This window comes from Leptosomus discolor, chromosome Z (assembly GCF_034619465.1).
Source record: "Leptosomus discolor isolate bLepDis1 chromosome Z, bLepDis1.hap2, whole genome shotgun sequence".
NCBI classification, from domain to species: Eukaryota; Metazoa; Chordata; class Aves; order Leptosomiformes; family Leptosomidae; genus Leptosomus; species Leptosomus discolor.
In genome coordinates this window covers 44,754,646-45,043,003 of record NC_141419.1, presented here as the reverse complement: position 1 = coordinate 45,043,003, position 288,358 = coordinate 44,754,646, and the positions used below count along the sequence as shown (strand labels likewise).

Here is a 288,358-nt window from a genome sequence, read left to right as displayed (position 1 = left end):
TTTTGAAATTATGCCTTTGGACCTTCTAGAGAATTAGTTATCACCTCTTTGCTTCTGCAAATTCTACCCTTTTTCAGAGGTTTGAAATAACAAATTTTTCAAATTAAATTTATATAAATGCTTTTGTAATATCTCAAAGTCCAAAGAGTTTCCTTCGTTTCCTTCCTAAAGAAAGTTAATTTTCTTGTGCTTGGGAGGACTGCTTTTTCATATTTACAGAGAAAAAGAAGGCTTAGTATCGTTTGGGAACTGGGAGTTGCTGAAGAGGTTGTTGGAACATGTGATCAAAGTAAAAAAAAAAGAGTAGGTATTACAGTCCTTCCATGTTTATCTCCTACATCTTGATCCAAAAAAAGTTTTAAAAAACAAAACCCCCAAACCACAACTCAAAAAATAAGGTAAAATATTTCACTCCCAAGGTTTTTCTTTGATTATTTTTCATCAAAATTCCTAGATATCCTCATTACACTGGTGCTGATACTTTTCTTTAGGAGAGGACTGAATGGTTGCTAATATAATGCTTGTGCTTTAACATTAAATTTTGTTGAAAATTACATGCTGAAAGAATGACTGTTAAGTTCTTAAACTTTGAGAAGAATTTCAACTGAAGAGTTTGAAATGCAACGTAATTTTAAATGAAGCTAGGAAAACAAAGTCATCTTAGTGTCTCTGTACAAATTGCTGAAATTTTTAGAGCTCATTGGAGTTAGGCAGAAAAGTTCACAGGACCGGGACATTTAAGTACATTGGGCTCCTCTGAAAATGCCTGCTAATACTGCCTGTTCTACATGAAATATTTTAGGACCTTCTGTACCAGAATAGCAAAGGTGCACTATCTGTATCAGGCCTGGTAGCAGTTCAGAAGAACTGAAGTTGCGGTCTCTATAATGCTATGTGTTGTGTAATTGTAGTGATGAACTTTATCACTCATGGCACCTGCAGAGATGTGTCTGAGGTAAGTAGAAGCTGGTATCTCAGCATTATTGCCTACTGGCTCCCTCTGACAGATGCTGGGGACATCTTGAAAATCCCATAGGTGGATTTTCTTGATTGTTAAAGCAGGGTAATTGAAGACTCCTTGGTGTCTTTGCAAATGTTTGGTATTTTCTTTCACCAGTTCTAAAAATTATTATGAGCAATCAAAAGATATGGTCATGGAGAGATTACTGGCTGAATCCAGCCAAGATGTTCTTGCCAGATAGCCAGTAAGTTAGTCACCAGTGCAGTTTTGTATCTTGGGTAACATCAGCCTAAAACAATTTGCAGCAGTTTAGGCATGTCAGGTGTTAGGGTTACGGACATACTCATATCCTTTGCTAGTACTGTAAAAATAGACAGCTTGCTTATTCTTCAGTGTTACCCTTTCTGTCAGTTATCAGAAGATACCTGTCAGTAGATTTTTCAACACTTTAATTTAACCTACTGTTCTGGTTTTGGCTGGGATTAAACCTCAACACCTACCTGTTAAGCCTGCATTGGTGCAGTTAGCCTTTCTTCTGGCTTAGCTAATTATTGCTGTTTCCTCATTTATTGCTCTCTGGATCTGCTATACTTGTCCTTTCCTAATAGGCTGAAAAGCAGAGGTGGAAGGGAGAGGTCACTGTTGCCTACTCATTCCTTCCAAAGTATACAAGCTCTTCCTTCATGCAAAATGGTTGGCCTGATCTCACTGTTTTAGCTGTTCAGATCTGCTCCTCCTCCATTATCTGTCATGCCCATAATAATTATCCTCATTGACTGTAACAAAAACTTTTATGACATTTAATGATGTCACTTTCATCCCTTTAGTGACTCGATCCACAAACTGCCAGATGTTATCCACCTGTCAGTACTGAAATCAACCTGATCTCTGCTAAACAAGAGCTTTATGCAGTTTTCCAATCTGTTTGCCAAATTATTTGAAGGTATTTTTGATATTGAAACAGTGTGGCTAATGGCAACAAGCTTAGTGGTTTTTCTTCATTAAAGGTTACGATATTTCCGTCAGATTCATTCAGTTGTAAGTACACCTGACTTAAAAATATCATTAAAGATTCTAAACAGCTTAGGAGAAGGTATTACTCCCAAAAGCTTGAAAATCTCAGTTGGGAATCCATCTGTGCCTGTAGCTTTTTTTCCTGTTGACAAATACTTAATTACCTAGCTAATTTCCCAATGCAGAAATTCTGTCTCCTGTCTAAGCTGCTACATCTAACTTAGGAAGGATTTTCCCCATCAAGAGTGATGCAGAGAGGTATTTCTCTCAGTGGAAAAATATAATCTTTGTACGATGTGTGAGTTTAGTCTTATGGCCTCAATATTAGCTGACTTGGTTCTTGCTGTACTTTTGTTGTATTTTAGAATTCTTAACAGCAATTGTTTCTTTCTGAACTGTCAAGTCTGCTTTATTATTTTTCCAAAGAAATCTCTCTCTGTGAATTGGATGAGAGACTTGCTTCCATTATTTTCTGATGTTGCCGAATAGTTCTGCTCTGCTTTTTTTTTTTGCCTTTTTTTTTTTTTTTTTTTTAGATTCATCAGTCACTAATCAAATAGTTGAAGAAGCATTTTTAATGACATCTGGGTGGTGATAGAATACTTGAAACGTACTTGAAGCATGTTGTTGCATGGTTGCATAGTGTCTGAAAATAACAGTATGGACTTTATTCTGAAGTAGAGAGGAACCCAGAGTGGATAAACTGAGATGAAGTTGTACCTAGTTCTATAGGTCTGCAGCTTAGAGCCTGTGTGCAAGTGATACTTATCAGGAATAAGTTAAAATTAATTCATGGACAAATGAGTGTGAGTTATGGTATCTGGAGCATAGGGCTGTATTGCCATTTTAGGCAATGTTTCTTCACAGACAATATTCCACTGTTCTGGGCTGCAAAATCTGCGGCAAATTACTTGTAACGGTCTCATCTTCTTCATGAGGAAAGGAAGCATCAGAAAAAGTAAGAGTGAATCGTATTGAGCTCAAAGGAGTGTTGCGAGTCTTGGCTATTTCATCAGTGCTTTGCAAAGTGGTTTGAATTTTTTAACTAGAAGGTGGCACTAGAATGAAAAATATTCAGGTTGAGGTTTGGTTCTAGTGTTTGCACAGCCTATACGGAGAGAACAGTTGTATTAACTCCTAACAAACCTATTAAAAATAAAACCAAACCCAAGTGCTTTCATTTTAAAACAGATTAGCTAAAGGTATCAGAAATGGGCAACATCCAAAATTAAGGAACTGATGGAGAGCTTATGGGTCAGGATTAAAGGGAGCACAGGGGCAAGTGACATCACAGTGGGGGTCTGACAGATAGTAGCGGACTCACACTTGCAAACCCTGGTCTTCATGGGGGACTTCAACCACCCCAATATCTGTTAGAAGCACAACACATCAGGGCACAAGCTCTCATCAGGAGGCTCTTCAGGGAACTCATCAGCAGAGTACCATGGGATAAAGACCTGGAGGGAAGAGGGGTCCAAAACATCTTGTCAATATTCAAGGATCACCTCCTCCAAGCTCAGGAGTGATGCATCCTAACAAAGAAGAAGTTAGGCAAAAATGCCAGGAGGCCTGCATGGCTGAACAAGGAGCTCCTGGACAAACTCAAACATAAAAAGGAAGTCTACATGGGGTGGAAGCAGGGACAGCTAACCTGTGAGGAATACAGAGAAAGTGCCCAGACAGCCAGGGATCAGGTTAGGAAAGCCAAAAGCCCTGATAGGATTAAACCTGGATAGGAACAGCAAGGGCAACAAGAAAAACTTCTATAGACATGTCAGCAACAAAAAGAAGACTAGGGATAATGTGGTCCCTCTCTGGAAGAAAACAGGAGACCTTGTTATCCAGGATATGGAGAAGGCTGAGGTACTCAACAACTTTTTCAACGCAGTCTTCACTGGCAAGTGCTCCAGCCACACCACCCAGGTCACAGAAGGCAAAGGCAGGGACTGGCAGAATGAAGAACCGCCCACTGTAGGAGAGGGTCAGATTCAAGACCATCTAAAGAGCTTGAAGGTGCACAAGTCCATGGGACCTGATGAGATGCATCCATGGGTCCTGAGGGAACTGGCGGGTGAAGTGGCTAAGCCACTATCCATCATATGTGAAAAGTCGTGGCATTCCAGTGAAGTTCCTGCTGACTGGAAAAGGGGAAACATAACCCCCATATTTAAAAATAGAAAAAAGGAAGACGTGGGGAACTAGAGACCAGTCAGTCTCACCTCTGTGCCTGGCAAGATCGTGGAGTGGATCCTCCAGGACAATGTGCTAAGGCACATGGAAAATAAGGAGGTGACTGGTGACAGCCAACACAACTTCAGTAAGGGCAAATCATGCCTGACAAATTTAGTGGCCTTCTACAACGGGCTTACAGTGTTGATGCGTAAGGGAAGAGCAGCCGTTGTCATCTGCCTGGACTTGTGCAAAGCATTAGACACTGTCCCACACGACATCCTTGTCTCTAAATTGGAAAGATATGGATTTGATGGATGGACCACTTGGTGGATCAGGAATTGGCTGGATGGTCACATTCAAAGGCTCACTGTCAATGGCTCGGTGTCTGAGTGGAGACCAGTGACAAGCGGTGTTCCTCAGGGATAGGTACTGGGACCTGTGTTATTTAACATCATTGTCGTCAACATGGACAGTGGCATCGAGTGCACCCTCAGCAGGTTTGCCGACGACACCAAGCTGTGTGGTGAGGTCGACAAGCTGGAGGGAAGGGAGGCCATCCAGAGGGACCTTGACAGGCTGGAGAGGTGGGCCCAGGCCAACCTCATGAAGTTCAACAAGGCCAAGTGCAAGGTCCTGCACCTGGGTCGGGGCAATACCAAGCCCAAATGTAGGCTGGGTGATGAGTGGATCGAGAATAGCCCTGTGGAGAAGGACCTGGGGGTGTTGGTGGATGAAAGACTGAATATGAGACAGCAGTGTGTCCTCACAGCCCAGAAAGCCGATTGCATCCTGGGCTGCATCAAAAGAAGCGTGGCCAGCAGGTCGAGGGAGGTGATTCTCCCCCTCTGCTCTGTGAGACCCTACCTGCAGTACTGCATCCAGCTCTGGGGCCCCAAGCACAAGAAAGACACAGGCCTGCTTGAGCAGATTCAGAGGAGGGCCACGAAGATGATGAGGTGGCTGGAACACCTCCTCTGTGAGGACAGGCTGAGAGAATTGGGGTTGTTCAGCCTGGAGAACAGAAGGCTCCAGGGAGACCTTATAGTGGCTTTCCAGTGCTTAAAGGGGGCCTACAGGAAAGGTGGGCAGGGACTCTTCATCAGGGATTTTAAGTGAGAGGACAAGGAGTAATGGTTTCAAACTGAAAGATTAGATGTTAGGAAGAAGTTCTTTCCTGTGAGGGTGGTGAGACACTGGCACAGGTTACCCAGAGAGGTGGCTGCCCCCTCCCTGGCAGTGTTCAAGGCCAGGTGGGTTGGGGCTTTGAGCAATGTGGTCCAGTGGGAGGTGTCCTTGCTCGTGGCAGGGGGGTTGGAACTAGATGATCTTTAAGGTCCCTTCCAACCCAAACCATTCTATGATTCCATGATTCTATGATTCTAATGGTCCAAATGCAGCTTTCCGGGATTTTTGTAGATTGCACCAAACCTGTGGGGATTTTGACTGTGCAAACCACAATATAGGAAGGCTGGCACTGCCCTTGTTGCTATGGCCTCTGTCAAGAGGACAGAAACTAGTGAACAGCTTCAAGCATTAATCACATCTGTCTTAATTTCTCCCATGCCTAAGAACTGTTCTGTACCACGAGGGTTAGATGAAGAGATGGAAGGCACTGACTCAGAGCTTACGGCAGCCTGCACACCAGGGGATATGTCAGTCTTACACTCTCTTTTTATGCCCAAAGAAACTGTGGATGCAATTAAAATATTAAATTCAAGGAAACTGTGTACTGTAGCTGGGGGAGTTCAGTGAATACTTCACAGATCAGCTAATCCTTCTTTTATTGCTGACTTCAATTAGCTCTTTACATACAGGTACAGTGCGCTTTGCCTTTCAAACAAACGCCAATGTTTTCTATAGTAGATTGAAGTGGCTTTGAGCAGTACCTGGTAACAACACTCTTGCGTTTTCTAATAGTTCCAGCATTGCTTTCCAGGCTTGTGGCTTGGCTACAGCATTGAGAAAGAGCCCCACAGCAGGAAGGCTACAGAGTCCAGTCACGCCAGGAGAAGGGAGGTCATTGGGCAACCCTTGCCCACTGGGAGACTGTGTGCTCATTGTAACACCAAACCTGCCTCTTCCCTTCTCTCAACCTGCATTGATCAGGCGCAGACCTTGGGTGCTATACCTGGCATGCTGCTGTTGGAGCCACCCATCTGTAAAACACAGCATGTGCCTGCATGCATGCAGGTGTACACATGTTATATGGAAATCACATCCTTTCCTCATCCTCATCTACTCAGGTTCCACTTGAGGAGAGGCTACTGCTGCTTTCCAAAACATTATAAACCAAAAAACCCAAACTTGGGGGTAGAACACCCCTCTTTGACATTGGTTCAAAACTGTCAGTTGGAAAACTTTTGTCCAGAGGTGTGTGTGAACCTCTGGCTTTTTTTGACTTGGTCTGAACATACTGCTGCTGCTGTTGCTTTCCAGAAAATGTCATAAACTGTTTAAAGAAGAAAAAGAAAGACATTTCCCAAGAAAAGTGTAAACATTCAGAGTGCTGCTCAGCAGAAATATGCTGTGGCCTCTTTCCACAGGGAAGGCAAAGGAAATGGGGATTTCACCTCTCTGACCTCTTTCAGGAAAAAATGTGCCCAACCCATATAACTACATTTTGGTGTCAGCCTTCTATAGATTTCCAAAAAAAGAAAGGTGAAGGCTTCCTTCTCCTTCCTCCTGAGCACAAGTTTCAATTCAGAACAGAAAAAAATGAAGGTATTATCATGTCAACATTGCACAAGAAAGAACTATTTTTAATTTTTTGAGCTTCCTTCTTGGAAGAATGTAAATACAACAGCCTCTTTAAAAAGTCCAGCAGGGAATTTTCTGAATCCACACACAACAGTCAGTTCACAGGAAAATATGCATTTCTTCTAGTGTAGCCACAACTGTATTTTAAAATCTAGGTGCTAAGCAGACACGTGTGTTCAACCAGGCATCTTGTCCATGCTGCTTGTTCTTAAGGTGCAGACAGTACAAGCAGCAACTCGGTGAATTTCCAGTCCCAGATGAGCAACTGGTTTCTGCCAAAATAGAGATATGCTGTTAACTTTCCTCTGTGACAGTACTGCCACACCGTCATCCCACTTGACATCTGATCGTATCCGGGCAGACTTAATGCTTTAAAGTACTAGACATCAATGAAAACAAAGACAGAGTGGCAGTGGAGGGTGTTTGACAGCAGGATGGCAACACTCCAAGCTCTCGAGGCCAGTCCCTGGCAAACACTGAGCAATTTTATTGTAAGGGCAGTGAGCAGAACGGCCCTGAGGCATGCATTTGTCCCAAGGAGTGGCATTGCAGCAAACCAGGTGTGGGGCTGTTTGGGTCAGGAGGAGGTGCCACCTTGACATGAGGGGTGTTATTGAGAAGCAGGGCGGGGGGGGAGGGGGGGGCAGTGCTGGTGGGACAAGGGGCAGGGCAGAGAAAGGAGAAAGGGAGCAGGAGGTGTTTAATGTGATACAGGTGCTGCTGTGACACGGAGTTGTCCTGAGGTTGGTTGGAGGCAAAAGGTGTCCATGCCAGAACTAATGTGGTATCCAGGTGGCTTGATTTCTGAAGAGTTCAGAGCATTGGGACCTCCACCAGGGCCTTGGGATGGGATCGCACTCATGATATGTGTATGCTGGCAGACAGCAAGGTGTATGCCCAGCCTTTTCCTGAAAGTGCCATTCATGATTTGAGAGCAGAGCCTATTTTACAAGCTGGAGTTGCCAGCAAGGTGTTTACTAGTGTAAATAAGGTCAAATTTGTAAAGAGCTATCAGCCTTCCTTTGAATTGTCCCTTCTGTATTTAATAATATGCAACCATATGTGCTTTAAAAGTACATAAGAATTATAGGTATGTGTTCTGGAGTATGCTCTCCATTAGTAAAGATGTAATTTGCTTCGTGACTTGCCCTTAAACTTCAGAAGTGCCTACAAAGGTTGTGGAAAAGCCACAAAACTCAGAATTTTTGCTGAAAATAGAAACCTTACCTCTTTTCCCAATAAGGACATCTTAAAAAAAAGCCAGTGGCAAAGCTTACAACTGAATGTCTGTGTCACAAGCATGATGGTACAGCAAACCATAATCCTAGAGAATAAGGGAGGATAATAATCCTTTCTATGCATTTCTTTCTGTTTTCCCTTTGTAGGCTGATGTCATCATTATGAATTGTCAGTTCCTGAGATCACAGCTAACGCTCTGGTGGTTTTGTTAGAAAGATAATTCATGTAGTGGCAGAAGCTAATTGTTCTTTGGATTTGTCCTTCATTGTAGAATTTTATGAATAAGTTTGTAAATGAATTTGAACCTTATCTGAGCCACTTGGGTTCATCCCCTGGTGCCGCTAGCTCTATTCCCAGGTTAAACCATCCATCTAATAAAAGTCTCTACTTCCAGAATTAGGTAAGGGGTACTAAGAAAAGCATCTGACACTGTAAAATGGAGAAATAGAAGTACAGTAGTGGCAGCCTTAGGTTTCAGAAATGCTTTCATTGTATTATCGTCAGCTTTTCCAAAAGCTGCAATAGCCTCTGGTGACCTGTCTGCAAACACTTCCATTACAAAGAATAATGGACGGTGAGGCCGTCCTTTGTCAGTTCTCATTCAATATGTGCTTAGGAAAATAGCAGAATGTCTCATCAGACAAGAGAAAAGCAAGGAGAAGTATAAAGGAATGTTACCAATAGGCAATAGTATAATTGTTGGATGGGGATGATACTGCTTATAATTCTGATTTTCCTGGAGTTGTCTTCAATCTCAGCAGCCTCATTTTCAGCAGGATCCAAACCTAACACTATTCAACAGTTTTCCCTTTAGTATACGAGGTAATTTACTGTTTCAGTTGGCCTTGCAGTGACTGAAATATTTAGGGGATTTGTGTAGTGGCAGAAATAGATACGATGTTTGAGGCAAATGGTTTAGCTCTATTTAGGAAAATCTCCATGGGATTTAAGAGGATGCACTGATGTAATACAATTGGTGATTTTATTAAAACCATCTGAATAACATCTATGGCAAAAGTAGAGCCTATTCCCATTATAAAATCCGCCCCATCTCCTAACCCCACACATGTCCTTACTGAATGAGTTAGAAACCTGTCTAGAGATGTAAATAATACAGCAACAACAATGAATAAAGAAATATTTTGGAAATCTGCACTTGTTTATAGCTGTGAAAGTCACTAACAACCAGATCCTCCAGTGTAAGCTAAAGCTTGAAGTAGTTTCATGCCATTGTTTAGAAAAAGTAATGTCAGAATTAGCAGATTATCTGCTTGTTTATGTACTATTTCTATCTTGCTTAATCACAATATGCAGATGAAAGTAAGAATACTGATAGTCTACGTAGTACCGTGTCCAAGCACATCTATGTCTGTGCACATATGTAAATATGAACATGTCTGCATTCACTGATATGGAACTAGATTGCACACACGGGTATAAGATTATTATTAAGGATGCACTCTAAAGCACTCAAAAAGTTAAGAAAGAAAAAAAAATGAATGTTGCTGGGACAACTTTAATTTGGTTTCCTGGGTGTCTCTGCTGTAACTGAAGCTGTTTGGGAATTTTTGTATCCAATGTTTTCATCACAAAATTCCAATAGATAAAAATCAAGACACTCACGTACGCATTCCAGTTTTGACAAAACTTTTCTCAAATCCACATTGGAATCTTTGTGATGAGAGATTCAATTTAGGGCAGGTTCAGACTAGTTTTGTAAACCTGACTTGTTCCAGGAGGGACCTCTAATTAGACGACTTCCAGGGGACTCTTCAGGCCTGGCCACTGTCATATTTCCCCATATTTCCTGGTTTTCTGACTTGAGGCTGTAGGAGCATGCTGCAGAAATGCTGAATGCTCACAGTTGCAGCTGTAGTTAGTGGAAGTTGAGCTTTGAAAATACAATGCTAAATAATCGTAAGAAACATGTTGCAGACATTTAAAATTGCTTACCAGTTTTGAATATCTCTGCCTCTCTTAGTCTGTGAAATGATTCATTAACATTTGTGTATCACTCCAGCACTATTGTGGTAAGCACTATAGAAAAGCTCTTGAGGAATTTTATATTCTGTTTTTTCTGAGCAGGTTTGAATAGTGTTCAATGAATAACACATTAGGCAACAATGTACTGAACAAGGAAAGAATAAAATATTAAACACCTACAGGGCACTGTCCTTCCTAAGTAATTGAATGAGGCAGAGGTCTTATGAGAAGAAACTTTTATGTGACTGTGTCACCATACATGATGATAATACATATGTATGGCAGAGGTTGAATTAAGGTTGTGCAGGGAGCCTTAATTCTGGGATTTCCTAAATCCTGAATGCTTAACTTTGTTGTCTTTTAGAAAAATAGTGTTAAGGTTGGCTTTCTGTCGGTAATACATAAATAATCTACAGAGAAAATATATGCCAAACATTTGACAAAAAGATTTCGTTGGGATGAGTTCAGTTGATCTTGTTGTTTCTAAGCAGATGGTAATTGGAATTATATTTAATTAATATGTTTATTAAAGTTAAGTACATTGAGCTGTGCAGGAGTTGGAGAAGCAATAATTTTGCCATTAACATATTTTCAGGGCCTTCGATCAAAGCTGAGCTGAGATCTTTCTTGTACACAAGCATAGCCCATGCTTACCCCCGACACCTCTCTATTACCCACTTGCTGGAAATTTGCACCAGCTGTGGCCTCCTTTGAACCAACAGAACTCAGTGGGATTCAGGGTGGAGGCAGGGACAGATGAGAAAGAGGTGAGGGTAGTTCAGGGAGTGAAGGTGTCGTTTAAATTCAGGTGTCAGTAGCTCATTCTCTATAAGTTTGCCACCTGAGAACATCATCAGCAATGAGTTATAGACATATGTGTAGAACTGCTGGGATCGTCTGGGTCTGCAACCCGATTTCTTGATGTCTTGTGAAAGTGGGCATTCTCTCTTTTTTCTGATTAAAAATAAAATATTCACCTTCCCATCAGCAACGAGGAACAATAAATAAAATTCTAAATGTAACTCTTCAGTGTATTGATGGGACAGGGGCCAAAACAAAAAAAAATACAGAAATTCTCCTATTCTGAATAGTGAGATCCATCCAGCACTGCAACAAAAATCTTTACTTTTTCCAGAACATACAGCCAGAGTTTCCTTTGAACCTTTTGAATTGGAGCTCCTGGACAGCCCATACATCTAATTCTTCTGCAGTATGCCCAGGCCCCTTCATCCAGAGGATCAAAAACCTGAATGACAGGGTTTTCCTCAAAAAACACAGCTTTATGCCAGCAAGCCCCAAAGTACTATTCGTTCTTCTATTTGTTTAGAAGAAACATCCGACAGAAAATGGGGAATCGGTGTTTCAACATTTAGGGGGAAGGAAAACAGAGAAGAGAGAGAAATAGTGTTACAAGCAGCATTACAGAATCACAGAATGGTTTGGGTTGAAAAGGACCTTAAAGATCATCTAGTTCTAACCCCCCTGCCATGAACAGGGACACCTCCCACTAGACCAGGTTGCTCCAAGCCCCATCCAACCTGGCCTTGAACACTGCCAGGGAGGGGGCAGCCACAGCTTCTCTAGGCAACCTGTGACAGTGCCTTACCACCCTCATGGTGTCATTCTTTTCCATGACAGAATACAGCACCTTCTTCACAGAGCTGCAGCCCTGGCTGTGCATGACCCACAACATGATCTTCACTCCTCTACCAATCAGCTGAGGCAAAACCCAAGAAAACCCTGTAGTATCAAAGATGTTTGCAATCACCACTGGCATATAATGGTTGTAATAAAAAGTAAAACAGATCTCCAGCCCTGAAGAAGGTAAATGTATGTGTATTTAATCACAGTGGTAGAAAAAGGTGAATTACCTCCAGTACAGCAGGGAAAGCTCTCCTGAGCAAACAGATATTTATATGAAACTGCTATTACAGGCTATGAAATGCCCCTGTCACCCCAAAGTAAATATGTTTAAGAATGAATTGCCTGTATTCAGTGGAGATCCATCATAGAAGGTGAGCAGGGATTTCTCTAACTTCTGTGAAGGTGTAGGTTATACATTACCCTCTCTGGAATGTCCCTGAGAAAGTTACTTAATACTTTGAGCAGTACTTACAGAGAAAGGGAAGGCACAGTTATCACTTGTGCTCCCCTTGGGGGATTCTGTGATGATAACTTTCCTGTTTAAATTTGGGAAATACATAGTGCACTAATGAATGAACTTCATTGTCTTTGAAGTTTCCTATGTGAGTCATGGTGAAGAGTCTACATAATTACATTAAAATTACAGGGACAGGAATCAGCATGCAAACAGGCCATGGGCAAACATATAGTTAGGTGATTCTATCAGCTATACAAATGAAAATTAGCTCCCTTTCCATACTACTTGACATGCTCTCTGTAAGTGTTACATAAGTTAATGATAAAATCTAAATATGTTTTCAGAACTCAGAAAAATCTTGCCAGGAGAATAAATCAGTGTAAAAGCCTTACAGGAAATTTGCTGAAAGCCAGTATTAGTAATTAATTTAACATCAAACCTGCCAAGCATACCTATTTTGAGGGCCCAAATACAGAAGCTTAAGCCAAGTACTCTAGCAAGAGCACTTTTCTGTCGCTGTTCAGACAACTTGCATTGGCTCACAACCTCCTTTTCACATTTCCAGTTTAGAGAGGAGGCACATTAAACACACAGTGGTGAGAGGGCTGACAGAGTGGCTGGGAAGTCAAGAAGTATTTAGAAAAGGCTTGCTAAAGGAACAGAGGTACAAGTATCTCTAACAGAGCTTGTCTAATGCACACCAGTGCCATGAGGAACCTAAGCAAACTCAGATTGCACTGCATATTTTCACTCCTGGCTGTTAGATGACTATTAAACATTAGTGATGGCAAACAAGGGCTTCCTTCAGATCAGCTGAAGTTTGAAGGGGAATGCAAAATTATTGTAACTGTCAGAATGTTTCTGAAGCCTGTGCTCCCTGTCACCCCAAGCATTTCTGCCCTTGGAGGGCAAGGAGGAAGGGGCAGAGGGAAGGAAATCTTGCAGAACAACCAGAGAACAAGTTTCAACACTGGCCACTGCCTGCTAGTCCTTTTATTTACTGCTGTTCTCTTTTACTTTTTATCAAAAGAAGTCCAAATCTTTCCCCATAGTACAGTACATTGTTTTTTTTGTGATGGGCATCTGGAACATGTACTAAACGGACGGTTTTTCAAAATCGGTGTCTGATGTTCTGTGGCTTCTCTCTAAGTGCAGAGTGGCAAATACCAAAGGATGAAGTAGGTGTGCATTCTTATTTTATCTTATAGATTATTATCAATAAATAATACATGAATTTCTATTTAATTTCTTAATAAGGTCAGCAAACCAGACAGATTGTCAAAAAGCAGTCAGGTTCCTTTTCTAAAACGACATCTAACTCTGCTCACCTTAATTTAGGGTTGCCTTGGCTGCAGAAACAGCATGACCAGAATCTGTAAGTTGGAGTGGCTAGAGCCAACGTCCCCAGGCCCATATTTAGGCATCCAAAGAAATGGTCTGATTTCCAAAACTGCTGAGCAGCCACAAGCCCTAATTGGAGTCCATGGGAACTGTCGGATGTTCAGTGCATTTGAAAAATCAGGTCACTTATGTAAGCAACTAATTGTTGCTGTTAGAGCCCAACTTCGGCACCTAGTTTTACAAGAGCTCGATGTTGCTTTGCCCAGAAACCTTTCAAAGCTAGGCATCTGGCTTGTGCTCGCTGCTGACCCGAGTGGAAGCCCTGACTGCAGCTTGCATCCTGGGAAACTCCCTCCGACAGGCTGGGCTTCACCCCATCTGCCTTATTAAGGCATCTCAAAGAGATGCCCGAGCTGGGGCTGTGGGTGCAGAGCTGCTCCCTGTGATTCGGAGGCAGTGGCCCTGCCGGGCTGCAGTGACTGCACAGAGAGCTGCCCACTCCTGGGACACCTTCCTTGTCCCCATCAGCTGCCTCTGAACAACCCAGGGCCACCAGATGCCACCCCCGGAACCCCCCTGAGCCTCTGACTTCAGAGAGGGGACACTTCAAAGTGTTCATGCATTTAAACACTATTCATGGAAACTCTGAGGCTTTATTAACTTTATTCTGTTCCCTTTGGAAAAGAAGGAAAAGAAAACAACCTGCAGAAAAAGACCCTCCTCTTAGCTCAGAGACCATCCCTTTTGTGTCAGCAGGGATCAGCCTCCAGCCTGGCATGTTACTTGATGAAGGGTGCCAAGCAAGTATGGAACAAACACTGTCACAAACCATTTTAGTGATAAAATGAACTTTGTGTAGTAAACGTGGGGAGGCTTAAGTTAATTTAATACCTAAGAGGGTAAGTTTGCAAAAGTTGTTGTAAATCCTTATTGCACAATGAGCTCAGTATGACTGTCATCCTGAAGTAATAGATATTCCTCAACATTGTGAAACAAAAATAGGTGTCTTAGTCTGACTTTCCACATCAGCAAGGATCAGTGCAGAGTGTTTTTCCTCTTTGTTCTTATGTTTAAAATAGTACACAACAAATGTAAGCAAGTTTCTTAACTCCCGGGTAGGGTCTGGTTTCCTAACTCCTGGTGCCGGGCCAGGCTCTAATCTTGGGCACACTGCATGCATAATCATGTATCTCTGCAGACATTTCCAGGTACACAGTGCTGCTTACAATTCACCCAAGATTAGAATCTGACCTGCGAAGAACATTCTGGACATGGAGGATACAGGACAAACAAGTCATGTGAAGCAGCAGAAGCAGCAGTGGCATTCCTCAGGCTGCAAGCCTTGAGTGCTGCTCGCAGTAACAGGCCTCCAGTGATGATTGGCAATTTTCAGAAATAGTGTCTTTATGAAGATGCGCTAGTGTTACAAAATGTTTGCATCTCTTTCATTACAGCATCCCCACAACCTTCAGAAAGTAGGGCAGGCTGACGGGCAGCATTCAAAGAAAAGCCGCACTAGGTGTAATGTCAACACCGTCACTTTAAATTACAAAATTAGCTGTCTTTGTTTAACTTAATTTAGCAGGGGCTGGGAATAGCTGCTTGATTGTCATCCCCACAGATGTAAGTCAGCTCTTTGGCTTTAGGTGAGGTTCAGGCTGACTGCAGCTGTCCCATGGCTCCTCAGCGTGCCCTGACACAGCCTTTCAGCCCAGGCTCCGCACTGTCTTCCTTCGGCATTTAGCTAGTGTGTAGTAAGCCTAGGTCCCTTTGTGCTTCTTCTGAGGAGGTGAAGGTTACATTTCATACTCACAACACTTAGTAGTATTTCTGTTGCTCCACATATCTTCAAAGCACTTTGAAAGGAGCCATCTAAGCTGTGCGGCTGCCTCGGGGGAAACAGGATTGCAAGGCACTTCATCTGCCAGGTCCCTGAGGTGGAGCCAGAGATGGCTGCAGCTCTGGCACACATGCAGGCATAAGAAGTACGTGAGATCCAGTGATCTTTCTGCCAAAGGGTGCATTGGATCAGTTCGCTGAACAAACACAGGGCCTAATCCACCATCTGTTTGAGCTGCTCACTGGCCAGACCTGCAACTCTTGAGAGCAAGATGGGATATGAGTAGGAGCAAGCGAACAAATGGGGGAGGGAGGATGAGGAGCAGGAGCTCCTTTGAACAAACTTCTCAGTTGGCTGTGGTGTGAAACCACATCGAGCAAAGCGTATGTATGTGTGGAGCCAAATATCCTCCCCGTTTCTTCTGCACCAACCCCTTCCTGTTGGCGAGGTACACTCTTCTCCACAGGTGGGAAACACTGCACCTTTCTAATTCAGATTACATGTTTTAATTAGAATATTATTTCTAATACTATTAGAATATTATTTCTATTATTAGGCACTCAAGGAGGCATTGTATTTGCAGTATTCTGTTGTAAATCAGTAGACTAATATGTCAGCATAGAGAAGAAGGGAGGCAATAAATTACATAGGATTTGTACAGTCAACCCTACGGGCTGAATCACTTCTGTTGATGTTTTGATAGAAAATACCTTGCAGTTGACAAGCTGCAGTTAAAGTACAAGTTGGTTCCTGTGGCTTATGGGTAGTTGTCAGTATGAAACTATCCTCCTCTAATGTCTTAAAATATTTAAGGTGTAGGAGGTAAAATTTTGTATTTCATCACTGTTCACCTTTTTCCTTTCCCATCCCAAAAACCAGCCTCCACCACTGATTTTATTGACTATTTTACAGTGTTGCAGTGTTCTTTTCCAGAGAGCCGTGGATGGATTTTCTTCACAGGAATGAAGACAGAAATGTGTGTTTGTGCTTTCCACTAAATACAAATGTAAGCCTACTCCCCCTTCGTTTTCTTCCTCATGGCACATACTGTCATTGTGAGATGACGCAGAAGTGCATCACCACAGAATATCATGGCTTGTCAGGACAGGTACCGCCTCTAGCTTTGTTTTAACGGCTGGCCTGTGACTGAAATGAAACTTAAAAGCTGCCATACTGATGGCAACTAGTAAATATTACTGAGAGTCAAAGTTACAGATAGAAAGCTGGCAAGAAAAATCACTCACCTACTCAATATCAAAGAGTTGTGTCTGTGCCAACAGCAGTGAGACAGTGCCAGAGAAAATGTGTTGCAGTAACATTACACATTGCCTTTCTGTGCAAAAACACTGGACCAAATTCAACCTTCGGTGTAAGCAAAGGCAGTTCCATGAACACTTCTGGTGCTGTACCTACCTGTTTACACCCTTGTGGCTCACAACTATATGTTTAAATTACATTAAGTGATTAAGAGGAATTTATTTAAACTGATGCAAACAAAAGAAATACAGTTCTAGGGCCAACAGCATAACCTCAGCTCACATTGCTGGGGCTTGGGTGTTAAGGGAGAAAAAATTGCCAGCCTGATCTCAGAAAGAAAGGGCAGAGCAACATGTGCAGGAACAGGATCCTTTTCCAGCCGAGGACTTCCCCGAGTGCCAGGTTATGGGGGAAGCTTCTGGTTCCTTTCAGCTGATGTTTCCTTTCCCAACAGGACCCAGAAGGGAGATTATATGCAACTTCTCAAAGCATGTTGCCAGGCATGTGTGTCCCTCTAGCCCCCCTCCTCCCCAGGCAGCTGCTCTCACCCTTTCTGCCTGCAGCCTGATGGGCTACAGGCTCTTCCCTCGAGCTGCAAGTGGCTTCATGATGCCAAGACTGGATTTTGCCTTCAGTGTTGTTTATTTCCAGCCTTATTTTATACCATATCTTTTTTCCTTAAAATGTGGTTTTCTCAAACCGGGTAAAAGCATTATCATGGAGAATAATGTGGCAAGCCAGAAGGGCTGGAAACTCGTTAAACCTGAATTTAAACCGTTCTGTAGCAAATATTGCTGGTATGTGGGCAATAACCTTGAATAATTTCATTAATTAGTTATATGCCAGTAACTGTTTTTAAAGGGCACACTATTTACATTGTAGGCAGTTGAACATGTAATTACATGCTAAGGATGTGTGTTACTTTATTGCCGTGAACTCTGTGAATGCAAGACAAAAGATACATTACAAAAGTGGGTGATCTGATTTGTATCATGGCTAAGACTAAACTTTTTTGGAGTCTCTTAGCATTGAGACAGATAGTTTATGTTCAAAGCTGCTTGTATGTCCTATGTAACAACCATTTTTCCTGTATTTTCTACTCTATTTTAAAGAAAGCCATAGTCATACTCTGCTAAACAAAACTACACATATTTAGTGTTCATATATAAGTTCACTATAAAAACACCATATGAGGAAGAAAGGATTACTTTGAACCTGTAGAAATACTTCATGCTACTGCAGCTGTTGGTGTTGCAAGGCCAACTTTCTTGTTTATTGCAAACTGCCACTACTTATCACAGTTGAGGTGGTTTCAATGACCTTACTTCGAATTTCTATTAGTAAAGACTGAACTTTGAATCTTAAGCATTTCTAATATTTTTTTGGAGGATAACTGCAATATTCTTGTAATCCTTATTTTATCTACATTTTTCATCTGTGATCTCTGTCTTAACTCTATTGTTAATATAGTTTTGGCCTAGGAATACTATACAGCAAGTGTAATGAAGTAACTGGTTGACAGCTTTGTGTTAAGATTATGTATTGCAGTTTGATGTCTGCACTGAGAGACCTAATGGCAGTGCTGGAGCTGGAATTACTAATACTGTGCTGAGCACACCTTGGGCATGTATTTGCACTGCAAGTGCCAAAATTTGTTGATATCGGCCTTTCGAATGAATGAAGAGCCAGAAGAAGGGACACAGTGAAAATTAACATAGCAAAGGAAAAAGGATTAAATGACATGACAGGGGGGAACACTGCCTGAGACCTAGGCTTCATGGGATACTTCTAGAGAGCTCCAAACGGAGAAACTGGGGCAGAACACAGTCTCAGCACCAGCTGAAGAAAACCTCTGCTGCGTTCATCTCATTTTAGTTTGTTGTTTCAGAGAATGTGTTGTATGACATTTAGTTCATGCTGGTTGTAACTGTTTGTACCAGCATGTTATCACTCCAGTATCCTCCCAGACAAACTTCCCATCTAGGTCAGACTGTGAAGCCCTTGCTCACTGAGGAGCATGTCAAGCCTGGTCCCTTATCGGACCTGATAGAGGTTGTGAGCCCTATATGACCTTCACATTTTACTAGTGTGTCTCAGCTCTTCTGCAAGCAGTACTCAGACACTCACTTTTTTGCTGACACAGGACTCTTCCCATACTTTCTGTAACCTAAGGGGAAAGTGTAATGAGACACGAGCCAGTAAACTACAGCTTTTAAAGACAACCTCTTGTGCTCCTGGGCATTTCATGATCTTTCTAATCAATGGATCCTGCTCCAACTCAGGAAACCAGCAACTGTTCATCTGGTTTACAGTCAGATTACAGAGGGAGTTAGAGAATTATTTCTCAAGCATTGTAGGCTGCATTCTCCCCTACTTGTCATGCTACCTTTCAGAGTAAGGAGCCAAGCTCATGATGCAGGATAAGTCCTTACCCTTGAGCTGGTTAGACAATGCATAGTGGTTTATAAGTCTCCATTTCAATGTGCATGATCTTTTATCTCAAATGATAAAACCTATGGATTGAAAAGAATTCTCTTGAATTTATATTCATGCAGTCAAACCCAAAAGCATCTGACTGCTAAATTATAATCTACTCCCGAAGCAAAGAATGAACCCAGGAAATCCTGAATTCAAACATTTGCACTCCCAAAGGGTGTTGCACTTGGAGGGCTGCTCTCCAGCAGACAATGGCATGACTTTCTCCACCACTTCTTCTGCTGGTAGAATACAGGAGGACTGTGCAACGCCTTCCTAGATTGTCATTCCAAAGCCACACTAAAGAAAGAAATGTGTAAATGTCAGCATCCTAACATGTAGTCCTGTGATGCAAATATTGTGTTAGAGAGGGGAATTTGCACATACAGTCTACTGTTGTCACTGAGATTGATGAGACCTAACTTTTTAGGAACTGGGTGGGGTAGGGTGGCTTAAATAAAGTGTGTCCGCATAATGGTGGCTCCTGAATTTCAGTCATTGCTTCCACAGAGGAACTTTCCCAAGAAGCCCTGATATCCCTCTTGTGAAGGTTACTAGCTCTCTATTAGAAGACTAAATGCCTGGGAGCATTGTTGATTATAATCTTTTGGCCGTAGTTTACCAGCATATATCTCACCTGGATCTGTAGAGTTAAACCTGCTCACACTTAGCTGACGTTTTGTAGCTGCTACAAGGCACAGGATTTTGGGGCTGGGGATAGGGAGCAGGACAGAAGCGGCAAGGACTCTCAGTTACAGCCCCTAGACACAAGCTCCTTGTCATCACTTTTAGTTACTAGAAGATGCAGTATAGGTCTGTAGGTCACAGGGTAGGGACTACAAAAACACGAGTGGCTATGCAAACCTCCACTAGTGACTGCTCAGTAGTTAAGCTGAGGATTTTGTTTAGCAGGGCTGCTTTCCACCCCCACAGTGGTAGTGCAGGCTTTCAAAAAGGAAGTTGGTTATATGCAAATTAGATGCAAATACCTAATAAGCTTGTTAAATAATTGGCATAGAATATCACACATGGTGCATCATCCAACTTGGCAGCTACAATCAGCCCTACTGTACTGCTAGCACTTCACTGGTGCTAAACTGGTTTATACCAGCTGAGGATAAGGCCCACGTAGCATATGGAATTTTCTGGATAAGCTACTACTCCCTGTCATACTTAATCACTGATAAATACAGGCCAGATTTATATTGTATGTATATGCTGAATTTATTGGATGATCTTTCTCATTCTGCCATCCGTTTGAGCAGTCCATTAAAACAGTCATTGCAAATGCACTGTGTGCTGGAGTTAGAGCTGATCACATGCTGGCATTTAGTTTTCTTGATAAAGAATAGAGGAAATAACGTAAACAAGTATGCTTGATTACTTTCCCACCCCCGTTCATCCATTTCTGAATCACGTTGAATTAACAACACATTTGAGACAAAGATACTGAATTTTATTAGCATTGCTTGCTCACTGGTGTCATTATTAAATGCTACATTATTAGCTACTCGGGTATAGCACATATTCTTCCTGTACCGTTCCTCAGAAAATAAGCAAAAGCCAAATTGTTTTGTGGCATACTGAAACCAGTGCTGACTTTATGCAGCAGATGTTCATCTAGCCACGCATGTAGATGATTTCATAGATGGGGCGAGTATGCTTACCAATCACACACATTGCTTTTTTTTCCTCCACCACTGAATCACCATCTCTCCTTAACTGTATTTTTTTTAAATGGAGAAAGTAGAGCACTGTGCAAACAGTCGTGACCTTTCCTGTCTTTAACCAACATTTTTTTAATGCCCCAATTCCAGGCTGACCTCCTTTTTCAGAGCTATCTTTGGAACTCAAATAATACTATGAAAATACATTTGTCAGCTTCACGATTAGTGCTTTAATGGTGATTTTCTTTCACTGCTTATTTTCCCCCTGCTCTTCGTATTATGGCAATTTCATTTTTATGAACACAGAAAATGGTAAAGGAAAATCGAATTTTTTCTTTAAATTTACCTCCATTTTGAAGACATGTCTGAGGGCTGCACTTCTTGTGTGTCTTTAAAACTAGAGAACTTGCAAGACTACTCGAAGCTTTTGTTTGGTGTAAGGAGAAGAGTAGGAGTTACGTGCTTTGCTGTCACTTTCTTAAACAGCTTCAACAGCTCTGCACATCTAATCTAGCTGCAGTACTAATAACGCACAGTTCACAGGAAACCAGCTATATGTCTGTGTTTAAGAAACACAGATGTCTAGAAATATTAAGCAGCTCATAGTGTGTAGGTCAAAATTACTAACATGCTTCTTGTTGTGCAGATGGGAGAACACACCAGGTCTGGTACACTGTGATACTGTGCCATCATGAAATAAAACTTTCTGCACCCCTTTTTTAAATTTCAAGCCTCACCTCTGTCATCTCATGGTGCTTTCCCCCACTACAGTTGTCACAGCAGTGTATAAAAATGGTGGTTTATCATTGCAGGGTATTTCTGAATCATGCATGCCATTACATCAGTGTTCTCCCACTGAAACTGGCTCTAGAATATTGCTAACAGTCATGGTGGTTAGGTTTGTAGAAAATACAGTCAACTTAAGCAGGCTGTGTACATTCAAACCTCCCCTGTATTGATTATTAAACTTTGCAAGTTTGCTGCAGGCCAGATAGAACCATTGGAGTTTGTATCTATATAAAAGAATATATATAGTCTAAGCAAGGCTTGGTTTGGGCAGGGTGTGTTGCCTGTGCAGCCAGATATAGAGATCTCTTTCCACCATCCCAGCTGTTTCTTGACTCCACCTTCTTCCCTCTTTTTCTTGTCATCCTGTTACTGCTCTTCAGTTTTTCACCAATCTAGTTAGCCTCTTTATTTAAATTGCTATCAAATCCAGAAACATTGTGATGTAAAATAAAGTTTATAATATAAAACCAGTGTAGTGATCCTTAATTCTTCAAATGCTTAGCTGAGTGTCAGGAAGAAAGATGACTGGATGTGTGAAGAACCTAGAAGCTGAGTAAACTGATGAAGTAGCAAAATGGAGACACTGGCATAAATGACCCTTCAGGATTCAGTAGCTACAGCCCACTGGTAAGGACCATATGCTGGCTGTTCCTAGCTGTGCTTAATACTGCCTGGCATGTGCTTTATTAAAAAATAAAGCCCTGATGAGGCTGCTGCTTGGCATCATCTCATCTCACTGGGTGCCTGACGTGCCACATACCAGCCGCAGCGTGGCACTGGGCAGGAAGTCACCTGACCTCAGCCCTGCACACCACTCAGCTCGGTACACAGCTCAGGCTTCCGAAAACAAAAATTTTCTGGCTAGCTCTCCTTGCACATGCCAGACATCGTGGGCATCCTCATAAAATTGTGCCCAGGACAATGCTGAGGTTTGTCTGTGCAGTAGGAGCTCTGACACCTGCTCCGTAACAGCAGCAAGATACTCTGAAAGTAAATCCTGTAGGATTTCAGGAAACATATGCCACTCCTTGACAAAGAGGAACCTGTTTCTTGGCGACTTTTTGCCCAGTAGTGTCCGATGGTGTATAGCACATGTTGCTGCAGCTTCAGCGACAGACACAGACGGCTGACAGTGCCCAGATTTGTTTGAGCGTTTTGCAAAAGGAAATAGAAACTGCTGACATACGTGCATGGGAGATGATCAGATTTCCAGAAATGGAAATACGCACCTGATACTAGAGAGAAAATAAAATTTTTAAATTCAGAAGCTTAAACCCATGTCATTCAGAGCTATGTGTTTATTGTACAAAGGGACAGAATGTAGAAATATGTCACACAAAGAAGCTGCCAGGGAACATGTGTTGCTGGACTCAGGTGCTATGGAGGATTTTCTAGCTGTAAATTGGAGTCTAATCTTCTTCACTCCTGAAGTGAAGGAACGACTTGCAGCTTCCTGCCATTGCAAAGTTTGCTAGGAAGCTGAATACAGGTGACTCCCTCTGATCTGGAGCAGCATACAGATATTTATATGATAACTGGACAGGTTTCGTGTCTCTGACAATCCCTTTCCCCAAAAGCCCTTCTGGTGAGCCATAACAATAGCCATAGCCAGATCACCTTCAGACACATCGAAAAGATGGGCAGGCATTGAATTTGTGGTGAGGGATATCAGAAACAGAAAGACGGAAACTTGCTTCTTAAGAAGAAAGTACAAACACCAAATTGGCTTGGCTCCAAAGTTCAGCCTGCAGTGAGTAAGAACACCAACAACTTAACCAGCAGCAAGGTAACAGTAATCAAGAACTAGTTTATGGCTGCCCAACCCACAGAGCATCGGCTCTAATGAGCCCGTAATAAAAGCCTTGATACTTCACAATGGGAAACTGGACCTCACTCTGCTTGGATGTGAAACACTCATCGTCTCAGCTCACAGCCAGCACTGAACACACAACATTTTCAGCTGGGTGAAGCTGGCCCTGTGTGCAGAACATGGCCATTTCAGACAGTAACCTAGAGCACTGCAGCTTGCATCTAGCATAGTTCAGAGGAGTAGAAAACACGCTGTGCTGATTCGGTGTTCACTGCATAAATCCCTGTTAGCAGTAAAAGTATGAAAAATGACAGTGTTATACAGATGTGATGGTCACAGGTAGCCACACAGAGGGCAGCTAAAACCCCATCTGATCTACATAAAGTTATCTTTCGTGAGGTTTATTCGACCACAACCTACAGAGAGGTGTGCAAATCTCAAAAAACTTAATTTTGCTTTTTAGCCATGAAGTGTCCTTGGAATTAAACCTTGACATACGCCATGATACGGAGAAGCCTGATCTCATTTCTTCTACTGAGGAGGTATGGCTATTGCTCTGTAGAGGCCAGGAACTAAATAAATACTACTGACAAGTATGAGAGCTATTCTGCTGCACTTGGAGGGTGGTTGTGCACCAAAGAGCAGCAGAGCATGTTCCTAGATAACGTGATGAGTCTGTCACTGGGGTACCAGGGCATACCCTTGTCAAAAGGTTTGTACCTGCTGTAATAATGATGTTTTCTCTAATGTGTATTCCTAAGCCACTGAATTCTGCAAAGAGAAGCATAAGAACCTCTTTTTTTCTTGCTGCTGTACCCTGTGCAGCATAAGGCTCATAAAAAATACTCCATATGAACAGTCAGTTAAATATTGGCTTGGTTGGTAGAGTCAGTCAGGGCACAAGTGTTGACATTGATGGTTTGTTTAGTTTGTGTGAAAAACATTTGGATTTTATTGATTAAAATAGATTTATTTTATTTGTTGAAAATAGAAAAAGAAGGAAGGAGATGGAAAAGAATGGGAGGAAAAAACCCTTTTATGTTGCTGTTAATCTGTAAATTGAAATAGAATAATACAACAAATGATATTTCTACATCCAGTGATATGGTTTATTACTAGGGTGTTTTTTTTCATAATGCCTAGGGCTAATTCTTTTCAAATTACAGAAGGATGTAGGCAAGATTTATGATTGGAATAAACTGTGTGAATTTGAGTCATGAAGCACAGCTGTGAAAAGTGAACATGGAAAGAATATCCCAGTTCTATACTGAGAAAATTTAACTGAAAACTAGGTTATTGTGTCCCATCAACTGAGGTCAGGTTGTACAGTAAACATATGTAGTGAGTGCTTGCTTACCCATGGGTTGGCGGCATATGGTTCTCTTATATCATGTCTTTGATATTTTTACTCTAGGCTTTTCCTGCACTCCAAAGACCGGACTGCTTCTCCTGGTCAAGTTCTCTGTCTTCTGTAACTCATTTGAAATAGTGGTATTAGTCAGTCTCATTTAGTCCAGCCCCATTATTCTGCGCATCCAGTTTCCTTCTGGCATCTTTACTGACCTTGATAACCTCTGTTTACTCATACTCCTCCTATGCCTGTTTCTTTGTTTTACTACCATTAATTTGCTACTTCCTCTATTTTTTTCTATTTTTTTTTTTTTAAAGGGTGCCTCTTGGCCACGTCATCTGCATGCAGGAGTTCCTGCCTTCTTTTCCCATTAGATTCTTTTGCTGATGTGGGCGTTCAACATACTGACTATAACAGTCCATAGCATGATCTTTTATTTCAAAGAGGTTGTGTTTCTGTTTGAGTCACATTCTGCAGATCTACATAGAATGATAGAATAATTTTGGTTGGAAAAGACCTTTAAGATCATCAAATCCAACCACTATCCTAACACTACCAAGACACCACTAAACCATGTCTCTAAGCACCACAGCTATATGTCTTTCGAACACCTCCAAGGATGGTGACTCCACCACCTTCCTGGGCAGCCTGTTACAATGCCTAACTGCTCTTTCAGTAAAGCAATTTTTCCTAATATCCAATCTAAATCTCCCCTGGCACAATTTGAGGCCATTTCCTTCTGTTCTGTCATTAGGACATTGGGAGAAGAGACCAACACCAGCTTCACTACAATACATTTATTAGAGACACCAGTCTTTAAACTCTTTGTAGTTCCTCATCTCTCTAGCCACCTTACTGTTATTATCTCTAGCCAACAAAAACTAATTGCTTCTCTATTAAAAACTGATGCTTCTCCGTTAATGTCAAATGGCAAACATAAGATGATCTTTAGCCCTTTCCTAAAATAAGCTTGTTTTACTTGAGTTGTCAGGATCAACTACTCTCTTGATTTTAACATCCAAGGTGTGTTTCAAGATGTTGATTTTGCACAGCTCCATTTCTTCCCTCTTAAACTTCCAGTTACTGCTATCTCCCTTCTTATGTGCTAGGGCCAAGCTTTATATTGCCATAAAATGTTTTTTCCACCAGCTTCTGAAAAAGCAAATATGCCTGAAGAAATTCATTGCATATTTCAAAAATGTATGTCCAGATGTGTGATTTTTGAGAGAAAGGATTGCAGAAGGTATTACATAACAACATGCAGAAAGTGAAGTAAAAAGGGTGAGGAGCTAGTAGCACTTGTACATTTGATGGTGAGTTAGGATTCTAATCTCTTGCTGCAGAAAACAGGAGAAACTAGAGACAAGTGGAGTAAAACTAGCCCTACATCAAAAATCAGTCTTTTATGAAGTTGACGCTTGATCCACAAATTAACCAGATGCTTAAATTTGCATTAAAAGCTGAGTGGAAAACACAGAAAGAACTTGAATGCTAGATTAATTTGATTGTGCTGGCCTGAGTCAGAGGAAGGGCAGGCAGCCATGATAAGCTTTAGAGCCCAAACACTATCTTCCATATTACAGTCATCCATCCTAGAAATGACTACAGTATGAATCTGTTGATGGACAGTTTCCTCACAAGCAGAGAGAGATTACGTTTTTTAGCACACTGAACTTGGATGAGGGCATTTGGGGATCCTTGCATGGTATGCAAATGGCAGGGTCTCTTCTATTTTGATTAAGAGACCTGTGTGCCCTTCAGATGAACCTTTTCAGAGTAGCCCTGCTGCCCTTCTCAGCTCACACCAGCTGGTCTTCATCCAAAGCCTAATTTCCTGTAAGCAGGTTAATACTCTACATATGGTCATGTTTAAATTAGTCAAAGACCTATAGGTGGGCACAGAATCCACAATACTCAAATGGGTATTGTGAGATGGTATGAATCCCCATAGAACTTCAAAAGGAAGGGTGATTCAGGAGGGAAAACATACACTTGCTGCTCTCTCAGTCTTGTTGGACAGAAAGCAGTGGAGCAATTCTGGTATAGGGCTATCTGCTTCCATTGTGTCTAATAGTGGTATCAAAATCAGCTCGTGCATTGATACAGATCTGCACCTCTGGACACTACTGACTTCAAAGTCCACAATAAGCACCTGAGAACTAGGAACCAAATGTCCCCTGTTGAGTTACCTCAGTAATGAAGATGAGAAAGCCTTGAGACTAACAGTCTTCTTCAGAAACAAGAACAACTGTCTACCTTTCAGATATCTCTTTTCACTGCTAAACTCTTAACAGTTTCCTCACTCCCCAACAAAAGAAATATCTGACCTGAAAAAAGAAGAGCCTGAAAATCCTTGGTCCTGGAGTCCGTTAGGGATTTTGTCATTGCCACTGATGTTACCTGTGAGGCATTCAGATACTATTGATAAGTAGCAATATCAGTGACTAGCTAGCCATAGATGGCTGTGAGTGTGGGAAATATTATTATCATCCAGTGGAATATTTCTGTTCCTTCTTTCTTCTAGCCTTCCAGCAGAAAGCCAATGTAATAGTGATGACTTTTTCGTTCGTTTTTCCAATCACAGCTAGCACAATCAGTGAAATAAAATCCAAAGTAGTAAGAGTGGAAGGGAAAGGAGGGAGAAAAGTGTCAAATTACTTAGCTAGGAACTGAATCTTTGTACATTCCTGAGATGGTCCAAACCTCAAATCTGAACTTCCTCAGACTTTGGAAAAACAAGAATCTGTATGTGAACTTTGTGGCTTGGACCCTCTCTTGGGCCCAGCCTACCTCATGAGTCACAGATGCAAGAAAGTGCAGGAGAATCATTACATGCCCTACAATATCTTAAAGAAAATAAATGAATCAGTTAAACCAAAAAGAAAAACAAGTACGACAGGCTTATTCTCTTCAGGCTTTCCTGTGTGTCAAATCCTGCTTTGAAATACAGGGCCTGCGAGCAAGTTCAGTTTGTCAGTGTAAGAAGAACCTTGTCGTTATTCTCAAAAAGACAAGGATGAAACACATAACATTGGCTTTTAAAATGTATGCTGGACACATGGGGTGGGGGTCGGGTGGGATGGGGAGGCTGTAATAAGAAGCAAAAGCAGAGAAAGCAAAGCAGAGAATAATAGGAGTTTCTTTTCTTTAACCTGCATGTTTTCCATGTCCTTATTTTCCCATTTCAGCAGTTCTAGTGCTTGTAATTCACAATATTAAATTGCAAACCAAGGGCAGGTTTGTGTGAGATGAACTAACTTAAGCAACACAACTCATAATTATGAATATTTATGAGGTACTTCAGTGCATGGGAAGGGCTTTTTTCCTCTGTCTGCCTGCAAAGTATTTCTCTAATGTAAAACGGCCCAGGCCTGGAGCCTTTGCCCATGTCATGCCCTGCCCTTATTCATGATGAGCACGGTGGAGCTTTGCATGCCTCCAGGTTAGCACTCAGTCTCTTGTCAGCATGAGCATTTTGAGTGGGAAGCACTGAAGGATCATTGCAATGGGGTATGCTGTAAACATACAGCTTATCGTCAGCGGAAATGGTCAAAAATGTTCCAAGGAAACACAATACCCACCCTGAAATACTGATTGATGAAAATCAGAACATTCTGTGGGTATGTGTCTATTTTAACAAACCTTCTGACAAAACACAAGCACATTCCCAAACTTGCCTGCCAGGCAGGTTTCAGTCAAAAGCCTGCCCGGTTTCACACCAGCTTGCCAACCCAGCTCCTTAGCAGCCTGCCCAGCAGTCTGCTAGGGAGACAAAGTGCCAGGCCTTCAGACTTTGCAGTGCTAGGACAGCCTGTTGAATAAAATACCTCAGCACTGGGGACCCTGGGCTTGCAGGCTGTCCATCACAAAATTAGACTGGTTATCAGCCCGAAAGGTAGGCACGACCAGCACTGCCTGCCCTAAGAAGAACAAGAAAGATGTTTGCCTAGGACTTCTGTAATGGGAGTGGTAAATGAGGGGTAAGGAGGAACAATGCTGAAAGAAGGACAGCAAAATATCCATTTCCTTTTGTTCTGGTTAGTTCTGCAACTGATGCTGTTTTGGGGGAGTTCCTGTTCCGGATCTGATACCCATTGATGGCGGGAGGACTAAATTGGCTCAATTACCTGAAGACTCCTATTGATCAAAGATGCAAAGAAGTGTTTCAACCTTTTATTCCTCTAGGCTTCATTTAACTTCTTTGTGTGCTGGGGAGCAGCAGAGCCCGGGCCCCTTTTTTGTCATATGGTGGACTTGTACAAAGCCCAGTTTACTGATGCGTATTGCAGAGCGGCTGCATTGTGTATGGATAGTAGACGAAGTTCTTCCCAGCAGCAGAGGACTCACCATGTGCCTGCTATGCTGCACAGGTCAGAGATTGCCCCAGAAAACATCCCAAGTGTTAGTGGCAATACAAACAACCTGTCCCTACCAGTCTTTTTTTTTTCTCAAGAGCAACGTAGGAACATAAAAGGGACTAGTCCACAAATTGTGTGAGAAGGTCATATGTGGCCCGGGGTAGGAATGAGGTCTGAAAACCTGTGGCTGAGAAAATGGTCTTGCTAGACACTTCTTTAACCTTTCTTTTTAGTAGGTTTTATTATTTTCTTTCTATTCTGTGAGGGAACAGATTTTGTTCTAAGAATAATATCTGAGGAATAATAAGCAAAAATAGCAAATTCGGGATTTGGATGAAAACTATTCTTGACCATTTTTCTGCATTCCCTTTACTGTCACTGGAACTAACACCAGTTCATCTCCGTGAGAATTGTTGACAGAAAACTAAATCAGCTTTTTGTTAGAGAATAATATGTCAGTATGGAAGGAATTGTCCATGCTTGTTCTAGTCTAAACCTGCCCTCTTCCAGCTTCCAACCATTACCACTCATCCCATCACTGCAGCCCCTTGTAAAAAGTCCCTCCCCAGCCTTCTTGTAGGCCCCCTTCAGGTACGGGAAGGCTACTAGAAGGTCTCCCTGGAGCCTTCTCTTTTCCAGGCTGAACAAGCCCAACTCTCTCAGCCTGTCCTTGTAGGAAAGGTGTTCCAACCCTCTGACCATCTTGATAGCCCTTCTCTGAACTCGCTCCAACAGCTCCATGTCTTTCTTGTGCTGAGGGCTCCAGAGCTAGACACAGTATTCCAGGTGGGGTCTCACGAGGGCAGAGTAGAGGGGCAGAATCACGTCCCTCGACCTGCTGCCCACACTTTTCTTGATGCAGCCCAGCATACAGTTGGCTTTCTGAGCTGCAATTGCACGCTGTCGTCTCATGTTCATCCTATCATCCACCAGCCCACCCAAGTCCTTCTCCCCAGGACTGCTCTCTATCCACTCATCGCCCAGCCTACATTTGGGCTTGGTATTGCCCCGACCCAGGTGCAGGACCTTGCACTTGGCCTTGTTGAACTTCATGAGGTTGGCCTGGGCCCACCTCTCCAGCCTGTCAAGGTCCCTCTGGATGGCCTCCCTTCCCTCCAGCTTGTCGACCTCACCACACAGCTTGGTGTCGTCGGCAAACCTGCTGAGGGTGCACTCGATGCCACTGTCCATGTTGACGACAATGATGTTAAATAACACAGGTCCCAGTACCTATCCCTGAGGAACACCGCTTGTCACTGGTCTCCACTCAGACATCGAGCCATTGACGGTGAGTCTTTGAGTGCAACCTTCCAGCCAATTTCTTATCCACTGAGTGTTCCATCAGTCAAATCCATGTCTTTCCAATTTGGAGACCAGGATGTCGTGCAGGACAGCGTCGAAGGCTTTGCACAAGTCCAGGCAGATGACATCAGCTGCTCTTCCCTTGTCAATTGATGCTGTAACTCCATCATAAAAGGCCATCGAGCAGGATTTTCCCTTGGTGAAGCCATGTTTGTTGCCACCAATCACCTCCACATTTTCCATGTGCCTTAACAGAGCCTTCAGGGGGACCTGCTCCAAGGTCTTGCCAGGCACAGAGGTGAGACTGACTGTCCTGTAGTTGCCCGAGTCTTCCTTTCCTTTTCCCTAATTCCAGTTTAATTTCACAACAGATTTTATGCCTGTCTACCTGTTCTAACATAAGAGATTTGTACTGAATATTGTTGAGAGACTGGTATTTATGCATGCGGAACAAGAGTATGGTGGTCAAAACCAGATTAACACACTAGAATTCCATCTCCTGTCTAAAGGAAAAACACAGGCATTAATAGGTAAGATACCTCTGAAATAGCTTTGTTTACAGACTGCTAAGCCTTACTGACTTAATCGGACTACATATTCTCCAACCCCACTCTCTTACTACACTCAAATCTTTTTTGCATTTGCCATCTGTTTCTTGCATGAAACACAATGAAGAAAACTATGTATACATCATTGTGTAAGTCTCCATCACACTTATTTTTAGAGAACTATTTTGGAGCTAGCTAATAAGTAGTTTTTTGCATGTGGTGCTCTGTGAGGGAGACAGGGTGGTTCAGGACAGAATGAATACGACATGTTTGCACAAATCCGCGATGACTATCTATTCCAGATAACACAGGATGTTCTTCAGTGTTGGCTCTAGCTCGCTCAATGAGTCAACTGTCCTTGAAGTAAGTAGTGAAACACAGGTACCCTTCTCCCATGGTGAATGTCCTGATGGCTACACTATAAAAGGCAAGTTCACTTTTGCTCTTCGTGTTTGCTCCAGTGACTTTTAAACTCTTTTTCTGTGTATTAGGCCACTTTCTACCCATCCTTTTGGATGACAATTTTAGAACTCTGCAGTCCAAGCATTAGGAAGTCACCAGTGCAACAGGTGTTTATAACAGCAGTGGTTAGTAGAGATATTTTCAAGTATCTATCAGACAAAGTCCTGCTTTGGACTTTAGAAGAGGTCCCAGTTTCCCAAATCTCTAGGTCTCAGTGGGACTCATCTGCAAGCAGGGCTCCTCCCTGATACATGCATAGAAGGAACAACTTTAGTCATATGAGCATGTTAAGGGTGAAAAGGAATGATGGCAATGTTATTTCTAGTCCTCTGAGGTTACCAAGTAGCTGAGCAGAGAATTTCAGGAGCAAAAGTTTGAATTAAGCCATCTGCGTGACTTTAAATGATGAAGTCCATACAACAATGGCTGTTGAACTGGGAGCATGCTTTTTTCAGTGATCCTTGCTAAGGGTGTTTTCCAGACTCTCTCCAGTCCTTGAGAGCAAGGGTCTAATACTAAGAATTATACTCCATTCTCTCACAAGGCTATATAATTAGCCTGCCCAGTGCTTGCACAGCTTTAACGTACAGTAACCATAAAACAGTAGCACAGACATCCCCTGCACAGAACAAAGGCTTCTTCTTGTCTTTCTGCTAATCATTGCTGTGTGACAAACTTTTTATAGCTCTTGATGTCTTTAAGTTTACTACTCAATTTTCACTTCAATAGAACACATTTCCAACTATTTTGCAAAGCATAGTGGCTTCAACAAATGACTCACTGATAATTACTGTCATAGGAGAGCCAACTGCTCAGTGTTTTAATACGCATTTTACTATTCTTAGTTGTTATGGTGGCTGTAAAAATCCATCGTGTGATGTTTGCTCTCAGCATCATTACTTAAAGCACACGTCATAATAAAATGCCTGTCCGCCTTCAGTGGTCAAGTGTACTAGACTTCCAAACATTTTGGTGAAAATCAAGTGAGGTACATTTCTTATAGATTTAGTGCTGTCACTTAAGTAAGGATTACTCACAAATGTAAATCATCAAAGTCAGTGGGATGACTAATGCGAGCAAAGATTAAATGGCAAGACCAAGTCTCAAATGTATATAAGAAGTGACTGCAAAAAAACACCCCACTGCTTTCTTTGCACATCTCTCACCTTGGAGTATGACAAATGAAGCAGAAAAGTAGATGACTGGAAAAGTAGCTGTGAATAGTGCTAGGTCATGTCTAAAAACTCTGCTTAAGAGTTTTGACTTTCCCTTGTCTTGGCTCTGCTGGAGACCAGGCAATGAAGTTTGTGACTGGTATCATCATTTTTGAGTAATCTCATTTAGATGACTAACTGAATCAGGCTTGTGTTAACTCTTTCATTTGGGTAACTTTTATGCAAGACTATTTTATTTTGTTTTGGAGTTAAGATCACACAGATCCATGTGGGCAGAAAACTATCTTAAAGGGAAAATGTGAAAACATGTAGGGGTTTTTGGTTTTTTGTTTGTGTGGTGGGTTTTTTCACTTCTCTGTCAGAAAGCTTCATCTGCTGGTGTTTTAGGCTAGAACCTGTCAGCAATTGCTTCAGTCACTGCAGACCAGGAGAGCCTCTGGACATGAGGGACTTTTGGGCCCTCTCTAGTAGAAATGGTCTTACTTCTTCATCAGAAATCCCGCAAATTACTGGCCTGTCTCATTTAATTGGAATGATTCAAATGTCAGCAACAAGGCAGCTCTGAGTAACTACGCATTTCATAGAATCATAGAATCATAGAATCATAGAATCATAGAATCATAGAATCATAGAATCAACGGTTTTAGTTGGAAGGAACCTTAAAGATCACCCAGTTCCAACCCCCCTGCCATGGGCAGGGACACCTTCCACCAGACCAGGTTGCTCTAAGCCCCATCCAGCCTGGCCTTGAACACTTCCAGGGAGGGGGCAGCCACAGCTTCTCTGGGCAACCTGTGCCAGTGTCTCACATCCCTCAGGGTGAAGAATTTCTTCCCAATATCTAATCTAAATCTACCCCTTTCAGTTTGAAACCTTTACCCCTCGTCCTATCACCACACTCCCTGATAAAGAGTCCCTTCCCATCTTTACTGTAGGCCTCCTTGAAGTACTGGAAGGCCATTTCAAACCTCCCTGGTCCTCAGCAAGCTCTAAGCTATGTGCCATGAAGCTGGAACTTAGAGCACTGCTTGGTGCTTCACCACAGGCTAAAAACAGCTGTTCCCGGTGGCATTGCAAAGTTACTTGTCTCCTTCCCATGCTGTTGGTCATGAGAAATTGCTGATCTCCCTACCTGTGTGTCATCTCCCCTTCCTTTCAAATGTGTGTGGGTGTAAGGTGTGCCTTGCCTTCTCAGTCAGTACAGGGTGCCTGCTGCTTTCCTTCTCCAGCACTTTTATGTGGTGCACTCCAGATTTCCTACTCATCATGTCTACTGCTCAGTCATATGTAGAGAGAAGCTGGGACTCATCCTTTTTTTTTTTGCAGGGATATTCATAGCATTTCCCACTTTCTATACACACACTATACACTTCATAAAATGGCACATTTTCACATTCTTGAGGGCTTTCCAGTGATTTTTTTCAGTCTAATCTTGAAAATGAATGGCCTTACATGTTTCTGCTTTCCACAGTATTGGCAGGACTAGCTTAGAGTTTCCGTAACAGCAGTGTTATATGCATTAGCAGCATATGTGTTCATTAATTAAAAGAACCTCTTTGAAAATATTTCTCTTTGTGTTCAAAATATTCAGGTGAAATCAGGTACTTCCTTCAGTCCTGAAGATATTGCTGTTCTCTAGATTGTCTCTGAATCTAAGTGGGATGACAAGCTAGAGGCTCTGCGGGCAGAAATGCTATCTATGTCCTAAGAAACAGGACATTTTTGTTTGCTTTTAGATTCATATAAAATATTTGAACATCATAACCTTCTTACTTGTGTGTTTTACATTGTAGCTCTGCTGGAGAATATGAAAGCCATTCATGGTCATTGAGTTTGCTTTTGCAGTTTCATGTCATGTGAAGGTTATGAATGACCCACCAATCTTAAGTTCGCTGTTGCAGTGCAAAAGTATAATGTAAATTTTCTTTATTTAATCCTTGCAGTTATTGTGCAATTTTTGGTGTTTCTTCACATTTAAGAGCTCCCGTAAACATTGCCTCACTTATGTCTGCCTAAGTTACAATATGAACATCTATTTCTCTTGGGTTTGCTTTTAGCAAGAGTACATTACAGCACAAATATTTTTCCAGTACAGTTTCTACAAATGTTCCGAGGCACATGGAAATATTTTGATTAATACTTTGAACTGTAGTCAAATTATTTGCCTTTTTCTTTAGTGTATTTTATTTCTGGATTTGATCTTTATAAAATCACAATATCATCTATTTTGTGGGACTTTCATTACTACTTATCTTCAGCAGGAAGCCTTTTTGAGCACTGATCACATTAAATATATAAAAAGATTGGTGAATATCGTTTACTGTGATTGCATTGCTGTGTAGTAAACCTCCTACAGATATAAAGAATGTAACGTAAGGAAATCAAGGATTATAGCAGAAGTCAACATATCTTCAGTTAATTTCCATGTGTGTGTGTGTACATGCTTATTTATATCACTAAAACATGTTTAATAGATCAGAATCTTAAAAAGTATTTTATTCCTATTTTGCTCCAAACTATATGTTATTTCAATTACTATCTTGTACTGTATATGAACTATAATAAAGGTGATGAATTAAAGCCTTTCTCCTTTGGAGGTACTGGGACTGAAATTCAGCTGATTCTGAATTTCAGGCTGGGTCATACTCAAAGCTTATATTACAGAAAGCCCAAGAGGCACAGACACATGTGAATACAAGGGGGTCAATCAACGTTAGAGATGACAGACATTACTTTCTGTTATATCTTTGTTAATTACTTCTCAAATGCCCCTTTTCTGGACACTCCAGGTAGTACTATGACTCGGTATAGGCTCAGTAATACTCATTAAGCCAAAACCAGGGGTAGTGTTAAGAGGGTTTAAATCATGTAGTAATAAATACCAACAAATCTAAAGGAGTTGAAGTCAATACTGTGCCACTTGAAAGCAAGTATAAATCCTACCATGCTGTAGTCAGCTGAGAATTTAGCTGAAGGTCTTCATGACCTACTTCATCCCTCTGGTAGGAAAATCAGCAGAGGTGGATAATCACAGAAATATTCTCTTTTCAGAGTTTTCCCAAAAGCCTTAAACTCCCTTTGTGCAGCATGCTAGCTACAGCTTTCTTTCATCCTGCTATTTTTTTCTGTACCTCAGGAGACGAGGAAAAATGATGAATACGTTCCTTCAGCCACATCAGCATTCAGCCCTGTACCTCACTTTATCGTTGGATTTGCCAAGCACTCACCTTAAGGTCTGGAGAGCAAGAACAGATTTTGCTGTAGAAGGTTTTGACTTTCCTGACATCCACAGAGCAGATGTAATGTGAAATATAGAAATTGTCTTTGTTTTGAATCTGGGAGAAAGATCACGTCTGGTTTTATGGCTGATTATAATTAGTGACAAACGTATAAGAAAATAGGCGACCAAACTCCATCTGGAATATTATTTCCAGGACTGTCCGCCCACGTAGGAAGGATATTATTGCCATCAAGACTTTTTTTCTGCATTTCAAGAATCTAAGTTATGAAGGCAGATTTGAGTTACTGCATTTATTTTTTCTAGAGATGAGATTTAAAGTTGTTAAAAGTATAAGCCCGGGATTAATCACAAATACTTTCCATGGTGAAAATGGCATGTATCTTTCAATTTTAAAAGTTGCCTGAAGTTTTGGGATTTACTTTAGTTTTTGACAGTCCTGGGAACACATTAGTACAATGTGCCGAGTGTGGAACATAATGAGTGCTGCACAAGTTTCCTCACATAGGTTCCCCAGTGTGCCAAAGACCTTAAGTAGACCACCAATATTTACGGGCAAGGAAGTCTCCAAGCTCACTGCTAGAGCTTATGCCGGACATTTCCAGCAGCATGCCGACTGTCTTTGTGTGTATGTACATCCACTGGCAAGTGGGAGCTCGGCAAAAAAATGGACTGTGCAGCCCCTGGACGGAGGCAGCAGTCAATCTCTTGGACTCAGACTGCTTTTGAGCCCCCTTTACAGTCATGGTGGACTCCGTAGTCTGTTGCCATTAGCAAGGCTCCATGCCCTAAATATCAGAAACAGGGAGGGAAGAAGGGAAAATCAATGTGAGTAAAGGTCATTAGACTTGCATAATAAATAGCCTAGGGAGATATATACAAATGAATTCAAGGCACTTAGATTTATTGTGGAGGCATGGTATGGGTACATGTGATAAAAGATCGAGGGCTGACACAAACCAAAAAGTATTCAGTGAGCTCTTCTGGTGTCTGAATTTGCTTTCTTGCTCCAGAGGGCTATCTCTGTTGACATACAAATATGGGATGACAGAGCAATGTAACAGGGCTATGCTAGTGAGGGCTGTGCTATTTTGGTGAGAGTGTTTAGCAGAATGAAATCAGGAATCATTTATGTTCTGGAACTAGGATTTAATAAAGAAAATTTCCTGTTGTCTCCATAAATTTTACTTGTGAAGAGAAAAAAAAAAAAAAAGAGGGAGTGACAAACCTTCTGTGAGGAGGAAAATGAGGAAGATACATATCACACAATCAAACGTGTGTGCACTCAAACACATTCTGAGACGAGAATTCGATTTCTTGCTGGCCACGTGTCATTTTCTAAAACGGAGGTTAAACAAGGGTCAGTCCAGCACCAGACTCTCTTATTGAATCTCCGCTCTTTGTGATGCTCCGCTGAGAGAGGTAGGGCTTGCAGGTAGGTGCGCGGAGGTGGGGCTGCAGGCAGCGCCCCTCGGCGCCGCAGGGGATCGCTCCGAGAGGGAGAGGGGCAGCGGGGGCGACTTTCTCCAGACCGCGTCCTCGCCTTTGAGCAGCATTTCAGCGCTGCCGCCTCAGAGGTGAGGGCAGAGGTGGGGCCGGCGGAAGGAGCACTGTCAAAATGCCCCACCCTCGACGGTCCGGGAGGGCAAGCGGCGGCCGCGCTGCGCAGGGCGAGCCTTGCAGCCCGCGTGCGGAGTGCCAGGCGGCGTACCGGCGGGGAGCAGGCCCAGCGCGGAGCCCGGCCGCCGGGGGCGGGCTCCGCTCCCCCGTACACCATTGCTGTCACCGTTTTCACCGTTTTCCGCGAGGCAGCGGCGAAGCGCGACCGGCCGGCGGACGGCCCGTACGCGTGGCTAGGCGGCAGGTACGCGCCTCAGGAGCACGGCTCCCGCGTCTTGCGCAACTGCTGTGAGATGGCAGCACTCCCGCCGGGCTGAGGGTTTGATTTTTGCACGCCATACAGATACAGTCTGATGACGCCACGCACGAAGGCAGCGCTAAGGCTGCGACAGTCCCGCCGCGCTCCGTCTCCTCGGCGGCGCGAGCCGCCGCGCAGCCGAGGAGGGGGCACGGTGCCACGGCACTGCCGCCCCTGCGGAGACTGCGCGGGGCGAGCGCCCCCCTACGCGCTGCCGCGGGGCGCCGCGGCGGTTACGTAAGTGCCGTCGCCCCCTGCGCCGCCCTTCCCCCCTGCCCCCCCCCCCCCCCCCGGGCCGCCCCCCGCCCCGCCGGCGGTTATGCAATCGCCAGCACACAGACCTACTGTACCACACACCGCCCCGCGCCCCGCCCCGGCCCGCCCCCGGCAGCTCCTATTGGTTGTCCTCCGGCAGCACCCGGCGCCGATTGGGGCGGTGTCGCCGCCAGTCACGGCGCGGCGCGGCTGGCATGCGGGCTATGAGCCCCGCGCCGCGCAGCCCTGACCTACTAACACACATCCCTCCGCGCCGCCGCCGCCCGTTCCCGCCCGGCCGCTCCGCTGCTACCTGCACAGCACAGCGCGGCACCGCTCCGCCACCCGCCTCGCCTCGCCTTGCTTGGCCCACGGCCTGGCGCGAGGCGGCGGATTCTCAGCGCTCCGCGGTGCGCTGCAGGTAGGAACGTGCGCGTACGCGGGCGGAGCGGTGCGCGGGTATAAAGTTGGGGTGTCCGCCCGGGCTGCGGCGCCCGCCGCGCCTCTCCTCTCGCCTCGGCTGGGGACGGCTGTTATATAACGCGAGCCCAGCCGGCTCCGGCTGCCGCCGGGCGGGGAGGAGTCCGCCGGGCGGGCCGGCTCTGCGCGCCGCTGGGCGGCTCGGCGGATGGGTGGCAGCGCGGGAGGCAGCCCGGGAGATGCCCGCCGAAGGCTTTGCCTCCTGGGGGGTGCTCGCTCCCGGCGCGCCGCGCTACGCTTCCCTTCTTCTCCCCATAGCCAGCCCGGGGCAGCGCCGCCGGAGCCGCTCTCCCGCGTTGCATAACGTGCCGGCGGGGAGCGGGCTTCCGCGGCGGCCGACATGCGGGGCGGAGGGCTGGATCCCGAGCGCCAGCCGCGCGTCGGCCCCGAAACCGCCAGGAGCTGCGGACTACCGGAGCCTGCCGGGGAGACCCCCCTCCTTTTCGGGCGGCGCTGGGGGGGTTGTTGCCGGCGGGCAAGCGGGATCAATGGCAGCGGCCCGGCCCCTGTCTCCGCGCCGTGCGGGGCTGCCTTCGCCTCAGCCCTTTTCGTCACTTTTGTCGCTGTTTTTCAGGCGCTGCGGGACCGATCGCATAATAGTTCCTGGAAATGTTGCATTATGTAACCACAGAATTTGCTGGCAGCCGGGCTGGGAAGAGGGAGCTAATTATGCGATTTTATAATCTCGCTACAAAGAAACTAGGACAATCTCGCCCTGAAAAAAGCCCCCAGACCCCGTAACTGTAACAGATTCTGTTAAAGTGCTTTTAATAAGGGAAGTAGACAACTGGGTGAGTGGGGAGGCGAGGCGCGCTCGCCGGCTGCGTGCCGGGTGCCTTAAAACGAGATTTGTGTTGGTCTATATTTAGCCTCATCGCATTTTAGCAATTGTGGCTTCATGTGCTATTTCTGGTCTTTTCTGCAGAGCGGTGCCTGTAGACATTCGAGGCCATTTGCTCGCATTTTTAACTCTACGCCTTCAGAGACGTTTTGATAAGGCTGTGTTTTTAGCAAGGCGTTTCGCCCAGACGCTGAGCCACTTCTCCGGTACCGGCTTTCACTTGCCATTTCATTTAAAAGAAAATGTATATATATATAAAAGGGAACGTCTAATTTAAGGAGGTGTCAGCCATGCCGGAGGAGAGAGGTAGAGCCGCTCCGGCCGCGGCGGACGAGGGGCCAGGTGCCGCCGGCCCCCGGGGCAGCCGCCGGCCCCGCAAGTAGGTCAGTGTGACAGGCCCGGCGGGGAGCGGAGCCGGTACGCGGAGAGCCCCATCCCGCGCCCGCCTTCCCCTCAGGCTTGCGCCGCGCCGTGCGCGGGGGTCGCCATCCCCCCGCAACGGCCGTTGGGAGCCGTTGGGGCGCGGCGGCTGCGCGGCGGCGGGCGGGCGGGCGGGCGAGCGAGGGCTGGGGGCGCTGGCGCTCCCCCTCAGCCCTTTGTTCTGAGCTGGGGCGGCGGCGGCGACGGCGGGCGGGTGGGGGGAGCGGCGGGCCGATAGCGCGGGGCCGTGCTGAGGGGGGAGCGGGCCGGGCGCCATGAGCCGCCGGTCACGTAGGGGGCCGCCGGGCCGGGCCGGGCAGCCTTTGTGGCGGGCGCGGTGCGGGGCCGAGCTGCGGGGAGGCGGCGCCCGCCGCCTCCTCGCAGCTCGGCCCCGCACCGCGCCCCGCGGAGCGTCCCCGTCCCCCCCTTGTCCCAATGCAGCGCTAGACAAAGACACCCCCCCCCCCGCCGCCCTGCCGCCTGCCTCCCCGCCCCGCGGGGATCGCAGGTAGGCACGAGGTAGCCTACGAAACCCTCCCCCCCGCCCCCATCTCCCGCGACACGAGTATTTTCGTCTTTCTCCTTACGTAACTAACGAACAACAACAACAAAAACGGCCATTGCCCAATTCTGTTATTTTGCCAAGTCACTTCGGCGTTGCAGTGGCAAAAGCCGTGGCTGGACGTCCCGTACTGTGGGGTCAGCTTGTGCTCCTGTCCTCGACGGGAGCATAGGTTGAAAGTTGCTGGTGATAACTTGGCTTTTGAGATGAGGTGATTTTTTGCCTGTGGCTAAAACCGTCCTCTAAGTAGACGAAATCAGCATCACCCTGCTTGTGACAAAAACCTCCGAAGTCCAAACTGAGTACCCCAGCTACTATCTCTATGTTCAGTACACCTGCAACAGGTAGTAGCAGCAAAATATTTTAAAAATTTGGTATTCTTCATAGAATGCATGGATTTCTTTTTGTGCTGCTTGATTGTTGGGGTTGTGTACGGCTCTGATAGTGAAGCTGTCTTGGAGTTTCTAGTGTGCTAAAAACAATGCTATAATTTTTTTCTTGTCCTTGTAACTTAAATGATTGTTTCATGGTGTTCGCTCCTGTGTATGCAACCTACTTTGAGACATCTTTGCCCTCCTCAGTAATTAATTCAATCCAGAGCCTTTTTTAAAATATTGCTATGTGTATCACTTTTACAGGCCTTATTCAATCAAAATTTTGACTTTGATGGGAAACTTGAATGAATAAAGACTCAGGGTTTGGCCCAAAGACCTGATTTAAACCAACGAGTTCAAGGATTGCTGAATAAAGTTTCTTAATATCATTGGCACTAACAGTTATTGTTATAAAGGTTCTTACGTTACAGATGTCTTTGTGGAAGTGCTAACATGCTCTAGAATGACCTGCCTCTACTTTCCATTTTTATTTACTTTATATTTTTAACTTTCTTTATTCTCCAAAGGATGCTTAACTAGCTTTTAAAATATCCAGCTTCCTGGATTTGACTTCAAAGCCTTAAGTTTATGCTGTGTAAGCTTGGTTTGTTTTTTTGTTGGTTTGGTTGGTTGGGTTTTGTTTTGGTTTGGTTTTTTTAAAGAAACTGATCTGAAAGGTGACAAAAAGCTTAGTCTTCCAATGAGCAATATGAACTTACATGACCTTCTCATAGCTTATCTCATCCTAAGAAGGAACAGTATTTGCCATGCTTTGGCTGAAATTTGTAGAACATACAGGGTTTCTTTCTATTGCAATAAAGTCTAAATAGAGTCCAAGAAAGCTATCAGTACCATGCTGCTTTTTTCAATCCTTTATCTTGAAATAAAACTCATAAATAAAATAAACCTTTAGCTCATTTTAAATTGACTTGTTTTAACAAATAGTTATGCAAACTAACTTTATGCAATAATTTTTTCCAGACAGCAATCTCGCTGCTGTTATAACATCACTATGATGCAATAATATGAACAATAAAATCCTCTGTTTGAATCTTATTACACACTGTTAAGCAATGTGTCTGACTCATCAGCTTAATTGACTCTTCTAGGTGACCTTGCCATGATCATTACAGCCAGTTATGAGATATAAATATGCTTAGGATATGTAATAGAAAAAAAATGCAAATAGATGGCCAATTGCTGCAGTCTGTTCTAAACCAAAATGACAGTTGATTTCCATGTACTGTATTTTACAGTGTTTGAAAACAATTTTTTAAAAAAACTGTGGGTTTTTGTTTTTGTTTTTTTTTTCCACAAAGTATATGTAACTGTTTAATACTGATTCTAAGCATGACTGTCAAAAATAAGTGTGTGAGCAAGGGCATATTTGGACTTGACTCAAAATGTGACAGAAGTAATGTTCTTAAAAACTTGTATTGAAAGGTAGATCTGAAATTAATTAAGACCTCCTTAGATACCCTGCTTTTTTTCCTAATTCATGTGTTGAATTGATTTGGTCTGAATTAGCATACTATGAAACTGAATCTGATGACAGATATTACACAAATCTCTCTTTTTTATCAGAAATAATGCCTTATTTAAGATAGCGTTTGGGTTTTTTTTCCCCTTTTCTTGATTTGCTCCATCTTTGTGTAATTTTCAGCCTGTCCCGAAGTATTTGACTAATTAAGCAGTTTTTGCAAGAGAGGTGGCTGCACAGCAGTTAGCAATACAGGTGCCAGTGCTGCAGCACCTCCTTTTATGAGTGGAACACAACCCAGTAAAGAAAATGGTGCTCAGCATGGGCAGTAGTCTTCCTGCCTGGACCATCTCACAGAATCGGAATTCTGAGGATTGCTTTTTCTCTGTTCTGTTTGCAGTGAGTGGTAGATACCAACATTTTACAGGCGGTGTTTGTACTTCAGTTGTTATATAACAAGATGCATGTTTAGAGCATCAGCTGGGATTAATTGACATAATTCTGCTCCCTTTAAATAGCGCTATATAAATTTAGGTCAGTTGAAGGTCTGGTCCATGCTTGGCATTTTAAGAACACAGTTCAATAATAGATAGCCATTTGTTGCCAGAATAATTAACATTTTATTTTGGTTGGGTTTTTTTATGGTTCTTAACTAGGGGAAAGCTGAGATTGTATTTGCGGAACACTGTTACTGTTAACTTACAGCTTTTTGCAGTCTAGTTTTTCCTGTTAGCTACTGAAATGAGGAGAAGCATACTGTCATAGTACTGTAACTTCAGTAACCATTGCTTCTACTGGGATTTTATTCAAAATACTGGAAAGTGATGTGATATTTAAAATGGCATGGTTTATATACACGTGCTTTATATATATGTAACTAAATATTTACTCAAGTTATATGTATGTTTCCTTTGGTTCTCAATTTTAAAGTTTTTCCTGGCACTTTGGGTAACTTTCTTAGATTTTATCATCCCCCCCGCCCCCCCATTAAATCAGAGCAGTAAACAGCTTGTTTTGGAAAAAATGAACAGATCTGATAGAATCATAATGTCTTCCTAAGGAAATGGAAGAAAATATAGGTCAAATTTGCACCTATTAACCTTGACTGACCTTTTTGAGAAACAGCCACCTTTAACATATGTTTTGTGCTCTCCAAATAATAGTTTTATTTGCATAATTTGTGTAATTTACTATTGGGAAGCAGGCTGTACTTTAATGAGTTAATTTGTAGTTATTAAGATGAACAGTAACTTAAGTAATTTTCCTAACAATGGAAGCCTTTTGTAAAAAAATTATATATGACATCAACTTTATGGGTACAGCTTGGAGGTGTGAAGGGGAAATAGTGTTCCAAGTTCCATGACAATTGTACTATTTTTTTTATTTATATTTGATTGAAAAGTGTCATAATAAATGATTTTTGATGTTCCGAATAGACTATATTGTGTAGACATCTGCCATTTTTTTCTTTCAATAAGATGATCAACATTTTAGCAGAAATGGGTCAACTTGTACAAAGTTATCATCATCAGTGTTCCACTGACCTAATTACACATTGATCCTGAAACCGTAAGCACTTGAGATGCCCACAAAGTTGTAAGAAAAGGGAACTGTGTACAGGATCCATAGCTCTGCATTGATCCATGCCGGTGCAATGGGTTCATGGTCTCTATGGGTGCAGCTATGTAATGGCAGTAATTGGTGGTAACAGTTGTACTGTAAATGCCTTTCCCCTTTGTGGCCATGGATAAGCTGTCCATCATAGCATGAAATGCAGTCACCTAGTTTTTTTCCAGAAAGTTTGAACTTCATTTGCTCTATATTTCCTAGACCTTGTTGCCCGCGAACCCATCCTAGGGATAATATCACTCTTCCAGTGGAACGAGCGTTAAAGCTTTTCTCCAACAGGAACGTAATTTTACTAATGGTGTGAAATAAAAGGCAAGAAAAGGTATGTTGAAGGATTTCAGTGGAGGTTGGAATTGGGCCACGTCCTCTGTTGGAGAGGATTTCTGAATTATAATAGACCTCAGAAGTGCAGAATTTCATGGCATAATTTTTCTCTGTGAAAAGCTGTAGAGGTAGAGTGGCTCCAAAGTATTTCAGCAGTGTTTAGGCAAGCTGTATATTCACCACCCAAGCTTAAACTCAGCCTCCTGTCCTGCATGTGCAATGAGGATGATATTTTTTTCTGTGCCTCATAAAAGTCTTGATACAGATAGCAGCTGTTTAATTTAAAACACTTCGAAGATAACATGCAAACTATATTATTCAGTTTTTCAAAGTCTGGAGTGCAAACTAGTCACTTTGGTATCTATGAGAAAGTTCTAAACCAGCTCTTCTGGTATGTGGGCAGATTTTCAAAATAACCTGTGACAGAATGGTAGCAGTAATATAATTAAGGATATCTAATGCAAAACATGGACAACAATTGTCACCTGAAATTTTATTTCAGTTAAGCAATGGCCATAGGCCTGGTCCTTCAGGCTACACAATGACAACTAAAAATACGCACAGACGTATATCAACACAAGCTTTTGTTGTTTTTATTGTTTTTCTGCTGTTTGCCATATAGTGGTGAAGATGATAGAAGCATGGTTCTTTTCTGAAACAAGAAGTTGTACTTAGCTGTTATTTTCTTCCATTTTTGAAGGATTGAGAGAGGAATTTTTTGGACGTTTGGTGATACAAAAGTGAATTGTGTTTTAGCACCCAACTTCTAGAAATGGGATTTCATTTAGTTTCATAGAATCACTATCAAAATATTAGAACAATAGAATTAAGCAATTATCTCATTCTAGGATAGGTTTAAAAAATTATGCTTGGAGACAGCATGAATTATTTTGCTAAATACAAATAAAAATGCACAGTTACTCTGTGGGGAAACATACATACATGGGGAGGCCTATGTGCATTCTCTAAAGCAGAAATTCCTTATGTAATTAAATTACACAGAAGAGACAGAGGAAAGATTGTGACCCTGTCCTTCAACCTTTTGAAACATTTCAATTATTACAGAGTGAATACACAAATCCCCAGGATCAGATCCTTAATGTACTATTTTGACGCAATCAAATCACTTAAGTATTTTTTTGAAGTCCACGGACAAATTAACTTCTCATGATTTCTGCATACATAATTTCTTGCTTCAATAGCATGAGTTCTGTACAACAGTCTCATTAATACTTGGATCTGGGATTGTATCCTGCTTCTATTGAAGCCGATGGCAAAATTGCTGTGGGAGCAAGACTGGGTCTGTAATTAAGTTAATAGGGTTGAGTGTTATTACGTTGTTGAATTGGCACTCAATGCCATTAACATCAACCAACCAAAAAAAAAATCTTTAACTGTGACTAATGTAAGGCAATATTAAATGTTTGTTTTATAACACTTTATGAGGGAGTGATAAAACAATTGAAAAATTAATCATAAGGGAAAATATTGGAATTTGAAATATAGTCAGAGGAATCATTACAGTTCATTAATTTATGTGTAAATACTGACGTTTTCCAGTGGAATTACAAAATACAAGTGAAGTGAGATGGCTGGCTTCATTGAAGGCATTTTGCCATTATCATCAGATGGAATTTAATTTGTTTACAGACTCAGTATTGGGCTGATCCACATGGAGAAGTATTAATAAACAAGGGCTTTGACTCCTGTTTGTAAAGCAGCAATTCCAGTTACCATGACAAAAGTGCTCAAGGAAGATGTGGAAAGAACTAAAGATTTATTGTTGTTTTGTTAGTTCGCTAATAACGGCATTAGAACTAACTACATAAATAGCAAACCAGTAAGACTATGTCAGCAGGTTATATGTCTGTCTTGACAGCTTTACTGATGGACTCTGGCAGAGAGCGAAGTTGAATGCTGCATGCAAAAACATGGTTGTTTTGATACACGCAGTATTTGCTGTAGACTTGCATGCTACTTACATTCTATCTATTTGTGCCAGGAACAATATGTACAGGAGGGAGACTGGCCAAAACAGGAGTTATCAGTGCTACAGTGAGCAGATTGTACATTGGAATGGCCCAAACTGCAGAAATCCTGTGGAACAAGGGATGTGAACACTATTGGTTGTTGGGTCATTGAGTGCAGCCCAGTGCCAGTATGGGGCTGCAGGAATTCATGTTTCAACATGCAGTTGAGCTTCTACTGATATCTAGATGGTCATACTGATGAACTATGCCATTAGTCTACATTAATTTAGAAAAAAAAACCTGAAACCAACGACTTTTCACTTGTTATTATTATCATCATCAGTATTTTTCCTATGTCGCAGTGTTGGACAAAGACCAAAGTGGGATCACTTTGGGATGGAGACCATACAGATAGACACAAAGTCGTGGTTCTTATTCTGAAACACTCTTGTTCAACACTAAACATATTACTTCTATCTTATGTGGAAATGGAAGATTGGAATATAAGAGGAAAAAAAATTGTTTTAAATCTGTGTAGGTATAATTTCATTCTTCTAGAATATGCACAAATCCTATGTTTGTAAGTACGTCCTTGCTGTTGCTACTGTTTCAAGTAACTGTAGAAGTTCAAGGGCATATGACAGATAACTATATAGAAAATACTGATGTATGCATATTAGTATCCTTTTCTAAGAAAATAAATATTGTTATTTGGGTTTAAGTGTAGCTCTCTAGTACTGTTAAATTCAATAAGACCTCTGTATTGGTAAGGCCCTGAAAGTTCCCAAGAGTTGTTTTCAACCCTTTTGACTTCAGTAAGAGTTGGCTGAGATGAAAACTTAAAGAGACAAGTGATTCCATAGGTATTCAGTACATGCTATACTGCTTCCTGCGGTGTGCCATAGGAGGTGTACACATTTCCTCAGAAACACAGCTAATACAGTGATTTGTAGTTTATCAGGACAATTATGGATCAATAGCTGTGCATTCCCAATGCTACAGGATAATGAAATAAAATCCCAGTATTTTTCTTCTCTTCATGTAAAGTCATGTTGCCGAGACTGAATATTCTACAAATGCCACAAAAATTCAGGTGGCCTTGTCTTTTTTTTTTTTAATTTTTAAATTCTCTATGTTCAACAATGTTATATTTTTTTTTGAAAGTATTGAGTTGCACTAGGTTTAAAATGGTATGAATAGTAATTAAACCATTGATGACATGTAGCAGTGAAATGGACAGAATGGCTACACAGCTTCTTCAGCAAATCAAATTATACTGGATGTTTGGACAAACAGATGTTACTTGTTGTGGGGCTTATTTTTGTTTTTAAATCTGATCCAGCTCCTATTTAACTTGACACAAAACTCCCTTTGACTTCAGTCTGAATTTTGGATCAGGACCTAACTATGTAATTGCTTGTATATTAGGGATACATTTCTCTTTTACAAACATGGCAATTTGTGGTGCTGCTTTTGCACTAAAATGTTAGATGCTGCCTTTGGTGTGGCTGGCTTCGAATGCTATTTTCCATTAAGGCTGTATTATCGAAGACAAATAGTTACATGTCAGTAATTAACCATGGATTTTAGGAAATTCTACTTAGCTGTTCTATTAAATGTGTTAATTTTTCATGACAGAAGGGTTGGCATCATTTGATGGAACAGAACCCAGCTTGAAACCTGAGTCTTTATGACCCTGCTTAATTGTTATTATATCACTCACTCCTCTTTGCCTTCTGGAAAAGACAGGAGAAACTGGCAGAGTACAATTCATTAATTCTTTTATAAGTTTCCCAACTGATAATGTTAAAATTAGTTTCATTAGTCATTGTAAAAACATTCCAAATAAATAGTGATGTTAATCTGAAGTGGCTGATTTTTTTTTTTAATTTTTTTGTTTGTTATACAGGCAAGAATCACTGCTGATTTGATAGTCAGTTCTATAAAAGCACTTGGCATTCTATATTTATTTTACCAGGAACATGTCTGTGGAAAATGAGATATTGAGAAGCTATATCTCAATCAAGACTAAATGATGAGAATAAAGTGTTTTTGATTAAGAGGGGCTAAATAAAACAAAGGCAAATTTAAATGCTAAGTTCAAATTTAATTATTAAAAAGTCTGCTAAAGGTTGAGCTAGTTTTCCTTTGTTTCTGGTAAGACTTTTAGATCTAAACTTCCAGTTTAATGCAAACACTGTTTTCTATAGGTGCACATGCCTCAATGGTGTCAAACTTTTCTTTGATGTAATAAGACTATTTTTCAAATGCAACTTATTGATTAAGTGTTATTTCTCGTGTATTTTTCAATACTGATTTAAAGGTTTCTTACTAAGAGACAAGAAAAAATTACATAATACATTTTTTTCCTTGTCAGTATTTTTTGATAGTTACGTATTTGCCCAAACTATGCGTGTGCATTTACTGGTTTGAATTGGTATGATTGATCAAAAAGGCATTTTAAAATTACAAGTATGTGTGTATAAACATTTGTATATAGATGTATATACCTGTACATATATATTTTGTAGGATGCAAAACCCATAATTAAATCGTTGATAGCTTTAATGGATAGTGGTTTTACTTTGAGAGAGTAGAAAGCACTCCAGCTTCTTTAAATCATCTTAGTTATTTTTAATCCATGAAGGACCCAAATATGTAGCATTTCTAAGTCACACACCACAGCTGCTTTCAGAAGAGATGCTTTAATGTGGAAGAACAAGATACTTTCCAGTGCTGCTCATCAACATGCCTAGTGTCCTGCAGTGTTAATTATTGGAGGTTTAGGTTGGTCAGTGACATCATGGAAAGTTCTGTGACAACATTGCTGTAGAATCACAACTCAAATATTTTTTTAATTGATTTTTCCTTGGATCATATTGTATTTGTTTTGGAAGCAAATATGCTACCTAGGTATCATAAAGCTTAGAATATCAGTTGTTTGTGTGTTGAGCTGTCTTCATATTATAGCAAGTTTAATGAACCAAATGCTAGACTAAGCTTTTTATCAAAAGCTACTTTTGCATGTCCTGAACCAGTAATTCCTAAATAGTAATCAAATCCTCTATGTATTCCAGGTTTTTGAGAAGATTTCCATTGTCTCTGCCAAGAAAATTGGTTCTAGACACTTCTGTCTGAGAATATGAAAGAAAAGGAAGAATGTACGTGGATTTAAAATTACTGTACTTATCAGGTTGTGGAGTGAGAAGTACTGGGGAAATAGCTTGCTCTGTTGCTCATTGTAGATCTACTACAAATTGTTTCTGATGCAGCTGAGAAAAATGCAGACCCTGAAAAAGGAACACGGACCTGTTGACACAAGTAGCAATGTGGACAAAATCATGGTACTTAAGTCTACTTTAGCAGAAGTGTCTGAAGAATTGTCTACAAATGAAGATATACTACTTACTGAAGCAAGCAGTGGAAAAAGCAAATCTTCAGCTTGCCGGAGAAAGCGAGAATTCATTCCAGATGAAAAGAAAGATGCTATGTATTGGGAGAAAAGGAGGAAAAATAATGAAGCTGCCAAAAGGTCTCGTGAAAAACGACGCCTGAATGACCTTGTCTTGGAGAACAAATTAATTGCACTGGGAGAGGAGAATGCCACTCTGAAGGCAGAGCTGCTGTCACTGAAGCTAAAGTTTGGTTTAATTAGTTCTGCAGCCTATGCCCAAGAGATACAGAAACTGAGTAGCTCAACAACTGTGTATTTCCAAGACTATCAGAGTTCCAAATCAAACATTAGCTCATTTGTAGATGAACATGAGCCATCTATAGTTGGTAGCAGTTGTATTTCTGTCATTAAACATTCTCCTCAAAGCTCTATGTCCGATGTGTCTGAAATATCATCTGTAGAGCATACTCAACCAAGTCGTATACAAAGCAACTGCAGAAGTCCCGAAAATAAGTTCCAGATTATAAAACAGGAGCCCATGGAATTAGAGAGAGAGCCAAGAGATGACAGAGGTTCATATAAAGCATCCATATATCCAAACTACATGGGAGCCACTTTTAATGTGTACTCACATTCTCCTCCTCTCTTGCAAGTTAATAGGTCCTCCAGTAATTCCCCCAGAACATCAGAAACTGATGATGGTGTAGTTGGAAAGTCATCTGATGGAGAAGATGAACAGCAGGTTCCTAAGGGTCCAATCCATTCCCCAGTTGAACATAAAAATGTTCATGCAACAGTTAAAGTTCCAGAAGTGAATTCTTCAGCTTTGCCTCACAAGCTTCGAATTAAAGCCAAAGCCATGCAAGTTAAAGTGGAAGCTATGGATAATGACTACGATGCAACACAGAAATTGTCATCGCCCATTGACATGTCATCAAAAAGACATTTTGAGCTTGAAAAACATGGTGGACAAAACTTGGTGCATTCTTCTCACACTCCTTTCTCTGTTCAAGTGACTAACATCCAAGACTGGTCACTTAAACCAGAACTCTGGCATCAGAAGGAACTTAATGTAAAAATTCAGAGTGGTTGCAAAACTGGAGTTGTTGAAATAAAAGACAATATCTACAATGTCTCTGAGTCAGAGAACCTGTATTTGAAGCAGGGCATAGCAAACTTATCTGCAGAGGTGGCTTCACTTAAAAGACTTATAACAACACAACAAATCTCTGCATCAGACTCTGGTTAAGTTACTACTGAATAAAGGCTTACTGTTTCAAAGGATGTCATTTGCAGTAGATCAATATGTTTTGTATTATGCTGAATTTTCACTGGACTTGTGATGTCATTTCACTGTAATGTTCACATAATGTCTGATTGGTGTCTTTGTGCACAAATTATTATGAAGACTAGGTTGTGTTACGATCACTATGCCTTGTGTATAGACAAGTAGCCTGTACAAAGGCTGTATATAGTGAATTTTATTTTCTTTTTGTTCTTCTAATATAAAGCGTGCAAGTTGCCAGTTACAATAAAACATTGGTGACAAACACAGAACATCTACTCTAGTTCAGTTGATTTTATGAACTTGTAAATAAGTTGTTAATTGAAAACTGGCTTTTTCTTACACTGTGCTCAATTTCACTTACATGTTTGGTTTTTACAGCCTAACAACCAAATTACAATTTACAACATGTGTAATCCTTCTGGCTACCTTTTTCCTTAACATGTTTTTAGAAGAGAATAGAAATAAAGTGAGTATTTATAAATTAAACAGTACCAATTTATAGCCTTAGCCTTGTTTAACTTATTAGTAGAAGTGAACCAAATACCACGCAAATTCTAACCCAATAACTAATATCAACAACTTTTTTTTTCTCCTCCTATCTCAAATGAGACAGTAATAAGTTTTCTGAATGGTTTATTGTGACAAACCATTTTTTCAATATTGTAACTTGGTGTTTTAGATTAAATTAGTTAAGTTGGATTTGTGCATCTGCAAAGTTTTCAGAGCCTTGCAGTGACAGAGTTGGACAACACCATCTTTGTCAAGGGGTGGCCTGTGTGTGCAAGGGGTGCAGGCATGGAAAGAAGCATGCACAAAGGCTGCATAAAAGTCTGCCCCTCTTGCATGCCAAGGCAGACTGTGGGCCACCTATAGATGAAGGATAAGGCTACTGTATCTGTAAACTCTGAGCTCAACTACACGAATATCTACACAAGGGGCAGGCAATAGTAGCAGCAGAGTTAGAGGAGATCATCTGCTATTTTAGTTCCCAGTGTGGGACAAAATGCAATTGTAAGTATGAAGTAAGTCTTACCACCAATTTGGCCTTGGTTTCAATGGCTTAGTTAACTGAACTGGAATACCCTGGCTCACTACAGGGCATTTTGCAAGAACTTCTTAAATGTAAAACAGACGTATGTGAAGAACTGCACAACCCAGATAGTATTAGCCTCTTGCAATTTATGCAGATAAGTTCTTCACTTGATGACTGACAGGGCCAAGTGCTCTTTGTCTTTGAGAAGAGCCGTTGAACCATGGAAACTAGAATTGCATCACATATCCTTGGTTTGGCTTACCAAAGTCTTTAATTTTAAAATTAAAAATAATTTATAAATAGAACATAGATTTGGCAGAGGTTCTTTTCATGATACTTTCCCTTTCTTTTAACATACTAACAAATCAGACTAACAAAAAAGCTTTTTCTGAAAAAGCTTTTTATTAATTGCCATACTGTATAATGAATGGAACCTTTCCATAGACATAAAATACTAAATAAGAAAACAATATGTAGGTATTGTTTTTTAAATTCATACTTGACTTGAGTGAGAGGAAGTTTGTCAATTTTTTGGGGATATGAAGAGGAGTCTGAGTCACTCCTGATAGCTCTGAAGCTTGGTCCAGCAGTCAAGGCAATGGAAATACTCCCTGATGTCAGCAAGGCCAGGATTTGATTCTGTACCTTTTCAGGAGCTGATGATTCACAGTCATGTTCTGGGAGGACCTTGGCACAGAAATCACTGGTACTTTCTGAGCTTTTTTGAGCCTTCTAACTGCTGTGCTGTATTTGTGGCATTCAGAGTTAATAAACTGTTATTCTTTTTTCATGCCTTAATAATACAATAGACCCCATTAGCTGGGCTCTGTATGTATTTGGTAATTAATATAGATAACATTTCAATGTTACTGAAAATAAGCTCAGGATTATTGCATGAAATGTAAAAATTTGCATTGAATGATGGGGATATGAGACATGAGGCAGTGATTGCTACTGTCTCTTTGCTTGCTAAGTATCTTCTGTAAGCAACAATAAAATTCTTTAAATATTTTGCATATTATTTATCACATGTAATGTGTTCAAGGAGAGGACTTAAAACTCTCAGTGTTGCCATCTGTGTAAGCCTAGATCTATTGGGTTTTTTCCATTTCTTGTTACAGTTGTTTGTCATAATGGAAGAATGTTGTCCTCTTTCTAGCTCATTATATATTTTGTGTATCTGTTTTGTGCAATTAATACTTAACAGTAATGATGTAGTTAATTTGTTGAAGGATGTCATTGCAAGAAAGTTATAGCATGGAGCTTAGGAGCACAATCAGATGTTATTTATACTCCCTTTATACCTTAGTGTTATGCTTCATTTGAAGAAAGAAATAAATAATTTGTCTTTTGTTCAAAACCAGATCTAATTACAACATGATTTTCTATCACATTCATCACCATAGTCCAACACAGAGGTGTCAGCTGCAGTTGATGACAAATCTTCCTGTGCTGAAGTTGCTATTTCTGCAGCTAATATTTGGAGTATCTTCCACAGACGTTGTAAATACAGGAGTGTGGGTGGTACCTACAAAGCCCCATTCTTGGCTACAGTTGCGCACTGGCCAGATGAAACTCTCAACTGCAGTAGGTATGGTGTAGATTGCCTCCTCACCCAGAGACCCTCACCATCCTCACCCATCTTTAGCCTGCTTTCCTTCAGGATGTGGTACCAGGAAACCTGGCGAGTCGCACCAACTGGGGGGAGGGAGAGAAAGCAGTGGGACTCTGCTTCCCTGCTCCAACTTTCAGCTGGTACATAGTTATGCATGTGTATGACCGGAGGAGCTGGGGAATCGGATAACAGTGCCCTTCCAGCCTACCTTCCCTGTGCTGCACAAAACAGAATTGGCCTCCATGAAAAGAACATCCTTGCCTGGTCTGCTAGTCTCCATTGCAGATCAGGCGGTTGGTTGGAGCACAAAATGGGCTTTACCTAAGTGGATATAAACAGGTATCACATCCTCTAAGTTATCAAAACTCTTGTAACTGACAAAACAACATAAAACATGCTGAAAGTGGAATCCTCATATGAAGGAACACAGATGACTGGAAAGTAACTGAAAAATGATACTGTAGAGTGTGCCTTCAAATGAGAATGTTAAGGAAGACCACATGCAGAAAAACTAGGAACTCCAGAGAATTATCAATATAAATTGTCATTTTTCATGAGACCACAGGAATTACCATGCTAGATTAGTTTGGCTAGTCCTACCTTGCCTGTGATAATCGTTAATACGAAGGGCTTCATGGAAAGTTTTAAGAAAAGCCCATGGCAAATAGCTGTTGAGTAGCAAGGTAAGTTTTTTCCTAGTGACATCAACTGGTGGCTAATCAACACATGTATCAGGTCCTCTGTTAAAGCTGCCGAAGTTAAATTATGTATAAACACAGTAACATATCCTCATGTTCTATCGACACCTATATTTTGGTAGGTACAAAGATTAAATGTGGGTATGCCCATATATATCCCAAGCCCATCCATTGTGATTTTCTGAATCCCCTCAAGCTTCTGCCTTCAATAAAACTTAGATATTGCATGGGTTATATTTAAATTTTACTAATATTCTGTACAGCCAAACGTCCCCTTGTTCGGTGGATAGGAGACAGAAAAGAGACAGTGAACAGGAGACAGACCAGTCAGCCTCACTTCCATCCTGGGAAAGGTGATGGAACAGCTCATCCTGGATGTCATTTCTAAACGTGGAGGAAAAGAAGGTTATCAGGAGGATAACATGGATTCACCAAGGTGAAATCATGCTTGACCAACCTGATAGCCTTCTATGATGGCATGACTGGCTGGGTACATGAGGGGAGAACAGTGGATGTTGTCTACCTCAACTTCAGCAAGGCTTTTGACACTGTCTCCCACCACATCCTCATAGGTAAGCTTAGGAAGTGTGGGTTAGATGACTGGACACTGAGGTGGATTCAGAACTGGCTGAAGGACAGAGTTCAGAAGGTTGTGATCAGCGGCACAGTCTAGTTGGAGACCTGTAGCTAGCGGTGTTCCCCAGGGGTCAGTGCTGTGCCCGGTATTGTTCAATGTATTCATCAATGACTTAGATGAAGGGACAGAGTGTTCCCTCTGCAAGTTTGTTGATGATACAAAACTGGGAGAAGTGGCTGATACACTGACACACCAGAAGGCTGTGCTGCCATTCAGTGAGACCTGGACAGGCTGGAGAGTTGGGCGGAGAGGAACCTAATGAGGTTCAATTAGGGAAAATGTAGGGTCCTGCACTTGAGGGGGAATAATCCCACACACCAGTACAGGCTGGGGGTCGACCTGCTGAAGAGCAGCTCTGCAGAGAAGAACCTGGGAGTTCTGGTGGGCAGTGAGTTGACCATGAGACAGCATTGTGCCCTTGTGGTCAAGAAGGCCAGTGTTGTCCTGGGGTGCATTAAGAAGAGTGTGGCCAGCAGGTTGGGGGAGGTTGTCCTTCACCTCTACTCTGCCCTGGTGAGGCCACATCTGGTGTGCTGTGTCCTGTTCTAAAGGACTAAAGAGCCCCCAGTTCAAAAGGGGCAGGGAACTACTGAAGAGAGCCCAGTGGAGGGCTACGAAGATGATGAGGGGACTGGAGCATCTCTCTGATGAGGAAAGGCTGAGAGGCCTGGGGCTCTTTAACCTGGAGAAGACTGAGAGGGGACCTCATCAACACTTACAAATATATAAAGTGTGGTTTCAAGAGGATGGGGTCAGGCTCTTTTCAGTGGTGACCAGTGACAGGACAAGGGGCAACAGGCACAAACTGGAGCACAGGAAGTTGCATCTGAACATAAGGAAAAACTTCTTTACATTGTGGGTGACAGAGCACTGGAACAGGCTGCCCAGAAAGGTTGTGGAGTCTCCTTCTCTGGAGATATTCAAAACCTGCCTGGACGTGTTCCTGTGCAGCCTGCTGTAGGTGAACCTGCTTTAGCAGGGGGTTTGGACTAGATGATCTCCAGCGGTCCCTTCCAACCCCTACCATTCTGTGATTCTGTGATTCTGTAACTGGCAAATCCTGGTTAATATTCTTTTATTATTTTGAATGTTTTCATTATGGCACTTACGTCCATGTGAGCAGTTTATGAGACTGAAAACATTTATCTTCTGTAGAACTTAGCAGAAATGTAAAACTGCACCATAAACACATTTCTCAAGTTTTATTAAAATACGAACTTCTAAAAATCTTTTCTACCTTCTCATACCTAAATATGCTGTTGAAAATAGGCAGTGTACAATGAATTTAGCAGAAAACTTGCAGAGAGTTAACATTAACATGGCCTTTATGAATACCATATTGTTTTAAAAATACTTTTACAGTTTATTGCAAAATATGAAGTTGGTAGCTACAAGAATACAACAAACCAATTTTTGTTATTTATTGCATAACAACAAGTAGCACGTATTGTTCCATTACATTGCCAAATTAAAAGTTAAAAATACTAGGCCAAATCCTACAGCTTTTAATCCAGTGTTAGATTCTACTTTTCTTAACGAAGCAGACTTTTTATGTGTGCAATAAGTGACTCACTCAATATAAGTAACATTACCAAGACATAATCTCTACAGTTCACTCATAGCATGGACTCCTGCTGATTTTCCTGTCTCTAAGGCTAACTCCTTTGTGACAAAACAGTGGTATATGAGTCACTTTATTCGTATCTCTGGAGTTACAGTGAACTTGCTCACATACAAAAGAGAGGGCGGCCAGATACTCAACTACTATTTATTCATGACAGCTCTAAAAGGACTTGGTAAATTATGAGCAAAAGCTCAGAGTAGAGGTGTAGTGTTTGTTTGAAACAGAAAGCATCTGAAGACGTTTGGTTTTAGGAGTCCAAAAAATAGCAGGAATGCATCCACACTTGACCAGCTATTACCTGTGTGTCAATCCCAATGGACATGACTAGAGTTATGGTAATTACTCCTCCTTAAGCATGGTAGAGCTCCACAGGATTACAAACAGAAGTGCTCGGGAGGACCAAATGCAGGGCCTGCAACTCTGCCATGATTTTATGAGGGTTTTAATCTCCTGCACACAAGCATCTTTTCTGCTTGTACTGCATCTGAGAGAAATCTGATCTGAGAAAGCCTACATCAGTCCAAAGGTTCTGGGGAAGTTAATGGCCTTCTAATACTACTGACATTCACATAACATGGTCATTTTTTTCCTCCACTGTCCCTTGTTCCCCCTACAAATGGATGCACAACTTAAAATGTCAGGCAGTTGTCACACTTTTCCATGTTATTCAGATTCTTGGATGCACAAATGCCTGAATGGGCATCTAAGTTAAAAACTTACGTATGTAAAAAGATCAGACTAACTTGCTATCTGTTTGTGCCAGAGTCGACATCCATTATGTCTACATTTCTGAGCATAATACTAAATGTGTTTCCTTCTAACAATCTGGACCTTAAAAATTCTTTTAAGTTTTGTATATAAATATATTGAGGACATATTGCATTGATTTCCATGGGATTTGTTACGCAGCCCAGGATATTAGTGGTCTGTACAACAATCAGAAAATACCAAAGCATGATATTGTACCATATAAAATAGCTGAAAAGATGATAAAATGCAATGACGGCCATTGTAGCAGAACACAGTGTTCCTTTCTCTGGGCTTTGTTCCCATTCAGGATTTAGAAATACTAGAGGGAGTTTAGAGAACAACAAAAGTAAAATAATAAACTCTCAGGGGCTGATCCATGACTTAAAAGTACAGATTATACTCTAAGTCCACACTGTACACATGAATAGCCAATATATGTGCACAAAGTATTCAGTTCCAATTCTCAAAAAAAGTCTTGGAAACACATGTTATTCAAAAGCCTGATAGTTAAAAAAGTGAACAAGCAAATGTCAAAAATATTTATGTAAGCAAAACTATATTGGACAAGAGACCGTAACAGTTAAGACAATATACTAGCCTATAAATATTGTATGTGGCTGTAAGGATTTGTTTGTATTCTCTCATTTTCTGTAAGAATAATGAGGTTACTTGAAAAAAGAAGATCTTTTATTTCTTTCATCAGATAATGTTTATGGTAGTGAAAAATACAAAAATAGGAGAAAGGCAAACAACACTGCTTTGATGGTATTGAAATGTTGTAGAATAGAATAGTTCTAGTTGGCAGGGACCTACAACTATCATCTAGTCCAACTAGTTGCCTGACCACTGCACAGTCAACCAAAAGTTAAAGCCCATTACAAAGGCCATTGTCGACTCTTTTTTGGCATGGGGCATCAACCACTGCTGTAGGGAGCCTCTTCCAGTATTTGACCACCCTCTTGGTAAAGAAATGGTTCCTAACATCTAGTCTGAACCTCCCCTGAAGCAGCTTTGAACCATTCCCATGCATCCTGTCACTGGATCCCATGGAGAAGAGTTCAGCACCTCCCTCTCCACTTTGCCTCCTCAGGAAGCTGTAGAGAGAAATGAGGTCGCCCCTCAGCCTCTTTCTCTCCAAACTAGACAAACCCAGAGTCCTCAGCCACTGGTCATCTGTCTGCCAAGGTTCTGCTGAGGATGGGACCTTTTCAAGTGGAGAAGAAGAAATGCCAGTGCCAAGGCTGGATCTGGAAGAAGGGGATGAAAGCTTGTGCTTGAGGGCAGCAGCACGGTCACCTTCCCAGGCTGTTTTCCAGCCTGGCAGCCCACCACATGTGCTGGTGCCTGGGGTTGTCACTCCCCAGGTGCAGGACTTTGTGTTTCCTCTTGTTGAACGTCCTGGAGCTCCTGCCTTGGCCGGGTATGACCCTAGGTGGATGCAGAGAGCAGCACTGAGTTGTGACTCTGTGCAGGAGGAGGGATTTTGGCGACGCCGTAGCGAGGCTGCACTCAGCAGAGCAGGGTGGTAGGGGAGCAGAGCCGCAGGACATGGGGGCAGAGGGTGCAGTGAGGAGGAGGCCAGGCCTGGGGTGATGAGCGGTGGGGCACAGACTGGCCCTGGAGACCTGCCTGCTGAAAACGTGCCCCAAGGCCAGCTGCAGAGATGTCAGCCTGGAGCTGGGCAGCACTTCCATCAGGGGGAACAACAAAACAGCACCTGGCATGCGTACAAGGACCTCTCAGTGTTAACATCCCACCCCTCCCAGCAAAAAATGGCAAAGATAGCACCACCACCTGCACTGTTAATAACACTGAGAGATTTTCTGTAGTTTTCACAAATTTGTTTTATTCGGATAATTGGATTTAGGGGCGCTGGGAGCCTGTGAGGGCTGGTGTATGCTCCAGCTGGTGGCCCAGTCCTGGTTGGGCCATCCCCTGAGGCATCCTCCAATGTCACTGAGGAGGTGCTGGCCTCTTGTTGGCTGAAGAGTCTTTGGAGGTGCCAGTCTTCCTCTTTGGGGGCTGCCGTGGCCCCCTAGGGGAGCGTTCACTGCCCCGTCTGGAAATGGAGGGCCCGGGCACAGCCTCCACTGGCTCCTCCTGGGGTTCTTCTTGTTCTGCAGGGGTGGCAACAGGAGCAGAGGGGTGGCTGCCAGGACCCCCACCAACGGCAGTGGATGAGGTCCCTGGGAGCTCGTCCATGCTGGGTCTGGAGAGGCTGCCGGAGGGGGATGGGTCAGGGGTAGGAGACCCTCCGTGGGAGGCAGCCGGGCTGGGGGCACCCACAGGGCTGTCCTCCTGCCCCCTCACAGCATGCGCGTTCTGCCAGCTCAGCAGATGGTGGGCCTCGATGCTGTGCCATCGCTCAGTGACACGGAAAAGCTGTTGCACGAATGATGCCATGTGGTTTTGGCAGAAGCACCTCTGAATCCAGGCCAGCACCTCTGTATCCATCCCGTGGCTGGTCAGGTTGGTCGGGACAGTGTTCCCCACCGTGGGTGCCTCCAATACCCTGTTGCCAAAGCTCTCCTCCAGCTCCCGATGGATCCAGCGCTGCAGGTTCTGGAATGTTGGACTGTTGTGGCAAAGGATCACCCGTTCTACAGGACGCCTGGGCACCTCTTCTGCAGCCCGCCGTTCGGGTGTTTCAGGGTGGTGGAGGTTGTGGGTGGCTGGGTGTCTGGGAGCTCCTTCCGCCTGGCGGAAGGTGACTGGTGGCGTCACCGACGGTGTGATGACATGCTCCATGTAGTCATCATCCGCCCGCACCGAGTGCAGGATGGAGAGGATCCTCCTCTTGCAGAGTGGGCACTGGGGCTTGCTCTCAGCCCACCGCAGGATGCAGGCGTAGCAGAATTGGTGGAGGCACGGCAGCACAAAGCTGGCCTCCTCCCAGCTGTCCAGGCATATGGGACAGCGGTTCTCCAGCTCTGTGGCCATGCTCTCCACATGGTGCCGTGGGCTGGAGGGAGCTGGGGATGTTGAGCTGCTCCCTGTAACAGGTGTTGCAGCAGTGGGAGTCATGCTAGAAAGGAAAAGAGGCCACAGTCATTGGCTGGTCCAGGGAGGGGTGGCAGAAATGCCCAGGCCGCTCAAGAAGGACACCCTTCCAGCTCCCCAGGGTGAGGTGTCCCTGCCCAGCTCACCTCTGCTGCTGTGAGCACACCTCATGGGTGCCTTGGCTGCCTGAAGCTGGCAGGGCTGGAGAAAGTCTTCTGGTGGCTCTGGGATCAGACATGGAGAGAACCAAGGAGCAACTCCCCAAGCACGACGCTGGCCTCGAGGGTTTGCTCCACACTCCAGCGTCACGACCTGCTCAGCTGAAGTGTGGGCATGAACTGGCTGGGTGAGCCTTGGCCCCTGGTTACAAGCAGCGAGGGACGCCGTGTCACAATGCATCATGAGGGAACATCACAATGCACCATCCTCACCCATGGTGCTCACCCCAGCAGTGCTGTGGCCCCAGCATGTGCATCTGGGGTTACCACAGCACAAGCGCTCCCTCCATCCCCCCGTCTCTTGCCTTGTGCTCTGCATTAGTGTTTGACGCCAGTCACCGAGGCCTTGGCCGTGTCTTCCCAGGGCCCATCAGGTCACTCTGGCCATGGCAGGCCTCTCCAGGCACATGCAGCAAGAGGGTTCATTGGATACACCTCGTGCCTCCCTGGGAGGCTGCAGGACGAGGTCCCACAGGCTCTCCCTGCACCCCAGCACTGCTGGCCAGCCCTCTGGGCTCCCCTGCTTCCTCCCAGGGGAGGTCACTGGAGGCACTTGCCTTGCTCTCACAGGTTTTCTCCTCTTTTCTTCCCTAGTCAGAGGGCACAAGGGTGATCCCCTCTGCTCAGCACCCATCAGGTCTCATCCGGGCACTACGCCCTCTCTGGGCTCCCGAAGATAGCTTGACAAACCAGAGGGGCTCAGGGGAGGCAAGGAGGTTCTGGTTCAGCATAGAGCAGACAAGGCATCGGGGCACCCCTCAGCACACCCCGGTGACTATGGGGAAGGCATCAAGGGGATGGGGACAGGCTCTTCCCAGCACTGCATAGTGGGAGGGAGAGAGGTGGTGGTATCTCCTGAAACTAGAGAGGTTCAGGCTGGCGATAAGGAATCAAAACCAAAATCCCTGTGTGGATCATGAAGCACTGGAGTGGGTTGCCCAGAGATGTGGGATCCCTGAACCTGGAGGTCTTCAGCACCTGAGTGGCCACAACCCTGAGTACAACAGTCACAAGCTCATGAAGGCATGCTCCCTGAAGTCCTTCAAGAGAAAGCATTGCCAGTGGGAAATACAGAAACGGTTTCCAAAGGTGCAAGAGCTTCCAGAAAGTTTCAACTTTCTGGTTCCATTTTGTTCAGCAGCTTTCACAAGCATTTATTTGGGATAGCATAGGATAGGATATAGGATATAGGATATAGGATATAGGATATAGGATATAGGATATAGGATATAGGATAGGGGATAGGGGATAGGGGATAGGGGATAGGATAGGATGGGATAGGATAGGGTAGGATAGGATAGGATAGGATAGGATAGGATAGGATGGGATAGGATAGGATAGGATAGTTTAGTTCTAGTTGGCAGGGACCTACAACTATCATCTAGTCCAACTAGTTGCCTGATCACTGCACAGTCAACCAAAAGTTAAAGCCCATTATGAAGGCCATCGTACAAATTACTCTTTTTGGCATGGGGCATCAACCACTGCTCTAGGGAGCCTATTCCATTGTTTGACCATCCTTTCACTAAAAAAGTTTTCCTAAAAGAAAAGGCCAGCTCTTCACCCAGTGCAGTGTGCACCTGCTCATCTCACAGTTGGACAATTTGTTCAGAAAGATGCTGTAAGGGACATTATCAAAAGCCTTACTAAAATCCAGAAAAGCCACATCCACCACCTTCCCTTCACCCACTACATGGGTGACCTTATTGTAGAAGGATATCAGATTAGTTAGTGCTTTCCCTTTGTGAAGTCATGCTGACTGCACCTGCTAATTGCATTGTCCTTAAAATGTCTTTCAGTAGCACCCAGTAGGATCTTCTCCATCATTTTTCCAGGTACTGAGATTAGAGTCTGTAGTCCCCTGGTTCTGTACAGGAACACAGCACAGAAATGGTTCAAAGCTGTGTCAGGGGAGGTTCAGACTTCACATGAGGAAGCATTTCTTTACCGAGAGGTTGTTCAGTTCAGAGGTTGCTTGTCACAGCAGTATAGTATTCCCAGTTGATGTTTGGGAAGTTGAAATCTCCTGTAAGGTCAAGGGCTACTGATCCAGAGGTTTCTCTTAGTTGCCTATAGAGTAACACATCAGTGCTAATGTTAACAGGTATGGTAGGGAGATACAGTCTTTTCGTTTATGCGTAAATCTACAATCGATTTCTACATCCATAATGAATTTCACTGTAAATCCTAGCAACATCATGAAAGATATATGAAAATTAAAAAGAATGCCTTGTATCAGAGTTTACTACGGAACTTTCTGTGTCTGTACCAGGTCCCTGGTATGTGGTTTATGTAATATGTATATACTAGTATCTTCAGATATGGAAAAAAATGAAAGCATGGCCTGTAGATGACATGCAGAGAGAATAATAACTCATCTGCAGTCTGAAATCTTTATAAACAGCTCATTTTTGTCAGAAGTCTCTCATCTTAACAAGTGCAGGATCATGGTTGAGAAGAAAACTGACTTTTCTACCTTAAAAAAAATGTTACAAATGCCTCACTTTTATGTATTATGCTTGATGTGACAAACAGCTAAGTAGCATGTCAGATTGTACAAAAAGTCAGCTGGCTTTCAGAACATTACTTTATAAGTAGGACGATTTTATAATGTTACTTTTATATGTAATCTTTGTAACGTTACTTTTATAGTAAGATCCGTATGGAAGATACTGTCTTTCTGTTCACGTGTGGCCTCAAGAGATTACAGAGATACTCCAGAGACTCCATGCCAGAGTCTCCTTTCTCTACACCATGTCTTTATAATGCAGCTGGAAGCAGACTTTTCCTAAAAGAGCACTGGAGTGTATCAGGGTAACAATGGCCTAAAATACACTGCTGCTGCTCAAGAGTGATTACTGCATGTCCCAGAATCGTTCAGTAAGATGATTTTTCCCTCCTGTCGATTCCCATCGGCATATCTCAGAAAGCTTCCCTAGTACCAGTAGCAATTTAGCTGAAGCTGTTTTATTTTCCCATCCATTGCAGTTAGTTCAGATTCCAGATGCTCAAATTTTCCATAAGTTACAAAGCTGTCTCCTAAAATAAGGAAATCACAGGGTCATTAGTTCAGTTCCATGAACAACGCTCGAGTAAAATCTCAAATTAGCCAAAGCCAGTTCTCTTGACTTCAGCATTCTTCCTGTTTGAGATGATATTCCTTCAGTTACCTGCATCTTCATTGTGTTTATCTGTATGTCCTCAAAAGGCATTTACGGGTGTCTAAGCACAAATGAGTAATCTTAGTTAAATTTAAAAAATGAGAGTATTTAGAGCTGAGCCTAAAGAAATTTGACGTCCCTGTTTACTCCTGCTCTCCTTACTCTCAATATCAACTTGAATATTGTGGTGTGTTCTTGTACAATGCTTTCCATCTAAATTTTTTCCTGACTCCTGTGTAGTGAGATAATCTCAATTCTACTACCTTACTGTGGCTTTAATTTGGCATAATTTTTCTGGCAATATTGTGTTACTCAATAGTTACACCAGATGAAGGGATCCAGCCTTCAACAAGGAACTAATTTTGTTATGGTAGAATCTTTTTGTGCAATATAATAGGGGTGCTGGCAATGGGGAGACTGTAAAAAGACAAAGCAACAACAGTGTATTCTTTGTCATGTAACTGTGGTTTGATAGCTTGGGCCATATTTGGTTTTATTATATAAATCTGTCCTTACAGAATGTGGTGTAATAACTAGTTTTCAGTATTATTTTCTTGGACTGCCTGTCTCAGCTTTGTTAAATATTTTCTGCACCATCTTTGAAAATGCTTGGCTCCAAAAACTGTAGTTAATTATACTGTAGTTAGTTCATAGGAAAAAACCTTTTTTGTTACCACGTGAGTCCTTTAGAAGAGGAAGCAAAATGTGCTCCTTAGAGAGGTACTCAAGAGCTGGATACAAGACTTTTTTTTTTTTTTTTTTTTTTTTTTTTTTTTAAGACTGCATAAACACACTTTTTTTACTCTTTTTCCACGTATCCCTGATTCAGCTGAAGCTACAGTCTTAAAATATCCTAGGAAAGTTGCCTTCTTATGGGAAATGGTGGTTTTCCTGAATTGCAGCAGATTCTGACACTGGAATTTCAGACAAGACTATTCATGATTATTAACTCACCTAAGTGAATAAAAAAAAGATATAAAACTACAGGTGTCAATATTTTTTTTTAAATTCAAGGATGACTAAAAGTCCAAAGGCGGTCTGCAAGCCAGTGGAAAGATTACTAAATCTGAGATAGGAAAAGAGGGACAGGTTACTGGAATAGGAAGTGTTTTTCTTGGAAACGATACAGTGTGTTTGCCTATCTGTCTATTTATAACATGAAACATGACCCAAGCATATTTTTCCTGTGCAACACGTTAAATGTTGCATGGATTTTGAATACATATGTAATGGTGAAATACACTCAAAAGCTGCTATTATGAACTTTACCAGTTTTTCCTCAAAACGTGTCAAAACCCCTTAGGAAACAATAATAATTAATAAACAGGTTTGTATAACAGGTTTTGAACCTGAGTTGAAAAGAAAATGTTTTGCATATGGTGCTGAGTAATTTTTGTAACACTGAAAGTGCATTCCTGTAGCACTCCAAGCTATTTTTTCACAGTTTGATGCAGAAGACAGTGTCTGTTCAAAACTTATGCTAAATTTATGCCTTAGTACATTTCTGAGGCATTCACTAGAGAAATGAGAGCTCTTCTGTTCTTGTCTGTGACCATTTTACCACACAAAGGTTATGGGAAAGAACATTAAAATGGGGTAAAGAGCAACAGAATATGCAATGAAATCAAAAGAATTTCTCTCAGTGTAGCTGATTAAGTACAGCATCAGGCAGAAAGTTAAGTAAACATACAGTCAGAGAAAAAAAATCCTACACTGGGGGAAAGCCTCCTTTGGTTCTTATTACAAGACACATTGCTAGATGGCAAGTCTAATTCTCACAAACACAACTTTGTTGCAAACTTTGTACTCAACATTTGGAGCTTATCCTGTCAAGCAGAAAGTGCAGCCACATGCAGCACGAGAGAAACATTTCAGTTTGTATGACAAATGTCACTTGAAAATGGGCTTTGCTTTTAATTTAGAACATTGTAAACACATCAGGAGAAACCAGTTTTGATCATTTGCCAAATGTTGCACAAGTATTTAGACTAATAAATAGCCTTCTATAACAGGAAGTGTACTGTATATTTTATGTGTTCCCACAATTTTTAAGAGAAAGTCTCATCCCTTCTGTTTCACAGATGTTTCTAGAGTAAAAGAAAACTAGATAAAATAATAGATATTATTATCAAAAAGCATTTCAATCATCAGCTAAAGATTTAGGGAACATTAAGAGTATATTATAAATAAGAGTACATTTCAATCAGAGGGTTTTGCTCACTGATTAGTCTTTCAGACCCCAGGTTAAAGTCATGCCTTACTGAATAAAATATGATGTATAGTTAAGAAAATAATCATAGGGTCTATCATCTCATTATTTTCATTGTGTAAATTACAAAGTAAGGCATGTTCCAGCTGTTAGGAAAACCAACTGGTCTAGTTTCCTATGTCATTATTGAAGCGTGTGGATCAGGCATACGAATGCACAATGTACCAAATATTCTGTCTCATGCTGCTGTTACCAAGGCTATGATATGCACTGAGATCTGAGGAGTTTGTTTGTTAAACTTTGCGCTGGACTCTCCCTTTTGTATCCAAAATGTCACAGGAAGGAAGCAAGCCCAAACAACCTCTACGCCTTTTAGGTGCGGCATAAGGCTTACATATGTCCCCTTAGCACCTGGCTTGAAGGGCTGGTAGTATGGAACAAGCAAAAATAGTTCCAAACATGGGAAGAGTATTTCTACTTCTAACCCTCGAAATGAACTGCATGGCAGGTGGTGGTACATGTTAGATCAAGGAATGCGTGATTATCTATATTTGGGTTTTCACAGGACAAAGATGTTCTCTGGTTAACAAAGGTAACTTCAACTAAATTCTGCAAAAATTTGGTATGACTTTGGGGAAAGTACAGGACAGTATGCAGACTTCTCAGTAAGTTCTTGGAATGAGTTAGTAATAATGTTTTGATGCAGACAGTGAAGTATGCAAACAGCGAAAGAATCTCTAAAGTTGGATTCTAACCAATGAGTTTGAGAAAGTCGAGAGTGCAAAGTGGATCAGAGTGATCATGACATGAGAGCTGATCACTTTCAAAAATAGATGGAGCAATGTAAAATGATACCAGCAGACTGAAAAAAAATGCAGAAATCAGGAAGACATGTCAAAGAAGTAGAACGCTTAGCAGAACTGGAAAAGAAGGGATACTAAGGACACAAAGTAGGGGACAGGGAATGCGGGAAGGGAGCACTTTGCTTAATGATGGGTTTCACTGGCACGAAACATAAGTAAAACACACAGAAGGTGGAATACTAGGTTGAGTTATGTAAGCATATATGAAGGTCTGAGGTATGAAATGAGCTAGATATGTCAACAGGAACAAGAAGCATATACGCACATCAGCACTATAAAACTGAGAAGGGAATTGCAGCTCTGCTAAGGACAGAAAGGAGGAACTAAAGATAGATAATGCAGACAAAATTTAGAGGTTTAATATTTTTTAGATTAGCATTCTCTAACAAAGTTAATGAAAGCATGTGGCCAAGACAATACCTGTACAGGACAGCACAATAACACTTCAGTGAGCTGGATGCTTTCAAGTTGGCAGAGACTGAAGAATTTCAACTTTGGATTCTTACAAATCCAAAGTAAAGATTTGCAAGATTCTTGCTTAAGCAATCATTCAAACCTATCTCAGATATTGCAGTAGCTCTTCTTGAGAAACGGGGAAAAAGAAATATATTGCTTCTTTCAAAAATGGGAGGCAAACTGAAAATTTATGGATTAATCTATTTGTAAACACTTGAAAGTTAGTGATGAAAAAGGTGAGAGCAAACATGAATTCATCATGAACACACTAAGCTGTCTTACTCTACCACAGGGGAACAGGCTGTGGGGCAGAGAAGAATAAATAGGTGGTATATATCTTGACTACTGTAAGAGCCTTCTGTCTCACATGACATATGCATAGCTGGCTAGGGAAATGTGATTAAGATGAAACTGCTAAAATAGGGGTGCAAAGGCAGTAGTATGACAACACCTTGGGGTTGATTCAACAGTTTTTCAACGCTAAACAAAAGCTACAGCAAGTGGGATTTTGTAGTAGCCTGCACCTAGTTTCAGCTTTATAAACGTAAAAATTATAAATATTTACATTAAAACTATGAATAGATCTATTCCTTGAAGCTCTTTTAGCCCTGCCTTTGTGCGGTTCTGTGATTGGTCTTGGCGCTAGTTGCTTTGTCTCTTTAACAAATCTCCTCTGCCTCGGAAATCATGTATAAAAATTAATATTTGCAACGTACTTGGGAATAGTGTTGATTGGATTGCTGTCTTATGAGTACAATCAAAGAATCAATGTTTAGATAATCGCACAGAATTCATGCGCTTATTTATAGCTATATAAACCATGTGTGTCACTACTTAGGAATATAGGTTCGACTGTATATGGTTTTGCTGCTGCCAGCAATACCATAGAATCGTAGAATCATAGAATATGTCAAGTTGGAACTGACCCATAAGCATCATTGAGTCCAACTGCCTGCTCCTAGCAGGACTATCTAAAACTAAATCATATGACTAAAATATATATAGTAGTGGAGATGCTGCAGGAGTCACTGGTATGTAGAATAAGGAATCATACTCCCAGTCCTTACTAAGAGGGGGCAAGATGGTTGTATTATCTCCAGTCTGGCTTTCATTGGATGTTAGACTTTTACTCTTCTTCCCACCCCCATTTTACTAAATAATTTCTTTATTGCAGCTTATCACTATTATTGCAAATAAAATCTTGCACAGTGAAGTTTATTATAATTGGATGACATGTTTTCTTTTTATAACATGTAAAAATGCATATATAGCTATTATGATTTGCTCTGGATCTGACTTCAGCCACTATTGAAAATTTACTGTTCCCTAATAATACATGAAAATGTCAGGTAGTAGTTTAGCTATCTCTTTTGCCTGAGTGCTTTTTGAATTATGGTTCTATTTAAGAAATGTGTGTCTATTATAATCACCCTTTTTGAAGGAATTATTTCACTTCTAAATTATTTTCATTATCTTTTACATTTGCTATCACATCTTGGCCTGTATCTCTTTCTTACCTATCTAAACACTCTATCACCTCATCAATTCCTTTTTGAAAAGTCAAATTATTACTAATATTATTTTATTGCATAGCAATGAGAATTATATTGGTAAGAAGACTCAATTCTTTCTTGAAGAAGCTTTAGCTCATTGGATCAAAATTTGCATACAGATCTAACTAGGAACTTGATTTAGTTAAAAAATGTAGATAAACAGAAAACTGTGATATTTCACAGTTATAATGTGAAAAAGCTGTACAGTCCAATAAAAACATTTTTGAAACTTATTAGCTAGGCTTTAGTAGTAAAAAATGTATGAATTACTTTTGGAAAACGTAATTCTTAAGGAATTGGTAATTCCTCTGACCAGAGATTATTTTTTTCTGTGTCTTTGATTTCAGACAATGAATCACAGACACTACAATTGGAAAAATCCAGTTAAGTCACATCTACCATCAATGCAAAAAAACATATTCTTCACTATTCTTGAGGCTGATTTAAAAATTGTCAAATTATTGGATTTTCAGTTCATACTGTAGTAATTCCTTTGCCATTTTTACATCTGTCACCCCTTTGCAGTTACCTTTTAACAAGCACGGTTTTCTCAGAGTGAGGAACTGAAATTTTTAAAAATATCTTTCTGTGTACTAAGATTAAAGCAGCTAAAATCCATAGTCACCTTCAGATGCAGGCAACTGGAATTGCATTGTGTTTCTAGCAACACGGTTTATGAGAAAATAAATCTGATTTAAGCAGCAAGGCAGAGGAGGCAGAATATTCAGAATTTGGATTAAAATTATACACAAAAAACTACGGAAACATTTTTTCCATAGTAAAATAATGTGAAATCCTGGCCCTAATGTAGTTAAAATGAATATAGCCACTGAGTTCAGTGGTACTGGGATTTTACTGTGTTTATCTTGAAACATATTCAATACTTTTAAAGTTAATTCCACCTGAAGACACAGTGGAGGTCTTCTAATACTTTATAATAGAGCTGAATGAATAAAACTATTATACTGTACGAACTGTCCAACAATAATCCAATTTTGATTGTCTGCTTTAATTTAAAACCTAAAATCAAAAAATTTACAGTGTTCTGTAGTAAAAATTTCCAATGTATATAAAAACTGAATATATGTTTTCTGTTTAGTCAGTAAAAGATAGCTTTTTTTTTTTTTTTCCAAAATTGTTTTGTTGTTTGTTTGCAAAGTCTTGTAAAAAGTTACTTTCTTTAGAAACCTTTGGAAACTCCTAAGTGTATAAAATAAAATCATTCAGCAGCATTACAGCATAACAACAAAATATACCCAGCAATGTCAAGGCATAACTGGGGAATTGAATCTGAGCATGCTAGGAAACCATTTAAGGGAAAACAGCATTAGTAAATGCAAGTTATTTTGCTTGTGTAATTTGTCATAAAGAAGAGAAAAATAAATATGTAGGTCAGAAGTGAAAGTTTAATTTTACAAAAAGTCCTTTCCTGTATTTTTAGCACTTATTAGAAGGGAAAACTGTAGGTCTTACAATCTCTTTTGGAATTTTCCTGGGAGCAGATGAAAAAATATCCACTCCTTTGTAATAACAGTCTTGCAGGGGTATTTGAGTTGTTGAGATCAGACGGCATTTACTTCCTTTTGTTTGACCTCACGGAAAGCCTGTTACCTTTCATTCCTGTACACAAGGTTTTCTTAGAGAGTCAGACTAAGAGAGACAACAAGGTCACCTACAAATTCCCTGAGAAATTTTACAAGTCATTTATGACTGACAAGGGCAGCATTACAAAGAATTAATTAATCTTGCACCTTATTGCTTGCGAACTTTCATGACGTGGGTTTGGACAACACCAATCAAGAGTCTGAGTGAGTCTCCTAATTCTCTTCCTTCCATCCTTGATGTCTCTCATATGGATAGCTATGCCACCTCAAAGCAAAAGATTCTTTCACATTTATCTTTAAGCTCTTGCAAAATGAAGACATGATCTGAACTGATGCTAACAGGTCATACAATGTCATTTCTATTAATTTTGAGAATCCTGCATAGCTATATGAATAAATTGTTACTTTAGAGCAGTTCATTGCTCCTGTGGGAGAAAAAAGCAGCTATGTATAAAGACAGCACTTTGTTTTGTTTTTTGTAGTCACTATATACAAAACGCAGCTTTAAAAGTGGTTTCAAACAGAGTAGAAAAAAAATTAACACTTATTTGCATGGATTTAACTCCTGCTGTGACACTGCTTCAATGTGACTATACGGCACCACATTTATCTAGAACATACCTGTCCTTTCCTATGTCTCATTTCTGAACTGTAGGCCGTCCAAGACAGAAATACTGCAACTTAGCCGGTTTGCATGACTTGTGACAGTAAGGTGAAAAGTCAGCAAAAGGCACACCCTTGGTATTTCAGTGATGTCACTGACAAAGTGTAGTTCTCTGTAACAAGACCTGGAGATGACACATAAGGCTAGCTGGAATATCTTTCAAGACAATTCATTTCCTCCAAGGCCAATCTTAGAAACGCCTGGGCCATTCTATTTTAAATGCAGCCAAAGCCCAAGGCAGGCTTTCAGCATGAAGAATCTTAGCCTGAATGGCTACGTTTATTACAATTGTAAACCATTTTATGATGTGGGCAGGTGGACAAACGTAGGTGGCATCTGACTATAATATGAAATAGTTTTCTGCTTTTGCCCTTCACGTACAGAAAAAAACCCAACAGTGGGTCTGGATGAATAGCTCTGTGCCAAAGCCAGCCTCCAAGCAGTTAAAAGTCTCTAATCTATTCTGCATCCCCCACACAAGTCTGTGTGGGAATGCTTGTAAATTTAATGAAGTGCTGACTGAAAGAAGTTTATGCCAGGCTTCCAATTGGATACTAATAAGCTAACCTTAGGTAGCATAAACTCTGTCTTATTATGAAAATGGAATAAGATAGCTATGAGCAAGCTCAGAGTGACCAACTTTATAACATTGCCAAGACTTTTTTTTTTTTTTTTTTTCCAGGACAAGCTTTTCCTTTTAACATTTTGGCTCAATTCACTTCTTTTTTGAAGTCAGTGTGACCTCCTCATTAATTCCAATGGGTCTTGGATTGGGGTACATACTGTAGATGTGCAGCTGTTGCTAGTACTGTGTAAGCATTCCAATACTGCACAAAATGAGTAACAAGAACTTGTTTATAAATTTATCTTGTACAATAATGTAAGCCAGAAGATGGAACAGAGGACAAGAGGGTATCTATTCCCTTTTCTTAGATCTCCCAGGTCATATGTAGATAGATGGTTATTCTCCATCTATTCAGGTCTAGTTGCACATTCCGTCTATCTCCTGGCTCCAAGTTTAGGCAAGATCTGGGCATATTTATCTCTCTATTAGAAAGGGGACAGAATAGAAAGGGTCTACACTATGCTTCACACGCATCTTTTAAGAGGTCCACCTGTACGATGCATCTTTAACATAAGCACTGTGGCCTCTGTTACTCTGCACAAACACTATATTTCTCAGTTTTCTCAGGTAGAAAAGTGCACTTTACTGCTAAATTCTTCAAAAAGTGAGCTGGGTATCACGACACAGAGCACTTCAACACCCAGCATTTTAGGACTAATTGCTCTGCTGAGTTCTATAGGCTAATGGAACCTACACGTGCATTAGTAAAGGTGGGCACTTAAGAGTGGGATATCCAAAAAGCAGTGTAAGCAGCAAATAATCTAAGCTAGCCAATACGGAAATACTGAGGAAAACAATGTATTTTTAAAATGTTATTCTATTCATAAGGCTCCTTAGTCCTACAGTTATGAAAGAAATTGCTTTGCCACTTACTGGGATTTTTACAAATATATTTGGAAGCTTGCAGCACTTCTTTATACCTTCTTTTCCCGAAAATCACTCTGCCTTTAAATTGCTGTCATTAATCTGTTTTTTGCCTTTGTTGCCAGTTTTCTATTAACAACAGTGTAACAGCTGATTACACTTTATACTGGGAATGGAAAAGTAGCTCACTTGGTGCCACTGAGCATCTTGTAAGTGCATTTTTTCTCCAAGACATACTGTATCTGGCAAGTCTGACAGACCACATGAAACAGCCAGTAAGTTCTCAGCCAGCTCATGAAATTGAAGTCTTAGATACAGTAAAAATTACTAAAAAGATGCAAAATTTGAACTCAGAGAAATGTCACTTTGTGAATATGCCAAAATTAATTTGAATAAATCTTTAAATGGTACTTCAATTATTTTATCCTGTAATGAATAAAGAGTATAAGTACCATCTCTTAATTAAAACATTTATTTTCCCATTCTTTTCATCAAGAAAACCCACCTATCTGCAATTCTTGTTCACTATTGTGGCTATTTTGTGCACTTCTGTTTTGGTATATGTGATAGTTCCAAGGTGTAAAAGTTTAGAAAGCTTGGTTTTATGATACACTTGTATATGTTTTTTACATCTCACTCTGAAAACATCACTTTGTATTTGAAAGAGAAAATATTTAAGGAGGCTTTTCCTTAACAACAATTAAATAATAAATCGCCTTACTCTTTGTATATCCCTGTGTACTTTTTTCTTTTAGCTTGTTACCTAAGCTTTGCTATTTGAACAATGGTTTTCTTCTTCTCTAGCCCCATTTTCTTTTTATATGTGATCCTATCATGAACTTCTAACTGAATTTGTGACATCAGTCACTTCCATGGCAACAGACTGATGCTTTAAACATAGGATTACGATGAATTCAATACAGGATTGAGTAAAAGCAAAACAAGACTAGGAGAAAGGAAGATTTTATTAGAGCACAACGGCACTCTGTTAAAAGGGTAGAGAAAGGAATATAAATGCTGAATACACTTCCACTTTTTAACATCACAGCTCTACATGATGGTCCATAGATTGTAGTTATTTATTTCAGATGTTCACAATATTTGAAGTAACATCTGTGGCACTCAAGACGTTGCCAAAGTTTCAGACATTTTCATTAGTCTTGTTCTCGCCTATCTAATGTAAGACACAGTGGGTTTTCATGACTATTTGCAGTTGTACATAAGCTCAGTAGAGGTAGCGGGCTCTCATTACCTCTGAAAAATGCTTAAAACTTTTCAGGTTGAATCCCGAAAAACTGGAACATAGGCTACTGTTGGGAAATATGGTTGTACATTAATTTGTCTTAGTAAGTTTATGTGAAGAAATGCCATAGGTTTAACATATTAAGAGTCATAAAACCGCTTCTTTTAAAAAATACTTCTAGTCCAGCACAATGTAATTATGTAATTAAAAAAAAAATTCCTGTTTTCTGTAAATGACATTCCCTTTAGCTGAATTCTGTTATTATGAACTATCTTAAGTATAATGCAGACATACACATGGATGTGTGTTTTAGTTGGGTCAAATTCCTCCTCCACAGTTTCCAGGCTAAAGCACTACTGATTGCATTAGAAATTTTACTAAAAATCTCATTCCGGGGTCACAGCAGACCCTAGTAAGCTGTGACATTTCAGAGGTTCCATCTTCTTCCCACCTCTTCCTATACTGTGCAGCTTAACTGAAGCTATACCAACAAGACTTATATAGTCACCGAGGAACCAGATGCTGTGTTGATATCAAAACTACAAGGAAAACTACAAACCCTTTATTCTACAGTTAAAGAAGCTATAGTATTCCATGTTTCTGTGCATTTCAGTTCTGCTCCACCCAAGATGCATGAATTCGAAAAAGTATGGCATGCCTCCTTTAACCTTCACTGGCAGAGGGTGCAGGATGAGGGAGGAGAAAGATGACAAGGGTACTCCATCTCTGTTGCAAGAAATACCAATCTTGAGGTCATAATTAGAGTCTGATTAAGAATAACCCCAAGAGCTGTCCCAATATATCTAATTGTACTAAATATGTATTCCAGTGTTCACAGTTTACTAGTTCTTCCGAACACTTCTTTCACTAAGCAGTTCTAAAATACTGTTTCAGAACATTGAAACACCCCATTGTTCATATTTTCACTTCTTTCACCTATTGTTAGACTGCATAGGCCACAGGAAAATGGCATGTCTGAAAGACGTCAATGAAGAACGAAACCACATTCTCAACTTTTTTTCAGGTATACTGTTGAAACAGCACAAACACAACACAATTTCTGAAAGTTATGGGCTATTTCTGAAGTAGAAGACTGTGGGCAATATTAGCCTAACATTCTGGCTTAGTCTTGGAAACCTGGTTTAGGCTTTTTAAGCCTTCCACTTTACTGAGGTGCTTAGGTATAAACCCTTTTTTTTTTTTTGCCAGCTGCTGCCAGGGCTGAGAAGACACAGTTTATTGTGTTCTGCAGAGCATATAAAACATACTTCACAGGGCATAAGGCAACCAGAACACAGTTTCGTTTTCCAGACGTAAAGTGACATACACAAAAAGACACCATCTAGAAAGGAAATGTTAACTATGACTCTGAAGACAGGTTAATTTTTGTAGATAATTCTTCTTTAATTGATGCTTAATCTTCACAAATTGCAAAAACTGATTCCTAGATGAGATCCTAATTTTGAGGATCTACAAAAGCACGTGTTTAAAGAATGTTAAGGAATCAGAAATCTGAAAACTGCTGTGTTGGAAATGGCTGTTTACTGGCATTGGTGAATAATTGTACGCAGTCTGTGCCTGGGCACATAAAATACTAGCCACTTAGTATACATTTTTCTTTTATTTTCATATACTAATTGCTAGGTTCGTTGTTCTTGATCTTAAGGATCTTGCTTTCTTACATAGGCAAATGACTTTTACACTGGGTTGTTTAAGCAGGAAAAATGCTATAATGAAACTATTTTGACATAACAGAGTGCTTAGCTTATGTAGATCCCAATTCACCTAGTCTCATATCCATGTGAGATATAAAGACTGTGATTATTTAAACTTTTGCTGTGGCCTGGAAATTTGGGTCATATGGTCATTCAGATTCTTTGACATTACAGTTCTTATATATGAAAGAAACAGCTTTCATTGAAAATGCCTAGTCAGCTTATCAGACTGTTTTAATTGCATCAGTATGTAGAGAGTAAAGAATGCTGGAAAATACTGTTAAAGATAACCTAGTCTAATGAAACTGGATAGAAGATCTGAAAAGCCCCCAGTGTTTTCCCCATATGCTATGAAAATGAATGTGAGACATTTCTTAAAAAGAATTAAATATATTCAGTAGATCTCTGCACAACATACTGTTAATCATAAAAGACTAAAAAGGAAAGCAATAAACATAAATATGTTTTCCATCATAACAGCTTAAAATGCACCTTCAGAGTGGTTTGTGCATAATGCATCATAGTTTTCATGCAGTAACTATGTAATTGATTTTCTCCAAAAATGCTGTAGCTTTTAGCAAAAGGTAAACAATATCTTAAGCTGCACATACTATCTACATCCTCTGTAAGCTCAGTTATTGTGTTTAGACATGAACCATCTAAAAAAAAATAAATTAGCCGAACAGAAGGGAAATTGAATTATGCCATTTAGAAATGTAATACACAACTCCTGGCTTGCTCATGAACAGCAGTAAAGAATTACAGCTGACAAAAACAGTCGATGAAGTGCTGTTGATTTTTCTATAACATTTTATAACTTGAGCATAACAGACCAGGTTTCTCTTAGCTCCTAGTAGGGACCTGGATTTCAGGACATATGGATTGCCTTAAACAACGCAGAGTTTCTTGGTAAAAGTTCTTTCCACTAGAAATCAGGTTACATTAGGACAGAAGTATTAAAATACTTTTCATCTCCTGATTGTAATGATGACAGTAATTTTTAATTTGTTTCATTGAGAGTTCTACTGAAATGTTCTTTATTACTTTCATTCAAAAACTTTTAAACAAATATTATAAAGATGAATTGCCCCTTTATTTCACCAAATGCTTTTTTGGATGGAAACACCACTCTTTGCATTTAGAAACTGTTTATATTAAGTTAGTAATTATTTGTTCCAAAATGCTTGCTTCTCTGGGCTAATACCTAGTTCTATTTCATTCTTCTAGATAACACAGATTTGACAGGATTATTTTACGGCCTCCTTAGCAGCAGCCCAGATATCTTTTTACCACACATAAAGGCACCCTAACAAAATTGGGAAGTCAATTTTCTACTAGAATTTCATATCAACTATCTAAAACCAAATTACATCAGCAGTATTCTACCTGGCTTCTGTGCTTCTTGTGCAGCTATCACTGACCCCCCTTATATCTGAGAGCTTGCTTTCGCAGTTGCCAAAGGAAAGATCCTCTAAGGTACAGTTAACAACAACATTGGCTCTGGAGTTCTTCAGGAGGATGTAAAGATGGAAGCGGAGTATTGCTTCATACAAAGGCTTGTCTAGAAGCCTGAACATGAATAAAATAAATTATTTTAACAATATTTATAAAGAGCTGAACAGGGTACATTCACTGTAAGAAAAGTGTTCAATGATTTTGCAGTTTGGTTGCAGTTTGTATGAATGCATGGTTATTTAACTGAGTCAGTGAATGTCTGTTCTGTTGAGACTTTGAACACAAGAAAGCTTTTTAAAAGTTTTGGCAGAAGGAGACATATCAGCATTCCTAGAATCATTCAGGTTGCAAAAGACCTTGGAGATCATCAAGTCCAACCATCAGCCCTACTCTACCAAGCACACCCCTAAACCATATCTCCAAGCAACACATCCAAACAACCTTTAAATAGATGAAGGGAAGGTGACTCAACCACCTCCCTGGGCAGCCTGTTCCAATGTCTGACAATGCTTTAAGTGAAAAATTTTTCCTAATGTCTAGCCTAAACCTGCCCTGGTGCAGCTTGAGTCTGTTCCCTCTTGTTCTATCATTAACTAACTGTGAGAAGAGACCAGCACCTGCCTCTCTACAATGTCCTCTCAGGTAGTTGTAGAGAGCTACAAGGTCTCCCCTCAGCCTCCTTTTCTTAAGACTAAATAGCCCCAGTTCCCTCAGCCTCGATTCATAAGACTTGTTCTCCAGGCCTCTCACCATCAAAGACTTGGAGTTGTAATCAGATACAAACATCTCAGTTTTCAAGAATCTACACTGTTGGTCAACTGTTTCCACTATTTTTGCTTACATCTAGCCCCGCAGAAATAAATACTTTTATTTCATGGCCTTTTGGGATAAACTGTGTGCCCTGCCCTGAAAGAAAACATTTTCTTTATTTTCTTTACTATTTTCTTTACTAAAAACTTGCTCAATTCCTGTTATAAGTACCTAAGGCCCTCCTTAGGCTCTGGTCTTCCAATATTGCATGGTTGTAGCTCTGTGGCAACTACTGCCAATTTACCCGTGCAAGAGGCCCTGCTCAGTATGTTTATGTTCCTGTAATTGTTCTACCATTCTGCCTTGCTTGTCATCTGCAGAGAATGGGCAGGCAAATTGGTTCTTTCTACCTTCCATGTTTGGGAGGTATGATTTTAAGAAGTCCCTTCTGTAACTGGCTCACATATGCCAGGTGCTTGTGCACTAAATCAATCCAATGCAGTTGTCTCCATTTTCATGAAGCAAGAGTATATGCACAAATAAATGGGGCTGACATGAAAGCAAAGACTGTCCAGTGCTTGGAGGCAGGAGTGACACATAGGTAAATTTTTCAACAATACATGTTGGATCAAAGTAATAAGTGCCATGTAAGCATATCCAAGTAGAGTAAGTTTAGTAAGTGAGTTTAGTAAGAATAATTTCTGAAGCGAAAAAGTGAGCTGTAAAAAGTCATATATCTTAGCAGCATAATCTCAAAGCTGCACTGAGCAGAAAGAAAATAGATCTAAGGAAACAGCTGCCTGCAAAACATATTGAATAGGCGTGCTGCCAGAACATGCTGTATGTGCTACATGCTTATTAATAACCCGTAACAACAAGGGACTTGTCTTCACGAGTATCAGTGTTACAAGATCAAAAAGGCTTAAAAACCAGTTAAAAATCAAGATTGGAAAGGGAAGACTGCTAACTGGATAACGTAATGACCAGTAAAATTCTGCTGTAAATAAAAAGTAAATATGTGAAAATTAGAAGAGACAAAAGCTCCTGGCAAGTGCTGTGAAATTGAAACAACCTTTGCAAACCAACTTCAAGAACAGGTAGTTAACAGATCTCACTCAAATATCGTCACTTTACAGAGACAATTAATTTCCAAGTTGCAAGAAATACAAGTGATTTATCTCAAAAAGCCGAAATTGGGTGCTCTATTTTTCCCCAAAAACATGTTTCCTTTTTACTTTAGTTATACACTGACACTGATGTGCTCATCCAGGAAATGAAACTATTTGTTACACCTCATCTACACGCACAACGTAGAAAATCAAAGCAACTTAGAACTAGGTGAGGTTCCTTCTCGTCCTATTCCCACTTCATTGCACCTACTGTCTGCACCTTTTGATTGTCACCCGTAAAGTCACACATCAGTATAAATACACATGCAATTACTTTTCTGTCTAATTTCAAATGTTTTATTAGTATTTTTAATAATATTAGATGCCTAACTGAGCATCCACGAGTACTTTCACACTCCTTAATTTTAGGTACCTAATTTAGATCTTTAAAAATTTAGAGGCCACACTACTTCATTATACTTAATTAAGAGTGAGATTGTTCCTCTAGAAAGTGTATCATGGCAGGTCCCCTGCACTGAAGCACTTTGACTAATGTTCTGAAGAAACTTCTCTCCACTAATGATATAGGCAGCCTCCCAATTTCTGCACCTACATACTGTGCTGCCTAAGTTGCAATGGTACTGCATCAAAACCACACAAAAAGACACCCCCACCTCAAGCCCCAAATCCCCCTCCCTTCAGACTGTATTTTCAAACAAAATCCATGAGCAAAGCTAAAAAAGGGACTGCACATTTCCCTTTTCAGTCTCTGTCCTGTACACTGTGAGAACCTGCAACCTGATGTGAATGGACTTTCCAAGTAATTTCAAACATAAAATTGAACAGGGTGAAGGACCTTCAAGTTTTTCCCCTTGGATTAGGTTATGATTGAGTGACCATATTAAAAGTAACAGCTGAGTGCAGAGAATTGCTGAGCTATTCTCCATCTACACTGGTTGTACTTCCATTCAAGCTAACATTGCTTCTCTAGGCATAAGGGAGGTCGAGTCAAGATTTATACAGTTGTGCTAAATCAATTTATTTTACCCATCACGAAGTATCAATATTTGGATCTCTGTGTAGCAGCAATCAGGTTACCAAGCAATGTCATATGTTATTTAGGTAGTTACGTAACAAGTTTTGTTCCAGTTGTTCCATTTTTTTTTCTTATTAGGTTATATGTTTAAATAATAATCTGCATGTCAAAATACTTTCCCTCTGTAACTCAATGCGCTTTCCACATACTACTTTGACTTCAAAGCTGTGTTGTTAGAACTAAACCACAGTGAAAAAAACAGGGAACAAAAGAATATAGAAAACTCTGCTTTCAAGCAAGAGTTCTGAGTCATGCTTGAATGTCAGTGCCATGGTAGGAACCAAACAGACAGTATCACAAAACACACTGTAGTATTAAATTACCAAAATAAAAGACACTTATATGAGTATCATGCAGTTTTAAGCATTGATACACAGAGACAGAGTTCAAAGAACGGAACGACCCACAATAGCAGGCATTTTAATGTCTCTTGTTGCCAAAAATTTACAATTTCATTTTAAAAAAAATATTTACTCTCCAGACTGCAAAATATCTTCAAGAGCTTTAACTTCATTATGTTACAATGATAGCTATATTACTGCTGTTCCCAACCATTCCATTTTCAAAAAATGCCAGAGGTCATATTGGAAATAAAATTTTTCACCTAGGTGTAAACATGCCTTTGCAATGTAGATGTGGGAAACTGCAGAAAAAGTGAATAGAAATTAAATTTTGTTTTCACTGCTTATGCTAAGAAAGTAAAATCAGTGACGGTGTAAAAGAAAACCGTACTTCTAAAATACTTTTGGCTTTAACCACGGTTGTGGGTGTTTGAACAAAAGATACGAGGCTATTGGGCTTGATTCCATACACTGACCTCTGCTCATGAAAGTGTTTGCTAGTCCTTGAGCCTGGGAACCATTGCAAATGACAACACTTCTGCCTTCAGCGTCAAGGCAACATTGTGTTACTGTAGTGAATCTAGTTCTGCTTTTAATGCCTTTTCACTTTATCCTGTGTCTTTTAGAGTAGTGCTGCCTCTCTGTTTCTGTTGACATAATTGTGTATGATCTTTCAAAATTTGTTCTCATAAAATAAAATATTCTTTGACTGTGAACAAGATTTCCAGGGCAAGCATTCTTTACTCCTTTCTGCTGGAAAAGTCTTTAGCATACTGTGGGCACTACTGGAACAAGTTGTTAATCACAAGCTTTAGTCCTGTTTAAATAGTAAAACATAAACGCGAGGCGATAGTCTGACTGTTCCTCCCCCGCCCCATTTGCTTTTCACGGTGCTCTACAAGAACAAATAGGATGCTATTTTTAGACTTTAATTTCTCCAGAAGGAAGGCAGTGGAGGAGATGCTGAGCAACCACACGAAGGCAAGGAACGCAGTGGCTAGTTTTCCCAAATGACAACCAAAATGGCACCATCTGAGCCTCTGCTCCGAAGTGCTACAGTTTATCCCTCTGATTAAGCAACATCGAGTTTTGAAAACAACAGGAAGTGGCTCAAGGGCATATTTTCAATTCTCAAGGCCTAATTCTTTGAAGTAAATACACTTGAAGAAGACAAACTTCACAGCTTTAAGAGCCTCATTACCGTCTTGGATTAATTGCAGCTATAGCAACCCTTTCCAAGTCCTGTGTAAGGAGTCCAGTGAACATCTTTATTTATATCTAATATATATATACACATATACTTTGGCCCAACTATTGTTACGGTATCAACACATGGACTGGTGAAATTCTACCATCCTTTTGAAACGGGTCATAGTGGTCTTATAACACGTGAATTTGCAAGATGGCAGCTATGTCCTACCTCCACCCTTACTGCTGGTATCCCTTGACTCGCTAAGCCTGCCAGCGTGTATGAAGGGCAAGCAGGCACCATGGTGGTGCTGCTTACATGACTAAACCCAGCTGTAAATCCCAAGTCGTATTAATTTGATCCTTGCTTCTACAAAGCGAGTCATTCTGAGAGTGCAAAAGAGGAGGGTGGGTTTAGAGTGAGAGGGCAGACTAACACAAGCAGCCTTTTATCTCGGCATGCAGACCAGGCGCTATCCATTCATGTCATTGACCGTAGTATCTTTGGTCAGTGCTGACGTGCCTGCCAGGCCTGGGCACGGTCGTGGTACTTGTAAAGATGCAAGAGCAGAACAATTCATGTGCATTCTGCCTGTTACCCCCTCACACAGCGCAACAAAGCCTGCGCACGTTGCCTGTACGATGGGATCTAGCTAAGTTGACCACCAACAAACGTGCTGCGTAACTTCCACCAGCACCAAGAACTCTCGGTAATACTATACTGTAGCTTTTACCGATGAAGCTGCCTTTCCAGCCGTGTGTGAAAAGCCTCAGATCTCTTCGGGCTAACGAGCCTTTCCCACCGTCGGTACTGGCCTGCTTGAGACCTCCGCAAGGGCTGCCCCAGCCTGCGGCCGCCGGCGCCCCAACGGCTCCCGGGCGGCCGTTGGGCGCGCGGGCAGGGCGCTGAGTCCTCGTGCCCCAGCCTCGGCGATGCCGGCGGCGGCGGCAGCGGAGCGGGGGGGGGCCGGCGGCGCCCCGTGCGTGCCGCAGCCGGTCACGTGGGCGGGGGGGCCGGGGACGGCGGTGGCGAGAGGCTGAGGCGGCGCCGGCAGCAGCATGGCGGCGGCGCTGGGCGGCCTGGGCCTCCTGCAAGGCCGAGTCAGGCTGGCAGCCGCAGCCGCCGCGACCTCCTCCCTCGGCCGGCCCGGCCGCCCGGCGCCCGTGCGGGAAGGCGCCGCCGCCACCGCTCTCCCCTCGTCCGGGAGGAGCTACGGTTCCGAGGCGAAGGAGGAGGAGGAGCTGCGGGTCCGGTACCTGGATGACGAGCACAAAGGTAACGAGGGGAAGGCAGTAGCGGGGCTGCCCTGCCCCGCTGCCCCGGCTCCGGCAACGCCTGGGCCGCCGGACCCGGGTGACCCCTGTGCCCCGCCCTGGCATTGCGGGGCGGCCGCCACGGCGGGGCAGGGAGGTGGAGGTCCCAGGGGGAGCTGCCCGGCGGCGAGGGGCGGGAAGTGGGCGGTGGCTCCTCCTCCTCTTTGGCGCCTCGGCTGGTGGCTTCGTCGTGGGGCGCTGGGAGCTGCCGGCATGGCCGTCGCAGGGCTGGGTCAGCTTGGGGTCTCTTGGCTTTTCTTTTTCAGAGTACTACAGTGTATGTACTGCGTGCGAGGTGCACCGTTCTGAGTTGGCGGCTGTTGGCCACTTTAATGGGAGAAAACGAAATTTAGCAGTAAGCTGCGACAGTCGTGCTGCTTCCCGCACCTGTTATGTGCTTGTGTGCAGGGGCAGACGAGGATGCAGAAGTTGTGCCAACATTTTCTGTTCTGGAAAGTGTGGCTTCAGCACTCTGGCTCATCTCACGTTGCTTTCCTAGTAACTGTCTCACTCTCCTTGCTTTTAGTGCTGTCAACTGCTGCTGACTTTGTTCTACAAAGCTATACCAACAGTCTTGTTTTAACCCACCTGGTTAAACAAAGGAAGATAATCTGTGCTCCAGAGTGATCTGGAGCCAGTGCATCACAACATGGAGGCTTTGCACTTCCTTTTCTGGTTAGGTGCTCACCAGATTTTGGAGGTGTTCTTTCTTTGGTGGTTTCACGTCCTTTGGTGTTTGTCTCTTCCTTCCCATTTGGGTGCAGCAGGGCTAGGAATGGTGGAGAAACCCTAAGTGCAAGTGGCCTTCCTGAGGATATATTTTTAGAGCCATGATGTTATACCTACTTTGATGGAGAGGGCCATAGTGTGGAGCTCTGTTCATCTGCAGGGCATGAATCTCTTTATATGGCCAGTGTGTCTTGCAATAACCATACATTGAGGTGCACAATTCAGTTTACGTCCCTCAGCGTGTTAACTCAGTTATTTCAGGCTGCAAATTCAGGCAAACACCTGTGAGTATGCATATATACAGATCTCTGTACATATGCAGAGGTAACTTCAAATTTTATCATGAGGCTTAGAAGGTGATTCTTTTTCAAAGGGAAATGGGTTCTGCTTTCGTCTGAGATCAGGTTTTTCTGTCACTGTTAAGGGTCAATAAAGTTGATGATGTAATCTGATCCTGAAATCCACTTCTGTCTTAGTGATTGTTCGGTTCCCAACTCTTTCCAGTTCCTTTAGATGTTCTTCTTCAGTCCTGTTTTCTCAACCAATTATGGAACTCAGAATTAGTTTTAAACTTCTGTTTTATTTTTTTAAGATTATTTTAAATTGAGGAAGAGGCAAGGGAGGCGCAAAGAAGAGTTTGTAAAATGTTGGAGACTGCTTTTGCTTGTCTGTTTAGTGCTTTGTCAACAAGTGGTAGGAAATACTTGGGTACTACCTAAGATCATTATTTTTATTTGTGCTATTACACGACAAACAATAGAATTAGGTACTGTGTTCCAGCTGTTGAATCAGATAAAAATCATTGCTTTTGTAATGTTGTGAATGTGTTTCGTATTGTCTGTCTATCCTAAGTTAATTGCTGGGTGTGTTTGGTGCAGATACTGTAAGTTGGAGGAGTTGAAGGAGGTTTTTGAACAAAAGGTGCAGAGATAGCTAAACTTATGCATGTCAACAGCCACCTGTTCTTATTTTTTCTGTTGAAAAAAATCTTTTTGAAGTTGTTTTTTCTTTGCTTGTCGGAATATACATCTTTGTTAAATGTGGCATTAAAAGTCATCCAAAATATGGAGATAGCATTTGGACTGTTAAATCAACTGTGGCTATCATAAAGAAGAATTCAATCAATGTATTCTTAATTCATGAATTCCCTTCAGGGGAAGGGTTTTTCTTTGGCTTTGACTTTCAGAGGGACATAGAAACAAATACTGTTTGTTAATAAAGGATGAGAACAAAGGTGTAGAAGTGAGCCAGAAGGAAACATAAGCTTTGTGTGCCTCCTTCATCAGCATGAAGAGCAGGCCACGTTTCTGTGAAAGAAATATGTCTCTGCACCCTCCCCATGCTGCTATTGCACACCCTCCTGCTCGTCTTGTGTGTCAAGTTCATCTATCTTTATCTGCTTACAGCATGTAATATCCCTGCTGCATTAGGACACTAACTCCATATAAGCCTCTCTGGTCTTTTCCTGCTCCCCTGTAACCTACCATTCCTTTTTCCACCAGTTCATGTTCTAGACCTTTCCAAGTGGGACCCTGGTGCTGTTGCCTCATTATATTCTTCCATTACGTACTTCTTAACTACACACTCTTGACTACCCTTTGTGGCACACACATGCTTGTTTATGCGGTGGTTATGCTCTTGCCCATGTCTAGTCTGTCCGTGCTACTTGGAGAAGGGTGTATTGTCCAGGGGCTTTTACAGCTGAGGATGCTGGGGAGGCAGGAAAACTGACAGTAACTGCCTCACATAGAGGCATGTATCTTGTAACTCTAGAGAAAGCTTTCTCTTCAGGCAAAGTAGCAACTGTCCTGCTTCATAACACTTTCACGTGATTCATGTACTGCAGTTTTTGTGAAGTTATTAAACATAAACAGAAGTGAGACTATATTTGAGAGGGCTAGTTACTGAAATTTTAACTCAAGACTTGCCAGCTTCCAAATTTGAACTGATCTAGAATACAAAAGATGTGAGATTTTTGAAGAATGTGATTGTAAAATGCCTGTGTATTCTGAACATACTGTGACTTGTGAAGATTTTAGTATCAGTTTTCTGTGAATATAAGTGAATTATAGAATCATAGAATCATAAGGTTGGAATAGACCTCTAAGGTCATCAAGTCCAACCATTGACCTAATAACCACCATGCCCACTAAACCATGTCTACAAGTGCCACATCAGCATGTTTTTTGAACACCTCCAGGAATTGTGCATTCGTATTTTTTAATTGAGTACATATCTTTTACTTTATTCGAGGTTCTATTTTTTATCACTGGGCCTGAAATATATTACAGCTATTGACATTGCAGAACTTTTAGCCAAGTTGCATTAGTGATCCTATTGCAAATTTTAATGAGCTAGGGCTTTTGCTCTTTGTTATAGGTGGAGTTGGGACAAATATCTCTAGTCTTGACTCAAGTTTGTAGTGTCACTTGCTGGAATGTGATCTAAATGTTTGTAAAATACGATCTCTCTCAGCAGTTTTAAATAATGATAGCATCATATACTTTTGCTATCAATCTTGAAATACAAGAACCTTTCAATATGAACTACTACTATGCAAATCCCAAATTTAGTGTACACAATGTGGATGAGGATGTTTCTGGGAATTCACAGGTATTTTGAAGCCATCTTTCATATATGTATGTATCTTTATCTCACTAGAAGACGTTTTTTGTTTTTATTATGTATGACTTTCATGTAGTTTTCTCTTAAACATTAAAAGTTAGTTCACAGGCAGCTTGCTCTTTTGACAAAGGTAACTTATAAGCAGAGAACATACTGTACATTTGCATACACTTTTCCTCTGATGGTTGGCGAGGCAAGTAGTACATGTGACTGCTTATATTAGACAGCATTTGGAGTGATCCTAGTCACTTGGAGAGCCTAGCTAATAGGGTGAAAGTTTTTAATATGTGGATGTAATTTTTAATAGATGCACATTATTTGCTGAAGAGTGTTCTGAAATAATGTGGAGATGACTCCCAGGAAAAAGTATGAAGTTGATATTGAATTTAGCATTATATGAATGCTTGTGCCATCTTCATATATCTACCACTTCTTTAACACCATACAGATACTGGAATTCTGTTCTTATTTTTACTGATATTTGTTGATGAATGTGATGATGACTTTTAAATCTTTTATTTATTTTATAAATAGATTTTTAAACTTTTTTTTTTTAAAAAGATTTTGGAAAGCACACCTGTACATGGGTGCTTTAGGAATAATGAACCATGATTAAATGCTTCAGATGACAATGTAAACAGCTATTTTAAAATACATAAAAATAATCAAGTTTCTGTATGACTAACCATATTTGTCAGAATGGTTACCTGTATAGCAGTATTAACATTTTTCTTTTTTTTTCTTTTTTTCTTTTTCCTTTTTTTAATTTTTCCTTTTTTTTTTCTTTTTTCTCTTTTTTCTTTTTAAAATTTTTTTTTCTTTTTCCTGTTTTCTTGTTTCCTATTTTCTTGTTTCCTATTTTCTTGTTTCCTGTTTTCTTGTTTTCTGTTTTCTTGTTTCTGTTTTCTTGTTTTCTTGTTTTCTTGTCTTCTGTTTTCTTATTTCTTGTTTTTTCTTTTTTCTTTTTTTGTCTTTTTTCTTTTTTTCTTTTTTTTTTCCTTTTTTTTCCCGTTTTTGTCTTTTTTCCGTTTTTGTCTTTTTTCCGTTTTTGTCTTTTTTCCGTTTTTGTCTTTTTTCCGGTTTTGTCTTTTTTCCGGTTTTGTCTTTTTTCCGGTTTTGTCTTTTTTCCGGTTTTGTCTTTTTTCCGGTTTTGTCTTTTTTTGGTTTTGTCTTTTTTTGGTTTTGTCTTTTTTAACTGTGTTGATGGGGCTCTACAGTGTTATATAGAGCCTGATTATTGCTTTTTGCCGTGGTTATCCCATCTAAAATTGATATAGCCATGTGACCAGGGGTTTAAATCTTGCTGAGTGTGCAAAACGGGGAAGACTTGCCTTAAACAGTTTTGGCAGGGGATTCTTGGGGTGGACTGGGGAAGGGAGAAGGATTAAATTCTCAGCTGGAAGTCAGGAAGTCTATTTTTCAATTTCTATTTTGTAACTTAGAGCAGGTACTTAATGTGTCTGTAGTTTGGTCACTGATTAATATGTTGTGAAAACTTCACAAATCTTGCTGCAATATTAAAACCCCAAAGAATTCCTTTTAAGGATGCCCAGGTACTATAGTAATGGCATATGAGAACAACACTGACTCAAAAAAAAAAAAGAAAAATTCATCTTTTTATATACATCGCTGCAATATGTAGTTTTCTCTTATAAACCTTTTATGCTTTTTCTGTTGCAGTTCTCAATCTTTTTTTCCTGTTTAAGAAATAGAACAGCTGTGTGGGTGTCATCTGTATTTACCTCTTGTTTTTCTGGAGAGGGACGCAGAAGTGGTAGCTTTATTGATATGACACTGCTAAGAGGAATAAACTTGTATGATATGTCTTCAAGGATGATTGCTTTATAGGGAATATTAAAAATATTAAATGCAATTTAATGTTAATTGGAGCTTCCTTCTGAATACAGTAATATCAGTTGTGGAGCAGCAGTCTTTGGGCTTCGATGGGGAGAAGAAAAATACAAGCATAATTAAAAAGCATCATTGCTGTTGAAAAAAACCTCGTGCATCTCAAAAGAGATTCTATTATTATAGAATCACAGAATAGTAGGGGTTTGAAGGGACCAGCTTCGTATCATCCCAGCTTCGTATCCTCCCAGCTTCGTATCATCGGCAAATTGCTGAGAATACATGCTCTGTCCCTTCATCTGTGTCGTTGGTGAATATAATGAATAGGACAGGCCCTAATACTGATGCTTGGCGAACACCGCTAGTTACAGGCCTCCAGCTGGACTCAGCACCACTGATCACAACCCTCTGAGCTCTGTCCTTCAGCCAGTTCTGAATCCACCTCACTGTCTCCTCATCTAACCCACACTTCCTAAGCTTACCTGTGAGGATGTGGTGGGAGACAGTGTCAGAGGCCTTACTAAGGTCAAGGTAGACCACATCCACTGCCCTCCCCTCACCCACCCAGATCTTGTCTTGTGTGTGGGCATGTGCACATAGCAGGAGGAAGAAGAGCAAGAGGAGTGGGCTCAAGCATTGATAGGTCAGACCTCTGGGAGGACAGGTTTCCTTGAAATAAAAGAAGTAGTAGGCGCTGAGATGACAATACAGGCACCCTGTGGAGGCTACGAGAGCCCAATTACATATAGATTACACATGCTAAGCTGAATGGTGGAGTAGTAAATACCTGAGCAAATATTGAGTTTCTGGAATTGCTTTTTTCATCTTGTAGATTGATGGCAATACAGTGGGCTTTTTTTTGAGATAGAGGGCTCCCTTTTTGTCTTTCATTCCTGATCCCTGTCCTAGTCCTTTTTCTTCCTCCCCTTACCTCTGCATTCTGCAAGTGAAAAAAAAGTCCAGAGTGATAAGACCTTACCAGGGCTGGATCAATTTAACAGGACTGTGTGCTGGTATTTAGAATTCAGGGAGTTATAGTGTGTTCAGTAAGTAATTGTCTAAAAGATTGCTGTAGGCTTGTTAAACTTAGACACTGCCATGATAAACTTTTCAGAATTTTCCCATTTGATAATCATGCCTGTTGAGCTGAAGAGGGCAAAATAAAGACAAACAAGTGGTCTTTCTGCTGCAACATTCAGACCAATGCACATGTAATCAGTCAGTGAGACAACTGATCTCTAACTGAAATAAGGGATCTGTGAATGTGTGATTGGAGCTATGTACCAAGCACTGAGTGCATTTTTTTGTGGGAGAATTTTTATACAACTTTTTTCTTTTTAAACAAAAGTTCAGGTTCCCCATTAGGTAGCATTCTTTCTATGTTTGTGACTTCCTTTTACCTGTGTCAGAGTTGCTGGTCTTAGCTGTGGTAGAACTTCTGGCTTTAAGAAGTCTCTGAAGGCAGACTGTCTAAATATGGAAACATATGCTTTACAATTAAGTATTTTTCCTGATTTCATGACAGCACTTCACACACAAACATGAAATTTGTGCATGCAATTGTGTAATTATACATTCAGCCTTTGTAAGCACTATTTCCATGTGAAGGTGTTAGGCCCATATTTTCGTTCTTAAAATAAATGTTTCTGTTGAACATTGAACTATTTAACATTGGGAAATGTAGGCCAATTTATTTCCTTTCAAAAACTCAGTAGTTAAGTGATTACACTAGCATTTTTTTTAGTCCTCAATGATGCTTTTTCTGTAATTTCAAAAGAATAGCTTACATAGATAATATGTATTTTATTTATATTGTAACAATTATACAATTTTTCTTCCCCTCCAGGAATTGTGGTGCTTGGATTAAACAGATCTCATGCCAAGAATGCACTTAACAAAAATCTTTTAAAAATGGTAAGTGGAAAGAGTAGTTTTTAGTATAAAGTATTGGAATTAAGCACTTTAAAAAGTGTTTAGTTATTCCCCTTCCTCCTTTTCTCTGTAGATGTCAAAAGCTGTGGATGCTTTGAAATCTGATAAGAAAGTACGAACTGTTATATTCCGGAGTGAAGTTCCAGGGATATTCTGTGCTGGTATGCAAACTTAATTTTCCTGAGAAGCTGGAAATCTGTGTGTCATATTGCACAAAAAAAGGCCCAGATTCCAAGGAAACATGTCCTTTATATTCATCTCAGTAGTAAACAAAACATTTTGGTATCATTTTCCTCATTTACTATCAAGAACTGAATATTGGGTTTGTTCTTTCTGTGTCATAAAGTATTTCAAAATATGTAATAGGTTACATGGTGGTGGAAAATTATTTCATTGAGCTCCTAAAAGTCTTGCGTGTACTTCAGAATGATACCCCATGTAAAAGGCCTGTGTAGAAAGCTGTTTCAAACCCATATTTAAAAATTAACTCTTAATTAACTTAAACTTAATATTCATTATGAACACGACTGTTACTGCAGGCTGAATGTATTCGTTAAAAAACCAAAACAAAATGAAGAGAACATACCCAAACCCACACATCAGCCAGTACATGTGTCTTGCCAAAGTGCTCAGAAAAACAAAAGCTTTCAGCTACCAAACATTTGGAAACAGAATTTGTCAACATGTAAAAATCAATTGTAGCAACCGTGTCTTTTGTGGATGTCAAGTGAATAGTCTCCTTATTTTCAGATGCCTGTCTTTTGTTCAAATTTAATTTAAATCTGTTTGAAACTGAAAACAGAAGTCAGTCCATTTCTTCTTTCTAGTATACAAATAGAATTGTCAGGAAAGAAGAGGAGATAGTTCTAAAACCTTTCTGTTCTGTTCATTTATGCAGTCATTAAGCTTGCTAGCCACACATAACATAATTCAGTTTTAAATGCAAAGCAGTTTTTTCAATTTTTACATAGGTAACATACCTAAGTACTTTTAGTTGAGTTTAGAATTCCTTTTTGTTGCTTTTATTCTCTGTTTTCATCCAGGTAGCTTGTCACTTATAAGATTTGTGAAAATAATTGTCTTGAAAAAAGGCAGTAATCAGTTCAGCATTTAGTAATACATATAAATAGTTTAAATATGCATGTGTGAGTTAGCATATTTAATTTAAAGCTTGTATCTTGTTTTAGAACAAGTTTTAAAGATAAGTTACTGATAATCTTCAGAAAAAAAGTTTAAAAGCTGTGGTTTTTAAACTGATGAAGAACGCAGCATCAGAGCAGCATATGCAAATAGGGTTTCAAGTTAGGCATTATGTACTTCAGATAAAAAGGTGGCCATTAGTTGAGAATTGTTATCCACTTTTTAAACTCACTTATGTATTTAACATTCGTGAATTTAATGGTGGTGTTATATAGGAAATATAAGAGCAGAAATACTGTTTTGAAGGAGAGGATCTCAGGTATGCTGTTAACGTGTTTGTGAGCTCCAGGTACCTCTCCAGTATTTTTTGTTGGCTGAATTTGCAGAGCTGTTTTGGTATTAGTATTTAATGTAGGCATTGTTGCCTGTTTGTCTGGCTAAAAAAAAGCAACTTAGGGTATGTATGCACAACTGACTGTAGACAAGATGCAAGGATATTTATGCGTGGACATTAGGAAGGAAAATTAGCCATGAACAGAGGAGTGTAAGACTAGGACTGAATAGCTATATCCAGATCTTAAACCAGGGAGTATAGATAGGGTGTGGACCACATGTCTGTAATTGTAAAGAAAAGTGACAGGTGAAAGGAGTGTCCTGAGAAAGGAAAATCCTGCAGCTGAACCAGTGAAATAAAGAATGTTCCAACAGCAGTAACTGAATTTCAAGGTGAACCAGCAGACTTGAGGCAGAGTTTGTTAATGAAAATAGGCAGAAAGAGCTCAGTGGCTGGATGGGTTTCTTCTACAGATGACTTGAAGGAGTGTCTGTAAAGGGAATGAAACTAGAGAAAGCGTAGTGGGACATGGAGAAAACAGGTAATGACTTAGGGAAGTAGGATGAAAGGAGGAACATATTGGATGTAACAAGGCATTTTCTGGAGGTGACTTAGTCAGGAAATTCAATAGAACAGAAGAAAGCATTTAAAAACTGAGATGTTAAAGGACAATGTGTTGCTTCAAGAACACTTCCTTAAAAAAATGCAAGGATCATCTTGTGAAATGTTGTCACATATTCTTATGCATTATAGTGCAATTCAATTAGGTTAAACTTTGAATGTTTATTTTATTTTTTATATTTCCTCAGTTATGTTTTCTTGCTTGCATGTGTGGGAATGTATGTTTTTAAAAATACATTTTTTGTTATGATTTTTTGGACCACCATCTGATGTTTTACAGACCGCAGATTGAGAAACTTTGTCCGAGAATGTAATTCCCTTTTATGTGTGGAATGAAATTCAAGATCCTTAAATCTTGCCATTCCTCAGCTATCAACAAAAATCTGTGGAAGCCACAAGCCAAGTGTCTTGTTTCCTTCTAAGGACTAGTCCACAAAACATGACACCCAACTGTTTTTCACAAAATGACAGTGTGGGTGATTAAAAGATTTAAACTGTTGATGACTGATGTGGATTTGAGTATGATTCCAAATTACAGAATTTTCACATGGTGAAATGGGAGGGAAAAAAAAAGAAGTTTTATAAAAGAATATAGAGATATGCCAGCAATCGTATCCTTTCATTTCTGCATAAAGATTCGCTTTGAATCTTTTACTACTGTTTTCTATTAATCTTCTTTCTTATGCTCTGTACATCCATGGGTGTAGGAAGTTCCTCATTAATGCTCTAGTGCTGATCAAAAGGGACACTTAGAAGTCAAAGAAGAGCTTGGCTGGGGTTAAGGTTGCATTATGTCCATGAGGCCTTCTTGTGCTTCCATCAGAAGTGCTCTGGCTCTGAGTCACTTCTGGGCCCTTTCTTTCTCTGTATAAAACCAAATAAATAAAATACTGGCCTTTCTGGAGTGAACGTGTATGACTAGTCCTGGCCTATGTAAGCCTACATTGTGCCTGCCCAATTCTGCAGCCAAGGCAGGTGAGTCTGTGCAGGAGTATTTGTATTTCCTGGCCGTGTTCATCTTCGAGCATGACACAGTCTATACATAGGATAAGGCAGGTGTCCCATGGGTAAAAAGTCTGTGATCAAGTTATTAAGAGCTGTGCTGTGTTCACACAAGGAGCTGAATTGCATCTGCATAGGCAGTTTGAATAGCTTCATTTTTCATTATTAATGTAATTTTAACATATGTATATTAGTGATATTGCTCAGCTAGTTTTGTGAGCAGATTTTCAGGATTTTTCATCTTCAAAAAATTTCTGCAAATGTGTGCATAGTACTGTTGGGAGATACAGTACTGTCAGGAAAGGAGGAAGGACTGTCAGCAAGTTGTTGCAAAAGCTTGATTTTTTGTATATATATTATATTCTTGAGACAATCTTACAGCTTCTTCTGATCTTAACTATGAGAGCCTTGAAAGAAGGTACAAATCAAAACGAAGAGCTGATTTTTTGGTTTTCAGATAGCATTCAATAATGTTTGTGGTCCGACAAGTTGAACAAAGTAATATTGCACCTTAAAGCTTTTGTTGTTTCGTTTCCTAAGGCTTTGAATAAAAGTCAAAATAATCACAGAATCACAGAATGATAGGAGTTGGAAGGGACCTCTGGAGATCATCTAGTTCAACTCCCCTGCTAAAGCAGGTTAGCCTAGAGCAGGTTGCACAGGAATGTGTCCAGACTGGTTTTGAGTATCTCCAGAGAAGGAGACTCCACAACCTCTCGGGGCAGCCTGTTCCAGTGCTCTGTCACCTTGGAGTGAAGAAGTTCCTCCTCGTGATTAAATGGAACTTCTCTTGTTCCAGTTTGTGCCCATTGCCCCTTGTCCTGTCACTGGGCACCAGTGAAAAGAGCCTGGCCCCATCCTCTTGACACCCACTCTTTAGATGTTTATAAGCATTGATAAGATCCCCTCTTGGTCTTCTGTTCTTCAGGCTCAAGAGCCCCAGGTCTCTCAGACTTTCCTCACAGGAGAGATGCTCCAGTCCCCTCATCATCTTCATAGCCCTCCTCCAGTAGTTCCCTGTCCCTCTGGAGGGCCCAGAACTGGCTACAGTACTCCAGATGAGGCCTCAGCAGGGCAGAGTAGAGGTAGAGGATAAGCTCCCTTGACCTGCTGGCCACACTCTTCTTAATGCACCCCAGGACACCATTGGCCTTCTTGGCCACAAGGGCACATTGCTGTCTCATGGCTATCCCGTTATCTGCCAGAACTCCCAGGTCCCTCTCCTCAGAGGTGCTCTCCAGCAGGTCGACCCCCAGCCTGTACTGGTGTGTGGGGTTATTCCTTCCCAGGTGCAGGACCCTACACTTGCCCTTGTTGAACCTCATTAGGTTCCTCTCTGCCCAACTCTCCAGCCTGTCCAGGTCTCGCTGAATGACAGCACAGCCCTCTGGAGCGTCAGCCACTCCTCCCAGCTTCGTATCATCGGCAAATTGCTGAGGATACATGCTCTGTCCCTTCATCTGTGTCGTTGGTGAATATAATGAATAGGACAGGCCCTAATACTGATGCTTGGCGAACACCGCTAGTTACAGGCCTCCAGCTGGACTCAGCACCACTGATCACAACCCTCTGAGCTCTGTCCTTCAGCCAGTTCTGAATCCACCTCACTGTCTCCTCATCTAACCCACACTTCCTAAGCTTGCCTATGAGGATGTGGTGGGAGACAGTGTCAGAGGCCTTACTAAGGTCAAGGTAGACCACATCCACTGCCCTCCCCTCACCCACCCAGCCAGTCATTTTATCATAGAAGGCTATCAGATTGATCAAGCATGATTTCCATTTAGTGAATCCATGCTGACTACTCCCAATGATCTTCTTTTCCTCCATGTGCTTGGACTAACAGCCAGAATGAGCTGTTCCATCACCTTCCCAGGAATGGAGGTGTGTCTGACTGGCCGATAGTTTCCCAGGTCCTCCTTCTTGCCCTTGAAGACTGGAGTTACACTGGCTTTCCTCCAGTCCTCGAGCACCTCTCCTGTCCTCCACAGCCTTTCAAAGATAATGGAGAGACGCTTTGCAATGGCATCCACCAGCTCCCTCAGCACTCATGGGTGCATTCCATCAGGACCCATGGATTTGTGGGTGTCTGTTTGTCTAAAAGATCCCAACCCAATACTCCTCAACCAAGGGGCAGTCTTCCTTTCTTCTGACTTTTTCCGCTACTGCCAGAGGCAGTAGCAGGAATCAGGGATTCCTGAGGGCCAGCTTTAGTAGTAAAGACTGAGGCAAAGGCGGCATTCAACAACTCCGCCTTCTCCATATCCTCTGTCACCAGGGCACCCGCCTCATTCAGCAATAGGCCAACAGTTTCACGGGTCTTTCTTTTACTACCAATGTATTCGAAGAAGCCCTTGTTGTTTTTGACATCCTTGGCTAGATGTAATTCCAAGTGGGCCTTAGCTTTCCTCGTTGCATCCCTGCATTCTCTGGCAGTGTTTCTATATTCCTCCCAAGTGACTAGCATCTTTTTCCACCTGTTGTAAATTTCTTTCTTCCCTTTTCAGTTTTTCCAGACGCTCCTTGCTCATCCAAGCAGGTCTCCTGTCTCCTTTGCTCGACTTCTTCCTCGTAGGAATGCACCAATCTTGAGCTTGGAGGAGGTGGTGCTTGAATAGCAACCAGCTCTCTTGGGCCCTTCTGCATTCTGTAACCCTCTATAATATTTATAGAACTTTTAGTTGTTACAGAATTTTGCATTTGCAAATACTGTTTTGGCAAGCTTAAGCCCGCTGCCTGATCCAAGTCTTTTCATTCTCTGCCCCACCCCCTACCCACCCTTGTCTGTGTGTTTCGACACAAAATTTTGATTATGTTGTATTTTGCAATTACAGACTATGGATATTTGAGATCAGGTAATAATGTTCTCTTTTTAAATGGTTTTATTTGATGATGGTTACAGTAATTAAAGAAACAGACTCCTTTTATATTCTTTTCTTTCCCCCTTTCCACCTGCTTTTACTTGTACTATTTTTTCCCTTAGAACTGTCATGTTCCTCCAGCCCTCTTTTCATGTCCTATCAAGAAGGCACTTGTACATGTTTTAAAAAAAATTATTCCTCATATGTTTGTTTTAGGCGGTGACTTACTGACCTGTAGTCCATGGTTCACAGTTTACAGCTCATACTAATAAATAAAACCCCATGCTACTATTTTACGGGTCAGAGTAGCTACTGTTTTATTTTCTTTCCTCTGGTGCCTGGCCAACCAGGATAGTTGCTTAATGCTGACCAGCCCAGTCAATCAGAGATTGTTTCTTTCTTAAAAGTCCACGTGTGAGTTGTTGTCAGTTTCCTTGCATTCATGTACTCTCTGTTGTTACCAGTAAAAATCCGCTGTCTCATATGGGAGAAGAATGAAATGTTGTGATGCTTTAGTGGAACAGACCACTTCTGTATTTCTTTTTGCATGGGAGAGTTAGAAGGAGAGCTTTCAGGGGCCAGAACCTCTAACTTCTTGAGATTTTTTTGGTGACTGTGTTTAGAGTATAGTTATTAAGAACATGCTCTTCAGTATTGCTTCTCCAAAGTGAACTACCCTATTTGAAATAAAGGTTTTGTGAGATTGATGAATTATTTGCTTTGTATATGTGTGTGCACAAAGAAAGAGAGCTTTAGTGCAATTTTTAGTTGACAGATTTGAAAAAATGTTGTTCTTTGGAGCCCTAATTTCAGAGATCTTTGAGACCTGTCAGAATATGGATAGTTAACTTATTTTATGTTTTAACTGGCTTTCAAGACAATTTGAAAAATTTGGGTATTGGAACTCTTCAAACCACTTTGACCTAAAAGTCACTGCAGCTTGGCCAATAAAGCCCCTTCTTGGAAAAGCAGAAGTAAGCTTTCTGCCAGCAGAAATTAGTTGTTTGAGTCTGTGGTGTGAGTAAAGCCAACACAAATGCTTTTCGTGTTAGCATAACTTGTCTACATCAGAATTTTGTTTCTTGCACAGCTGAATTGGCTGTATGGTGTGTGGTTCCCAGCTGCCATTTCCAGCTGGTGTAGTTTTTCTGGCAGAAGTCTATGAAGTAGACAGGCCTGGTAAGCAGATCCTTGAGGACTTCTTCATTTGTGAGGTTTTGATGTGGAGGAGGAGAGAGGTTCTAGAATAACTCTCAAATACTTGACCTACTCTTATTTTTGTAGAACTAGCAGGAGTAGTAGGGAAGTATTACTGTAAGTGTAGTCTCCTTTGTCCCTCCAGTCTTTGTTAAGCAAGCAAAGAGAGAGGGTATATTTTGCCAGAGCATATTTTGGTCCTTCAGATTCCAGCTCCTGCACAGAAACTGAGAAAAAGAGTTCATATGTTACTCCACTGTTCTCTTCTGAGGATTCAGATCACAGATGAATATATTTTAATGTCTTCTGAATATTATTGTTGCTATACATACATTTCATTCCTCAAAATAAATGCCTTCAGACATAGCCTGTAGCTAGGTTCTTTCCTCCTTTTTTTTCATTCCAGACTTTCACCAAGGTTCAGATTCAAACTGATGCTAGCTGCTTGTAGACTACTAGACTCAATGACAGTTGCATTTCCCCTAGAGCAGCGTGAGTTATGTGAAATCCGCCAGGTTGGTCGGCTGTGTGACAGCTATGTCTCGTGAGTGTGTGCATAATAATCTGGTGAGTTTGGAGTCTACAGCTTCCATTTGTCTGACATTTGTTATTTTACTTCTTAATTTTGTTTCTGATGTTGTGTTTCTGAAAAAACTAATAGCTGTCATGATGGTGAACAACCAAGCCAATGAAGAGTGCAGTTAGGATTGTGGTTTGATCCCCTAGTCTATACACACAAAAAAATCACAATAAGAAAAACTGGTTTAAATGTCCTTTTTTTGAAAGTACCTCAGTCAGATAACTCCAAATGCTTCTCTGCCTTCTACCTTGAGCAGGCATATTGAATTTCAGAAGAAATTGGAATGACTGTGGAATTTTGAGAGCTAGAAAAGTTCATCTTGAACAAAGATCGTTCTTGGCCTTAAGTGTGGCAGAGCTGTTATGTTCCTGATTGATCACTTACATGGTTCTAGTACTGGAATGTAGTTCAGGTTAGTTCAGTGTGTTATCTGATGCATGTTGTTCTGCCCATGTTTACCTTAACCTTCTGGCTAATTGTAGAACAAGGTCCTGGGAAATTAGCAAATAGAAATTTCTTATAGTTAGTGCAGCACATGGTGGCACAGTAAATAGCTGCATGCTTAGTTTGTGCTGCAAAAATAGATAAGTATACATACATCTTTTAGCTGCAGAAAAAATACAAATGGGAGGTTTCCAGGAAGTTTTTCAATAACAATATAACCATCTTCATTCTCTTTATCTCCAGAAGAGTGATCTATTCCTGTTGAGGAAGCAGGCGCAAGGAATGGGGTAGGAAGTTGGGTGGAACTGTCAACAACAGTGCAGTCTTTAAATTGGCTCTAATCAGCTGTGAAATTTTCAGTGAAGAATCACTTGCCTGCCTTTTAATTTTTGATTACAATGCCTGACTTGAGAAAATCATAGAAAAGGTTTGGGTTTTTTTTCATATATGCAGCTTTCTTAAAGTTATTCTGTAGTTGGGAAGAGAGTTTCTAAACCAGTGTATTGGGTTCACATGGCAAGGTTTTGGTAGCAGGGTGGGTAGCCTTTGTGAGAAGAGACCAGGGGCTGTCCCTGTGTTTGGAGCTCCAGCCAGCTCCAAAATGGATTCATGGCTGCCCAAAGCTGAGCCCATCAGTGATGCTGGTGGCATCTATGTGATAACATATTTAAGAAATGGTAAAAAACTATGTGCAGCAGCTGTGAGAGAGAGGAGTGAGAAAAAATGTGAGGGAAACAGCCCTGCAGACACTAAGGTCGGTAAGAAGGAAGGGGAGGAGGTGCCTCAAGTGCCAGAGCAGAGATTCCCTTGCAGCCCAAGGAGAAGACCGTGGTGAAGCAGATTGTCCCTCTGCAGCTCATGGAGGACCACTCTGGAGCAGGTATCCACACTGCAGCCTATGGAGAACCCCATGCTGGAGCAGGTGGACATGCCCTGAAGGAAGCTGCAGCCCATGAAGAGCCCTCTCAGGAACAGGTTCCTGGCAAGAGCTGTGTGGCCTGTGGAGAGCAGCCTATGCAGGAGCAGATGTTCTGGCAGGTGTGACTTATAGGGGACCTGCACTGGAGCAGTCTGTGTCTGAAGGACTGCATCCTGTGGAAAGGACCCACGCTGGAGCAGGTCTTTAAGAACTGCAGCTCATGGGAAGAACCCACGTTAGAGCAGTTTGTGAAGAACTGTATCCCATGGGAGGGACCCTATGGTGGAGCAGGGGAAAAGTGTGAGAAGGAAGGTGTGGCAGAGACGAAGTGTTACAGTCTTACTGCAACCCTCAGTCCCCATCCCCCTGGCCCTGGTCAGCAGCAGGGAAAGAGGTAGAAGAGTTAGTAGTGAAGTTGAGCCAGGAAAGAAGGAAGGATGGTGGAAGATGTTGTTAGTTTTGTTTTTGTTTTTTGCTATCCATCTCTATTTTTAATTGGCAATAAATTGAATTTATTATTCCTAAGTTGAGTCTGTTATGCCCATAATGGTAACTAGTGAGTGATCTCCCTTATATCAGCCTGCGAGCTTTTCATGTTATTTTCTCCCCTATCTTACTGAGGAGGGTAAGTGAGGGGGGGCTTGGTGGGCACCTGGCTGCCAGCCAAAGTTAACCCACTGCATCCAGTTATTACGGATTTTCTGAAATAAGACTGAGGCAAGACCTTTATTCTTGAGGAACTATGAAACTGAGGATGGATTGGTCATATGAAGTCTCAGAGGAACTTGAGGAAAAAATGGGCTAGATAATAGTAGTTGGGAAGTTTTCTCTCCAGTTGAGCAAGTAGTGACCAGTACTGTGTAATTAGTACTGTGCAGAAGCTAAAGTGGATGAACTTCAATAGAAGAGACTAAATCTGTAGCTGCTTGGTTCTTTATTCCATCTCTTACTTAAGATGCAAGATTCTTTTCATCAGGCTTGTGCAGGACATCTGTTTAGATGACTCTCTCTTCCTACATCGTGTGCTTTAAACACTTGTCTATGAAATGTTGCATATCCCTCTCTTGTAGTTTTAAGTTCTCTAAAGGCAACTTTAGTTTAATTACTCCTTTAATGCCAGGAGCAATTTATAAAAACATTATGTTTCTGTGTAAGAGAGACTCCACTCCATTCTTCCACTGATTGAAGACTATTTTATTATTTAATTTCAACCACAGTGTAGTTTTCTCCTGTATTGAAGTTTTTCATGGGCTGTAGTGGAAGTAGAGACAACTTTATTCATAGCTAATATTGCAACAGCATAAAACTTCCAAAAAGGTTTCTGGTAATTGGTTATAGTCAGCTGGGATGCTAGTTGTGGATATTTCCTTGCAATTTTTCTTCCTTTTTTGGTCCTGAATGAGCTGTAGATCATAGCTCACTATGATTTGTGAGCACAAGCTGATGAATAATATATTTAAGATCAGCTCATTAGTGAAAGATGAATTATGAAAGCCAGCTAGAGAGACATCTTTTTAGCAATATTTTAATGTGATTGATGTAATTTTGAGATTTGCCTTTTCAAGCTGATGAAACAGAACATTCCTTCTCTTGTGTGGCTTGTAACATCTGATTCAAAGGTAGAAATGTAAAATGTTAATTTATCCCAATAATATAAGCATTCTTCTTTCTCCTTTCCCATGAGAATTGAAGCCGTCTTGGACTTGGGATCGGTGATATTACTTAAGATTTACCTAAAACCCCAATCTGTCTGAATTGGTCCTCCGGTTAAGTGGTGATTCTGTCCATTTTTGTGGACAGTGACTTAATAGGAATGATCAAGCTAGTGCTTTACTAGTGTAAGACTTACCTAAGGCTGGACTGTGTAATACAATCACATGGAACTGCAAACCAAAACCTGCTTCAGTTATTTGAAGTATGGGATTATTTTGTGTGATGGGTATCTGTCTTTAGAGATAATTTTGAGCAACAGAGGGCTGTACTATACTAGGTGTCATTCAGATGGCTTATGTGTGCTGAAAAGTATAAAAGCAGAGCTAAAGTGTATCTTTGGCTATTCAAGAACATAGTGAGGTTGTGTTAAGTTTTAATTGCTGATTAAAAAAAAAATCTTAATTTTAAAAATTATTCTGTTTAAATAGTTTAATGAATTGTCCTAGGCTTTTAATCCATTAGAACAAATACACAGAGTGAATGTGATATTTTCTGGAAATATTTTTTTTTTAGTGAAAACCCGCTAAAGATATTAAAAATATTAAATTCTAGGTAAAAGATGCATTTCTGAGAGAGTGGAAATTGGTTAGTTCTTTAGTTTAACCAGAGGAGGGTAACATGAAACAGGAATGACTTTCCCAAAGCCCTTAAAAAAATTATCATAAAGGCATGGGAAAAATTGATCAAATTGAATGCCTAAAATTATTAAATTGAAGTATTAGGTACAAAATAATTTGTTAGTATGTTCTGGAGAAGTAGTCACAAATATACTGGTGAGAAGAGACATTTATTTGTTTGGATTCTGTGTATGGCAGTCAGAGTTTTTCTCCAGGGTATCCTCTCTTTTGAGCAGCTCTGCAGAAAACCTATGGAGACAAACATCTGAAGGGTACTCTTGGCTGTTTTGATTTCCCTTCTTGTTTATACTAAGTTGAGTGAAAATTTTGGAAGTGCAGCTTGCCTTTTGTAATGGAAAATAGAGGGTTTAAGCCTAACTTTAGAGCTAAAACTTTTGTAACCAAATGACTGAATGTCATTTCATTAATGAAAATAAATATAACCGTGTAGCTGGCGAATAAGCAAATTAAATGGGATCCTGAACAGTTGGAGAACTTTTGCAGTTTTGTGAGATGTTTGGAACTGACACAATGCTCAAGATCTTTTGGATGGTTACAGAAATGATACAGAAATTTCCTGAGTAGAAATTCATAGTAACTCGGTGTGCAAACTTGACACAAGCAGGAACTCTGGAGAAGCATCTTCAAGCATGTCCCACAATTTAAATGAAAGTGACGTCTTGTCAAGATGATTATGAAGCAGTGAAAGGCACCTCACTTGAGTACCTAGAATAGTGAATCGTGCATGTGGACCTTAGTTAAAGTGCTATAATGAGTTTTCATTAGAGAAGTTTTTTTCTGGAGTGGATTTTACCAGAATATACTAAATGAAAATGGAAAAGTTACCAGGTGGATGCGGAACATTTTATATTAGGAAAACTATGTTCTGTAATGGATGTCCTTAGGTGGTCAGACAAATTCCTCTTATAAAGACGTTTCACTCTCTGGGTATAAAATCTATCCAAATTTTAATTTCAGTATTTAGAGAATATTCAGAAATAGTTTTGCTCACTAATTGTCATCTTTTTTTAATATGCTTCTCTAAGGTTTGATCCACAGATGTCTTTGGTGATGTAACTAGCTTATTGGAGCTTGTATGGATTGGAAATACATCTTCAGTGGCTATATTATGTATCTACTGCAATACATTTAATTTTGGTTAAATTAATTTTGGTTAAAAATGTCTTCTATAGTATTTCTATCAGGTTTATACAAACCTGCTTTTTCTAGGTTATGTGTGTAGATGACTTCATACATTTCATATGCTTTTTGTAGTTGAATTTGACTTTTGGAATGTAATGTTTGTGGCATGGGTTAGGACTGCTTAAGAGCTGTGTTGAACTTTGCATACAACTACTCACTTAAATGCATATGACCTTTTTTTTTTTTCCTTTTCTGTCCTGTATCATTGAAGCTTGTAATTAAGCAACTAGGTATACATGACACCATGTAAGAAATTTTTATAATTACCTACGTGTATAATATAGAGATGTGCAGATGAACTTGACTATAGTAAAAAAGACTGGAAACTTGCATAAACATTACCAGACCAGTTCTGCTGTCTCTGTGTGTGTATCAAACTGAGGACTGCATGATACAGTGCTGCTGAAGTCTTTGATTTGGTAGGGTAGACTAGTGAAAAGGATGCTGTATCTGAACGGTCTTTGTTTCTTTGGAGGTGAGTAAAGTCTTACCGGTATGCCTGAGGTTCTCAGCATCAAGGCCCCCTTTGCTTCTCAGTGTGCCAGTGGGTCAGCTGAGGGTGGGCAAGAAGGTCAGAGGGGACACAGCTAGCACAGCTGACTTGAATTGAGCAAGAGCATATTCCATAACATAGGATGTTGCGCTCAGCAGTAAAACTGGGGATTTTTTTTTACCAAAGTAGACCTTGCTTGGGACTGCCAAGGTATTGGTCTGCTGTTGGTGGATGATTGCTTTTGGATAATTTGTTTTCTTCTTTTTTATCCCCTGTACTTATTAAACTGCCTTTATCTCAACCCATGAGGTGTTTTTTTCTTTGCCCCTTGCTTTTGTCGTTCCATTTCTCTTCTCCATCCTGCTGGTGGGGAGTGAGCCAGCAACTGGGTGGGGGCTTACCTGCCATCCAGAGTCAAAACCCAGTACAAAACTATAGTTTTGTATGACAACAGCAATGAAATTTTGAGTCATTAGCTGGGGTAGCTCCAAAAATGTTCTGTATGGTAATGAATACTATGATTACTATAACATTACCATATTCCTTTTTAGCTTTGCTGGTGGATGCTTGAAGTCACTTTAAGCCTGTTCCAACAGGTGTTGCAGCCCTAGACGGTTATTATTTTTCCCCCATTCTATTTTCAGAGTGTAGTGGTGAACTCTAGCTGAGAACTTGGTATTTAGGAAGGTGTTCTTTAACTGTTTTAAATACAAAAGTATGTTTAGTGCTATTCAGGTAGAAACACAGGTTTTGGAAAAGGATTCGTTCTGTACTTCTAGCCTTTCATGGTTCTCAGTTTGTGCAAACTTTGAGGGATGCCTTGTGGGGATTGTTATTCTCACTGCTTTACCTGCGGACAGTTGCAGTTTTTTACTGGAGCCTTAAATTGCAGCCCCTTAGACTATTAGGTATTAGATTATCAGTTTGAGATATATTCCTAAATTACAAAATGTTGTTTGGCTGTCTTTCTTAATAGGCCTGCATCAGCAACATGCTTTTGCTTTAAGTCTTTCAAATCTTGAGATAGAGGAAAAGTTCCCTGTATGTAAGAGTGAAGGAGTGAAGTCATTTAATTTATTTTTTTTCAGATATCTTGAAAGCTGGGTTAGGTTCCTAACCTGCATTAAGACACTTCAGGAGGTTCACCTGTCTTTCCAATCTGCTTGTACATCTCTGTAATAAACAAATTTTAGATTCCCAAGACAAATTTGCATATTTTGAAATGGAGTTTTATTTATTGCAGAGAAAACACAGAGGACTTTATTAGACAGAATTCTGTCTTTTAGTAGTATCTAGGTGTTTATGGTTTGAACAGTATCAAGGTCAGTAGGGGTATTGAGCAATTAGATTGACTTCAACCTCATACCAGACCCATTTTAATATGATTATGATGGAGGGCAGTGATTTTAGTTCATATAAGTCTTACTCTTTTAATCATCTTCAAATCCTAGTTAAACGAAAAAAATCAAGTCTTTATTACGTGTAAATTCCATGTCTTTCATAGACTCTCCTACATCTTCTTAAAAGCTGCAGACTTATTTTCAGATGTTGGATAGAGCTTTTGCTACAGTTTCAGGGCATGCATATGGATCCATTTTTTGTCAGAAGTTACATTCACTTGTCTATGCTCCAGGTAAAATAGTTAAAAACTCTATAGTTTTGAAGTGGCTACAACAAAATGAAGATCACTTTAACGGAAAGGTAGATTATCGATTAGCCCTGTTAATACTAAATTGATAAGGGTAACTTTTGGCTAGGCCTTTGCTACCCAGGACACCACTGGTAAATGTGTTTGTGCTTAGATGAGAAACCTAATTATTTTTAACTTCTGTTATGTACCTCTGAACATTGGACTTTCCACTGTGGATCCAATATCTAGATGTCTTCCAGAAGTATTAAGTCGAATTGAGTAGTCATCTCCATTTGAAATACTCATGTCATGTCTATGGGGATTTGACATCTTGATTTGTGAAGAAAGGTTGCTGGTTTTCTTTACCGTTCTCTGAGGTAGGTTGTCACAGTACACTGTATGAGCTAACTAACCCTTTACTCTGGCGTACTAACTACCTGTGGCACCTGGTTTCTTTATTGGTGAGGGAACTGAGCCTGCTTTGCCATTTATATCCTTAGCTGAGAAAACCTGCTGGCAAAAATAATCTGATCTCATGTGCTTGGTGGTAGTGTGTGCTGGAAATAGAATACATGTGCACAACACATGGCAAAAATAGTTATTGCATGGTAAAGAATTATTTTCCACTTCCTTTTGAAGAGAATAAAATGATCGTGTAGCAGAGGTGTTTAGACACATCTGAATCGATGGCATTTTCATCTTAAAACAATTTACAACAGTTGGTTTCATATCTGCTTCCTTCTATAAATGGCATAGAATAGTACACAATGCAACTATGGATGTGTGTGCTAATTGCTGCAAATATGAAGAAAAACTTCCAATCATTAAAATTTTTTACTTTCTCTTGTCTTTGCCTGTTGCTTACACTAGTTTACTTTAAGGACACCTTTGTTGCAGATTTACTGCAGTAAAAGATACTTTCTTGAAGCATCTAGGTTGAATGTGCAGCTCTTGAAAGCTGGAGCAGAACAAAATAACTGAATGCACATAAGTGTAGCATAGAGTTGCTTATATATTCATTGCTTATGTATTCACAGTTATAATATATTCAGGCAGTGACATAGGAAAAGGTGGAGACCTAACCATAGTGAAAATGGTATGAATCTTGTATGCTAGATTAGGTTTTTTTATATGCAGTCAGTGGACATTTGTTTTGTACCTTTCATAATGTTTTCCTCTGTAAAAGTAATATACATACTATAAAAATGAAGAAATGTTGAAATGTCTCTTTAGATCATTTTCTTGTAAAATTTTTGCTTTTTTCCTATTTAACTGCTAATCCCAGATGTATGTTTTAATAAATAGAAATATATGTGTGCTTCTGCTTGTACAGGTCAGGCAACTTTTTTATTGTCTTATACCAAAAGAAATTTAAAATATAAGTAAAAGAGATACTGTGACTCTTAGTCAGATCCTGTCTGTTTTCGACAAAATACAGTCCAGAAAAAGCTGTGTAGTTGTCTACAATGTCTCTCAGTATTTTCCAACTTAATGCCAGTAGTTTATGTTAATAATGAAGCAGCAGGGTTTTGTGGGATATAAGAAATTTAGGTCTTAAATAGTCTTTTGTTGATATTTTAGCATTTGTTTGTGGAGTTCCTGTCACCAGATGGAATTTAGTGACGGCATGTGGATGGACACGGTTTTTAAGTGTTTGAGTTCTGGGCTCGAGTACCACCAATCTGTATAATTTGTTAAGCCCCTCCAGATGGCAGGTAATATTCCAGTGTTGGATCTCCTTTCCTTTACTTTATTTCTCTGAAGTACTTTGCTGACAAGTCTATTGGATGGTCTTTTAAAAATAGAAGAGATCAAATATCTCTGAAGTATTTTAAAATAACAAGTACTTAGAAAATAGAACTGAGTTTGCAGCATTGGTGCTGAAAATATATTCAATGGATGGGAAATTTTGCTATTTTGCAAGCATTTTAATTTATTTTTCTATGTCAGTTTGAAGCCTTTAAGGGCACTGGGAATAAGGAGAAGTACTGCTTGTGAGCTGCTTAACTTTGTGCTTATGAGAAATAGAATTGCAGCTGCTGTTTTCCTATCTGACTTTTGTATGAACAAAGCATAATTAAGAGATGTTCCTGCTCACGGCTCAAATGCTTACTAGTCCTTACTTTCACACAGTACTGTGTGGAATGGTAAGACTTTTGCCTTGAGTGCTGGCCCAGTATTAATATGAGCCAGAGATGTTTGTACAGGAATGCCAGCCGTTTTAATACTTTTTTTTTTTTTTTTTTTTGAGTTCAAGATTTAAGCTTTTTGAATAAAGTGGCCAAAACTGAGCTCTGTATCTTTAACCTTGAAGGCTTTTTTTCCACTGTTTGAGTTTTCCCACAAGAGTCTTTGTTCTTCGCACCTGCTATAGCTTGAAAAGGTTCCCAGTTGTGGTGGTTTGGTGTCCGGCAGGGTTTTGGTAGTGGAGGAGGGGGCTACAGAGGTGGCTCCCGTAAGAGGCTTCGAGAAGCTCCCCTGGCTCCGATTTTGGACTCGCCTCTGGCCAAGGCCAGGCCAATGACGCCTCTGCGAATAAGTGTTTAAGAGTGAAAGAAGGGCTTGATTGCTGTCTGTCTTTGTTTTGTGTGTTTGTGTTGGTGAGCGAAGGGGGATGGGAGAGAGACAGCCCTGCGGACACCCGGACGGTGAGGAAGGGGAGGGGGAGCTGTGCCGCTGCAGAGGTTCCCCTGCGGCCCGCGGTGGGGTGGCGGCTGAGCCCCTGGAGCCCAGCGGTGGCCCAGAGGTCGCCCTGCAGCCCGCGGAGGGCCCCGGGCCGGAGGAGCAGGACCCGGGCCCGGAGCAGAGCGCGACTGCGGCTGCGCTGGAGCCGCCCGTCGGTGGGAGGACGGCAGCCCCGGGAGGGCCCCGCGCTGGGGGGTTCTGGGGAGCTGCGGCCCCGCGGGAAGGACTCGCGTTGGGGCAGTTCCTGGAGGGCTGTCTGCCGGGAGAGGGACCCCGCGGTGGGGCAGGGGAGGGCTGCGAGGGCCCCTCTCCCTGAGGGGGAAGGAGCAGCGGAGACACCTTGTGCCGGACGGACTGTGACCCCCATTCCCTGCCCCCTGCGCTGCTGGGGGGGAAGAGGGAGCAGAGCTGAGCCCGGGGAGACCGGAGGGGTGGGGGGAGGTGTGTTGTATTTCAGACCTGGTTGTATCTCTCATTCTCCTTGATGGTGGTGGTTGTTTGTATTAAATGTATGTTGTTATCCCCAAGTTGAGTCTGTCTGTTGCCCGTGACCATGACTGGTGAGTGAGCCCTCCCTGTCCTTTGTCTCGACCCTCAAGACTTTTTGGTTGTATTTTCTCCTCCCCATCCCTCAGGGGACCGGGTAGGGGTGAGCAAGCGGCTCAGTGGTGCTTTTGTTGCCAGCTGGGTGGGCTCAAACCACAACACCAGTCAAACTCAGTAGTCACCTCATCTAATCTTTCTAAAGCCATTACTTCAAATCTTTTCTCAAGTTTTCTTGCGGACTGCTGTATGCAGGGAATGATCATCTTGTAATTGGGAGGCAACAAATCATGGTTACTGTTACAGATGTTCTTCAGAAGTTGTGTTTATTTTCATATACTGCATGCATTATTTACCTGCTTCTTTAAATGTTCCACTGAAAGTACCACTTGCTGCATAGCTGCACAGAATTCAGTGTCATTCAGTCTTGACCTGCTTGAAGTTTCCAGCTAATATACCAATATGACTAATACTGATAATTGGGGCGGCGGGGGAGCCACTAAAGAGGTACTGGGTGATAGCTTTCATATCAAGGGATGGGATGGAGGGTAATGAGAAAGAAGAAAAAGGCTTTCATCCATGCCTTCATCTACCCTCAGGTGATGTAACAGTTCAAATTGTAGTTTTTCTGAGGAAGAATTTCTCCTTTCTTTAATGGGATTTATGCCTGAATACTGACTTCAGGACTTCTTTAGAAGACATTCTGACTTTCTCTTTTTTACCACATAACACACTTCCTCCTTTTCTATATACAGCTCATAAAACTGAGTGTGCTGTTAGTTGACTATTTTCGTAATTATTTCTAGTCTAAATAGATAAATCCAGCAGTATGAATTCCTTTTAAGATTACAAAAAACATGTGCAGTGATCAGATGGTATATGCAAAAGATTTGAGTCAGTTATCTGTAATAGTGCAATGAAAGATGTCTGTTTTTTTTTCTGATTACTTAATTTACTAGAAATCAAAGTGGAACAAACAGCTGGTTGCTCAAATTTCGTGTGTGTTCATGTTTCTTTGAGTTGAAAGGCTTCATACTACTTGCTAAGAATGTTCAGTCTGAAGATCACTATTTATTTAAGGCTAGAGAAGACAGATGAAGAATCTAACCACTAGCACGTTTTAGGAATGGCTGCTTATTGTTCAGAAGATAGAAAACTGCGTGTCACTTGTCATTATAAGGGGTTACATATTAGCAGAATCCCTACAAAGCTATTGTAGTTAGTACAAGTGACATGCTACATTATTGCTATGTTTTTCAGTGTTAAAATGTCTGTACATTCTTATCTATTGAGTGAATTACTTTTATTTCTTTGCTTAAAACCATGAACTCTGGTGCCAATGTCTCAAAAGGGTTCTCTTATGGAAGGTGTAGAATAAATAGAAATCACAGTTAATGATTCCACCTGTAGTTTGGAGCTAAATCGTAGGGTAAAAAAATGCAGCTTTTATGGTTGTCTAATTTGAACTATGTTATTCTGCATAACAATTCAGTAATGTTTTGTTACCAGAAAGTAAGTGCACATAATGTTACAGACATGATATAGAATGCCTTTTAGTGAAGATTGAATTTGAAAATGAAAAGTGGTTTGAGGAAGCTGAGTGTTCAGACTACCAGAATGACTGGATTAAAGTAGTACTTCTGTAATGCTTATTGTGGAAATAACATAGAAATACAAGTGGTGTAGGAAGTAGCTTAGATTTTTTTGTGTGTGTGAGTTTAAAAAAAAGCTCTGTATTGAATAATAATTGCAACATACTTTGTTTTTTATTAAATGCTGGTATTTGTCATTACTGTGATGTGAAGGGCAAACTCATGGTCTCGGCATGTTTAAGTAGCTGGGCTGTTGTATGAGATTGGGACAAACAGGTTTTGTCCCATTGTTTCCGTGTCCCAAACATGATTTGATTGCTCTCGAAGTCTGTATTTGTGGTTTCTAGCCACTTGCTATGACCTTCACTGCTGCCACCACTGTAGTCTCCACCTGGATCTTCTCCACTGATTCTATATCTATCTGAGAGTCAAGGATGATGCAGCCTCCATGCCTGTCTTCTACTAGTCCTGATTTGTTAGCCTGATGGTGGTCAGTAGAAGTGAGGCATAGCACAGAATCAAAGTTTATGTTGTCTTAACTTACTCTTTGCAAAGAGGTAACTGTCCTGTTCCTGTACCTTTCCACCAGTACTAGTCTCTTTCATGTGCCGTGGAGGAAACTGCAGGAAGCCCTGTTGTGATAGTTACGCATCAGGGCTCTGTGAGAGGATCCTAGGGGCAAGGGAGTGACTGAGGCAGTTGTTGGGCGATGGAAGTGTCACAAAGAAAACTGGTTGGTGTTTGGGAAAAAATTGTCTTTGAGAGGTGAGATTAGGATCCTTATACTGATTCTTTTTTTCTCTCTTCTGCAAGTGAAGATGAATTCAGGAAAGGTGTGTGAAGTATAAGTTTTTTGCAGCAGAAAAGGTTAACAGGAGGAATATTGTTGGGTGCCTCTAAATTTAGAGCTGGACAGACAGGATGGAAAAAGAGCCAGCTGACTTTAATCTATATCTAGTCTGAATTTACATAGGCATTGAAAAGGGATTGTAGAAGTTTTGTATCTAAAGTTAGGATTGTTTATATTCAGGATTCCTGGATTTGAGGAGTAAACCTGTCTTAATTAGCACTTGGCCTTTGAGAAAGGCTTGGGATTCAAAAACTTAAAAGAAAAAAAAAATCCGAACTCCAAAAGTACTTTCTGAAATATCCCATTTATGGGAACTGGTTTAGCAGCTAGTGCTTTAGATATGCTGATTTGGGTGTAAATTATTGCAACATAGGAGGTAACCTGTGTAAGTAATGCTACAAGACTACTGTCTTACCAGAGGGAATGCTCAATACTGGTGTCCTTCCAAAGGCTCAAACGTACAGGTATGGCAGACATTTTGTTTGCTTTTTGCAATTTGATGATTCTCAGGAACTTTTCTGTGACACAGAGGGGATATGTGCAAAAAGTGCAGATATCCAGGTCATGCTAATAAATAATGACAGCAAATCTTATATGAAAGAATATTAATATCAGTTTTGTCTTAAAAAATCGTTTGTCCACATTTAGAGAACTTCAGGTATATAAAGTCTTGCATAAAAATAAATAATTTTATTAATTTAAATATTCCTTTTGTAGGAAACATCCTTCATGCCAAACTGTTTTTCCCTTGACTAAAATGTCTGCAGCCAGCATCCTTCTCATTTTTTTGAAATTTAAATACACCATTACTTAATACAAAGTTACATGTAAATGCAGTTTTCTTTGTATTCAGTTCAGTGGTTTATGCAGAAATTTGTGTCTATACTGGTGTGCAACAGGATTCATGGTTGCTGTCAATAAAGCAAATAATTACTAGAGAAAATAGGTGGTTACTCTTAAGTTATGAAAGGTGAATTATGCTTTAAATTCCTTGTGATAACCAAACGTTGTGAACTAGTTTCTTAGACAAAATGTTATTTAACAGGCAGTTAGGAACGATGTATCATAACCTCCTTAATATGTTTGTGTAACAGTACCAAAGACTGAGACACAACCAATTAGATCGGCGTAGGGCCAAGGTCTGTGGTTTTCAGCCTGTGATTGTTTGTTTATAGCTCTTCGGGGCTTTAGAGTGAGCTTTTAAGTATATTAATTCACTCTTAAGTCTGGGTCCCATGGTAATATACTGCTCTTACTTTGTTGGTTATTTATACATTACGTATTAAAATTTCTTTGTAATGATCATGAGCATATGTACCCTTATGTTTATTTCAGACCATTCTGGATCTTTATAGTGTGCTATATGAATGCTTACATATAACTTTTGGAGTTCTCCATTTGTTTTTATATGAGAAGATTTTCGGCACTTGCTTAATATTTTGTGATGTGTTACTGACTTCTTCACTGTTGTGTTTTTTGTTTCCTACCTAATTTGTCTAAATTGCTAAAGTGCGGTTTTTATTTTTTCAAATGCCTGTATAAAATGCACCAAAATATAGAGATCCTAGTCATACTTGCCACGTGAAAGTGGTGATTTATTTAGTTAAAGTTTATTTAACTTGAAATTAAAAAATAAATATCAAGGAAAAATTTAAATATGAGAAGATATGAGAGTTTGCATAAAACTGTGTGGAGACTGAGACTAAATGTCACAGGATTCCTTCCTCATTGAAAAGTTTTGAGGTACTCTACAGCATAGGCAAAGTTAATGTGAATCTTATATTTTTATCCATCCTTAGGGAATAAGGAAAAAAAAAAAAGGATTATGCGAAACCATGTTTTGCCAACAATACATTGTTCTCTTAAAGATTAATCTTTGAGGAAATGATCTATTAGTTTAAATTTTACCTGTTACATGCATATGTTTGATTTGGGGGTTAAAATATGAAATCTCAGAGAACAGAAAAGGCAGAGAGTAAGTTGCACTGCTTTGTAAGATCTTTCTTTTCATAAAACAAGCTGATCCTGAGAAGCAAATTGCTGGCAGTTCATTGTTTAGTAGGTATTTCAGTAGTATTTTTTCCCCTTTCTCTTTATCCTTAACTTTCAGATCTCTCATATCTCACAACTAAAACCCGTGATTCTTGATAAAATGATGTTTCATTTCTTAATGTTCTGAATTAGTAGCTGCGTTATAAGTATTGATAGAGTCAATGTGGATATAAAGTCTTTATAATATTTAGGAATACACTGGAGCATATTCAGTGCATTGTAAGTTTCTTTTGTGTGTTCTGTAGCTTTTAAACATTTAGATTGAGTATTCCTTATTATTCCTAAAAAAAAAAAAAGCTTTCTTACTGTCTTTTCATCTCTGAAATATCCATTATATATTTTTGGAGGAGTTGCTTATTCACGTTACTGTTGGAAAATGGAACAGACTCCCAAAGAGTAATACAGAAATATTGCTCAGGTATGCAGAGATATGTTTAGGATGGAAGAAGCTCAGCTGGAGCTTGAACTAGCAAGAGGTGTCAAGAATAACACGAAAAACTCCTGTGGGTATGTTAGTACCAAACAGAAGTTGGGAAAATGTAGATCCACTGCTGCATGGGACTGGCAGGTTAGTTACGAAGGACACAGAAAAGGCAGAAGTACTGCATTTTCTCTTTGCCTTGGTCTGCATAAGAAAGGTCAGCTCCCAAATCTCTATGCCAAGAAGCGAGAACAAAGCAAACAGCAAACCACTGATAGTAGAGGAGGACTGAGTTAAGGTCCATCTGTACCAGCTGGACACATACACATGAACAGGATCTTATGAGATGTATCTGAGTTGGTGGCACTGGAGAGCCACCATCTATCATATTTGAAAGGTCATTGAAGACCTAAGTGACTGGTAAAGGGCAAATATTACACCCGTCTGCAAAAAGGAAAATTTGGGAAACTACAGACCAGTCAGTCTCACTTCAGTCTCTGGGGAAATAACGGAACAAGTGTTTGTGGAAGTTGTTTTCAGGCACATGAAAGACAAGAAAGTGGCTGGGAAAACCCAGGTCACATTTACCGAGGGTAAACTGTGCTTGCCCAACCTGACTGCCTTCTGTGATGAAACCACTTGCTGAGTGGATGAGGGAAGAGTTACGGATGCTGTCTACCTTGACTTTAACAAGGCAGTTGACATGTTCTCCCCTAGCATCCCTGGAGACAAGTTGATAAGATGCAGTCTGGACATACGGACAGTGAAAAGTGGTTCACCTGCCAAGATCAAAGGATGATGTAATGTTAACGGCTTAAAGTCAAACTGTCAGCTCGTCACAAGTGGAGTTGCTTGAGGGTCAATGCTGGGTCTGGTAGTACTATTCAATATCTTTGTAAGTTTTCTAATGATAGGATTGAACCTTCACTAAGTTTGCAGATGAATTCAAAGTGGAAGGAGAGGTAGGTATGTGGGAAGGAGGAGCCACCATTCAGAGAGACCTTGACGGTCTGGAAGACTGGGCCAACAAGAGTTGCATGAGGTTTAACAAAGATAAATATGAAGTCCTGCACCTGGAATGGAGTAATCTTAAGTGGTAGAACAGGCTGGGGAATGACTGGCTGGGGTATAGCTCTGCTGCAAAGGACCTGGGGGTTCTAGGGGACAGCAAGCTTAACGTGAACTAGGAGTGTACCGTGTCAGTAAAGGCAAACAGTGTCCTGAACTGCATCAGGAAAAGAACCATCAGCAGATCAAGGCGTGTGCTTATTCTACTCAGCACTTGATAGTCCAGCAGAAGGTGATCAGAGGGTCGGAGACTGCTGAGGTGGGAAAGATAACTGGTCTTCCTGTGGTAGATACAGAGAGAAGTACTCTGTTCATAAGGACAACAGAAGAAGAGGCAGTGGGTACAAGTTGCTTTAGGAGAATTCCATCCAGCTAAAATAAATAAATCCTTAATTAAGAATTAAACATAGGAATAGTTTTCCCAGAGAACTGGTGGAATCCCCCTTGCCAAGCCGTGCTGAAGACTTGAAAGGATGCTGGATAACCTAATCTAGGGCTGTGCATCATTGGAAGTTTGGGCCAGGTCATCTCCAGATATTTCTTGCAGTCTAGACTTTTCTATTTTTCTACCAAATAGGCGATAATGTTTTCTTGTTATTTTGTGAAAGATGGTCCAGAATAGTTAATATTAATGAAGCATTCTGTCTGTTCTTAATGGATCAGACTGGACTTATTTTTATTCAAGAATACAGTCAGTAGTAGCTCTAATGAGTAGAGATGGATGATCCACATATCCTGAGTCTGGTTGGGCTGGGATGTGCAATGGAATTCTTACTGGAATGCTTGTATGTTTTGTCTGCAAAGCATAAAACATTTTTTCTTTCATGCAGGCAAGAGATTTCAGCAGTGGTTGATTTTGTTTGTACTGTGATTTGGCAAGTATATGGCATTGCACACAGAAACGTGGTAGTTGAAATCTAAATAAAAATAATTAACCTACATGGTGACATTATTATAATCAAATTTAAGTTATGCTTTTTTGGTTTTTTTTTAAAAGGATTTTCAAGGTTATTAACTTGATGTATATGCCTGTCAAAAATAATATTCATAACTTATTTATTACTGTGGTGTATATGTTTAACAAACACTAATTCTATTTAAACAAAGTTTTGCTTCATTAGACTTGACACTGTCTCTACATATCTATATTTTTTTCATGGAGTATTCCAGTTTCTGTTCAAAATTGGGAGTTAAGTGTCCTGAACAGATATCAGGATATAAAAGTTTTATTTCTGAAATTCTTTGAAATTTGGAGAAAAAAATTGTTGGTAAAACTTTCTGAGTTTGAACTTAAGCTGGTTATAGAGGGTCCTCAAATATGTATGTACAACACCCTTTTGGGTTATTCCTAACCTTGTAAATGTTGATTGGGGTTCTGCTAATGATCTCAGCTAAACTAGAGAAGCTATTTCAAGAAATCTGAGGAGATGCACACATCTGCCTTTGAGGAAAGATATTTACATGTAGCCTGGTGCGTGGTTTATTGATAGTAGTTATAAGTTTATCTGTACTGTATAGAAAGTTGGGCATTTGCCTCAAGGTTTTAGTTCACTATGTTAGGTGTCTATCTGTATGGAGAAGGAGGGATGTTAATTCACAGTCTGCTTCATTACTTTGGGAGTAAGCTGTGGATGCATAACAGTTTTTAATCTTTGAATTGGTGAGGTAGTGCATGTTTTGTACTCCTTATTGAAAGCATTGTAAGTTTCCTTCTAAATTCCTTAACTTCTTTTATTGGGTTATTAAACATATTATAGGTCATGCCTCTGTGCTTTGCAGTTTTCAGTGTTCCTAATTCTTGCCAACAAGATACAGAGGATTTGGACAGAGTATGCAAAATGTCACTTCCTTATTGAAACTTTGGTGTGCTGACAGAATTGGTTGATCTGTGTTTAGCAAGATCAAAGGGCAAGCTCAAAATAACGTTGCTACCGTAAAAATTAATGCTTTATTCTATCTCAAATATGCTGCTTACTTTCCTCTTGTCAGAGAAAAGGCGCTTTGGGCACCTTTTGGCGCTTGGTAGAATAACTTCACTGTTCAATTTTGTGTGTGCCAGATTTCTAAAAGACTTTTTTTTTAATAAAAATATTTATTGAGTAAGATTAAAATTTAAAGTATGATCTATAAACCATTAAATTTCATGCCTTTTTAGGTTACAGCTTTTGTGGTGTGTTTTGAAAGTTTGTGTTAAAGCGGAGTATAGAACAGTACCGTACAAGTAAATTTCTAGGAATTTATGGTATTTGGAAAGTGAGGCTTATGCAAAGTTGTTGGAACAGATTTTTCAAACACAACACTTAGCTTTTCAACAGTATATAAATTCTGATTAGAAAGTGTGTGAAAATATCCAAAGAAGGCAAGAGGCATCGTGTCAGAGTAAACACTGTAAAACTTGGTTTCTTTTGATGTCTTATCTAAGTTAAATGGCCATCCTTGTCATATAGAAATGTAGGTGGAAAAATTCTAGTAACAGCAATATGCCTATCTTGGTGGAGTGCCCTTGGCTTTCTCAAACATTTTCTCTGGCAACATTGTGAAATGCAAGTCAGGCACATGCTACAAAAACTCTAGACTGACAGTTACAACAGCCAGCCATGGAGTGGCCAAATGTTTAAAAGCATGCAATGAGAATTAATTGATTGCATCAGGGTTTTTATACTTATGGGAAGTAAGGTAAAAAATAACTAACCTTTCTGTGTTCTTCCAGTATTGGAGGGGGGAAGTAAGAAAGTGATGGATCTAAACCGTAGATTTCCTTTTGGATTGACAAACCTCGGTAGAAGTGTAGGTAGTATTTAAAAGAGCGTGTGTCTTCCTCACAGTTGTTTCTGGGGTTGATCTGTCAATATCAGTTGATATTAGCTCAGCAGACCTCCAAAAGACTGCTGTTTGTACTGGTGTTTTGCAAGCAGGACTGTTAATTGGAAGTTGGCAAGGAATTTCTTTCCTACCAGTTAGGTTTTTAAGTTTGGAAGTGCTACTTCTGTGAATTGATTCAAGAAGAGTTTATTCGCAAGTGGAGACTACCTGTCTAAATCCTAATGTAGCTGTAGGAGGAAGTGGCTGATTCCATTGTCGTAAAATCATAGAATGGTTTGGGTTGGAAGGGACCTTAAAGATCACCTAGTTCCAACCCCCCTGCCATGGGCAGGGACACCTTCCACTAGACCGGGTTGCTCAAAGCCCCACCCAACCTGACCTTGAACACTTCCAGGGAGGGAGCATCCACAACTTCTCTGGGCAACCTGTTCCAGTGTCTCACCACCTTCACAGTACGGAATTTCTTCCTGATATCTAATTGAAATCTTCCCTCTTTCAGTTTAAACCATTACCCTTCATCCTATCACCACACTCCCTGACAAAGAGTCTCTGCCCACCTTTCCTGTAGGCCCCCTTTAAGTACTGGAAGGCCACTATAAGGTCTCCCCAGAGCCTTCTGTTCTGCAGGCTGAACAACCCCAACTCTCTCAGCCTGTCCTCATAGGGGACATCCAGTTCATCTTCATGGCTCTCCTCTGGAACCTCTTGAGCAGGTCTATGTCTTTCTTGTGCTGGGAGCCCCAGAGCTGGACGCAGTACTGCAGGTAGGGTCTCACGAGAAGCAGAGTAGAGAGGGAGAATCACCTCCCTCGACCTGCTGGCCACGCTTCTTTTGATGCAGCCCAGGATGTGATTGACTGTCTGGGCTGAGAGCACACAGTGCCTATATTCAGTTTTTCATCACCAGCACCCCCAGATCCTTCTTCACAGGGCTGCTCTCAATGCATTCATTGCCCAGCCTGTATTTGGGCTTAGGATTGCCCTGACCCAGGTGCAGGACCTTGCACTTGGCCCTGTTGAACTTCATGAGGTTGGCCTGGGCCCACCTCTCCAGCCTGTCAAGGTCGCTCTGGATGGCCTCCCTTCCCTGCAGCATGTCGACCTCACCACACAGCTTGATGTCGTCGGCAAACTTGCTGAGGATGCACTCAATGCTACTGTCCATGTTTCCGACAAAGATGTTAAGCCCACTGACCCTGAGGAATACCACTCATCACTGGTCTCCACTCAGACATTGAGCTGTTGACCATGAGTCTTTGACTGCAACCTTCCAGCCAATTCCTGATCCACTGAGTGGTCCGTTCATCAAATCTGTGTCTCTCCAATTTAGAGACAAGGATGTCGTGCAGGACAGTGTTGAATACTTTGCACAAGTCCAGACAGATGACAACGGCTGCTCTTCCCTTACACACCAACACTATAAGCCCATTGTAGAAGGCCACTAAATTTGTCAGGCATGATTTGCCCTTACTGAAGTCGTGTTGGCTGTCACCAGTCACCTCCTTATTTTCCATGTGCCTTAGCACATTGTCCTGGAGGATCCACTCCACGATCTTGCCAGGCACAGAGGTGAGACTGACTGGTCTCTAGTTCCCCACGTCTTCATTTTTTCCATTTTTAAATATGGGGCTTATGTTTCCTCTTTTCCAGTCAGCAGGAACTTCACTGGAATGCCACGACTTTTCACATATGATGGATAGTGGCGTAGCCACTTCACCCGCCAGTTCCCTCAGGACCCGCAGATGCATCTCATCAGGTCGCATGGACTTGTGCACCGTCAGGTTCTTTAGACGATCTTGAACCTGATCCTGTCCTACAGTGGGCGGTTCTTCATTCTGCCAGTCCCTGCCTTTGCCTTCTGTGACCTGGGTGGTGTGGCTGGAGCACTTGCCAGTGAAGACTGGGGCAAAACAGTTGTTGAGTACCTCAACCTTCATACCCCAGGTAACAAAGTCTCCCATTTTTTTCTGGAGAGGGCCAATGCTATCCCTAGTCTTCCTTTAGTCACTGACATGTCTATAGTATTTTTTCTTGTTGCCCTTGCTGTTCCTAGCCAGGTTTAATTCTATCAAGGCCTTGGCCTGGGCACTTTCTCTGTATTCCTCACAGGTTAGCTGTCCTTGCTTCCACCCTCTGTAGACTTCCTTTTTGTGTTTGAGTTTGTCCAGGAGCTCCTTGTTCATCCATGCAGGCCTCCTGGCATTTTTGCTTGACTTCTTCTTTGTTAGGATGCATCGCTTCTGAGCTTGGAGGAGGTGATCCTTGAATATTGACCAGCTGTTTTGGGCCCCTCTTCCCTCCAGGTCTTTATCCCATGGTACTCTGCTAATGAGTTCCCTGAAGAGGCTAAAGTCTTCTCTCTTGAAGTCCAGGTTAGCGAGCTTGCTGTGAGCAGTCCTTGCTGCCCTGAGGATCTTGAACTCCACCACTCATGGTTACTGCAGCCAAGGCTGCCCTTGAGCTTGACATTCCTCACCAGCCCCTCCTTGTTGGTGAGAACAAGGTCCAGCATAGCTCCTCTCCTTATTGGTTCCTCCATCATTTGGAGAAGAAATAATCATCAGGGCATTCCAGGAGCCTCCTGCATTGCTTGTGCCCTGCTGTGTTGTGCTTCTATCAGATATTGGGGTGGTTGAAGTCCCCCATGAAGACCAGCGCTTGCGATCATGAGGCCACTCTTATCTGTCTGAGGGCCTTGTATCTTATCTGAGGCCCTTGTTCCCTCAGTCCTCCTGACTGGGCAGCCTGTAGCCCCACTAGAATGTCTTCTGTCCCTGCCCACCCTTTAATCCTGACCCCTAAGCTCTCAGCTGGCCCTCTTCCATCTCCAGGCAGTGCTCCATGCTCTCCAGCTGGTCACTGACATAAAGGGTGACACCCCCTTATTGTCTCCCCTGCCTGTCCTTCCTAGAGATCCTGTACCCTTCCATTCCAGCACTCTACTCATAGCAGCCATCCTACCAAGTGCTCGTGATGTGAATTAGATTGCAGGCGTGCACATAGCTCTTGTCTCTCAACTTCTTGTTTGTTCCCTGTGCTGCCTGCGTTTGTATAGAGGCACTTAAGTCATCAATGTAGTCTTTCACTATTGCACTTCTCTTTTGTCCTGTAGTAACAGCTACTAATTTGAAAATGGCACTCCCTAATCTTTAAAAGGAAGTTTGTAAGGTGCTGGGAGCAGAGAGGTGAAAATTGGGGAGCATGTCCCCTAGAATCGCAGCTAGTTTTGACTAGCTTTTGCTATGTTTCTGAGCGAATGAGAAACAATTAGTGGGACAAAGCATCTAGATGCCAGAAAACATAATATGGAGAAAACAATGATTCATGCTTCAGTACAAACAGGATGGTTGTGGGGACTTAATTACTGTGTACAATCAAATCTGCAACAGTTAGTTTGCCTCAGCTCACTGGTAGCTCAGGTTCCTCCTTTCTTATATCTTTGGATAGAAGGGCTTAGAGATCCCTGTGGTGTGGAGTCACAGACCCACAGTACAGCCCTCAGAGTCCAGTGGGAGTGGATGTGAAGAAGGAGATGGGCCAAATGTGTCTGCGGATTTCAGCTGTGGCCCGTGGGAAAGTTGCAGAGGTTCTTATGTGAGAGTTTTTGTGGTTTGAAAAGCTTAGCTACTTTGTTGTTCTGAGCAGTTGAGCAAATACTATTTTCAGATACTTTAAAGTAGACAACTTGGGGTGAGAGGAGGGGTCTTTGATTTCAGTAGCTGAGACAGCAGAAGTCTCTGGTTGAACCTGCACTCTCCTTCATGACTGTCTTCAGAAACTTAACCTTTCCTCCTTCTGACTTGAGAACAGATTTCAAAGAAGTATGTGAATAGTCCTCCGCTATACGGGTCAAGGAATTCTTCAAGAATTCTTTGATCAGTGGTTGAATCTTATAACAGGAACAAAAGTATTAAGCCAGTGGCAGTTCCATCTCCTGTGAATCAGAGGATGCCAAGACACATGTTCTGTTGGAGTGCAGCAAGTGGATTCTGTCTAAAAGTCTTCTCTCTGAAAAAGCTTCAGTTACTATTATTATGCTTTTTGGGCTAAATTAGCAAAGAGTTAGGAGAAGAACTTTTTCCATTTCTTTGACAGTTATGAGGGCAAAATACTTAAGAAGGGAAATGTAAGATTACAGAGTTGGTTAAGGCACTAAAATCAGCTGTTGTACTAGAAATTTTTTTTACAGTACTCAAAATCATTAATTTTAAATTGGCACCTGCTTTGTAATCCATTCTTACGAAAGTTTTTGTTGAAAATTTAATAGATTTCTTTAAATATCTTCAAGGAAATACATATTCTAAATGAAGGAAGAAGCCTGCAGTTTATATATTTTTTGTTTTGGAAGAGTTTGGATTTTTGGGGTTGAGTCCATTTTTTTAAATGAGTCTGCATAAGTCAAAACCTAAAAATTGCCTTAGTCTTATCTTGACAGTGGATTTTCTTAACAGCAATACTAGGGGTATTTTTTAGGTTCAATGCCTCTCTTTTTTTGAAGTTTTCTTTATCTACTTTTCAACGGTATGCCCAGTGAGCAGGATTTTAGTGTGTGGAAGTTTTGAGTCAGGTTGTACAGCCATACAGTTTTCTTGTTCATAAAGCATGCAGTTCCTTGTTGTTCTTATATAGGCAATGATTTGGACAAGTTGTAGAAGCTAGACCTAGTTTTTAACTGGTGTCGAAGAAGTGATATTTTTTCATTTGCACACTTGCTGATGCAACTTTTAAGGCAGGTATTGTCATGAAGTTTTATGAAGTTTCCTTTAGTTGCAGAACCCTATACATAAATGCATTTGTGAAAGTTGCTTGCAGTTTTATGTGATTTAGAGTTCTATCCAGATTTACGGATGCAATTTTGTTTGCTTTTCAGGTACCTGGCAAGATTTCTGTGTTCATTGATTGTGAATTACTAAGGTAGCAATTGCAGTTTTGCTGCAGTGCAGACTTGACCACAGTAATTCCTGGTTTATACTGCCTGCTTAACTGGCCTGTCATACTGTCTTCCGTTGGGGCATATTCTAGAAGGTAGTTCGGAAGCTTTTGGCAAGGTGTCTGGTAGTGTGAGTTAAACTTGACGTTATTTATCAAGAAACATTCAAATGCAGTCAGTACTGATGTGTCATTGTTTTTATATTGACATGCATAGAAGGAGAACAAAAGTCATAGTGAAATGTGGAGCTTTGCTATGATGGTAGCATAGGAGTAGAAGGGGAGATGTAGAGCTGCTTTATTGGGCGTGTTACCTTAAAACAGCAGCTGGATGTCTATCAGAAAATGTCAGATTGAGATACTGATTTTCACAGAGCTAGACTAGAGCTGTAAAGTTCAACTAATGCTGTCAGCAAAAGTATGACTAAAAAAGTATGTTTGGTGAAGAGGGTCAAGAGAGTCTAGTATGAGTTAAGACCAGAAAGGTAAAAGGAGGAGCCTATGGCTGTTTAAGTTAAAATTCAGAGCTACAATCTTAGCTTAATCTGAGTCTGATGCATTTTCCTAAGTGGATAATATTTTGGTTCTCAGGGTAGAGAAACATAAAACTGTTTTTTACGTTGGTTGTATGCCTTCTTTAGCCTTTTCAGACATATGCAAGGAGACTAACTTAATAGGTTCATTTTTACCAAATGGAAAAAATAGTCAGTAAGTGGCAGTGTGAATGTTGCACTTTGGAGAATAAATGTGCTAATGCAGCTTTTGTCTTTTTCATGTATTCTTTCTCTAGAAGAAAGATGGACTTCATTCTTACTCTGTATTTAGCTATTATTATTATTACTACTGTCTCTCTTTTTCTTTAGCCATTCATGAGAGAAATCATATCTTTGCATATCAGAGAATTTTTAAAACCACATTTTTGTAACCATCTCTATTTACAGTGTGCTTTTTAAACAGAATTATTTTCATATATTCATGAAGAAAGAGATTAAAAATTTGAAGTTTTAGCAGTTTTTTGGAAGAATGAAAAATATGGTATTCAAAAATACATTTCAGTGAGTTAAAAAATGGTAGTAGCTGCACTGTAGAATTTTTTGTTTAGATAAATATAATCTGTTAATGTAAAACCATGCACCCTAAGTGTTTTAGATAAAGAATAACATAAGGAATAAAAGATTAACAAGAGCTCAATATGAAAAACTCATGTTTATCAGACTTTGTGACACAGTTGGGAAAATAAAAGTGTATCTCAGATGAAATGTTAGCATAAATGCTGTTGTTCATAAACTATTTTAATATGAGAAGAAGAAATGTCACTGGGAAAAATATACTTACTGAAAATCTGGTGGTGGATAATTTGATTTTTTTGAGGTTTTTTTTTGGTGGTGTTTGTTTGTTTATTTGTTTTTCCTTGATAAACAGTCCATGTTTTCCTTGAAATCTGTGGAAAATAAGTGTGACCAATTTGAACTCTCCTTGCCTCAGGGTAGACTTAAAATTTTTTGGAATACAGAAATATTTTACTTTTGAAAACCTATTTACAGTACTGTATACAGCTTGCTAATATGTATGTGAAATGTCACTTACAGGTGCTGACCTTAAAGAAAGAGCAAAAATGCACGCAAGTGAAGTTAGTTCTTTTGTCTCAAAAGCAAGAGCAACTATTAATGAAATGGGTATGTAACCTCTCACTTGAACAATGCCATTTTAACTGTAACCTGGGAAGTGTTAGATCAGAGGAATGACATAAACATGCATGGTTAATTCTTCACAGGTAGTAGGATATCCATAACTATTTCTATTAATAAATACGAATCATGGTGCATTACTTCTTTTAAAATGTTCCTAATTGACTTGGACCTTTTTTTTAGAATGCTAGAAAAAGATAAATATCAACTGAAGTAGAGGTGATTTGCCCTGCTGTTTTCATAAAGGATGGACTGTTCAGTGACATCCAAGTACTTAATTTTTACTATCGTAGTTGATATAGTTAACACGGTCTTTAAAACATTTTTAGAAACATGTTAAACATCAGCTGTTGATAGAAAGTTAGCTTCTAAGGCCTTCTAAAATTTTGTTTAATGTGCACTTGTTCTAGTGTAGTAAAACCTGTTAATAGATTGGGATTTTAATTGACTTATACCAGTTTTAAGTATAGTAATTTCTCTGGAAATGTTACATTATGAATTCACCGTCAAATCATTGTGTTTCTACATCTCTGCTGATAATTTTTAGTGTAATTGTTTTTCAACAGGGCATTGCCGATGTTTTGTCAAAAAGAGAAGTCAAGTGTACCAAGTCTGGAGCAATTAATTTTATACATTTGATTTATATATGCGACATATTTTGTCACTTGAAATTTTGGCGTAAAACTCTGCGAAATAAATAATTTCTTAGTGAATATTTTTAGATGTATTTCCTAGATAACATTGGGTCAGATCTTGGTTTGGCAGAATGTTATGAGTGGAAACAACTATGTTTTTGCATGTAAATGACAGGCAACTGAAGAATGGGTCTTTGATTAGGTACTTCACCAAGATATTTGTGTCTTTGAATTAATGTCTTGTCTTTGAAGTGAAGTGGATCCTCAAGGCTCTCTAAATAAATAAAATCAGTAAAATATCTAGAAGTGAATAGATTATTAATTTCCTGCAGCTGATATGTATTTTATACTTGCATTTGTTCTTTTATTGGAAAGCTGAACAAGTTGTTCCATTTAGTTACTCTGTAAGATTTTTTGGAAGCTTTCTTAGCTCTAAGGAATTATTTTTCAGCCTTTCTTGGACTGGAGTTACTGGAAATACTTTCTGAGCCATTACTAATGTTTAAATAGGGGCAAGTGGTTTTAAGATTTTCCTATGATCAGGAAACAGTTTTTTAAAAATTTGTTTATTCTTAATTTTTTAAGAGAGAAAATTCATGAGGTCTAAAAAAGTATTTGGATTTGGCATTCTGCACTGAGTAACTGGAAAATATACACAGTGATTTGATGCTTTGTTTTGCGTCAGCATTGAAAAGACTTTAAGACAAATGTTTGATTGTCTTCAACTTCATTAAGGTTCCTGTGAGAGTATTTAACTACTGAATACGTAAGCAAATTTTCATTGTTATCTAAAAGGTGGATCATTATGCTAACAGTGAATTACTTGAAGTTTAGGAAACCAGTATGAGTGCTTTCATTCGTTGATCTTTAGTTTCTTTCTGAATAAAGAAGCATGAAATTATGAGTAAGCGGCATTAATATTTGAGAATCTAGGTCACTGAAGTACCTAGATAGGAAGGTTTGTGTGGCAATGTAGTAACAGCAAATAGACATGCTGCAGGTTGGAAAAGAGGAGGAATTTGAACATAGCCCTTGTCTGGTATTGTAAGAAAATTCTGGCTTAGGTTGAAAGAGTGTCTCTCTCCCCTCCACCTTCTTCCCCTCTTTCTCCCACATTTGCTTCCCTTCTTCACTCCCTCCTTCCATCCTCGCTCCCCTGTTTGCCATTTCTTCTTTAAAACACTGAACAAACCAGTCACTAGAAGGTTCTTCAATCATTACGTGATATTTGGCCATCTCTCAGTTAATTTTTTTAAAGGCTTTTTTGCAGGATTAGAGAAGAATATTGAGATATCACTTTTAATGTTGTTGATCCATTTTTGTATCATGTGTTTGGACATGCATACTATATAAGTAGCTTTTCTTTTTCCATCACATGGTGTATTCCCACCATATGCATATTTGAAGCATTGCATTTGAACACATTATGCCAACAGCAGATAAATTTATAGGATGGGTCTAACATATTTCTGAAGAGTCTTTGCAGAGCAATCAAAAGTGTGATTTCTTACATCAGGAACTGTTAGAGAATATAAAAATGTGATTTTTAGAAATGAGACTAGATTAGATGGGTGCACGAGGCATCATGTTGTATGATGCCCTTATGAACAGAAGTGAACATTAATTTTGTAGCAATTCAGAGGTTCTCAGTTCTTCTTTTTTTTCTTCTGAAGTGATCTGTCATTACAGAATGTAATTTTTGTAGAACCAGTGAGACATTGTGTTTGCATTTGATTACTGCAATGAATCTGTATATTGAAAATAATAATGATCTTTTTTTCTGCCAAGCAACAACCAGAATGCTGTGAGATGGTTAAAGAGGGGAAACAATTTTTGAATTATTATTTGCCGCTGCAAAATGGTATATAGCTGGGGAACAGTGTTTCCAATCACTCACTTTGTTCTTTTTCGATCCACATTTAAGGCTGTAATCTCATTTAAAATGTGTTCTACTTTTTGCTTTTCAGAAATAGGTCATGTTTTGATAATTGCGTTTGTGTTCAGATGTGTGACCTAGTAAGGAGATGCTTATTCTTAACAATATTTTGAGAGAGAAGACCATTAAGTTATCTTTATAGACAGAATACACAAAAGGTTAATTACATCTTGAACAACTGGATAAACTTAGCTTTTTAGAATTAACATGCTTTGGCTTTCTTTAGTTGTTGTCAATTTCATTACATTTAAAATCCTTATGCTAGTGGTTTTGTAAAAAGCTGTAGTATCATTTTGGAATACAACTACAGAAGATAATTTTTCTAGAAATTAAAAGCACACTGCACTTGTTTTTATGGGATTAATTTATAACTTCTTGCTAAACTTGGGTGAAGTATTATGACTGCAGTAAATATCACTTGATATAAAAATAAGAACTTAAAAAAAAGAGCTGAAAAATTTGTACTGAGCCGTCAGTTGCAGTGCTTAAAGCTTTAAGTTAAGGAGGGGAAAAATCAAACCAGCCTCTATTTTTAGCAGTGGTTGCTTTTGCTAAAATTACACCAGAATTGTGGCTGTTTGTTTTTTTTTGTTGTGTGTTTCTTGGTTTTTGGTTGGGTTTTTTTTTTTTTAGTAGTAGGAATTATAAGACTTCTTGTCCATTACTGTATTCTGCCTTGAGGCTCTTTGTTACTGATGTAAGGCTGACTTTATCCTCAAAAAACTAGGAGAGAAAAGCATTAATACATCTCTTGCAACTGTGCGCAACAAAACAGGCCTGAGTAAATGAAATAAGATGTTACTGGCTCTGAGAAACCTTGTTTTTCATGCTTTGGGGGAAAAAAAGCGCCATCATTGTGGGTCAGCATATATTTTATGGTATGACTGCCATTAAGTCTATGTTGTTCTTTGCACTGGCTGTGGGTCTGGGCCCTAATATTACCATTGTATGTATGTTATCTGTTGCGATTTCAGTTGCAAAACAAACTGAGGCTGTGTATAGAGCTGAATGCAATAACCACTCTCCTCCAGAAAAACACCTTGTTTAACAGAAGGAAAAAGTGAAGATGCAGAAAGGATTTGAACTTGGCAAATGCTTGTAATTACTGGGAGTGTCATTTGGCCCCAACCTTTAATGAGTGAGGAACACCATTGGTTAGCAAAGCTTTTCCAGAGAACATAGATGTAAATACCTAAGTCCCACAAATAAGAAAAGAATTTGGAGACTGACTTTCTGGGTTACTTTTTAAAATCAAAGTGTGGTCAGGCTTGGTTTTTATGTCAGATTTGGAGGCAAAACACCTTACTTGTGGCCTCATGAAACCTAAATCTGAACTAAGCTAAGGAAGAAATTTTTAATAAAGTGCTGATTTTACTTTTTTTCTGTTGGACATGTTCCATTCTAACAAACCATATACTGCTTTGTTTAAGACGTCTGATTAATTTTGATGCGTAAGTTGTGGCATATCTTTAATACGTAGTGATATTTAGTAACTTTGTTTAGACATAATTTTCACAGATGTGATTTTGACATAGTCCAATTTCAATGAAAACACCTTGCTGTCAGTCACTTGCATTTGTTTTTTTATTGTGTGCTTTTTATTTTATTCAACGCAGACACAATTCTAGATGTACCGATTTATATTTTTGCTCCTCAGCAATTTTCTGTCATTCTGGCTTCTCTGTCATCACAAACCTTTAATTTACCTAAAAGAATGCTCTTGTTCATCCTTAGGAGAACAGTCTTGTCTCCAAAAAGTTCCTTTTTTTGACTATGGGAGATCATTCATCTTTGTAAATTCCTAGATTGTGCCACATTATATGCTACAGTTTGGTTTTGGATGCAAGTTGTCAAAACTTGCCAAGAGTGGGATCAGGATTATATAAGTTTCACTCAATTTCTGGTCTGCTAACTGCCACCCCACCTTCCCATTGTAAAGTCTCAAAAATAGGCAAGAATTATCATTGATGAGGTCAGCACAGTGCCTTATTTTACTATTTGAGTTTCTGGGGCTCCTGTGGAGCTTTGGTTAACATTAAAAATCCTGATTTAGTAATGAACACTCCAGACTTGATTACTACTCCGAGAAGTGACTGTTTATGTAATGTTGACCAAATCCATCTGTGTTTGCTGGAGGTAAATCTGGGCGGCAAAGATGGTGTACTCTAGTTTGGAAATCCGGTGAGAAAAAATGTGGGTTTCTGTCTTAGGGAAGAGCAGATACAGGCTATAACTTGAAAAAGCATTAGCTGGGAAGCTGAATGAATCATCACAGGTAGCTATCGCATTTGAAAAAGGACAAATTTACAGCTAGCAGTGCCGTGCTTAGCAGCTGTCCTTGGGCACCATGGTCTCTCTATGTTGCTGACACCATAAAAGGGAGGTTTTGGCATGGTATTTCTCTTGCTGTGTTATGTTGTTGCCTGTATTAGCTGTGCTACATGCTAATACAGTCCAAGACTGCTAGCATTCTGAACGCATTGCTGAGCTCTTGGTAGTTTTCCAGATTTCCAGACTAGATTTACTGCTTCTCTTAACATTGAATTAATTTAAGATACCCTTTGACTAAGTATTGTCTGTTTCCTAAATAGACAGTACTGTCCTTGCAGAGCTGAAATTATGGGCTTTGTCAAATTCCATTGGATTGTTATTAATTAAAAAAACACAATGCTAAACTCAGTACCATTATAAAGGCAATGAATGCAACATTAAACTTCTCTACCAAGATGTTTATTAGCTATTTATATGACAGCATTGCTTTCAGAATTGCTGATATGCTTTATGCTTTTTTCCCCCATAGTAATGACTTTCTAAAAACCGTTATAAAAAAAGATGTGGAAATGGAGGACCTGAATTTTGGGATGAGCTGATTGTTTTTCATTTACAGATCGAAGATTAGGGAAGGAGGTGGCTTTGCATTGCTAATTCGTTACTTTCATCCCTGGTACTGATGTACAACCTTGACAAAAATTAACATAGCCTCAGCTGTAGTTTAGTTTTCCTTCTGGTAGTAATTCCAAATGCTGTTCTACGAGGAAAAGAGACTGTGCTCTGGACATGGCTCTTTAATTTTCCTCCCACAAAAAGTAGCTGTACCAAAAGAAGGATGCTGCTTGCTCAAATGGTTTATTGAAATCAACGTAGCCAGTTTGCACACTGACTGTTGAAACAGACCTCCAGTATGACTTGCTGTCCAAGGCTTCTCTTCCCTCTCAGGGGAGCCACATTGTGTATGTTTGCTGCATTGGGAAACTCTACCCTTTCCTCACCCTGTTCAGGTTTGAAATTGCATGTTTCAGTCCCTGAATGAGAAGGAATTGCTTGTTAGCTCTTTTGCTTTGCCTCTCTCAGTCTCTGGCTCTGTTCTCTGAACCAATTGGTATTCAAAGAGCAGCAACTCCTGGCATGATACTGAAAGTAGTACGTTGCCCCTCCATTGAAGAATTCCTAAGCTCATTGCTTAGGAGCATTAGGTTCTGACTTCAGAATAGCACGTTCAAGTCTTCTATTAAACATTTGCCTAGGTGTGCACTGCTTTGATGATATTACCAAGCTAGTTTATATTAAAAAAAAAAAAAAAAGCTTACTGTGAAACATTAGGCAGTGTTTACTCTGTAGTGTTCAGTGAATGAACTGACTGAAACTATTACTTAATATATTAAGCTAATTTAGAATTAAAGATGTTCTGGCACTGGGGAATGTACGTATATGGAATACTGCTGAAATAGATACAGGAGAAAAATTCTAGAGATGCTCAGCTAAAATGGTCAGAATCCGTGGGCTTTTCTTTGTATTGTGTCAAACAAGAATGCTACTGGTACTAGAGTATGTGTTATCTTCATACTGTAATTCAAACAAGTAGAGAATCAGAAAATGAAAAATTTGGCCCATTGGTTTCTTAAGTATTAGAGATTATAGTTGTGCTGTTGTTTGAGTTTTATTTTGTGTGCTTTCTGAGAAAGAAAAGAAAAAAAAAACTTAAAAAGAGATAGAGCATAAAAGTTTAACTGAGATCTTTTATCCTTGGCATTATCCTTTTGTTTTGTAAATTCAGTGCTTGAATATGTGCTGTGCTTTTTAAGTAAGTAATAAGTTCTTAATTGTACTTAGTAAGGGTAAGAAATACAAGAATTAATTTTCATTTTTCTTCTATTAAAAACTTTTCTTCATTTGCACAGAAAGTAGATTCTGTCGTCTTGGGTTTAGTTCATTATTGTTTTACTGAGGGCAGGGTAAGAGTACAAGAAGAAACATCAGTAAATATGAAGAAACTGAGGAATCTGTTTATCAAACTGAAGTATACCACTGAAGATGAATGAAATATCCAAACTATTTTATATAGTACAAAAAGAAGTTCATGTGAGAGTTGGCAACAGAAGACTGTAGCTAAAGGGTTTGATTAAAGCACCTCTTTCATTCCCATTAGTTTCCCAGTTTTTGCTCCTGTTATCAAGAATATAAAACACACTGTCCCTATTACTTGTCAATAATAAAGTACCAAATAGAATATTTTAAAATTAAGAACATAATATTCCTATATTAAGTGTTTTTTTGTGAATACAAAAATATCTTTTCTAGGTCATTTGTAAGAGTGAGTGGTTACTGGAGGAAACTGGGAAATTAATGGGATTGAGGGAGATGCCTTAAGAAAACCCTTTAGCTACTGTCATAATAAAGGGAAGATAAACTTGACTGATACCTTTTACTTAATAATCAACTGTAAGCAACGTACAGTAACCATTTTCATTAAAAAGCAGAATTTCTTTACAAGTACAAAAAATATTTTTTTTATGCAGCTCTTTCTTGCTGCCGATTGTCTGCCTGAACTTTGAAGGTATTAAAGCAATGATAATAATGTTGAAATAAATCTATCAATGGTAGCAGTCTATTAAGCTTCTTATCCAAAGCACAGGAATTAGAGGGTAGCTAAAAGCCTTTCACAGTTGTAACTAGCAATGTATGGAAAAGAATGTGTGTATCTGAATGCACATGTAGACCATTAAGACTTAAATGGTCATGTTTTTGCAGATGGAAATATTTTTAAAACATAGGTAAATATATGTTACTTTGAGTAACCACTTTTTCATTCTTTTTAGCAATTATGACAGGTAAAGCTTTGTAGCATTTAATTACTTTCCTTGCATAAAAATGATTTGGCCAATCTTCTTTGCCATCAAGTTCATATAGGAAGATTTGGCAGTTTCTCTTAGCCACTTTCATATGCTGCTACATATATTGGTTGGTTTTCACAGTGTTATAGAATGGATGGAAGTGGTTGTTGAAGTATTTGGTTTCTGTTAGCTTTTTTCCCCATAGGAAGGCCTTTTTTGATAGTATGCTTGCAATTGAAAATGCAAGCAAACTGTTGTAGTCACTGATTTGATAACAGATTTTACAAAGCAAGGTAGATGCTTGAAGCAAACCCGACATTGCTCTCTAAGTGCAAAGCTCATATGCCATCTTAATATTATTGTTCTTCAGGAAAAGATCCTGAAAGATGAAATCAAGGTATAGAATTGTGTTGCAATTTTTTTTCTGATTCCCTGTGACAGAAATTAACTTATGTGAAAGTGTGATTTTGTGATTAAAATATTCCTAATACAAAAAATATTTCCGTTATCATAATTGCCCAGAGACTGCCTCTACTTGCCACTCAAGTTACATAGTTTATGCCCTTTTATTTTTTTAAGGGAAAAATCTTGGTTTTACACCGAGCAACATCTCCAGGAGAGATCAAAAATCTGAGTAGAGAAAAGGTGGAACAGAAGTCTATTCTGAGTTACAAGATATGAATATTTAGGTATAAACTTAATTGTTTTAAAACCAAAATCAAAAGTCATTATCAGTTATTATAGCAAGCTAGCATGTAGTTTCAAATAATCACTAATGCTGATTCAAAATTTCTGTTTAAATCTGTGGCCTTTTGAAAACTCTTTCCTAATTTGTTACCAGAAAATTTCCAGATTTGGGGCTAGTAAAGAAACTCTGTAAAGTAACAAATCTTGAACTTTTCTTCAACATTGTTGGTGTAGGAATCAACCTATAGACTTACACTATAATGTGGTTTAAAGCTATTGTTAGTTGAAATATTCACTGATGATAAATAGGGTGTAAATAAGTATGTTGTTTTGTAATAATAAACCCCAAATTTTATCACTCTTTATTTGACATTTTCACTCTATGATGTGACTTCTGTTTCTTCTTTTTTGCTTTCCTAATGGCTGACCCATCATAGAATCTATAAATATGTGTTTAGTTATGTTTAGACATTTTTTGGACATGTGACCATTCTCTTTATTAATTTGAAGGCTCCATTATTGTTACTACTTTTAAATTAATATACAGAGAAAGACAGAGAGAGCTTTCTTATCTGTAAATTAAAATTTATCCTTGGGAAGCTGCTGGAACAACTCATCCTGAAAAATACTGAACACATGAAGGACAAGAAAGTCATCAGGTGTAATTAGCATGGATTCACAAAAGGGAGATCATGCTTGACCAGCCTTATAATCTATAATGAAATGACTAGTTGAGTAGGTGAGGGAAGAGCAGTGGATATTGTCTACCTTGACTTAAGTAAGGCTTTTGACACTGTCTCATATAAGATTCCCAGAGTAACTGATGAGTATGGACTGGATGAGCAAACAGTGAAGTGGACTGAAAACTGGCTAAACAGATGGGTCCAGAGGCTGGTAGTCAGCAGTATAAAGTCTACTTGGAGGCCTCTAGCCAGCGGTGTGTACCCCAGGGGCCAATACTGGGTTCAGTCGTGTTCAGTTCGTTAGTGATCTGGATGATGTGTATTCTCAGCAAGTTTGCTGATGATACAAAAATGGAAGGAGTGGCTGATGCACCAGAGGGTTGTGCCATCATTCAGAGGGACCTCAGGAAGCTGGAGAAATAGGCTTACAGGAACCTTGTTAAATTCAACAAAGGAAAGTGCAAAGTCCTGCACCTGGGGAGAAACGACTCCATGCGCCAGTACCTGCTGGGAGCTAATGATCTGGAAAGTAGCTTTGCAGAAGCAGGTCTTGGTGGGCACCAAATTGAACATCAGACAGCACTGTGCCCTTGTGGCAAAGAAGGCTAGTGGTATCCTGGTCTGCGTTAGGAGGAGTGTTGCCAGTAGGTAGAAGGAGGTGATCCTTCCCCTCTACTCAGCACTGATGAGGCCACTGCTGCAGTACTGTGCCCAGTTCTGGGCTCCCCAGTACAAGAGAGAGATGGAGCTACGGGAGAGAGTCCAGTGAAGGGCCGTGAAGATGATAAATGGACCAGAGCATCTGTCATATGAGGTAAGGCTGAGCAAACGATGACTGTTCAGCCTGGAAAAGAGAAGGCTCAGGAGGTGATCTGATTGATATATATATATATATATATATATATATATATATACACCTAAAGGAGAGGATGTTAAGAAGATGAAGCTAGGCTGTCTCCAGTGATGTCCAGTGACAGGACCAGAGGCAGTGGGCACAAACTGGAACATGGGATGTTCCTCCTGAACATCACAAAACACTTATTTAATGTCAGAGTGAACAAGCACTGGCGCAGGTTACCCAAGGAGGTTGTGCAGTCTCCCTCCTTGGAGATCTTCAAAAGCCATCTGGACATGAGCTTGAGCAGTCTGCTCTAGGTGATGCTGCTTGAGCGGAGGGGTTGGACAAGGTGACCTCCAGAGGTCTCTTCCAACCTCAACTATTCTGTGATTTAAAGGTTTCTCACATGCTGCAGGCCTATGTAGGCAGATATTTGCCATGCTTTATTAATATACTTGAGTTAGATAATCATAGAATTATAGAATCATAGAATGGTTTGGGTTGGAAGGGACCTGCCATGAGCAGGGACACCTTCCACTGGACCAGGTTGCTCCAAGCCCCATCCAGCCTGGCCTTGAACACTGCCAGGGAGGGGGCAGCCATAGCTTCTTTGGGCAGCCTGTTCCAGTGCCTCACCACCCTCGCAGTAAGGAATTTTGTCCTAATATTTAATCTAAATCTACCCTTTTCCACTTTGAAACCGTTACCCCCCATCCTGTCACTATACTCCCACATGAAGGGTCCCTCCCCACCTTTCCTGTAGGCCCCCTTTAAGTACTGGAAGGCCGCTATAAGATCTCCCCGGAGCCTTTCCTTCTCCAGGCTGAACAACCCCAACTCTCTCAGCCTGTCCTCATAGGGGAGGTGCTCCAGCCCCTGATGATCTTTGTGTCTCTTTGGAGCTGCTTGAGATGCTCCGTGTCTGTCTTGTGCTGGTGCCCCAGAGCTGGACGCAGTACTGCTGGTGGGGTCTCACTAGAACAGAGTAGATGGGGAGAATCATCTCCTTCGACCTGCTGGCCACGCTTCTTTTGATGCAGCCCAGGATGCAATTAGCTGTCTGGGCTGAGAGCACACATATTCAGTCTTTTATCCACCAACACCCGCAGATCGTTCTCCCCAGGACTGCTGTCAATGCACTCATCACCCAGTCTGTATCTGTGCTTGGGATTGCCCGAGCTTGGGTGCAGGACCTTGCACTTGGCCTTGTTGAACTTCATGAGGTTGGCCTGGGCCCACCTCTCCAGCCTGTCAGGGTCCCCAATAACAAATTCATAATAATGAATTGTGGAACTTTTTGTTTATCCCTCATTTTATAGCATACTTTCCTCCTGTAATCCATGTAATACTCAGAGCGTGCAGGATATTTTTAGACAATTCATCCTCATTGCTTTATGTTTTATGAAATCCATTATTCAAAAGGAAAAATGAGCTGCTAGAAATGCCCCCTGAAGTTGCTTGTCCTAGTAAGCTGTGTACTAATCAACCTTATTTGTAAAGTAATCAGAAATGCATATATGGAATAAATAGCTTGGATAATCTCTTTCTTCATTCTGTGGGAACTCAGTTGTGCTGTCATTTAAATTTGAATTCTCTTGCTACTTCTATCTTAGTTGGAGACTCATTTTTTGAGGGAAATAGTGTACTCTCACTACTTTCTTTTTCATCAGTACTGGGGAACAAGAATTATTCTTAGACCATTGGCTGTCTGTTGATAATTAAAGACAAGTCAGCCTTATGAATCTGGTTCAGTAGGTGCTAGAGGTAGTGACTTGATTCTGATTTACATCTGAATAACTGTTCTTTCCAAAGACTGATTGACAGAGGTCACTGAAGTAAGAAGAGAGATGAACAATAAGGACTTTTTTCAACATTGTCCAGGTATATGAGGACAACAGAGGAATAGCGTGGGGAGTTAGGGTGACTGTCTTTCATTTTAGTGTTTCATATCAAATGCTTGAAAAGGCACGCTTTATAAAGTGAGGCTTCATCTGAATGTTCCTAAATACCAAATTCTAGCTTCTGTAGTTAATTGAATTGAAAATACTTGTTCTAATCTGTAAAAGAGTACTTCAAAAATAGAAGTTAGTTATATCTAAGGGACCATATATAATTTGTTCATTGTTAGGGATTGAATGGGCTTCTGTGGAGTTTTCTTTTGTAATTCACAGGAATCATGAACTGCAACTATTTCTGCAGTAACAGTGCAGACCTTTTACTTTCAGAGAAACTGAATTCTAAGTCTGCTGGACTTCCAGTTCTTTAATGATGGCTCCTATATCCTAGCTATAGGAAAGAATATTGCAGATGTTCTTCAGGTTGCTTGTTTGAAACTGCTGTCAAGCTACAAATGCATGGTTCTCATAGAAAGTTCATTGGCACGTGAACAGCCTAGATCTCAAAATTTGGTGCCTTGCTCGAGAATGTTTCTTATTTTTCTACAAATATGTGGTACAGTTACTAGCAGAAAATACTACGGGTATGAATTTACTTAAAAAGCAAGGAAGCCGCTGTTAGGAGGTTGGTCATTTGGATTTGATACGTTCTAAATCAGTAACTATTTTTTATGGGTGTCACATATTTTAAGTTAATCAATCTGGACAAGTTGATTTAAGTTGACCAGGAACACAAATCATAAAGTCTGGAATTCTGGGTAACCATATTATTCTTCCTCTGCCTATTTCAGGAACTCTTAGTAAGGGACTAGTAATAGTGATAGGTCTTCCTTTGAGCCCTTGGAGACTGTCTAAAGAATGTGTTTATTGCATGTATTGTTGCCATTTTGTTTTTACTGTGTTTATTTATTCATTCTTCATACTTCTTCCTTCCTTTTTTCTCAATACCTGTGTAAAGTGGATTTTTCCTAGTTGATCAGACCATTTCATTGTCTGTGAATAGTGAGAAAGTGAGGCTGTGCAGGTATAGAAAAAGGCGTCTTGATGGTTGCTAAGAAAGTATCAAGTGCAATTCAGTTTCTTCTTGTGTATTATCTTGCATATCTTTAATTTTACAAGAACTTTTAAAGTGAATTAGTCAGGGGACTAAATAGTGAATAGAATCCAGGCAACTTCTACTTTCTATTTGGGGAATGTCAGTGTCCGCAATATATGATTCAGCTATGTGGGGTTTGTGACACGTATCTGAGAAAACATTTCTTGGTCGAATCCTCTAGACCTGGTGCCTGTATTCATATGCTGGTATTTCATGCATCATATAATCATCTCTAAGCAGAAAGGAAATCCCTTGCTAGTCACCAGCAGTGGACATCGTGTGGAAAGTCACTTAAAAGATGAAATAACAGTTACCTGCTTCAAAACAGCTGTGATTCTTTTAGATTGCTTCCCACACATTACATGAGTTTGTATGTGTTTAAATGCCAGGTCCTCCTCCTGTAACATTCTGTACTGGTGACAAAATTGTGGGAGCTTACTCTGCTGTTTATGTTTTTCAGTAATGGAGAGTCACAGGAAAGCAGGAGGCATCCTAAGTCTATAAGATGCTTCTGCTCAGCCTAATCTGAAACTACATGTGTGTCTTGGTTTGAAAAGACAGGTGTCTGTGGAGGAAGGCAGGAGCCTCCCTTGAATTGGAAAGTGCAACCCCCTTCCCTCGAAATTATTATAATTTTGAAATTAACGGGCCTTCAGGCAAAGATATGGGGAATAGGAATAACAGTTCTTTACTAATACATATATATATATAACACAAGGCAGGGAAAAACAAACAACCCACTGGTTTACACTGACAGAGTCAGAAATACAACCTGACACCCTGTTAGGGTGGCAGTAGCAGTCCGATAAGATGCTGGCTGCAGTCCTCCTGAAGTGATGGATGTAGTTTTGTTGAAGTAGCTATCAGGGAAAAGAGTCTGGTCTTCCTCCGAAGGTCCAGTGGTAGGCCGGTAGCTCTTGTCCTCCGGAACTCCAGTGGGGGGAAAAGCTCCTCTGGGAATCCAGTGGAAGAAGGCTGCTAGGGTGTTTGAAATCTCAGTATTTATTTGGCATGGACTGCTTGGCTCCTCCCCCCCCCCCCCCCCCCCCCCACGCCCCGGGCGGAGCATCTCACAATGGGATGGGGAGTCGTGAGGCAGTTCCTTGATGGGCCATTAACAGGAGATAGCCCAGGAGCGAGTTATCGATGGGCGATAAGGCATTGTTGTGCCCATTGACAGGAGATAGTCCAGAGGGGGGAGGCAGGGAGCACAGCCCCACCTGGTCTCAACAGCTCCTGAAGATGGTAATAGAATATTTTTTTTTTTTTTTTTGGCACATTTCACACTGTAACCCAGGACAATGTGACATATAGATTTACCAGGAATGCATGAGCTGAAGATCCACAGTTACTACAGAGTAGGAAACAGGTCCATTTCTTTATTTTGCTGTCTGTTATCTTTTCTAACTTTGGTTTTATGGGTTTATTTGACTTAATTAGCTGTATCATGTTATGTTGGTCACTCCACCTGTATTATGTCTTGAGTGGCCAATAAACATTATTTTATGCCTTCTGTCCTAACAGTTTATTCCTCAATTAACTTAATACATAAAAATTCTTTTGATCTGCTTGTTCATATTTGTCTCTCTTCAGCTAGTCCAAACTCTGTTTCTACTCCTGTGATCTCAAATATAGAAATGCATTTTTGTCTTCTGTCTGGCTCTGTTTCTGACCTAGGACTGACAGATACTGAAATGGGCCACCCTTTTTCTTTTCTGTACTTAGAACCTTCCTTTTTTGTAATATCATATCATTTTTGTTATATTAGGATATGAGTATTACCTTTTACTTGGGACACTTGTTTTATGTACAGAATGGAAGTGTATCTGCAGAATATGCAGCATGTTTTATAATACAACAGATGTGTGAAGTAATCCTTTATGAATTCATGGTATATTCTGTCTCATTATTTAATGTCCTTCATATTCCACACTTTAATGTACTACAGTAGTTCAGTCTGATTCTCTGTCTGCAGTTTAATGCTGCTTTTTACTTACCTTTTTTAAACTAATTCTAACAACATTAAGCTGTGTATATACATGGTCTACTCTTGTCTCTGTGCTGTACACTCTAGTTTATTTTTTTTTTTTGTATATATTTCTAATTCCTTTTGTGGATTTTACTATGCAGCTCATGACAGCACATTGATAAACCTGCATCAGATCTAGAATCTAGCTCTGATGTTTAGTAGTACAGCAATTGCCTGAAATTTATATATTTTTACAGCACGACAAAAATGGGGAATGTTAGAGGATAAAACCACTGGGCTTCTTGGCAAAGCTTTAAGTATTTTTTTTCTGTCATTCATAGCAAGTGAACCTTGCAATCTAAAATCATTGTGGAGATTGACCTGTCTATTTATATAATTTATTGTTCTTAAAATTTGAGTGTGTACAACTCAGTTAAGTCTATAGGCCATGATTTGTCGGACATAATCTCTGTTTTTTTATGATCTGAACAGTGTAGGCAGTTGTGTATTAAAATCATGAAGATAAACATGAACAAGTGCCTCTTGTGCTGCAAAATATGAAAATGCCAAGAAGCTTTACCCTTGGTAATAAGTTCTAGTAACATAGAAATCCAGTTTACAATCCAGAGCAATTGCTAATTTAGTTCTGTGTTGCTTTTTCTGATGCTTTACAAGAACACGTTTAAAGGATTAATTTCTTCAGTTCTTTTGGTAGATATGCACAGAGCTATTGTAAGGAATTTGTATTTTGCCTTTCATTCATTGTCAACTTCCACGTCAGGTGACCCTCTAAAATTAATATCCTTGGGAAGGGATGATTCTAACATATGGTATCAAACTCCTTTTTAATCCCTTTGAATTATGAATTTTAGTGTTTCTTGATAGGAATGCTAGCTGTATTTCTTGAAACTAAGCTGTTTTATAATACCCTTCCTATAAGTTTCATTTCTATGTGTAATAGTCAACTTGAATTTTACCACAGCTAAATCTGGAAGTTACTTATCATAGAGGAAGTAGTCTGCCTTGGAGTACTGCAAAAGTTGAGTAAATAGTGCTCCAGATTCTGTTTGCTACTTTCTGAGAAATGGGGGAGACATGCAGGAGTAACTGCTGGAAACTACAGTTAATAATGACCATGTCTTTATGTTCAGGGAAATTACTTTTCATTTACCTATGGCAAAGGCAGATTCCTAAGAGAAATGCTGGCTGCATCAGCCTTGAAGTTGTACTGCAAGACTATTTGTCAAATTGGTTATGGTGACGGGGTTACGAGTTTTGGTCAGCAGCCTATCCCTCCTGGAAATGAGAGTTGCCTTCTCTTCCTGCCTTCCCATACAACTAAGGAAAAGTAAAAAGTTGCCTTCTCTTCTGCCTCCTATGCCTTCTGTGGTAGATGGCAAGTATAATGGATATTGTGGGCTCTGTAAGTGACTGCAAGTGCTTGATATTGCAGAGGGTAATCAGTAGTCTCTTTTGACATTGAATATTGATTCAGATAATCACTTTTAATCATGATCTAAACCAGTAACCAAGGGACTTTGATTTAAAGCATCTGTTAGGATCTTGAAATGCATTGGTAAATTTTTGTCCTTTTCTTAAAGACATTTGGATTTTCATTAGTTGTTAATTATAAAAGGATGACTATTTTCAGCTAAAAATAGGCTTTAATTTAATTTGATATTTTGTTTTGTTACCCAGTGAGATACTATATGTATACAGATTTATTCATGCTGATATACATTAACATTTAATTGACTTTTTTTAAAAAATGAAGTAATCGGAAGTGCATCTGTCAGAAAGGAAAAAGCTAAGCTAGGTAGCAGAACTTCTAAATTTAAAACTAAATAGTTCACAAAATAAATTAAGTATTATTTGTAACTAATACATTAATTAATAATTTTTAGTCTCATTACCCTTCTAGATTTTAAAAGGAGAGAATATTCTCTCACACCTCATTTTGATTTATATTTTGGCAGCAGGTTTTTTTCTTTTTCAATTTCCAGCTAAGACTGAATGAACTGGACATTGAATTCAAGTAGCTGAAACATTAAAACAAAGAAAATATTTTTCTAACATCTGCAGAAAAAGCTATTGCTGTCAAGAGTTGGTTTAGTATTTCAACAAGCTGTACACCCAAGTGTTCAGCTAATGAATTGCTTTTGACTGTCTTTGAAACTTCAGTACCAAAAATGTACTGCTGAAATATTACTTGAGTATAGTTTAAAATTATTGATAGCTTGTGGTAAAATATGTTAAATATAATTGAAGCTGTAATATACAAGTTTATTTCTGAAGTTTGTGGTGAAGAGAGAAGAGAACTTAAACTCGATGGAGGTGAAGAGCAGTACTTTAAGTTGAATGTTTAAATCACTTCCCTGTGTCAGAACACCGATGATGAATTAAATACAAACCATGCCATGGTCATACAGGCCTCTGGAGCCCTGCTGCCTATCATGTGTACTGGCAATATGTGCATCTGTATGTCAGACTGAAAACTTTCCCCTATTCCATTAAGCTGTTAGCTGCTGCTTTAAAGGAGAAAAGGGGCAATAGTGTTGGCCACACCATGTCTGGGAATATTAAAACACAGAGATTTTCCAGCTATGCTATTGTCACGGATGATTATGATAAGACATCTGTATTTCAACTGAGACTGTTTGTGTACATGCCTTTAAGTACTCCTGTTTTATTGTTTGCCTAGCTCTGCTATGTATATTTTTGGAGTTTACGACTCAGATTTTTGTCAAAAGTGGGAAGAAGCTAGAGAAAAAGGCTCGCAAACCTGTTCAGCCACTGTGTGATTAGAGGGAGGGTTGATTTTTCTTTTTGCCAAAGTGTTGCTGAGCAATCAATTTTTAGTCCCACTTTGTTTTATGAAACTTTTTTCCCATGGCATGACTGTACTTTGAAAAAAATGTAATGAAATGGTGTTTCAGAGATGTTCTATATGAGGCCTGTGTTAATTGGTACTTTCTTTTTCAGCTAATCTGCCTGTACCTACTATTGCTGCAATAGATGGAACTGCATTAGGTGGTGGCCTAGAACTTGCATTAGCCTGTGATATAAGAGTGGCAGGTAGGTCTGAATCCTGTTTATAGAACATAGGATTATTATAGTTACTAATGGCTTGACTAATCCTTGTTTTGGCAACAATCTTATAAAACTTACTTTGTATTTGATGTTGTTTATAATCAATTATTTTAGAGGGATTTAGCAGACACCTGTCTTAAGTACTTGCTATTCTTTAATTTCAAATAACTTACCACTGATAGCTGGATTGGTTTTGTTGCATGTTTTATTTTATTCTTACAACCTTCATTTTATCAGCATTGCCAGAAGGGTTATGTAGTTGTTTTGATATTTTATTTAGTAATTAAGGTATTCCCCTCTTCTGTATTTGATTCATTCTAGATGGAGATTTGATTGTATCTAAACAGGTTGCAGGGAAAAAGGAAAAGTTGTTAGTGAGAGTGTTATTGCACAAGCAATTAAGCTGTTATAAAAGAAAAGTGACAACAGCGCTGGAAAAGAGGAACCTTGACCTATCCAGCTGTCAAGAACTGTAAAGCCATTTGTTGGAGAGTAAATGGAAACTTGGTCCTAACAGTTGCCAGTAACTGAGGATATATAAAGCTGTTTGACCCTCAGAGAATATTCTGTCAGCTGAAGATTTCATAATAATTGGATACAGAATTCTACCCCAATTTAAAATGTTAAACAATAACAGTCTTTTAATATTTTACATTTTGCAAATAAGTCTCTCTTACTCACTGTAGTTGCTTACTTGCTATGTGAAAATTAATATTTGGGAGTATTTGAATGTTTTACTAAAGGCGAATCAGTTGAATCTATTTGAAGGTTTTCATAAACAAATGCTTTTTAAGTGATTAGTTCTTTCTGAAGAACTCTAATAAATTAATAATCTTGTATGTCATTCTTACATATTTTGCAAAGGTTTTTTCCCATGTATTATAGTAAGAACTCATTTACATTCTGTTCCTTAGCCTCTTCTGCTAAAATGGGCCTAGTTGAAACAAAGTTGGCAATCATTCCAGGTGCAGGTATGAATGTTTTGCTTTTGTTACCACGGCTAACTACATTACGCATGCTCTTGAGATTTGATTTTGTATTGTTGTTTATGAATTTCAGCTTACTTTTGTATTTCAGTTAAGGATCATGGCATGTTTTAAAGCTTATTGCTCATATTACTTACCAAAAATTAACAAAAAAGTGTATTTCTCATTTTTAGGGAGTGGCACTTGTATATTACGTTTTTAATCAAAGTCTTCATTAACTGTGTCAGTATTGAGTGATTCTGTAAATGACGTTTGATGTCTTGATCTCAAGAGTGAATAATTTTGCCAAGGATCAGACTAGAAAAAAGATAGAGTTAACTATAGCGTACGAAAATGGTAATTTAAATGATCTTCCACTATTACATAATGTCTTGTGCTTTAGGATTCAAATTCTGTTTTCATGATGCTTGTAAATTGGTTGTAAAGAGTTTAAAAACGGAAAGTATAGCTGTGAATAGATCTTTTATCTTACCAACATTTTTTGAGATTTTTGGGATCAAAAACCTCTTTTCTATTTGGAAGGCCAGTTGACTGGCTTTTCCTGGATTCAAGGTGAATGCAAGTTATATAATGAATAATGTTCAAGGAGGTCCTTGTGTTATGAAACCTTTTGGTTTTATTTTATGAATAAATAATTGTCACTTGAATTAAGATATCTGCATTTCTGTGGAAAGGGCAGTTACTTCACAGTAAGTGCATCCCTGTGACCCTGACCTAGCTTTGGCCTTCATTTCTGTAAGTTCCGGGAAACTTTCTTTGCCCCTTTCTTTGCCTCTGTTTTCTTTCATATGTATACCATTTCAGCTTATGTAGAGATGACAGTAAAACTGCCATAATGGTATCAACTTTGTGTAAGAAACTATCCGGTCCTATCACTAACCTATACAATTATTGTACAATTTCAACTGCTCTATTATTGTGGTTATTGTTGAGTTGTGATTTTAGTCAATGCTTTCTCCCCATCTCTTTTTCTCTGTGGTCAGAGCTACATTCAGGAAAACTGAGTTATGGTCATAGAATCATTTAGGCTGGAAAAGACCTTTAAGGTCATCAAGTCCAACCTAACACTGCCAAGTCTGCCACTAAACCATGTCACTAAGCACCTCCTTTACACATCTTTTAAATACCTCTAGCGATGATGACTACACCACTTCCCTGGGCAGCCTATGCCAATGCTTGACAACCCTTTCAGTGAAGAAATTTTTCCTAATGTCCCATCTAAACCTCCCCTGATGCAACTTAAGGGAATTTCCTCTCATCCTGTCACTTGATACTTGGGATAAGAGACCGACACCCACTTCACTACAACTTCCTTTCAGGTAGATATAGAGGGCAATAAGGTCTCCCCTCAGCCTCCTCTTCTCCAGGCTAAACCACTCCAGTTCCCTCAGCCATTCCTCATAAGACTTGTGCTGTAGACCCCTAACCAATGGTGACTGATCTCTTTTCAGCAGTGGATAAACATAATAATGTAGATGATTTTAAGGATGTATTTCCTTCTGGTGGTCTTACCATGAAGTAATGGGCCTTTACAATAAATCTTAGTGAAGAAAAAGACAGAAAATGATGTTTTTCTTTGTTGGCAATTTTTTCCCCTTTGTCCTCCCACTCCACCCTCTCCTAAGGAATTCTGCAGGACAGTATTGAAGACATATTCTCCAGTTCAAGAAATTCAGGTCGAGTTCTCCATATATTCTCAGTATTCAGCTTGCTTAGGTTGTCTCATGTTTCCTTGTCTTCAGTTAATTATAGGTGTTTCAAACTTCTGATGCTTTCACCTTAAAATGCTAGATGACTGACTCATTATGTGTTTCATTCAGAATATTTTATTGCTATTCGAAGACTGAGGTTTGAAAAATCTTTTTTTTTTCTCATCCTAAAATAATGATTTGGGCATATGTCTTCAGCTCCTTGAAAATATGACAGATTTCACCATGTTACAATGCCTTTTAAACTTAAAACGTTTAGAGGTATGTTCAGTGATTAGTTTTTTTCCCTGTTTTTATCAGCCTTTCTGAGGACTATTTTTGTTGAGTATATTCGAGCTTATCTCAACTTTTTCCTGATCAGCCTGTACATGTACCAGCCCTGTTGAGCAATGACAAAAGTTTCAGCCCTTTTTGTCTCCTGTCATGCAAATAGTAACTGATCATGCTTTGTGTCATCAGAAAGTGAAGAATGAGTGAAGGAATTTTGCATATGTCATTTAAGTAGAGAAGCCAGATATGCCCACTTGAAGCATAGGCTTCATGGGTTAATGGAATATTTTCTAATAGTGCTTAATTCAAGATGCTCTGAGCCAAAGCAGGATTGGGCAGTGGAGTTGAAAAGAGTGCTGTATCCATTAAGAGGCCTCAGTAGGTTTCTACTGCCACCTAGTACATCTGAAACACGCTAACAAAATCTGTTGCTTCTCTGAAGTAGGTCCCTACAGCATGGCAAGCTACTACCATTTTTATTCTGCTCCATCAGCTGCCAGGAGTATGTGATAGATGTAAAGATTTTAACTTGGGTAATAATTAATGTGGGTGTTTGAGGCTGTATGAAAAAGTCTTTGTTTTCTGTTTGCAAAGAACTATGTTAGAAGAATTTTACTAGAATTTAATAGTATTAAAATATAGATTCAGGGCAGATCAGCTATGGCATTTTGGACCTTGTTGTATGTTATGTTTTATTCCATCCTGTTTTGAAATGTGATCATAAAAAGACCCAGGTAGCTGCTGTCTAGTGACCAACCAGTTTTAACATAGATTTCCGAGGTGCAAGAAGTTTTGCTTTGAATATACACAGAAGTACTGCAGCCTTCTAAAAGCTGAGGTTGAGCAGCAGTTAGTTGAATCCCGGTTAATACACCAAAATGAATTCATCCTTCTAAGTCTGCTGAGGGTCTCAACCAAGTAGGCATTTGTAGAGCATGCCTTATCTATGATGGCAGGTGGAGTCTACTCAGAAAATTTATCCATGGCAGACAGCAGAGCAAGACCAAGTGGGGTGACAGCAATGCCTCCTTTTATACAATAGTTTTGTGGACAGACCAGCTGCTCAGGTTGTGAGGGAGAGGGATTGATTCTTCTGCTTTTGGAAATTTAAATCCAGTTCTCTCCACTGTGAAAAAAGCCTTAGCTGCCAGACTGTGAACTCGGGATAGCAGAAGATCTTTCTATTTTTTCCTCTTCATTACAACCCACCATCTAGTAAGGAAGTCAAGGTTAGGAGAACTGGAGGACATGTGTGACAGAGAAAATGGCTTGGTAACTTGGTGCTGGGGAAGTTACTTAAGAATGAATATTGTTGATTTTTGATTTCTAAAGAAAGTCTGCCGGTCACTGTTCATTCCACAAGTGGTCTTACACCACCACAACATATATCATAGAATCATAGAATTGTTTAGGTTGGAAAAAACCCTAAAGATCATCAAGTCCAGCCATTACCTTGCACGGCCAAATCCACCACTAAACCATGTCCCAACACACCACATCTACATGTCTTTTAAATAACTCCAAGGGTGGTGACTCAACCACTGTGCTGGGCAGCCCGTTCCAGTGCTCAACCCTTTTGGTAAAGAATTTTTCCTAATGTCGAATCTGAACCTCACCTGGCACAACTTGTGGCCATTTCCTCTTGTCCTGTCACTTATTACTTGGGAGAAGCAGGTAGTTGTAGGGAGTGATAAGGTCTCCCTTCAGCCTTCTTTTCTCCAGGCTAAACCACCCTGGTTCCCTCAGTCGGTCCTCATAAGACTTTTTCTCTAGACCCTTCACCAGCTTTGTTGCCTTTCTCTGGACACACTCCAGCACCTCAATGTCCTTCTTGTAGTGAGGGGCCCAAAACTGCACACAGTATTCAAGGTGTGGCCTCACCAGTGCTGAGTACAGGGGCACGATCACTTCCCTGCTCCTGCTGGCCACACTAATGCTGATACAGGCCAGGATGCTGTGGCCTTCTTGCCCGCCTGGGCACACTGCCAGGTCATGTTCAGCCGGCTGTCGACCAGCACCCCCAGGTCCTTTTCTGCCAGGCAGCTTTCCAGCCACTCGTCTCCAAGCCTGTAGTGCTGCATGGGGTTGTTGTGGCCCAAGTGCAGGAGCCGGCACTTGGCCTTGTTAAACCTCATAGCATTGGCCTCAGCCCATCGATCCAGCCTGTCCAGATCCATCTGCTGAGCCTTGCTACCCTTGAGCAGATCAACACTGCCGCCCAAGTTAGTGTCATCTGCAAACTTACTGAGGGAGCACTTGATCTCCTTGTGCAGATCATTGATAAGGATATTAACCAGAACAGACTCAAATACCAACCTGGGGGAACACCACTTGTGACTGGCTGCCAACGCTGTTTAACTCCATTCGCCACAACTCCTTGGGCCTTGTCCTCCAGCCAGTTTTTTACCCAGTGAAGAGTACACCCATCCAAGCCATGAGCACCCAGTTTTCTCCAGCAGAATGATGTGGGAAATGGTGTCAAAGACTTTATTAAAGTCGAGGCAGATAACATCTTTCCCTTGTCCACTAAGTGGGTCACCTTGTCATAGAAGGAGATGGGGTTAGTCAAGCAGGACTTGCCTTTCATAAACCCATGCTGACTGTGCCTGATCACCTGGTTGTCCTGTATGTGCCGCATGATGGCACTCAAGATGGTCTGCTCCACAACCTTCCCTGGCACTGAGGTCAGACTGACACGCCTCTAGCTCCCCGGGTCCTCCTGCTGATCCTTCTTGTAGACGGGTGTCACATTTGCTAAGCTCCAGTCAACAGGGACCTCCTCAGTTAGCCAGGACTGCTGGTAAACAATCGAGTGGCTTGGTGAGCACTTCTGCCAGCTCCCTCAGTACTGTTGGGTGGATCCCATCTGGCCTCATAGACTTGTGTGTGTAGCAGGTTGCTAACTATTTCCCCTTGGATTATGGGGGCTTCATTCTGCTCCCCATCCCTGTCTTCTAGCTCAGGGGGCTGGGTAGCTGGAGAACAACTGATCTTACTATTAAAGACTGAGGCAAAGAAGGCGTTGGGTACCTCATCCTTTTCCTCATCCTTTGTCACTGTTTCCTACCACATCCAATAAAGGATGGAGATTCTCCTTAGCCCTCCTTTTGTTGCTGATTTATTTATAGAAACATTTTTAATTATGTTTTATGGCAGTAGCAAGATTAAGTTCTAGTAGGACTTTGGCCCTTCTAATTTTCTCCCTGCGTGACTTCACAACATCGTTGTAGTCCTCCTGAGTTGCCTGCCACTTCTTCCAAAGATCATAAACTCTGTTTTTTTTCCTGACTTCAAGCCAAAGCTCTTTGTTCAGCCAGGCCCACCTTCTCCACTGATTCGACTTTTAGCACATGGAGACAGCCTGCTCCTGTGCTTTTAAAGATTTCCTTCTTGAAGCATGTCCAGCCTTCCTGGACTCCTTCACCCTTGCCTCCCAAGGGACTCTGTCAACCAGGCTCCTAAACAGACCAAAGGCTGCCCCCCAGAAGTCCACAGTAGCAGTTCTGCTGACCCCTCCTCTTACTTCTCTGAGAACTGAAAACTAACATTTCCTTATTGCTGTGCACAAGATGGCCTCCAACCATAACATTACCCATAAGACCTTCTCTGTTCACAAACAACAGGTCTGGTGGGGCGCCTTCCCTACTTGGCTCACTCAGCAGTTGTTTCAGGAAGTTATCTTCCACACAATCCAGGAGCCTCCTGGACTGTTTCCTCTCTGCTGTGTTGTATTTCAGAGTGTCTATTTGTCTGTTCATCCCCTCTGTTCCTTACTTTTCTTCCTGTGAATTTGGTGTCTGTTAGCTGGTTGTGGTCTATTTTGACTACAGGTCAGTGGTTCCAAAAAAAGATAGTCCCTAGAATTTTATTTGAAGTAGGTAGTCACATGAAGGGAAAATGTTACTGTCCTCAAACGAAAAGTTTCAGGCACAAACTAACCTTGGGCATGAAAGAATGGGCACAGGAGGGAAGTGTTGTGGGTGTCTAGCTGCGGAATGTTTTGATCAGAATACTCCTCTCAGTGGACGGCAGTGAGTTTGTATGAGACAGGATTTCATGGGAAACCAGACTTTATTAGCTCTGCAGTTTAAGGAGATGCTTGTTATCAGACAGAGTGGCTTTTCTCAAAGTGGTTCATTGCTAAAAGGAGTTGATTTTTTGGATCTCTTAGTCAAAAAGCTGTTTAAATGACTGATTTCCTATGTAATGCTGTAGTCTGTACAGAACTCAGCATAATGTAGGAAGGGTCTTTTTTATCATGTTTCTTCACTTTGTTGTTATTTCCCAAACTGAAGTAAAAAGAAAGCAAACGTCTTTCACTAATTGAATGTAATTTCTGATGTCTCTGAACTTGCAAAGGAAGTGTTTCACAGTGACAAGTTTTCTCCTTAGCCGAAAATTATGTTTTGGAGCATTTGTATCTGAAGTCCTTTGTTTTTCTGCTTTGTAACTTTTTAAAGCTACCTCTATCCATTGTTTATTTCTGTTGTTCATCTCTAGATTTTCACAATGGATGTCATACTGGGCCTGCAATTGATAGATGATGCCTTGCTGGCAATTCTGCTCTTATTTGTTAGTATCTTATTTATATACCACTCAGTAACAGATATGTTATGAGAAGATAAAAATACTTGTAGATGACATACATAAACTTTCTTACTCCGTTAAGAGAATGAGATATGATTGATTGAACAAGGAAAAATTTTCTGTGATAATAAAAAGTAGGAAAGACAGGTGAGTGTGTGTATATATATATATATATAAAGAAATAATTTGGATTTTCTTTATACAGTTTTTTCCGTGGAGGTTTCCTGTGTAAAGCTGAGATGTTGGTATACATCAACAATTATGCTTCCACATAAAAGACAAAATAAAATAATGGAACTTCATTGAAATTAATACACTTGTGTCGGCAGATCATTTAACCTGGCTAGATTGAAACTGTAGCTACTGGCCTGCATACTTACAGCTGTCACTCCTTTATTTTGTTTTGTTTATGAAGACATTTTAATTAGCAGGGCTTCATTTAACTCATCAAAACAAAGTTTCCTTTTGTTCTTCCCTGCTCCTCCCCAGAACTCCACTACTTCATGAGCAGTCTTCCACAGTTTAAAGGTAAAATGAACACTCAGCACATAATCCCTGGAACCATGATTTCAGCATTCATCTTAAAAGCATATTTTACCAAGAAGGCTTTGGGGAAAAAAAAAAGGTGGGGAGGATAAAAAATTATCACTATTAAATCTTTTAAAAGGTCTTTGTAAATAAGCTGTATCTTCTTTCTTCATCTTAAAGGTACTTTGAACCCTTTTTTCCAAAGGAGAAACTGAAACTTTGTTACATAGCGGTCTGGACTGTTTTTTGTCTTTAAAATATATAGCAAGGGAGAGGTTTAATGGTGGCATTTCTGTGTTCTCTTTCTGCTTTGGTAACAGTATTGTTTTGACTGATCATCTGTACTTGAAAACATATTTGGGGAAGTTATGGTACTTGTAGATTTAGATTATAAAAGATTACAGAGGAACACGCTGAAAAATTAGTTTTCTTTGCATAGGAAGAAAATGAGCTTAAGAATGAAAACTGGATTTAGGTAATCATTGTATATTTTTCTTATCTCTTAAAGTATTCGTTGTTCACTTCTAAAAACAACATGAAGGTCTGTGTTACAGGATTTATTTTAAAACTGAAAAAAAAAATTGTATTTTGGATGAGAGAGGTGTCAAGGTAATTTCCAGATGTGAAAATCTCGTACAGAGTGTGGTCTTGCTAACAGCAGTAGTTGTACAATTCAGCCAAGCATAAAGGTTAAATAAAATATCAGTCAGGTCATGTTGAAATCTGATGCACCTTACAATATATTGTTAGTATATTCTTTGGATTTCTAGACTTTAGTTTCCGTAGTAATAGGAATAATGGCATTTGACAAATACTGACAAAATGAAAGTGTCGCCATTTGTGGTAGTGTCTGAGGTAGGGCTTAAAGACTTCTGCATGTTTAGTGTGAGTTTTCTGCATGTAAGTGCTGCTTGATAGTAGATCATTACAGAAATATTTAGAAAGAAAAATCTTCTTATTTTGTAGAACTTTCTACATTTAACATTTATACATTTTACCTGAGTAATCCTATACCTCTGCATCTTTATTCCTGCCCTCACTAGCCTACTTTTGTCTTCTTTATTTTTTCCATAAAATCTCCCTAGTTCTTATATATCCATTTTTTTCTTGTTACATAAGGAGACTGTTTGAATCCTCTTATATTTCTAAAGTTCAACTCTTAGTCCTGTGACAGCTGAATGACTGATTAGGAAAAAACCACAAAGTGAAGTAGTTAGCTTTGAGTTTCTGTTTTTTTTCCAGTTAGTCCATAAACTCTCATGTGACTTCTCTTACTTTTCCATTTCCTTGTCCCAGTCTTGTGTGAGATTTTTTATATTGTAAAGTTCCCAAATTAAATACTAGTAGAAGACAGTTTTAAATAAACTGAATCAACATCTTCAGCATTTCATCACTGTTGTTCTTAGAAATTTATTTACTGTGGAACAACCAAGAAAATGCACTTTCTTCTTCGTTTACAATTAAGAAAAACTTTTAGTGGGTTTTTTCTGTTTTTTTTTTTTTGTTGTTGTTGTTGGTGTTCGTTTTGTTGTTTTTTTTTTTTTTTACTGTGGTCCATCAGCGGCTGCTGAGCATTTACAGTCCTATTATGATTTCATACAGTAAAAACCCTAAATTAGTTATTCTGAGAACATTTATCTATTTTTTTCTTCGTTCATCTGAAGTCTAGATAGCTTTATTTGCATTTTAATATTTTATAATGTTTATTTTATGCATCGTGTTAAATAAATGGCCTGAAGTAAAAAATTGCTAATAATGTAGAAAACAGATGTTTGAACTTCCAGTCTTTTCTCAAAGTAATTAAACACTATATATATGGTGTTTCTAGAGGGAGGTAAATTGGTTCTGCTTCTGTAAGTTAGGGAGAATGGTGGTTCTTACATTTTCCTTTTCTTAAATAAAAATAAGCTGATTTTCATAAAATGACTCATTTTCTCCCTGGCTTTGTGATCGGTTGTAATGGTGACGATGTTGAGGCAAAGCTTCAAAATGTCATGCAATACTAACAGTACAAAAGCTTCATACATAAAACTAATGCTTTGCAAATTTTATTTACAGTCTCTCTGTATAAACAGAATACTTTGCAAGTATTGGCAACATACAGCATAAAGAAGATGGCAGGAGAACTCCATGTCATCAGAACTATCCCCTATATCTACATGAAGGGTACAGTACATACCTTTGCAGAGTGATCCACAGAACAATCTCTGCTTTTGCCTTTGCATGCTAGCCATAGAACACTTTCCAAAACCATATTAAAACCACAACTAGTACTTCCTACAGGAAAAGGAGGTATCAAAGCTATCATGAGTGTCCCAAGTGACTGCCATTTTAGAATTATATTTGAAATGTCACGTTCAGTGTAAGAAATTGTTCACCTCTGACATTCTGGTTGTTTCTGCTAGCAAAGATTCCAGAACATTTCTTCCTGACCTAAACTTGGAGATGTCGTGTTTACAAATCAGAATTACCAACCAGACATTTGAGAAATACCGGTATCATAAAGAGCAGCACTGCATCCCTAATATACTGTGTATAGTTAAAGTTAGTCCTTTGGTGCTGTGGAGGAAGAAGGAAATAAAACAAGAAAGCCTCAGAAGCCAAGTTGAACATTAGAGGAAGTGCAAAAGGAGAGAAAGGGAATTTTCTTGGTCTTGGAAAGCAAAGCATAGAAGGTCAGAGATTAGTATAACATACCTATCAGAAATCAAACTTTAAAACCAAATGATGTTTGAATGTTCTTTGGATCTTTGTCATGTCTTGGGGATATAAAAACATTGTTCTTTATATCAAGGTTGAATTTTGGAGTACTGTTTTTATTAAAAATCGTTCTTACAACTTGAGCAATGTTATCAATTGTTTTCCTCATTGTCACGGGTATATAAGTACATTTGCTTTCATTAGTTTGAAAATTGTTTTGTGAGATTGATGGATTGCTCATTTTTGAAAATCAGCCAGAAAAATGAAAAAAATATAACAAATTATTTGGTTTCTTCCATCCTTCTTAAATCATGTAGATTTAAGCCCCATTCAGGTACTGCTTCGGTGAGCGTGGCTTGTACTATCACATTTGTATCTTTTCCAGATCATTTCTGTGCCATTGGTAACTAAGGAGTGAAGCTTTGAAAAGAAAGCAAACCTGAATTTTGGTTTTGCGATTTGATTTTCTCACCAGGTATAGGATAGTATGACACTGAATAGAAACTACAGTTTAGGCAAACTGTAACAATATGAATGGAATTCACAGTAGGTTTCATAGCATAGGTGCAATGTAGGATATATTAACTTAAGGAACTCAAGTGAAATGGAGAGAATAAAATAAATGGCAAAAAGAATGATCTAAAATGTTGCTAGGTAAAGAAACCTTTATTTTTCCAAAGCCAGTTAAAATTTTAAATTATCCATATACACACTTGCAACTAATAAGGTAAATGAGTTTTGTATTCACTCATAAGGATCCATGAAAGTTCATGAATGGCTTTGATGAAATGATTTTCACCTTGCACAAAGTTTGGAATTAATTTTGAAAGTTATACGAAACCTAATGTAGTTTGTACAAGACAACCCTTTTTTTACTTTCTAAAAGACCACCCTTTTAATCCCCAAACATGTCCCGAAAACACCTCCTAGTGTCTGTCTCAGGCTCTCTTGTCCACTCAAAATCATGATAAAAACTTCCAGTTGTACACTTCGGTGTAAAGTTTTTGTATTATTTTCTTTCAACTTCTAATTTTTAAGCTTATGCGAAACCAAAAGGAAGACTAAGTAATAATAGCCAATGCAGCTGGGGAAAGGTGGGGCATGAGGAAAATAAAAACTTTGCTGGGTATAGAAAATACAGTTGCATAAAATTTTCTTTTAAAAATTGGCTTACTGAGATATTTTTTTGAAGTTAAAAGAAATGCAATTTGGAAATAAATATTAGAGAAATTAAACTCAGTATCTACTAACTTGTCTTACCTCTTCTGGTGGACTGGGAGCTAAAACAAAAGTCCTGAACATCAGAGTTCTAGGCTTAGCTTCTTCCATAGTCGGCATCTCTGAATTTTAAAGTTCTCCTCTTTCTTGTCTGATTACCTTTTCATGTTCCTCTATTGAGGAGATTCATTACTGCTTCAGCTCATTGTCAGGGATTAAGTATTGCCTCAATAATGTCCTTTCTTTCTGTAGCTTCACTTATGCTCTCTTTTTGGCAAACTAATACATCTTTTTTCTCTACTTTTCCTATCTCTATGGTAACACAAGTGGTAAGGAGAAAGAACTCCTTCGGGACTGTTAGGAATGGAAGAGAAATTAGGCAAGTGAAAGTAAGAGTCTAGTACAGAAAATGATTAAAGAATCACAGCTAAATGAAGATGAACATGCATGGGCCAGTCAATCTGGGTTGGGAATTTATTTTCTAATTTCTTGAGGTGGTGAAAGAAAAATCAGATTTTATTGTTTGGAGACAGAATCAAGCAGAAATGTATCATTACCAACTAACAGTATGTGTGTATGGAAAACATACCAGGACAGTGGAAGACAGCGAAATAGAAGGAGTGAAGAAGATTATTCATATCATATAGCAATTTTGGAAGTCTTAGCTGCTGTGCATTGTTCCCATCTCTCTGCATTGACAGACCAGGAGACAAACTCATTATTTTAGTTCTTGGTTTGTCCCTAAATAAGATGTATAAAAACATTCCTTGTCGTGTTAAGAGGCTTGGTTATCTGCATAGTGATATACACAATTTAATACAAGATCACAAAGATGAGACACTGGATGCTGACGTATGTAGCTGATCATGTTACAGATCACTTGGCAGTTTTCAGTAGTTCTGTAGAAGAGATGACCAAATGTGTTTTTCAGTTGCAGAAGCTGAGATAAAAAGTATGTGTAGGAGACCTGCATGTTTCTCACAGGTGAGAAAAGCAACATTCATACACAGGAATCAAACAGTTCATAAGCCACTCTTTATATGGTTTTAAGTGACTCAGCTTCTGTGGTGTATCCCCCCTCCCCACCCATGCCCTTTAATTTTTTAGGTCTACAGTTAACAGAACCTAGCTATGATACTGCCACAGTCTGTACATATATTTGGGGTGGAGTCTGCAAGAAACCTTAGATCTGTACAAAGAGATTGTGCAATGAAGCAGTGACAGAAGGTGCAAGAGAGGAAAAGGAGAAAAGATAGGCACACTGATCAGGAGGTTGCTGTCAGAGAAACAAGACATGTTGGAGGTACAAACCTGAAGGCTTAATTTTTTTAATAAATGAGGAGAAAGATATAAGGTGCTAAAACTTCCCTATTGATTCTCTGAAAGTAATGGTTTATTAAGAAGAAAATAATCAATTTGGGTTTTAGAAACATATATCAAGCTCTTTGTTCTGTTTGTTTTGTTTTTTTTCCCCCAGATACTCCCACAGCATTTTTGAAATTTAAATGATGGGTGTGTCCTTCCAAAACTTAGTTACAAGTCTTTATGTCATTATTTGGTCAAAATTTCCATTGAGATCAGTGTTTGCCACAGTAAAGACTACAAAAACTATGATCATCCTTTAGGATTTGTTTCAGTAGTAACAAATCCAGGGGGAATCTGGAGGAAAAAAGCAAACCCAAAATTTTGAGGGGGTTAAATGAGCAGTATGTTTCTGTTTTTTAAATTCTAGACCTTTTGTGTAAGTCGTTGCGCAAGTGACCCTTACGGCACATAGCACACAGAGAAGAGTTGCGGTTTAGTCATTGACATGTATTAGTAAGGACTTTTGTAATCAGAGATGGCTGGGTGAAATTAATGCATTGCATTACTTATGTTGTGTTCAAGTCTGGCTTATGAAAGAATGTTGTGGGATTTTTAGCAGTGCAAGAATAGTTTTCTTAGAGTATTTCAGTTTACCTTCTGCACTTCACTTGGTTAATGAATGGAAAGCAATTTACAGAAAGCAACAGGCTTTGGAAAGATTAAAAGGAGAAGATGGAATATCTTCTACTGTGTATTGTTATTAAGATTCCCTTCTTCAATATGTCGCCATCTCAATATAGATGTTACTGGGGGCGAAGAATTAGGAGTGGGGCCCTAGAGTACCAGCTGGACTATATAAATGGGGGCTAGCATAGACGCAACAATGCTTGGTAAGTTCTTAAAAATTATGTTGACAGCTGTTGAGCTCATCCATACCCAGTGTGTTTTCTGAAGAGAAGCCAAGGAATTTTTAATCAAGGAAGATTACTGAGCAGATTACTGTGTGCTGAATATTTAAAAATAGACTTACTTTTAATAGTAAAAACTCTTTGTTTAAGCCTGAAGTGTTACATTTTTCTCTGAAAATGCAAAAGCTGTTTTGATTTAAAACAGTATGAAATTATTATGAATGAGATGGAAAAAGATAATGAGATGGAAAGAAGATAATATTTATTCTGTTTAACTGGAATGTTCTATAGGAATGTCAGTGTGAGTAATGTAAGTGCATTTTAAGTTTAAATTTTAATGGATCTCAGACTGTGGCATTTTTTGGGGAGAGAGGGTTTTCAGTGATTGGAAAATGTCTGATTTAAAGAAAATTCTCTATGGAATGTTTTTGTGTGAAGTTATTTTGGTAATCTGCTCTCATAGGACCAATTGCTAGTCTTTTCCCACCCTAATGAAACTAGGTCACTAGTTTTTGGCACTCACCCAAGTTGTGAGATTTATTTGGTGTCCAAGCACACTGTCTAGAAATAGTGATGCAATGTCAGCAAGGCCACTTTTCATTTCGTGAACATAATTTCCAGTGCCCTGGAATTAATTTATTCACTGACCTGTTAATAACTGCAATCTGTCACTGGCTTACAGAGGCAGAGGAAGTGTCTGGAAATAGTCATGGTCACCCTACCAGGTGATTAGTTACAGGATTTCTGTTCAACGTAACATTTTTTGGTTTTGATCATGTAGAAGAGTCTGACTGTTAATGAAAACAAACCAGAAAATTAATCAAAAGGAAGATACTTGTGATTAGTAAATATTGGAGAGAGATAACTAATTTGAAGTGGTTGTTTTACACCACGTTATACTGTAACATATCTGAGAAACATTCTACTACCTTTGAAAAAGTATAGGAATTAAGCATGTATAGATGATATATAATTGTTTGAGAAGGCACATTATGGTATTACTGTTGTTAAATAAAAGGAAAACTAGTAATTTGAATTTACTGATGTTCCAGGTTTGTTCTCACACACACACAGACCCTCCTCCAATGTTTTTGTTAAAATCAAGATTGTCTTTTGCCACAGGTGTGGCAGGCAGTTGCTTGGGGCAGTAGATTGCTGTGGACAGCAAAATAGGAGTTAGCTCTTTTCTACTTTGCATGTGTCAAAGCCCTGGAGAGTCAAGCTCGCTGCTGCCAATTGAGGGAGAAGGGTTCAGGGGTCAGAAGACAGTTCTTACTGCGCAGTGTCACAGCTGACTGTTACTGGATATGCTGCTGCTATTTTCAATGTTTCCGTTTCTGCTGTAGAGAAGCACCAAACCTAGCTCTAAAGGGATCCCGCCCCTGTTCCACATCCTTGCTCTAAGCCTTTTACCTCACTTTAGAGCTGAATGTTTCTTCTTTTCTTCATTTACCATTCCCTGTGGTACAAACTACACAGCATCTTGGCCCTTAATCCACTGTCTAGAAAAATTAAATTTTGCCTATAGCAATAAGCTGGCTCTGATTAAAGAATCAGGCATCATCACTACATGTAGTAAAACCTTATTCTTGGGTATGTATGGGAAAAGGCTCTTCTAGACTTGTACAAAACTGATCTTTGGGCACAGATTAAAGCTTAATAATGAGAAAGGGGTGGGTTGTTCTTTTTGGTTTGGTGGGGTTTTTTTTGCCTTTTTTTTTTTTTCAGTCTAATGCCGTTCAGGAGCTTCTGAGTTAGGGTACTCCATGTGATTTTAGAGAGATTAAAATTCCTGATGGAACTTTCGGCAGAGCTCAGTGCTGATCTACTATCACTGCCATTGCAGTCATGGAAAGAATTGCCACTATTTTGGTCTTGGGTTTCATGGTCAGTAGTGTTTTTCTTGAAGCTTTAGTTTCAGAAGACAACTTGTGGTCTGGACTTCCATGGCTGAGCAATGGTAGTTGAAAATATATCCCTTCTTCAAAATGGTTTGGAAAGTCAGTGTAAGTGAATTACTACATTTATTTCTAATCTGATTTTTTGGGAGTCTTATCTAAATGTTTTCTGGTGTTGGAAGGTGGAATAACACTAGAAATCGTTTGGTAACTTGTAGGTTGAAACGGAGTATTTTTAAAATTCCGAGCTTCATATATAAATAGAAATAGATATAGATATAGATATACACACAGAGTATATCTGAACTCTTTAGAGGGACCAAACATACATATACAGTGTATCTGAACTCCAGAGGGGCCAAACACTATTTTGGGGTGAAGTTGTGGTGTCCATAGGAGTATCATCCTACACTTCTTTAGTGCTAGAGGAGAGTTTATGAAATTCAGTTCTAAGGCTGGATGTTTTTTTGGTTTAAAATATAATAGGAAAATGTATTTATTTTTGTAAACAACAAAAGACCAAATGCAACAGAAAATAGCGGCTTTTTCATTGACTCGCTAAAACCAGTATTTTCTAATGGAGACTTGTAGAAAGGGCAGTAGCTACTACATACTCCTGTTTAGTGATATTTATCTTATCAGACTGCTAGCTGTATAATTCCCATGTATGGAACAAGAAAAGGTCTGGCTGCTTTGTATAATATCCAGTCTTTCAGCATATGGAACGCTAGCAAATTTTGATGACTTGACCCATTGCATCTTTTGATGTCTCCTTTGTTTTCAGATTCTGTCAAGTGACACAGTAAATTAAGCTGTTCTCTGTTCACTACATCTGCTGACTGTACCCCAAAGTCTTTGTAATAAAAAAGAGAATAAAACCAAAGTAAATTCCTGGTGAGTCATTTTCTAATGTGTGATAAAACAGCCAAACTGGGAATGAACAATGTAGAACAACATTCTGATCTAGTAAATTACGTGGAAGCGGAACATACTTACTTGGTTTTTCATGCCAGGCAAACCAAACAAACATGATTTGGATATATCACCCCGTGTTTCAGCCATATGAGTGTTTTTCTTTAAAACATACTTTTGAAGTCCTTTTATTTGTATTAATTTCTAAATGACTTATAAGGAAATCCCATTAATAATTTATATTGTTCTTATGCTATTAGTACATAGTGTGATTGTGATTCAGGCCATTGGGTTTTGGGGTGTTTTTTTGGTCTCCTTTTTATGTTTCATCATGAAATAAAGAAATGTGCTAATATTTGGTGGCTTTTTAAACTTACAGTTTAAAAACTCAGCCTGAATCACTAGTTCACCTGTATTATAGGAAGCATAAAGTGGAGCAGTTCAATCATCTAATCATTCATGTGAATGTTGTTCTTGAAATTTCCAGTGTTCTAGGGGTTCACTGTTTTTTGTCATTGCTGTGGCAGTTTTTTCATTTTGCTGAGCTTAGCATCTGCTTTGTTGACTGTTTCAAATTAATTTTTATGACAGTTTTGCGAAAGGTTTACACTTACCAAGAACATAAGCTAGGTGCAGTTTTCCTCTTCTGTTATTCAATCACTTTTTTCCCTTGGTTTTTACTGGAGAGAGTTCTTTGGAAAATATTTCTGAATTCAGACATCCAGGCACTAGGTATTCATCTTAATGGTCAAGACAGAGGTGCATGGTGGCATGAGGACACAAATGTCACAAGGACACAAGAAGCAGGAGCGAACCTTTCTCTTCAGACAATTCCTAGAAGGCTGTTTTTGCAAATAGAAGGCAACATGTGGGATTCAATTCCCTAAACATGGTGTCCTGTGCCCTGGAGTGCCTGGCTGGGGCTCCGGTTTCTTCTGTGTTCTTGCTTTCAGTGCAGGAGTTGTAGATACACTGTGATGTCCAAAATGCTTTTGATACCTAGGTGTAGTAAGCTCAATCTTATGCATAATGTCAGTGTTACGAAGCTTCAAGCACAGAAAGTTTTAAGCGTGATTTTTTGTAAAGTGTAGAACAGAAGTGCAGAGTACAAGCTGCTGGTTTTACCTTCTTTCAGATGGATCTGTCTGCTTTTTTATTTGTTTGGGTTTTTTTGTTTTGAACCAGAGCTCTTTTTTTTTTTTCTTTTTTTTTTTTTTTTAGAAGGGACATGCAATTTACATGATTTGTGCTGGTAACAAACTGATGCAGATGTCACAACTGTGAACAAATATAGCAAATGATTTTGTGGCTATTTGTGTAGGCAATACCGAAACTCCACAGGCTGTCCTAACAATATGAAATACTGTAATGTAACTGAAAAGTACAGAGATACAACATAGCTCTGTGTATAACCATCATAAATATAATGAAGAAAATTTGAGAGAAAAAAGTGCGCTTCAGAAATAAAATTTAGTAAGTGTAAGTTGCATGGACTTAGCCGGTAATTTCCATTGAATTTTGTTCTATAAAAGCTCACAAAAAAGATTAGAGCAATTTTTATAAGTCACAAGTCATAAAATCTGAATAAAATTTCATATTTTTATTCTTCTTTTTTGAGTGTAAACTTTGCTTTCCAGTTCAGTCTTCAGTTTACACAAAATTCAAAAAAGTAAAATCAAAAGAAAAAGCTTGATATACAATTGACTGCCATCAGTATAGAAGAAAAATGTGATAATTTGAAGACCACATGCTCTTTGCTATAATAATTCCACCTGAAAAGTAGCTGAGTAGCTAATAATCTTTTATTGAAATTCCTGAAGTTTGACAGTAGATTCACGTACTAATTGCCGTGAGTTTGACAATGAGCAAGGCAATATATAGCTTCTACGTTAAATTTCTTTCAACTGAGGGAATTAATAAACAGTTTTAACCCAGATATATTGTGCTGTCATTTCCTACGGGACTGGACCCATAGTAGTGAAAGATTTCTCAGTGCTTTTCCAGGTTTTGCTATTAGAGGCAGAAACAGAGTGACTGAATTTTGATATTTTAGTTGTTCAGAACCATGTTATGCCTAGCCAGCTTTATAGCTACTGCAGGTGATCAAAAGTCTTCATGCTGAACACTTAGAAGCGCCAGCTCTGTCTGGGTATCATCTCTTCAGCAGAATAGGAGGTCACCCAGAGCATAGCACTGTGCTCATAAAAAAATTTGCTTTCTTCAATCTTGAAGTGAGAAAGAGAGAGGAAGAAAGTAACACTGGGAATACAAAAATAATAGTACATGCAGCGTAGGAAGCAACTGTTGTTGTCCTTGCTCATTGTTCATATGGGAAAAAATAAGCCCCTGTGAATTAAGAAGCACTTACTGTAGTCTTGAAAGTATTGAAGGTCCAAGTAGTGGAAAAGGCTGATACGTTTTCTGATCTGAGCTCATCACAGTTCTCCATTTCAAAAAGAGTTAAAACCCAAGTAAATCCTTTCCACATTCTATAAAAGATGTGTCCTAATTTAGAGTGTAGAGTGTAACATATTGTAATTACAGATTTTCCTATTCTCTTGAATTCCTGGTAATACGTATGTAATGTCTCTAGGCAAGACTGTTTTGTTTTGTTCCTGGTGAGATGACTCTACTCTTTACTTTGGCCTTTACTATAAGTTTATCTTTACAATACCTTTCTTACTGGAAACCTAATTTTAGTTCAGTATGCTTCCGTGTCTGCAATGACAATGTTTTGTGTGCTTTTCTACTCCTAGAGAAGAGATTTTTATAGATAATGAAACTGATGATAGTCACAAAAATTCTGTATTGTCTCCTCTTAAATAAAACCACCCCAACACCGCCTGCACAAAAAACGCCCTTCAAGCCAAAAATACCTTCCCCCAGGAAGATATGTATTTGTTTAAAATAAGAAGAAAGAATGAAAAATCAGTGAAAGCTATGTTTTGTGATTGAAGAGATATTTCTTTTCCTAGTAGGCAGAATAAAAGAATTAGTAGAGTTTCATCTGTTTCAGGTTTGTCAGGTGACATACATTTTAGGAGGTTTGTGTAGATGTCCATTCGCTCATCCCATCATCCAGGACCAGCTACTGCATAAGAAAAATCTGCTCTTTAGAATTCTTTGATCTGGACATGGTCTTGGACAACCTTGTCTAGGTGACCCTTATTGAGCAGGGTTGTTGGACAAGATGATCTCCAGATGTCCCTTCCAACTTCAGCCATTCAGTGATTCTGTGATTTTTGGTAGTTAGATAAAGTATCAAAAGACAGTGAAAATGATGTTGGTTTTTTTAATTCTTAGAATCAGGATAAAGTGAGCTTGCATGTTGTAAGCACAAGTACTAGCACAACATAAAGAAACATGTTAAATGTGTACATGAGACTAAATCTGGTTTGTTGGGTTTTTTTCCTTCCCCTGCATAGAAAAAGGAAGTAGTACTTTTAAAGTAGACCAACAAAATGACAGCTGCTGAAGTATGATGGGTCAATGGAAAAATCATTGACTTTCCTGAAAACACCATAGAACAACGTATTGTTGCAGTCTCATGCTATTTTTCTAATTTGTTATCTTTTTCATTCTCTTGTTTCCTGATATTATAGGACTTCAGATTATCACCTCTGACAAAACTTCTACTTCACAAGTTTCATTGCATGTATACATTGTAGTTTAGTCTTTTGAAGAAAGGTGTTTTTGTCTTTTAAACAAAGGTGGTTTACCATTTCTACTTTCTTTCTTCTTACTTTGTGTGGTGTGGATAGTAAGCACACTTTCATATTCTTTTATTGACGGTAATAGGCTTGTTTCAGAACTTACTGCTGCTTAACCAAGCATAAGGTATGTAAGATAAGTGTACAGATACTGGGTTGGTGCCAAAGGTGGTTTATCTTAGGCTGTCGCACCAGGAAGCCAACCTGAGTAACAGAAAGGAAAGTGGGGTTATCCTTACAAATAAGCATAGACTAATAGTGAAATGATAGTACTGCTATGGTTAAGGTTGAGATGTAGGTTTTTCTCACAGAGAGAAATGAATGCTTGTTATTATAATAAGTGCTTCTAGTATTCCTATAGCATCTTTATCAGATTACAGGTGTCTGAAAGGGTAAATGTAGATGATAATTTACAGGGAATCTTCAGTGATTGCTCAGTAGATTGTGAAGTTTGACACTAATGGTGTATTTTTTTAGATAATAGGATCATCAAGTACAGACCAAGTGTAGAATTTGGTTGGCTGACTCTACATGCCCAAACATGACTTTTGACTTTTATTGAAAGAGAGGTCTGGCAGTTTTCTCTGCTGCATACATGGTCTTTACTGTCCCTTTCATCTGCAAAATAGTGATGCCCGCTAAAATTGAAGTAATTTCTGGGGAAAACTTGAGATGATGTTGATCTTACTTCCTAGTACTTTCCTGATATCAAGTAGGTGAATGTGACATCATTGAAAGATTTAAGCCATGAGAAGTCAAATTTAGCAAGGTGTAGTGGCAGTTATCTTTTTCAACAATTACAGGTTACAAAAAGTGAGTTGTACTGTTAAAGAATTTGAAAATTTGTTTTGCGTGAAAAATGTAATGGATTTATTTTCAGTCTTCAGATATGTGTGAAGTGTAGTATGAATAGGGATATTTTTGCCTATTTTGCAAATATAAAATAACTCCAGACTAATCTGCACTACTGCAGAAGTGGGATATTTGGACGTAAAACTATCTGCGGTGTAGCTCATTTATTTTTGAGTGTCTGATTAAAGTAAATTACATCAGTCACTGGGGTGGCAATGTAGAAATATGGAAGTGGTGTAATAGGAGTAATCATTTCCATAATGAAAAAGTCAGCTTTAAGAATGTGTGTAGGAGGAAAATGTTTTCCAAGAACTAACTACATTTGAATATCATTTAATCTAGATAGAACACACCTCCGTATGACTGATATTTTCATTTTTAGTAATCAGTGACATTCTTTGTCAGAAGTTGCTTGTGATTCTGTCTTTTGAACATTGGCCTGCTAAGTTTTATTTCTGTACACAAAAAAAATTTAAAAATAATATGCCTTATTATGCTTTTTATTATGTCCTATGATGAGTCAAATATTTTCAGCATTCATTTGTTCATTATCTTCATGGTCAGTCTGGCAAGTATTTCTACATGATCTTTCTACTATGGTTTACTAAGCTCTTTTAATGGTGAAAAGAGCTGGTTTGCACATTTCTTTGCCTCCCAATCAAGTATGTGGCAGATTTAATATAACTAAGTCAAAAAGCAAAACCTTAAAATTTACTACTTTTAAACACAAATTAGAATTAATCAAGGTACTCATTTCTACAAAATAATTTTCTTACGGTGTTGGAAAGATAGTTTTTTTTTTTAAATGACTGATTTATTGTATTAAAGACTTGGAATAATTTGAAAAAAATACAAACCTCTCTACTTAAGTCAATCTTTTACAACGTGTGATTGAGAAAAACCCACATTGATTCAATAATGCATCACACTCTCCTCTGTGTATCTTTTGTGAGGGAATCAGATGTTGAATATGAAACTAAGTGGAATCTGGCTTGATACAGGTGGTAAACTTAATGTAGTGTTGTTGCAAAGGCTGTTTCATAATGCTTTGCCATCGTATCTGCAGTTTAACAGTACAGCGACTGTGGCAGAATGAGAAGTGAAAAAACAAACTTTAGTTTTTAAGAGAAACTTCTCACATGTTAGTGAGAAGGTCATCAGCATTGTATGTGCTAAAGCAGTATGATGATGTGATTAATTACCATGCTGGGATACCCTTCCCGGTACATTTAATTTTGTGCATATAGGCTTATTAACCCAGAAGTAAAGAGCTGTAATAAAAATCAGGAAAAAACCCACCATGGGCAGGGATTGTGTTGGGTTGTTTGCAATTGTCAAGCATTAGACAACTGAGAAGGATTAACTGTTGTTATAATAATAATAAATAATTAAGAATTAGTATAAATCAGAGAGAAAATACATATATTTTAAAGTATTTTAAATGTTGACATTAGTTTTGCATTTGCTTACACACAACATTACTCAACCATACCATGAGTTTTGTGTACAGTAAAGGCCAAACCGTATTATCAGAAGCCATGTGCACACAAGTGTGAAGAGATGAATGTGAAAGGAACATTGCTTCTTTTGAGCTTGGTGTTTCCGTGCAGGATCCAGCCATTCGGGAAGTCTTCCATCCACTGTGAGGGTTACAGAAAGCATAAGCAATTTTTAGGTTGTAACGGGATGACATGTTAATTTTGAACATCTGACACTCCTAAGGATGACTAGAAGCTTTTTATGAAAGCTGGTGTAGGGTAGGAATAGCCAAATTGGTTTTAATTTGTGCCACGAAATGTAGAATTTAAACAGAAATAGGGAAGTAAAATGCACTGTGGCTGGAGAACAGCTGAATTAATAAATAAACTGTGAAATGACAACGTATCATAGCAATATAATGTACCAGAATAGCACATCTTTTAGGAGACTACCTCAGAACTCAAGCGTACAAGTAAGGTGATCATTTCAGGACTTCTGTTTAGATTTCCACTAAATATCTTTTGTGTTAGAGCACTTCTTCTTTGACCCTAACATGCCTCTGTATGTCAGACCTTCTGGCCAGTTAAGGGTTTGTATCATGCTCTGGTCCTTCTTTTGTGGAGCAGTTCATGTGGTCTCAGACGTTTAGAAAATGTCTATTATATGAATCACATTGTCCCAGTGGAATAAAAGCTAGTTGAACTGTGGTCCACTTCAGCTGCTTGTTTTATAGTCATATGAATCAGTCTTTCAGTATTATGTTATTCATACCATGAAGCTAGTGCAGTAGAATTAGGCTGTAATGTTACATGTTGGAAGAAAATTACATCTTTGTACCTGGACAATTGGCCTGCAATGACGTAATAGAAAGCAGTGTGCTAATTTGTCATTTACTTCAAAGTTCATTAACTTTCTTCAATTTTTATTGTGATTTAAGAAAAAAAAAAACCCAACACCCCAAACCCGAATTATTTTTATGTCCTACTTTATCTCTATGATGCTTAAAGAAGTGATTTAAAGGAAGTTTACCAATGTTTTTACATTTAAAAAGAATACAGGCTTTTTTTCTGGTAACTGCAAAGCTTGCACACTAAGAATAGAACTAAGTAATTCAGAGGATTTCCTAGAATATGTAATAGCAAATTCAAATAGTCCTTTCAAAGATATTTGGTATCATTAATTTGTACTGTTGTAGCACATAAATACTCTGGTTATGGACAAGAAGCCTTTTTTTAAGGCAAGGTGCAAATAGGAGCAATGTGATTGCCCCTGATGGAAAATATTTATGCTTATATTATAAATGTGGAAAGGATGCAATGTATGATTTCAAAATAGAAGGAAATCATGAAACCACATTATTTGGTGTGATAGTAATGGTTTTAGTAAACTTGTGATGTAGTCTCTTCAGTTTTCTTTAGGTGTCAGAGTAAAGGAAAAATTAAGGCTTGATTTGAAAGGGATAGTGAATTTCTCCAGAATACTGCTTTCCGGAGTGAGATGTATCAGGGAAGAAGACACAAAGGTGCTTATTTCATAACATGAGAAGTGGATGGTGGAGGCTGGCATTACTGCTGTAGTTCAAAGACCAAATTCAATCTTTCAGTACTGAATGAGATTACATGGATAGGATGAAACAAAAAACTAAAAGCATTGTACTGGTACTTTTACTTCAGAAGCGGAGTGGATTCAACAAAAGCTGGAGAGAGAGGGATGCCAAGACCAGAAACACAGAGTAGAGACACTGGCTTTGACATTTAGAGAATGAAATCTTTGCTGAAATTTCATCCTTATACTCTGATCAACAAAGGTGTGAAGGCTAATTGTATATGCCATAATTTAAACCCATTGTATCTTTCAGCAGGACTAACAAAGACTGCCGTTGGCATTCCCAGTGTATTCTAGGTGGAGAAGAAATAACATTTTTTTCAATACTCTCACGCTTTGCTTTAAACTTTTTGACAAACATTATTTGATTTGAAAATAGTTGATTGATGTTGCAAATGAAGCCGAGTGAGGATACACTGTGGAAATAAACAAGGTTTTGAACTGACAGTGGAATTGTAGGAAGCTCGTAGAGGAAATGAGTACCCTTGATCGAGTAAATGCAGCTTGAGTTGTGGATCTCTCATGTATAGTTTCCACTGGTTGATATGATTGTACGGACCTTTTCATGGCTTGCTTGTTTTTCTCTTTGATCCCTTAATGATTCCCTTAAGCCACAGATAGAGGTGTTACTAGAACTCTTGTTTCTGACACAGTCTTAGGTTCACAATTTTATAGGCTGGTCTTGTTTTCTCTGTATTGAAACCAGAAGAAAATTTTACACCAAACAAAAAAAATGCAGTTACTGAATCTGAAATAGGCTAAACTTTTGTGAGTTTGTTGATTATTTCATCTCCCAATGTTCATGCAGTCTAAAAATCCTCAACAGCTGTTTGGACCACGGACAACTTTAAGAATTGGTTGAAGTCTATAAGCTCAAATTTAAACTTTCAAGTACAAGGGTGAATAGAAGCTATAGTTTTCCACATGTGATTCTTCAGCTTACAGGTGGGGCTTATTTGAGCAGTTGAGACTTTAGAACCAAAGAACTTGTATTACCTGCCCCAAAGGTTTGTCTAGCCCCATGTCTTGTCTCCCACCGGGCAAATGTATATAAATGATACCTCATTTTATTACTTTCCAAGTCTCTTGCTTTCCTTCCATGTATTTGTCTGATCTTTCCTCCCCTTAAGAGCCCCTGTTCTGTTACAAGCTTTGTTCAGTACTTGTACCACTGAGTTGATTTTGCACAGAGGGATCTGTAGATTCTAATATAACAGTGACCTGATAGTTAGGTGATGTTCACATGATCTAAGTACCATTTTTTAAAAATGACCATTACATCATTATCAGGGTCTGCAACTGTGGATTGTCTGAGCAGTAAGGGAAGTGGAAAAGCTGACAAAACTCATGCGTTTTCTTGATTTTCTGCTCCCTCAGTCCTTGCCCCTTACCTCATTCACACTAGCTAATTTGAGTCTCTGCGTTACCTGACAAAGAACAGTTGCTTTGTTGAATGTGAGTTCTGGTGACCTAGCCATGATGCGCTTTTTCCTGATGTGGTTGGTTAAACAATTTAAGTAATTACTTGGATGGGTGTCAGCATATTACAAGCAGCTGTGCTGAGAGAGGAGATTACTGCTCACTATCCTATCCTCAGCTGCCTGTCTTGCCCTCCTGCCAGAAGTCATCACTCGTTTAGATCTACAGAACAGCTTGTGCAAACTCTTCTTTATTATAGCCAAGTAGAAGGGCTAGCAAAGACCTACAATTTAAGCCATCCAGGCTGATTTTGACTAAAGCAGACTCAGGGAATCTGATTCCGAGTCCAGGGATCAGTTGCGGAAGCTGATGTTTAAAGAGAGGCAATAACCTCTTTTACTGGAACAGCTGGACCTTTCTGATTGACTAAAGCTAGTATCATACAAGATGAGCTTCCCTTGTGTATTCTAGAATGATAGAATAATTTAGGTTGGACAGGCACTTTTGAGGTCATATGCTCCAATCACCTGTTCATCAGGTTGTTCAGGGACTTGTCCTGCCAAATTTTATATGTCTTCAAGGCTAGTTCTTCCTCAGCCTCTCTGAGCAACTTGTTCTGTGATTTGACAACCTTGCTTGTGAAGATTGTTTCCTTCCATTTCATTAAGTTTCACTTGCTGCAACTTGTGCCTTTTGCTTCTGAGTTTTTTGCTGTGCGTCTCTGGGATGAGTTGGTCTCTGTCTTTTCTATAGCTTGCCTTTAACTAGTTGAGGATAACAACAAGGACACTGGTAGACTGTCAAAAACTTCTAAATTTGTGGTAAATTACAGCCTTTTCTCTCCCCTTGTCTATTGAATCAACCATCTCACCATCAGGTTGGTCAGGCACTGCCTCTCCTGTGAATACAAATGAAGTCCAGGAAGATTTGCACTGTAGTCTTCCCATAGACTTAAGTTAAGCTGCGTGGCTTGTAGTTCCTGGATTCTCTTTCCTGAAGAGGGGTATGACATTTGCCTTTTTCTAGTCTTCATATCAGGTACTTTACTTGATTGCTGTGACCTTCCAGAGAAGAGACCTGTATCACAGTGAGATTAAGCAGCTTCCTTAGCACCCTTGGATACATCGCATCTTGTCCCTTGAGACATGGCAACATCCGGTTTGCTCACCTAGTCCCTGACCCATTTGTCCTCTCCTGAGGGCAGTACTTCAGTCCTGCAGACACTACCACGAGGCTCAGGAGCCCTGGTGGGCCTGAGAACAGACCTTGACAATGAAGAGCAAGACAGAGAAAGAGCTGAATAATATTTTAGCCTTTCTGTGTCCTTTGTTGCACCTTTTCCATGTAATTTGTTGCTTGGTCTCATGCCTTCTTCACCAGGGACCCACACATTTAATCTTGGTCGAGTTTTGATTCTAAGGTACTTACAGAAGCTCTTCCAGCTCCAGCTTCTGCTTCCATATGTGCTCATGTGGTGATATTTCTGTATTGCTCTTAAGTAGCCTCTCCCCACTTTTACCTTCCATACATTTTCTCATTTTCCTTTGAGAAATATCTACTGCTTTCCTATTTGCGGAGGGAATTTATCATGAGGCTTTCTGCATGCCCAGTTTTTTTCCTTGATGACTGCTGCCGGAATTTCATCTGCTTTCAGCTGAACAAATACCTGGCTTTAAGAAAAAAGTTCAATAACCTGAAGTCTCTGCTCATGAGTAATTGAGTATGTTCCATAATTGCAGCTCCTGCTATCTCAAGCGGGAATCGTAGAATCATAGAATCATTCAGGTGGGAAAAGACCTGTGGTACTAGAAATATGTTTTATCTGGTATGTTGTGAAATACTTGAGCTAGAGTGCAGTCCAAAACCATATAATAATTACCAGTTTATATAGTAGAGTGTACGATAAAATGAGATTGACTTTTTTTATTATTTTAGAGTGATTATTTCTGTTTAGTCTGTTCATAAAATGCATAAAGGCAATTGTTAAGGCAAGTCTTATTGTTCAAACAGTATGAGTGGCATTCAAGTGTTTCAAGTATGTATTTAAGCAGTTTTCCTTCCCTTTTGATTTTCTGGGTTTTGAGAATTTCCATTAAAAGTAGGCAGCTCTGAAGACCTCATTTATAGCTAATTTTTTTTTTTTGCATCAGTCAATCATTCTGTGATGAGTAAATATATTTTTAACAACAGTTCAGGGGATTATAAAAGTTGCAGTTAATATCCTTGTTATAGTGGCTTTATTAGCAAATGTATATTTAATTCTATTTTATTGAAAGAAATTTATAAAATGTTGCAGTGTTCATGAAGAGTTATTTTATGGCAATAAAATGCAGAAAGCTTAATTACAGCAGTCTGTAGATGTAATGGATATGTGTTTAACACAGTTCAGGCCTCACTAACCAGTTGAATGAGCTGATCAAAATTCTTTCATAATGTTATTGTGTTTGCAGCACTTACATGTACAATAATTCCATATCTTGCATTTTGTGTGATGTATGAAAAAGTACAGAGGTTTTTTTTACGAGTGTCTTAAATTGGGCAACTCTAGTGGTTTTTAAATGAGGAGTTTAACTGCATCCAAAGCCATTTAATCATACCCTTCCTGAAAAGAACTCTTTTCCTCATATTGTCTTATGAGATGATGACTTGTCTGAAAAGGCAAATTGCTCCCTTGGTGTAAAGCAGTTTAGAAGGCACAGATATTAGCATTCAAACGATTTTATATAATAGTTTACAGTCATGTAGGATGTTCAGTGACAGTTTCAGGCTTTGTGTGATGAAGTAAAATGACTTTAAAGTCTGATGACTTCATGTTGAACAAAGTGAAATTTTAGCTTTGATCTTCAGGGATAGAACTTAAGACGTGTATGATTACTCAGTTGCAGTTCAGAGTATGACAGTTTTAGTAACTTGTTGGATGGTACTACGTGTTGAGAAGTCTGTAGGAATAAGTGAAACAATTTTTGTGTTGTAGCTGCAGTTCCGGTAATTTGTGTTTTAGTCACTATCCTTACCACTATAATCAGCCCAAATGACATATATTGTAATTTTTCTTAAAAGGAACTGCATTATGTTTTGAGGTTTTTAAAAAGCAGTCTTTCTGTAATCTAGTTAAAGCATATGTGTGTTAGACTAATCATTGAAATCCATTCCTGATGATCTTTAGGTGGTAAAGGAACAAAACATAGTCACAGTGTAATTATTATAGCAAATTGCATTTGACATGTAAGAAGAAAAAAAGAACAACCTCAGTATGCTGTTGTCATTCTGCAGCTTGTGGTTGAACCTAAAATGTAATTATTCTTATGTCAGTCAAAAGCTTCTTTTACTAAATTTTTTTGAAGTGCTGCAACAATCTTTTTTTGGCAAGTTAACTTTAGAGATGAAATAATAAAGAGGCTGGTGGCCAAAATGTTACTGTTCAATTACCCTGTCAGTGACTTCTGAATTAGGAGGTAAATGAATGATAAAATACTAACATCTGCCTCTCTGAAATTCCAGTTGGTGTTTCAGCATTTTCAGTCCTGACACTTGTGAAAACCTATCCTTTTTTTATTGTTTCATCTATGAATTATAAGAGTAATTTTAGAAGTCACATTCAGAAATATTAAATATACTGCAGCAAGTATTTGTAATGACCAGGAGAAAAACCTTGGACATGAAGAGGATGCAAATAACATACAGGCATCTAAAACATCCTCTCAGTTGTTGACTTTCTGTAGAAACTACTTTTACATATGTAGTAGATGCATATATGAGTAAGACTTATGCACAGTATCTCTGATGAAATTGATACTGTTGGTATTTAAAAGAAGGCATTGCAGTTATATAATATAAATTATTGCAAGTTCTCAAATGAGTTTGACATACTTTGATTAAAATTACCTAATTCAATATAGCGAGAGATAGCATTATCAAAAGTAGAAAGTGCTGTATAACCAGCTAGTAGGAAAACTGATTTCTTAAGTAGATGAAGTCAAAAGAGCATTTCTTCAGTGAAAGAATTTCAAAGTTGCATGACTATGGAGAAAGTCATGATGTTGCAGAATTGAAATTAGGATTTCAGAATTTATCTATGGGAGTGGAAAAACTGCAGCAAGTTTATCAGAGAATTGAAAACTGGTACAGGATCAGATGTATCAAGCTTCTAGACTTCTCAGCACAACTCTGAGTTCTGGATCCTCAAGGCTCGTTGGCCCAAACAGGCTTTCAGTTTTGCAGCCTGGACATCCTGACCAATGCTGTGCCTCTCAGAGACTCCCTCCTGTGCAACCAGCGCTCAGCTCTGAGATGAGCAATAACATACAAGGCTGCTGTGAGTAAAAGTAATGAATTCTTAAGCAGAATTGGATTGAAATGTATCAGACCATCAAAGATGCTCGTCCAGAGAAGTGGGGCTTTTTTTGTTGGGTTTTTTTTTTTTTGGTTATCTTTTTTTTTTCTTTCTCTGGTAAGAGCTAAGACCCACCATTATTTGTTTAGGTGTTCTAGCTGCTTGACTAAGACTTTTCCTTCTAAAGTCTGCATGCTTATTAAATTCTTAGTAGAGCCTCTAAGATATCTTAGCTCTGCATCGGGGAGTTTGGATGAATTTGGCACCTTAGCCATGACCAGCCTAAATATCGTATGCCAAGGCTTTGCAGAGGGATGGATTTTGGAGGCTTTAAAGTCTTAGTTCAGCCCTGTCGTCAATATATGACTTCATAGGAGACTAGGAAGGCTCCAGGGCTGAATTGCATTGGGGGCTTTTGTGTTACGCAGGTTTATGAAACTAGAGAAGATGCAAGATAAACTTCATATCCAAAAGCAAGAGAGAATTGCAAAATGTGTTCCAGAGACTCTGTATTCAAAATGCGTGTATTTTAAAACATTTCAAAATGCTCTCTGTGAAGTGTCAACAGAAGCCAAAAGTTTGAAGAGAAAGTGTTTGACATGCAGGAGGGTATTGCAGTGTTTAGAAGCATGCAGATGGATGACATTTTATCATCAAACTGTGTTACTGCAGGTTGTACTGAATAGGAAAATGCACTTTGTATAACTTGTTCTGGAAGATATTTAGTTTCTCCTGTTAGCATGTATCACTGTGCCCAAAGTTATCTTGAGCTTGCCCTTTTAAATTTCCGTTTCCATTCACTTTAGTAATAAAATAACTGGAAAGCCCCCAGTGCTGACAAATTCTATGACACATACAGAATTTAATCATGAAAGGTCAACGTAACCAGTGGATACATGTTTTTAACAGAAATATATGGCAAGATTGTACTAGTAGCTTGATATATTTAAGCATGACGTTAGCATATGTTATTTCAGTCTTGAATCAGAGTGCAAAGTTTTGGAGTGTATCGTTACATCTCAGCCTCAGAAATGAAAGTGAAACACTTAGATGGACACAAATCTATAGACGTTAAAGTGTGAACCTTTCTACATTAAGGTTTTTGAGGAAACTCTCTAAGGGACTACTCTGCTCAGGAGAAAGGATTGCCTATTACAGTCAGGATTTGTTGACATATTTTCAGTTTTCCAGTTGGAATTTCCTTGTTTTCCATTTCAGGACTGTTATGTTATTTGTAATCTATAAAGTTCACATTTTGAAGGAGACTGTTTGTGTTCTTTGAATAAGACCTGTGATGCTGTCACAGAATCATAGAATGGTAGGGGTTGGAAGGGACCTCTGGAGACCATCTAGTCCAAACGCCCTGCCAAAGCAGGTTCACCTACAGCAGGTCACACAGGAATGCGTCCAGGCAGGTTTTGAATTATCTTTAGAGAAGGAGACTCCACAACCTCCCTGGGCAGCCTGTTCCAGTGCTCTGTCACCCTCAGTGTAAAGAAGTTTTTTCTTGTGTTGGGGCAGAAGTTCCTGTGCTCCAGTTTGTGCCTGTTGCCCCTTGTCCTGTCACCGGGCACCACTGAAAAGAGCCTGACCTCATCTTCTTGACACCCACCCTTTAGGTATTTATAAGCATTGATAAGGTCCCCTCTCGGTCTTCTGTTCTTCAAGCTCAAGAGCCCCAGGTCTCTCAGCCTTTCCTTGTAGGAGAGATGCTCCAGTCCCCTCATCATCTTCGTAGCCCTCCACTGGACTCTCTCCAGTAGTGCCTCTCTTGAACTGGGGAGCCCAGAACTGGACATGACACTCCAGGTGTGGCCTCACCAGGGCAGAGTAGAGGGGAAGATAACCTCCCTCGACCTGCTGGCCAGTCTTAATGCACCTCAGGACACCATTGGCCTTTTTGGCCACAAGGGCACATTGCTGGCTTATAGTCAACTCTGTCCTCCAGAACTTCCCGGTTCTTCTCTGCAGAGCTGCTCTTCAGCAGGTCAGCCCCTAAGCTGTACTGGTGCATGGGGTTATTCCTTCCCAAGTGCAGGACCTTACACTTGCCCTTATTGAACCTCATTAAGTTCCTCTCTGCCCAGCTCTCCGGCCTGTCCAGGTCTCTATGAATGGCAGCACAGTCTTCTAGCATGTCAGCCACTCCTTCCAGTTTTGTATCGTCAGCAAACTTGCTGAGGATACATGCTCTGTCCCTTCATCTGGGTTGTTGATGAATATGTTGAATAAGACCAGACCCAGTACTGACCCCTGGGGAACACCACTAGCTAACTGGACTCAGCACCACTGATCACAATCCTCTGAGCTCTGTCCTTCAGCCAGTTCTCAGTCCACCTCACTGTCCACTCATCTAACCTACACTTCCTAAGCTTACCTGGGAGGATGTTGGAGACAGTGTCAAAAGCCTTGCTGAAGTTGAGGTGGACAACATCCACTGCTCTACCCAGCCAGTCATGCCATCATTGGAGGCTAATAAATTGGCCAAGCATGATTTCCCCTTGGTGAACCCCTGTTGACCACTCCTGATAACCTTATTTTCCTCCCCATGCTTAGAGATGACATCCAGAATGAGCTGTTCCATCACCTTTCCAGGGCTGGAGTTGAGGCTGACTGGCTTGTAGTTTCCTGGGTCCTCCTTCTTGCCCTTTCTGAAGACTGGAGTGACATTGGCTTTCCTCCAGTCCTCAGGCACCTCTCATGTTCGCCATGACCTTTCAAAGATGATGGAGAGTGGCTTAGCAATAACATTTGCCAGCTCCCTCAGCAGCCACTGGTGTACCCCATCAATGCCCATGGATTTGTGGGTGTCTAGTTTGCCTAAAAGATCCCTAACGCAATCCTCCTTGACCAAGGGAGAGTCTTAATTTCTCCAGACTTTGTCTTGTACCTCCAGGGTCTGGGATTCCTGAGGGTCAGCCTTAGCAGTAAAGACTGAAGCAAAGGTAGCATTCAGTAACTCTGCCTTCTCTGTATTCGTTACCAGGGCATCCACCTCGTTCAGTAGCGGGTCCAAGTTTTCCCTAGTCTTCCTTTTGCTGCTGATGTACTTGAAGAAGCCCTTCTTGTTGTCCTTGACATCCTTAGTGCGCTACATTCCAAATGTGCCTTAGCCTTCCTCATTGCATCCCTGAACACTCTTACAACATTCCTATATTCTTCACAAGTGGCCAGTCCCTTTTTGCATATTCTGTAGACTCCCTTCTTCAGCTGAGATTTCCAGAAGCTCCTTGCTCATCCATGCAGGCCTCCTGCCTCCTTTTCTTGATTTCTTCCCCATAGGGATGCACTGATCTTGAGCTTGGAGGAAGTGATGCTTGAATATTAACCAGCTCTCTTGGATCCCCATGCCTTCTACAGCCCTAACCCATGGGATTCCTCCAAGTAGGTCTTTGAAGAGGCCAAAGTTAGCTCTCATGAAGTCCAAGGTTGCAATCCAACTTACTGCCCTACATCTTCCATGCAGGATCATGAACTCCACCATCTCATGATCACTGCAGCCAAGGCTACCCCCAGCCTTCACAGCCCCAACCAGCCCTTCTTTGTTTGTTAGCACAAGGTTCAGCAGCACATCTATCCTAGTTGGTTCCTCCACCACCTGTGTTAAAAAGTTAACATCAGTGCTTTGCAGGAACCTCCTGGACCGGACTGTGCATGTCTAGCTGTCTTGCATTTCCAGCAAATATCAGGGTGATTGAGGTCATAGAATCATAGAATGGTTTGGGTTGAAAGGAACATAAAGATCATTTAGTTCCAACCCCCCTGCCATGGGCAGGGCCACCTCCCACTAGACCAGGTTGCTCAAAGCCCCATCCAGCCTGGCCTTGAATACTGCATGGGATGGAGCAGCCACAGCTTCTCTGGGCAACCTGTGCCAGTGTCTCATCACCCTCACAGTAAGGAATAGGAATTGCTTCCTATCTAATCTAAATCTATCCTCTTTCAGTTTGAAACTGATACCCCTTGTCCCATCACTACACTCCCTGATGAAGAGTCCCTCCCCACCTTTCCTGTAGGCCCCCTTTAAGTACTGGAAGGCTGCTATAAGGTCCCCCTGGAGCCTTCTCTCCTCCAGGCTGAACAGGCCCAACTCTCTCAGCCTGTCCTCATAGGGGAGATGCTCTAGCCCCCTCGTTATCTTCATGGCCCCATGAGAACCAGGGCCTGTGAACATGACACTACTTCCAGCTGTCAGTAGAAGGCCTCATCAACTTCCTCTTTCTGATCCGGTGGCCTATAGTAAACACCCACAACAGTTTCACCCATATTAGCCTGCCCCTTGATTCTTACCCAAAAGCTCTCAACTTGTTCTTCATCCCCACCTAGGCAGAGCTCAATATTTTTCAAGGAGAGGACATAATGAAAAGTTGGTCTTTATTGTTGTAGTGTGAAGTATCAATTCAGGAAATTGCTAAGCAAGTAATTGTTTTGAATATAAGGTACAAACAAACTGATTTCCTTGAGATGTAGATCCATGCATCTTTTACATCTCATGTCATACACTGATATACTTTGCAGATTCAAGGGATAATAGCCCTTAACAAGTACAAACGTGATGTTACTTTTCTCTGTGTAATGTTCACTAGTGTGCTTTAAATGCAAGCCATTGTTTTGTGTATAAGTAGCAACAAAAATGCTAATTTCCTCCTGACACAAAGAATTTTAGAAAGTCAGAAAGGGCTCTGTACAAACTAATCTTTAATACTATGTTAAGGTCACTTAAATATATGTATAATGTGCGTATACTTAATATATTTGTGGCAGCTCTGGTTTCCTAAGTTTGGAAGTACAACCTCGTATAGTTAGAAAATAAAGTAGATTTTCTAATGTTTAGATTGCACTGGTGTTTGAAAGTACATTTTGAAAAGTACACTGCAATCGAAATAATTTTCTGTTTCACTTTTAATCAGTTAAAGAAATAGTGCTTATTCACTCTGTTTTAACATTCTCTATCTGAAAATATTAAAATGATATAATGAGATAGTTATATTTCAGTTGAGGTGTTTCACAGAGTAGGCAACAACGCTGGTTCTCATTGCAGCGCCATGTGTGATGAAGATAGAATCATGTGGTTCAGTTTCTCCTCTATGAAAGATTATTGCAAGAAGCGATACTGTGGGTGACAGTATGACTGAGGACCATTACATAAGAAGGAGAAACACAAAGAGCAATTGGAGTGGACTTTGCCTGTCTGGATGCTTTTAAGCTATTCAGTGTAGGACATGAGATTCCTTGGGAAGTTTTGCACTTGCTTACCTTTAACTGCTAAATAGTGTCATTCAGAGCCTGCTGTGTCACTTCCTATTCTCCAGAATTTCCCCATCCTGCCATTTCTTTTCCTAAAGGAAAAGAGAACTTAGCTAGTTTTTCCCCCAAAAAATCTTAAAAATGATCAAACATGTCATGGACTGATTACTTGTCAGATTTCATTTTTGAGAAATAAGCTTGAATGTCTTTTGTTCCAATGTATATTGAGAAAGTTGGCTGCATTAATAAAACAAATCTGCAGTAGATTTAGAAATTAGTTTCAAGATTTTACATCAAAAGATAGTATAAGGAAATATTTGCTGCTTATTTCCTATAGCCTTGAAAGCACCAAATTGTAATGGAAATGATGACAAAATTTCTTCCAGATAATGAGACTGGTAACGTCACTGTAGAGGCTTTTAATCAGTGTCAGCCCATCTACTGGGAAACAATGCCATTCTTTTAAATATTTAATATAGCTTCTATTATGAAATAAGCATTTGTAGGTTAGGGTTTCTGCATAAGCACTTTTTTAAAAAAACCTAAAAATAAATATGAAATAATTTTATTATAAATCTGTGATCAATATAAATAAAAATTAATTAAAAAGTTCCAGAAGAAAGCAGCAATCTAATACATAGAGTGTTTTAAGTATTTGGGTAGTTGCCTAAACAAATGTCTTCAGGCAGTACTTGTTTGAAATGGTATCTTGCCACTTCATAACATGAAGCAAATAAGAAGCCAAAAAAAACCCCACAGAAAAAAAAAATTAAAAATAAAAAAGGCAATAACTAACAAAGCAGAATAAAACGATGAGAAGAATTGCTAAGTTTCAGCAAAGCACTCTGAGTTAATAAGCTTTCACTTCCTTTCGTCTATATTTCCTTGTTGTGGTTTCATTGAAATAAAGTCTCTTTATTGCTATCTGTCTTGAGATGCAAGGTACAAGAGATGAGGACATTTTTTTACTGGTTGTTGTTTAAAGAAGTAATGTGATTACTATCTATTTAGGAATAAAAACATTTGGGAGTTATTCCGAGTTAGAAGGAAAACTGTATGATCATATTTCACATGCCGTTTAATGTAAACATTATATTTCTTTTATGCAGCTTGGGGTTTATATTCTCACATTTCAAATAGCTTTTAGTTAAGTACAAATAAACTCCAGCAGAAGATGTGGTTTTCAAGGTAAAACTTGCATTTCTGTTCATACAATGCAGTAATCAATGATGTAAGTGTGAAGATCTTCACTTTTAAACATCCTCTTTTGATTTTGTTTATGTCAGATTTCTTTTGTGTGTGTCTTGTGTATCTGTGCCTTACAGGTTAGTATTTGTAAGCTGATTTGAGGAAAAAAAAATAGTCTCAGCAAGACAGAGGGATGTTCAGTATGCCTCTTTGACTAACATGTATAGTGAAATTCTGCTGGAGTGAGCCTCACAAACAACTGTGTGAATGTTTTGGCATTGCTTGGAGCTCTGGAGTGGCTTTTGGTGTAATACAGATAGGATTAACAGGTATTTTCTGTAGATAGTGTTGTGTTTTATGGGAGTAGAACCTGACCTTACAGAAAAGCTTATAGAGCATGGTTTTTCCATTGTTTTTCTGGCATCTGAATATTTTTCAGAGGCTTTATAACTCAGGTTGTTCAGCTTCTGGAGAGTGGCTACTGATTACATGTGGCTGAATTGTACCTGAATAATGTAAAATCCATGCTGGATTCATTGGACATGACCAAAATAACTCTACTGTGAAAGTGCATTGATTCTGAGGCACTGGCTTTGCTGCCCATGTGCAAAACTGTACATGTATGATTCGTCTGTTCAGGAGTGTCATAGGTTTCAGCATTTAAAATTTGCCAGGGCTACATGTATCTGGGTCTTCATTTAATATGGGGCTTAAAAATGGCTTAAAGGCTTAAGTGAAGTTTAATGGGAAACGAATCCCTGCAGCAGTTCGCCTCCAGTGAGGCAGATTTCATGTTGCCTACCAAACTGCTAGGTAACAGCTTTTTATTCTTGATGAAATATGTGCTCTTAGATCTTCATCTGTTTCTACCCCTTCTCTTCATCTAAAAGTTACACATGTGTGCCATGTTTATAACATCTATTGGATAGTATTAAAGAAAAACTGTACTGAATTAGGCATCTTGTCTTCAATCACTTGAACACTTTCAGACTCTTGAAGTGGTATGCCTAAGTAGCCTATGTTGTGCAAGCTGTTACATATTGAGGCCCAGAAAGGTGTAAGTAACATTACAGGAAAACTTGAGATTATTAGTATTTCTATTAACTAAACACAGCGATCCAGTGCTGTGAGTGTCTATATGTACTTATACATCTCTATACGTGCATATATAAATATATGACTATCTCCATTCAGTGCATAGTGCCAGTATCTGCTTGTGAAAGCTCTTATTTCTCTGAGGCTTCCCAAGAAGATGCATGTTGCCTAAAATTCCTTAGTCTAAGGTCTCAAGATGAATTTATACAACTGAAAAGTTCCAGTCATTTGGGCTGAAATTTGTAATGCTAAGTGACTTTCTCAGGATAATCTTAGCGGGAATGTAAGTGGAAATGTAGGCTATTTAAAAACAAAATTACTTTTTGGTCTGGGAAATTTTCGGTTTAAGGAGGTATCTTTTGGTATCCAAAATTTGACTAAGCATTATCCTTGGAATCATAGAATCATAAAATAGTTTGGGTTGGAAGGGACCTTTAAAGGTCATTTAGTCTGACCCGCCTGCAATGAACAGGGACATCTTCAACTAGATCAGGTTGCTCAGAGCCCTGTCCAGCCTGACCTTGAATGTTCCCAGGGGTGGGGCATCTACAACCTCTCTGGGCAGCCTGTTCCAGTGTCTCACCACCCTCATTGTAAAAACTTTCTTCCTTCAATCTAGACTGAGTCTACCCTTTTTTGGTTTAAAACTGTTACCCTTTGTCCTATCACAACAGGCCCTACTAAAAAGTTTGTTCCCATCTTTCATATAAGCCCTCTCTAAGTACTGGAAGGCCACACACTGTTGATTCATGTCCAGCTTCTCATCCACCAGTACCCCCACATCCTTCTCAGCAGGGCTGCTCTCAATCCCTTCATCCCCCAGCCTGTACTGATACAGGAGTGTGCCCTGACCCAAGTGCAGGACCTCTCACTTGGCCTTGTTGAACCTCATGAGGTTCACATGGGCTCAGTTCTTGAGCTTGTCCAGGTCCTTCTGGATGGCATCCCATCCCTCAGGTGTGACAACTGCACCACTCAGCTTGGTGTGGTCTGCAAACATGCTGAGAGTGCACTCGATCCCACTGTCTGTGTCATTGATGAAGATACTGAACAGGACTGGTCCCAATACGGACCCCTGAGGGACACCACTCATCACCAGTCTCCATCTGGACATCAAGCCGTTGACTACTATCGTCTGGATGTCACCATCCAACCAGTTCCTCATCAGATGAGGAGGGTGAACAGTCCACTCATCAGATCAATATCTCTCCAATTTAGAGAGAAGGATGTTGTGGGGGCTGTGTCAAAGGCCTTACAGACATCCAGATAGATGACATCTGTAGCTCTTCCCTTGTCCACTGATGTAGTCATAGAAGACCACTAGGTTGGTCAGGCAGGACTTGCCCTTGGTGAACCATGCTGGCTGTCCTGGATCACCTCACTGTCCTCCATGTGCCTTAGCACAGCTTCTAATAGTATCTGTTCCATGATCTTCCCAGGCACACAGGTAAGGCTGACAGGTCAGTAGTTCCCAGGGTCTCCCTTTTTACCCTTTTTAAAGACGGCTGCAATGTTTCCCTGTTTTCCAGTCACCGGGGACTTCACCTGACTGCCATGACTTTTCAAATAGCATGGAGAGTGGCTTGGCAACTGCATCACCCAGTTCCATCAGGACTCTGGGATGCCTCTCATCAGGTCCCACAGATTTATGCATGTTCAGGCTCCTCAGGTGGTCACAAACCTGATCTCTCTTGCAGTGGGAGAGACTTTGCTCCACCAGTCCTTGCCTTGCGGCCCATCCACTGGAAAGATGTAGGAAGAGAGGTTGCCAGTGAAGGCTGAGGCAAAAGAGTTGTTGAGTCTTCCACATGCTGTTTACAGATTTTTCTGGAGCTTCCTAATGACATTCATTTGTTTTTGTTCAGGTCTGAACAGTTTTTTCCCTTGTATTGAGAGGCTGAAGTCAGGCTCCAGGGCAGAAATCTTAGGCCTTTTTCTGTGCTCTTGGCAACCCTGCTGCAGTACCCACCACATTACAGTGTATGCTGGCTGCAGAGCATCCCAGCACCTTGCAGAGATTCACAGCTCATAGGTAGCGTGAGGAAGGAAGACAGAGCTCAGGACTTGTTTAGTGGCAACATGGACTTCAGAAGGAAGGACTGGAGAAGAAATGGGGATTTGGAAGGAGCTGCCTTAGTATTTTAAGTGGAAAAAATTCACAGGTGATTGTGGAACTGAAAGGACAAGGTGTTAAGGAAACAGTAGCTAAGGAGGAAATGAGAAAAGCCTGCTGAAGAGCCGTAACGCTGGGGAGAGGACTGGGACTAACCAGCTAACGAGCAAATGGGAAAAAGGGCAGGGCACCATTTTGAGTGTCCAAATGGACAGATGGTACCTAAAAAATGATGTTTGGAAGCCAACATACCAGAAATGGCTGTGCCCACTAAAGCGCAGTCTCCCTTACAGAGTTGGGAATGGAGCCAGTGTTCTTTAAAGGCTTATCTATGGTGGAAGAGGGGAGTTGTTTTAAAATTTGCTTAAAGTATTACTTAAACTGTGTTAATTCTTGTGTAGACACAAGCAGTTCTAAGTTAAAATGGATTTATCTTCATTTAACATTCATTTTTAAGCTGAACTTTCTTCCTTCAATATATATCAGTCTAATATTTTGGAATGCACCAGTACAGGCATCCTTCAAGTCGCATTACTCTTCTGTCACCAGCAGTTCCAACTGCAGCATGTGCTGCACTCTACATGGTATTTGATGTTACTGTAGGAAAATTTTACTGTTACCCTTTAGCAGCAGAGAAATCCAGAACTTTGCAGCTGAAGGTAATATACCTGATATGGTTCCTCAAAAAATATATGGTTCTTTATATGGATCCTCGAAGAACAGGAGCAGGGGCAACACCAAGGAGATTATACAGACATATGCAATATGTATTTTGGAAGAACTGGGTTGAGAAGTGAAGCACTCAGAAATGAGCTAGTATTATATGCGATCTTGCACAAAACTGCACAGTATAGCTTGCAAAGTTTTAAGCCACCTCTTTATCGCTATGCATTATTCTGTATATTCTTCCATTTCATGGGCATGTATACTGGTGCTGTTCATAATGAGATTTTTTTAAAGACTGAGGCTTGCCCAAATATGTTGTGTGGATTGCAAATGACATGTTCTTTAGACGTTACTTCCAATATCAAGCCAAATTTAACCTCTGTATTCCAAAGCAGAGGTGATAGAGGGGCTCAAAATAAGGCTTTTTTTTTTTTTTTTTTTTTTTAATGAACAGAACACATTTTTCCACAAGTTTCATTCTTAAGTAGAGCTGAACTGTTTTGGCTGAATTAAAAAAATGCCACATGAACAGCCTAGCCTAGCTGTTCATGTAATGAACATGTTCATAGAACAGTAATTAAAGAAGCTTGAGTGATTGTACTAGATTAAAAATAACACTTTATATTGGGAACTTTTATGAGATATTAATAAAGTTGATACTACTAGCACTGCCTGTAAATAGAGATATAAATCCATCATATTGCTAAGAATCTTCAAATTAAATTAAAGATTAATTTTTAAATGAATTTTAACTTTTTTAGCATTTGATTTAAGAAAAAATAGGCCTGTGATAATCTGCTTACCCTTCTATATCACACAAAGGAAATGAATATGGATATGAAATGAAAACAGATTTCACAATAGTATAGAAGTACAAGATTGTTAGATGATGCAATAGAAAATGAAAAATATAACACCATAATTCAGAGAATTCATGAAATTCCATATTTGTTTTTGAATCCCTAACTATGGTGAAAAGATTACTTCATACTTAAAGTAGGTACATTAGATGAACTGTCCATTTTATCTTCTTGACCAGAGGAGTCTGAGTGATCAGGATAACCTGACGTGAATGTGAGTAAGCTTGAAGCCAGGGAAGACTATTAAGTATAATCCCAACAATAATAGTAGGTACTGTGGTAATGTGAACAAGATACTATGGTTTCCTGAAATTGAGGAGATGGGTGAAATACAGTCAGAAGTCCCTTTGGTATTCTCTTCACACAGTAGCTTAGAAATATTTCATTAAATATTAATAACAACATAAAAGACCTTTGGTCTTATTTTCATTTTAATTAGGCAGGATATATATGCCATTCACTTTGAAGCCAAATGCTACTCCTTTGTATTAACCTGCAGGGGGTACTAGAAAATTGAACCAAGTAGCATTTAGCTATTTCTCCTCCTGCCATGAAATAATTAACAACTACTCTTCTGCAGACTCTCTTAGTGTTACCTGATCCCCATATACACGTTTCATGTTGACTTCTGGAGTTTGAGCGGTATGGTGTGAAATGCTGCCTCAGCCTGTTTCTTATAAATTGCCAGAACTCAGGAAAGTTATTAAACTTCAACTTAAACTGCTGAACCTACAAGGGAAGCTTAATCTCATAATGAAATCAGATTGGAGAGACAAAATGGACAATAATTTCAGGAGGGACACAAAGCTGTATATAATACACTGAACCCATTTTGTTTTGTGGTAAATGATAAAGGCAACTAGAAAACCTAAGAACTTAATGGTAACTGGTATGGCTAAAACGAATAGGAAGTTTTTTGACACATATGTCAAGGCAGGAATTATTAAGAAGCAAATAAAGAAAAATTAAAATATATCAATTGTATGAAGTCTGTGGGTTTCTAAACTCTTGGCTAGCTGTTTATCCAACCTGCCTACCTCTTACATAGGTTTCCCACTCCACATCTAAAGTAAATTCCTAAGAACCATCTTAAATGGGGCCTTGGATCTTCTGTTCTAGCAGCCACGGATCTTGGGGCCTCTCCTGGGAGAACCTTGAAGAGCTGCCATGCTCCTTGGCCAGCTTTTTTCTCTGGGTAGTGGCCTTGGGCATCTGCTTTGGCCAGGGTTTGGTTTACTTTAGCTGGCTGCCCAGGTAGCCTGGTGCTTCTTAAGTTTTAGACCTAACATATTTGCTTGGTTAGCCTACCACACAGCTATAAGCTTACCAGTTCTGCAGTCTGTGGTACTGGACACTCTTCATGGCTAAGCTTCCTCAGGCTGAAGAGTCTGGTGGACTTAAATGAGTTACACATGTTAACAGACAGGAAACAGAGCTGCTTTCAGTGGAAACCCACCTGTGTTCCACTCGATGAAAACCAGTATGCTTATACTGAATACATCACTTACTGATGAATTCACCTTTTCCAATGATTATCAGAAAAACTGTAGCAAGTTTGACTGTCACTACAGTGCCCCATGACTGAAATTGTGTTCTCTGTACGTGTGCATTATGAAACATGATAAATTGCATCATCACATTTTTTTCCATGGATAACCTGCTGTATGGTTAGAAGATGGTTCTTCTTTAATTAGCTAGTACTCCACATTTTGTGTATTTTGTTTCCCCGTTGTGTAAAATGAACATCATGCCCTAGTTCCTATACATTTTTCAGCTTTGTTCTGGGGACATGATTATTCATTTTTCCATATAAAAGTACATGAAGATGATAATACTTCATCTTACAGAAGCATTACGGAAATAAGTTTCAGTACTATCTATGAGACACCTACGCTGTGGTGATGTTAAAAAGTTTGTTTTTTCCAAAACTCCAGTGAAGTGAAGGAGTATAAATGGCTTTGTTTTATCAACGATAAAAATCCAGCAAACAATAGCTTCCTTCATCTCCTGATTGTCCTTCATTTTTAGGGAAAATGTTAAGTGCTTCACAAAAGTGTTAAAGCTCTACCTTTCCCTTTTTTCCTTTTTTTAAGCGAAACTACATTAGTTTGGTTGTGATATGCTGAGATACCTTTCCTGTGTAGTTTGTAAATTGTAACATGTGTAATCAGGTTCGTAAATTTAGAAACTTCCACATCTACTGTAACACATCATCTTAGGTTCCACCCCTCTTCTATTAGAAAAGCAAATTTAGCCTGTTAGACTTGCACTAGTAATGACCACAGAAGTTACAAAACCGTTTCTGATGTATCTCACTTCCCTTGTTCTCAGATATGCGTGTAATGTGTTAGAGCTAGCTGAAAATATTAAACCTATTTCATACTGCTAGAGCAGTTGATTTGAAATTGAAAATGTTAATGTTCAATCAAAAGAAATCCCTGTCTTTGCAGGTCAGAAGCTGTTAAGAGTATTAGCTGTTAATAAAGGGGAGGAAACAGGTAGAAGGAGTGCTTTTGTTAGTGCATACAAATTTTTGCCTTTTCTGTGTCAGTAAATAAATTAAAACAGCAACTACCCCCAACTACTCACGTATGAATATTACAAGTGGACACTTTCTGTGTTTAAGAAGTATTATTACTCCAGAGTTTTAAGGCACAGAAGATCAAAAATATTAGACTTAGATTTTTTTTCTATTAAATAATTAAATTTAATTACTCAAGGGTTTGAGGCACAGAAGATCAAAATACTAGTCTTCTGTTTCTATGAAAAAGAGTAGGCAAAACCAATTGATTATAGCAAAAAGATGATCAAACTTATTTCTTCCAGAGGTTCAGTAACTGAATTTAGGATACTCATGTAAAATACAGTCATGGATCATTTTTATACTGTAAAGTATAAAAGGTAAAATTTAATATTTGAATTTTATTGTATGGTTGCCATCATGGCACTACAGAACACTGATGGGTTTCTGGGAAAACACAACTAACCCAACTCCTGAACTCTCAATAAGGATAGTGTAAAGGATGAATGAAACATATGACACTTCTCTGAAATTGAAGCACAGCTTTCTAATTTACTGTGGTCCCATTTTCAGCTGCCACAGGGTTGAAGACCTTGAAGGTAGGTAGGATCTATTTATCAGGCCAAGGTAATACAAAAAACTAAATCCATTCTACTTATGGTCAACATGAATTTGAAGTAAATGAAAAATACATCCTGCATATGAATATGAGTACTGTAACTCAGTTTTTAATTTGATAGTTTACCTATTTTGAGATCTGTCATTACTGAATAATAGTACAGAGTCTAATTATTTCCATTTGATATTCATTTATGACTGTATTATGTAAGAAAGAAAAATAGTTTCCAAACTCATAATGAATTCACTGTATGTCTGGTATTTTTCTTCAGTTTCCAGGAAGTTCAACAAATGAAATGGCAATTGTGTAGTCTGCCTTAAAAGAACAGCTGCACAAGTTAGTTCACCACAAAACAAGTTGGACAAAATGATTTATGCAGTACTGTTTCCTTAATTATTTCACAGAACCTCTCTGGCTCTGGAGACTTATTTGAGCCAACTATTACAAATCTCTGAATTTCAGAAATAGTAGGTTCATGTCCTTCCTTCTTTACTTCCATTTTTCATCATGCATTTTCAATTTATGACAAAGAATGACATTTTCCCCCTGATTATCAGACACAACTGAAAACAAGCTTAAGGGAAAAATTGCCCCCAAAACTGTTAATCCTTTGTAAGCTTTATACTAACAACTCTATATTAATGATCTTTATGTTTTAATAGGAATTTAGGATCTGAGAAAGCAGTGTTAATGAGATGACTGTGTGAAATCTGAGTTTGCTCTTGACAACTAACTCCTACTGTAGAAGTTTTGTGAAATTGCAAAGAAAATAGGAACACAGGGTGCAGTGTACTTGACATAGACATGAGTGTCTTAAGCAAAAAACCACAGAATTCAATCTCTCAGAAGGCTACCCCGATGCATTTTTTAGAACACTATTTTGCATCTGGGCATCAAGAGATATGAATGACTGCTGAAATTTAAATTATCCAAACTAAAAGAGGATGAAGGAAGTTTGTTTAATTTTGACCTGTTAGCTCAATGTGCTAATATCATTAATAGCTGCCAGAGCGAATGGATATTTGTTAGTTCATTTTGAAAGGAGTGAAATTCTGCTTTTAGCTTGGGACTATGAGATCCTTATAATAAGCTTCTTGGCTTTGTTGATTGTGCAGAATGACAAAACATATTTATTGGCCTGACAGAATTTAGATGGTCCTAAGAAATTTTTCTAGGTCTTTCTAGAAAACAGCCAAGCTAAAGAAAGCCCTTATTTGCCCTGTTTCTAGGAAATATAGTGATAATCTTGCACAAAAAGAAGAAATTCAGGAGTTTTGTGCAGGGTCACTGGAAACTCTGCTTCCAGTTACAGTCATCTGTTCCAGCTCCCTGCTACTGCAGGCTTACTCCCTATAGTAAATTTCCCAGTGGTTTTTCCTTGAAAGAGTTCTTTCTTCCCATACTCTGTCTTCCTTTGTGTGTGCCTTGAGCATCAGCTATATGTAGTTTATACTTGCAGAAAGTGTTTCTCTGTTCTTTGTAGGGAAAGTAGTTGTCTCTTTCCCATCCAGCATGTTTGCATGAAACCACCGTTGCTTCCATATTTAGAGAGCTAAAATGATCTAACACAGAATATTGTGAGGAAACAGGACTGTGTTTACTCCAATAAGCAGGGGGAGGTTGTCTGTGGGATTTGAACCTGCCAGCCTGAACTTACAGTGCACCTAGCCCACTGTCCTATCATGAACCAGTAAGGAGAGGATGTACATGTTAGTGGGGCTGGGGAATTATCAATGCAAAACAATTAAAATTGTTGCTGCTCAAGTATACTCTACATGTACAGTGCAAGTAGTGTATAAGAGCACTATCACATTAATGGTCTAATTTTTATTGATTGTGTTTTATTTTTATAAATTCAAACAACCAGGCATTTCTTTGCCACAAATTCTCACTGTTATGGAATAGTCCAAGCAGCAGACTGGAGAGGAAGAGTAAATTATTTTCTTTAATAAGACATTTTTAGATATAGGTAGGACTATTAAAAAATTGAAATTTCAGCGGCTGAACTAAGTTACCGATCAAAATCAAGTGGTAAAACCAAAATGTTTTGTTTCAGAATAAATACAATGTTTTGTTTCACCAGAAATTATGTTTTAGGCTCTTAAAAAAACCCAAGAAAATGGAGATGCGTGAAGAAGATGAGAGCAACTTAGACTGTCTCAAATCATATTTAGGTTTTATAACATTAAAAGAATAAGGGCCATGCCAACACATTGCAAACTTATCCTGCTTTTGATATTCCATTGAATATCTCCAGAGAACACCTACAGCTTGCTGTGTGGCCTTAAATTACACATGCACGGTAAGGTACAGCCCTATTTGATTAGGGTTAACAATGCGGATGTGATAAAGGCTTTCAATTTCTGAGCTGTTTCAGTGCTCCAGTAGCAAGGAGAATAAATGTTACAACGACGGCTGACTGGGGAAGAGGGTTGCCAGTTCTTAGGGTGAAACACATCTCAGGCTTAAAATGAGAGATGGAAATTCTGTTTAAAAATGCCATTTTTTCTAAGACAGAAATAGAGGCTGAGTCCAAGAAGCTGATGTGGGTTTATGCTTGCTCATCAGATTCCTAACCTTGCAGGCAAATGGAGTCTACAAGGGGTTTCATTCAGCATGTCTACTCTTTTTCTAAAGATTTCGTGATTCTCTTCAGATTTCAAGGCTAAAGTCTCCTTTATTAAAGAAATCCCTTTTTTTTTTTTTCAATTTCCTGCTCATAGGCCATATATTCTCTGAAGGACTTTTGCAGAAATAGAGCTTTTGAAGTATCCAGGCTCCAGTAAAATGTTCCTAAACTGCTGTGGATTTGGGAGAGCTCTAGCAGTGACTACAGTCAAGCAGGTGGATTGCTGCTAGAGCAGTGTCAAAGGATCTGCCTGTAGGAGTGCCTTGAGAGATCCAGAACTAGGAGCAGCAACCAGGCAGTAGCCACACCTAGAAGCGCAAAGGATTCAGCAGCTAGTTTTACTCACATCAGAATGGTCCTGCCTGAAGAGCAGGATGAGGCCAGCTAGTGAGAAGTGAGTGGTGCCCACTATCTTGTTGATCCTTAGTGTTTGTTACAAACTATTCTTAATGACTTCGGTTAATTAAAAGACATTTATAATTTTTTTTATTAAGTGCAGTGTTTCCAGCAATTATCCTAGCTCTTGATGCTCATACAGATTCATTTCTGCATTGCCTTCTGCCTATATAGTCTCAAATGTCTCTCTTCCTGGATGAGATGGATGTAGGATATAAGGAAAATAAAATTAATGTCAAATTTCACTACTGGTGAGACCACGCCTTGAGTACTGTGTCCAGTTTTGGGCCCCTCATTACAAGAAGGACATTGAGGTCCTATAGCATGTCCAGAGAAGGGCAACGAAGCTGGTGAGGGGTCTGGAAAACATGTCTTATGAGGAGCGGCTGAGGGAGCTGGGATTGTTTAGCCTAGAGAAGAGGAGGCTGAGGGGGGACTTTATTGCTCTCTACAACTACCTGCAAGGAAGTTGTAGTGAGGCCGGTGTTGGTCTCTTCTCCCAAGTAACTACTGGCAGGACAAGAGGTAACGGCCTCAAATTGCGCCAGGGGAGATTTAGATTGGATATTAGGAAAAATTTCTTTCCTGAAGGCATGGTTAGGCATTGGAACAGGCTGCCCAGGGAGGTGGTGGAGTCAACGTCCCTGGAGGTGTTCAAAAGCTGTGGTGCTTAGGGACGTGGTTTAGTGGTGGGCTTGGTAGTGTTAGGATAGTGATTGGACCTGATGATCTTAAAGGTCTTTTACAACCAAAGTGGTTCTATGATTCTTTGATCCTTAAACCTGTAAAGTTCCATGAAAGCCAACTCATCTCTGTGCGATTAGATGACAGAAGAATCTAATTAGCACTAGCTTCTCCATCTATAGATAAAGATTTGCTATTGCATACAGCTATTTTGCATTGCATGCTATAAACAGTGACTTCTCTTTTGTATTGCTGCGTCATGGCAGCAGGTGAGCGGAATATAAAAATATAAAAGGTGTTTTCTTAATGTAATTCCTTTCCTTACTGTTGTAACAGTCTGATAGCTGCAGCCTGGTAATAATCACTTATTTAATCTCTTTTTTTGTTGATTTCCTGTCAGTTACTGGTGTTTGGGTTTTTTTGAGGAGTTACAAATTGACTGGAAGATGATAAAAGAGCTGTAGTTTTCTTTGAGGAAAAACATCTGAGTAATCCCAAACAATAAAATGTTAAAATTCTAGTTTGCATTTATTAGCATAGGTCTAGTGTTGCACAGGAACTGCCTTAGTAGAAAATCTATCCCATATGCATTTAAAGTTGTTACTTATCTTTACACAGAACCATATGCATATTAAAGTGAAATTTTTAATGAATTTGGACTGTAACGTCTTTAAAACCTCTGATTCTTGAAATGTTAACAACGTGAATTAAATGAAATAGTATTTATCAGCGAGGGAAGACGAGTCATTTAAAATGTACCATCTGCTGTCTGGCCTTTTAATAGTAGTGTAACTCAAAACAATGGGCTAGCCCTACCTACCCTCTCTCAGTTGTTCCTGAGCAGCAATATATGGAACCAAGGGTCAGTCAAAAATAGTAGAGAGATGTGATTTCCTGGTAAGGACACGAACAAATAAGCAATTTGGATCTTCTTTCAATTGTTTTTGTTTATGTTGAATTTGTAACCTTTCAGTCTTTGAATACTTGGTCTTTTATATAGTCTGGAGGGTATCTGCTGCTCTCAGTATAGCTGAGTAGTGACTGAATCATATTTGTATAGTGAATAAAGAAGTTTTCTGTAACACCTGTAAAGGGGGAATCTGGCTTTGCAAAAGTAGCTTCTCTTCCAGCCTATGCCATAGGCTTCTAACCCAGTTTGTTCAGATTACTTAATCTGCAGTTTCTTAGGTGTCACTGATTTTAAGTGTTTTGGTAGCCGATCTGGAGGTATTCAGCATGAAAACCTGAAGCTGAAGTCACTAAGGCTGCTTGTGTCTCTGGAAAATCTGTGTCTTTCATTGTTTCCAGCTAGGCATGCAAATATCCATGTGATCAAAAATTAGCACATGGAGAATATCCTGTAACATAAACTGAAAGCATGTTTATATTTACACTTGTGATGAATTTATTTTAATTGTAATTTTTTAATATGAGTTTTAATTATTATGGCAGATAGGTGATATGCTTACAAGGAATCACAAATAATGTAACATTCAAGAATACAAATTAATATGCACAAATGAAAAAAACATTTCAATTTTTCATGTGACTTACAGAATTTTTAATAACGGCAGTGATTATTTCTTCACATATGAACTACTACTATAAAATAACAAATAGAAGGATCAGTCTGGAAAGTAAAAAGAACAGAATGTTATTCTAGCACTCCTAGGTAGTGCTACAAAATCTAACAGATCAAGCTGAAAAAGTTCGGAGTATTTCTGAGTATCAGACTTGGTATCTCAAAATTAAATTCTGATTTACTGAAGAGTTTGCTTTTTGTATTGCAGATTGTTACAATAATGCGTGCCAGCTTTCCCAGTTTTTTGGTAGAGTCTGTTTTCAAAGCACTGTAGAATGTTATAGAAGTTATGTTGTAGACTCAGTACTAGGCTAGGTGCAGTGTAGCTTTAGTGTATGACTGCCTCATCTGGGAGGACATCCTACTCAATATGAAAAATATACTTTATATGTACAAGTTCATTTTACATGTATTTAGCAGTAGAGAGAGCACTCTGCCTGCTTGGGATTTGACAGCTGGGGTTGTGTCCTCTTGCAATCTCATTGGTTTTGCTGTTTTCCCTGGGCTCCTGTTCTTTTAGCCACCAATTCCCTTTTCTTTACTGCTGTTCAAGTCAGAGAATTTCAGGGATGAATAATTTCAGAGGTAAATTCTTTAAAACCCATTACTTTGGAACAGTTGAAAGCAGATTAATTTGATAGTAGGCAGGATGGGGGAAAGAATAGGGTTAGGAATGAGTTGGTTTGGGGGGTTAGCAGAGTGATGGATTTCTTTGCTGTGTGGAAGAACAAAATGGTAGATTTCCGTAAGGAGAGCAGAGAAGTGAGGAAAACTCAAGTCACTTGCTCATAAGCAGTGAAGACTTCAGATTTAGTAGTCTGGTTTTTGCTTTCTTGCTGTTTCTTTATTTCAATTCTGTCCATTAAAAACTAAAGTAATTACCCCAATTGGGGCCTGTGATCTCATTCAAAATGTAAATAAAAATAGGATACTGCTGTGGTAAATAATTTTTCTTTATTTCACTTGCGCTAAATAATGATGATAGTTTTTCTCATGTCTGTTTTTTTTTGTCCTGATTTTTGCATGCATCAAATTTTATCTTTCATAGTCAATCCAAAGCTGTAAGAACACGGACTATAAAATTATTTATTTAAAATACAAGTTAAATAAAACTTTTACCTAATATTACTCATAAAGCCCACATGATTTGCAAAGTATGATCATACAGAGCAGCACTGGTCTGAACCTCCTACCTGTTGTTACAGCTGAGTAGTGACTTCATAAAAGTGTGGGTGTAATTTTGAAACTGGAAAATGCCTTCTCTTGGGCCATTAATTTCTTTCTGCAGCAAGATGAGTTATGTTTTAATGTGTATTTACTTTTGAATTTTATTTAAGTTCACTTTCTGTCATTGCATTCCCAAGTGATGATAAGACCAAGTTCCTATCTGAAGTAATAGGAAGTCCCATGGCCTTACCGAATATCTGTGTGTGCTCATGCTTGTTGAATCTGTTTACAATTAAGTACAAGTTAATAAGTAGATTAACGGCTTTAGGCATTTCTCTTTTCTTCCTCAAATAATTTCAGTTTAAAAAAAATAAGGCAGATTGTCAGGGTGTGTGTTGCTGGTACTGCGAGTCCTGGGAGTCCACGGGTGGTAAAGCAGATCTGTGCTTGTCAAGCAGTGTTTAGTCTGACAGTGGAGTCCATGCAGTTGGCTGTACCATGCTTGTGAGAGAAATGTGGAGTAAGCTGCTTGCACCAGATGCAGAATCTCTTTTGAAGTGGAGTCCAATTTATAAAAATCACGTTCCAGATGCATTTTTTGGTTCCATTTATTTCATGTATGCAGCTGTCTGCTGGGAAACTATCTTCTATCTTTCTCAATCTACAAGAGGATTACGTATTTTGAAAATAAATTCGTTTTTCTAAATTACCCAACGATTTCATCTTTCTGTACAAAAGCTGTGGTTATTTAACCACTTGTGAATGCTGGAAGTGTATTTACACTTTCTGTCATGCATCGTAAGCATTTGTACATCTTCAAGCCAAGTACTACATTCTTCTGATACAAGCTGCCGCCTTCAAGCCACCCATGCATGGTGGTTTGGTATATTCTAGGCATTTTTCAGATAGGTTTTTAAATAAACCAGTCCACAAATGCAGATGAATAAAATGGATTGTGAAAATTAAGGACTAATTTGCAAATTAAGTTGGCAGTTTTGGAGCTGGGGTATGCCACTGCCAGGCTGGCATAGGTACAGGTCATCCGGCCTCTTCAACCTCCGGTAGGGTTATGTCTGACGTTCCTGCAGGGCTTTTTTCAGTTTGACTGACAAGCCAGATTTCCCTAAGCCCTTTTGGCAACCTACTACGAAATCTCACTCAAACAATTTCTCAGTCTTCTCAGACCCTGGGGCAACCTCTGAGTTGGCCTCAGGCTACTGCCTCGGACTTTGCTCAGGTCTCTAGTTTTCTTCCAAACAACCGTTTATATGGCCAGACATGAAAGTGGCCTTGCCTACCGCCTGCTCTTCATCAGCTCAGTGCTTTTTTCCTCTTGCAGAGATAATGTTTTGTTTCGTTCCTTCTTCTTCGCATTCTTCACCCCCGTCACTTGCATCTTTGTTGATGTCTTTCCCAGTCTAAGCTGTTTTCAGTTGTCAGTCAGTTACCCAGTTTCTGCCAGTGAAGGCCTCTTCATGTTTTCTTCTGCAAAAAGATTTGGGATATCTGAGCCCATAAAGCTTTATACCTGGATTTAAGTTAGCTAAAATGTGTACAGCCTTGCAGGATCGAGGCCTAATCTGGGAAATAATCTGTTGGAATCTTGCTGTTAAATACTGTCTTGGTAGAGTGTTTAGGCTTTTAGAGTGGTTAGTATTTTGAAAATTGCTTAACTTAGCAATGGATGACAGATACTTTAAAAGTGGAAAATATGTTTGTTACACAGACATTTAAAATATGACTTATATGACTATAAAGTATTACATTAAAGTAATAAGTTTATCGATGTTAGTTTATTTATGGGCTCGTATTGTTAAGGATTTGGTGTTACGAATAGCAGGTTTCTGTGTTCCATGTTTCTGTGAGTTTCAACGGAAAGAAGAAAAACAACCCCTTACAGCTTTCTGCAGAAGAATAACAAGAATACATTTAAGCCATTTCTTGACTGACTTGAATAATTAGAAAGTTTGTGGCTGACAGACTTTGGTTTCACCAATGATTGTTACTAAAATATTAGAAATGCACAATAGTCTTCAAAAAAAGAAATCTAGAAACGTGTCACTTAAATCAGTCTTAACATGAATAAAACAAAGCTAGTGATAGAAAGGATAGGATAGAAAGACTCATTTTTGCTTGACTTAATAAACAGGATTATTACTGAATTAAAGTTTGGATTTTTTGTCAAGCAGGATTTTTTCTAGTATGTTTTCACAGAGCCTTCAGCTATGAGAAACTACTGACTGTAGATATTCTCTGCCAGAATGATGAATCTATTTCCAGTAAGCTAGTTGCTTCATCTTGTTGGATATACTTTTGGGAATTTATCATGTAATTCCCTTAATCCAAACCAGTTGTGTACATGTTTTGTAATTGATGAATTACTGACAGTAAATAAATATTCATACAAAATCAACTATTTGTTAAAGAAAAAAAACCCTAACAATTTTAGTGCCAGAGTCTTGTATTTACTGTGTCTTTTCACATGACTTGATTGTCATCTAAAACTGCTGTTTACAATTATTGCAACACTGAATATATACCATCTCAGATAAGAGCGCATTTACATTGCAACTGTATGTCAAATACTTTTATCAACACAGTGAGTAATACCAGATCACTAGTCCTTGAAATAACATGTCATTAAGTTTGTGAAGATGAAACGACTATTCTTCCATCAAATTCTGCTCTACATTTAGATGAAATGCCTTGGTTAAGTAATGTCTTTGAAGACTGGGTGTTACTTCCTTTAGGTCTGATTGTAGTTGGCAGGCTTTATATGTTCTTTGTGTATTACCAAAGCAGAACATCTGTTTGCAGCGTACTCTCTGTCTTTTCTTCATAAATGGATGTAACTTGGATGTGTTGGACGTATTTTGGTGTGGTGTTTACACTTGATTAATTGAGTCTTACTGCTTGTGTCTGTGCATATATCTTATTCCTACTACTGAATACATGTGATTGATGCACTGAACTGTTAGCTTCTGTTCTGTGAGTATTAATCAAAGAATATGCTCCTCTGCTTAATGGCCTTGCGGTGTAGGAGGCAGCCAAAAAACATGGACTATAGTCTGCTTTTTTGCTGTTTAATCATTATTGTGTAAGACACTAGCAAGAACACTTTTTTTCATCTATAAACACTATTTCATGCTTAAACATATCCATTGTTTGGTCAAAGTTATGAAATATTGTTGCTCAATTAAATTTTATTTTCAACATTTCCTGGTAAAAGCAGTAATGGAAGAGATAAAACAGTAAAGGAAGGGGAGATAATTAAATAGAAAAAAACACTAGGCATAGCAAGCAAGGAAGAAGTAGATGTGGAGGCCATAAATTGAGCCTCATATGTTTTCAGGTCTTACAGTTGGGACAAACAGTTTTCTTTAATCAAAAGCCAAACCTGATGTTTTTCTAGGTTCCATTACTAAAGTGAAAGGGCTAATTTATGACTAATCTATTCTTAAAGAGAATCAGGGTAGACATTTGCTATGTTCTGATGTACACTTAAAATGTGTGTAAGGATAGATGTTGATTAGGGTGTGACAGCTTCTTTGGGTGAAAAATTAACAAACATTTTCAGTATTTAAAACAAAAAAGCCAGTAAATGTTTGTTTGTGGTGATGGTGGTACAGCTCACTATCAGAAGCAGCAAGCTTCTTGAAAACTCAAGAAGTGAGTTTAGTAGTTCTGATATAAAGGTTTATAGCTACAGCTTCAGTCGTTGTCTGTGAATCTCCCCAGTGAGGCAGCAAAGGCTAATGGGAAGGCTTAGGCTTCAGAGGTTGTAGTCTTTCACAAGGTGTTTTGTTGTAGTCGTCTTGTCTCCCTACCCTTTTCATAAAAATGCCCTGGATTACGATCTTTCCCTAGATTATGCTGTTAGCAAAATTTTCCCCTTAGCACTACCACTGACTTAGCTGTACAACTAGCAGAATTAGCAGAATTTATTGAACAGGAGTTCCTCTTGCTGTTGCCTGTTGCCCTTTACCATTAGGACAGTCTTGCTAAACAGTCTTGCTAAAATCCTCTCAGAGTGGTAGGACCATAGGAAATACCACATTATTTTTATTTACTAATGTTGTTTTTCTACAAAATTTATTTTAGCTGTTATGAGTGTAAGCATTTTTTTAATTCCTCCAGTTTCAGCCCAGAAAACATATCTCGGTTTTTGTTACAGATCATGATTTTCTAATATTTGAGAAAGGTGTGAGGCAGACATTCCTCCAGACCTTCTGCATTTTTGTATGATGTAATGTGTTCAAAGGCAGGTTTGCTTTTATAGAAAGGAGTACAGTAGTATTGAAGCTTATGATTCTTAAAAAACAGTAGTTGAAAGCTGAATCATTGAATCACAAAAACTTGTTTGTTTCCAGTCAGTTTATTTGTCTCGGAGATGTATTTAAAGTATTTTCAGGAAACATCACTAAGTGAAATTAATGGCTTCGATAAAATACTGGCTTAGTCCACAATTACCTAGTGGAAATTAATGTATTTTATATTAGTTGAACAGACGTTTGTCCAGTGTTGTACCACCTCCCTTTGAACACCTCCTATAAATATTCCTCCTGCATGTATACATATGTTTATACTTGAATATATAAGCATGCTCTTGCAGAAATAGCTATTTGGAAAGAAATTTTTATTTGGAGACTCTATATAAATTGAATATTTATTTCAGATCCATGTCAAAATGGTAGACCTTGCATATTTTCAAAATCCTGTGTCCTGAATAAAGGCCATTTCCACTGTTCTAATTCATATAAACATCTGCTTGTGTGATTTGAGTTTAGTTCTTCAGTTTTGATAATGATTATTCCCACATTCTTATTGTTTGTCAGTTCTGGAAAGTTAATTGTTAGTTCAAGTAAGCAATCTTCACATGTCTGGTTAATGTAGTTACTGCTTTTTGACCTTCTGAAAATGCTGATCTACCAAAGAAGTTTTTAACGTAGTAAGAAAAGCTAACTAAAGTTAGGTGCCTTTCTCTGTTGATCCACACCTGCCGTTGTCTTTCCCTAGCTTTTGTAATCAAGCTTTAAGATTTCAATAATAATATAGAAGTAAGAAGAGACACAAAACCATGCCTTTGTAAAGACCTTGTCTGGTGGGTTTTGCATGGACTACAATCTTCTTAGAGTATATATTCTTTTTGAGTATAGTTCTTCAGAAGTGTTCATATCGTGGTGATTAATATCATAAAAATATAAGATTGTTAAAAAGAAGCAGGGTTTTTGGATATTGTAATTACTGGCAAGTAATTTTCCTTTAGCTTTTGGATGATATGAATAAGGTAACTTGTCTATAATTGCACAGAATCTCTATCAATATTACCTCTTTTCAGTTATTCACGTCTTTCTAAGAAGCAGGGCAATTGATTTTGTTTTAGATGTAGTTTCAAAACTGAAGAAGCCATTTAGGAATGCCATTGTATGATAGTTTAATTTCTGTATGTTCATGTAATTGTTCATGGAATTAAAGATTAAAATATTTGAACTGAACAAGACATCCACATTTGTGGTATAAATGGATGGGAAACTAACACTTCTGTTTTTTCTTTTTCCAAACTTTAGGGGGGACACAGAGATTACCTCGCACAATTGGAGTGTCTTTGGCAAAAGAACTGATCTTCTCTGCACGTATTGTAGATGGTGAGGAAGCAAAATCAATAGGATTGATTAGCCATGTGGTGGAACAGAATGAAGCAGGGGATGCTGCATACAGAAGAGCATTAGCTCTGGCAAGAGAATTTTTACCTCAGGTAAAACAAACTATTTTTATTTTAGTTTCTAGTTTTAACCAAACATTGAAACTGAAAGAGAAGCAGCTGTATTAAGAAAAACTGTCGTGAAATTATGTGTTAAGAAGCCATTCTAGTTATGTGGAGAGCAATCGGAAGTTTTCTTTCTTGTGTATTGTGTGGTAGTTATTTCATAGTGAAGCAGAAAAACTCTCTCAATCCTTCTGTCATCATGATATGGTCTGTGTTTGTATTGTGTATTTTGGCTTTCAATTTTATAAAAAAAATAGCGTTTAGGTTGTGTCTTAGTAAAGCAATTATCTCAATAGGTTATTCTGTTGCTGTCGAACACTTCTGGTGGATTGACCCTGTCTGGATGCGAGGTGCCCACCAAAGCCACTCTTATCACTCTCCCCACCTCAGCTGGACAGGGGAGAGAAAATATAACAATAGGCACATTGGTCAAGATAAGGACAGTTTAATAAAGCGAAAGCTGCATGCAGAAGCAAAGGAAAACAAAATATTTTATTCTCTACTTCCATCAGCAGGTGATGTCTAGCCACTTCCCGGGAAACAGGGCTTTGGTACGTGTAGCGGTTGCTCCAGACGACAAACGTAAAAATGAATGCTCCCCACTTCCCCCTCTTTTCCCTTAGCTTATATTGCTGAGCAGACATCATGTGATATGGAATATCCCTTCGGTCAGTTTGGGTCAGCTGTCCTGGCTGTGTCCCCTCCCAAGGTTTTGCCCATCCCCAGCCTACTGGGGAAATGTTAGAGAGACAGCCTTGGTGCTGTGTGAGCCCTGCTCAGCACTGGTCAAAACACTAGTGTGTTATCAACACCTTTCTAGCTACCACTACACAGCACAGCACGATGAGGGCTCCATCTCAAGCAGACCCAATACAAAACTTCGGAAGAGAGGCAAAAAGGTCCATATGAAAGTGAACGTATCTCAGTGTAACTCCTATTTTGAAAGCTAAATGTAATTTCAGTATTAAACCAAAACCCATTTACTATTGGAAAGTTTGGTTGCTGTCCTTTGTGTGTAAGCTTGATGAAAGAATCATGCTGTTATTACCATTCATTCTAAACAGCATCCTATCTCTGTCTTTCATAAAAGAATTGAAATGGGATTTGCTGTATTCCTGTGCTTTAGAACTTGAAAATTTTTGTATGAAGTTTAAGTATGACCCTTACAGGAGTCTTTGTGTTAGCTGATTGCTACCTCTTGCCCTGTTGCCATAGACTGCAAGCTGTTTGTTCACGGTAGGAATGCATGTTTGGAGATTTTGATAAACCTGCTTTTCAACTGAAGGGTCCCATTTAGCAAATTCGTAGGAAGCAGAAGAAGAAAATAATTAGTAAACCGCTTTGTTGGATCACAAGTGTAACAGCTAGAATTTTTCATTGAAAATGGAAAACGTTACAGATTAAATACGGCATTTAACATTGGTTATTTGTGTCTTGAACACCCTCATAGAAAGACAAACATGAAAAATACAGTTAAAATGTTAACATGCAGTGATTCTGGAAGGTTGATTTATAGTTACAGCTTCAGATTTTAATCAGCGCAAAAGCATTTGACTTTTCCTAAAGCAGCAGGCCAGTTCTGTAAAGCAGTGTCTGAGCATTCAGAAGCTAATGCTGATGGATAGGTACAAGACTGAGAGGATTCCCGAAGATGTCTTGCTGTTCTGTGGCAATGTGGAGGAAGGTGGAAATCACTCTGCTCACTGGGGAGCTCAGTCACTCGTGGAAAAGTGTCACCACTTGACCAGTGCAGGCTTTGCAGTAGCATATTTTAGATTTGAAGCTGCATCAGTTCATTTTATTTCAGTATCAGATCTTTTCATGTGTCTCCATTGTTTGATAAAAGGGACATAAGATTTGACCTTGCAAAGGCCTATAATGATGTCTTTTAAAGTGGCCATTCTGAGCATTGTTTTGGAGGGAACTGAGCAAGGTTGACAAAAGTGGACATGCTCAGCACCTTTGAAACATAAATTGCTTTGATTAGGTTCTTTTGAAAACAGTGGTTTTAATTTTTTTTTAATATCAAAACTATCTGTTTGGAACCAAATGTCTACTACAGAGATGTAATTTAGGATATTTGAACTGTTTACTATAAATTTAATAAAAGTCCAAAGTCTAGAAGGTCCCAATATAACAACATTGATGTGCAAACTCTTCACTGCATAATCTTGTAGGTTTTGATAATATGTAAATAAGCTTTTTATTTCATTTTAGGGACCAGTAGCAATGAGAGTTGCAAAACTTGCCATCAATCAGGGAATGGAGGTAAGGATCTGTACTTTCCATAAGAGTAAGCAGAAGTCAGGCTGGCAACAGGTCTACTGTGGTGATTTTTTTTTTTCTAGAACTGCTTTTAGTTTCTCAGAGTATAGTCTTTCAAAATGTATCTGATCAAAACTTTTTAAAAGACGAAATGCAATTTTTTTATGTCTCAGACTCCTGAGATGAGAGTTGATGCTGATTTCCATAACGAGGCTTAGTAGCCTCATGTCTGTCCGGGAGTAATGCATTCTGCTAATTATTACTACTAGAAAGTAAACATGAACTACTATGAGCAACTTGTGTTCCAAATGCTGGGCAAAACTCCCCTCAAAGTCATACTCTGTCAAATCTGTCACTGCTCTCAGTGTTTAGTAACTGAATTTAAAGTAACTTTAACTTTGGTAACTAAAGTGAAAGGCTAAAAGGCATGTTATTTATTTTTAGTAATTTAATAGAGATTAGTGTTAAACTTCTATCTGGAGTCTGATTTCATATTTGATTCTGAGTGCCACTCCTTGAACAGTATTGACCTAGCTCTAAAGCTTGTTAAAGTCCAGCCCTTAACATGTCTGGACATGTGTTTTACTTTAGGCTTGTGAATCATCTTGCTGATCTCAGTAGGACTATTCATATTTAAAGTTAAGCACATGCATAAGCTCTGCATCAGAACACCTTATAGCTCAACCTGGGACAAGAGAAAGGGGATCACACTGCAAGCAACATTTGAGTCCAAGAAGATAAATTTAAGAATGATCCTTTTTTTCTTAAAGTCTCAAAACCAACCAATGGTATAGTTGAGTTCAGCAAAGCATACTAAGTTTTCATCTGAGAACCAAACTCAGACGCTGTTGTGCAAAGAGCATGTTTGTTAGGTTTCCACAGCAAGTAATGATGGAATTCAGGATTTATTTCAGTGGTGCTGAAGGCTCAGAATGCTACGAGCTAAATTACCTAGCTACCAGGTATAGTGGACTGAAAGGTCAAAATCATGATGTTTATAGATTTAGGGACAATAGGGTTAGAAGGACTCTGAATGGTCATCTAGTTCAATCTTGAGGCCTGAAGACAAGATCTACTCTATGAACACCAATCAAGCCAAATGGTCATTCAGGCTGCTGTTGCAAACCTTCCATGGCAGAGTTTTCGTGGCTTCCTTTCGTAATCTATCCTGTAGCTTATCTCCCCTTGACAAATTGCTTGTGGTCGATAGCCACAGTCCTTTCAGTGGCCATGTGGAGAGCTGGTAAGTTCTTCAGCAGCTGATGCTCAACATAGGCGGAGAAGTAGTGAGGGGAAAATTCAGCCTTTTCAGCTGTTCAGACCAGCTCACAAATTAAAAAATATTATTAAACTAGGTGGCGATGCAGCCTGGCCTGGCCATTGTCCTCTTTTTTTTTTTTTTTTTTTAATTTTAAACCACTTCCAACCTGAAATTATGTTTATTTTATGATGTGACATCATGTTCTTAAGACTTTTTGAAGATAACTTGTTTCGGAACAATTTCTAAATAATCATGCAGCACATTAAATCTTTTCCCCTCTAGGAAATCAAAATATCACAAATGCATAAGTAGCTAATGGAGTTTAGTCCAGACAATTTGTAGCAAAGAACATACATTGTTTTGACCCTGTGTTACATACAAATTGTATTGCCAAATAAGGAAACTGTTACAGAGTGTTTTTCACCACATGGCAGTGTAGCATTTCTATGTTAAAATGGCATAGAAGAACTTTGCAGAAGTGTTTTGGTATGTGGCATATGGAAACACAGTATTTAAGTTAGCTGTCACGAAATAATATATAATAAATATACAAAAATATGCTTTTAAAAAGCATTGTTTTCTTTTCCTCAGGTCGACTTAGTAACAGGTTTAGCAATTGAAGAAGCTTGTTATGCTCAGGTATGTAACTACGATTACATGAAAAACAACCATAAAACAGGCTTTGTTGGTGCCTGTTGTGAGACATGCAGAAATTCAACTAGAAATTGCTCTGTGATTTCTTCTGCAAGTATTTTGGCATTGTATTTAGACCTTGCTTCTCCTTACTCTGTTTTTGTAAGGTATTTAAGGCAGGAGGTGTAGTTCAGAACAAAAACATCTCCCTGCCAAGACTGTTAGGGTGAAGGTAGTGACACACTACCAGCCATATGCCTAGCTGGTCATACACTGCCATGCATCTAGTCCAAGAACTGCCTTGTTTTTGCTTTGTTTTCGTTTAATATGAAATAACATGACGGGCACTTCACTAACATGTGCCACTAATGGCGTAAGTGCTAACCAATAGAAGATAGAGACAGATCTCTTTGCCAGAGAAACATGAGAATGATGTATTTGAATTTGTGTGTTCTTGGACTTTGAGACAAGTTCTTGGTCATAGAAGTAGAAGCATCAGCAGTAGATACTTATTTAAAACATAAGTTGATCTGGTTAAGAACCTACCGCTCCCTGCCTGCCCCTCCACCCTGAACTCCCCAAAAACCCACTGAACACCAAAACCAAACCCTAAGGAGTTTCTCACAGTAATCTCTTTGGAGAAAAGATACTTCTTCTCCCAGATTGTTTGTCAGCCTTATAGTGTGCCTTTGAAGTGTCTGGTACGTTGCTGTGTCTGACGAGACATTTTAGTTTTCATTTTTCTATGGTGTTATACGTTCCGTGTTGGATGCATTGAAGAACTAGGATTTATATGAAAGTATTTTTCTTGGTATTATTTTTGGGGTCAATAATTAATTGTTACTTATTGCAGACTATTCCAACAAAAGATAGAATTGAAGGCCTTCTTGCATTTAAGGAGAAGAGATCTCCTCGCTACAAGGGAGAATAAAAGAAGCTGATGCCTTTAAAATACAGTGGGATAAAAGTACTGCTGTGAGGACCATTAAGGTGCACTTTGCATCTGCACCTAGATACCACAACCACCAAAGTAAAAGCGATCATACTGATGTTACAATATTTTGAATGTGTCCATACTTCTTCTGGGCCCAGACAGAAATGTGTCAACTCATGCTCATTACAGTTTCTGAAGTTTGACCTGTATATTGGCCAGGTCACAGGTTCATGCAGCATTTTTAAAATTTCATATGTAGGAAATACACCATTCCACAATTGAAAAAGCTCTGTAAATTCTTTATATAGACAAAATCAATATGTGATATTAAGTATAAATCTGCTGTATCAGTTTATCAAAACAAAAGCAACTACTGAACACCAAAATAAGAAATTGTACGAAATATGCATTAAAATGGTTCTGTATATCAGTAAAAATTATATTTGAGTATTCTACCTGAATATGTGCATTATTAATAAAGCTAAGGGAATTGAAAAGTATTATTGTTTGGAAAACATTAAGCTTTATCTGACTTACATTATTCTAAGTAAAATGAAATTAACTTTAGCACATCACGGTGTCATTTTGATGAAGTCATTGCCATTATATTCATTTAATTGTATTAAATGAAGACATTTTTGAGGCCAGCCTTTAATTATGCATTCTCATATTTTAAACCTGGCTTTCTTATATTTTAAACCTGCCTTTCTTGCATTCTTCCAGCATATCATCAGATCAGCCCTGTCTGCTGTAAAGGAACTTTTCTTTGACTTGCCCTAGTTATTTTAAATTTTTGATGATTGTATTAGATTGTTGTGCAGGGATGCAACTAATGTACTGTTAAAGAGACTAGAATTATCTTAATCTCCAGAATATTCCTTTTACAGGTCATAATAATGTATATTTATATAGCATAATGTTCTTTATTCTGTGATGGCCTCCGGGTCCTTTTCAGATATTGAAAGAGAAATACAGTAGGTTACGAGGTGAGAAAACTGTTGTGATTCATACTGTATGTTTGCTGTGGATGTGGCATATATAGCAAATGCCTGGAAATAACATCTTAGAAAGTATTTTTGTTAACTTAACTGGAAAATAAACATGGTTTAGCAGTCAGAGGCTGTCTTTTTATATGAAAACAAATTTCTTCGTGTTTGGTTACCATTGGCTTACGAAACTTGTGCATGCTCTGCTGTTTCTGCAACATTAACTATGGTCACTGTCCATATCTATGATGATAAAGCAACTGATCAACATGAAATGACAAGAACTCATTTAAATTCATATTTAGACATATCATTACATGTAAATTGATTATAACTGGTAGTGCACACACTTTGTTGACTTGTAAACTTGCTGAGTCTATCATTTCGTGCATGACAATTTGCAAATAAAGTACTGGTGCTTGTTTTGATAGTCATATAAAGCCTAGAGGGACATTTTTCATGTTTTTGAAGTGCTAACATGTCATTTTCATTTTTACTGAGTATGAAATAATTATGTTAATAGGAGAAAAAAAATATTAAGTCTATGCTGATGAGTTTCTGTTTCATAACTTTGATATACAGTCTGGTTATTGAGCTGCCTCTGTTTTTCTAACAAGTACTGATTAAGTAGCTTCTGTGAATGTCTGTTTAAAAAGATCTAATAACTTTGAATACTGTGGCATAGGACTGTGTAGATTTGTGCCTTTAACTAGTAGTTTTGATCTTAGAAAATAATTTTGCTGTCACAGTGGTGTCTCCATTCCTTTTCTCAGGAGAAGATATTGTCATATCTTAGCAATTTGAGTCCCTTCTTTGAAGTCAACAGTTTGAATATTATTACAAAGTGAGTACCAGTAGGACAGTTTTTAAAGGTACTTTCCAGTGATGTTGAAATAGTTCTAAAGGAACAATATTTTAACAAAAGATGTGTTAATAACTGTCTCTGTTTTTAAGTGACGTGTTATGATGACTGCAGTGCTTGTGATTAATAGGAGTATTAGAATTCTGCTTTCACAAGAGGGTGATTTGTAACATAAATGCTCTTACAAAGGCTGACTTTTCCTTACAAAAGTTGTGATCTGGCAAATCCTCCTTCAAGTGCTTAGGCTCTGCTCTTTCAGTTCCTGGTAAAGCCCTGCTTTTCTCTGCAATACCTCATGGGTGAGTGAGCCATGGTCCCCACTGGTTTCCTGAAAGGTTATGTCATGGTCTCTAGGCATAAGCAGCTTTTTCTCCTGCTCCTGCTGAGCTCAAGTGGATAGTGAGTTCTACACTTCTCCACTGAGTTGGATATTGAAAACTTACAATACAGGTAGGTCCATTACCTTCAGCTGATTACCTCTCAACAGAGTAAGTTCAACTTACTAAATTGCCTAGAAATTCTCCATTTCATGCAGAAGTTAATGTGTGACTTTATATACACATATTTTAGCCTTTAATCTATGAAAGCATTTGTATTTTCAATATTATTGAAGTAGCTCACATTTTTACTAGTTTTGCTGAGTTTCTGGACAAAGTCTGAATTGTCCGAATGGCTTAAGTCAATTCAGTGCTTTTGAGTATGTCACCTGCTATGAAGAAATATAGTGTTTATTTATTCTGAGGTTGTGTAATGATACAGTTAATAGCACTTGGAGGATGTTATTCTATGAGATTTGCAGAGCCATTTGTGCCAAATTGTAGTTGAAATTCTGTCGGTCTACGTACAATTACTCATAATCCTACACCAAGGTTCATATCAATGCCTCTCTAGAGCTGCATTCAGAATAGTAAACATCAGCATATATCATTTGCAGCTGTTTCATCTTTTCCTCAGTCATTACTCTGATGCATTTGACAATAATGAGATTTACTGAACAGAACAAAAAATAACATGTGTCTCCAGCACAGGAGAGGGCAAGATATCATGCTACTGGGAATCTGGTTTTAGGGGACTTAGGGAGTAAAATAAGGGGTTTGGTACAAGTGTCGTTTCACATACCAGAGCCAATTCATAGATGCAAAGTGAAAAGAGTAACTGAAACATCTTAATTTATTGCCAACTTAGTTTTTGTTTCACTGCTTTTCCATGCAAGGAAATCCCTGAAAAGGTGTCTACTGAGATGAGAGGGAGCATTTATTTACAACTATAAAAAATATAATTGAAAGCCATTTTATGTGCTTTCATGTCTCATTTGTGGGATTTTAGCCTTGTTCTTGCACCTAATCACATTGGTGAAAAGCCATAGGACTTCATTGTCTAGTGAGGCTGATACAGTCAGTGTACTCAAGGTGTGATAATGATCGTGATGATGTAGTTATTTTAAGATGTCTTTTTTCTGCATACTTTTAGAAAGACAACTGTCTCCAAAAATGAGAAAAAGGAGAATAATTGCAAACAGATAAACCAAAAGGAGAGATGTGTTCAGCTAAAGGTAATTACATTCCTCTTGTGTATTTTGAAGGATTACAAAGACTAGGTTTTCTGTTTGTGCCTTTTTTTTCTGTTGGCTTTTGTTTTTCTCTGAGTCTGGAGGTTGGACACCAGGGTGCAGGGAACACTTTTAAGAGTTTTTGTGAGTTGTTTTCACGTTAAGAACACTGATATTTTATAAGCAAAGTTAGGAAAATTTTAAAACTTTTCCTAAAAAGTTTTTGAAATATGTAATCAGAAATGGTTGTGTTATCACCAAAGATTAGGTAACATACCTTTTTTATTATAGATTTAAATAATATTTGGTTTCAACCTTGGAACAAAGTTGAGTAGAAGTTTCCTTAGTTATTCAGTATGCATTATAACATATATATATATAGTATAATGCGTACTGTGTACACTGACATGTCGTATGCATGCATATGCATGTGTAAGTGCATATGCATATGTGTACATATAAACAAAATTCTTCAGACTGTCAGATGAGACCCCTCAGGATGTGATAGTACTATCCTAATCCAGGAAGTTTTGAATTTGTTTGTGCAAAAAACGTTGAACCTCACACAGCATGTACCATGACTGCTACAAGTGGCCGTACTTAACAGTGTGGAAATTCTGTAACACAAATTCTGACACAGGAGCAGCAGTCAAGTAGTGAGGGGATGCATGTATGTTACTGTATATCTGGTTGTGCACATCTGGTATTTCAAGGCTGGAGTGAACATAGCAGAAGTTGAAGTGAGTTCTAAGTTTCAACAAAGGTGTGGCATCCAGATAGCACATTCCTCCCAGTCCTACAGTATCGTTTGCTTCTGCAGTTTGGACAGGCCTACAGTAATCATTAATCAACAGCTGTCATAGATTATAAGATCAGTCTCCACCCCCCTTAAATAAGTCTAGACATAGATTTCATCTTCAAATTTTATCTAATAGATAATTCTTCCAAGGGGAGTCATTCGCATGGGAAGAAATATGAACTATGTTAAAAGAATTTATTACAGAGGGTGTGAACGTTCTGTGTCAAAGCTAAGTCCTATTGCAATACTTGAGTTCAAAATAGTACATTAACCCTCTAAGGCAGAGTCTGTACATGTATGTTTATAAACCCTTCAAAGTTCTGGCTAGTGACTACTGCTCTTTGATTATAATTTCTGAAGCATATGCTAATAAAGCTTTTGTAACATTAAAGAGATGAGAATATGTTGCAGTTTTCTTGTTGCATAATATAACAACTTTCAGAAGAACATGAAAAGTTTGTTACTTTTTTAAGGAACTTATACAGCAAATTGTTGCGTCTTTATTCTAGCAACTGTTAATTGATTTAACATTTTCCCTTAAGCATAAGGGACTTTGTGATATCATCTTTGGCTCAATTCTTTCTAACATGTTAAAAAATCTGATGCCAGTTGTACAAAGTCTTAAAAAATGTGTCTCCTTCATGCAGCTTAGAAATACAAAGTTTAAAATTTTATTTGTAAGGGTAGAGTTGTGAAGGTTGTGGGTTTATTACATATAAATGTTAATACTGTGTCTGTATGCTTGTGTGGAAAGAGATTGACTCTGCATCTTTTGTGTAATTACTCTATACTGCTGGGATTCTGGTCTTCTAATGTTGGTCTGTAGCTGAACTATTTTTGTAAATATCTGTAGTAGTGACCACTCAGGGTTCAGTCTGTGGTTCATTTTGTCCTGTAGTTGTCATCTTTTGGTCAGCCTCCTCTTCCAAGTAGTGGTAAAAGAACAAGAGAGCCAGGGAAGCAAAGAAGCAGTGGGTCTAGGAAGGATGGAAAGGAGAAACGGTTTATAGGTTGTGTACATGCTGTGGGTTTAAGTTAAGCTTCAGCACAGTCATTTCTAATATCTTCATGAGCAGCTCCACAAAGTGGATTTATCTATATTGGTTGGTTACAGCCCCTGAGTTCTGTGCCCTAATGGCTAGTAGAGGTCATAACATCCTAACATGATTCCTAGACTACCCATGTAACATACAAAAGGAGGCAGGAGCCACAAACATGGCATAATGAGAAGGGTTCTGCCTAAGTTACCAGATCGTAAATGAACACATGGACATGGTTTTTTTTCTACTTTATGTGGAACATAGTTCCTTTGTTCATTTTGGATTCTTTCCCTTTTTTCCAAATCTTAGCTGAAAACAGTCTTTTTTCGAGGAAGTAAGGAGGATATGCTGCAGCCCCTTGTAGTCGAAGGACTCATGAAACACTAGAAGAACTCAGCTTCTGCTCACTTCTTTCACTTAATTGACCTGAACTGAGCACTCCTACTGGATGCTCTCAGTCACTCTCGATGAAACTTTTCTACTTTAATTACTTACTCTACAGGTTAATTTATTGACATGTATGGATAATGACCATTCACTTATTAGTTTAGAGAGGAAAGGCCTGTCTTGCAATCTCTCATGCAGCAAGTATCACACGGGTTTTTTAATAGATCCCGTAGCAAGGACAAGAATCCTGATCACTCTTCTTTTGTCCCCAGCATCTCTTTTGTACTGTGCGGTGTCCTGTCTGCCAAGTGTGAAGATACCTACTGAGTCAGAATCCTTAGGTGTGGAAGGTTTAATTCATAAATCCTGAAATGCCTTAGATACAGCATTGTCTAATTGCCATTGCCTAATATCATCAGGACTGTGACTTCCTGAAGGAAAATCTCAGCAAGAATTTTGAGAATCTAAATTTTGGACTGCGTCACCTAAGTCTCTGCATAGATGTAGTCTTAATTGTGTGCATTTGTGACTGTGCTTCTAGGCTGCATTTCTGTTTAGAATTATTAGTTAAGCTTGAAAATCCTTCCTTAAAGTAAGTGAGGCATATCAGAAATCACTTTTGCCACTGGTGACATATCATAGATCCCATGACAGAACCGAGTTGCTGTTAACAGGTGGCAATACTTACGGAGCCTGGCTACCCCTTTCTATGCCAGCTCCTGGAAGTAGTCAGGCTGTCATCAGTGAGGTGGAAGGAAACCCTAGCAAGGGAGGAGGTGGTGTAGGCACAACAATGGCATAGCTATGCTACCAGGATGGCTAGCTGTGCTAAAGTATTTGTGTGAAGCTGGTTATTCCAGCTCTGCAGCCTGATTCTGCCAACAGAGGAGCACAAAGTAGCTGCATACAGGATGAACTTTTGATCATGCTCTCTGTGTGTATATGCATAATATATAAAATGTATGTCCATATGTCCAGTCTGCTTCCAGCACATAGTTTAAAGATTGTTCACAGAAGCTTTTAAAGCATTGTTTCCATTGTTAAAATAGCTCATTAAAACCACATCTCCACGGGTATGCGTGATGTTTAGAGTTACAAAAACACTTTGTCCTATACATGTTTTTATATTTCATATAGTTACAGCATATTTATCTGAAGTATTTTGCAAGTATAGTTTTGTGTAATACTGGTAGGAGATTAAGTAATAGCTGCTTACTAGCACTATTGCACAAGAACATCAAATATTATTGTGATGTTCTGAGATTTGAGGTACCAAGCATGCTTTTGGCTGCTTTGTTCCTGTGACCTTTATGCTCTTCTGGATAATACAGCAGTCCTGTAACAATGCACATGTTTTCCTTTACACAAATGCCAGTAACCACTTGAGCAGGGCATTTGATTCCAGTTTTGATGGGTGGTACCTATAATGGACAACGGCAGTGTATCCAAGCCAAGCTGGCCATCTTCGTGCTTTACAGTGCCAAAAACTTCAAAGCTTCTTCCTTTTAGAACTCTAAAGCAATGCAAGTTTGTGTTTCTTCATATCATCAAACTTAATTATTGGCAATAAGCAACTGCTGGCAGGAGTGGCGCATCACATGGCTCCATTTCTGCTTTAGAAAAGGTCAGCATATGGCATAAACACTTTGCTGTATTATGCAGCCTTGTACTCTGATCACATAACACATGCTTCAGAAAGCATTATGCAATGTTATACTCACTGATTAATGACTGCTTGCACAAGAAGTTTTTCATTACCCTGAATGCTAGCATCCTGGGAATGATTAACTTTGTGACATAACTCTCATCACATAAATATGGAAGATTCAAATATAGCCTCAAAATAACGTGTTTCAGAAATAACTGAACACTTTCCTGCTTAGTACTGTGTACAGTACATGATTAACAACTGCTTTAAACCTTCAGAGTTGAATAGAAAAGCCTATTTGTGGGAACTGAAAACAAGATTTATTTTAGGGTTTAAAGTTTTACCCAAGATGATTTTGTGCACACAGCAACATCTCATTCGCAATGTTTTTCCTCTGCTTGTGTAAGTTTGAATTTCCTGAGAAAAATCTGTTCCAACTATTTTCAGTGTTCAGCCAGTGAGTTAAACAGAACAAGTCAAATCTAGCCCTTATTTAGACCAGCAATTGCATGTGTATAAAATCTAGCCCTTATTTAGTTAGTCCAGCAACTGCATGTGTTAAAATGCCTCAGTCCAGTGTGTTCAGTATTATAGTGCATACAGTTGTGTGCTTGAGTCAGCACGGTTATAGCAGAGTAAATTCCCAATAATTTTTGATTTTTTTGCAGGCAGAGTAGGAAAGCAAAATGTGGTCCCGAATGAAGCGGCTTGTAAACTTACAGTCTGAACGTTGCAACACATTCACATTTAACATTTTTGTATTCTAGTGAATGATCATTCTATGTTCAAATTTTGCAGTCTTATGTTAAGAAGCATGATGACAGTGCATCACAGATGTTATCATCTTAAGGATATGCAAAAGAGGAAAAGCCTATAAAAAGAAATGTTCCTCACCATATTCCTCCACATATGAAAATTCATACTTGAAATAATGTCAGTTGCTACCAGTTATCTATGTTTCAACAGCTTTGTTAAGGAGAAAGTTGATTTGCCTGTTTGGAATTTCAAGATCAGTTTTCACAATGAAATAACTATATTAAACTTCCATTTACTAATTTGCCTTTAAATGTCAGACTAAAAAAAAAATTACATCTGCTTTTTATGATTCTCTCTGCTGTAAGTAATCCTGTTCGTGAACAGTCACATTAAATAAAGCTACTTAAAGTCCTGACAATAGGGGTATGGTTTAGGATGTCACCACATTAATGCATGTGTGCCATTTCTTCAGAAGTAATATGAATTGAGGAGAACTAGGGAAGGTAAACATTGATCTTCAGTATGTTCTCTTTAATTTTTGCCTTTTCCTGCATTCCAACTCCTACAGGCAGTAGCAAAGGCTAAAGGAAACAGCCTCTGACTAAGCATTAGCTACCAGCATGCCCTCGTTATAGCTGAGGGCTCTTATTCTTGCTTAGCCTACGTGCAGAGCCAGCTAGTCTTTCAGCTGTGATGACGAAATGCCATGCATTTCTTCCTGGAATAGTACGCAGATAAGAAGCCACTTGTTATGCTGAGCTTTCAGATGAACTCCACTAAGGATTTCAAAACACTCTGTCACAATTATATCAGGTTTCTTTAGCAACCAATTAATTTCAGACTCTTTCAAGATAAAAAGGGAAGAGATGTTAGTTTATTTTCCCTTGTGGTTTCGCTGTTTAAACCTTTACAGGATATGACTGGATAGTTTATACATGGCCTGAATTTATTAATTTTAAATAAAACTAGCAGATCAAAATGGATCTGTTCCTGCCTTGAAATTCACATTATTTGTAGTCTCCTATGTGTACCTGTAAGCTGAGAGAAGAAACAAAAATCTCATGTCTGTGATATGCTGCTAGAACAGTCCTGCTGTGCAAACTTAGTTGCTGAGTGCCTTGAACTCATTCTAGGTCCAGCAAAAGCTGAGAGTTTTCAGAACTTTGCAGCACAAAAGGTTAATCCTTTATCCTGTGGTTGAGTTCAGGTGCTAGGGCATGTGTGCACAGTACAAGCCCAGCCGACCAAAGAAGTGTTGCTTAGCAGTGGTGAGAGGACCTGTTTGTGAGATCATGTTGCTGATTTGGAGCCTGTTTAGGTGATTCTATGCACTAAGAAAAGCAACTTTAGTGGGATCACACAAATCACAAAAACATCCCAACTCTAAAAGAAAGAGGAATCTGTGAAGTGTTTGTTTCAAACCAAGCAATATCCTTATAATATCCAAGCAATAATCATATACATTGTGAAGAAAGGAATATATTGCCTCGAAAAACCAATGGATCACGTACGGGTTACATAGCTCTCTTTGCTCACCTTTAGACATTAATCGCACATTTAGAATATGTGATATGCCCCATTTCCATTCATTCATTAAGGATGACATTAAGTCAGTTGCAACTAGCCTTTCTATTGGATCTTCATGCTACTTTAGATAGATGTAGTAGGATGGAGGGTCTTACGATGATAAATCTGAGTAAATTGCAGCCTACATAAGGATTTAACATGAAAAAAAAACCCCAACCCAAAATTTCATCTCTCGTTGATCACTTCCCCTTCAGTTCTCTGCATTTACTAGTTTATCATTAACTGGGAACTAAAAGATAAATGTAATTTCCTTTTAAGAAAACAAAATTTTATTTTTCCATTTACTTAATGAAATTTGGATCAGGTCTTAAGACTGTAGCCTTATTCCTTTAATGCCTTCCAAAGAAATATGTAATTCCCAGTGAGATCACTAGGAATCTTGGCTATTCATAGTCTGTTCTTTATTTTTTTTCTGCAACTGTTCCTCAGTGAAGAGGGTCCCCTTTGAAAAGGTCCAGGGGTTGTCAAACCCACTGCTTCTGTTAATTTCCTTTCTTTTTTTTCCTTCCTTTTTTGGGCTAGTTATTGACTACTTACTGACTCAGAAAAATTAAGAACACATTTTCCCCATGAATAAATTATTTCATAATTGTTTACTAGAAGTAGATGATTCTTGCACATTACTGTGAAGAAGTCCTGTCCTTGCCAGAACAGGACAGACCAATATGCCCATGTTTCTCCACAATTTTTTTACTCTTTTTGTCAAAACATGAAAGTCAGCCTGAATACTATTGCTGCAGTGGTCAGTAGCTGGTCTTTTAAATGTTCAACAATTAATTTTCACAAAAAATTCTGATGCACCAAGTATAAATATGAATTGTGGGCATCTCCTTTTTGAACTGCTGCCATTGTGAGCTTTGATTTTAATTAAATACCATGATGACAAATTTGTTAGAAACAGTGCTTGTTTAATACTACTACTTCCAAAGCTTGTTTTGTAAAATTAGTTGTTTATAAGTCATCTTTCATATTGTTTCAAGTATCTTGCTTATTTTCTATCTTTAGAAGATTTGATCTTAATGTCTTAAAAAGACACTGTTTTTTTGTGGAGTATCATGGGGAAAAAAAAAACCCACAGTGCCTTTCTTGAAAATTCTACTAAAAAGAGAACTGCTATTCTGTGGTTCAAAACCTGACATGTTTTAAACTGAAATTACTACAATTCAAAATTTGTCATCTTTACTGAAATTGCAGAACCAGCAAGCGGTCTCACCAGCGTTCATACTAGTGAAACCTGTTTTATCCCCCTTTTTGGTCTTTGCTACCTTCTGTCCATCCTTCCATACAATCCCTGCTCCTACTGCCCATGACATCCCCTGCTGAGGAGAGGGTGTGTGCCACCTAACAACAGGTATATGCTGTTAGTGGCTGGAGGAGCCCTCAAAGAGAAAGTGTGGCGACCAAGTTACAGAAGTTTTTCTCTAGGAGGGAGGTGGGAAGGGGATGCTAGCTTAAGCCTTTGTCTTCCATCAAGCCACTTAGAGAAAACTAATGAATCATCCTCCTCTACCTTTTTCAAGCACAATTTACATTGTGTAAGGCTTCAAAATATACAAGGGTGAGGACTGATTGATAGTAATAATATCACTTTTGTTTCCTGAGGCTATTGATGCATGGATAAAGCATAGGAGATGCCCGTGGGGCTGGGTTTTGTCTTGTGCAGTCAGTTGTAGCTCTAAGAGGCATAAACTCTGCTGAGAATTGAGAAACTGTGGTGAAGGTCTTCAGCCAACAAGCAAGCGTCCAGGTCGTGGGCCATCTTAAACTGACATAGTGATTCACTGTTATCAGTATCCAAACTAGCTGGACGCAAACCAGCTCAGATTTCTTTACATGCATTTGCGAATCCTAATTGCAGAATAGCTGCAATGGGCATTTAAAAAGAAAAAATTTCCCTACAAATCAGAATTCTTTCCCACCTTAACTAAATCCAAGTTAAAGTAAGAAAGGGGGAGAGTCTGCATTGTGCCCTAAATGTCCGCAGCTTTACTCTATTCTAAGTCATAATAGCAATAGCAATAGGACTTGCCAGTTAGTCATTCTAGACTGAAATGTAAACAGTTTACGCTGATGAATTAGTAACTGATAAATAGGTACATTGAACACTTATAGGAGTGTTATGACCTGCAATATTGTTTTATGAAGTAAACGGTGCTTACAAGAAACACATATTTGTGACTTTCAGTCTTGCTGTGGAGAATATAAGTGATGGGAGTGGGCTTTTTATGCCTATTATCTATTCTTCAGAGAATTATTTCATTGCTAGAAGCAGATGGTGATTTTTAAGCCCACTGCTATTTTGGGGTACTGTACAGAAAAAAAAAAAAGTCCTAAAAATAGACCCAAGTTACCATATTCAGCAAAAATATGTTGTCAGCTCTTTACTCTGCTGGGCTGAAAACAAATCTGTCAGCAATTTCTTTGGGTTAAAGTATCAGAACACTTGTGTGGGTTTTTGGGTGGTTTTTTTTGTTTTTTCTTTTTAAAGAAAGCATTTTAAGTGGTTTTGTAACAGAGTCCATTTAAAGCTTTAAGTATCAACAAATTACCATCTGTTGTTATAAAGACACTTCATCAAATTGATGAGACCTGCACTCCGGTTAATGTTGTGGATCAACTGCATGAATTAGGCTTTAAAGTCTGAATGAGTCTGAAATCAACATCTTCAGCTCTGCTGGAACAGGCATTAAAAACCAGCCCATTTTCTGTAATTATGAAAACAAAAATGAGAGTGAGAGTTATTCATGCAGAAAAACAAGAGCGCTGGTAATGCATCTTAGTCAAATAGGGTTCTTATGTTTGCTTTAAAATAATTTCTTGTATTCAAAGTGTGGTTTGACAGTTACTGAATGGGAAAGGGAAGTTTTTTGGATTCCCTGTGCACCTACAGGTGATTGACACAACAACAGACTAACAGTACAATATTTTCAGAAGTGTTTTCAGTATTAACTGGTTTTGGCATAACTGTTGACATAAGGACTAAATGTAAGGGTTCAGGTAAAAGAAGGTGGCATTTGTTATCTCTATAGCATGTGGACGTATCTTAGAACGATGGGTGCAGAAAGCAGAACCAAAACCAGATCTCTAAGGTAGGGTTTTCATTTTAATGATCTCAGTGCAAAATATTTTGTCTGGTAGCATTTGTGTATCTGAGGTACAGCTCCTTAGAGTTAAATCCTGTGAAGTATTAAGAATTGTCATTGTTTGTTGGAGATTGGCAAGATCAATAATTCCCCAAATCAAGACTTCATTTTACTAATTAAGTGGATTGAATAATCACTTCCTGTCTGGAGGTGCCCAAATAAATTTAAGTGTGCTAAATGATGCCTGCTGGCAGCATCAACCCCCTTTCATTGACATTAGAGGTAATTTAGGCTCCGCAGTTCAGTCTTTCGATTCACACATACATACCACACTTACAGCAAGCAGCGTGGTACTTCTTACCAGAAAGTTCAGCGTATGCTCCAGATCAGACCTTCCTTCAAACCCCCTGAACTTCACTTGCAATGCTCAGTTTGAAAAACTCTCTCTTTATAAATACGTTGTCAGTAATGTTGGCAGCCATCATGCTGTGAGGTAGAATAAGTTGGGCTTGAAACCAAATTGACTGAAGTGCGCCTGGAGATGAGCTCTAGAGCATGCAAGCTGTCATGTAAAGGAAAGGTGGGAGACAAAGCTCGGATACGTCTTCTGTGTAGTGTACTGAAGAGCACCCTTACCTTCTGTGTGCCAAAGACCCTGAACTCTGTGCCAGACCGACAGCTTTAGCTGATGCACCTCATGATGATGAGCACTGAGTGTACAATGTAGTGTGAGATCCTTCCTGCAGGAGCCTGATGTTGCTTGCTACAAGGACAGGTAGATTTTACATACAGGATATGGGCGGTGTGCCAGGGTCATGGAAGTGCTGTAGATTACAGAGCATTTTAAAGAATGGTCATATCTGGTGTTGTATACATGTGGATACTTTGCTGTCAGTTTGTCATTCTGTGTTTCAGATGTGTATAACTGTGCACTGATCAGTGCCAACCATGTCTATGTTTGTTCATGCAGTGGAACCACACTCTGGCCTGTCCTGGGTCTGGCCCTGTACAGCACACCGGGACTGGATGGGACAGACTGTGAGTTCAAGAGAAAAAAAAGGAAAACACATGAAAGCAGTCTATTTTCTGAAACTATTGAAGTTCTTAGAGTGGCAAACTAATAAAATTTTGTTTCAAGAAAACCCTTCTCCTCCTCTAAGTTTTAGCCTTGCTAAGGCTTGACTTTTTTTGACCGCATTTCGCATTATCCCGATTATCTTCTAAGTAAAACTGATCCTGAACCTTCTTCTTGTCTTCATTATCCTCCAAACATTGATTTTTCTGTTGTCTTTTTCCTGCAATAACAGTTGACTTCCCTTCTCACACCAACTTTTTGGTAAGTATTAAAAGCCTACCTTTCCTACACAGTTTTGCTGTCCCACAATCCTGAGATGAAAGAATCTGGTGATGGACAATGGAAAGTGTGAAAAAATGCCTGCTCCTGCCAGGACAGGCATGTGATTTACTGTGATGCTTGTGCTGAGGCAGCCAGCAGTCTGATGTTTAACTCCACTGATGGTTAACTTCTTTAGGTACAACCACATGGTCCATAGTGATTTTGAGATAAACTTTTGGTTATGCAAAGTCAGCCACTGTCTTTCTTGGAATTAAAGAAAGAGGAAGATGAAGTGAGAAACTGTTTTTCATGTGAATGTTATGTCACTCACATCACCTTAACCCAATGACGACCTTAAAGAAGAAGAAGGAAAAAAGTCACTAAACAAATAAATTCTTATGTTCTTGGCAGTAGGACTTGCTTTACAAACATGAACATTTGGCAAGTTTCTACATTTCCCTCATCAAAACTAAATTGAAAGCTGAGGGAAGGAATCAAAATCAAAGTTGAGGATATTGAATTGGACTGACCCAAACACACACTAGCTGCAGTCAAGAGGGTTTGCATGTCTTAGCAGAAGAGAAGCCAGGAAATCAGGTCCACCTCCCCAAAAAGAGGCAGAAATCTTCTTAAGGTTTACAAAGGGATCTTCATTTGAAGAGGAGAGGAAATGAGCAGAAATTAAACTACACAGACCTTATTGTACCTAGTATTTTTTTGTAAAATAGGCAGATGATAGGTATGTCATTTTGTTTGTGTATTTATGCACATGGTATATACATGTGTAGGGACATGTACATGCTTTTCAATAGCTCCAAGTCTCCAGTGTGTGTTTGTAACTCCAGGTGCATGTAAGCCATCTGAACCCTACAGCCTTAATTGCATAACAGGGCCGTATTACAAAATATTACCACACCAAGACCGTTTACATTATTTCATAACAAAAAGAAATACTATTACAGAACATTTTTACCCTTAGGGGAAAATTACTAATTATTTAAAACATTATCTGTGTGTGTGTTTGTATATGGTGTATAGGGGTATATGAGCCTCATTATGGAAAAATGTACGGGTGGATTAAAGCAGGATCCGTGGGATACAGCCCCAAGGTCAGAGGAGTTTCAACAGGCAAGAACGTCAGAAGCTAAGCAGAAGTGCCAGCACAGTTGATTGTAATGAGCTTATTGGGGTGATGTGGACCAGTTAACTTGAGGGGAAGGAGTCTCTTTTGAAGGGGAAGCAACTGTGTGAAAGATTGTCGTAGGTCTGGTCAGAGGACAGGTTACATCCAGAAGCTGGCTTTGGTAGACACCGTATGTTTGAGTTTCCGAGTGGAATCCAGACACTGGCATTAGACTTCTGCATTCCCTACAGAGCAAGTGGATTGCTGACCTCTGGGGCTAATTCAGTGATCTGTCTCCTCTGTTCAAATCCACATTTATTTCTTGCTGCGAGGCGATAGCACAATTGCTGGGCTACTGCCTACACCCTTCTGCGTTAGAGATTTTTTTTGATGTGTAACATTTTGTTCTAGTTTTCATGACTGGTAAGGAAAGGACTTGGGTTCTTTTTCCTGCTCATATGGTTGCTTCCATGCTTCATCTTGTGATCAAAGTTGAGGTCTCCCTACCCTCAGTTGGGTGCCCATTGCCTGCCTGTAAAAACTTAGTCTTTTCTATGTGCGTTCATACATGCCCTGCATCAACATCAGTAATTTGCTGATCAGTAGTGCAATTCTAGCGGTTTTGGAGATTCACCCGTCTAGGCTGAGGCACCCAAGATGCTTTCCTGTGAAATGAAGAGTTAACATCTCTTCGGGAAAATAGGTGGTGACTTCTGATTGTCCCACATCCAGGATAAAAGCCATATCAGCTCCAGCTATGCTGAAAACAAAAGTGGTGGCTATTATTTTTTATATCAGCCTGACCCAATGAGTGGAGTAGATGTACACTGACATACATGTGTTAGACAGCCCTTTCAAGGGTAGATAGGAGAAACTCCTGGTTTCTATGTTTAAGACTGGGGCCTGGGCCTGAACAAGGTGTCTAACCAGATTAGACCAAGAAAGTTTTACGTTATTCTGGAGTGCAGCATTCAACACAATTCTGTAAGGGTTCAGATGCCTTCATGGACAGACAATGGCTGAATGTTTTTTTGTTCTGAGGATTGTAATGTGCGTGCATAGTTCTTTTTTTGTCTCTGAGAGTCAGAATTTGCTTGACTTAAGGATTTGCAAAATACTGGTTTTGATACTTTGGCCTAATTCTTTTATAGAATAGGGCTTATTTCTCAGTATCCTAGTGGCTGATGAAATATGAAATACAAAAGGCTGTCTGCAAAGTGCATGGAATGCTGCTAGAAGTCGACGATGATGTCTGGTGTAACAGGGGGAGACATAGCACATTGTGGCCATTGGCCCTCAAGAATTTTAAGTCAGGACATGCATCTGGTGTGAGATACAGTATTTCAGAGTGCATTTTAGGGCTTTTTATTGATCTGTCCAGATTCTAGATTAATAGAGTGAAACGAAAAAAAAAAAACCCGAACAGATCCCTACAAGAGTTACCTGGGACCACAGCACTTTCTCTCCCTCTCGTGAAGCACCACCAGGAGGGAATGTTCTCAGGGGGCAAAGCAGACTCTGGGCAATGGACAAGGGGAGACTGTCCACAATCTCTTTCTCATGGTTTTACTGTCCTAAATTCTTGGCTGCTGAGCTGGAACGGGGGTGTTAGCTTGATGGAGTGGAAACTTCAGTATTAGTCGGAGGAATTCCCCTCACAGGGCAGGAAATCCCTTCTTGGGCAGGTGTAGTAAGGGGGCTTGGGAGCAGATGTGTGCCCTGCTGCAGTCTTTCTCCTACAACTGAACTATGATTGTTGATAAAGGGGTCTTTATGGTACATAGATGTGGCCTAGAGCTTAGCAGGTGACACTAGCAATCAGGATACAGAGGATGCTTCTGAGCTTGCTGTTGTATTGCATATGCAAAGAAGGCTAATACTTCACTCAGGAGATGACAGGACTTAATTCCTGCATGTATGTCATCTTGAGGCTTTTTAACACAAAGAGAAGCAGCAAATACTGCTGTTGCAGGGCAATGCTGGGAAATAGTCTGTGTCTGTCCTTACTCACCTGTTTCCACATAATACAGTCTTCTTGTGAAACATTTCAGAAGATATGTTATTATAGAAGTGCTAAACTGAAATTTCTCCATGATTTTGACAGATTTAAATTGTGTGGCAGCTAACACCATCCAAATATTTCCCGTGTCTCTGATCTATCTCCTGCAACCGTTGCTAGCTTGTGAGTCCCCATGCTCCCTTCTTCTTCCTGCAGTCCCTTCCAGCTGCCTCCATATTTCAGCTACCTGTAAGACAATATATAACTGACCACTCAAAAGACAGGGGCTTCCAGCTGTCTGAGCATGCAGGACATTTTTCATTTGGCAGTGGTGGATCAAAATGTTAACTTGGTATGTCATGCCTGACCTGTTTGTTTTTCAGGCATGGTGTACCACATCTCCTCTCCCTCTCCCTCAAACATACCTCTGCAGGTAGGAAAGAAGGCAGAGCTCCAAGGTTGGTCAGGTTACCCATAGCTACTAATAGAGAAGTTTTCATAAAGAACTTGCTTGCCGTTGCAGCTGGGACTTAATTTGTAAGTGACTGAAGGGAGTTAGAGATGCAGCAGCTGAGAGAGGTATTGCTTTTGTAGCACATACAGTGTGCCAGCACATCCCCCCTTCATTACCATTTATCTGAGTAGGCTTCTCTTACAGTGTCCTTTGAACTGACTTGTAGGGTAGCACTTGTCAATTATTTCAATAGGTAAATAGATGACACCTTCTGCTACTATTTCTATTATCAGAGTTTTCAACCTTGAAAATGAAAATAAAAGAGGTGTGTAAAGATTTGTCATGTAATTGCATATACCAGCTATCTGCAGAGCCAATGCACATGTGCCTATGTTGTTTAGTAAGTATGTAAAGTACAAAATGGTACAGACTGTTGACGTTGTCTTGTTCTCCGAGTCATTTTATATTGAAATTGTAATGAACTCACAGCTAAAGTGGAATCCAAAGACTACGAAATGGGTCAAATTGTTCATGTGCCAGTTTGTAGCTGTACACTACTAGATTTCTATTATTGGTTCAGGCTAGCGCAGCAAAAAGTAGACCCATCTGTGCTCATGTTGTATGCTAAAATTAACAAACACTCGGTTTTGGGAGTCCAAGCAAAGCAAACACTGTTTCATGGAAAAGTTTTATTACACTACAGATTGGTTCTCTGTTGTCGTTGGTGCTCCAATCAGCACACAACCTCTCCCCACCAGAAGCAACTCCAGGTGGCAGAGCATTGCTTGAGCTGTTAGCATACTGTGAAGAAGAGTATCCTGTGCAGAGTGCTTGGGTCTTGTTTATACCTCTTCCATGTTAGATAAAGAGTCTGTTTAGACAGTAAATATTGTGTGGGACACGGTGTTTGGTAGTTTTAGCAGATATTGGCGGCTTTAGTGTCTGGAATGGCATAATTCACATTAAAAATGCAGCATACCTTATATTTAGCACTAATACTTTCGAAGTAAGTTTAGAAGAACTGTCACAAGTACTCTTCAGGTGAGCATTAACTGTGTGCCTACCTGAAGTGATTATTCCAGGAAGAAATGATGTGTAATTCTGTGAAATACACATGAACTACATATATGTATATGTCTTTAATAGGTCTTCAGTATATTTAGTATGCCTCTCTTAAATATAGACACTAATATATTCATTAATGTGTAATTAATATAGTCACATATATACCAGTACGCTCATCATACCCTCATACATTACATGTTTTAAACAGTATTTATGGAAAGAAAACAGCCCTCTGTATCTGGCTTTTCAGCTATCTCCTCAGGACAAGGACATGAATTTAGATGTCACATGTGACTTGTCTAGTGCAATTGATGAGCCTATCATCCTCCATCAACACCAAGGCTGGCAGCACAGCAGTCATTCTAGCTTTCCTGAGCAGCTCTGCCAGTGTGGCACAGCCCTGCCTCTGGGGCTGAAAGAATTGTTTAGTTCCCATCATTATCCTCATTGGCTTATCTGTTGGAGAAGAGTGCCCAGCAGTGATATTTTTGGTCAGGAGCTGATACATCTAATCTGGATGGATTAGAGCAGCAGTGTGTCTCATATGGTCAGCACACGTGTTCTTGGTGAGAAACCTTGTGTGTGTGAGTTACCAAGTTGCAGCTATCCAGCTTCACTCAGACTGGCATTTTTCAGGGCTAGGTATCAGTTTTCTAACTTCAACCAACCAGTCAACTTTTAGCTCTTATAACTGTGGTATCAGTCTATAGATTACATCCTCAGCAAAACCCCAGTGTGTAATCTGGCATCTGGACTGTCATTTTCAGAGAAAGCATGCTTTTGTCCACTGCAAATATGTAACACAAAATTTCAGAGTCATTGTCAGTTTCTTCTTTTAGTCATCTTTGCTTCGTTGCACTCACATAGTTTTGTAGTGAATGAAGTGATACTCTTGTTCTTTATCTTCCTACTCAGAAAGAAGGAGGATCAGAAAGTTGTGGAGAATTGGTGAAGAACACAGAGAAAAAAATCCATACCTTTGCCTTGAATCCGTGGCGTAACTAATCCAGCTTGAATTCATAGATTCTTGCCTGTCCCATAAAATAGAAGCTGGGTGTGGTAGTGGTACTTTCTGAAAGTAGAGTCTGTACTTCCTAAAAATAAAGTTAATTTATCAGTGTAAGCACTATGGAGTACCAGCATGTAATCTTCTCCATCTCCAGTGGAATTCAGAGCTCCTTGTCCTTGGTCAGGATGAGGTTGTGAAACCCACATAGATATTTCTGACAGCTTTCAGTAAAATGGATTCTTATAAAGCTGAATTTTGCCCTGTCTGATAGGGTGTTTTGTCTTTGTGTTGTTTGAAGGACAACTTGCAGGAAATAAAGTGGTTGGTTTATTTGGGGCTCTATTGAATGACAAAAATAAAATGGAAATCCAAATATACTGTAATAGTATTAATTGTACATGCACAGTATACTGGCTTGTATTAGTTGTTCAGAACGATTCCTCCTCTGAAAAGGCTGAGAAGGAAAAGTTTGCATTATGCAAAGACTTATACATGATTTGACTTTATGTGACTTGACTAACTGTGGAAATAAAGTTAACTACCCACATAAAGCTTGATAGGACTGAGGCTTTCTTCTGCTTCATTTTATTCTTCAGAATAAAAAGGAATCTTCAGATCTTGAAGTTCAATATATATGATTTCTAACGAGACAGAGATGATCAAGTTAGGATTAAAGGATAGGTCTTAGATTTGTGTCACATGGTTTCTTTAAGCTCCTCCTGTGTCTTTCTCAACCATGGTATGGTTCATACCAGTCAGACTGAATTTATCTGTGATTGTGCACTTAAGTTTCATTAATGCACAGATTTTTTTGGTTTTGTTTTAGCTGACAAGGTTATATCATTTCTGGACCTGGTCTGTGTGGCACAGTGCAGCATGAATGACCCACACAAAGCTCTGTGTTGCAGTGCTAGATGTTTCTAGCAGCAGCTTGTTTCTAAAGCATGTTAAAGCGGTCAGCAGTATGAACTGTCCTTCATCAGGTTTCCCAGAATGGAACATTTTGCAGTGTTTTTGGTATTGAAATTTCTGATTCATCAGTGTTTTACTGATAGATCTTTAGCAAAGATGTTGTCTTGGTGTTACTGCTGTCTAGCATGTTATACTTTCCCCCAGCTCAACCCTGTCTCCTGCACTGACCTGAAGCAGAGTGGAGAGCCATGCAGCAGCTGAGTCTGTGTGGTACCTGGAGGTCTTTTCTGACGCCAAACCTAGGCTAGTTTTCAGTTTTGAAGGACTTTTCACCCTAATACCAGAAGCATCTTAGGAGAAGTGGGGACTGTTGCTTGGAGTCTGTGAATGTAGCTCTTCTTAGCATAATTAGTGTTAACTGACATTAACTTGAAGGCGGTGGGACTGCTGATTCTGCCTTGAGCTGTCTGCCAGAGCAGAATTGGTTCCTGAATGCTGTCTGTCTCTGTGTGTGAGGCAGGATCACAGGCAGACTGTTGGGTTACTGGTGTGCTCTAAACCTGTACTTTAAAGCTGATGTACTGGCAACAGGTTAAAACTGAAGTCTGGTTATCCATGAGCTCTCCATAAATGAGTGCCACTTAGATTGCTTTTGTGACAGAGAGCAAGAATTTTTTTTTTTATCATGTGTAGCACCAACTCTGTAGCTCCAAAATCAATATTTTATTCAAATAGAAAATGTTAATTTACCGCAACACAGAAAATGATATTTTTCTAAACATATCTTACAGAACCATTGAGCTGTGGCTTGTGGTCTTAAAGTCTAAGCTTTTATTTCCTCTAAATATACTCTGTTCTGTTTTCTGTGTCTGTCATGTTGAATAAATAACAGGCAGCAGGCACAGAACCAGGACTCACATCCCATGTATCATGTAAACCAAAACAGGCAGCTCTTTGAATTGTGAGGCTAGAATGCCATCAGGGCATTCTTTTGCAGTCACAAAGCTGGAATGAAGGTGCCAAAATCCCAAGACAGAGTTGCAGCCTCTTGACTCAAAATATGCTCAGGGTTTTCTTTTTGCATATAATATATACTATTATAGTGGCTACTTGGTGTCATCTGTAAAACAGCTTCATCTTTCAAATTTCTCATTGCCCTCCTTCAAATGCCTTCTGAGTCATCCCCCAGCCTCCTTCCTCTGCTTGCCTCTCTGCTGTCCTTTACCAATACTGCTTTCTCTGCCATCTTGCTCCACCTCGTCATGGCTGGAGTCCTCCTGGCTGCCTGTGGCGTTACCTCTCTGCTTGGTGTCAGAGATGAAGGCATGGGCAATGATATGCTTAGGTCTGCTGCCTTCCCTCTAGCTGAGTACTGCTTCAGCCTGTGAGCAGTCCCCCAGGCTTGACATTCAGGTTCTCGTAGGATCCAATTGCTAATCAGTCGCAATGCCGCTTGTGTGGTATGTGCGTGTGTATTGTGAATGAGAGCGAGAGAACAGGCTCCTTTGAGAGTGAGTTAGCTGACTCATATGATTTTCTGGCCTGATATTATCTCATCAGCAGTAGATTTGAATAATTCACCAAAGTAATGCTACTACTGCAATTAAAAGAAGGATTATTTGCAAACGCTTTCTTAAATCATTGTGGATCACACTTCTGAGAATACATTAGAAGCTTCATTTTGTGTCACACCTTCCTTAATTCTTAACTATCTAAGTTTTATGGCCTATCTGTTCAAAGAAGTGGTTTGGCAGCTCTCAAGATTGGTGTGCCAAACTGCAGATGTCTTTTCCAAATCTGAAGTCAAACAGATACTGTGGATGAGCTTGCGCCCAGGACAGATAATGGTTCTTGACCCCTCGAATGGTGACGTATGGAGTTGCCATCTGCTTATGTCCCACATCTAGGATGCATGCTGTCAAGTGCTCTCTGTGGCAGATAGAAAATATCCCTACCCTTTAGGATTTTGTGCATATCTAAAAAAGCCAACTGCTATGATGTCATCTGCCAACAATTAATATGTCATGAATGTAATCATTTGGAGGAAATTCTGCAAGATTTTTTTAAAAGATTAAATTCTTTTCTGGTTGCATTATTATAGTTACCTACCTGTTGAACTGAAGTACAGTTGATTATTTTCTTTCTAGCCTGCCCTTGCTAAATACCTAGAGGGTAGTATTTCAGTAAGGATTAACTAGATTCCCTTCAAAATGTAGCTGTTGATCTCTGTGTTTGCAGAGTTATTTTGTCTGAAGTGAATTCCACTTCTCTGATGTTTTCTGTTTTGATTCTTAAATACTGTGATAAATATTAAGGTCTATTAAGTTTCAACTTTCTATTTTTATCCGTTGGTAAACACTACACCAGATGTGGGCGTGAAGGACTCTGAGAAGCTGAGGGAGTTCTGCTTTTATTCAACGATTTTAACTTTCATAACTGAGAAATTCAGCTCATTTTTTAGGGTTGTGTATGTGCTGTTTTGGGTTTTTTTAAGAGCTGAGAAAAACAGGCTTACGCAACTTAGTTTGCATAAGTGCAGTGAGTCATTCACATTTCTTTTTTTGCGTGTGTCTGTGTGTGTGTGTGTTGTATCGCTTTATATAACCTTTCTTTGAAAAAGAACTACTGTGAATGCTAAGAATATATTTCCCCTGTAAAATAAAAAAGAAATGTGCCTGTTAGGCAGATAGCTACTTCTTGGTGAAGACTCCTCATAGATGCTGTTCTCCAGGAAGGCATTTTGGTGATTCTTCTTAAGGCTCTGATTCTTCAGTGGCAAAGTTTAGGCTGGTATATGAAGGTGTAAGGGGACAGCCAGGTAGCTTTATCTTTTCCCCTTCACGGGCAGAGCTGTGAGTAACTCCACATGATAATGTTGATTATATAGATATGTATATGTTTATAGAAGGGTTTAAAATGTGTGTAGTCTTTTCAGCGTACTGTAGCTTCTGCTTTATCACTTTGCTTCCAACCACCTAGGGAAGAGTGGAGCTTTTAAAGCAGAGTGCCTCGTGCATTGGTTGAAGAAATTTGGGGCTTAAATTCTTCACATAGCTGTCAGACACAGGTGGAAAGCATCCTCCATTAGGCACACTTACAAAGAAGTCCTCTGGAAGGTCTCAGCTTTTTTGACACTGCTTCATAACCTTGTGTGATCAGATGTACCATGAACGCCCAACTGCTTGGATGGTATTGTTTTGAATGCAATTACAGGTATTAAGTGTCAGTACAGTTTAAGCAATAGAATTGCTGTTTTGGTTTATCTTTGTGGGTTTCAGATGTGTTTTCCTTGACAGCTTATGGATGGTGCATTGTAACTGTGGCAGGGGACTCACTGTTGGTTTTCCCAGAAAAGGGGAGCATGGTTCCTGGTGCAGAGATGTGTGCACAGGTCTTCTTGCCCCCATGGCTGTTCTGAGGCTTGCCGCTTCATTTCTCTACAGCTCTCTGCTGTATCATCATGTTTTCTGATCTGATGTAAATCATCTGGCCAGGCTATATATCCCTCCCAGCGTGGACAGTTCCCCCCACCATTTCATACCAATTACTTCCCATGCACACTCAGAAACCCCTCCACTTTGCTCTACAGCCCTGTGTTTTACCAAATCAGATTCAGGGCCTCTTCCTTTCTATATCCCAGTTTTTATTTCCATTAAAGTACATCACAGTTTTCATTTGATTTCAGTGCATCCTATGTTTTATGCAAGTAGCATTATCCATCCTTTTCCTTGTTGATTCTTGTGGCAACATTTTGACAACTGTAGTAATCACTAAAATAGGGATACTGTTTTCTGTCCAATGCAGAGCAGGTGTTTGCAGTTGCAAGATAAGGCAGTGTTCATCTGCTGCCTAATTAGCAGATTAGCGGTATCTGGGGTCTGCAGAAGTGCCATGAAACATTCAGGTACTGTTTTTAATTGAGTGTTGTAGTGTAATCAAGTAGATGTTAGACATGAGCATAAGACTTCTATTTGTCATTAAGAAATTGGATTCACATAAGGAATTGTACTACCTGTCTAGCTTCAAAAGTATGGGCAATTTTCATGAATGTACTTGCATGTGTACAATGAGACATACACTTAGATTCCTTGCTGGATTGATGTTCAGAGGAGTATTCCACTGGTTTGGGCTCTGAATACAATTAACATACCCAAAGACAAAAATACTGAGTAGGAGTCACATAGATACAACTGTTTCTCCCAGCAACTGTTGACAATAAGGCACCTCCTTCACCCAGCAGATAATAATTGGCATGACATCTGGACATAAGAAGGATCTCTGAACTTGTGGAACTCTGTACGAATAAGAAGAATTTCCTATTCACACACACAAAAACTACAATTGAGAATAACTCCTCATATTTAATCCCCTTAAAGAGGTATTTTCCCTTTGCACACAGTTGTGGACAGTATCCACATGGGCATAATAGTTATCCTCACCACTGTTTGATTGTGTCAAATGGCCTGTTGTATGAATGTGCAAATAACTAACTTGCTTACACCTTTGTGTTAATCATGACCTCAAATGCAAGTTGTGAGAAATGGGAGCTTGTTAACAGTAAAATCACACAGCAAATTTTTCAGTGTTCATTCTTGTGCTTCAAATACAACAACTTCAATTTGCTGATCCTCGAGACAGTCCTTGGAGCCCTTTGTTTCTAATCAGTCCTCTGTCTCTAATGGTCATTAACCTTATGCCCATTTTTATGCTCATGCTGCATTACATATTACATATATTGTCCATAATCAATAATACAAGCCAGTCACCTCAATGTACCACATACTGTAAGTGTATTGGGAATTTTAAAAGTCTCACTAGAAGGTGAATGTCCGCTTGCCTTGTAAAGGAGGCCCTGTAATGGTACCCTTGTACACACTCTAGACACATAGATAAGAGTCTAGAGAAATAGGATAGACTGAGCACATAAGAGATCATATGGTTTATTCAGGGAAATACACCCTTTGTTCTTAAAAGTCATTGAAGCTTGAGTTGAAATGGAAGTTTTTCTTCCTGGTATTGACATTTTGCAGATTTTTTCACATAATTTATTGCAGAATCAAAGATTTTATTACTTGCAGAGAGAAAGAAGGGGAGTAAAGGAAAGAATGAAGGCTTCACAAGGCTCAAATTAATCGTTCTCTGTTTTTCTGTTGCATCTCATCTGACTGCTTGAGTGCCACTCACTAGAGCTAAATTTTTAGCAATTGGGTTTTAGAAATTTCACAGGAGTTCAGCATAAAGCAAGTTAACTTTCTAGAACCATGATAAAGTAGGAATAATTACACTATAAGTGACACTTATGAGACATTTCCAGCTGCCTGAAGTAGAAATCTGGGTCACTACTCCACTGAGCTATAATGTAAGACATCAGGACTCTGCTGTATTCCAGATAAAGTAAATTGCCCTCCTCCTACTGAAGTCAAAGGAGTGACCCTGCTGCTGGCCATGAGTTTGTTCTCAGCTTGTCTGAGCTCTGTCATTGATATGTTTTCTATGCATAAACTAGAAGGCTTGTTAAGCTTTACATTTTAATATATTCTTTACTTACTGACTTGCCTTTGCCTCCTGTTCATTTTAATGGAATTTTTTTAATGTTGCCTTCTATATGGCAGGAAAACTGACTCAGTCCATTTTGGATATCACTGAGTTGAAATTTATATGAAGCACAGTATATCCTTCTTCTTATCCAAGTAGCCTCAGCAAGTCACCACTATTAGTAAAAAGCATATGGCCAACAAATTAGCCCAGCAGCAGAATAGATAGCATGAGTTTGAGCCCATATCTGAAGTTTACTTATAAAGTTTCTTCTGAAAAATTCCAGAGTGCTATGGAGAATTTCCTGTCAGAAGGAATCTAGGAGAAGAGCATTGTTTCACCACAAGCATATTCTTTAGGTGGATTTTTGGCACTAATTTAGCCTGGGAAGTAGAAGCCACCCCATGCCATGCTCCTGCAAGGGTATCAGATTACATTAACAAGTATCAGGAAGCAAGTATTCAACATTACCAGCCCTGGTCTGGGTCACAGGAACAGGCTTGAAATAATGTGTATGAAAAACCCTTTTTAGAGGTAGATGGGAGGGGAAAAATAAGCTTCAGCAACCTATTATTGGAGACATTTTCTTGAACCGTTTTTTTTGTTTGTTAGCCAAATACTGCAGTAATTAAGCTGCAAAATTAAGGGAATGTGCTTTGCTTTTAGTGGAAATTAACATTGGTTTTCTCCAGGCATTCAATCACTTAACTCAGTTGTCTTTTTATATTATTCAAATGTGATACACATTAGTCAAACATAAGTGGTTGAAGAATCATGTTGCAGAATGCCTCTTGAGAGAGAAGTATGTTATAAACATTTCTACTAATGGAATATTTATGTTAATGTAAATTAACTCCATAAGGGTGGCAGATCCTTTGAAAGGTGAATGTGAAGTTCCTGCTGCACAGTGGATGCTTTTATTATTTTGTTACTTGTACAGCACAAAGAGTGGTGTGCAGACTTCTGCTGTAGCCAACAAGGACTTTGCAAATGCAATTGGGTGACCCTTAAGAATCAAGGCCTGTCACACATTGAAAATATAGTGCAGATTTGTGTAATGCTGAAAACAGGAAGGACATTTTGCAGAAATAATTGTAAAAGAACTGTGATTGGAGAAAAAAATGCAAAATTAGTTAACTGGGAGTAGAACAAAGCAAAGAGCTATAGCTAGCAGGTAGCAGATTTAATTAGGTTGATAGAGATAGTGATCATTTTGGGGTGGGTGATCAGTTACCAAGAATATTAGGGGTAGGGACCTGAAAGTGGCAAGAAAGACTACAGCTATTGTTGTCTCTATTTCCTGTAATCCAAGGTATGGACTTTTGCTTAGTGGCATGAGATCTAACAAATGTTAAGAGTGATGCAGGCGACTGGTAGCAGACCTTGCCTGGAAAGCTTTTTTTATAGTTACAGCTGAATTCGAGACCCAAGCACTTTCCAGAGAGTGGTCTAATGCAGGCTTCCCCACTGGAAGCAACTACTTGTAATCCACTGCAGAAAACTTGTCTGCAAACTCTGAACTTTTGTATATGCATACATATGTATACATATATGCATATATATGGTGCACGCACCTGAATACTGCCATGAGGAAGTTGGGCACGACAGCTTTAGGGATGGCAAAACAGAAGAGATGGTTGCACCATCCTTTGGAGGACAGTGCAGCAGCCAAGAGAGCCATGTCTGTTGTAAAAGTCTCCAGCTCTATCTCTATGCTCTTGTGCATAAGGGGAAACAGAAGCTCTGGAGGTTAGGGAAGGGCAAAGTCCAGTGAAGACGTGCCCAGGGTTTCTAAGCAGTTGGGGGTTTACCCAGCTGCCTATTTTGAAGTCTGCTACCAAGTATAAGAACAACCTGCTAAAAAACTTTCGTATCTTCAGGGGTTTTGTTTGCTTGTTTGTTTTTGAAGCATGTAAATTTGTTATCAAAATTATTTATATTGCACAAAGTGCTCTTTCAACTGTGTTTTATTAATTCAGGAACAGCAATGATAAAATCTAGTTCTTTCCAAAGAATTTGGTATGCCACATCTCCCAAATGGGATCAGATTACAAAGACAGTTCAGCTCCCAGTTAGGCTCTTCAGTAAAGTGGTTAGATTTTTGACAGCAATCAGCGTCCAGTGGGTCTGGTGTTTCATTTTCAGGAATGAGAGCTAGTGAGCACTTCTGAAAATGTAACCTTTTGTACTTAAATATTTGTGTGTCTTCTCCCAACCCCATTTTCCATGAAGTTATATTTTTTCATTGTTATTTTCAGAGTTTGTTTCCTTGCTTAATAAACCAAAACTAAAAAGTTCTGCAAAAGTTCCACTGCATTTCTGTGCAGTGGTATTTTCATGGTTTTGTGATTATTTTTTCATGTTTTTGTGATTTTCATGATATTTAAAACCCAAGTGTTCACAAATATGTGCACAAATGAAACCGCAAATACCATGATGAGTTATACAGTAGTGATAACTCTCAAGTACAAATACTAAATTTAAAATGTACGTTGTTATTTGTATAGCAAATTAACATGAATGTCTGATGAATCACAGTAAAATCCACAAACACATACTGAACAGGGATTTTTGCACATGTAAATCCATTTGCCGTAATGCCTTGTTCCTTGGATACGTATGACAGTTTTATGTGGCTTATATCTTTCCAAGAACTACAGATTATTTTCTTCCAATGGAAATCAGTATGGTGGCCTAACCCCCCTTAAATGTTCCACTCTTCCATATTATTCTTTAATTCTGATTTTATCTCTTGAAAGATCCTCCCATTTTCAGGTGTTGTGGAAGTTGTTCGGTTCTAATCCCTGATGGATACCCGTGAATACTTAAAAAAAATATATATCATGTAACCAGACTGGTATGCTGATGATGCCAGATGAATCCAAGACACCTCTAAATCGTTGTCACTGGTGTCACATGCAAACTTTTTTTCCTTTCTAGGAACACCTACTTATCAAATTGTCTCTGTCATTGTCTTTCCCCACAACTCTATCTTCAACCTGACAGCTCTGCTTCCAGTCTTCATGGTGCACATCACGCCTTTGGCATTGACCCTGTGTATCTCTCCCAGCTTCTCCCTACATGTTGATGCCATTTGTGAACTTCTCATTCCAGCACTTCCCAAAGACCTGCTTTCTCTACTGCGCCAAAAAGACATTTGTCTCTGCATTGAATGTCCTCAGCAAGAAAATCTAGCTTCAGTCATGATTTCTTTTGTTCCATTATCACATTGCCTTTGTCTTCCCTCTTGTTTGTCAAGCCAACTTCTGTAGTTTGGATATGTTCCTAACAAGCAGCAACCCTTTTGCTTGCCTCTGTAGCATGTCTGGCACATACTGGAGTGTTAGTTCAGTGTATTAAGAAGTTTATTTTTATATAGGTAATGATTACTAGTCACAACAATTCATGAACTGTTACTGGGCTGTCAAATGCCTTATTGGCCTCTGTTTCATTCTTTCAAATCACTACCTAGGCAATAAGCATGGCTAACCTGCAAGTTAAAGTGAAGGCAAGCAACAAGCTGTGATTTGTGCTTTTCACTAAGTTCTCTTTAAGTGTTACCTAATCTTCCCATGCCACCCCCACATCCTTCATCTGCTCACGTAGTCATTGCCTTCTTGGTCTGACTCTGAGTTGAGTGGGTCAGGGACCCTTTATGCTGGTGCTTACTGCAACACCACTTAGCACAGTGGTCTATATCTTGCCTATTCCCAGAGTTCCTGAAAGCGGTGTTAACGCTTTGCTATTTAGGAGGTAATAACAGCAAAGGTGGCATAAGGTGCAGAGGCGTGGAGGCATTATAATGATCTTTTCTCCCCAGAAGTTGTCTCTGGTGTGATGGATGGAAGGGGGTGTGTAGGATGTGGGTGGGGTGGGAGTCTTCAGTTCCCCCCACCTCAGCTGAGCACTGCCAGTTTTGCAGCCATTCGCAGGACAGGCTGTCTGGCCCCTTTCACAAACACTCCGATCAGTTTCAGCACATGAAAAGTCTGGTTGCATGAAGCTGGGGGGGAGGCAGCACTGCATAGCTTCAGTAGAAAGCTAACCTTTCCTTCCACTATTCTTCTGCTCTTCCCCCTCCTCCCACTGAGCCCTGAAGAAAGAGATTAGTGATCAAACTGTAAATCCCCCAAGTGCGGAAAGTAGTAAACCTCCCATCCCCTACCCAAGAGGACGTGTATGCTGACAACAGCCTCATTCAATCTGACACCTGTTTCACTTTAAAACAGGCCCCTATAAATAGAGTAAATGTAACCCTAGGTGGCATTGCAAAATATTATGGAAAATGCGGCTTACAACCCTGTGAAGAAGGGGGAGTAGAGAGAGTGGGGGTGGGCAAAAAGACACTATCTACCATAAAAACCTGGCAGCTTCATGCAAGGGCTGTTGCTTTTAATTTAAACGCTCATTTCTTATTCTATTTTCAGATCCTCTCTGGGATTTTAGGAATGTTGAGACGTGCTGGTTATAAAGCCCTAAGTACAAAATGGTCACGGATGGCTGGAATGAGACATGTTCTAATGGAAACAAATCACTTGTCAGTAAGCAGCCTTCAAACTTTTGAACAAAAGCTCAAAAGGGTCGGAGAAAAGACATGTTTGTTGACTTAAAATGGCTGGATACAGGTCATCAGAAAGGCATAGGCTTCAATATTGTTGGGGTAACTCTTCAGTTCTGTGTAAAACTGGGGGTTTAAATGAGGGTAAGTACTTTGATGGTAACCACAATGGAATGAGCAACTTACGTTAAACAGAAAGCTTACACATGTATAAACTGAAGTGTGCGTACTACCAAAATGTAAAGCATGTATGCCACAAAAGAGCCCCAGTATAGAGCTCGGCTGTGGAAAGTACATTTAGGTGTATAGACATGGATGTTTGTGAAAAAGACTATGCTGTATCTACTGAAATTTAGAAGGTTGACCAGTATGCCTCAAATGTAGAAGCAGGTGTCTGTGATTAATTAGTATTTTAGTTAGTTAAAATAGTGTAGCTTAGCTTTATAGTGATTTGAGGATAAATACAAATGCTGAGTCTGTTTATTCAACTTTCTGTAGGTTTTAATTCTAAATGAAATTCTGCAATGTTATTGTTAAAATTTTTTATTTGCTTGCAAAACCCACATTGAGGTTTATGACCCTGGACCAGCTATGATGAGGGATCAGCCCTTCTTTTTCCTACATAATATTTTGTGTTTCTGTGTAAAATGAATGATGTTGCTCTGTAGTATGTTGTTCTATAGTATGTTGTGTAAGGTGGATGAATTATCTTGGCGGAACACCATGTTGAATCTCTTTAAGTCTACTGTAGCTTTGTTTCATACGATAACAAGACTTAGACAATCTTTCTTTGTCATCAATCTGTCTGTCTGCTAGTCCCACTCACAAGCAACTTCTGAGCTTGTTCAGTCTTCAACTGGATTTGAAGAGGGATTACAGATAATTACGTTTTGACTAGATTTGTGAAAACTGCTTTCTGTCTAGAGGAGGAGAGGCAGAGGCAGTGCCTCTGCGTAGGGAAAGGCAGGTAAAGCATAGGTGTCAGCCAAGCAGTCAGCACAGGGGTCCTTAGCGCAGCACAGACATATATGCATACAAAACATGCATGCACCAGGGATACAGCAGGGACAGAGGAGCCAGATTTGAGCAGAGGTGACTGGGGAAAGAAAGCTGATGGGACAAAGACTTGATCTCTGTAAGTAACCAGGTTTCATTTCAGTGCTCATGGAATAATTTCTTTTTCATATGGAAAACAGCAGCAGAAGAAAATGAATGACTCTGTGTCATAAAATGGTATGTGTGAGCTTCAAAGCGGAGGGCAGGCTTTTGGTGTTTCTGAGGTTTACTCCGCTAAGTAAACATTATTCTGCTTTCAAAGGGAAGAAACTGAGACACTCTCTTCACAGAGATTTGACTTGCTCAAAGGCACCAAATGACTCAGCAGCAACCGAGCACAGCATACAGACCTGTTTAGGTAGCTTAGAATCATAGAATCACAGATTCATTTAGGTTGGAAAAGACCCTTAAGCTCATTGAGTAAAACTGTAAACCTAACACTGCCAAGTCCACCACTAAACCACTTCCTTAAGCGTCACCTCCTGGGATGGTGATTCAACCACTTCCTTGGGCAGCCCGTCCCAGTTCTTGATAACCCTTTCAGTGAAGAAATTTTTCCTAATGTCCAATCTAAACCTCCCCTGGCACAGCTTGAGGCTGTTTCCTCTCCTCCTGTCGCTTGTTATCTAGGAGAAGAGACCAACCCCCACCTGACTACAACCTCCTTGCAGGTAGTTGTAGAGAGCAATAAGGTCCCCCCTCAGCCTCCTCTTCTCCAGACTAAACAACTGCAGTTCCCTCAGCCGCTCCTCACAAGACCTGTTCTCTGGGTCCTTCACCAGCTTTATTGCCCTTCTCTGGACACGCTCCAGCACCTCAGTGTCTTGTAGTGATGGGCCCAAAACTGAATACAGTATTCAAGGTAGCCTCACCAAGTACAGAGGAACAATCACTTCCCTAGTCCCACTGGCCAAGTGTGGCCAGCAGCTTACACAGCTTCTTTCTGTGTAAACTTCACCCACCACATGTCCTAGCCACCCCAAATATACTTCTTCCTCAAGGCCCTGGAGCTCAGCAGTGCTCCCCACTCCTGCATTTTGAGTTGTTCTTTGGGTCCTTTAAGTCTGCCTCTGCTAGTACTGCAGGAGGAAAGCATTGCCTATTCAAGCCCAGCAATTTCTTGTCATCCACGAAGGCTGATGTATGTGTTGCCATGACAAGGAAAACAACGTCCAAATACCACTGGTTGTTTTGCTTTTCTAAAAGAAATGAGGGGACGTTTCTGAAGGAGGATTGCGAAGCAGCAAAGTAGCCTTCAGAGAGCTCCAGGCGGTGCAGGCAAAGGTGCTCCTGGTACCTGAGTTAGCTTGTTTGAAGTTTACTTGGATTTGTCCATAGTATCCTGCCCCGCTTACCTGCCTTAGGTTTGTCAGCTGAGAGTCATTGCTGTTTCATATAATTCTTATTTCTTGACCTGTCCATCACTTGAAGGACACTTGGAGAATACGGGGAAGAGTAATCCTGGGAAGCATTCCATGTCTTCTCTTCAGATGCTACACAGCCTGGGAAGAAGCTGATCAGCAGTTTGGACTTCTCGGCATTGGTATGGATGGATTTACAAACACCTTGTATTTGCATTAGGAATGGCATTGCCCTTACAGTACAGAACACTGCTTCAGTACTGCTGCATCACTGAAGGGCTGTGTTGAGGCCAGGTACTCCATCATAGACTAATCTCACTGCTGGGGTAGAGGAGGGAGAAGGCAAGAAGTAAGAATTACTCCCAGTACCATGGTTAGTGTACATAGGAGTGCAGCACCACTGTGAAAATGCTAAAAGTTGGGGGGTGGGCAGGTGTACTACTGCAAATTGCTGCTGCATCTTCCAGTAAGACAAACTGATTTCTCTTTGCCCAAATGAGCATCAGATGGGGAAACACACTTTTAGAAAACTTAAGCCTTTATTTCTGGGACAGAATTATGCCTGCTACTCATGTGACTTGGATGTAATGTGCTTGCATGCACACACAAAGAGTTTGATTTTTATCACATGGCTGCCAAAAATAACATTGAAACATGTAAGTTAAGCATGCCATTATAACACAATGGCACTTTGTTACTGGTCAGGGCAGCTCAGGTTTCCTTTTGAGCATATCACCAGCAGGCAATAATGGAGCAGTACAAAGGGCAAGTAAAAGGAACAGTGCAACCTCATGGCATTTTATCCTAAATGTCAGGCATGGTCAGCATGCCCTGGTGAGTTCCCCACTGTATGGATTTAGCATCTTCAGTAACTGTCTCTCACAATGTTGAATTTAACATAAATATGATAATATCAAATTGGCTGCTTCTGGTGTTTTTTTCCAAATTACAGCAGTTGGTTTTATAAATAATTTCTCTCTAATCAGCTGAGTCTCTCTTTCCTGTGTAACTCTTATTCTAATCTTATTTTCATAACTTGCTACTTCTCTGACTTTCAATTAACACTTCATCTACATTCTTTACTTAGACACAGTAGGTGTAGCCTTTTGAAATTCTTCCCTAATGTGATTTTAGTGCTGTCACTTCAGTTAGGGGCATGGTAATGACTAACCTCTGCTCCTGTAGCTCTGTTGCTATGTTGCATAATGACTCTTAAGAAGTTCTGGATTAATGCAGGTCAGTTCATAATTTGGGGCCACATGGCAATATGATGCCTGGAAAAAATCCATTTGTAATCTGAAAGATCTTATGGGAGTGTTGTGTAGCTTGAAGAGCATAATAGCTCATTAGCTAGAAGTCTAGCTCTGTAGACTGAAGAGGGGAGACCTGTCGCATCTGAGGAGGCACCGGAGCTTAGCAAGGCAGTCTGATCTGCTCCCCATATAACAACCAGTGCAATTAAGAAAAGGCAATGGGTGACAGTAGTAGGCAACTCTCTTCTGAAAGGGGCAGAGACACCCAGCTGCTGACCTGACGTGCTCTCTAGAGAGGCGTGCTGCTCAGCGGCGGCTCATATCAGGGATGTCACCGAGAGACTACCAAGCCCTGTGCAGTCCACTGACTATTATCCACTGCTGTTTTTTCATGTGAGCACCAGTGAAAAAGCCAGGAGCAGTCTGAGGAGTATGAAGAAGGATTAGGGAGCCCTGGGAGCTGCAGTAAAGGGATCTGGAGGACCTATATTTTCATCAACACTCCCAGTCAAAGGGAAGTGGTCTGAATCTGGCAAATCAAAAATTGGTTATGGGACTGGTGCCACAGCCAAGGGTTCAGCTACTTAGACCATGGGACTCACTTTGAGAAACCTGGTCTACTGGGGGCTGATGGGGTCCATCTGTCAGAGAAGGGGGAAGAGCATCTTTGACCATAGTGTTGCCAAGCTGATGAAGAGGGCTTTAAACTAAAGTTGCTGGGGGGCAACCTCAATCCGTCCCACTCCTACCAGTTTGATGCCAGCACCAGCAATTCATGCCCAGAGCCTGGAGAGGGATCACAGATCAGCAGGAGAGCGCCTGAAGAGCAGCACAGAGGAATTCTAGCCAATAAGTCAGCTTCATTGAGGGCCCAACTTAAATGCCTTTGTGCATGTAGCGTGGGGAACAAACAAGAGGAATTAGAGGGGTGCACACACCTGCAGGGGTATGATCTCACTGGCATCACCAGGACCTGGCGGGATGGGTTCTATGACTGGAGAGTTAGAATGGAAGGCTACAGGATCTTTAGGAAGGACAGGCAGGGGAGACAATAAGGGGGTGTCACCCTCTATGTCAGCGACCAGCTGGAGAGCATGGAGCACTGCATGGAGATGGATGAACAGCAGGATGACCATGAGCCAGCAATGTGCCCTTGTAGCCAAGAAGGCCAGTGGCATCCTGGGGTGTATTAGAAGAGGTGTGGTCAATAGGTCGAGAGAGGTTCTCCTCCCTCTCTACTCTGCCCTAGTGAGACCCCATCTGGAATATTGTGTCCAGTTCTGGGCCCCTCAGTTCAAGAAGGACAGGGAACTGCTTGAAAGAGTCCAGTGCAGAGCCACAAAGTTGATTCAGGGGGTGGAACATCTCCCTTATGATGAAAGGCTGAGGGAGCTGGGTCTCTTTAGCTTGGAGAAGAGGAGGCTGAGGGGTGACCTCATTAATGTTTATAAATATGTAAAGGGTGAGTGTCAGGAGGATGGAGCCGGGCTCTTCTCGGTGATGTCCAATGACAGGACAACGGGCAATGGGTGAAAGCTGGAGCCTAGGAGGTTCCACATTAACACAAGGAAAAACTTTTTCACTGTGAGGTTGACAGAGCACTGGAACAGGCTGCCCAGAGATGCGGTGGAGTCTCCTTGTCTGGAGACATTCAAAACCCACCTGGACGTGTTCCTGTGTGATCTACTCTAGGTGATACTGCTTTGGCAGGGGGGGGTTGGACTAGATGATCTTTCGAGGTCCCTTCCAACCCCTAACATTCTGTGATTCTGTGATTCTGTGATGAGAAGCCAACCGAGAGCTTAAGGGTCAGGATTAAAGGGCAGGCAGGGACAGGTGACATTCTAGTGTGGGTCTGCTACAGGCCACCTGACCAGGAAGACCGAGCAGATGAAACCCTCTATAGAGATAGGAGCAGCCTCATGATCACAAGTCCTGGTCCTCAGGGGGAACTTCAGCCACCCCAATATCTGTTGGAGGGACAACACGTCAGGGCACAAGCAATCCAGGAGGCTCCTGGAATGCCCTGATGATAACTACCTTCTCCAAGTGACAGAGGAGCCAACCAGGAGAGGAGCTATACTGGACCTTGTGCTCACCAACAAGGAGGGGCTGGTGGGGAATGTGAAGCTCAAGGGCAGCCTTGGCTGCAGTGACCGTGAGATGGTGGAGTTCAAGTTCCTTAGGGCAGTAAGGACTGCGCACAGCAAGCTTGCTGACCTGGACTTCAAGAAAGAAGACTTTGGCCTCTTCAGGGATCTGCTTGTATCATGGGATAGAGCCCTGGAGGGAAGAGCTGCCCAAGATAGATGGTTAACATTCAAGGATCACCTCCTCCAAGCTCAGGAGCAATGCATCCCAACAAAGAGAGAGTCAGGCAAAAACACCAGGAGACCTGCATGGATGAATAAGGAGCTCCTGGACAAACTCAAACAAAAAAAGGAAGCTTACAGAGGGTGGAAGCAAGAACAGATAGCCTGAGCGGAATACAGTGGAATTGTCCAAGCAGGATCTGGTTAGGAAAGCCAAGGCCTTGATAGAATTAAACCTGGCCAGGGACATCAAGGACAACAAGAAAAAATGCTATAGGTACCTCAGTGACAAAAGGAAGACTAGGGATAGTGTGGGCCCTCTCCAGAAGGAAACAGGAGACCCGGTTACCCAGGAGATGGAGAAGGTTGAGGTACTCAATGACTTTTTTGCCTCAGTCTTCACAGGCAAGTGCTCCAGCCACACCGCCCAAGTCACAGAAAGCAAAGGCAGGGACTGGCAGAATAAAGAACTGCCCAGTGTAGGAGAGGATCAGATTCAAGACCATCTAAAGAACCTGAAGGTGCACAAGTCCATGGGACCTGATGAGAAGCATCCATGGGTCCTGAGAGAACCGGCGGGTGAAGTGCTAAGCCACTATCCATCATACTTGAGAAGTCATGGCAGTCCTGTGAAGTTCCCACTGATTGGAAAAGGGGAAACATAACCCCCATGTTTAAAAAAGGAGAAAAGGAAGATGCAGGGAACTACAGGCCAGTCAGTCTAACCTCTGTGCCTGGCAGGATCATGGAGTGTATCCTCCTGGAAACTGTGCTCGGGCACATGGAAAATAAGGAGGTGACTGGTGACAGCCAACATGGCTTCACTAAGGGCAAATCATGCCTGACAAATTTGGTGGCCTTCCATGTTAGGGTTACAGCATTGATGCAGAAGGGAAGAGCAACTGATGTCATCTTCCTGGACCTGTGCAAAGCATTTGACACTGTTGTGCCTGACATCCTTGTCTCTAAATGGGGGAGATATGATTTGACAGATGGACCACTCGGTGGATAAGGACTTAGCTGAATGGTCACACTCAAACACTCACAGTCAATGGCTCGATGTCTGAGTGGAGACCAGTGACAACTGGCATTTCTCAGGGGCTGCTATTGGGATTGGTGCTGTTTAACATCTTTGTTGGCAACATGGATAGAGGGACTGGATGCACCCTCAACGAGTTTGCTGATGACACCAAGCTGTGTGGTGAGGTCGACACGCTGGAGGGAAGGGAGGCCATCCAGAGGGACCTGGACAGGCTGGAGAGGTGTGCCTCTGCAAACCTCATGAAGTTCAACAAGGCCGAGGGCAAGGTCCTGCACCTGGGTCGGGGCAATCCCAAGCACAGATACAGGCTGGGCAATGAGTGGATTGAGAGCAGTTCTGGGGAGGACTTGGGGATGTTGGTTGACGAGAAGCTCCACGTGACCTGGCAGTGTGCCTTTGCGGCCCAGAAAGCCAGCTGTATCCTGGGCTGCATCAAAAGAAGCATGACCAGCAGGTCTACTCCACACTTATGAGACCCTGCCTGGAGTAATGCATTCACCTCCAGGGCGCCCAGCATAAGAAGGACATGGACCTTGGACATTGAAGTGAGTCCAGAGGAGGGCCATAAAGATGGAGCACCTCCCCTGTGAGGATAGGCTGGAGAAAAGAAGGCTCCAGGGAGACCTTATAGCGGCCTTCCTAGAGGGGAAGCCTCCCTAAAGGGGGCCTACAGGGAAGGTGGGGAGGGACTTTTTACAAGGCATGTAATAATAGGACAAGGGGTAATGGTTTCAAACTGAAAGAGGGTAGATTTAGATTAGATGTAAGGAGGAAGATCTTCACTGTGAGGGTGGTGAGGCACTGGCACAGGTTTCCCAGAGAAGTTGTGGCTGCCCCCTCCCTGGCAGTGTTCAAGGCCAGGTTGGATGGGGCTTGGAGCGACCTGGTCTAGTGGGAGGTGTCCCTGCCCATGGCTGGGGGTTTGAAACTAGCTGATCTTTAAGATCCGTTCCAACCCGAACCTTTCTATGATTCTGTGATTCTGTTATTCTATGATTCTATAAAGTCTGTAGAGTGAGGATGGATAAACAAAACCTGATTAGTATCACTTAAAAAGTACTCTTCTCACAATACAACATCATAGTAGCTCCAGGCAATAGCAGGTATTGCAAACAAACATTTCTGCTCTGGACTCCTGATTCTGGAGTCCTGTAACTATATGTTGGCACGGCACACCCTTTGCTCTGAGTTTTCTTGCTAAATGTACCAGGTGTGGTCCTGCTGTAGAAAATATTGCTGTGCCATTTGCTCCATTCTTGCCCGTTCTAACCAGTATGCCATCCAGCAGCTGTCAACAGGCGACCAAAATGAGCAGAAATATTAAATCATAGAATCCCATGGTTTTCTTAGCAAGTAGTTTTTAGGAAGTTGATGGAAGAAAACACAGCAGCCAAAATCTGTAAATTGGGAGTGCTCTTTCTGTCTAGAGTATAAGTTCTTTTCCGCCCTGATGACAAGATTATTTTTTTTCTTTAGCTCATTATATAATGAGATTTCAAGATGAGATCATGATAGCAAGACCACAGCAGTTATCAGGGAGTGTCACGGAGCACTGAGTAGCTGGCATGGTAGAGAGGGTTGTTATGAAATTGTTTTTTAAATTAATTCTGGAATCCTGCCCCTCTTTATGCTTATTTTAAGGTTCATATGCAATGCATTGAATGTCTATTCCTGAATTATTCTGCTAGTGGATCCTCCCAGCTGGTCTGTCTAGTAACTGTTGACTAGCACAATCATGTTTCCGTGTTAAAACTTTAAAAATAATTTAATGATAGCTATGTTTAGTGACATCATTTTAGCACCCATATGACTTGACTCTCCTTTGCACTTTGCCCAAGACTGTACAACAGCTGCATTGTACCCATATACATCCCATCACTTCAGGCACACTCAAATTTTTAGAATGAGGGAATTATACTGTCTTAGATCACTGCAGTATAGGCTCCAGTTGCTCTACAGAGATGCTTGAGCTTTCTTTAGTCTTCATAAATCTTTGGGGAAAAAAAAAGTCAAAAGTTTCCTAAAGGAAAGGCTGTAGTAATTCTTTTTAATAACTTTATTCCTTTCAGGGTGAAAAACATGAATTTGGAGCCAGAGGATTTCTTCTTAAAATGGTGTATTGCCTTCATTATCACTTAAGTTATGCAGGGCAATATTAATAGTTTTATTCTATTAATGAAGAATAGTGTTATTGAAATAGTAGTTGAAAGATATTGATCTTCCCATTAGAAAGCTTTTTCACAGAGAACCTCTACTGTTTAGGGACAATTATTTCTGGAAAACCTCCTATCACCTGTCTTACCTACCTAGCTGTTCTGCTGTTTTCATGCAGCTGTGATTTGATATCAGTTTGCATGTTAAGAATTCTGTTTATTGTAAGATAAAATGCACCATAGTTACTGGCCAAAGTTTGCTCTTAGCTACAGCGCTGACAATTCAGGGTAAGTTGGCTAGTATAATTGACAGCCACAGAGCTGTATTTCAAGGACAGCTAGTTTAGAGGATTCTGTCAAAAGTTTGACACTTCACATCTTTACCATGGGAGAGATGGAAAAACTACTTTTCCCCAGTTCAGGTATAAAGCTGTCTTTAGAATATAAATATATATTATATTATATACCTTTATAGTTTTAGCCTTCAAGTCTGTGTACTAAAGATGTCTGAGCAAAGTCCACTCAGGGCCATGCATGGATTTGGCTGTCCTTGGTGTCTCTCCTTTTGAAGTCCAGGCTGTGGACTGATCCTGTAGGTAAACCTGGCTGTGCTCTCTGTTTCACCCTGGAGAGGGTGATTTTTTTAATCTGATTTGTGTGACTGGCATACTTCAAACATGCCCTGAGGTCTTCTGGTGGGTGACAAAGCTGAGATATTAACAAAGAGAAGAGGTGACAATGCAACCTGTGTAATCAAGCAGCTGGTCCTCAGAGCTGTGGTCTGTGTCTTCCAAGGGGGGAGCAGCCGCTGGGCTGCCAGGAAGGGTATGTGGTCTGCCACAGCTGGCTGCTGGCTACTGTTCCCATCTGGTTATAAAATTCATTCTGGTTAATAATAAATTCAGTTAAAAACTAGCTAAATAAAACATTGTTGTGACTTCTCAGACACAGTATTGTGTTAGGAAGCCAAAAGATGCTTTTGCTCCCAGTTTTCTCAGTCTTGTTTTGTAACAGTAGGCAAATTGCCCCCACCCCCACTCAAAACAAATCTATTGTCAGTCCTGCTTGTTAGACAGACAAACTGTTTTGGGAAGAGGCTGTATTTCAGGATGTGCTTGTATGGTGTCCAGACAGGCTTTGGCCAAGATGGGCCTCTAATGCTGTATAAGCATCTGTGTCAGATGTCAGTGTTACAGCACAAAATGAACAGTATGTGCTTGGATGACAAGTGTCCTGCTCTCTCTCTCTCTGACCTGCAGCAGGTTGGGAGGCAGGTCAGTAAAATCGGTTTTCATAGAATAAATCAGGTCTCCAGGGAAAGGGGGTGAAATGAGAGGGACAAGAAGACTGACGCTGTTGACTGAGTTAAGAGGATAAAACACAGTAAGAGGTTTGGAGTATAGAATAGAGCCTGGTGTGAGAGCAAAGGCTCAGTGGTTGCAGCTGACATAACAGGAGACAGCAAATCAGCAAAGTAGCTTCAGTAAGGATCCAAATTTTTCACCTATCCTCTATAGCCATGGCAGATCAGAGCACAGTTATCCAGACTGAGTTTGCAGGACAGAGGAATCATCATGCACGAGGCCTTTGTGCTCTGCCCAAGTCATGACCAACCACGAATACAGAAGTGATTTCCCCTCCTGCAGGAACTGAACACTCGCTGCTTTGATCCCAGGTGCCATGGGAGAAAATTGGAAGGCAGATAATGGGTCAGTTTCTCTTCTTCTTTACTCAATTGTAACTGTGAAGTGATTCTGCTGAAACTGGAGTTGGAAGATTGCGAAGTGGTGTTGAGAAAAATGGGGCCAATATTTTTTTCAATCTAAGCAATAAGAAAGGCTGGGCAACTTCATAAGGGCTTTTGCTCAATCTCTTGTAAAAATTAAAAGACGTGTGAAGAGAAGAGTGCAGAAAAATGTTTTAATAATATTAACACTTTATTTCATTTCCTAGCTACCTTGTTCTGTTCTTGGCCCTCCACTAAAAGTAAAACATTGGGAACTGATGGAGTCCAGAAAGCAGCAATGAAAATCATTAACAGGATGCTGTCATTTGCTTTACTCAGAAAGTGCTTGTGGCCGACTAATAGAAAGTGCTGTGAAAGGGCCAGTTAGGATTATGGATGGAAGTGAAATAGAGATTAACAAGATTAAGATTATTTAGTTGCCAGACAATACAAAAGCTAAGATATCTCATATAACAGAAGGTACAGTACAAAGATGAAGATATAGTTGTGTTTATTAATCTTTTCTCTAATACAGTCACTTAAGTACATATAATGAAATTTAAATGCAATGTTTCCAAAAGTGAGGGAAAAAACCCCAACTTCTAATGCACTGCATAATTACAATATAGGATGTCACAGTTAGCATAAAGCACTTCAAAATAAAGGTTAGACATGTGTCCAAACAAACTGAAGTAGGCACTTGAGTTCCATAAAGCAAATGGGCACTGCAGGCACTTACCTGCATTTGTGAGTTCAGGCCCCCTGAGGGCTCATGCTAAATGAGTGATTGCACACAATAAGAAAAATCAGATGCTTAAGTTATCCCACTTACCTTATTTTCCTGTGCAACTGTAGCTACCTTGCCAGGTGGCTGAGCTGCAATTTTAGGTAGGGAACACTCAGAGCAGTAACTCTTAAAAATGTGGCAGCATGTGTAAAAATGAGTAAATTAAGGGACAGAGGTTCTCTAGCTACACTAACCAAGCTAGTATAATTTCATAGTTTTAGCTGATCACCTGCTGACTTCTTCTGTTATATTTGAAGACGGGTCACTTCATGAAATAAGAATTGCGCATGTATCCAAAAGCAATATAAATCTATTGAAGATTGATTTTGCTGTTTCAGAAAGCATGGTCACATACACAGTCTTGAACAAAGGTGGTAGTGAAGCCAGTGTAGAATTAACCACACTGAATAACTTGCACATTTTCAATGAAGTCGTTCATGTATTCTCTGCTTTTCAAAGTGAACAAGGGCCAAAACCAGCCACATCACTTGGAATTGCTCTAATGAACTCCTGCTTCTCTGCAGTCTGAGTTTAAGCCACTATCCTACACATACCACATCATAAGAAACCACTAACCCTAACCATGAGTCCAGCACATTCATGTCTCTACAACATATTCGTTACATTCACATTAATAAATGAATATAATGTTACAATGGCTGTGCCGTTGAATAACACCTGTTCAATACAATGGAAAGAAGGCACTCTGTGATTAAATATATTATCTTCTTGACAAAGAACTGCACAACTGTTTGGCTAGAGCTGTGAAGCAAATGGTGTATTTACATATGAAAAGGAATTTGTGTACATTTGATGAATGACAGAATAATTGCTATATATGGCAAGGAAAAGGGATGTAAAATATTTCGTATACTCATTACTGCTATTGCAAGTAAGTGGGAAAGGCCTTGATGTAGCTGTGAATGTACCTTTCTTCGCCACTGCAGCTAGGCAAAGCTTATACAGGCTGCTGGCAGCATTACAAGAGTAAGTTTTAATCCTAGAAATCTTAGCTGGAAAAGGTCTGATACGATGTGTTCAAATCGTCTGCTGAGAGCACATGCAAAATGGATGTTTTATGCACTTGACTTTCAAGGGTCTCAAATGTGGGTCTTGTACCATTGCACTTGGATGTCTGATCCAGGTTTTATTAAATTCCTGACAGAGATATTGTCTTCCTTTTTAATCACTGAACATTTTTCTTTTTTCTTGGTTTCATTCATATCAATCTCTTTATACCTTTCTAAACCACTCACAATTATCGGTCTTGGCCCTAGCTGTGCAACCCTAGCCCAAACTTCTGCAGAGGAAGTGGGGATAAAGTTAAAGGGGGTGGAGCACACCAAGGAGGGCTCTATACCTTCAGCAACAAGTTGCAGGATATAAAAGAAGACAGGATCAGAGGGTTATAGACAAGATACTAGGTAAAAGCAAGGGAAAAATCATCGTTTTCTAATTCACCTATGGTACATACACATGCACACACAGACCATGAGGGAGAGAGTTTTCATTGCAAATTTCCCCTGAAATTGCTGCTCTCAGCAGTTATCTGGAGCTGAAAACTAGACTCAAGAGTAGAGATGCTGACCTTCCTGCAATCCAAATCTTACTGCCGTGGTAGGAGGAGGAAGATGGCAGCTTTGGTATGATACATTCACTGAAAGGGAGAGAAATAGCAGGTGAAGATAAGGATCTTGGATGGGTGGGGAAGCAGAGTAGGTTCTTGATTTAGGAATAACCATGTTTAGAGGTGTTGATCTGATTTACAGAAATGCTAAACCCTCATAGCAGAAACTGATGGCAGTGAGAACCACATTGAGCAAATACAAAGTGTTATCAAGTACTGAGAATTGTAGTTGACATCTCACACTGGCCCTTCAAATTAGCTTACAGTGTGGACAAAGTTGACTTTATTCTCACTGAAACACAGCTTCTTGTGCATCTAAAAATGGTACTAATGACATCTCACTTTTTAGTAAATGTATTCAGGTTTATTTAAAGAATAAAAAAAAAAAAATAGAAAACAATGTGAACATAATACGATGTAAAAGTCAGATAAGAGCCCAAGAAAAAGAAAATTCTCTCTTGCTTGTAGAGTTTGAAAGGCATGCAGCAAATGACACCTGAGATCTCATGCTGAATGAGTAGGATAAACATAAGTATCAAGTAACTGCCCATTCACTGGAATAAGCCAAGGTTCCAGTAGAGGAATGTCTTGACCACGTTTTATATTAGGTACCTGCCTGTGGATATGTGTAACTGAATGCAGCCACATAAACTGAGCTTGGGGAGCATGGGGGGAGTGGGGGGCTCAATTAAGAGGCAGTGGAAAACCTTAATTCTGCTGCTTAATTTGCTGATATTCCAGGGCTTCATTTTGTAAGTCTTATTATCCTTTTCAGTGTTCTTCTTCAGTGCAGTTCATGGGTATGGAAAACAGCGACAACAGTTTCTGAAAGACAGCTGGCACGGCTGATTCCTCAGAGCACATGACCACAAACCAAACCTCGTACTGTCAGCCTACGTTAATCTTCACTATGGCTTGCTTAGATAAGTGACCCATCAAAATATGGTGGTGTTTAATGAACCTTTCTTCTATAAACGCTTTTCCCCTCCTGTAGCTGATACTTATATCTGGACAGTGTACTGCACACTGCATAAGTAACAAGCTCCTCTCAGTTCATAAGCATACCCAAGAAACAGTGATTGCCTGGTGAAGATTTTTAGGCTACCAAGCAGGGATCTCTGTAATGAGATCTTGCACAACATTTGTTCACTCTTAGAAGATCAGAACATTCCTTGCCAAACCCTCAACCTTTAAGTGGAAATAGGACACATTGCCCTTGCAAGAAGACATGGATAGGATGGTACAACTCTTGTGACGTAGACAAGGAGGCCTAAAAGAAGCAGGCCCTCTCATCTTAGAAAACAAGTAACCACAATTTTCCTCTCCTTACTGACTCTTGTCAGTAGGTTTGTGCATTTGTGTTTTGGAACACAATGCATAACAACCATGTGTGGGCAAGCAAGATGATATACAACTACTAGTGCTTTTGTATCTGATGAATAAGGCTAGAGCTCATAAAAATATTATTTGTTCTATTTCCAATTATTCCTCATGTTATTTAGAAACAAAATATGATTGATCAAAATAACAATGATAACTATCGTGTTTACAAACATAGCATTTTATCAAAACTAGAAGCTGTAGATATTCCAAACAAATGTCTAAAATATGAGGAGGGAAGGGGAAAGGTTATTTCCCTTCCCCCTTTTAATCACTAGCTGGAATAAAATGAGAAATGACTGCACTGAATTTTTTTTTTTTTTTTTTTTTTCCAGCATTTAATTTCTTTCCCCATTTAACTTTTCAAGGATTTGATAAAGCTGGTAACAGCACAAAAGAAAAGGGCAGATATTCTTCCTTCTTTAGATTACCCCCAAGTTGTGATCATCACACAGCTTGTTGCATCAAATAACCATAAGAAAAAAGATAGAAAAAGAAATAAATTTCTGAAACTAAAAATTTTGCGTAGAAAAAGCAGAAAAAAGAGTGATTATTCAAATTGTCAAATAATAAATTGGCCAACTGGATTTTTTAAAAGTGCCTCAGATCTGTTCTTGAACAATTAAGGTTTAGTTTACGGTCATGGATTAAGGAAAATTGCATTGTGTTGAGATTAATTTGAAACTCGGTATAATATGTATAAACTTGAGCTCTAATTTGTGGGTGTCCATCGCTGTCAAGAATAAGCATAGCTGTAAAGAAGGAAATATTCAGTAATAGGTTCAACTTTGATTCAGAGCCACTGCCAGAAAAAGTGACCAGGGTAATACAATTTTTCCTGCAAATGTTATTCTTCTTTTCTGTTCTGAGTTAAATGAACTTTGTAGACCCAGTAAAAATATGTGGCCTTACTCCATTGAAAATGGTTCAGGTATTTTATTTAACAATAGAGGGCATTGTGTTTATTTCCTTAGGTAAATGTAGAGATGAGGTGTCACAAAGTAAGCAAACTCTTGTTATATTCTGGTCTCTTTGGCCTGTTTTGCCTTGAGCAGAGAGTTATTAGTAGGTGATGAGGTAACTCTGTTAGTAAACAAATGAACAGAAAGGATATTAATGCTAAGATGAGGCAAGCAGGGCAGATAGAGGGCAGGAAAGGTACTTTCCTCCTGCTTCTTAGGAGAAGTCAAAAACTGAAGTTAGGCCAGTCAAAACTGAAATCCAAAGATTTATGTGCCGTAGTATCAGATATGCTCAGTGCATAGGAAAAAAGCGTGGTCATAGCACAGTAAGACAGCAGATGTTATGACAGACAGCATTCAGCTGAGGTTGTCAGAAATTTATGTGGCATCAAAGCATCCCCATCTTGACAGATGTCCTACTCCATGAGCCAGATAGGCACCTACAAGCTCGCTCCCTGGCTGGCTTTTTCTCTGAGGCCCTGAGCAAAAGAGAAAGCTGATTAGCTTGAGATCCAAGCATACTACAGAACTAAGCACCACTGATAAATTAAACTTATTTACATTCTGCTCATAAAGATTCTTCCTTGAAAAGAAAAAGTTTCAGATGTGTTGTCTACCGCAGACCTATTACATACTCTCCCCCCTGCCCCGGTTTAGGTTTTTAATTGAAAAAGAGGTATATGGCTGGAAAAAGATAGATCTAGACTTTGAACTGCAGTGCATAATGCTGCTTTCTCAAGTAATAAAGACTGGGCACACCAAATTTGGAACAGAAACGCTCAGGGAGTTTCCACCCTTTACGAAACTTACTTACTCAGCAGCAGCCCACTTACTTGGCTGGTACAAGGGAGCACAGAGTATGACTGCTACAGAGCGGCATACACGTGTCCATCATTTGTAGAATGTTATCTGTCTTATGTGACATTGTCATGTACTATATTTTTCAGTCTTTCTCCCCCATCATTTTTTGACTTGTTGACTTAATCTTTTCCATTGAGCAGTTGATCTTTCTTTTCCCCTCCCATGCTTCTCAAGATTAAATTAGATTTTAGTGATTTTAACAGACATGAGAGATGTCATATTGAAAACCCTGAAAACAAAGTCCTGTGTTAATTTCATTTATGCAGATGATGACACAACAGGGTTGTATGGAGGCTGCAGCCAGCAGACCTTGGTCATATTCTGAACAGGTCGAGGGCAGGTTCTATGCATATGAAACTAATTCAGGGTTTTTTGTTTGTTTCATTTTTAGCTCTCTTCTAAAACTGCTAATGGTGGCACCATTGTTATTACCCTGGTACCACCTGCCGGTGTTGGTAGGGCATATATTGCACTCTGTCTAGTGATCATAGTGCCAGTCACCAATGACCTAAGATAGCCTAGTGCGCTAGCGAGTACCTTTAGAAGTAGATGTTAATTAGGTTAAGTAGTTAATTTCCCAAAAAGCAGCCACAAGTAAAATCATAAACGCATAAAAATTTCTATAGCCCCACACATACTTATGTATGGGTGTATACTTTTGTATTCCTACAGATCCTAATGATGCAGTGATTGTTCCAGTAGATACAGTAGTGGGACAATTGCATAGACATTCATTTTCACTTCCAGGAAGTAACAGTCCATCTCTCTAAGCATGGTAAGTAAACAGCTTTGCAAGATTTTTATCCACATTTTTTAAAAATAATCTCTTAGGTTTTACAATTTTGGAATTAAAAATCTTTACTATTTTAATGTCAGTGTAAAAAGGGCTAGGAAAGCTGCAAATAGTGTGCACAGTAAATCTGTGCCATGGCAGAAACAATCAGAAGAGTAAAGAGTAATGATTAAACATTTAATCAGAAGCATTATACTTTGTTGTGTTCTCATTGTAGCTGCAGGAAAAGATGCTGTAACAGATCTTTAAATAGAAAACCTGAGGCTAAATTCTACTTCATCCATCAAAAGCAGCTGCTAGGAGATGACCTAATTTTAGTGGCTTATCAATTCCTTAGTGCTTGTTGGTTGATGTAACTTTGATCCTCTGATGCTAGATGACTTTTGTGCTGAATATAGCTAGAATTTAATGTGAATCTTTTGGATGGCTGCCCAGCCAAGCTGCATAATCCAAACAAAGAGAGCGAGCAGTACATGATTCAAGCTACTCACGTGTACAATAACACAAATATATGTATCCTGATTCCTTTGGGCAATCAGCTCCATGTCACCAAGCACATATTTCAAATACAATGTCCTTGTGGGTTTTTTGGTGGTTGTTTTTTTTTTTTTTTCCAAACAATGCTTTGCTTTTCATTGGAAAAACAACACAAGATGCAGTGAGACTCAGCTGCTGCCAAGAAATAATGATAGAGTCAATAATTGCAGGACGTTTTTAATGAATGTTTTCCAAGCAAATCATTGCCATTTCAAAGGGCTGTTATTTCTATTTATATAGAGATTAGCCTACACGTTATCAAGGAGAGGGAATGGTTTATGGGTTTTTTTCCATTATTTTTTCTAGCATTTTTAGGGGATTTTTTTTTTTTTTTAAATACTAGAAAAGGTCTTTGTCTCTCTCTCTTATTCTTTATCTGGACTGTAACATGTTTTCCTTTTTCCTTTCTCTCTTTCTCTTTTTGGCTCTTCACTAAAACCATCTGTGACACACATGCAAGTTGCTGGGTGTGTGAGCAATGCTTCACACATATTTACTTGCCCTACTTGGCATTATTTGTCAGTCATTAAAGCTTATGCAGTAGTTTTTCATGTCCCATTTTTATATTCTCTTAGCAAGCTAAGGTGGGAATAAGAGAGTGGTCAGGCTGTTGTACAGCTTGCTCTTTTTTTGCCTTTTTTTTTTTTTTTTGTCCTGGGAGAGGCTGTGTCTAGAGTTTAGACCGGGGAGGATTTAGACTGGGAGGATTAGACTGGAAGGATTTCTGGGTTTTCTTCCTGGCACTGACAATCATGCATTGTGTGAGCTTGGGCCAGTCACTTAGGGCCTGTTTTTCACACTTCAATTGAAATAAATGGGAACTGCATGTGCTCAGCACCTCTGCAAACCAGGTCATTTATCTCTCCTCCTTTCATTTATGCACTGATAAATATAACAATCTTTGCCTTTGCATATGCAAGCTGGTTAGAAGGATACAAATATGGGCAGTTAAACATGTAAATCCCTCATTTTGATGCACAGCCATCCGTTTCATACAACCAGGAATTTCTACATTTGTGAGCCATGGGTTCTTTTTGGAAAAATGGGCCATAAATAACAAAATCTATACAGACTTGTCAGGGAGGCACAGCTGAAATCAATATGTTTGTGTAGCTTCTTTTCTATAGCTTCCCTTCTATAATAATCATTTTAGCCTGCTTTGTTACTGGATTAAACCATGTTGTCAACATGCAGACGCCTTTGTGCTTTACATGCTAATTGTAGGTTATCACAAGACCCAGTGTTAGGTGTTTGACATACTTTTGCATTCTTGGGTGGGCTTAATTATCCTTTCATGGTACCTGTATTTCTTCAGTGACAGTAAGGGTGTCCAAAGTAGCTAGCCTTCAATTGAAGATTGCCCCAGTGAAATACCTATACTGAGGCAGTATAGGCATTTTACTACACCCTATGGACATATAGAAAGGACCAGATCTGGTATGAAAAGCAGGAGAAAGAAAATGTTTTTAATAAACTCTCAGATTGACATCTGTTTTCACTCTGCCTACTTCTGCTTGAAGACAAAAAAAAAAAAAAAAAAAAAAAAAAAGACATAGTAAGAACAAATTTCTTCAATAGAAATGAGAGCAATTATTTAAATGATGCTGTTCTTGATATAAAAATGTCAGGGGCTTGTGGCTCCTGTGTCCTGCTCATTTAGGAACTTGGTGGAAGTCAGAAGCACTGAGTCTTTCTTGCAGTCACAAGTTCAGTGAACATCCCAGATAAAAAAAAAAAAAAGTACTTTCAGTAGTTTTGTTGTGGAAAAATTTAAATGCTTATGTTTTGCTGAAAGTCTCACAAAAAGACCAGAGCCTAACAAGGACATCCTACGTGGAGCTTCAAATCTGGATCTTGCTTGCTGGGACAGTTCCTCCTGTCTATGTCCCTTTCCTTGCCACTTTCCCTAGGACTCCACAGTGTCCCCTCTTATGGGACATAAAAGCCCATCACAGAACTGAAATCAGAGGGCTGTCCACACATCCTAGAGGAAGCCTTTATTCCTATGACCTTACATTTTCACATGTCTCTAGCGCATGCATCAGTCATGGGCTGGGGAAACGCTTGCCTTTTCCTTGCATGAGGCACACACCTCTAGTGATGGCATGGGAGGATTCACAGCATGTGGGCAACCCTCAGCTGTGTTTCAGGCTACAGGAATTGCCCCAGCCAGAAAATTGGCCACTTTTGTAGCAGAACAAAGTGCTGAACCCACTGCTCTTGTGCTATTGCCCCAGCTTTCCCGGTGTGCCAGTCAGCTTCCCAAATTTGACCTGATAATTACAGTGTTATGTATAATCATGAACTTACCAAGAGTCTTCAGTGAAACCAGACCAGCTTAATAATTTATGACCCAAGTTTGTTCCCACTGGACTGGACAGATTATTATCTTTAATGGAAATAATCTTAGATGCTCTATAAGTGTCAGAGAACAAACAAGCAGCTGCTGCCTCTAGAAAGAAACGATGTATTTTGAGAATGGAGCTGACAGCCAGGCATTCCAGACTCTTCATGCTGGCCCTGGGCAGATCACATATTCTTGCTGCCTCGTAGTCCACATGCAGCACAGACAGAATTGTTTTGCCTTCCTTCGTTGTGGGTGTGTGTGAAGATTAAATAAATCACCTGAAAATTATAAGCATTAAAGTCGTTACTATTTCGGACAATCATCAGGAGCCTCTTGCTTCTAGTTAGTCCCCTGGCTTCTGATGTTTTGGTTAAAAATTCATACTGATGGGATGTTTTTTGCTGCATTTATGGCTCTGTACTTCATTGCGGGTTACCAGTTGTTACCAATGAAGAAATCTCCTACCTTACGTGATATTCTAAAGATTAATTTCATACTTCACAGTAGTGAGTTGATATTGCAAAACGCCAGGCTTTACTGCCATCAAGACTGGATTAAATAGTAGGGCTAACAGCAGCAAAAGTGCCCTGCCTGCAGGGTGAGCTGCTATGCAGCATCACCGACTGGCCCAGTTGCCTGGTTTACAGAGGAAGCCAGCTGAGGCAAGGATGGACTGGGAACCCAGATGCATCTCATTAACCTGGATATGGCAGCTGTACTCTTCTACCTGTACTTAACCCACATTCTGGATATCTCTGGATGTCGGTTAACCTAGTTGTTGAATATCCCTGTGTGTTTTTCAACCCACTTGCTATGTTTGCGAATGCGATGTAAATGAGGCTACAGTGCTGTAATATTACCTGCATGAAAACAGGCTTTTAAATCCAGCAATGTGTAACATAGTTACAAGAGCAGATGTGATCAAACATGTGAAATGACCCTGAAATGTTTTTGGAGGCCTACTTGTTCTTCCAGCATCCTTGAACCTTTCTTTTCAGCAGTGTGAAAACCAGTTTAGCATGGATTATTTGTTACAGAGACATTAGCGCTGAGTATTGCTAAATGATCACAAATGAACAGTTACCAATTTGAAAGCACTCAAATTCTGAAATATTTATTTAATGGAACCAGTATCCTAACTAATGTTTTCCACAGGTCATGTGAAAAAATGTGGATACAGAATCAAATATGATAAAACACATACCAAATTCTACCCCGCTTTCTCATTTTTGTGCTTATTTGCACTTTATCCATGAAATGCCATGTATAAAAGCTCATCTTCATGAACAGTTAAGCTTTGGACCAGATTACATGCCACTGTAGTTACTCCAGATTGACAGTGCTAGAACTGAAAACTGTGTTTTCCCTGTCCAAAATACTACTATTTGTTCCTTCTGCAGAAGGACGTGCATGGAAGAACAGCATAAAATACTAGTTTTGCCTTTCAACAAGTGAACGGAGACCTTTGGGCATCTTTTGGCACTTTCTGAGGAAAAGATACCGTGTATGTGTGACTATAGTACCAAAAATTGATCACAAGAATGCAATCCCTTTGCTAGTAGTCAATAAAGATCCACCTGTCTAACAAGACTTTTGGAAAATACTTTGAGTAAAAAACCGTATTCATTAGTCAAGAAAGAGACTCCCCAAAATACTTTCTCTTGACATGTGTCAACATGTAAGACCCATGGCGCTGGAAAGACAGTGTCAGTGGTGATCTTACTTCATTGAAAATTTAGAAGCAAAGTAGGTCATGGCTTTTGCTGTAACTGGTGTAACAGCCACCATCAGCACTTGTTTTGGGCAAAAGCCTGGAACCCATGGTCCTTGGGGCAGCAGGGTAAAATCAACAAGTGGCAGCTGTGCCCAGCAAGTGCCAATAGGGCTCTGAAGGCAGCTGAGCAAGGCTGTGAGACCTCTGGGCACGCACATTGAAGGTTTGCCTCAGTATATTACTTGAAATAGCTCTGTATGACTTGTCCATGATCACACATGATAACCATGGGTGAGCAGGGAATAAACCCAGGTCTTCCGCATCCTTGGCAAGGACCTCAAGTAATGCACCGTCTGTCTTACCTTTTTCTGATGTTTTAACCACAGAAGAAACTGGCACTGAAGAAACAGTGAGTCTGCTACAGCCAGTGTGACTCAGGCAACTATGAATCTCTTCGCTGTTTTGGTGATTTGTTGTGTAAAAAAAACAATTATGAGGGTTGTAACAGAGTTAGTTACCAGGCCTAGGTTTTCAAAAGCAATTTCCTTAGTTATTTTTATGCTCATATTTTCTTACAGCTTGAGAAAATTCAGGAAATATGACTTGTGTTATTTAAGAATGCCCAGTGTCTTTTTTGGAAGGAAGATCCAGGCTGTGCTACATTGCCATTAATGGAAATGAGAGTTAGGAGCCTAATCCTTTTGCAGCAGGGGAGATTAGAGCATATTGTGAATATGATTTCAGTATATATACTAAGTTCCCCAAGGGTATCTCATCAACAGCAACTTCAAAAGTTACTTTTATGCCATTTCCACTCAGCTGACAAGAACACTTGACATTTTGAGAAGGTTTAGAATAGAAAACATTAGCAGTTCGTGTTGATCATGTAACTCATTGGCAAAAACACTACTGTTTAAATATCATGTTCAGTCATCACTGGATTGCAATCTAATGAGCGTAAAAGATGAGTACTTCTCAAAAGTGACTTGTTTTGTAACTTTTACGGTTACAAACTTGCAAAATGGAAAACATGGACATTTACTTCCCCCAAAATATAACTTTCAAGGATGGTGTCCTTTTGCACCTTGGAAAGGCACTCCAAACAGCTGTAAATAGTCATGATTCTGTACTTTCTGCTCGGTGAAATCTCAATAGGAGACTTTCAATGTTATGAACAGGATGAGTAATCTCACTAATGTCATAGTTACCAAGTATGTTCTAGCTTGTCTTTGAGCACCTCCAGCTTTATGGATGTATTTAGTCATTATCAAGGAGTAGTGTTCCAGGTATTCTTCAAGTAAAAGGAAATGTAATGTCCTCTTTCCTCCAACTGACATAATCACTGCTTGACTTTTCCTCTAATTGAACTGACCAGCTTTTAGAATTCACTTTGGCATGGATCAAGGAATGGATTGCTGATGTCTTTAACTTGCTTGTTTATTTAATTTAGCAGTACATAATCAGTTGAATAAAAATGACCTTCCCCTAAATATATCTGAGTAGCTATACTATATTACACTAATGACTGCAACATGCAGAAAGCCAAAAGAAGTGTTTTGCCAGTATCAACAGAAATTATGAAAAAACAGTTTGCAGCAATGTATGAATTATTGCTGTCAGCTTGCAGTTACCAAGTTAACTCTTGATGAAGTTATAAATTGTGACAATGAATACTGTTTTTATCTTGAGTCACACTGTGGGCCAATTTCTGCTGTCATAAATTGAGACTAAAACCATTACAAGTACATGGTTCTATTTCTGCCCAACTAAAATCAGAATTTTCCTTCCAAAAATCAAATAATGACAGTATGGGATGAAAAAAGGCATACATGGTGATTTCTGTTGCACAGTTTCAATCAGTTGAGGTACAGAGGTGGAAGGTAACTCAGTGACTCAGTCTGGGAGTTAACTTAAGCCAAGATGTGCAGTTCAGATCTTTGTTTGCAAACAAGGAAGTAAGAGAAATCTAATTTCAAGCTCCATTGGAAACTGAGGGGAAGCAAACAACATCTGAGAGAAAGGAAGCAAGGCAGGGATAGGATAAAAATTCATAAGAGATATAAGGGGTCAGGGGAGGAATGGAATTGTTTATCTGAATCCTCCCTAAATGTCTTCAGAGGCTTTGTTCCAGACCATCCTAGTTTTAGCTTTTTAAAAACAAATCCTCCCTCTTATTTTAAATAGGGGTATGCTAGAATTAGAAGCACTTATCCAAACCACCCAAGCTTTAACTTTCAGGGTTCAGAAAAAATGAAACCTGGAACTGAAACAGCTTTGGTTTGACTTTTGCAAAACCCAAACCACCTCTTTTTTTTTTTTTTTCCCCCATAGCTAGGCTAAAGCCTTAATCAGAGGACTACCACTGAATGTGTAAAAGAACAACTTTCACATAGTGAAAAGAACAACTGCAATTCAGCTACCTTAGTGTATGCTGTGCTGACTTATGGGAATGAGAGTAGAAATGTTTCCATCTAGGAGTAGCTATGGAAGGAAGCAGGTTCATTTTGGGAGCATGGAGCTGTATTGATGTAACAGTGAGGCTGTCTCCACAGACTTCCACTGACATTACATCCCAAATCTATCTGTGCTAGATAGCTTGTGTCTTGGCTGAGAGCAGCTGAAAGTCTGAAACCTTTTCAAGTATGGTATGTGTACCCTGTTTCACTTCATTGCTTTGCTTCATTATTGTGGTAATCTCCTTCACTGCGAGTGTTTATAGAAAGTCTGTTCTCCAGGTTAGAAAACAAGAATTGCTTTCATTGTTGGGCTTCTTCCAAGCTCCATTGTTAATTATAAACATACTATCTAAAATTCTTTTTTCACAACCTTTTGTTTGGAAACTTCACTGTTTAAAGACCTGGGTACCATTACAGTTTGCCAAAGGCCATATTGTCCGAGGGGAAGAATATCCAGGATGAAATGCTTACCTTCTTTTTCCCCTTGTGCAATAATGCCTCATTTCTGTTATTATTTGCAAAAGAGAAGATTTTTCTGTAATCAGCATATCTCCTGTACTGCACTCTCAACATGTAATAGCCATGAAAAGAAATAAATTTTAAACATGTTTTGCTACAGATGAGTTTGGATTAACTCCCTCTCAGCTTCTAAACACTTGGGGACTTATTTAACAGTAATTTGCCAGGACTTTTTTAAGTTACTGGAGCTGAGCAAGTTTAGCAATTCTAGTCATAATGTAAGGATTTTGAAACGAGAATATGCTTTCTGAAAATATGCCCACTAACAAACAAATTATGTGGAAAAAATTAAAAATATCTCAGAAAAATTCCAGGCAATCTTAGTACACTTGTCATGAGCATCCCACTGATCCTTTCCAGTTCTTTTTGTCTTCTTTTCTGTAATGTTTCTTTAGAGAATAGTTGCAAACTATTTTGTCTTTTCCAGGTAGAATATGGAAGGGTTGTTCCGTGTACCCCTGGAGTGTCTTGGTCAGAGTTTTTATTGGAGAGTACTTCAAATAATTTCCTGCGCAGGGTCAGCTGGGTGCTCTGAGACATGTTTTGAAATAAAAGTGTAGCATGAAACTCTAAAACCTCACCATGGAAAACTTCCAGAACGATGATGTGTACAGAACAATGATTCAATATTAGTGTAATTTCCTGTAATGGTCAAATTTTAGGACACTGCATAGAAGACAAACATCTTCTGCTGACTCACCCTCATCTTGCTCCATCTTCATATATTACAAGATCTCTGGTTAGTATCAGCCTTGGGTTGATGCTGCTGCTGACACATGTGTCCTGTTTTAATTCCGTTCTATGGAAGAGACTTAGGCCCAACTTAAGTGTGATGTGAAAACAAGTGAAATTCCCACCTGCTCTTTTACACTCTTGTTCCTATCCAGGAAAGGCTTCGGTTTGGTTTGGTTTGCTTTGGTTGGTTTTTTGTTATAGTTAACATCACAGATAGACTCATGGGTGCATATATATCCAATACATAGATTGCTCTTAGAACAGGTGGGAATAACTGTAGAGCCTGATTAGTTTTATAGTTCTACTGTTGCTGCCAAAAATTTACATGATGCTTTTCTCCAGCCCATTTTGAACTGGAAGAGCTGCCAGAAGCTTACCCACCATTTTCATGTAAGCAGTATACGATCTGAGAGGTGGGAGTTGTGGGGTGGCACATCCACCCACTGGAATCTTTAAGGGAGAACTAGAGCCGTTTAATTTAACCTGGAGGGGAAGGCTGTTCAAACTCATTGGGGAAGGAGTTACCGCTGCCAGGAACAAACATAAGTCCTGTTCTTTGCAGGTATAGCTACACACATTTGCTGGAGCCTGATGGATTGGTCCATTCATTTTTGGCGGTGGAAGCAAGGACAATGCATGAACTGGTGTGCCAATACTTGAAAAATAACGTACAAGACTACACAGTGGCAGTGGTGCCAGGAGCCAGACAGTAAGTGTAGGATTACCTGATGGCTTACCTTCTTGAGAAACCAGGATCACCTGGTTCATCACTAGGATCATCTAGTTCATCACTAGAACTAGAAAACAGTTACTCCAATCTACAACAGAATTGGCACAGAGAAGAATTGTGAGATTTTTGATATTCCAAATGGAAGCAAAGGATGGGACCTCAGACATCTCTGCTCTTTCTATCTGTCCTCTTTTTCTGCTGTAAGTGTAGGAGCACACTGTCTTTCTGGCTCACAATGAAATTTCCTCTCCAGTGAAGCATCTAAATCTACAGTGGTGTCAGGGGACAGAATCTCTTGTGGGACATCAGTGTTACCCTGAGTGAAAAAAAGTGGAGGTGTTGAGTTTAGGGACACGTGTTTGGTGCTTCTGCTTTTGCTGATGAGTATTGGAGACTGGAAAACCTTCAGACCTGACCATTCCCAGGAGTGGAGCAGATCAGCCTGCTGGCGTGGTACGCGCCATCCGCTACTATGCCCTGTTGCCTGCAGAGAAGGTGGAAGTACCATCTTAGCCCAACAGCCATGGACCTGGTTTGTTCCTAGAAAGGAGAAGACCTTGCCCAGGAAGGATACAAGAGTTTTTAGAATGCCCCCTGTAGTATTTCAGGGGCTGAGACTGTGCGTACTAGAAGGTGGAGGCAGGAGAGAGGAAATGCAAGATACTGTTGGGTGTTGGCCTGAGAGTAGAAGAGTATGTAGCAACATTAAATGTAGTTTGTCTCTGTGTGTAATGTTCTTTGTTGTGCTTGATAATTTAGAGAATTACAAACTGCACTTATGAATAAACAAATTGGAGCATTGCTGCGGGCATGCGGAGAGTGCAATATATGCATGTGATGTTATGTAGTAAATAGTACAATATTGTCGTGGTGATATTGGGGCCACAAGCTTTGTATGGAGGACTTAAACATTTACTAGCAGTAAAATCCATTACGAAAGGCAATTGTTTTGTCATGTTGGCTTCCTTTAAAGCTAGCACATTGAAAATAGGCTGTTTCCTTCTCCAGACATTCTTTTTGAGATGATAGAAACTCCCCCGACTACAGCCTTGGCACAGGAACATGTTGATTTAATGCTTTCTTTTCACTAATGATTTTGTATTTTGGACTTTGTTGATGTACTTCTGCTGCTATCTAATGCAGATCCCAATTTGATCTTGAATTTAGGGAATGGAAAATCCTGATAAACATCCGGGCTCTTGTGAATGCAAATGACAAAGCCTTTGTAGTAAAATGTCTCTGACATACGCCCATGAAAAGTGTTTGATGTCTTGTAAAAGGCATCTGCCTGAAAAAAATGTTTTTCCTCTTTGGCTTTGTTGAGCAGACTGTGGAAGTAAATGACACAAAGTAACCCTTCTTTTCCTCTCCTACTGGCCTCTTTTTTGTTTGATCTTGCAGTGATGTGATAATGGTGAGTCTGTAACTTGAAAGTAATTTCTGTAATGACTTATAGCATGAACAGAGGGGGTTTTATTTTCTGCTGCGAAAGGGAGATCAAAGTATGATCTAGAGATTAGACCTGTTTTGAGAAAGACAACTGAGCAGCCTATTTCTACCTCTGTCACTGAATTGCTGTGTCAGACTGGGCAAGTCACTTAACTTCTCTGTGCCTTGGGCCTTTGCTGTGTACTGTAGCATTCAGCTCTTGCACTACTAGCAAATGTTTTGCATGGCTTAATCATAAATCACTGCCTGCACGCTAATTAGCCTCAGCCAGTGCAAAGTTTATTATCCTTGTTTTCAACCTTTACACCAGTTCAGGTGATGTGATAACGATGGCTGCTTTGATTTAGGTTTGGTCACAGCTTGCAGGAGGAGAAGGAAGAAAGTGCTGAAGTGTGCAGAGGAGATGCAGGCAATGGCACAGACTGCAGTTTGATGTGAATTTCTGGGCTCAGGGCTATACTGTATGAAGGATGCCGGCATCAGAGAAGCATTATTGCAGTGTTTTATCTTGGCCTGGATTAGTTTAAACAACCAGCTGAGCTACTAGCAGCAGTATACACATTGCCATCCAACCTTCCAAATCAGTCCTGTGTCTCATATTGGCTGCATTTGACTTTTGGTCACCGGGTTTTTACTGTGCTGCTGTTCCAACTAGTTCAAATAACAGTAGCTGAGGTATGCTGGCCACCTCTCGCAGCTGTAGTTTGGAGGTAGCACATGCTCATGAGCTCAAACTGGCAAATGAAAAAGTCATGTCTGTCAGTCTGCCAGCATGCTGCATCTGCACGAATGCACAATCCACTGAAAAGCAAGCTACTAGCCAAGCCCTCCAAATACCAGGGCAAAGCTGTGCCAACAGTTGTCTCCCTGACAACTGTGTGAGCACTCTTATATATGGAAGAAATCAGTCACAATCAGTCTAGAAGGAGAACACTTGTGGAAATCCCTCTGCTGCAGACAAGGCTGCAGTTTTGCTATCTGTGAAGAGAGAAAGATGGCAGGAGTGTCCCACTCTGTGGCAACACTGGAAATCTAATAAGTACGTGCAAAGGCAACATGATTAAATCAGAGAAGTACTGAAGCAATACAATTCTGAGTACGAAAGTAGGCTCGCATCAATTCTGCATTTTATACACAGGCAGCCTAAGAGAAGAGACTCCGTGCTGCAAAATGTCTTCAGTCTGCATCCCCAGAGAGTCAGTAGGAGTTGAAGAAAACTTCCAAATGTTGCATGCATCTGTGAGGGAAACCAGGAAGCTGCTTTCTTCTAAGTTATCAACAGGGAAACTGAGGAATAAAGAGATTAAAGGCTCTGTGTATGGTGCAATGTGTTGTTTTTTCACTTTGATGCACCTGAGAAAGGAGCAAATCCCCCAAATTTGTGAGCATGATACAGAGGGCAAAGCAAACCCCCATGAATCACTGCAGCAGCTGCAATAGTGTCTTCTTGCTCTCTGCCCTAAGGGGAAATGTTGGGTGGCGTACAATATTTAAAAAGTTAATGATAGGCTAGCTGCTAAAAGCTAACACTTGCACATTTGGGTTCCAGGAGCAGAGGAACAGGAAGGCAGCCTGCTCCTACTGAATGTCTGAGAGTACCTTACTCATGGGAAGTGCTGGCAGACTATAAAGTGCTCTGTTAATTATTGTTGACATTGCATAGAGAGCTTCATGCTGTTCTTTCTCTACCTGCTTCAACTTAATTTGTTTGAGAAAGTACTTTTTCTGTGCTGTAGATTGTGTAAATTCATACACTCTACTGCACTGACAGATGTGTCTTTGTTTTAGAAGAAGCTATTATTTTTTTCACTGCTAAATGTGAATGGAGCATTTCACATTGGTGGCTTCCAAAAATATTTATAAAGAGAAGCTGAGCAGCTCAAAATATTTTGCCCTCCTATACTGACATTCACAAGCCTTTGTAACAGTGTTATCAAAAGCATTTGCAGTGGAACGTGCATGAGTCGGCCACAAAAACTGTGTTAGCCAACAAATGACTGAAGGCACACATTTTAGTCAGCTCTACCCTACACGATGTGTTGCTCTACAACTGAAGCTGACAGGACAATTATTCTATACCGTGGGTCAAGGACTACCTTATAATGATCCTTAGCTCTCATAACTCCTGCTTATCTGAGGAAACAGAGGGTGAAGAAGTAGAAGGGGACTAAAATTCCCCTTTCTCCCTCTTTCAGCTGGTAAGAAGTGGTTTGACTCTTCACTGACCTGCACAGACAGTGCTTGCTCTGAGGCATGCCATGGCTCTAGTAATGTGACGGTGAGTGGTGGCATTGTTGGCCTTCCACATTTCACAGCTGATGATTACCTAGTTGTCCTTCAGCTCACTCTCCCATTCATTGATTCTTCTAGAACATGGTGCTGAGAAGTGAAGCATGCTGCATCCACTTGAGCAGAGAAAAATGCTCCCTATGAACACATAAATGCATCAAACCTATTCTTAGGTTTCATTATAAATTAAAATGTCCTCTCTGCCAATTGATTGTAATGATTTCCATAATCTTCACCACCGTATTGAAATCAGGGCTTGCCATGTATTTCTTCCCACAAGGAGTCATTTGAGTGAACCACATCTGCAATCAGTGCCCTCCAGCTGCAAGTAGAAGAGCATGGCTGACTGACCTCATTAGTACAGTGGCAATAATTGACACTCAATGATTTGAAAGATAAAACCATGTGTATTCCATGTCCATTCTCAGCTTTGTGCATTTCCATCCTTAAAGTCTTAAAATCTTATATAATGAATAGCAGTGAGTCCAAGGAAAATTACTTACAAACCTGCTAAATAATGTATATCTCCATGGGCTTTGGTCAGCCCATACTTGCCCCAAGGAATCAGGGACAGTGGGGCTAAGCACCATGCTGAGAGATTCTGATTCTTTTCAGTGGGCAAATGGTTAGAAAAGACATTTTAAACAGTGAGAAATCTCCCTTGCTGAACAGTCCATCACTGAGCTCAACAGCAGGAATAGGCAGAATCTGCCCTTCTACACTATCCTGCCTTCCTAAATGTGAGTTTGTGATGATGGAAAAAGGTGGGCAGCTCTGCTCAACAACAAACAGGAACTCCACCTAATTGCCCTTTTAATTATTTAGGAGGTAAAATATCACTCTAATAATGCCCAGTGACTGCACCGCACCCTCGGTAGGATGCCATTTCCCTTTAATAGGTGTAGAGATTTCTTTCCTCACAATCCTTGCATTGTTTGGACACAATCCTTTTCCGTACACTTGCATTCTTCCACTGCTAGATGATTTTTTTTTAATTGCTGGTGAGTGTGTGACCCTTTTGTTGTCTGTATGCAGTGTTAATTCTGTGGTATTTAAGCATCTCAAAATGAAAAGTGCCTCAGCTGAAGATTACTTTCAGTGGAGATCAGTGATTGAGTTCATCTTATTTTTTTCTTTTTTTTTTTTTTTTTTGTAAAAAGCCACTTATTTGGGTTTTTTTTTTTGCATTTTGGAGGCTTATGGATTGAAGCTACTTCTAAAACTTTGAAACAGGAAAGACTAGCACCTTTCAAGCTTGTGCTGCAGTGTGTTTGCTACCTTCTTGCTTATAGCTTGCAGCAGGTGAAAAAGCAGTAACAGGTGACCCAGCATGCAATTAAAGAAAAATGTGGAGAAAAGTAACAGCAGATACATGCTGACTTTTGTACCCTATGAAGTGTTAATCCCCTTTAATTAATTTGTAACTTATTTAAAAAACAAAACAAACAAACAAACAAACAAAAAACCCATCCAAACAAACTAATTTTCCCATTTGGTCAGTGCAAAGCAGGAGAATACTAGTCTTTTTGATTAAAATATTTTTGAAGAAGAGCTCCTTTAGTATTTTGTGGACTGGGCTTGAACAGAAACGAAATATGAAGTTTGCCTTTGATGTAACCATGCCAAGGGAAGTGGGAATTGATATGACAGGTGTTCTCAGAAGAATTGGGTTAAAGGACGAGGATTGACAAGGATGTTCTTCTGGCCCAAGGTAGGCCTCCAGATGAAGGATGATGTGTACCTGTGCAGAAGACATTTGTTTTCAATGGCCAAGCTATGACTCTGAAGTAGGCTTCCTTTCCTCTGGGAGCTTATCTCAGATTTCACCAGCTTCTACTGCAAGTGAAGAGCACCTTTCTTTGACCTTGACATTTCTGGCATAAACGTTTAGGGGTATGTAAAGGGGCATGTGAAATCCCAAAACAAACACTCCTCTCCTTGGGGAAAGGATAAGTGAACAAACACATGACAGATGATAGTGATGTTACTTAATGCATGACTGATTTGCACGATTATTCTGCTCTCACTGAAGTTGTAAGAAAAACAGGGAATGCTGTGACACCAGTGTGCCTGGTGCATTAGTGAGCAGGTATATAGGCATATGCCTAGACATAGGCACAATGTTTGAAGGTGCTTCATTTCCCAAGGAAGCCTTGAACTTGCCTGAAGAAGTCTTGCTAGAGCTTTTGAACTTTGGAAAAATGCAGTTTCAAAATTCACCTCCTGCCCCAAAAGTACAAACGAGGTTTTGCAACCAGCTCATCTTCCAATTGCAACATGATGTCTCTGTCTTAAGAAAGTTTTTTTTGGAAAACATCTGTGAGTTACATGGGCTTGCACGCTTATGCTTGGTAGGCATACGATGCAGTACCCCTTAGGTGAAGCACCTTCTATTGAGAACAGCATTGCCACTGTCCCTCACCAGGTGGGGACAACAGATGCTGAGCAGCAGCCACAGGTGGGTAACTGCAGGCTGAGATGTCCAGCTGCATGGGGCTACCGGAGAAACAAGAACTGGCCAAACTGGTTATAGAGGCCCAGTTAAGAGCTCCCTGATGCTGGGTCTTGTTCAGGCAGGCTATGAAACCTGCAGCATGGTCGCTTCATTTGGCAAGAGCCTTTTGTCATCGTCTCCCACTCCCATTTCTGTTCTAATTCTTTCTCCCCTATTTAAAGTGTTTTGATTGAAAGAATACACTGGCAACGCTGAGTGCTGCATTGGAGGGAGGCCCCAGTTAAACTGGTTCCAGATGTGCTCGAACTGGCCTGGCTGTGCACACTGAAGAGGAAAGTGTGCCTCTCCAGTTAGGAGAAGGCACCCATGTGCCAGGCGATGCACGTGGCTGACTGCCCAGTTACTAACCTAGTATTAACTGCATTAATTGTGGACATAAACAGTATTTAGTGCCAAGCATGTCACAAGCTGATTATAAAAGCTGTGGTGTAGGCAGAGTTTCAAATTATGCTTCACTTTTAATTTTAAGCACCTCCCCCTACCCCCCCCCCCCCCAAATTCCTTGAATGTGTCTGTGTATTTACCAAAATACAAACGTGTATCGAGCGGGAGAGCTATCGGCTTGTAGATACTACGAGAGTACCTGCTAATGGCCAGGAGAAAATTGTCGGCGGAGGCCCGGAGCCGGGGCCGGAGCGCCTGCAGCCCCCGGCGAAGGAGAGCCCCCCGCCCGCCGCCGCCCGCCGCGGCCCCCCCGGTCCCCGCCACGCCGCTGGGCGCAGCTGACCTACTTTTCCAGCATTTCTCCCCATACTGCCCGGACCTCTCCCACGCATGGGGCTCAAAGGCTTTTAACCCTTCGGGGAGCAGCAGCGGCTGCTGCAGCGGCAGCATCACCCGCACCCTCCTCCTGCGCTGGTCCCCGCGGTGGTCGCCCGCTGCGCGGCCGCGCAGGGAGGGGCGCGGTGGGAGGGCGGTGGCTGCGGAGCGGTGGGGCCGGGCCCTAAACCAGCCTGTCCCCGCAGCACCGTCTGCTGGAGAGTTTACGCCCCGTACCGCTTGCCTTGATCTGGAGCGCTATGTCTGTTTATTTGGTTGCTTCCCTGGGCTACTGTCCGACCCGGCCGTTATCAGCCAGTCACTGATCTTTAACAACTCAGTAATAATAAAATAGGAAGTAACTAAAGTTCCCTGTATGCACAGAAACGGTGCTGACGGCGTTTCTGTACGACGCATCCCCACCTCCCTGCAAGGGGGAAGGTCGTCAAAGCGATTTGGAAAGGCTCTGCCCGTCGCGACTCACACTCCGGCGCTTTGTCTGGGAAAGGCTGCGCGACTGTTGTGACAAACGGCGTCCGGCACAGCGAACGCTGAGTGCTGGCTCAGAGTGAAGAGCACATGTAGGTGCTTTGTAGCAGACTGTGTGCTTAGTCTAGTGAGATAGCGCTCAGTATGATTTTTGGCTGATTTATTTTAACTCACTATTGGATCACACTTTGCCTTCTCGTGTTTCTGCTAAAACACTGGGTTCCTTTTTGTTCTTTTTAGAAGAATGGTAGAGGAAAAGCTCTTTAGTTGCATCAAACTTTGGAAAGGGAGAAGATAATACTCGCTCATTTTTAAATATAAAACTCTTCCTAAAATGTTCTGAAATTAAAAATTTGGCTTGGGTACACACTTTTCAGTGTACAATAATCTCTGCTTGGTTTGAAAAGTGTATGTGGGGTTTTAATAAAGATTGTTGAATTATTGGAAAACTACAGAACTTGTCTGCAAAGCATTTTCTCGTGTATATAAACACCACTGAGTATACAAACAAAGTGTATGCAAGTACATGCAGGTAATGAAATTGACACTTTGTCCGAATAAGAAGTTAAAGCTTCCCTGGTCCAGCTGCTAAAACTTGGAACAAAAGCAAAAATGCTGGGAAAGGAGTTTCCTGGCAGCACAGATTTCGTATGTTCAGGGCCAATGGGCATCCATGAACTAATCAAGCTCTGTCGGCCCTGTGACCCTGGAGTAATGACTGTGGGTCACTTGTTTGGCCATCGTGTTGTTGAAGGACGGTGGGGATAGAGGCCCTGTTTCTGTTCTAGAGGAAGGCAGGTGCTTCTGTGTTTTGAAAGGACAGGCTGTCTTGTGTGCTTGGCTGTGCTCCATTGCTTCAAGACATTTCCCATTGAGGATGTCTTGGCTGCTAGTGGCTAGTGACCTATTTGTAACCTGTGTTTCGCAGAAGTTTTATTTTTGGGTGCAGTAAGTGGAGAGTTGCAGGGACATCTGGGCTTGATCTTCCCCCTCCCACAAAGGAGGCAACTTCAGTCAAACTTTGGGCTATCTAATGGTGTTGGATTATCCTTTGCTAATGTAATAGCATCCTGCTGTTAAGGGTAATAAACAAATCCACTGCTGACTGTCCGATCTTTCAGCAGATTTGATAGGAATAACTGCCAGGTGTCAGCTACAGGACCATGGTCCTTGGCAGGACTTTAAGGTACTGTCCATGAGATGCTGGGGCAATTCCTGGAAATTAAGGACTTATAGAGGGGTTATAAGTATTTGTTAAGCTAAATGGGTTAGGGTGCTACTGCTTCCCATGTGTCTTTCTCAAAACGCAGGATGAGTATTGGGTTGCAGATGGCAGTCACTCAGAAGTATAAATTAGAAGGACTACTGGGTACAGCCAAGTGCAACTCTCTACCTCCTTTGCAGTTGTGTCTTTCTCAGTAACTATCTTGGTTACCAAATGGTTAAGTCAGGGTTTATTTCCTTTTGTTTTCAAACAGCTGTATGCGAGTTGCAGTGATCAGTAATGTGCAGGGACAAAGAATTTGCACATTTGGTAGGCAAAAACTTTTCAGCTTGAATTTAGTGATCAGTTTACTATTTTAAACTGATTTTTAATTTTCTTTTACACAAAACAAACTATTTTTTACTTCACTAACATTTAAGTCAAAACTGGGTAGTTATTGCAGGGGTTGGTCTTAGTGACAGAATTCATGGGAAAATCTTATTAAGAGTAATTTTTCACGTGTTTAGGTTAACCCAGAGAATCTGTGTATGGGAAGTAAAAATTATGTTGAATGAGTGCCACCAAGCGTCCTCGTGATGTATATAAAAGCCGAGGTCTCAAGTGTGAGAAACAACATTGCACCACACAGTTTTATAACTTTGAAAGGGACAACACTGAGAAAGCAAATTCTGTTAGAGTGAGAAGACTTGTAATTAATATCCCATTGAAGTGCAACAGTGATCTCTGGAGATCTGAAGAAGATGAAATGTCTGTGGTAGGGGCAGAAATACAGACCTAAGCCTGGTTATCCATCCAGTTTGTCTATCTGTTCCATTTTGTGTTTCCATTTTGTTTCCTCTGGTGCTGCTCAACGTTGACAGTGCACTATCTGTGGCTGTGCTGCGTTATGTTAGATGATGGTAGGATACACCTGATCTTCCCTTAGCAGGCCTGGTATAGGTCACAGGACTTCCTAACAGGTGACATAAGTTACAGATTTGGCAATTAACATCTCCATTTTGGCTCTCCTGATCCAAATGCCAACCTTATCAATAGAGACAGTGGGGGCAAGGCTGAAACTGGGTGTGTATGAACAGCAGAGTTTCAACAAACAAAACAAGCTAAGCGTTGACCAACGTCCTCCAAGACGGTTTCATCCCAGCTTTCCTCTAGAGTAAAAGGTTCTGATGGATATTCAGGTTTTCAGTTTACATACATCAGTTTGAGTAAAGAAGCAGGATTTATAATAGTATATCTTTGGTCTTACAACTTGCTGAAATTCAGATGATTCAAGCAACGAATGCCCGAGTGTGCCTAAACTCCAGTTGTGTTTCTCTATGCTGGAAGCTGGGGCAAAAGGAAGGTGCCGAAAAGCTATTTTATCTTGCATGCAATAATAACTGGCCCTTGTCATGCTGGAGTTCATTGCCTGATTTTCCAGACTGCAGCTGGAGACCATGCCTAAAGCAGCTACACAAACAGTGTGAAAGAGATTTTTTTCCTGTGGTGGGTGGCAAACGGGTTGCCTCTCCTCAGCAATATGAAATGCCTTTTGTACTGATGAAACAGCAGAAGGGGAGTAGACTAGGACAAGTACCTAGCCAAAGAGACTGTTTATTGTAGGGTTCTGGTAATGTACTTATTTGGAGATGACAGAAATATTTTAGGTCCCAAAATATGCTGAAGCCTGCATGCAGAATTTTAACTTTTTTTACTGAAATATATTTATACATAGATAAACTGATCAGTGCTGTGGTACGTGGCACCCATTAAACTTGGAGGAGTGCCAGGGAACAAAACGGAGCACCGTACATTGTGGGGACTCTGGGCAGCGAGTGAGCAGCAGGCTCACTCTGTTTAATCAGCAGCCCATTGTATGTCTCAGGGCCTTTCCACATGATTTAATGGGTGAACAGGCTTCTGCTGGGACAGTGCTCTCTGTCCCTCTCTGTTTTACTATTTCACTATAGATTAATTTAAAAGAGTTGGGTTTACCACTGTCTGCGCATGCTGTGAAAAACCTCACTTTTTAAACAGTGTGTAACTCTTCTTTGCATGATGGAGGGTGGAACTTGAAAGTACAGAAACAGTGATCAAGGTAGTGGCCTTGAGCTATTTGGAAGGACTTTCATTTTTCGTATGATGTATATTTTGTGGGACCTATGGTATCCAAAGGCAGCGACACTCAAGTCATTTGGTTTCACAACGTGTAAAATACATGCTATTGATTTGGTATTTACCAGTATGCAGGCCTTTCTAAGCACCACTGTGTGGTGTGGTAGATAACTAAGCTGTCCTCTGCGTGTGGGTAGGTAAGGCAAGGTGCTAGATGTATATGAGCAAGGTGAGCAGTACCTTTGTAGATTCAGATAAATGTCTAAGCTTTGGTTTAGACAAAATTAACCTTCTACACAGAACAACAAGGAAGTAGCTGTCCTTTTCCTCTTGTGTCCTTGCCAAGCACAATAGATAGAGTTGTAAGTATTCTTGCCAGTAATTCACTTATTATCTCAGTTTAAAAGTATTACTTTGTTTCAAGGACAGATTTTAATATGCTGGAGAATATTCCTATCAGGCTGTGGTATCTAGGCGCGATCTCACCATTCATAAAAGAGGAAAAATAATAGCTTCTTCCCTGAAATGGCCAACCTTACTACAGCTTTAGAAACACTCTTTGGGGAGCTGAATAGAAGGAAATGGCAAACTGAAGAGGGTTGCTAAGAAACAATTTCAGATGCTCTCAGATTTTAAGAAAGAAAGGACACGTCCACAAAACCAGACTAATAATTTCCAAAAGGAAATTATCAGGCAGCTATTCTTCTGTTAGCCAACAGTACTAGTTTAGTAAATAAGGAAATAATAAGGCAATAAGAGCTTTGGGACCCAGTATACTTAATAAATATGAATGTAGAGGCTTTCCTGAGGAAAAGCTTTGCACAGGTCTCAAACTTCCAGTACAGCTTCCACTTCAATAGCCTCAGTGGAGAATCACTTACACAAGTTGCACAGTTGATTGGACATTTTGCACTGGTGAGCATCAGGTAGAAAACACATAGCAATTGTCTACTTTGATGCAAGGAGAGTTCGTGCTGTCATGACAACTGACATGCAGATATGTGCAGGCATGCCCTGCAAGGCAGTCCCACACTCCTCCAACAATTAAGAATTTTCCATTTTTAACTAACACTAACAAGAAAAATTACATACAACATTTATTTGGGTGAGGACAGCTTTACTAACATCATGCTAACTGATGCTTAATCCAGCTTCTTTTGAAGTATTTCAGTTAAAGGCATTTAGAATGGACTTTGAAATACTAGTTCACATGTAGGAAGATAGTTATTTTGACTTCTTTTTATTCTAAGGGTGATTGGACCTTCCTTTGACTGTAGGGTGAAAAAAATTTGGCATTCTTCAAAGAGCAGTTTCCTTTTGTTAAAATCTTCCACAGTCAGAGAAACACAGCTTTCATTGTGCTTTATGCTGTCTGAGTCATGTGCTCAATGGATGATTGATCATGTCCAAGCGTGGACATGGCCAACTACAAAAGCAACATGATGAATGAAAGCTAAAATGTGCTTCAAAATATAGTTCCTTCTTCATGATCAAAATGAACTACGAAGTTAAACATGGCAAATTTTAATTTAAGGTTATATTCCAACTACCATGTAGGCACTAAAGGGAAAAGTCAAACAGAAACAAGAGATTGCCAAGTGGACAATGTTACACTCAAGTAGCAGCTGAGCCTTTTGGATCTCAAAATTACTCAAGCATCTTGGAAAGTCTAAAGGCAAGTGACAGTGTCTGACCACATTGCTGCGCTAAACTGACTGTCTTCCTACCCTCTACCTCAGTTCAGATCTTCAGGGATGGTGTCCAGAAGGAAGAAGGGAGTTCCGTCTCCTTGAACGTCAAATTCTCAACTGCTGTGACTTCCTCCTATTTTCAGTCTTCTTCTGCTTTAATTATCTTTTAAATTTTTAAGAAATGGCATCTGGATATGACCATATTCTTCTTCCTTCAGATGTTTGGGGTTTTTTTCAGCTACTAAATTTGTATCTCATACTTCTCCACAAGTACAGAATCACAGAATCACAGAATGGCAGGTGTTGGAAGGGACCTCTGGAGATCATCTAGTCCAACCCCCTGCCAGAGCAGGTTCATCTATAGCAGGTGGCACAGGATCATGTCCAGACCGGTTTTGAACATCTCCAGAGAAGGAGACTCCACAGCCTCCCTGGGCAGCCTGTTCTGGTGCTCTACCACCCTCGAAGTAACTAAGTTTTTCCTCATGTTGAGCTGGAACCACCTGTGCTCCAGTTTGTGCCTATTGCCCCTTGTCATGTCACTGGGCAACATGGAAAAGAGCCTGGCCCCATACTCTTGACACCCACCCTTTAGATATTTGTAAGCATTGATAAAGTCCCCTCTCAGTCTTCTCTTCTCCAGCCTAAAGAGCCCCAGGTCTCTCAGCCTTTCCTCATGACAGAGATGCTCCAGTCCCCTCATCATCTTTGTAGCCCTTCGCTGGACTCTATCCAGTCATTCCCTGTCTCTCTTGAACTGGGGAGCCCAGAACTGGACATGACACTCCAGATGTGGCCTCACCAGGGCAGAGTAGAGGGGGATGGTACCTGAATTTACAAGCAGGAATGGGATCAATTATAGTGACCACACTTGTATAATTCATTATGTTTCGTCTCCTTCAGTCCTATGTATGTCCTTGTAGTTTTGGACTATCAGATATATAGGATAATTCTGTTCCCAGAAAGTTGGGCAACATGATCTTGACTAGATTAAACACAGAAGTAATAATGAACAGCTTTTTTCCTGTAGTAGCAAAGTGGACTTCAGTGCTGATGATTACTTGAAGAAGGGATGACAATATTTTACACAGTTACTGTCAAACAGCTACCAGTAAGTAACTTGGTAGTGATTCCTTGTGATTAATGTCCCCAGGAGATGGCAGTACCCAGGGCAGAAACTCAATGATTTCTTTAAAGTATTTCTTCTGGTTGATGAATGTTGGTGGTCTAGCGCTGAGGCGCGTGCTTCTTACCATCCATCGTGTATGATTTGGATGTTCTTATTGTTAAGTTATGTGACTAAGTATGTGATTATGTGTGGCTCCTCAGCTTGATAAAGCATGCCGCTGGAAGGTGGAAACCCCCAACAACCCTGTGAGAGATCCAAGGTCCTGCCCCACCTCCCCTGGGCTGCTCCGGGAACCAGCTACTGGAGGGATCTATATTGTGCCTATATGTGTATGTATTTCCCACTGATGGACCATCACCCTGGCCAGCGAGCAAGGGAACAGGACAAGCCTGTTGATAGTGTTTGTGTTTGTGTGAGGGCTGAGCATGCCTGTATGTGTTGTTGGTTATGTGGGCATATGACCAACCACACACAGAGACATGACATGCCATGGTCATGTGGGCTCAGCCTCGCTACCGGCTAGACTGGGGAACACAGAGTTGTGGCAGTCTGACCTCTATCAGGCCACCAGGTTTTTCAACCCCTAACTTTCCTAAATCCTTTACACGCATTGGATTGCTGCTGACAGGGAAAGTGACACAATATGGCAATCCCAAGATATTGCAGATGTTTTCAAAATAGCATATCTGAAAGCTTAGAAAGAAAATCACATCTTTTAGATGTTTGTTTGCATGCATACAGTTACTGGAATTATACTTTTGTATATCTTGATTAATAGTAACTTTTTAAATAAGCATGATTTTAAATGAATAGCAATTGTTTCCCTCGGTGTATGCTCACAGGAGACTTGTCAAGAGTTTGTATAGGCTGACTTACCTTTCCTGTATTCCCAAGAAGACACATTTTCATGCAAGAAAATCCTTTGGTAGTTGAGATGCACATTATTTTGTTTGGTGGATACTGTTGCCCCCTGGAGGCCTTTTCTCAATTATCACAATATTAGATTGGAACTTAAATTAAAATTTAGAAATATTTGCTATTATAAACAAAATATTCCCTTTAGCAATTAAAAATATTGTGATTTTAATTAAAAGGATTTATGAGCTTATCAGAGAAATAACTGATTTCTTACTATGCTAATTATTTTTCTACATTTGCTGTTTAGATTTGCAAATTACTAGACAGTAAAATTTAATTGCTTTTTAAGGGAGATTAATGTTTAATTTGAATACAGTACTTGATAAAAATAAGGATTTTGTGAATTGTGTGTGTGCGTATCTGTGTGTTTTAAGCAGCATGGATAACCAAACTAGGGAGTGCAAGTGTCTCCACATGCACTGTAAACATGTTTTTACAGAGTGCTACTGTTGCTCATGTAAGAAGAAGACAAAGGGCAGTGCAAGGCTGTGGGCAGAGGCAGCCTGGACCACATTCATGCTGTATTGCCCCTGGTTGGAAACAGTGCTAAAGTCAACGTCAGCTCATGGAACTAAGGGTTTTGCTTGGCCATTGATAACAAGGGACAAACCTCACATCCAACTCCCCCTGGGCTCCATGCAGGGGGCTCACAGTAAGGGTCACACTCCTGGGGTGTCTTGCAGTCCTCCTGAAGCTAGATTTCTGCATTTGTGTAAAAAAAGTGCCCTCTTTTTCCTTCCTTTCTGGGTCTGCTAGAGACTTCGAGGTCATTGCAACAGTTTGGTGAATGACTTCCAATGACATCCAGCCTAGATAGCAATGACTGTTAGTACTTGGCCATTGGAGTAAAATCTGAACTATCAAGCCAATTGCGTTGGTAATAATTAATTGGGCTGTCCATGCAGAAAGATATTTCTCTATGTGTGTAAGAGTTTATTTCTAAATATTTAGTTCTTACAGGCATTGCTAATCAGTACTACTAGTGGTGCGAATTACGTATTAATTTATACATGTCTAATTGTTTAGCTTTTGCAATTAGTCCCTTGTGTACTCTTGTAATTAGACTGGGTTTTTTTCTTCATAAATGCTGTACCTCCCAGCCTTTTTTCTCTGCTAGTGCTCTGATATCTGCTACGTCCCCAGCCCCATGGGGTACTGGAGTTAGGTCTTGCTATTCTTCACTGAGATTCCTGCCCCAGTAAGTGCCAGCGTTTCAGGAGATAGCCATGCTGGCGAAGAAGCAATGCTGTACTAGTGCAGGGAGAAACAGGGCTATCTGTGAAGGAAACAGGACAAGGGCAGTGCTTTGTACTGCTTCTTGTATGTATTGCCTAACCCCAGCAAGGCCGATGATGCTGATGGTTAGTGAGCCATGCATCATGACAGATGCCGCTTCTCAGGATTTGGCTGTTGTTTCACATCCTCACACCAATCCCATGCTGCAGGAAGGCTGGTAGCTTTCTGGACAGGCACACAAAGAGCATTTGTTTCTCCTTGCAAACTCTTCTTTGTATGAAGGCTGCAAGCATCCCTCCTTGTCTAGCTCTTAATTTTTTTCCTCTGCTCACCATGGGTTCAATACTCTCTCTCTGAGTTCAATTCACATTATCCTTTGTAACCTTCATGCAAAATGTAATCCAGTCTGTTGCACTGAGCTTTATTAGTACTTCAGGTAAGCTGAGTGACAGTCTTAAAACTGCTGAAAAGCATAGGAAGTGTGCCTGTTAAGGAGTGCAACAACTGGGCTTGCACTAGCTGTTTTCTGTCAGTAATGTCAGTACCACATGTGGTATGTTCAAGTATTATAATATAGCAGAGTAATATCAGTTCAAATTATTATTGCTTTTTCTGGGCTCTGGCGTGAATAAAGATTTCATACAAGCTGAGATGCCAGGAATTTGTAGCTGAAGCTGTCTTGATGTGCTTCCTAACTAATTACAAGGATTAAATATTCCTTCAGTGGAAATACGCAGTCCATGACATAGCTCAGCAGTGTTTCTATACCAAAAAATATTTAAATTTTGAGGATGAGATGATGGTTGAGTCTCATCATGTGAGATTATGTACATACTTTTCCGCCTTGTTTTTACATAACTCCTGCATATGTTAATGATAGAGTTTAGTTACATGTAAACCAACAGGAATAGTCCATTACTATTCCTTCCACAGTTCTAGCTTTAGAAAACAAGACATATGCAGACAGAAAAGCATTGAGGATGCCTGTAACAGCAAATGGAAAAGTTCTTACACTCCTGCCTCTCTGCAAGTTCCCTCTGTTTCTCCCTGTCAGCTCCCAACTTACCTCTTCATACCTAATACTCCAGCTGGGCTCCTCCTCATGTTATTTTCAGTAGAGATTATTTTTTCTTATTCCACTGTCCCCAGCTCCTGAGTTTCCATACTTGTCAAGGAAATGAGGTTGCCCCCCAGCTGCCCTCTGCACTCCAGCTGCAGAGGTGCTGGCATGGCTTGTGCAGATGGGGGTCCCAGCTGAGCCCCCAGCCTGTGGGTTCTGAGCAGCCACTTTCCAGGCAGAGGTAGGGAAGGAGACCAGGGGAGCAGGAGGACGCAGCAGGGGAGGAAGGAGCGCACTGCAGAGACTTGCACCCTGTAGACAAGCTTGCTCAGAGGCAGGCGGGGTGTGCAGCTCTTCCTTCAGGGAAGATCTGGCACAGCACTGCCAAAATTGGTGGACCTTTGATGGGGGTGAAAAGAAGCTTTTGAGGTATGGGGTGTGAAAGCTTCGCCAGGTTGAAAATGGGTGAAATATCCATCTACTATCCTTTTGGAAAGGGAAAAAAAAAGGTATCAGTGCATTATTCACAGGCAGGAGGCTTAAAATTGTGATGGAAAAATCAATTTTTGCTTTCAAAACGTCATTTTTTCCCTTGGTACACCTGAGACTTTGGTCATGACAACACTTGAGAAATAAAGCCTGTGTATGAAATGAGGCCTCCTGTGAAAAGGGCTCAGCCTTATGACCAAAGCTGGAGGAGGGTGACTAAGGTCAAGGCGGATCAAAAGCACTGTCTGTGAGATAAGCCTGCTCAGCTCACTCTCCAGTGAATGCAACCAGAGTCTTTACCATAATGTTTAACACACAGAGAGTGCTTTCCCGTGAAAGCTTTTGAAAAAACTGAACAGCCATTATGGGGAGACTGAGGCATCAAGGAAAAATGAGGTGTCTGTGCAGACAAGGCGAAGGAGGTTTTGGAGATAAATAACCCAGGTGTGCTGACCTCTGTTATATATTACTTATAGGGGGGAAAAAAGAGGAGGGGGGGGGAGAAGGCAGATCTTAAAGCCATATTGCTTTGGAGAGGAGAGGAAGTTAAAATATCCACTTCTATTAGAAATATATTTCTTTTTACTGTTAAAACTTCTGGTTTTACGAGTGGGACTTTAATGGTGACCACAGGGAAGAGTTAGGCTAACCATGGTAGCACTGACAGCTAATCACACCTTCTGTTTCTGCTCTGACCACAAAATGCAAACCCTAACAAGCCCAAAGGAATGATGAGACAAGAGCTGCCCTGCACACATGCTGGGTGGTATTTACAGTTACAGGAATATGAATCAAGCATGCTCCAGAAAGGCGTTAATTGCCGTCAGTTACAAATACCACGGCAGGAAGGAGAACTAAAACCGGCATGCAGTTTCTTGTGTTGGTGATGGAGGGCAAGTATAGCCACAAACGGAAGATTTGAGAGAGAAAAAAGTATTTGTAAATAACAGCGAGGAGGAATTCTAAATTGGAGCAACCGCACACCAACCACAGTGCAGCCCTGGGGCCATCCATGCTGCCAATGGGGCTGGAGCTCGGCTTTGTCTGCCACTGTGAAAAGGTGGATGGACAGATGGAGGATGTCACTGCTGTATATGGGGAGCAGCTGGTCAAGGCACTGCAAACATTGGCAGGAATTCCAGCAGAAAAAATTAAAAATCAAAAGGATTTGCTGACACAAAAAGGTGTTGTGCATTGCGATGCACCAGTAACTCCATCCTTAAAACCCCTGAAATTCATTTGTTCAGTTCAGGAGTATAGCATTTGCTGGGCCTAACTTACTCAGCCCAGTAACCCCCAAGCCTCTGCACAGCTGTTGTGGTCTAAGTCAGTGTGACTGACTGGGGAGTCAACACACAAGACTGTTGGAAAGTCTCTTCTCATAAATTACTTCCAATGAATTATTTACAGTTTACATCAGCAGCCACACCTTACACAATATCATTAAACTTTACATGGTTTTGAATGAACAGCTGCATCTTACACTAAATTTTTTCATCTTTACATGTAAGACACTGGTTCTTTCAAGGCTGTTCACTAAGCAAGCAACAATTTTTATTTTTTTTTTTTCATTCAGCCACAGGGCAAACTGCCATTACTTGCCTGAAAAATTGTACCTTGTTTATAGTGAAGTATTAACAGTATTTCTTAGAAGCTAGCTTACTTTGGCCTTACAGGTAAGATGTGGGGAGGAAACTTGCTCTCACAATAGTTTAGAAAATGAGTTTATTTCAGAGTTATGGTTACAGCTACAGCTCTAATGACTCTTGGCATAGAAATCTTTTGGGTGATACCTGTGGTGGAGAAAGCTCCCTGCCTTGATTCTCGTGTTAATATGTTATGGGACTTATGCAGCTGTTAGATCAAAGGCTCCAGGAGCTGCCCTTGCTTAGAGGTTGGAGGTGCTTTAAGCTTGGGCAAGTTTTGTTTGGTGAGGATATGGTATTGAAGCTGGTTTTTGCTTATGTGCAAGATTGCACAACCCAAGGAGAGTTGTTACCTGGGTCTGATAGGACTTAAGGGACTTTCCATATATGGCCTAAGGTAGGCAAGGTCTTCTACAAGGGGCTTGGAAGGAGTCCTATATCCCATAGCCACAGCCAGCTGCATGCAAAGACCAGTGAGGACACAAGTAACATCAGATTTTCCTGTAATAAAAGTGTGAGGGCGTTTACTTGAATCCATACTCCTGGATGCCAATGACTGGATGAAGTGGCATGGCAGAGGTACCTGGAGCAGCTGTATAGCAGCAATACTTGGGCATCTGCCAGGCTCTTAAATTCTCCTATATTTCCAACCAAGAGAGAGAGCCTGGTGGTTCCTTCACATCTCAAAACAGCTTCACAGCAGGGGGGATTTGCCTGTGCTCCCCATTCTGGGTGCATGCTTCTCCTTGAAGAGACCTGAAGTAAGGATTTCCAAACCAGAGGCTGAATCAAAAAAAAAAGGTGGCGATTCACTTGGGAGTGAGCCTGGTTGGACCAGGAGAGATGGTGGCACAAGCCACTTGCATCCAAAGCTAGGGCACTGTTAGTAGCGTTTCCTAAACTGTCTTGCACTTTTGTTTTTTGTTTCTGACTCATACAAAGGAGCAGCATCCAAGTGTGTTTTGTAAATTGATAAATGACAAGAAATTAGGTGGCTACTTTTCTGATTTTTCTTCCTTACAAGCAAGGCCTTCACTTCCCCTTGTTGCTCACAGAAGTAAACAATAATCTCTGGCCCAAAATTTAGCTTTCCTCTAGCTCACGGCAGTTAAGGTCATTAGTCAGAGATCTCCGATTTAAGTGTCATAATACACTAATTATAATAAGGCATGTGTGATGTCTCTCCCCAGGTGTACCAGCTCAGGATGCTTCTGAAGTTTTATTGGGCAGGAATTACCTGGACAGAACAAGAAAGGTGTTTTGCTGTGCTACAGAGGAGGTTAATTAGAAAACTTCTCACATTATTGGTGAACCTGATTAATTTCATTACTTTAGAAGAGAGTACTGACTACATCTGTAAAATAGCTGATAGTCCCAATAGCAAATTACGGGTAATTTGATACTAGACCACTCAAGTTTATGGTTACATGGCAACAGTGCATTTTGCTGACTTTTGAGTAAGAGTAATGACTGAGTCTTGGGCAGAGAGAGCAGCACAGACTATCCACAGCGCAGCAACTGCCTTGTTCTTGTTTCCAGGGAGGAAATTCAGATGATTTCAAGGAGTGAAAAAAAGGATGTTGCCATATGTCCTGGTTTGGGCTAAATCAGAACTAATTCTGTTTTAGCGCTTTAACTTTTCAGTTAAGTCTCCTCTAACTAATGGCACTTTCTGAAACAGCAGCGTGTTTTTCCAGACAGTGACTGCTTCTAGCAGTGATAAGGCCTGGTGTTTATAGTTCGTACTGAGGAATGGTGTACAGAGAGGCCCTTGCTTATACTTGTTTTTGTAGCGACCAAGGTCACTGCTAAATCTTGTACTCCATGTGGGAGTGCTGGGAGTGAAAAGGGTCGCAAGCCCGTAAAAGGTCGCACCTGCAGGGAAAAGCAAACTGGACAGGTGACCCAAACCTGACCAACAGAGTATTCCATCCCTTATACGTCATATTCAGTATAAAGCTGGTAGATCACAAGGGTCTCTCTCTCTCTTCTTCAATGGCCGACATCTGAGGAGGACTCTGTCTGTTCTTCTGTCGTTGATCCCGATCCGTGCATCCCTGAATCCAGTGCCTCAATCCAGCTCCTGCATCCCGTCCCTGTCTGCTGCCGAGTCCAGCCTGGGACTGCCCCAGTGCCAGCCCTGCAGTGTGGAGGTGATGTATTGTCATCAGAGTGGGGGGAGTTAGGTTCGGTATTGGATTTGTATATATTTGTACATAGTGTGTATATTTCATGATTTCCTTATTCTTATTATTATCTTTTCTTTTATTGTTATTATTTCATTAAAGCTGTTTTAGTTTTCTTTTCCAAACCGTAAAGTGTCTCTCTCTTGTTCTCTCTCCTTTTCCCTTTTTTGGGAGGGGACAGGGGTTAATAGAGAGCGTCTATCATTCGTTAGTGGCCGGCCCAGCCTCAAACCGTGACACCATGGAAGAAAACTTACCGGTTCTGCATTTCCACTAAGAAAATTACGTCTGGAGATCACCTTCTCAAGGGTACCATTTGTCAAAGCTTACTTGCTTCCCCTATATTTAAACTCTACTACTCAGTACTAATGGGTTGCATTCTTTATTCTCTCTGTGGGTTTACAAATAGTTCTTGTCTGAGGCGTTATGCATACAGACTTACATGAACTCAAGGTTAATGTGTCTTTCAGCCGCCGCTCTACACTTGCCCTTTGTGAAGATATATTTCAAAAGCGATTTTCCCACCAGCTGCTGAGCTGGTGATATATGGGATTTCATTACTAAGGCAGATAGATACAACCTGACATCCTGGTTGAATCAGTTATTGGAGCTGGGGGTTACCAAAAATCCTTAAGGTTGCATGAACAGGCATGTAAAACCACCAAGCAAAAGAACAATATAAAGAAAGCATTTATCTTATTGCTCAGAGCTGTGACAATTGTCCCAAAGATTAATCTGGCTTTGGAACTACTGGCTGAATGTAGCAGTGAAGCCCTGTTGAATGCACACCCTTTACTTTGTTTTATCTCCTTCCTTATAACACATTTATTAAACCTTGCATGTTAATGTAATAAATACGTTACTACATCTGCCTTGCTACAGCCTGTTGCTAAGCGTGACTGGGAGGCTGGAAGAGCTTCCCAGGGACTCGCCAATGCTAGGAAGCCCCACTGAGGTTTTCGGGGTGTTCTTCCCCTGAGCTGACAAGGGAGGGAGATCCTCCCTGGGCACATGCTGCCCCATGCCACTGGGGCACACAGCAGGATGGTGGGCAAAAGGCCTGAGACTCCCCATGTTACTGTGAGGTTGTATAGGATCTTCCAGCTGCCTTGAATGGTCGTAGAGGGGCCCTGTAATGATAGCAAGGAAAAATGGAGATGAGATCTTGCCTGCACCAGGAAGGGTTTGCTAGCACAGATTTCCAAGCGACCTCTGTTAAAACAACAGGGGAATTTTTTGTGAAGTGGTTCCTTTTGTCTGTGTTGGCAATGGCAACTTTTTTGCCAAATGGATCTTGGATCTAGAGCTTTTTTCATTGTCAGCATGTCAGGTAGTGAATGGAAAAGAAATCGTGGCTCTGCTGACAGTACCTTTCAACACTGATGAGGAATGCCTATGATCACACACAGAGATGGGAGATGAGTAAGAGACTCGAGGCCACTTTCTGCTCCAGCTATGCAGAGATGCTGAAGAACAATAAAGTGAAGGGGTTTGCTTAGGGAAGTCTCTCAGAGCTGCAGGATGTTGGATATGTGCCCCTATTCTTTTGGAAAGTAACAGCATTGAGTCATGGGGAAGAGAAAGGAAGACACATACTCTTCTGAAAAATGGCCTATTACGTCTCTGTTTTTTCCCCTTTCAGTACAGGGAAAATATTGTGCAATGCAGATGATGGATGTGTTGCATTTACAAAACCAAAAGATTAAAAGTCAGTTCTTGCAAAACTCAAACTCAAGATGGGTTGTGTAAGATAACAGACCTGGCACTGCACATGATCTGATCATGAATGGAAAGCTGTACATGTGCTTCTGTGTTCCTATAGATCAGGAATTTGTAGCAGAATGTGTCCTGTCCCATGAGACTTTCACTCTGTTAATAGAGTTAGGTGGTGTGAGACAATTTCTGTCAGGAGGCGTTGACAAGCAGATGCCCAGCTGCTCTGGGCCTTGCAGCATCAGCCTGAATGTTTGTGACAGCCAGAGTTTTGATCTAAAAAATTTTAAGCATTCAGGTTTGTGCACAGACTACATCTGTTTGAAGTTTCCCATGCCCTTTCTCACCAAAATCTGAAAATGCTGATGCTGAAATTCTGCTCATAATTTCCCTGCTGACAGAAGTATTTTTATGTGCTCTCTCTCTGCAAATACGTGAAGTAAATGCTATTTGTCTTTTCAGAAGAGGATCAAAACAGTTTACCTGACTTATTTTCATTTAAGCCATTGTAATCATTTTCCATCTGGGTACGATTTTTTTTCTTCCCCGTAATTAGACCAGCTTGCAGTCTTATCTTTATGCCATATTTTAAATTTTGTGAGCAGAATCTCAATAAAAGACAAATGCCAAACCTTTTAATAGGCATTATTGCTGTTTGTTGGATATGCAATGAAGGTATTAAAGTCTGAAAATGTTCTGCCCACTATGCTATCAAACCCATTTCTGTAGCAAATCTTACGGTACACTTATTACTTACTCGTAATAACTGTCCTACAGAAATTGCAGTAATGCCATCTTAAATATGTTCTTTTCAATGCAGAACTAACATGATTGTAAAGCATAGGGGTTTTTATTCAATTTCTAAAAGTCTGTCTGTTCTGTACCTACTAGGAAGTACTGAAGTGTTTACCGTCATGCTGAGATGAAGGCCTGCTTACACAACCATAATATGTTTGTGAATGCATTCAAAAGGAGCTGAGATTAGCCCGCAAATGGAGGGTTGACTTTCCTTTTAATGTGTAGCCAGTGGAGAGTATTTCCATAAACACAAAAGGAAACCAAGCATGTAGATGTCTGCAGACAAGGTTCTTAATTTATGGAAATCACTGCTATCCAGCGGAAGTCAGTGAAGTTGTGATGACAGCTCATTCCCTGCAGCAGATCTGCCTTTTTGCTTCTGCAAATGCGTGTTTGTGCGGTAATGTAGGACAAGCTGAATGTGGGCATCCACGCTGACTAATATCTTTGCATGGGAATAGAGCATCTCTCAAAAACATTACTTTTGCAAACTGTGTTCTACATAAGAACTGGTTTCTTTCTGGCAATTCAATACGACGATGCAGCAGCCTGCACTCAGAAAGACTGTATTTCTTACCAATTATTAAAAGCTCTCAAATTATATCAGTGGTAAAACTCCTAGTGCCTGGGGGAAACTATCTGGCTAAACCCGAATACATCTGAAAACTTTAACATATATTGTTACAGGTAAGAATATCAAGTTTGCTCCTACCTTTCTAGGTGTCAGGACTGAAGACCCAAGCAGCTCTCCAGGTCTTGCTAATTCAGACCTCTAATAGCAGAGACATTATTAAATAGGTTCAGGAAAGATTTCAGTATTCCTGCCCACCTCCACATCTTTGCAGGGATTTACTGTTACTGGTGGTTTTTCTTTAGCAGATCATTTTGTCAGCAGTGTACATGTGGAAACTAATTTGGCCTTAAAAAAAAAGAAGAAAAGAAGAAAAGAGTTGCATAGTTGTAAGCCAGAACAATTTATGACGAACTTGTAAAGAAAAATCATTTGCCATCACTTCTTCAAAACACAGCATAATTTCTCTAAATTGATTCCTACTCATTTTCTTGTCCCTGTTGGATATGATATAAAGAAACAGACTCTAAGTAAGGGAAGAAAGACTTAGGCAAGGCATTAAAAGCAGAAACAGTGAAGTGCTGGGACAGATTGCCTGGAGAGGCTGTGGAATCCCTATTACTAGTGTTTGATGTTTGTCTTATCTCATCTAAGATAAGACAAGCATTTGTAGGGAATGACAGAGATAGCGATTTTGCCCTGAGAAAAAGAGTGGATGGCCTCTTGAAATCTCTTCCAGATTCCTGCCATCCTCCCCTCTCTTTTCCTTGTGATTTATGTTTACTTGAGGTTTCTGCCTGCACTCTCCTATTTTCTTAACTATGTGTTATGGAGGACTTGCATATAATTGTTAGGTATTTGAGTGTAATAAGCTGGTTTTAATTTTCTTTGATTTTCCAACTACATTTTTGTTGTAATGCATCTGAAATAGCCTTGTTTAACCACAATTCAGTAAACTGTAGTTAGGTACAAAGAAAGCAGTTTTGGATTTGGAGTTTGGCAAAGAACAATTCAATCTCATGCTACGGTCCTGCCAGAGAAATATGGGGTACACTTGAGTTTAAGGTTCTGAGAGGCCACTCAGAGACCAGTGAGCCATCTCCTCAGCCACAAAGTATATGGGGTGGATCACAGGGAGGCTGTTGACCATAGGATCATCTGGGTGGTCTTCATCCCTCAGCCTGGCTGATTTGCAGACTATGCAAATCCTCACTTGGCAGATAAGCAAGGGAAAGAGACAGAAGAGTGCTTCTTTCCACGGTAGGTAAACCACACTTTCACTCTGCCCTTCAATCCTGTTGCTTGAAGCCAAGCTTCCTTTGAGTCATGAAGTCTCTGTTCTCCTGTGATGCTAAAAATGTAAGACACGTTCTCCAAAAAAATGGTTTTGCATGGAGACAGTAGGATGCCTTTTCTTGAAGGATTTTACAAAACCTCCAGAGTAGAAGTTGAGGGTTATTCTCTCTTTAATGCATCTACGCATACATATATGGGAATATGCCCACAGGTAAGTAAGCTGAAGGCCAGGGCTGGGTGCTGCAGCTCTTACACAGGTAGTCCCCTGACTTTTGTTTTGGGTATTTGTCACAGATAAAGCAAGAAGTCCTGAGGAAAACTTATAAATTTTCACCCCATGCTACCTTCTGATAGCCTCCAACAGCATTGCTTCTGAATACAAAACAGCTGTGTGTTTTGTCTCACTATAGGCACAAGTGACAAGTGTCTTTGCTGCAAGCAGAAGAGTGATTAGACCATGACAACATTTTTCTTCTCTCAGCAAAGGTTGAGCAGGTCAGTCTAAAAAACCTTTGCCTACTTGACAGCCCACCCTTTGTGCCTGGAGCGTCCATTGATGCTGATGGATACTGGTTTAAAAGTATGAGTATCTGGGTTTAAAACAGCAGATGGGCCTAAGTATTGGATTTCATATCCCAAAATTGACCTTGAGAATCAGCTATAGAAGTAGTACAAAGATTAAAGTGAATTAAAAAAAAAAAAAAAGGGAGATTTTGGGGGAGGCCATCAAGGTCTATATTTATATCTTGTAGCCATGAAGGAACCAGTGCCTGAAATTAGTGGTTGAATGGTTGTATCTGCAGAGAATGAGTGTGAATGTGTGTGTGTGTGGAGGTGTTTTTCTGCTAATACAGACCAGGACTCCCCTATAATTAGAGTTGGCAGGTGGTGAGGCCTTGCCACAACCATGCGTTCACTCTGGCTCATCACTCAAAAATAAGATTTGGGGAAGCGGGGAGGCATGCGGCGTGATGTCGCAGGTTCTTGGGTTTTGCACAAGGAGTACGTAACATGGTAACATCGAGCATGATTGATATCAGTTTGACGCAAGCTGTTTTTTTTGGTTTTTTTGGTTTTTTTTTTTCTGCCCTTAACCAAATCTAAAAAGCAGTACCAGGCTGTGGCCTCAGCAACCGGCAGTGTGAGGCCAGCTGAGTTGTGTAGACTCCCACAAAAGGGTGTCTTGCTTCCGGCAGATGTCCCAGATACCAAGCCATTCAATCCCACCACAAAAATAGTTGCGTAAAATGTTGTGCATTGGCTCTGGCCTGAGAGCGACGGGACAGTTCCACTTCACTGGGCAGGTGAAAACATCCTGCTATGGCTGTGGCTTGTATCCAGCAAGCCTTCTACCTCCGTGGAGCAGCAAGGTGCCTCTGTGTGAGGACAAGAAAGGGAAGAGGTACGGGGGAGTTTCCCTTCCCTTTTACAGTCATGCTTTTAAAAACTGATACGCGTTTTCCTAACAGACCTTCCTGCCCGGAGGGATGAGAGAGTGAACATAGCAGGTCCTAATGCTTCTGACAAAATTTGGGGGTCTTGCTGTGCCTTCAGGAAAATAAAGACCTACAGCCAAATCCTCAGCTGGTGTCAACTGGGAGATACCAGTGACCGCAGTGCTAGGAAGCCGATTTACACCTGCTGGGGATATGGCCCCAGAGAAGAAGCGTGAAGAAAGCAGTGTTTTGCATTGCAGAACACGAGATGGTGAGGGGCCCGCACACCCAGGAACATCATTAGTGTCAAGACTGCTGCTGATCTCCTCAAGGCCACTTTCTCTTTTCAGTGTTGTACACTTCCCACCCATGGCCTTTCCCAGGTTTGTCAGGAGCAGAGCTATGCTGTTGCAGAATTTGAAGCTGGTAACCACTAGTGACTGCTGTATACATATATTTTTCAGAAAATCATACCATAAAAATCATGCCACAAATTATCTCAATTCCGCAAACCAGTCCCACGTGGATCGGTCAGTGAAATCATGCAAGAATGCTGCTCTTGAAAACAAAATATTCTTGGCCAGAAGAGGCATTCTGTTTTGTTCAGTGGGTTTCAGACCTGTTTGAAAACTGTCTCTGACCCCCTTGTCCTTAACCCTGGTTTTACAGGACATGTACTGTCAAACTGAGCAGTCAAAATGGGCCAGGCACTATGCCCAGAGAAGCAATAACCCGGTACTGTCCTCAGCAAAGCGATGGCAGCACAGCCCAGCAGCCTCAGTACATCTCTTGGGCTGCTGTGTGTGACAAAGCCTGCACTGCCTGACTTGCAGGCAAAGTGAACTACATTAATCCCCTTTGGGAAGTTCAGACATGTTGCAGCTACACATGCTGCCCCAAGTCTCTGCCTTCATCAGAGTAATCAGCTTGAGTAATGCAGAGTGTGCAAAACAGGTGTCAGCTCTTCCGACGCAGTTCTGACGCTCTTCTTCTTGCTTAAGTCAAATGTAAGTTATTTTACAAGACGTAAAACAGTGGAAAATGATCATTTGCACTCTCTGTTTCTGATGTCCACGACTCGGACAATGGTAATGCTCTTCAGTGTAGTTGCAAGTGTGAGCTGTTCTGGCTCCCATCTGCAGCAGCACATGGCTTTTACAACCTTCCCAGACTAAAAGAAGCAGTATTTTGTGGTGCGCTGGCCGTTTGTTTGTTTATTTTAGAAGAATCTCTCACCACAGCAGATTT

At 40.0% G+C, this 288,358-nt stretch overlaps 3 protein-coding genes across 5 annotated transcripts; 2 read left to right on the top strand and 1 right to left on the bottom strand.

The window, feature by feature from the left end:
- Positions 1 to 49,176: 49,176 nt before the first annotated feature.
- NFIL3 (nuclear factor, interleukin 3 regulated) lies at positions 49,177 to 51,044 on the top strand. 2 transcript variants are annotated; one of them, XM_086479451.1, is made up of 2 exons: positions 49,177 to 49,254; positions 49,366 to 51,044. In XM_086479451.1, the coding sequence occupies exon 2, from the start codon at positions 49,375 to 49,377 to the stop codon at positions 50,734 to 50,736; it is 1,362 nt and encodes a 453-aa protein (XP_086335577.1). In that variant the 5' UTR covers positions 49,177 to 49,254; positions 49,366 to 49,374; the 3' UTR covers positions 50,737 to 51,044. The 2 variants fall into 2 exon arrangements, with proteins under 2 accessions (XP_086335577.1, XP_009955881.1); XM_009957579.2 differs by having other exon boundaries at positions 49,177 to 51,044.
- An 8,041-nt stretch (positions 51,045 to 59,085) lies between these two features.
- On the bottom strand, positions 59,086 to 60,072 carry LOC147413275 (uncharacterized). The gene has a single exon (XM_086480091.1). It carries the CDS (start codon positions 60,070 to 60,072, stop codon positions 59,086 to 59,088), a length of 987 nt encoding a protein of 328 aa, XP_086336217.1.
- Positions 60,073 to 82,299: 22,227 nt separating this feature from the next.
- Positions 82,300 to 203,079, top strand: AUH (AU RNA binding methylglutaconyl-CoA hydratase). Of its 2 annotated transcripts, XM_086479848.1 has the most exons (10): positions 82,300 to 82,522; positions 89,609 to 89,676; positions 89,768 to 89,855; positions 122,998 to 123,084; positions 140,929 to 141,021; positions 141,951 to 142,007; positions 197,790 to 197,977; positions 200,207 to 200,257; positions 202,107 to 202,154; positions 203,002 to 203,079. In XM_086479848.1, exons 1-10 carry the CDS (start codon positions 82,306 to 82,308, stop codon positions 203,077 to 203,079), a joined length of 975 nt encoding a protein of 324 aa, XP_086335974.1. In that variant the 5' UTR covers positions 82,300 to 82,305. The 2 variants fall into 2 exon arrangements, with proteins under 2 accessions (XP_086335974.1, XP_086335973.1); XM_086479847.1 differs by lacking the exons at positions 82,300 to 82,522; positions 89,609 to 89,676; positions 202,107 to 202,154.
- Positions 203,080 to 288,358: the final 85,279 nt, after the last annotated feature.

Excerpts from the sequence above, each read along its gene's own strand:
- NFIL3 (XM_009957579.2), top strand. The coding sequence starts at position 49,360 with ATGCAGCTGAGAAAAATGCAGACCCTGAAAAAGGAACACGGACCTGTT.
- AUH (XM_086479848.1), top strand. The coding sequence starts at position 82,306 with ATGGCGGCGGCGCTGGGCGGCCTGGGCCTCCTGCAAGGCCGAGTCAGG. Across the intron at positions 82,523-89,608 it reads CCTGGATGACGAGCACAAAG|GAATTGTGGTGCTTGGATTA; the intron begins GTAACGAGGGGA and ends CTTCCCCTCCAG. Across the intron at positions 141,022-141,950 it reads CTGTGATATAAGAGTGGCAG|CCTCTTCTGCTAAAATGGGC; the intron begins GTAGGTCTGAAT and ends TCTGTTCCTTAG.
- LOC147413275 (XM_086480091.1), bottom strand. The coding sequence starts at position 60,072 with ATGGCCACAGAGCTGGAGAACCGCTGTCCCATATGCCTGGACAGCTGG.